Source organism: Lissotriton helveticus, chromosome 9 (genome assembly GCF_964261635.1).
Source record: "Lissotriton helveticus chromosome 9, aLisHel1.1, whole genome shotgun sequence".
Classification (NCBI taxonomy): domain Eukaryota; kingdom Metazoa; phylum Chordata; class Amphibia; order Caudata; family Salamandridae; genus Lissotriton; species Lissotriton helveticus.
Genome location: NC_136070.1, coordinates 231,573,901 through 231,862,258, shown reverse-complemented (window position 1 = coordinate 231,862,258; position 288,358 = coordinate 231,573,901). Strand labels below are relative to the sequence as shown.

The 288,358-nt window shown below is 45.1% G+C and overlaps 1 protein-coding gene across 3 annotated transcripts; it reads left to right on the top strand.

Annotated features, from left to right (window-relative positions):
* The first annotated feature begins 48,619 nt into the window (after positions 1-48,619).
* Positions 48,620-262,014, top strand: BMF (Bcl2 modifying factor). 3 transcript variants are annotated; one of them, XM_078659778.1, is made up of 4 exons: positions 48,620-48,838; positions 108,408-108,745; positions 138,615-138,775; positions 196,029-197,372. In XM_078659778.1, the coding sequence occupies exons 1-4, from the start codon at positions 48,801-48,803 to the stop codon at positions 196,041-196,043; spliced, it is 552 nt and encodes a 183-aa protein (XP_078515904.1). In that variant the 5' UTR covers positions 48,620-48,800; the 3' UTR covers positions 196,044-197,372. The 3 variants fall into 3 exon arrangements, with proteins under 3 accessions (XP_078515904.1, XP_078515903.1, XP_078515902.1); XM_078659777.1 differs by having other exon boundaries at positions 196,026-197,372; XM_078659776.1 differs by lacking the exon at positions 196,029-197,372 and adding an exon at positions 252,550-262,014 and having other exon boundaries at positions 48,624-48,838.
* Positions 262,015-288,358: the final 26,344 nt, after the last annotated feature.

Below are 288,358 nucleotides of genomic sequence, written 5' to 3'. Positions count from 1 at the left end.
GATGATTTCAGCTGCGACGGCGACACGCTTCTTCTCGATGCGTCGCGCTTCCAGCTCCCAGCGGCACGCAAGTGACTGGAGTCAGAATTCCCAGCAAGGAAATTCAGGAGGGAGCCGGAGGTGAAGTCTTTTGGCCCTGAGACTTCAGCAGGAGGCAAGCACAGTTCAAACCCTTGGAGAATATTCTGTAGATGAAAGTCCTTACAAAGTTCCTTCTCCTTTCCCTTGGCAATGAAGCAACCACTGCAGGCCAAGCCGGCAAACAGCACACTGTCAGAGGGGCAGTCCAAACTCCTGTAGCTTCCTTGGTTCATCTCCTTGGCAGAAAGGTTTCTTGTTCCAGAAGAGATCTAATTTCTTGGGAGCAGGGTCCCAATATTTATACCACAAAACCCTTTGTTCTCTGAAGGCAGAGAGGCCTCTGCCTAGTCCAAACCAGTTCCTGAGCACTTTGTTTAAATGACTCTCTTCTTCCTTTCACTGTGCAGGGCAGAGACATCAGACGCCCCACAGACATCACCCACAGACTGAACTTCTCTTGGAGCGACTGAGCGACTCCTTCCATACGACGGGCCGCGGTTATATCGTTACCGCTTTCTGGCTTGAATTTGGTTCGGTGACCAGGCGCCCCATTTACCGCTTTTGAACTCAGCCAACAACACCCATGCAAAATGTGAGCTTTTCTCCACTACGAGTGTGCACCGCGCGGCGGGCACCACATCTTCAGTCTACAATTGCGTGAATTACAGACCTGACTACGAACTGAGATATACCTACACTACGGCAACCTCTGTGCCCCTGTGCAGATTTACTGTCCCCAGTCCCTGTCCTGAAGAGAACCTACAACATCTAGGTTCGAAACGCGTCAACATTTCCACCCTGTGGCAAGATTAAAGGGCGCCGCTAGGACGTAAACTATATCACTACTTTGGACCCTAGCAGTGTAACCCTAAAAAACACTCGACCACAGGTCTTGGTAGACAGGCAGGCACCCCTTTCCATCTTAATCCCGCCTGTCTCCTGGTTTTTAGTTCTAAGGACTGGATTTCTCTTCTTTCATGCATTAATTATGTACTGTATATAATTGCAATTCATTTGGATCAATATGTGCTTTATTGTTTTTTGGTGTGTCTATATTTGCTTCGTTTGATTCGTCGTTGTAAGTGTTGTATATTTGTAAATTTGTATATTTGTAGATACTGTACACATGAACCCACTGTACTGACAGTTTCTTGTTTGTGCCTGTTGTTTTTGAAACTTTGGGAATCCAAGTTTAAAAAGAAAATAAATTTGCTTGGAATACAAATCCAGTGGTCACGTAGTACATATTGACTGCGTGATTTCAGAATTTTTTGTGAATTATCCTGTCCAGCCAATTTGTTCTGTTTTCCTTATTGTTGAGATCCGGGCTGGTCAGATGTAGGATCCAATACCTCCACTGTTCCACAGCCACAGGAGGTGGAGCCAGCACAAGGGAGGGAAGATACAGCTCTGGAGCACTCGGTTGACACGATTCCCCCTCTCCTTTCACAGTGCACGGCAGATACATCAGACAAGTCACAGGAGGTGGAGCCAGAATTGTAGAGGGAAGGCCCAGCCCTACTCAGGTCCCAGGGGCACTCCTCCCTCCCATCTGGATGTAAATCTCTCTATTTACCAGTGGGCTGTCCCAGCCTGTCTTCTGGAATTCCCCAGCCCTGTCACTCACAAACCCAGACATGGAATACACACCTCAGCAGAGGCAGGCTCAAATAGTTAAGCAGGCAAATACCTACTTTCTAAAAGTGGTATTTGCAAACACAGAATATTAAAATAAACTTTACTACAAGATGTATTTTATTATTCTGAGTTCAGGCATACTAAATTTGAATTTCTACCATGTTCCCTGAGTCAGCTAGGATTGTAAGAATGTAACAATCTTAACTACTCATTCTGGCCTATGAGAACAGGTAGCCTTCAATAGTGAAAAACATAAAATGGCTGTAATTCACTATTAGAACATGCTACACACATCAGAGCATGTCCTACCTTGTACTTACAATGCACCCTGCCCTTGGGCCTACCATAGGGGTGTCTAATATGAAGCAAAGGGAATGTTTAGGGACTGGCAAGTGGGTGCACTTGGCCAAGTCGACATGGCAGTGCTAGACTGCACACAGGCCTTGCAATGGCAGGCCTGAGACAATCTTTACACGCTGCTTCTGTGGGTGGCACAACCAGTGCTGCAAGCCCACCACCAGCATTTGATTTACAAGCCCTGGGCACACATGGTGCCCTTTACTAGGGGCTGACAGGTAAATCAAATAACCCAATCATGGAATCCAATCAGTATATCAATTTAACATAGGGAGCACTTGCACTGTGGCACTGATTAGCAGTACTCCAAAGGGTGGGGCGTCATCTCGCCCCAAACCAATAGCACTGCTATATGGCCTTAGCCGCGAATTAACTCCAATTTTACTCCAATTTTGCCAATGTAATCCTAATAATTCCTTTAATTCTCCTCAATTTATAGTGTTTCTCTTGCTTGCTGGTCCACACATGGAATTATGTGCCATTTTCTAAATTTCTACTGTTTCAAATGTGTCCATCCGGACCTCTTTAGGAAACACGACTGACGCACGATTCATCATAGGCAGTGTTTATTCAAAAAATCCAATGCATTTCGGGCATTACAGATGCCCTTCGTCAGGGACCACTGCCATTCACGTTAAAAAGCCTCCGTCCTAATCTGCTTCACCTTCCGGTGAAGCAGATTAGGACGGAGGCTTTTTAACGGCTAAGGCCATATAGCAGTGCTTTTGGTTTGGGGCGAGATGACGCCCCACCCTTTGGAGTACTTAACTAATTGGTGCCATGGGCATGGCACCACACCAATGTGCACGCAATCATTGCATAACATGGACCAACGTAATATACTGGAATAAAGGTGTGCATCCCAACCCCCCCTACTTAGTGATTAGCAGTGGCACAGTGCCCAAAGCATAAATCCAGCAAAAATATATCAAAACAGAGGAGGCAATCCGTCAAAAATAGAAAGGAGACTCACGCCAATGATGCCAGGTCTAACACCTCCACTCTCTCCGGTAGCCACACAACCAATGTTGTAACAGCGGGCCTTTCCTTCCTGATCGTCCAGACAGACATCTAGCCACTGTGAGGTGGCATTCAGTGGTGTGGGCCTTGGGCAACAATGCCTGGAGCAGTGCCTCCAAGGCATTCACCCTCCCCACCACCTTCTTGGAGACCTTGCGAATGAGACCCAGCTCAGTCACTATAGAGTCAATCTTACTTTCCAGGCACTCCCTGGTAGCATCTATTGCAACCTGTCTCTTATCCAGTTTGGTGTTGATGAGGGAGGTGTCCCCGTCCCCAGCACCCTGCTGAATCTCCTCCTGTGGGGGTGCTCATTGGGGCATCATCCTTGGTCCTCTGAGTGCAACCCATGTCCGGGGTAGTTAAGGAAAAGTGAGGTTCTCCCCAAGTTCAGTATTTTAAGCCAGTAACAATAATACCAGGAAGCTCAGCGCGGTCCGCCACTCTCCTTTGGTAGCGGCAATACATGGGCACAATCTGGCAAACCAAAGCCTCTCTCAACAAAAAAAGAAAGAAGGGGGAACCACCTCCCTACCGCTACACAGGCAATGCTGCAGTCTTGAAAGGCTTCCATGGGTGACCAGGGCGACACCCAGCCAGCGGCGCGTGCCCAAGGGCCGCTCCCCAGCATGCATATATAATAAAATCCCCCTGGGAGCGGCCGAGCTGCTTGCCAGTTCCGGTTTCAGACGATTTTGATACAGGGGCCGATTTTGCAGCTATGCTGCAAAAACAGTCCTGTAATAGAAAGGGCCCCCAAGGGCCCGAAATCAGCCCCACACTAGTGGCCCACCGGAGAAACGCCCGGTGCCTGCTATGGCCAGTCTGGCCCTGATAAAATCCCTGGTGTCTAGAGGTTTTCCACCACCCCTCTTGGGGACAGATTGGCCTACAAAATGGCTGATGTGCCCCCAGGGGGATGGAAAACAGCTAAAACCTGTGGTAATACATTTGTGGAGTGACCCTTGCCCAAGTGTTTGCTCCCCAACATGTACATATATGAATCCCTGGTGGTTAGTGGTTTTCAACCCCCCTTGGGGTCTGATCGGCCTAAGAAAATGGCCGGTCTGCCCCTAGGGGCAGCAGAAAATGTCCGGAACATGTGCCAAATAATGGGGACACGTCCTCAGCACATGAGCGCTGAGGACTAGTCCAGCAATTCCTCAGCACCCAAGCAGTTAAATTTCATGAAACTCCTCCCATTAATTGGTAAATATTCCTCTCCTTAGTCCCTGACACATCTACTACAAAAATAAACAGTTCCCGCCCTCAGGGCCTAGCTGCTGTCGTATACATATTGTATTCCACCCGCTTTGCCAAATATTTCCTTGTGTATTTACTGTTTGTTTGTACTTGATCCTAGTTTGTTGTACGTCATTCACGAAGTGACTGAATTATAACATGGCTCTTGACTCTGTAAGGTAAAAAGTTACAGGAGGGTGACCCATATACCAAATCGGGACTGGGTAAGAAAGGTGACAACCATAATGCACTTGGTGCTCAAAAACGTGTCTGTGGTGAACGTGGCGACGCAAGTGAAAGAGTGAACAGCATGGACGGCGCACAGAGAACAAGGTGCAAATAATGTACAGTGGGTGGCTCAAGTATTGTGACAAAGTGATATCACAGAATACAGAATTTTTTCAATTGGTATTGAGCCACATTTGAGAGGTACGCCTGTTAATACGCTGTTAAGTCGACGGTGTTTCGATCCTCAAGTCGTCGCCACGTTCACCACAGACACGTTTTTGAGCACCAAGTGCATTATGGTTGTCACAAATTTGTTTTATGCAGTGCTTCCTTAAACTGTATATGTCCGACCATGAACTCATTTTTTACAAATATAAGATGATTAACAATCTTAAATCAATTCAACGAGTGTTCTCCTTATTTCCGTGCCAGTAATGCTGTATGCATGCATAATTAACTGACTAAATACTATTACCTGTTGGGACATTGTTCTTTTGTTGCATCTTGACTCTGTAAAGCGCTCTGATATCCCCGGGTCTAGCTAGCGCTATATAAAACTTATAAATAATAAATAAATAAAAATGTATAGTATGTTGTGTGCATGTCTGCCACATTGGCAACCATCTCTGGAGAGAAAAGATAGGAGACGCTGAGGTCAATGAACATTGACTGATGACTCTGACACACAAGACATCTCATCTTATTTTGACTCTAAAATATTACTCAAGACCGCATGAATTTTGAGTGAGGTATTTTTCTGTTCCACTAATATACATTACATGGTCACCTAGGCGAATACGGCTTCATTCACATTGTTCTGAGAGTACGTGTGACTTACTCCTGATAATTCAAGGGTAAGTCACGAGTATGTCCCATTACTAACAGAAGAAACTTATTGAATTGGTCTTATTCAGTTTTATTCAAAAGGAACTGACTATTACTTTGTTCACTAATTTAGGAATATCGAATTCATCACCAGGATTACACTGTTCAGTATGCTTCTCTCTCCATCACAAAATAAAATAGATATCTGAATTCTAAAAGAAAAAAGACGAGTTTACTTTCTATATTTGCCTTTTGGGGTTCAGTCTAACAGTTAGTGCTCTAAACCTGTGAGCCTATGTCCTTTTTTTTTTTAAACAAAACATCCGTTGCAACATAATATCGGGTGATAAAATAAAAAATGTGTACAATGTTCAACGCTTGTATCAATTCCATAGATTGTATTACTTTACCTATTTAATCCCTGGACATGAGAAGCCAACAGATTGAGTGGTCAATGCTGTTTTGTTTAAGTCTATGGTATGTCACTAATACTGCCCGTGCCTGGTTTCTCTCTGCAAACTGAAACTCTGAAGAGTGAAGACGTCCATTTTTGATTGACAGTTCATTACAAGTCAACAGACATCTGACATTCTATTCTGTCCCTGCCTGGACTGTCTAGAGGAGCCGATGGTCAAAGGTGGCCTGGGGAGGACAAAGGACCAGGTAGAAAAACAACATTAACATTTAATCACATAATATAAAAGGATCTTACACTGCACTCCCTACTGTACATTACCTTTGCCCCAGCAAGTCTTTATTTTGAAAATGTAAAAAAATGAATAACTTGAAATAAAATGTGAGAAAAGTGTTATGGTCTTCGGTTAGGGGAGAAGAAAAGAATGACAAACAATACTATACATAGCATGTGACCAGAGTTTTGTTCCAGATAATCTACCACCAGAGTTTTAACAATTATTTTATTGTGTATCGCAACACAGCTGGGGAGTGATGAGCTATCTGTCTAGCTATTTGTTTCAAACTAATATTCTTGCCCACATTGTATGCACGGATGCTCACACATACGTTTGTTAAGGTGTAGACTGCCATGTTTTATTTTTCTAGGTCGTCCTTCCTTTTAAAATCAGCAACTGATGTTTCACTTGGTCGTAACCCCCGTTTCTGTTTATCACCTGTGTAAAATTAATTTTCATAAGCATAAACCTTAAAAAAATATTTAGGTGGTCTGTTTTTCATTTTGTATATTTCATTGGCTTCTCACTTCCGTCTTAAAGGATGTGGGCAATTTTGTGGAGTGGTTCTGTAATCAAGGAGAGTATTAATCTGTAGTTAGTCAGTCCCTTTTCATGGAAGGGGTAAAAGAGAGATTCTATCTGTCAATGATTGTTGCCCCAATACAAAGTTTCCGATGAAAAGAAGAAGAGGGGGCCAAAAAACAATAGCATGTCTGTAGTAGTAGTAGTAGCAGAAAACTTTATTGTGGGTATCATGAACCTTCAAAGTGTACATCTAGTAATAAAATATGTCTCAAAATGTATAAATTAATAAATTAAATTGCACATACCCAAGTCAGTTTAACAATTATTTCGCTCTCTGTACAACTCTAAACTCTTAATAAATACACATGTAATTTCTTTAAGTGGTCAATTAAGGAGACACAGCCTAAAAATGAGTACAAATGATTAATTATCAGGAGATTAAAACATAAGGGAGTTTTAAAATGTTATAATTGTGCTTTAGTATAAAGAGGTTGTGTTTATAATTAGTGCAGAGCATGTTTCAACGTACTGTTTCCTTTAAAGTTTTACTGCATCTATGCCAAACAGCTTGTAAAAATTTGCTAACAGCTAAAACAATAGCCCGGGATAGGTCACTTTTTAGAATTCTATTGGCCACTAGATATCTAGACAAGCCTAAGGACCAGCATAATGGGTGAATACATTTGCGGTGAGACCCAAGGTATGCTGGACAAAAAAACAATATGTGCGTCTCGGTCTCACTGTCCGAGGCACAAGCAGGACAAAGGCTGGTGACCAGATCCTTATTCCATTTATCAGTAAAGGGTCTCAATGGAAGAATACTTAAACGAAAACGGACATACAAGCGTTTTGCTAAGGGAGGAGTTATGAAATCCAAAAATGTTTCCAAACACTGGATCAATTTATAATCAAGGTACATGGTAGTCAACGATCCATTTGATCCACTCTTTATGTAGCATTGTAGCATTCATATACGTGTGCCCAGTAGCAAATTTTCAGGTTGATGGTGTTGGCTCGAGATATAGCATTTGGCGCATCCCATAACATATTGAGAACCAGCCTCTTGAGCCAATATGAAACAAATTTAAGCCAGAGACCTGCCTTGTGCCCATTAAATTTAGTAGATCTTTGAGCGCATCTCTGTAATCACTTAACTCCGGTGTGGACCAGAGACAACCCCAGTACACTAGGGGTTTAAGCGCTGCCTGATTATTAATTCTCTTCAATCCAAATTCAAAATATAGTGGAATTAAAGTGGTGCTGTTGAGGACAGAAACTAGCTTTCTTGCACATTTGTTTTCAGAAATAGATAGCAGATGGACATCTGTATAGCCCCAAATCTCAGCACTGTCAAGTGCAGCGCCCTGTGCTTTTGCGCGATAGACCTCAAGGGCTGGTGAAACAAGGCGTGAATTTGTTTGCTTTTCTAGCCTGTTATTAACATTCGATCTCTGTTCTATTAACATGGCACTCCTGGTGATTTGTCCTGACCATTTAAAGCGCTCCATTAGCTTGACCCCAACATAATCAAAACTATGCACCCTCTCTAGTGCTTCCCCACCCACATGAATGACAGTTTTTGACAAGGCCCCTTCCTGTAAGGAAAACGAACTGCATTAAAAAAAATTTTTTTAAAAAAGCAGTCACAGAGATGGTGATCTGCTGACCCCAGCAAGCCACCATCCCTGGGAGTGCTTGCCATCCCAATGAGGTCACAAATTGCACCTGCCTCATGAATATTAATGAGGCAGGCAATTTGCAACCCCATTATGAATCTCAAAGAGTGTTTGAGACACCGTTGTAAATTCGATTTTGCAAATACAAACTGGCCATGATTCAGAATATTTTGATACGTCTCTTTTTTCTGCAACCAAACAATCAAACATTTATATTATGGCATTATAAATATGTACAAATTCATAGGTCAGAGTTTTTTCAAGTGACAATCCCTTCTTGTATGACTTAGGTCACCATTTGGGGTAACTTGGCATTTCTCAAGTGGCCTATAATAGGAGTTTCTGCCCAAAGTGAAAACGCTGAGTAATTGGTAATTTTTCAAGTTGTATCACTGCATGGTGAATTATGTCAGTATTAACCAGTACATATTCGGCAAGTCATAACTGGTGAAATTTATGAAAATTACTGAGGTAACACCAATTCCCTGATAATTCCCTATTCAGTAGTGGATTGTTCAGAATTCCTAATTAGTCTACATCTTCAAATGACTGATACCCTATATTGATGGTAATTTCCTGTGCAAAAGTATAATATTGGGAATTCCTGCGTGGTTGGAATGAGGGCCTAAGAGGTTTCAATGTTAAAGAATTCACATTGCAAATCAAAATCTAATGACATGTTGAGCCTGAAAAAACATATCAAAACACCACACCAGGTTAATGAAACTGTTGGCATAAAATCCACATTTTGTAGCATCATTGACAACAACATTCTGAGAATACACACATCAAGAAACGAAAAAACTTTGGATTGATTTACATGATTCTTCTTATAACATTAGCTTCAATCTACTCCTATTATCATAGCTTTAACCATGCAAGATATCTGTACATAAAGACATTTGTCAAGTTCTGGTACAATAGTATTAGTCATAGGTGATCTATTTGTCTCCGTTATTGGTATGAAATGTAGACCATATTCAACGTTAATATTAGCTTCATCTGCAGGCTTTTCCACATCCACAAAACAAATGATCTTCATGCATGTGCATTTGGTGCATATCTAGTGTTACTTCCAGTAATACTGGAAAGCATTTAGCAGATTGTGCACCTTCTTGAAAAGTTATTTTTAATGGCACTTGGTAGGGTTTGAAAATGTTCTTTCTGCATATTTTCCTCACGTAATTCAAGTAATGCAATTGCTTTTCTGTTGTTTTCCCTAGATGCTGCTTTATGACTAGACTAACAGCACCAAGTAGTCAACATATTGGCAATTTTTTATTGTCAACAGTTCTCCCTAAATCAATTAGGCATTAACATTTCTCTCCAGTATTCTTCTTTACACATGATCACATGTGCATTTTCGTCATCAATATTTTTTCATTTATTAAAGAATTCAAGTTCTTTCCAAATTGCAAAACATTCAAACTATTCTGTACATTTTTCCAGTGAAGACATAATTAAGCTTTTTTTTTATAGTTCTTCCATTCATTTTCAGTATGTGATGTAGTAATTGCCTGATTTCTTTTTTAATTTATGAAATTACTGTTTGTTACCTGTATACTGGAGAAATGACTACAGATGTAAACCCATAAGATTTACAGGTATGATTTTTTACAATACAGTTAAAATCGGTTATCAAAATAGCACAATACACTTTCAATACATTATTTTCCAATTACAAAATCATAATACAGGATCTCATTGGGGTAGGATGGTCACTTGTGGTAAAAAGCAGTTGTAGTGCGGCGGTCAATTGCTTGCTTTTTAAACAAGTTTGAGGCACAGAAAAACTGAGATTCGTCAACAGTTAATATTGTAACCAATTTCCATTAATTTCATCTTGTAATGTTGAGCAGAGGATTGTCCTGTATTTCCTTTCATATGAATTTGATTTCTGCATTTGGCTGTAAAGGTTAATAGAGACATGTTATCCTCATCTAGAACTGGGTCTTGAGTTTGAAACCACTATTTTGTGAATGTGAGAAATCCCCATCTTGAAGAAATATCTCTTAATTTGATGGATGCCAATATGTATTAAAAAGACCACTTTACCTGTATCAACGTGTGATAGATCCACTTTACTTGAATTCCCGGCTAATCGACCTTGATGTGTGTTAGAGTTAAGTATCCCTTAGCATTGCATCTCTTCCTACTGGCAGATGTGTTTCATTGTGCTATGTTATTGCTTATGAAAACCGTAGAGCAGGTAATCTTGACACTAAGGTGCACATTTAGAAATAAATTCATAAACATATTATCTTAAATCACAGCTTAAAAGTTGATGTTTGTATTTGCAAAATGTTGGGCCGTACTCAAAGATGGGCATGAAATGGAAAGCAAAAGCAAATAAGGCTGTGCTACTATCATCACAATAAATCAATAAGATGGTGGGGAGGGAGAATAACTGCTACCTCTGCCTGGTGCTCCCTGTTAATATTTATATTTATTATACGGTGGGGTGTCACCACTGTGTAGTTATAGTTAGGTCAGAGATTCCATTGGAAGAGTATTTTTGTTTCGCTAATAACTTTAGCGCTATTTGATGATTCTTCAAAAAGTTATCCTCCTCAGTTCCTTCCTGGAAAGTTTGTAGGTGATCAGTCAAGTGGGGGCCAAGCATAAGGAGAAGTCCCAAAAACAAGAAATTTGGCAAAAAGCTAGAACTTTACTCAGAAGGCGTGCTTTTTATTATTTGTTGTAAATCCGTTCATCCATTTTCGAGAAATGTACGTTTACAGAGGTGATCAGTGTTGTCATGAAAGGGTTCAAACTATTGTCATATCATCCACGGGAGTTGAGCACAGGACCTAGCCAGAAGCTACACACAGTGGTGGGGGGATTGGGTGACCAGGGGGATTCACCAACCCCAGGCTGTGCACAGCCAAAGGCCATATGCAGCAGGTGTTGTGTGCCCCTAAGAAGTTGGAGGCCCATAGGGGTTGCGTATAAGGCCTGGCCAGAGACCATACCCTGTGCCAAACCTCACACTGTGTGGTGCAGAGGCTGGGCACCCATTGGGGGTTGGGCGCAGGGCCTTACCAGAGTTGAGGGTCCAGGCCTTCTGCCAATTCCAAGCTGCCAATTGGCCGAAGAAAATGCGCAGTTAGGTTGGAAACCGACAGGAGGTTGGGCACAAGGCCGGATTGGAGGCTAGGCCCTGCAGCCAACCCTTCCCTGTTACATGGACAGAGTCGATGAGCAGCAGAGGTTTTGGGTAATGCAGAGGGCTCGGGCAAACCACCTACTGTGCACAGCCTTTGGCTTAAAATTGATAAAAACCTGAAGTTCACTAAAAGCCAAGGCTAAAGCGACTTTATAGTTAAGTATAGTAATAAGATCTTACCTTAAGATTAAAAAAATCTGAAATTAATATGAATGATGTAATTTGAGATTTAATCAGTGGAGTCATCAATGATGTTGTTTAATACATAAATAAAGTAGATCATGGACAACAGAAAAGGGTGTCTCTTGGTGACAGTTCTACACTCCCCTTAGCAACTGACTGGAGTCTGGAACACCCAATAAGAAATACCAACGGAACTACAAAGTACAACACAGAATGAACTACATGGAAGACGCCTTCCCCCTTAAGGAAAGCAAAGAGGAAATTCACGTGATAACAAATAACAACAATATACAGTGCATAAATATTAGTGTTTACCAGCATGCCTCACAATTCTGCCGCTCCGCTCAACTGAGTGACCAATATTAGTACTATCACAATGCACTGTGCACTTTAACGTCTAACTAAGTTAGTAAGTGCATTTGAGTTACTTCTTAATTTGCTAAACTTTAACCATATTTCTGGATGTCATCGTGGACCCCTTTTAGAACTCCATTTGAGATTTTTGTTTCTCCAGTAATTGTTTTTGCAAATTGCATTTCTTTTTGCCAAAGTAATAAGATTTCAAATTCTTTGAACTTCAATGTACTGTAAAGAAAAAGCTGGATGCTTTTTACACAATTTTAATGTGTTTTTATGGTGTACTTTTATGGTTCTGTGAACCGAAATAAAGTGGATTGATGATGATAGTACTAATTCAGACTTTGTCTTCCTGAGATAGAGTGCTGGAAAAGCCCTGTGCTCATCTTCTTCTCTATTTATCGCACCTATACCGTTACATGAAACACTCATTACTTCAACATTCTTCTCACTGTTAAATAAAAAAATCATCCAAAATTGTCCCAGCACCAAACGTTGTCCCTGAAGATATGTTATCACTTCTAGTTTTACTCATACTGCTAGACTGTACCTTGGCATCACTTCTCTACCTCCACCATTGGCTGTGTTCAACTCATATGACATGTTTGGATTCTTGAATTATCTTGGAGCTTGAATATAATGTCAAAGAATTATTCCTACGACCTGGTGGCCTTTTTATTCTTGCTTCGTCCCTACCTGAAAATCTGTGTCTAAGGCCATTTTTAACTAATGATACCTAGCTTTACTTTAGTTTGGACTTCTTTTACTCTTTGACACACATCCTTCACACTCCATGCCTGTCTTTTTTAATATTCAACTACGATATAACTCACTCAAAGGATGTCTACTCCTAAGCAACAACAAAAATCCTGCAACCCCAGTAGTCTATTTGAGAGTATTGTGATAACTCCCAAATCTTTTTGCAACTGCAACTTTAACATGCGCTCTGAAAAACTGGCCAACTGAATTATTTCCATTGAACAGGTGGTTCACTCTCTCCGCCATGCCATTTCCCCTCCAGGCTGTACAATGCTACAGAGATATGCTTGAAGCCCAATAACAACAGGAACAAATCCATCATCTGAAATGTAAACTTCATTCCATTGTCTGTGACTAAAAACTTTGGCATACCTTCCTTATGTAAAAGATCTTATAACACATTTATCACTTTTGCTTTGGCTTCTCTTAGAAATGTATAGGAATCCCACTTTGAGTGGTAGCCACCTACAACCAACTATCCCTCATGCTTCCCTTTAGACAGTGCATAGAACCAATGAGATGTATTCCTAATTTCTTCCAAGGAGATTCTGGAAACTCCACCGGGCATAAGGGAGTATTATGGGTACAAAGCAATTTGTCAGCCAACTTGCAACCTTCACAATTCCCAGCATACATCACCACTTCGGTATTCATTCCAGGCCACCAGTAGTATAATCAAAATCTTTTTTTAGATCCACTCATGCCCGTCAAGATGTCCTTGATGGGCAAATTTTAGTAAGCGACCTCTCAGCTGCTACCTGCATTAATAAATTTCCCCTGTAAAATTAGACCACCCTCCACAGTCAATTCATCCTTGCCTTTGTGAAAAAAGTTTGACTTTTTCACACACCTGATTATCTTTGTGCCATCCTTATGTAATACATTTCTTGAGGAAGGCTTGTCATGCATCATCACTACCATTCTTCTCACATTTCTGTTAGAGACTAACCCCTCAGCAACCAGCACTTCATCTACCAAGACCACCACTCACTGGACTTCAGCCTTATTTTCGTCTGTAAAATTGTCGAAAAGATAGTGTGAAAAGAAATGTGCCCTGGAATTTTTACCACTAGGGATATGTCCCGCTCTAAATTTAAACTCGTGCATTCTGGATAGTAATCCGATCAATTTGGTACTCACCTTGTTAAAGTTCCCATCACTTAACAAATACACCAAAGGTTTGTGATCAGTATCCAATTAAAACTGTCTACCCCATAAATAGGTTCAAAAGTGAACGGTTGCCCATTACCAGGCTAATCCTTCCCTCTTTATTGTACTATCATTTTTTGAGCACTGAAGAGATGTCTGGATGCAAAGGCAAATGAAATGTCTGAATGCTTGCTTTACTATCACCATTTGGCTTAATCCTACTCCCACTCCACTGGTATCCACAGTAAAAAGTGATCTGGCTTAATCTTTAAAGGCATGATGTGCTGGATCACTTATTATCAATATCCTCTATACCTTTTTCAGACTCCTCCCCCACAAGAATATTTTGTGCTACTAATCAATTGTTATCTAAAGGGTTCCGTCTATAAAGCACATTTGTCTACAATTCTTTAATAATATTCAAAAAGACCTAGAAAGAATCTTAATTGATCTTGGTCTACAGGTGCCAGAGCATCCTTTACAGCTTCAACCAGGTCTGCCTTTGGTTGTATACCTTGCACAACATTGTGATTACCTAAATATTGTACCTCATTCAAGAGAAACTGGCACTTTTCTTTTTTGACAGAGATACTGCTTATCAAGATTGCTGTGCACTCTATTAAGGGAATGAAAATGAGCCTGTTCCAAGTCTTGGCACTATCCCAAAAGCTCCTTGATCCCTCCATCCTAAAATGTTATAGCCTCTCTACGCCACATAAACTTTTGAGTAAATGAGTCTGTCCCCATGTTGTATATTGCCAAAGAAATAACCCATTATATCAGTTTCAGATCCTCCAGAAGCTACAGTTTTATATCTGGAGGACGTAAAGTAACCTTACTCCATTCTTTCATATACACATTCCAATATCCACTGTAACGTCAACTCTCACAACACCAATGTTCACATAAGAAACTGGCTCGCCTTTCTTTCCAGATTTGTTTCCAGTCTCTACCATTTTAATGGAGAGAACAATCCTCCTTCCTCTGTCGGTCATGTTTTCTTTTTTCCATCAATGCCCAGTTGCTGCTCATTTACTAGTGCAACCTTTTGGCTGTTCTTGCAAGCCCTATTGAACTGTCCAACATTTCTGCACTTCATACATGTCTTTCTGAAGGCAACACATGTATTGGAATTCTTCAGGTAACTCTCTGATCCACAACAATAGCAAGTTCCAGGCAAACTCAAACTACTTTTCTCAGATTTCTCCTCGCTCGTAGAGGGGTCATTAGAGTAGATATTTATTCTGAAAGCAATTGCATTTACATTCATTTTTTATGTCATCTGCCTGCTTAAACATTGCTAATTCTCTGGAGGCCATGACTGATCTCTCTATGCCTCTTGCAATTTTCAGTGTGTCTTCCACAGTGGGATTTGTGCAGCAAAGTAATCTCTCCTGTGGTCTGCTGCCTGTGCAATTGACTACTAATTGGTATATTAAATAATTATTCAGAACACCATCAAACTCACATGTAGATGCGTGTATCCTCAATTTAGCTAAGAAATCATCTATCGATTCATGTTGTTGTTGATGTGTAAAGAACCTCTGCCTCTCTACAATTATACATAAGTCTCTTTAAGATGAGTCTCTAATGTATTGACAGCGTCAGTAAATTCATCCAAGATAAGCGGTGCTGGAGAAGTTATTGCAGATAAATGATAAAAAAAATCCTTTGGCTGTCAGTGCCCAGACACTTGTAAAAAATAGCTTTTTTCCTCAACAGATCAAACCTAGTACCATCAATGGCAAATATGTAACTATCAAAGGATCTGTACCATTGCTTCCAGTTACGCCTGGGCATTCTAAGTTTAGCAAGGAATGACGTAGATACATTTACATTCTGCATTTTCAATACACTTGCATATAAATTGATAAACTTTGCCAAACAGTGACGTCATGGATCAAACACGAGAGCGAGCAAAAACTCTGCAAGGACAGAGACAGGCAAGTTTGAGCTATGTTATGAATAAAAACAAATATTTTAGGCAAAGTAATACTTATTTTCCCTTGAATAAAATCCAGTGACCAGGCACAAACAAGTATGTATATTATAAAGCATTTCTGCCAGCACAGATCATATATCAGCCAATCCTTGACAAGTTTTCATTGATCAATGAGCAGGTGCTTTGAAACCATCCAATCCTAAACTGCATGCGAAAAGGATTTGCTCAGTAGTCTACAGGGAAGCAAACTGAAACAGATGGCAAAGTGCAGACTCTGTGGTGTGGCGGTGCAGTAAATAAACCATCAAAATAGACCTCCGACCAGGCATGTGCGAGTTGCACTGTGTGCGTCAGCTGTCAGGTAAGCAGACACAGAGCTGTTGTGCACTGGGAGCTCGAGAGCCACTTAGTTACGAAATTTGAGTGGTGCTACGCAGTCAACAACATCACTTTCCAGGCTCCTCTCAACAACTGACTAAAGTTTAGAATGCTCATCAAGAGATGACCACAGAACTACAAGAAGGTTCTAAATGTTAAAGCAACAAAGCATGAATTACCTATAACACCATCATTAACACAGAGATTTAAGAACACTGAAACACCCTCCTCTTTCTGTTGTGCACTGAGCTTTTTCTCACAACCCCCTTCGTAGGGAATCTGCCCTTTCTACGTGGTTACCCAGGATTTTTTTGTCAAACATCTGTTTATTAAAGATTTTTCAAAAAGTCATACAATCCGGCACTAGGCTACATATATTATCCCGCTGCCACCCCCGCAGCTAAAGTGTACACAGTGTCTCAAGATGCGGGAAATCTCGGAAATGCTTGCCTCTGCAGGCCCATGTTGTGCCAACATTACATCATGCGAATTCTGAGAAAAAAATGAACTTTAAAAAAAGAACCCCTACCCTCTCCAACTCCCCCCCCCCCCTTCCTGTGGTGGAGAACCCGCAGTAACCCTAATCTTGCTCCTTACTAAGCCCTGGATTGCTAAGTGAGAACAACCTCTGTGTCACCAATAATGTTCCCTGCTTGCTTTGTCCAGGAGCGCAATGGGAGTGCCCCTCTAAGTGACCTAAAACTGAAATAGATGAAGATCTCCAAGGGTGGGAGGGCAGACCGCCAGTGGTAGGCCTTTCATAAGATATGTCACCAAAGGGCCCCATTTGTACTCAAAATTCTTATAATCAGTTCTAAATATGTCTGCCATCCGCTCCAGCGAAAGTATTCTCCATCACCGGGAGTGCCATTGTGCCAGCCCTGGAGCCTCCTTCTTCTTCCAATTCATTGCAATGGTTTTTTTCGCTGCTCCAATGCAAGCCCACATAATCGCCTTGTCTGCCCTGATTTGGTGTTCTAGGGTTGGATCCTTAGGCCTAGGAGGGTTGCTTCTATGGAGGATGGTAGGGGGTATGCCAACACCTCTTTCATCTGGGCCAAAATCTCCTCCCAGAAGGGTTTGATGACTGGGCAGTCCCACCAGATGTGGTGGGAGTCCCCCATCAGGCCACATCCCCGCTAATAGAGGCCTGGGGGAAGATCTTTTTGAGTTTAGTTGGGTATAGGTACAACTCAAATAATGTTTTGTAGTGTGCTTCCCTTAGCTCTAGTGAGTGATTGTGTTTCGCAATATCCACCCATAGGTGCTTCCACTCCCAGTCCGTTACTTCCCTCCCCAGTGTCTGTTCCCAGGAGTGAGTATACAGCGGTCTCAGTGTTATCGTTGTGGAGACCATTAGAGCATATAGGTGAGAGATTACCCCTCTCGTGGTACCTGCCTTCTTTACAAAAGATTCTATTGGGGTCAGTTCCCGAATTGCCACCTCCCATACAGAAGGATGGAGTGCCCAGTGTATCAGTTGTATGTAGTGGTAATGTTCCGATGGTGGGATGTTGAATTCCCGCTGGCAATTTTCGAAAGTGAGGATGTCCTGGTTGTGGAACAAATCCGTGAGCATCAAACAACCCCCCTCCCTCCAAGCATCAAACGGGCCCTCTCAGCGCTGGCAGGAACTCTGAGTTAAAATGTATGGAGATATATGGGGATGGAAAAGAAGTCCACCCCTGGGTACATGTCACCTCGTCCCATATCCTAAGGGTGGTTCGGGTGGGGGTACTTAAGTATGCATTAGGCAGTCTATCTTTTTAGGGCTTCCAGAGTACCCAGGATTTTTTGCTTTTTGTTGAACCCTATATTTTTGCTCGCTTTAAAACTCTGCACATTTTACTCTTGCTAACCAGTAGCAAAGTGCCTGAGCTCCCCTTTAAACATGATTGATTTTGCATATTCCTAATTGCTCTCTAGTATATGGTACAAAGTGCACCCAGGAACTAGAACTTAAATTTCATTAGAGGACTGCTGAACCTATTGTGCCATCCACTACAGTGGCAGTACAAACACAGCTTTAGGCCTACCATTGTAGCCTCAAAAGTAAAGAGTATGGTCTGTGTTTGAGATACACAGTATTGTACAGTAAATGTGATGTAACACTAATATGGATAGGGTGAGAGATTTGTCAGCAGAGAGGGGCGCTTGGATCTAGAATCTTAGTGCAGGAATTATTTTAGAAACATTAATTTTAAGGAGATGTAGACTCTTATTCACCTTGTAAAGAGCTCTTCTGCCTTTTGGCAATGTCTGCGCTATAAAAATACTACACATATGGCTTCTTCTTACCTTCCTTGGTAAGGAACGAACCTCATAAGGTTCTTCTCATGAGTGTTGTTGAAGGGTGCATAAACTTAGCAATGCTGAGTAGATACTTACGGCACTTCCTTTTTTTGAGGGTACCAGCGGCGACAACCTTCTGGAGGGACCTAAAAAAACCAGGAGAAAAAGACAGAGTGTGTCAGGATAGACAATATCCATTTGACCATGCCAGAATAACAACTTACGACAGCAGTCTCTCATATTGTTTTCACGTTGAGAATCTACATAAAGTCTCAAAATTATTAAATCAACCCAGCCTCCATGTCCATCTCCATGTCCATCTATTCGCCCATGCGTCCTACACATATACATACATATTAAAGAGAGATGCAGGACATTAAGGGTAAAGTGGTGTGAAAATCCTGGAGCACACGATCATTCTTGTCTCATATGGACATGCTGTCCTGTGCTTTGTAAGTAAGTGATCTTTATGGCTTTTCTTGAGGGGTGATATGGAAGGTACTTGCCTGGTGTATGGTGGAAAGGAATTCCAGATCATCATGGCCCTGCCTGAGGAAGAGTAACTAGTAGTTATTTGCTCGAACTGTCGTGCTTCAAGCTGCAGAACTATTTTAGATCTCAGTGATCAGCCACCACTGGAGATTGCATGCTTCCAACGGCAGCCATTCAAGTGTCACCAGTACTAATGCAATGGGCTTGCATTTCTTTAACACAAGGATGAACCAAGCATCAGAACGGAAGAGTGTTTTGTAAGGAGCAATGAATAGCACAGAGCAACGTGTTACCGTACATAGTTCTTAATATTATCCTGTACTAAACTGTCAGCTTTACTTTGATCTCTAGATAAAGGGTTCTGTATACTCTCCCATTGATAGTTTGCATTTCTGGCTAGGTATTTGAAGAAGTGGGAATTGACATTAAGTTTGGAATCAAGGGTCAAGCCAAGATATTTAGCTGAGGTGACACTTTTAGATCATACAGTGAATCCATTCTGTAAGAAAGCTATAGTTTTTGTAGAGGATATTAGATGGAATTCAGTGGTTTACATTTTTATTTAATTTCTCATATCAATTTTAATGTCACTGATGCAGGTTGTCAAAGTACATATTTTATTTTTGTAGTTGATTTTTATGCTGAGCATGAGCAGTATGTTGAACAAAGTAGATTTCACATTTCTAAGCATACCCCTAGTGATGGACTATCGATTTTAAAGATTAGGGGAATATACAATTAGCCTTGTAGGACACCAAATTGGACCAGTGTGGTTCAGAGAGAGTTTTCAACATGAAGTCAAATATGTAAGCTATGATATGATAACCAATACATGTATATCAACCCACATGCTTATAATGTAATATATGGACCAATGCTCTTGTGCAGACCTTTCTTTGCAAGATTAATGGGAATGTGTGATGTATTGAAATGTTAAGTTACTGTCCCATGTCTTTTAGTAAATTTCTGGTATAAATATGATTTATTTATAGCATGTGTTAAGTAATGTGCAATTAGATGTCCTGGAACATGATATCTTGGACAAACCTGCACAACAACATGTAACTGTACTCTCCCTAGTTACAACAACATGTACGTGTCCTAAAGTATGGGGGCAGCTGACAAGTGGCGTCATCAGTGCTTTAAGCGGGTTGAAACAGTTGAGGTGAGGGGACCTAAAATGGGTGTGGGTTATTAAGCGGCTTAAAGAAATCTTACCAATGGGCGTGGCCTATGTAACTAAGGGTGCAGACTAATACATGCAAACTAGAATCCTGTGCTTGACAAAGCATAATCAAAATCAGAAAGATATATATATATATATTTTAAATACCATTATCATTGACCATGAGCAAGAAGACATCTGACAAAGTAAATTTGAAAGTTTTGTGGCAATGACTTGCGTATTCAGTTGAACTGAAATAGTACTTTAGGCTCTGGAACACCAATGGTAAACAACAGTATCCAATGTCGCTTCATCCCTGTATTATAAAGGGGACTCACAGACACTGTGTTGCAATGCTAGTGTGTGACGGACAGGCAGGTATAGTTTTTCTTCAGCTGGTAGGCAGCAACAGAGGGCTTCTTAAGGCTCTGACTCAAAGTCCATTTTATTTTGCCAGGGGCCAGCCCTAGCTGGATCTGGTCTTCTTAGAGCGCTGACCTTATGCTATGTGTGACACGTTGGTACACTTCTAACTTTTTATCTAATAATGATAGGCGTTCTGAGACTTTTCAGTCCCTACATGTGATATTAAAAGTAAAACTACAAATCCCAGAATGTGACATGCTGTTGCCTAAAATGTCAGGCCCGGCTTAGAATGTCACATTTGACACACCATTTGGAAGCAACATGTATGATGTTTCATTCAGTGTGACCACCTGTCCTTTATTTACCTTGCTTGTCTGTGATTCTTATACGAGTGTCTGTTTTGCGTAAAAAGTCGTGTTACGGACAGTGTTTTTGAACAATTTTAATGCTGCTGAACTGAACTGAGATGAGCTGCTGACACCCATTCAGTTCAGGAAATGGGAAGGGTCCAGCCAACCCCAGTGAAATATGTTCAATACATTCAGCAGACCTGTAAGATGTTTACTCTCTGTTTCGAGCAGCAACCAATGGGTGCTGATGAATGTGATGGGAGAGGGAGGAGGTCTTATTTTCATTTCTATGCAGGGTCTCACATAAAGGCCTCCCTTAGAGGGCAATAAGCCCTCCTTTTCTTGGAGTCTGATCCTACCTGAGAGCTATCTGAAGCCGAACACCTAGATGCCAGTGCCATGGAGGGAAACAAAAGCACTCCTCTTTTTGTCAACTTCACGAGTGCTTAAGGAGGTACACAAGAGACATGTTTTTGACTTTGGTCGACCCCTGTATGTAAGAGATATGCATGCACTTGAAGAATAGCAGATGCTGATGTTGGACCAAAAATGTTAAAGGATGGGGGACAGCAGAAGAGATACGTCTTCGTTAGTGTATGGCGGATGGCAAGGCGGCAGATAATTTAGGAATATATGATAATACAACGCTAACGTTTTCCACGCATGGCATTACCACGCGACTTTTACTTCGCATGTGTCTTTACCACGCAGCATTTGAGCATGCACGATTATACACCACCATGTTTACGTTACGATATTTCTAATGTAACCAGCGTCAAAACACGTCTTTCAAAATAGAGCTAGGACTTCTATGTTGTCGTACACGCCACGTCGTTGTTGAGGCTCTTTCCTTTCTCTCCTTTGGCACTGAATAGCGTTTTTTTTTTAAGTTTTCTTCTTTTTTTTTTTATTCCGCTTGTTTTTTAGGGGGGGGGACCCCCCCAGCCCCCTTTTTTTATTGTCCCTTTCTCCTAATGATATACACGCAGGACGAAGGAACGAAGACTGGAAGGAATGAAGCTTGCGTTGCGTGGTAAAGACGTTTGTGGAATGCACCCGCGGTGAAAAGACGTTTGCGTGGTAAGTGACCCGTTGTAAACGTAACGCGTGGTAATGCATTCGTAGTAAATGATGTTTCCCGTACAATTAGAAACTTTGGAACTGCTCCTTGCTGGGTTTGAAGAGGCAGGGGAGGACGCGAGGGTCACTCACTGGACTCTGACGCTTGACGACACACATTTTTTGCCTTTTTTTCCCCGGGGAGGTGGGAAGTGTATTCAAAGAGAAGAGGCTTGCACAGTGCTCACTATAGTGATGTTTTTCTCCTTATTAAATACTTGTACGGAATTCCTACTGTTATATACCACATGTGGAGGGATGGGTATTTTCCTATAAAAAGTTAATGGTACAGAAGTTGCTATGTACTGACTGTTAAAATGCAATAAAAAACATCTTTACAAAAAAAAAGAATATTGGATGCATCAAACTGAGTAATTATACTAATAATGATTTAGATAGCACTTTTTTATATTTCAGTGAACTTCTTTCATAATACATGGGAACCTGCAAACCCTGTACAAAAGCCCAACTAGCATTTCCTTATTACAGACGACTTCTGACGTCCCTAGTTGCCTGTAATTAAAAAACTAAGTAGGCACTCTACTGTAATAAATATTACAGTTGAGTTTCAACATCACAATGCCAGTTATTAGAGGCGGCAGATGAGGGGAGAGGCAGGACATAGTGCATAATTAAAAATGTGCTATAAAAAACTAAAAAGGAACATGACATTTTCTTTTTCTAATTTCTTTTTCTAGATGACAAGGAAATATTTATGGCAACATGTTTATTTCTTCCACACTTTAGGTAATTATAGGAAATATAGAATATCACTGAATGTTTCTGCAGATTCTAAGCTACAGCATTTATTCTGTTACGTCTGTTTTGTGTCAAACTGGTTATAATGTCTATTTTCAACAAATACCTGTTTTATAATGTATTTAATTGTGCACTAGAGATTAAAATAGTATTCTTCATGTTTACAAACATATTTCTTTCATTTGAAAGAGAACCACACCAAAGATTCAAGTGGTGTGTGGGAAATATGATTGTGTGAGCATGTATTATAAGGAATAAAGTATCTCCAGCTCAACTACACCCTCAACTGCAAAACCCCCACAACCTCGACCTACCCAACCTCACAGCCAAATAACTTCACAGATGGATCTCTAATGTGCAGATGAACTCGCGCCCCTACAACTCCAACAGACAGCGCCCCAGGAAAGCTATCTGGTTCACCACCGACCTCCAGGAATCCAGACGCACCTGTAGACATCTTGAGAAGAACTGGAGAAACAGCAAAACACCAGGAGATCGCACCACCTACAAGAACACCATGACCAAATACCACCATTGCATCAGAACCACCAAAAGGAACTTAATCTGAAACAAGATCTTCGCCAACTCCAGCAACTCCAAAGAACTCTTCAGCATCATCTAGGAGTTCACCAAGCCCCCCAGTGAAACCACGGACATCACCCCCTCCCAGGACCTCTGCGATAAACTCAGATCCTACTTCCATCTGACAATCAAGGGCCTCTATTACCATTTAAACAACCAGGCACCTGACACCAATACCACCTCCCTCTCCAGCAACACCAGCCAGCCTACCGTCTCCTCCTGGACCCCAGTCATCACCGAGGACACCACCTCGGTCATGAAAGGCATCCACTCGGGAGCCCCCACGGACCCCTGCTACCACACATCTAGCACAGAGCCGCCGCCGCCATTGTGCCCGATTTACTATGAACCATCTACACCACCTTCAAGACAGGCACCTTTCCCGACGACTAGAAAGTCGGAAAGCGGAAGTCAGAACACTGCTCAAGAAGCCGTCAGCAGACCCCACAGACCTGAAGAACTACCGACCCATCTCCCTCCTCCCCTACACGGCAAAAGTCACAGAGAAGATCGTCAACGCCCAACTAACTACATTCATCGAAGGAAAACTCCATCCTCAACCCCTGCCAATCCGGATTCTGAAGCAACCACAGTACCGGGACCACCTTACTCGCAGCCACAGGCGACATTCACTCCCTCCTCGACCAGGGACACACCGCGGCCCTAATCCTACCCGACCTTTCTGCAGCATTCGACAATGTCTCCCACCGCACACTCATTCCCAGGCTCCGTGACGCCGGCATACAGGGAACCGCCCTCAAATGAATCCGCTCCTTCCTCAACAGAAAAACACAAAGAATCAGACTGCCACCCTTCCTCTCTGAACCCACGGAAATCAACTGCAGAATTCCCCAAGGATCGTCGCTGAGCACCATACTCTTCAACATCTACATGGCCCGCTCGCTGCCATCGTCAGACAGCACGGACTCAGCATAGTATCCTATGTCAACAACATCAAGCTCATCCTCACCCTCACCAAAGACCCCGTCACCACCAGACTCATCTTCCAGGAAGGAATGAAGGACGTCTCATCCTGGATGAGCATCAACTGCCTGAAGCTCAACTCAGAGAAGAGAGAAGTCCTTGTCCTCGGACCCTCCCCCTCTGCATGGGACAACACCTGGTGGCCCACCTCCCTCTGCAGCCCTCCAACCCCCATTGACCACGCCTGAAATCTTGGTATCATACTCGACTCCTCCCTCTCCATGGCCCGACAGGTCAACGCGGTCACCTCCAGCTGTTTGCACACCCTCTGCTTCCTCTGAAAGACCTTCAAATGGATCCCCCCAGAATCAAGGAAGAACGTCACACACGCACTCGTAACCAGCAGACTGGACTACGGAAACGCCTTCTACGTTGGGATCAGCAAGTCTCTCCTCCACAAACTCCAGACCATACAAAACAACGCAGTCAGACTCGTCCTCAGCATCCCTCGACATGAACACATCACCCAACACCTGCACAGCCTCCACTGGCTCACCATAGAGAAAAGAGTCACCTTCAAGATACTCACCCACGCCTACAAGTGCCTCCACAACACCAGACCCAAATACCTCAACAAGAAGATCGCCTTCAATGTACCCAAAGAAACCTCTGATCCGCCGACCTCGCCCTCACCGAAACTATATGCATCTGCAAAGTCAGGACAGGATTAAGCGCGTTCTCCTACATCGTGGCCAAGACCTGGAATGAGCTCCAGATCGACATCAGACTCGCCCCCAACCTCAACATTTTCAGGAAGACACTCAAGACCTGGCTCTCCAACTGAATGGAGCTGCGAAACCCCCCCCCCGCACCTTGAGAACCTTATGGGTGAGTAGTGCACTTTACAATTCCCCTGATTGATTGATGGATTGCCCCACACCGATTTGACCCACTCCAATCTAAAACAATCTGCCCACACCAATCCACAGCAATCTGCCCCACTCCAATTCCAAAACAATCTGCCCATCTCCAATTCCAAAACAATCTGTCTCACTCCCATCTGCCCCACGTCAATCCAGAACAATCTGCCGCCTCCAATCCAAAACAATATGCCCCAATCCAATCCAATCAAACTCACCCTGATCCATCCACTCCATTCCAATTCACCCCATTCCAATCCACCCCACTCCCCCACTCCAATCCACCCCACACCAATCCAATCAATTCAAGCTACACCAATCCAATCCACCCCACTCCCTCTCCAATCCAATCCAAAACAATCTACCCCTGTCTAATCTGTCCCAATCCAATCTGGCCAACACCAGTCTGATCCGCTCCTATCCAAAACAATCTGCCCCACTCCAATACAAAACTGTCTGCCCCACTCCGATACAAAATTATCTGCCCCACTCCGATACAAAACTATCTGCCCCACTCCAATCCAAAACTGTCTGCCCCACTCCAATACAAAACAATCTGCCTCACTCCAATCCAGAACTGTCTGCCCCACTCCAATACAAAACATTCTGCCCCACTCCAACCTGCCCCACTCCAATTCAAAACAATCTGCCTCACTCCAATCCAAAACAATCTGTCCAAATCCAATACAAAACAATCTGCCCCACTCCAATATATCCTACTCCAATATACCCCACTCCAACTCAAGCCACCTCACCCCTATCCAATCCATCTCCCCAGCAATCCAATTCACCTAAATCTAGCCAAATCCAATCTACCTGACTCCATTCCATCCATCTCACTCCACCCCAGCCCAATGCATTCCACCCCACCCCATCCCAATCCACTCTACCCCACTCAATCCAATCTTCCTAACTCCAACCCAGTCCAATAAACTGCAATCCAATCTACTCGTCCAATCCACCCCACACCAGTCCAATCAACCCCAACACACTCCAGTCTACCCCACTCCATCCCATTCCACCACACCCCACTCCAGTCCAATCTACCCCACTCAACCAATTTCACCCCACTCCCATCCACCCCACCTCAATGCATTCCACCACACTCCAAACCACCCCATCCATTTCAAACAACTGCACTCAGATTTAATCCACCTCACCCAAAATAGTCCAACCCACTCCAATCTACCCCTCTCCAATCCACCCCACTCCACAGCCGTCCAATCCACCCCACCCCAGTTCAGTCCACCCCACTCAATCCAATCCATCCAGCCCATCCCAATTCAATCCACCTACTCTACACTCCAATCCACCCCACCCCCGTCTGATCCACCCCATGCAGTCTAATCCCCAACTCCACTATAATCTACTGTACTTTTCTCTAATTCACGCCACTACAAACAAACTTACTGTAATCCAATCCACCCCACACTGTCTTATCACTCCAATCCACCCACACCAAACCAATCTAATCCACCCCACTCAATCCACCCCAATCCAATCCCTTTCATCTCATTTAAATCCACCCCATCTCAGTCCACCCACTCCACTCAATCCAACCCACTCTTCCTCATCCAATCCACCTCAGTCCCCTCCAACCCACTCAACCCTATTCCACTCCATTCTACGACTCTGCACTGTATTGCACTCTCTGCCACTGAACTCTACTCAATTCTGCCACTCTATTCCCCCTACCCCAACATATCCAGTCTATGGCACTCTACCCTCCCCCACTCACTCTAGGACACTCCATACCACTTACTTTTATCCATGCTAAACAGCAGTCCCACTGGTATACAACTTGGCAAAAAGCACATTGGCAAAGCCAATAGCTCTTGTGTAGGCGAGACCTATTGGCTTTGCCAATGCTTGTTACACTTTTTTATATATGAATTTCTTTATTCGGTTTTACAAAACAGAAAACCATAAAAGCAGCATCGCAGATACAAAACATATTTTACACACCATTAAGAAGAAAGTTCATTACTGTACATTTTGAACACAGTTATCCATGATATCATTAGGGATCCCTAAACTGTGTTTATCTAATACATAACGATTCTAAAATTCAACCATTACACAAATATCAAACTTATCATAAGTTTGTCCTATGTTTAAAAATACATTTCAGAAAATTGACGATGAGATTACAAGTACATTCAGAATCTAAAAACTGTAATCGCAACATGAATGGACGGCATCGTCTGATGCCCCACAATTTCAGCAAGGGTATCAACCATAGCTTACGATGGCCATGATAAAACTTGCAGAATAAGAAAGTATGTATAGTTGTCTGCTCTGAGATTTCATCGCAAGGGCAGGGTATCAGAATTGGATCCCAGCTGTTTTTCACTGGGAAAGCAACTAATCAATGAAAGATGTTTAGCCTAAATCTTGTCAAAAGAAGACGTTGAAATACCTTAAGATCGTGTGTTAGGTATGGCTGGATTGACAAGGGGGTCTGGACCACAATTGAATGTTGAACAGAGGCTTTCGTTGCTTCATTTGCAATTCTTAGTTCTTCTAAATGTCCCAGTGCCCTTACTTTCAAATCCTTTCTAGATATTTCACAAATCATCTCAGGGGTAGTATAATAAGTCCCTAGGCCTAAGTCAATCAAAACCTTTCTCACATACGAAAGCCAGCTATTTTTCAATGAGTGGTCCAAGGACATACAGTCTGCCATGATTTGCTTAGTTAGTGAGTTTTTTTCTGATAACCAGATTCGTCGCCAAAGTAAAAGTGGTTGGATTCTTCTCGGATCCACCAAATACGGGATCCCCAGTTCCATATGGCATGCGAACGTGGAGACAGATTTAGGTGCCGCTAGTAGGAATCTCAAGAATGAGTTCTCTGCCACTTGCAAGGGGCTGGTGTTGGCGTGCCCCCACACATCCGCCCCATACAGGGCTATTGCCTGACATTTAGCGTTATAGATTTTTAACAATTCTACTGGAGACCTTTTGCCCAGCTTTTGAGAAAAGTTTATGAGAGCTATATTGGCTCTCATAAAAAGATCTTTTCTTGCCTCAACTGCGGCTTTCCAGTTCAACTTATCATCAATTATGATGCCTAAATAGGGATACTGGGCCGTAGTATCGAGTTTTTGTTTGCTGAGGAATATGTCTTTAGCCCCTTTATTCCCTGTGCCTGCTACCATTACATAAGTCTTTTTTATGTTTATATGTAAATCTAAGCTCCCCATGAAGTCTGCATACCTGTCCAGAGCCTTCTGTACTTCACGCGGGGTGCGGGCCAGAATCACGGCGTCATCTGCATAGAGCGGAGCGGGAATCGGGCGTTTCCTTACTTGCGGTAGATCCTGGCCCCCCCTCAACATTGCCACCTCCAAACCATTTGTATACAGTGAAAACAGAAAGGGGGCCAGGACACAACCTTGATGGACTCCACGCTCTACTCCAAACGACGCGGATAATTCGCCTTTTACACCAAATTGTACTCTCGCAGAGGCTCTCGAATAAAGCTCCCTTAAAAAATCTATGAGAGGGGCATCAACACCCATTTGTGACAGAACAGACCAGAGCTTTATATGGCAGACGCAATCAAAAGCAGGACAAATCAACATACACCATGTATAACTTGCCCTGCTTTGCGTGGACATATTTACTCAGCAACATTGATAGGTTCAGGGCTTTTTCTGTTGTGCCAAAGCCCTCCCAAAACCCGAATTGAAGGTCCGAGAGGACCCCACCATCGTCGGCCCACTGCTGGAGACGCTCAAGCACAAGTCTACCCACTACCTTGCCCAGCGAATCCAGCAGTGAGATCGGGCGATAGCAGGATACCTCTTGCCGGTCTCCTTTTTTAGGTTTCGCCTGGCGTTTACTGCGCAAGCAGTATCGCGCAGGCGAAAACTTATGTTTCACAGTATGTGCACTTCGTCCCGCCTTCTCTTCTATTGGCTAGCTCCATAAATGGAGGCTAGCCATTGGAAGAGCGATCTGTCCGTCATTGCCGGAGCAGATTCGTGGGCGTTCCCGCGATACTCATCCCACCCCCTTGCGATCGTCATGCGGCGGTGGGCGGTGGTTTATTTTTTATTTTTTTTTGTTTTTTTGGGGTCATTCCTCCAGGCCGACCGTCGCCGGAAGAAGTCCAGGTGAGTGCTCCCCTCCCCTCCTGCTGTCCGTGTGCCATTCCCACCTCCATCCCCCCCTCCCGCTGTCCGTGTGCCGTTCCCACCCCCCTTCCCCCCTCCCGCTGTCCGTGTGCCCGTTCCCGCCCACCTGCCCCCTCCCGCTGTCCGTGGACACACCACACGACACTAGCGGTAAACATGGTCCGCGTTTGCAAATGTTGGGTCTCGCGCGAACCCCGAGCAATAACAACATTTTCATGGAAGAGCAATGTGTTGCACAATTAGAGTGCGCTTCGGGCTGTGCATGTTGGTAAGGAAACAAGAATTAGTCTGGCTGAGCAGTGTGGTGTGTGTGCAGCGGGGGAGCTGCAAGGAGCTCGAATGGGGGAAGGCTCAGGATCCTCAAGTGAAAAGTTAGCCGGGCAGGCTCCGCATCATCTGCAGCAGTCCAGAATCCCTGCAGCTAGTTGTGTTTTGTAGATGTTTTTTCGCTAATCGCTGCCAGTCATCGTCTCTGCTGCCTCATCCAAGTTCTGTTCTCGTCGCTTTTGTTCGCCTTTTGTATTTGAGACTGGGGTTTTTGTGCTGCTGGTTTTCCCACCTTCTCCTTCTTGCATGGATGAATCATGGCTACGCTTGTGTGCCGGGTCCAGTTCTTAGATGACACAGATTCTTTCAACAGCACCAACTTTCCCGAGCCCACCCGGCCACAGCTCTACACCTTCCGGGAGGACATCGCGCTCGTCAACCAGGTGGCAGGGGTGCACCGGCTGCTGAAAGCCCCGCACAAGGTAAGACCGTGGGGTGGGTGTGTGGTGCCCTCCGTGGCGGGCACTGTGCGAGAGTGGGTCGGTCCCTGCAGGAGGACATTTGAGGTGATCTGATGATTGCAGCCTGTGGTTACGAGTGGGGGTCTTTGTGTTTTACAGCCAGGGGTCCACGGAGGGCTCCTTCACTTTGTATGGAAGGGGGGGGGGTTAATTCGGGTGTCTCTTTATTGGAAACACAATGTGGATCTGAGACCGCCCACAGTGTGCAAACATACACTGACACTGCACCATTTTTCGAACTGGGTGATGATCACGGGCACAAGTGTGCCCACTCCCCACATCAGCCATTTACCTGTATCCCCAGTGGCCACTCCTGAGCCCAGAGAACAATCTGCGACCCTTTCGGGGTCGCGTCATTTTTCAGCTCCTCAAAGCCCCTTCTCCCGTGGTGCACCCACCCCGTGCCACAGGCACGCCACAGCTGGAGGGCTGAGGGCAGGACGCGCCTCCAGAAAAGAGTTGGTTTTGAGAGCGCCGCCGAGGACGGGGTGTAGGGTGCACTGCAGTGCTGCTCCACTGCGGGAAACGAGTCTGCCTGCCAGGCTCTGCTGCTGTGTCACCAGATACCACGACTCGCTGCATCACCGTCCCGCATGTGTCGCAGCTCCCCTTAGACTTCCCCTCCAGTCCGATGGCATAGATGGGGTGCCATGGCCCCTTTGCATGTAATGGGAATAAGCCTCGAACTGCTTCCTTGAGAAGTCAAATTCAGCTGTAATCAGGGTTTACTGGGCCTCTCTGGCCCTGGTACCACTACACATTCTACACCACCATACCTACGCCCTTGATCGAGTCACCACCTCTCTCCGCTCTGCGACCTCCCAAATGGCAACCATCACACAATTGACTTTTTACATGCAGATCTAGCATACATTCTGTTCAGACGCCAAGTCCCCCGCAGACCCACTTTCTACCAGTTGCAGTGATGCCCGCGGGCTGGCCGCCTCACGCCTGGTTATCAGTGAGCCCCGCAGCGTTATCCCAGTCATCTGTCAAGACGCTGGCCCCAGCCACTTTTACATCCACAGAGAAAGCAGTGGGGGGTCGGAAGGGACGCTGCAACGGGTGGGGGAGGGGTGAATGAACTCCATTGCCAAAGTTTACCAATGTTTGTGCACATGCATGGACGTATTTAATTAATTAATTCTGCTTTAGATGGCTTTGGCATTTATGGGCGTTTAATGCAAATGTCCGTTTCATTTTCTGCATCATTTAACACGTACTTCACTGGCAATTTGAGTGCCGAGTTACTTGCAATGTGTTACTGTGTCGTGTATGAGTGTGTGGGTCAGTGGGAAGAAAGTGTGTGAGGTGTTGAGTGCACTTTGGTGTGTGATGTTTGTGCCCAAATGTCATCCTTTTGCATACTTTTGTTTGTCGGCCACATGGATGGGAGGGCGGGCCCCAGGGTATTCTGATGCAGACGTCCTGTTTGTGTGGAGGATGCGTAAGCCACAGGGTTGAAATTCCATGTGCTGTTTGCGTGGGGTGTGTGTGTAGTCCACTGGGTTGAATGCTTGTGTGCTGTTTGCGTGGCGGGTAAATACTCCACTGAACTGAATGCCTGTTTGCTTGGAGTCTGCATACTCCACTGGGTTGAAGTTCCATATGCGGTTAGCTTGGTCGGTGAGTACTCCACTGGTTTTAATGCCCATATGCTGTTTGCGTGGATAGTGATTACTCCACTGCATTGAATGCCTGTTTGCTGGAGGGTACATACTCCACTAGGTTGAATGCCTGTGTGCTCTTTGCGTGGCAGGTACATACTCCATCACGTCGAAAGCCTATTTTCTCTTTCCATAGAGTGTGTGTACTCCTGTTTGCATGGAACGTGCATACTTTACTGGGTGTGATGGCCATGCAGAGTATTGGTGTTGAGGTTATTTATGGTTGTGTGTGCCTTTTATGGGTGTGTACTTGAGTTCCCTGTGTGAGGGGGTGTGTGAGATTGTGTGTGCTGCTATTTGCTCTGTGTGAAGGTGTGAATGGTGGTGTTCAGCTCAAAGCTTATTTCCTGTACGGTGTATGCATGGTTCATGAAGTTCTATTTTACCTTCATTGTTTCAGTGTTATGTTCCTTTAGTTTGGCTCTTATGTATTCAGTTTCTTGTGTTCCTTTTATGTTCTTGTACTTTATTGAGCTACTGTTCGTGCGGGGGCCGAGTGAGGGGGAGATGTGTGCTATTACCCCTGTGCCCTCAGCTCTTACCTGTGCCCTCAGCTCTTACCCCTCTGTCCTCAGCTCTTATCCCTCTGCCCTCAGCTCTTACCCCTCTGCCCTCAGCTCTTACCCTGCCCTGTGCCCTTAGCTCTTCCTAGGCCCTCGCTTCTGACTCCTGTGCCCTCAGCTCTTACCTCTGCCCTCAGGTCTCACCCCTCTGCCCTCAGATCTCACCCCTCTGCCCTCAGCACTTACCCCTCTGCCCTCAGCTCTTACCCCTCTGCCCTCAGCTCTTACCCTGCCCTGTGCCCTCAGCTCTTCCTAGGCCCTCGCTTCTGACTCCTGTGCCCTCAGCTCGTACCTCTGCCCTCAGCTCTCACCCCTCTGCCCTCAGCTCTCACCCCTCTGCCCTCAGCACTCACCCCTCTGCCCTCAGGTCTTACCCCTGTGCCCTCTGCCCTCACCCGTGCCCTCAGCTCTGACACCTGTGCCCTGTGACCCTCACCGGTGACCATGGCCAGCATGGCGGGGGAGATCGTGGCCTTCCTGCTGGCCCTGTCGGGCTGGGTGCTGGTCTGCTCCACGCTGCCCACTGACTACTGGAAGTGTGTGGCTCTGTGTGTGTGTGTGGCTCTGCGTGTGGCTCTGTAGGTGTGTATGTGTGTGGGACTCTGTGTGGGTCTGTTTGTGTGTGGCATTTGCGAGAGATTAAGCTATTGGCATTGTAAATGACAGTGCCATTTATTTATCTATTTTCAAAACCAACACAAATAAAAATGTTGTCATTTACAATGCCATAGCTCTAACTTTTTCAAAGGCAAGACCGTTGCATTGTAAATGCTTGATTTATCTGTTTTCAAAACCAACACATAAATACAAATTTTGTCATTTACAATGCCAAGAGCTATAACTTTTCCAAAGGCGAAACCATTGCATTGTAAATGCTTGTTAAATATAGGAACCATGATGGATTTGGTCCAAGAATCCAGAAGGCCCTTCTCCATTACTGCCTTAAACACCCTAGTCGGCATCGGGGCCCACAGATCTGTGTTATTTTTAAATAGATCTACAGGGACCCCATCAGGTCCCGGGGCTTTCCCGTTTTTACTAGCATTTAGAGCCTGAAGCACCTCGGAGATGTCAAATTCTAACGGGATAGGGTATGTAACCGCAGGGGGGCTATCGGTTGGAGCTACATCAGTCCCTGTTAGTGAGGAGTCTTTCTGAAATATTTTAGAAAAATGAGCCACCCAAACCGATTCTTCAATTGCTACTTCTATTCTAGGGAGATTTTTTTCATCTACTAGAAAAGGGGATTTTACCACTCTCCAGAAAGCCTCACTATTTTTATCTATGGAGCTTTTATGAAGTTGGTCCCAAAGGGCTTGTTTTAATTCACCCTTCCTCTTCTTGCGTGCAATATTATAATCTTTTCTAAGCTTACTAATTGCCTGTTGGTCTCTGTTGGTTTTGTTCAGTGCTAGTTTTAGTTTTGGGTGAGCTGCCGTACAGCTATAATTAAACCACCCTACTTTCCTGGGTCGATCTCTTTGGAACTTTACTGCCAGTAATTCATTTATTTTTACTATAATTTCCGCAAAATTACTTAAAACTTCCTCCCCTGAGGCTGCTAGGTCTAGGCATCTAAGAATAGATGGATAGGCTGCTCTTATCGCCTTTTCGGTAGTTTCCCCAGGGTCTACCTTCTCCCATCTTAGGGAGTATCCATTGGTCCTGTCTAGATGCAAGTTGTTCTGACTTAGTGCACTTAGTATGGTCTGTGAGGAAGGCTGAGAATGTGTCAAATGAAATTCTAAGCTGAGGGCGGAATGATCGCTTAATGTGTTGTTAGACGGGGACCTGGAGGGTCGGCCGAGCACAGTGATCGCACAGACAGGTAACTTCCCCCCCACAGATGGACACCACACAAAGCTTATGGTAACACCTTTTATAGGCACTTCGGGTAGTAGAGTGGTACGATACAGGGCGATCAGGACACGATGATCCTCTCAATTCTAGTCTCTAGTAAGGGAAGGGGGTAGCGGGACAGTCTTGGTACCCACGGGTACGGGTGTGTAACGGTGATAGCTCACAATCCTCGAGCTCGGTGTTCGGAGGGGTCAGACCGCGGCAGCGCCGGCAGGTCCCGAAGAGGTCGTAGGTGGCACGGGCCGCGGCAGCGCCAGCAGGTCCCAACGAGGATGAAGGTTACAACGGGCCGCGGCAGCGCCAGCAGGTCCCACGAGAATGCAGGTTGCAACGGGCCGCGGCAGCGCCAGCAGGTCCCACGAGGATGAAGGTTACAACGGGCCGCGGCAGCGCCAGCAGGTCCCACGAGGATGAAGGTTGCAGAGGGCCGCGGCAGCGCCAGCAGGTCCCACGAGGATGAAGGTTGCAGAGGGCCGCGGCAGCGCCAGCAGGTCCCACGAGGATGAAGGTTGCAGAGGGCCGCGGCAGCGCCAGCAGGCAGGACAATAGTTCACAAGGCAGGGCTGTGGCAGCGCCAACAGTCCGTCAAGGATGAGTTCGTCGCGGTGTCTCTCGACTCCAGGATACAACTGCCTTCCTGTCCTGGGGCTGCCTCAGTTATAGGTCTGGCGCCCTTTGATGTCCGGACCCTCGCTCTTGGAGGTCGGGAGGTCTGGGATGAGGGAGTCCAGACACCCAGCAGGGGGGTGGAGCCAGCGCCCGAGGAGGCTGGGGGTGCTCAGCACCTGGCGGGGGAGAGCCATCGACACTTCGTACTCCCATTGACCTGCCAAGTGGGCCGTTCACCTCCTGGGTGGAGGGTGGTGCCGGGATGTCGGGGCCTGGCCAGGCCCAGGGTTGGGGTCGGGCTGAGGCCGCACGGCCGCGTGGTGCCGTGTCCAAGATGGCGGCTGGGCCGGGCAATGGTGCTGACGGTGGCCCGGGCCCTGTCCTGCGGGGAGGGAGCGAGCCCTTCATGTGGCCTGTCCAACATGCGTCCCCCCCAGCTGAAGGCGGGGAGAGTCACCCATCTTCTTGGGGACTTTCCTCGTCGAGGCGGAAAAAGCGGGACAGGCCATCCGCGTTGGCGTGGTCTTGGCCGGGTCGATGTTCCACAGTGAAGTCCATCCCCTGCAGGGAGATGGACCAACGTAGTAGTTTCGGGTTTTCCCCCCGCATCTGCATGAGCCATTGCAGGGGTCGATGATCGGTCTGGACCCGGAAGTGGGTGCCGAAGAGATAAGGCCGGAGCTTTTTGAGGGCCCACACCACGGCGAAGGCCTCCCTCTCGATGGTGCTCCAGCGTCGTTCTCGGGCCAGGAGCCGTCTGCTGATGAAAGCCACTGGCTGGTCAAGTCCTTCGGGGTTCAGCTGGGAAAGGACTGCCCCAACGCCATGGTCGGAGGCATCTGTTTGGACGATAAATTCCCGGCTGTAGTCGGGGGCCTGGAGCACCGGGGCGGAGCACATGGCGGCCTTCAGCTTCTCGAAGGCCGCTTGACAGTCTGGGGTCCAGTTGACCTTCTTTGGTTGGTTTTTGGAGGTGAGTTCCGTGAGGGGCCCTACGATGCTGCCATAGTCCCTCACGAACCGTCGGTAGTAGCCTGTGAGTCCCAAGAAGGCGCGGACCTCGGTCTGGGTGATGGGGGACTGCCACGACTGGATGGCAGCGATCTTGAGTTGCAGAGGGGCCACCAGACCGCTTCCCACCTGGTGCCCGAGATAGGTCACGGACCCCTGGCCAATTTGGCATTTGCTGGCCTTGATCGTGAGGCCAGCTCGTTGGAGGGCCTGTAGCACCTCTCGGAGGTGGTGGAGGTGGTCGGACCAGTGGTGGCTGTACACAGCGATATCGTCCAGGTAGGCGGCGCTGAATCCTTCGAGTCCTGCCAGGACCTGGTTTACTAGCCGCTGAAAGGTTGCTGGGGCATTCTTCATGCCGAATGGCATGACCTTGAAGTGATAGTGGCCATCCGGGGTAGAGAATGCAGATCGTTCTTGGGCCCGGGGTGTGAGACCGATCTGCCAGTAGCCCACTGTCAGGTCGAAGATGCTGAGGTAGCGGGCAGCTCCCATGCGGTCGATCAGTTCATCTGCTCGGGGGATGGGGTGTGCGTCTGTTCTGGTGACCGCATTCAAGCCCCGGTAGTCGACGCAGAACCGGAGCTCCGGCGTGGCGCCGGGGGCGGCCGCTTTGGGGACCAGTACCACTGGGCTGGCCCAGGGGCTGTCTGAGGGCTCGATGATCCCGAGTGTGAGCATCTTGGCCACCTCCTCTTGGATGCAGGCCCGTACCCGATCTGGTACGCGGTAGGCCCGATGGCGGATAGGGGGACTGTCTCCAGTGTCCACGTCGTGTAAGCACCAGGGGGTGACCCCTGGGGTGAGGGAGAACAGGGTGGAGAACTGGAGCAGGAGGACTCGGCAGTCTTGGCGCTGTTCCAGGGTGAGGGCCTCCGAGAGTCGGACCCCGTCCACGGAGCCGTCCTTCTCCCGTGACCGTAGGAGGTCAGGAAGGGGTTCGGAGTCCTCCTCGGTTCCATTGTCGGTTGCCATCAGGAGACTGAGTTCGGAGCGTACAAAGTGGGGTTTCAGTCTATTAGCGTGGAGGACCCGGAGAGGGTTTCGGGAAGATTCCATATCGATGAGATAGGTGACAGGGCTCTTGCGCTCGATTACTTTGAAGGGCCCCGTCCATTTGTCTTGCAGGGCGCAGGGTTCGGTGGGAGACATTACCCACACTTGTTGGCCGGGTTCAAATTCGATGGAGGATGCATTTTGATCGTACCACCTTTTCATGTCCTCCTGACTGGCCTCCAGGTTTGCTTTTGCCATCTCTCTGAACCTTCTGGTCTGGTTGCGGAGGGTTAGGAGGTACTTGAAACCATCTGGAGGGTTCTTTAGAGGGGGCATTTCCCAGCCTTCTTTGACGAGGCTGAGCGGGCCTCGCACCGGGTGTCCATACAAGAGTTCGAAAGGCTGAAGCCGAGGGACTTCTGGGGGACTTCTCGGTAGGCAAAGAGAAGGCACGGTAGTAGCACATCCCACTGGCGACGGAGGGGCTCTTCCAACCCCCCAATCATCCCTTTGAGCGTGCGGTTGAACCGCTCAACCAGTCCGTTCCCTTGAGGGTGATAGGGGGTCGTGAATCGGTAGGTGACCCCACACTGTTGCCAGAGGGACTTCATGTATTTTGAGATAAAGTTCGTACCCCTGTCGCTGACGACTTCCCGGGGGAAGCCCACTCGAGAGAAGATCCCCATCAAGGCTCGACCCACTACTGGGGCTGTTATCGTACGAAGGGGGACCGCCTCAGGATAGCGGGTAGCGTGATCCACCAGGACCAGGATGAAGCGATGTCCCTGTGCTGTTCGGGGGTCCAGGGGCCCCACAATGTCTATTCCCACCCTTTCGAACGGGGTGGTCACCACGGGGAATGGTTGTAGGGGTGCCTTGAGTTTGCGGCCGCTCATCCCACTGGCCTGGCAGGTCGGGCAGGACCGGCAATGGTTGGATACGTCATTTCTCATTTTGGGCCAAAAAAAGTGAGTCACCAGGCGGTGGTAGGTCTTGTCTTGGCCCAGGTGCCCGGCCAGGGGGACATCATGGGCTAGGTTCAACAGGAAGTCTCTGAAGTGGAGGGGCACCACCAGCACTCGCCCGGCCCCCAGTTCTGCGATTTTCTGTTCGCTGTACAAGAGATCATTGTCCCAATAAACCCAGTGGGCCCCGGTGGGGTCTCCTTGGCTCTGGGCGAGCGCTTGCTGTCGCAATCCCTCGAGGGAGGGGCAGGTCTTTTGCTCCTGCCGGAAGTGTTCCTGGGTGGGCCCCCCTTCTTGACGCCACTGAGCCAGGTCGGGAAGCTCGGGGGGCTGTGTGGACCCCTCTGGGGTGGGTTCCGGATGGTCGGTCTGGAGGAAGTCTTCTTCTGGAGTGATCGAGGGCGGAGGTGCTGCCCATTCTGGTTCTTCTGGTCTAGGGATGGTGCGGGTGGCCATGGACCGGGTGGTTACGCACGCCCAGTCCGGGAGACCCAACATCCCCAGATGCTCTCTTCTTTCCACAGCGGCCCACGGGGAGCTCTCGAGATCGTTCCCCAGGAGGCAGTCTACGGGGGCATCGTCACGGACAGTTACTTTCAGCATGCCGGACACTCCTCCCCATTCGAAGGGGACGCAGGCCATCCGACACAGGCTCTCCGAGTTATCTGCCGATCGGACGGGGCAAAGTACGTTTGGTAGGATTTGTTCTGGGGTCACCAGGTGACAGCGGACGGCCGTCACACTAGCCCCGGTGTCACGCAGGGCCTCGGCCTTGCGCCCATTGATGCTCACCCATTGGCTGTACTTCCGAGTGTTGGCGGGCAGGGGAGTCCGCGGGACCATGTCTCTTCCTCCTAGGCATGCCAGGGTCATGGCGGCGGGTTCCCACTCGAACTGCTCCGACTCATAGGTCTCCGTGTCTTCGGCGACTTGTTCTTCTCCCAGGGCGGCGGCCGCCATCTGGCGGGGCCCGGGGGCCTGGTTCTTCGGGCAGGTCGGGTCACTGGCATAGTGGCCGACCCGCTGGCATCGATGACACGTCACGTTAGCTCGGAACCCCGGGCGCATCGGGGGTTTCCCCGGCCTGCTGGGGCCGGGGTGGCGTTAGTGGGTGCGGCCGGGGCGGCGTCTCTGCCCCGGCCCGGGCCTCCTCCTCCTCCTCGGGGACGATGGTGACCTTGGTTGGTTCTGTTCTGCTCATTCGGCCCACTCCGGGCCACTCGGGTGCTCTCCCACCGGTCAGCCTCGGTGGCGAGCTGCCGGGGTTCAGTCAATTTACTGTCGAGGAGGTGCTGCCTGAGCTCGACAAAGCAGTTGTTGGAGAGGTGCTCCCACACAATGAGATTGAAGAGTTGTTCGTAAGTGGTTACGTTGTTACCCTTGATCCACCCCTCGAAGGCTCGGCTGAAATAGTTCACGTATTCCAACCACGTCGTACCTGGGATCCTGGTGCAGTTGCGGAACCTCTGGCGGTACATTTCGGGTGTAAGTCCATATCGACTGAGGAGGGCGGCCTTCATGTGGTCATAGGACGTCATTTGATGGTCCGGAAGCTGCAGCAGGGCATCACGACCCTCGTTGACGAATCTCCCCCATAGACCGGCTCCCCAGTCGCTTCGAGCGACCCGGTGGGCGGTCATGGCAATCTCATAGGCCTTGAACCACTGCTGTATGTCGTCGTTCCGGTGATATTCTCGGACCACATCCTTGGGGATGTGGACCTTCTGCTCGGTAGGACCCGGGGAGTGCGGTTGCTCGGGCACCCCTAGGTTTTTGTTCAGTTTGCGCATTTCTATCTCCGCTAGTTTGCACTCGTGCTCGTATGCCAGTCTTTTTTCTTCGAGGTCTCTCTGTCTCTGTTTTTCCTCTCGCTCTTCTCTGAGCCGTAAGTGTTCTAAGTTTATTTTTTTGTTCCGCCAGTTTCAATTCTCCGTCTAATCTGAGTCGTGCCAAGTCTAACTCGTGTAATCTATTTTTTTCCCGCTCTTGGATCTCTTCATGGGAGGGGCCTGTTCTCCGTTCCTCCGTCCGGGTGGTGTTGACTTCCGGGGCTGCGGGGTCCCGGGGGGTTGCGGTATTTGTCTCTGTCCAGGCCTCTAGGGCGTTTTTGAAGTCTTCTTTTGTGCTTAGCCCGGTGGTAGCAATGCCTAAGTCCATGCAAAATTGTTTGAGCTCTCGGTGGTTGTATTCTTCCAGCTTTTCCATCTGGAACTTCTCCGCCGATCCGCTCTCTTTGGTCGTCATGGTGGTTTTAGTCGTAGGGTGAGTTACTGTCTGTACGGTACGCGTTGGTTCGGATCGCGCCGCTAGCCACCAATGTTAGACGGGGACCTGGAGGGTCGGCCGAGCACAGTGATCGCACAGACAGGTAACTTCCCCCCCACAGATGGACACCACACAAAGCTTATGGTAACACCTTTTATAGGCACTTCGGGTAGTAGAGTGGTACGATACAGGGCGATCAGGACACGATGATCCTCTCAATTCTAGTCTCTAGTAAGGGAAGGGGGTAGCGGGACAGTCTTGGTACCCACGGGTACGGGTGTGTAACGGTGATAGCTCACAATCCTCGAGCTCGGTGTTCGGAGGGGTCAGACCGCGGCAGCGCCGGCAGGTCCCGAAGAGGTCGTAGGTGGCACGGGCCGCGGCAGCGCCAGCAGGTCCCAACGAGGATGAAGGTTACAACGGGCCGCGGCAGCGCCAGCAGGTCCCACGAGAATGCAGGTTGCAACGGGCCGCGGCAGCGCCAGCAGGTCCCACGAGGATGAAGGTTACAATGGGCCGCGGCAGCGCCAGCAGGTCCCACGAGGATGAAGGTTGCAGAGGGCCGCGGCAGCGCCAGCAGGTCCCACGAGGATGAAGGTTGCAGAGGGCCGCGGCAGCGCCAGCAGGTCCCACGAGGATGAAGGTTGCAGAGGGCCGCGGCAGCGCCAGCAGGCAGGACAATAGTTCACAAGGCAGGGCTGTGGCAGCGCCAACAGTCCGTCAAGGATGAGTTCGTCGCGGTGTCTCTCGACTCCAGGATACAACTGCCTTCCTGTCCTGGGGCTGCCTCAGTTATAGGTCTGGCGCCCTTTGATGTCCGGACCCTCGCTCTTGGAGGTCGGGAGGTCTGGGATGAGGGAGTCCAGACACCCAGCAGGGGGGTGGAGCCAGCGCCCGAGGAGGCTGGGGGTGCTCGGCACCTGGCGGGGGAGAGCCATCGACACTTCGTACTCCCATTGACCTGCCAAGTGGGCCGTTCACCTCCTGGGTGGAGGGTGGTGCCGGGATGTCGGGGCCTGGCCAGGCCCAGGGTTGGGGTCGGGCTGAGGCCGCACGGCCGCGTGGTGCCGTGTCCAAGATGGCGGCTGGGCCGGGCAATGGTGCTGACGGTGGCCCGGGCCCTGTCCTGCGGGGAGGGAGCGAGCCCTTCATGTGGCCTGTCCAACATGTGTTGACTAGCAGATCAAAACTCATGACTCTATTGGCCAGAACGTTCGATACTAGGACATAGTCGACTGTAGTTTCATGGCCCCTCCCCAAGAATGTTGGTTCGAGCCGATCTGAAGTCGAGTCCACTTTATTAGCTATCATGAGACCTAAGGCTGAGAGAACTTCATGTAGGTACGACCCCATGCTAGAATGATTAAAATGAACGATGGGGCCGTCATTTTCATCCACCATCCCGCAGATGTTACTACTACTGCGTGAACAGGGATGCAGATTAAAATCACCCCCCCATAGGATGCTTACACTGACTCTATCTCCAAGATCCTGTGTCATCTGAGAGAGCTTAACTCGCAGGTTAAACAAGACCTTCAGGACCTGTCCTTCCGAAAGATTATTATAGAAATTAAGCAGAAGGATAATCTCTTTGTTGGTAAAGGAAAGGCAGAGTAGCTGGTAATTTACATCCAGCTGGACTACAGTTACTTTCAGTGCTTGTATTGTGTTGGCTATAAAGATAGACAATCCTCCTTTGGGCCTGCCCATAATTCCTGCTAATGCTGGGGAGAAATAGGTTTTATAACCTATCAGATGAAGTTCGCTGGTAGACCATGTCTCCTGAAGGCAGATTACATTATGATTCTGCAAAAAGTTCAGGGCACTTCCATCTTCAACCTTGGGGCGGAGGCCCGCAATGTTCCAAAAGATAACTTTTAGTGATTTTGAATCGTTGGTCAGGGGGATGACCACTAAGGGGGTACAGTTAACTTGTTCCTGACAAACAATCGAGGACCCCTTTGTCGGTGATGGTCAGTCAACCGTCTCCAGACAGCTATACCATTTGTCGTCGGAATTCCTCTCCAGCTGTCCCTATAGACTATGTCCCTAGAAGGATTTCTGATAAAGTTACCTTCCCACTCCTCCCTGGTCTCGATGGCCCACCCTGAGCCAATTCCCTTCATAAACTGGCCCAATACGATTCCTAGGCGGGTTGAAAAAAGAGAGTCGTTTAGTTTCTATACCTCCTTTATTACCTGGGGTTCCCCATGAGCAGATATGATCCACGGTACGAGGTGCCGCTCGTTTAGAGGTCTCCTGTCCGTGAGTTCTGCCCTTTGCTACAGGAGTAGCTGCAAAGACTGTTTGCTGCCTTACTGTTCCAGCGCGAGGTAAAGACCAGCTTCATGGCCGCAGAGGAGGTGAGAGGCGCGGCCCCCGGGACTGCGAGGACCAGCATTCACCACCTACAGCTGGGTCCTCTTCCCTCGTGAGCCGCGCCCCCTCCCAGTGCCACGCCTCCAGTGAATCATTCTTTACCTCTCGCGGCCCCCGCTACGCGGGAGCCGCTCGTTTAGAGGTCTCCTGTCCGTGAGTTCTGCCCTTTGCTACAGGAGTAGCTGCAAAGACCCTGACCCCAATAAATTGAACCTTTCCATAATGTATTGGAATGTTGCTGACTGTCCTCCAAAATAACGCTCGAGTTATGGTCTGAAACAGTAAGGGAACATCAGGTACTTTGTTTCCAGGAAACATGGTCTACTATTCCAAAACATTTAATGGGATACAAAACCTTTTTCACCCCAGCAGTCCAGGGAGCCATGGGCAGGCCAAAGGGGGGTCTTGTGATTTATGTCGCCAATACTCTCCCCTGTCTATCCATCAAAATACTAAAAGAATTCTCGACCTACCAAATTATGCAATTAAATTTTGCAAACGACCGCACCTACATTTTTATTAATTATTACAATAACTTAACTACATTGGATTGTCTGACAATCCTAGTAGAGATTGCCACTTTCTTAACAGCCCTGCAAAATGATTTTAACCAAAATACAGAACACTTAATATGGGGCGGTGACTTTAATCTCCCACTGTGTCTCAACCACAAAAGTGGAAACTGTGGGCTGCAAAACGAACATGGTAATCCCATGCCCCATTTTGCTCACTCACTGTGGAAACAAGTTAAATGAGATTCTATTTTCTTTAGATTTGGACTTTGCAAATGAGCTAGTAGATCCACAGAAAGATTTTTCTCCAACTTTCCATGGAAGAGGCTTCCTAACAACTATAGACTACATACTGTCCTCCCAATCGCTCAAGGGGCAACTAACCAATTTTGTAACAGGGACAAATGCAATGAGTGACCACTATCCAATCAGTGTAAGAATCACCCCAAAAATGGCTAATGCACACCCCGTAAGAATGAGTCTTTTAAATCAAAACTCATTAACCATGAACAAACTGAATGGCTACACAGTCAAATGGGCCATGGCTGACCCGGTGGAAGTGACAGAGAAGATTCTTGAAAAATCTAAGCCTTGGGTACTTGAATGCTTATCTTCAGATACTACACCCCGGTCAATCATTAATAGCTTTCAGAACATCTTAGAAACAATTGGTAAGGAACTCTTTGTCAAGTTAAAGAATAGTAAGCCCTCTACTACGAGATGGTTTGACACAGCTTGTCGAAAAGCCCTCTCAAGCTTGAAAGAAGCCCTACATAGACCCATGAGAAACCAAGTGGAAATCTCCAACTTAAGAAAACTATATAACCTAGCCAGACGGGAACGCAAAAAAGCAATTAAGCAAGACCTATGGACACAACTCCATGACAGCAGCCAAAGGAAGGATAGCGCCCTATTCTGGCAAGTTATAAGATCTCCTTTTCTGGCCGATAGCACAGAAGGCCAGCATCTAGATGTAGCAATCACGGAGGATGACTGGGTTATGCATTTTTCTAAAATCTTCGGTCCATCCTCTCAAAACGCAACAGAAACAGGATCAGAACCAAGTGAAGCCCATACATCGAAGAATAACATCTACCCGATAAATATCCATTTTCAACACAGTGAAGTTATTAAAGCAATTAAGGCATCGAAACCAGGCAAGGCTCCGGGTCCCGATGGAGTTCCAATGGACATTTTTCTCCACAACATAGAACTCTGGTCACCGATAATTACTCAGGTTATGGCAGTAGTAACATCTGATGGGCTTTTTCAGTCATGGTCGACGTCAACCTTGTTACCCATCTTTAAAAAAGGCGACCGTAACGACCCAGCCTGCTACAGGCCAATCTCCCTTCTGGATTCCATGGGCAAAATTGCAGGTCGAGTGCTCCTGGACCGTTTACAATCTTGGGCCCAGGAAAATAACATCATGACCGACCTGCAATACGGCTTCCAGAAGGGGCTTGGGACCGTGGAACAGGCCCTGAACCTTGCCCTTTTGACCGGGAAATATGTTGGCGCCAAAGGAGGTAACATCTTCCTTGTCTATGTCGACCTCAGTGCGGCATTTGACTGCGTCCAACACGGAAAACTTTGGAAAATACTCAGTGACCTTGGAGTGGATCCTCCTTTAATAGTCTTCCTCCGTGAACTTTATTCCAATGCTTCAGGGCGAGTCAGATATGGTACCAACGGAGAGTTGTCCCGCTCATTCCCAATAACAAAGGGAGTAAGACAGGGTTGTGTACTGGCTCCCTTCCTGTTCAACCTTTACACCAATGGACTAGAGCAGGCTATGCTGGAAGGGAGCCAGGATCTACCCCAGATAAACCACCGTCCAATACCGACCCTGCTATATGCAGATGATTCAGTCATCCTGGCCCGTACATTAAACCAACTCCAGAAACAAATCAATAAATATAGCAACTTTATGGACTCACTTGGCCTGAAAATCAATATAAAAAAGACCTTCACCATGCACATTGGCCCCAGGGTCAAAAACCATAAATCAATATTGGTGGATAACACAAAGTTGGAAAAAACCTCTGTATATCCTTATCTAGGAATTCTCGTGGATGATGCTTTAAACTGGCGTCAAGCTACGGCCACTAGAAACCTCCTTTTTTGGCGTGCAACATCGGCCCTGATTTCTTTTTCGAGAAAACTGGGGAAACCTGCTCCACCTGAACTCTTGAAAATATACTATGCTAAGTGTCACAGTGTGGCTACTTATGGAGCAGGCGTGTGGGGGTACGGCCATATAGATCATCTACAAGTAACAGAGAACGGCTTTATCAAATATGTGCTAGCCCTCCCGCAAAGTTCCCCAAACTTCGCTTCTCATACCGAGCTTGGCATGGAATACATTACAGATACCATCCGTTCCCAACCTATCTTACTGTGGCAACGCATATGGACCAAACCCGAGTGTCATTTAACACGATCCCTCATCACAGACTGTTTAGCCCTAACCAACTGGCACAAGATCCCATGGTTGATCTACGTGCGGAACTTTTTTACTGACCTTGGCTGCAAGTCTTATTTCGATGATCCTGCTGCTATCGAAGATATCTCTAGAAAACAGCTAAAGTCAATGTGTTTGGCCCATTTGAGAGAGCTGCGAAATCAGGCAGAGATTACAAAAACTTTGAATACCCAAATTTGTGCAATACAACCTCTCAAAGGTATGCAACCCTACTTGTCCTACTTTCTGTCAAACCACGAGAAATTTTTATTAACAAGATTTCGCTTTAATACTTTTTTTCGTTTAGTTTCCTTTCCTGAAATCCATAATTGGTCCCGCACGCTCATGAACTGTCCATGCGATGAAATGTCTCCACAAACAACGATTCACATTACTTTGTTTTGCAAATAATGTAAATCTCCGCGTAAATCTTGGATTATTCCACTTCTTCGATCCAGTGGCCATAGACAGTGTCATTCTGCATTTCTCTTTCTGCAGTGTTTGGACTCGCCACATGTAGCTAAATCCATAGCGACATTCTTAAAAGCCACTATCATAATACGTCAAAATCTTTCAAACTGTACAGAATCACTTAAATTATAAGTTTTTTCCTAAGTACCTTTTTAAACTTTGTCTTTTTTAAATTTATGTTTGTGATGAAATTTTTTTTTTTTATGTATGCACTTTTTATGATTATACAACTGGTAATCGAATAAAAGTTATTGAACTGAACTGAACGGATCCTCAAAATTAATCAAAACGCAGTCACCCTGAATTGTTTTCCTTCCATGCCCCACCCAAGGGACACTGCGTACCATTAGGATCTTGCTCGACCAATAAGATGGAAGGGGTCGGTTCATATTGAGCCAATGTTGGACCTTATTCTTTAATGTCCAGCTAGGTTCCTCTACGGGGTCCACCGACTCCGGTACGCCAGTCAACACCACCACAAAAGGGCTGGCCTCAGGGGGGAGGTTAACAGCTAGTCTACCATTAGAAGCTCCCCTGTTCCAGTCCCTATTAGGATTTAGAGCGGGCTTTGAATGTATTTTTTTTCTGCCTGGTCTGCGGAGTAAATTCCTTAGGCATTTCTACACTTTTCTTCTCTGTTACTGTAGGGGTTTTCGGTGTTACATTTTCACTTGCAGTAACCGTTTTTTTTACTTGTGGGCCTACTGGTTTATTGATGGTTGGTTTTTTACCCCCAGTCTTTGGTACTCCCTGATTTAATGGATTTTTTGAGAGAGCAATCAGTTCGACTAACTGCTTTTCAACGTACCCTAGTCTGATTTCTATTGGGGAAAGATAGGATTTAAGTAACTCACCAATTTTTATTAAAAGTTGACTGTCAACCTCATTGTCATTGCTTCCCCCTACCGTGTTAGCCAATATCTCAATACTTCCGTGTCCCAGGGTCTCATTTGACACAAGGTTTGGGGGCTCAGTATGCCTATTGTTCTGCACTCTCTGTGTGGTTTGGTTTGGCTTCTCCCCCTGGTTTTTGGGTAACACAGTTGTCTCATTAACCTTTGCGTGAATCGGATAGAAGTTGTGATCCTGATAAGTCCACCACATTTGGTAGGCTGTGAATATCAGCACGAGCAACTATCGGGCCAGACTTCCTAACCTGCTCAAGTGTTCTAGCGGTCTCAAAATGGCCCATAGAAGATCTTTTTGCAAGAGCTAGGTCTTGAGACACTCTACGTTCTAGATCAGAGATGCCTTGGTCGATGAAAGAGTTTGCCCTAATGATAAAGTTATCTAAAGGGCCTATTAACTGAACACCTCCTGCGGCAGTTTTGCTCCTACTTCCTCGTATAGACATGGTATAAGCACAATGTAAAATCCAAACGTTTAAAAATATAGTTAAAATCTATTTAAAAGGAAGTGGAGGATACATACAGTTCATAGACAGTTCATATCGCAGGAGGAGTTGGAGGGGGGGCCCGGTCTGGTCTTGCACGGTCTATAACGGGCTAAAACGGGACCGCCCTTCGCCCGGCGCGCGTTCCGCGGAGCGTGGGGGGCCGTGAATAAGTACCACAAGTAGGCGGGGAGAGAACGGGAAGAGGCACCAGCTGCAGGTGATTAGGGAATGCTGGTCCTCGCAGTCCCGACCTCCCGCTCTGTAGGCCACCAGTGTTCCAAAGTTCCTCAGTTGCGCCAACGGTCCGGGTGAAAGAATAAGAGCTGCGGGCAATCCAAGTGCAGAAACTGCTGCGGCTTGTTACACTTATTAACGCTATCTGGGCAAATTTTTCACCTCATTAGAACCAGTTTGACCCAAACACAGCAATAAACAACAGAAAGGTGAACCGTTAGCCTTAGCGAAAGGGATTGAGCTGTGTGACAACACATGTTGCGTTTTGTTCTGTTTGAGCTAGAAAAAAATGTTGTGGTTAAACTCTGCATATTGGGTAGCAGATGACTGATTAAGTGGCAAGTGCGACAAATCCGTAAGTGTTTGTGTAAAACACTGCTGCAGTGCAGCACAATCGCATACTTCCTGTGGCCCTGTTTAAAGCTATACCTTCCCAGATGGTTCCGTAAAATGTTGCTTTTCCCTGAATATTTAGCTTTGTCCTGAATTATTACAATTACTGCCCAAAATTTGCTTCCATACTAAGTGGTCACCCATTGCTGTCTTTTGTTGTATACGTGTTTTCCATTTTAGAAGCGACACAGACTTTTAAGACAGATGTCTCAAAGTCCAAAAGCTGCAAAAGGCATACGTTGATTCATAAGCTTAAGACTTTCATATGGGTGTCGGTCTGGCTCTCTGAAATCGTAGCTGTCCCATTAACGCCTTCGTGTGTTGATCCACTGCCCTCCAGTCTTCGAAAAGTGTGGCAGTCTGCTTTGAGATTTCTGGAGCTGTCCCAGTTGGAAGGCCTGTCTGTTTTGGTTGACGCGTAACAGTAACGCTTATAGAAACCGCAATGTAGTTATTTCCAGCCTTGAAACTCTGTTTACCCTCCTCCTGCTCTCTTTTGTACCCTTCCAATTTGAGAACATGAACTGTGGGATCCTCTGCTTGTTAACGCTGTGTTTTGCTTCAGTGTCTTTAAAGCGCTGTACGTTTTCAGCGAAGATTGCTCTTCATCAGCTCTCCCTCGCGATGTAAACAGAACTGAACCCTGGTGCCTCCAATGCAGGCGGCGCAGCCTGGGCTGGAGTTCCCCTCCCGCAGTGATGTCACGCCCTGCCCTCCCCCCTGGATCGCCGCCAGCGCTGCAGATCCTGGAGTCCGTAGCGCTCACTTCTGACCCAGTAGTTTACAAACAATGAAACTGTCCCGTCGCTGTTCTTGCTCCTGATCGCGGCACAAACTTCCTCAAGTGCGGGGCTTTCTTTTCCTCCATCCAGCCCAACTCTGCGGGGGAGAGCGAGTCCATGGCTGCGAGGGATGGGGACACCGTCTTCTCCTTCGGGTGAGTGGACCTTTGCTGCTTGCGGCTCCCGTTCCGCCAGAAGCAGGGATTCTCTGAGAGTGAAGAGCTTTTAGTGAGACTGTGCGGCTGGGGCGCTGCCGCTTATTGTAATTTCAAATGAGAGGCCGCTGTACTGTTTGTTCCAGTGCACGGCTATGAACTTCACGTTCACAAGTAAGACTGTCACTGGCAGCTAAAAATACAACCATTTACAGCTAACAATGAGACTCAGACTAATGGTTCTACTCATAAAATTACAGCGTACCACAAGAGTACAGTGCTGCATCATGTACGTCAACATTGGGCTGCACGGCGGGAAACAAGATCACACGTTAGCACATGAGCCGAGCACAGTTTAGTTGTCTTCTAGAAGTTTGACCCAGAGCGCATTGTGAAGGTTCAGTCCGTCGCTGCCTGGCACTTCCAGTCACCCCAAACATCAGTCTCTTATTAATGTAGCGCAGGTACATCATAAACAGTGGTACACTAACGAGATGGACAGTTACACAAGACACGCCTTATACGTCATGCAGGTGATCTACGCAAGAGCGGCTAGGAGCTAGCGTCAGGCAGTGACGCAAGAACGCACCTTAGTGGCGAAGCAGCAGTCCTGTCATCCCGCGTCTGGCCATGGGGCTTCAAGTGTTAGGATGCTTTTCCTACATAAAATTAAAAGTTGAACATATAATTCGGCCAAAAGGACAGCTTTACGCTCCCTAACTAATTACATTCCATCGTGTACAGCAAGCACCCCCTTTCTCGCGCTCTCTGGTTGTATAACTTTGCAAAGACGTCAGCCTAATGGAAGCAGAAGTGTTTTTTTCATGTTTAAAGGCTGCATTGCTCTGGCTGGTGTGGCACGTGCGGTCGCCTCGCTGGGGGTGTAGAGAGCACAGGGTTTATAGTTTATACGCGTTCGTTCCCCTGAGTTTACATAAGTTTCGTGAGAGAGGTAGGGAAAAGCGGAAACATTTCACTATGTAATGATGTGGGCATGTTGCGGTTCGCGAGGTAACAAGTGAACGTGTTGGTGAGATGCAAAGTGAAGGATGCTAAATGCTAGTGTCAGATAAGGGAGTATTGCGAGAGAGCGGCTTCCGTTGTCAGGCACACGCACATAGAGTTTAGTGGGCGAATTTAATTTGCTGGCAGCGCCCAAAGGGGTTTCTTGGGTTACAGATTTAATGTTTGTTAAGGGTACTTCAGACGGAGTTTCCACAAAGTTACAAAGACTTTTTAAGTAATACTCAGGCGGGAAGTCTCTGGGTTACTGAGCTCTTAGAGGTAATGTAACAAGTGATGTCCGGTGTAGGACTTAATGCAAAGCAGGTTAGCTGCACTTCAGGCGAAAGGCATAATGTACAGCGGGTAGCTCGGGGTGACAGACGTTTAAACTATTGATGTATCGAAGGTGGCAGCAGCCGCTGTATTACACAGTGAGGTATCCCAGGTGGCAGCGGTGTTAGCTATATTACACAGTGGGGTATTCCAGGTGACAATAGTGTTAGCTGTATTACACAGTGAGGTATCCCAGGTGGCAGCGGTGTTTGCTGTATTGCACAGTGAGGTATCCCAGGTGGCAGGGATGTTAGCTGTATTACACAGTGGGGTAACCCAGGTGAGCAGCGGTGTTTGCTGTATTGCACAGTGGGGGTATCCCAGGTGGCAGGGATGTTAGCTGTATTACACAGGGGGGATTCCAGGTGACAACAGTGTTAGCTGTATTACACTGGGGTATCCCAGGTGGCAGCGGTGTTAGCTGTATTACACAGTGAGGTATCCCAGGTGGCAGCGGTGTTAGCTGTATTACACAGTGAGGTATCCCAGGTGGCAGCGGTGTTAGCTGTATTACACAGTGGGGTATCCCAGGTGGCAGCGGTGTTAGCTGTATTACACAGTGAGGTATCCCAGGTGGCAGCGGTGTTAGCTGTATTACACAGTGAGGTATCCCAGGTGGCAGCGGTGTTAGCTGTATTACACAGTGGGGTATCCCAGGTGGCAGCGGTGTTAGCTGTATTACAGAGTGGAGTATTCCAGGTACCAATAGTGTTTCTGTGTTACACAGTGGAGTATTCAGGTGACAATAGTGTTCGCTGTATTACACAGTGGGGTATCTCAGTTGGCAGCAGTGTTAGCTGTATTACACAGGGGGGATTCCAGGTGACAATAGTGTTAGCTGTACTACACAGTGGGGTATCCCAGGTGGCAGCGGTGTTAGCTGTATTACAGTGGGGTATCCCAGGTGGCAGCAGTGCTAGCTGTATTACAGTGGGGTATCCCAGGTGGCAGCAGTGCTAGCTGTATTACTCAGGCGGAGGTGGTGTTTGCTGTTAGCGGTATTGGCTGGTGGTGGTATTACTCCGTGACATACACATTGAAGGGGGTGAGCGAGGTGTTACCCGTTAGAGGTTGTACAGAGTGGTCCTCCAGGGTAATACAAGTTATAAAAGTGGCAGCTGCTAATGGTAGTGCACAATAGGGTAGAGACCATCTGCCATCCGTCAGAGGTAATGCAAAGTGGGTCGCCCGGGGTGACAAAGGCATTAGCTGCTGATGGTACATCTCTTTGGGCTCGCCAGTTTACCGGATGTAGCTCCGACCTCCACTCCCCCCTGGAGGGTGCACAAGGTCAATGTGGTTCTGGAAGACACCTGCCGGGCAAGGATGGATGTCCTAAGACTGTAAGCAGGGTCACCCAGTGAAAATGTGTAGAGGCGCTGTAGCACGGGCATTGCATCATTTGGGGCCTGGATACTTTCGAGGGTGATGCTGTAGCTCATACATTGTAAAAAGAAGCCATGCTTATTTGTTTTTAAGAAAGCGGATGTTAATGTTGGCAAGGTTATTCTGACTGAAGGAAGGAGCCTATTTTCTCTCAGCAGATACGCTCACCATGACCAGGGTCGGACCTGCATAGAAAATAGGCCCTGGGCACCAAAATAAAAGTGGCCCCCATTGGTGAATGAGATAGCTAAAAAAAAAATGTGTAACTATCTTTTTTTTCCCTTAATGTAATAATTTCAATGTGGGCGGAGGGGTGACAAGAAATTTTCCGCACCGGGTTCCACCTTACCTTGCTACGCCACTGGGCGCTGCCTGCTCGCCCTATATGCCAGCCCGAACCTGACCATGACCCAATCACATGAACACGCCAGGGCTCGAGTCGGGGTACCACGCTAGTGGACGGCGCCCCCCACTTATTTTACCAGTGGGGATGCCGTCCCCCCTGCCAAATAGCTGGACTTCATTCTTTGGCCTCTCTTGGACGAGGAGCTCGGCACCTTTTGTGACGTCACTTCCTGTCGTGACGTCACTTCCGGTGACAAAGTCCCCCCACTTCTTTTTTTACGACTTGTGCCCTGGAACACGCTATTGGAGATATTTACACATGAAACGTTTCTTCGAAGGCTCTTGTACTCAAGTTTTCGGTGTCTCCGTTGGACCGCCCATACGGAATACCATGTCCAGTGAGGTACCCTGGCTGCAGGCAGGGCTTTAAGTGGGCCGGGTCTCACCTGTGCTTTTTTTAAAAGGGGGAGCTCGAAATGGGTCTCTATCGGGCTCTGTTTTGTGCCCTGTCACAAGCGGTCCATTTTTTTCCGGACTGCAGTGATAGACGGCACATCAATGTGCGCGTGCTCACACTACTCACTTCTCACTAGTGGAGAAGTTACGGCATGACGTCATGCCAGGTGAGGGTTATAGGGGGAAGGGAAATCCTTTAAAGAGAGTCATTTTCTCTCTGGATTTCCCTTCTCGTTTTGAATCTCTGGAGCAGCCAAATTTTTGTGGTGTCACCAGGGCTTTAAGTGGAAATGTTTTCAATATTAGATATAAGGCTCCTTGTTTTCTGTTTTTACTGATTTTTACAGTTCATTACAGACATAAAATATTAATTTTCTTGTCTGTATTTATTTTTAAATGTGGATAAATATGGGAATCGGGTTGCTTTTGAGGAATTCTAAATACTGTCTGCCATGACTACCAGGCAATAGTTGTGTGGATTGATAGAAAAGGGGGTAAGAAAGGAATTTTAGTAAAGAGGCTTTAACAGCAGTAGATATGCATAAGGTTGATACTGAAATTTGCATATTTTCATACAAGTGCACTGATTTACGTTCTGCAGGTGTTCACAGCACTGAAACCTGGCAGACATTCAAGTATGAGTGCATATTTATCAGTTAAATAAATGTGGAAATATACTAATTTCAGCTTAATTTTTCCACAAAACCCAAAATATGGATAAATACAGCTCAAACTAGCAAAAAATAAATATGGATAAATACAGACTGAAATGGTAAAAAAATAAATACCATAAAACCGAGAGCCCTAATTATATACAAGCCATAGTTGCTGCTTATTTATCTTATGCAACTAACAACTATTGAGAAAGCCATTTGTCCTGACTTGTAGGTATGATGTCACTTGTATTATATGTCTCGATGCAATGACAGAAACAGCAAAATACAGGTCGGGCGGCAAACTATGGTAAGCACTAATTTTTAGCTTAAGTGTTTTTACGCCACGTCTTTGATTACATTGACCACGCCCTTTTGAGAGACCCCCAGTTTTTTCATCCCACTTAAAGCCCTGGCTGCAGGTAATGGAAGGAAGGAAACTCTGCCATCAGGCGCCAGAACCGCAGCGTCACGGACAGCTAGCTTCCAGACACATGCCGGCCGCACCCTCGGCCCTCGCAGATCGCTTTGGCACAGCAGCACTCTTGTTTCCCTGGCACGCTTCCTGGCTTCAAGATTTAACCCTGGACTGTTTCTGGGCTGTGATACTGCATGTGATAATTCCATTTCCCTGCACACGCTCAAACCACTCAGCACTGAAGTGGGAGTCAGAATAACCCTGGAAATGGTGGAACGCACGCCCTGTGTTTAAGGTTACAGCTGACCCCTGTCACCAGAGTGTTTCTTTTACAAATGTTTGTATTCCGATCAGTTGAATCAAGTGGTCCAAAAGAGTAACAAAATAACAAACCTGTCTGGAGAGTTAGAAAGTGGAACGTGCAGGAAGTTGTTGTATGACGTTACAACGCATTCCTTTGCAACGCATGCCTTTACCACGCATGCGATACAACGTGAATGCCATTACTACGCATAACCTTTACCACGAAAATGCCGTTACCACGCATACCTTTACAACGATTTTCGTTGTAAAACCATGCATGGTAATGGCATTTTCATGGTATACGTTATCTCCGATCCCTGCCCTAATTCCTTTCACTGCTCCCCTGCGCCCTTCCCCCTCCAGCTCTTTTTTTTTTTTATAATACCCCTTCCCTGCACCCTTGTGCGACCCTCTGCCCCCACCCACAAACCCTTCTATTAAATACCCTTCCACGGAACCCTAAAAATGTACCCCTGCGTGACACCACTCCCTCATTCCTTTATTTATTTATTTTTTAACTAAAATCCCCCTTACCTCTCCACTTCCTCTCCTCTTCAAGTTCTTCCGTGGTGCGTTGTACATCGTAAAGAGGAAGCGGAAGTGTCTTTCTGTTTCCTCTAATGACGCCGATTGCCTCCACATCTTTCAACAACGACGGAAACACGTGCATTTTTGAAACACACGCTTTTTTGGGGGGGAGACCCCCCCCAAGACCCTTTTTTAACTGTACCTTTAACACACATGCCTTTACTACGTATCTCGTAGTAAAGGAATGCGTGGTAAAGGCTATTCGTAGTAACCACGCATGCATTGTTGTAATGCACGCGTGGTTAAGGTTATGCGTGGAAACGGCTGTGTTGTAGTGGCTGTTTCCCGCAGGAAGTAGGAATGTATTGTACTGGAAGGTGGAGGTGCATAACCATCAAAGAAAGACGGTTGAGTTTGAAAAGCTACAGGAATAGGGTGCTATGTAAGCGTCAGAAGGCTGCCACTTGTTTTCCTCTTTATTGTAGCATGTTTTTAGGTCGAGCCTGTCCCATTCCACAGGAATGGATAGGGTCGAATTTTAGTGTTGCATCAGGAAAGCTAAACCAGCCGGCGGATTTCCACAAGTGCATGTGATCGTGAACGCGCATCTGCCTGCTGGTTTAGCTTTCCTGATGCAACTCTAGGGATCCGCTCCGCCCCCTGCTGCTCGCGCTTTTCATCCGCCTGCCCCGAGCGCGTCCACTTCAAAGCCATCTGTTGCTCGGCCTCACTTCTCCACCCCCCTAATTACATCCCTGTTCACGGCCGCGAGGCCGTGCTTCAAAGGGATCCGCAGTGCCGCCCCTAAAAGCTTCTTTCCTGACTCCACTCTCTTCCCCTCCTCTTTACTTTCCTGGTTTTCTTTCCGTTCTCTCTTCGTATCCCCCCCTCACCCCCTCCTCTCTCTTTCTCTCTCTCTCGCCCTCATTTCTCTCCAACTCTAGCCCTTCGTATCCCTTTCTCCCTCTATTTCTCTCTCCGACTCTATGGTCTCTGCCCTTTTCTACCACTCTCTTTTCTGTTTGGGTAGAGCTGAAATCCAAGGTTACATATTTTTTTCTAAAACATAAAAACATCTACATGCACTGTGGATAAGCATTGAATTACTCGCTAATCTCTAAAGTTTTACAGGAGAGATTGAATGTGTAGCGTAGATTGAATGAATAGTGTTTTAAGCCACTCTGTTTTCGACGCATTTAATGTTTTTATCATGTTTCGCTTCTATTATGATTTTAAATAATTGTCAATAATGATCCCCAACATGATAGAAAGACGGCTAAACATTGCAATAAGTATTTTTGCTTCTCAACCCTTGCTAGGGCTCACAGTTTTTCAACTGTTTTTCACCAGTTTTTCAACTGGTTCTCATGTAAAGCGCTCAGGCACCTTCGGGTACAGTTCGCGCTATATAAAATCGCATTAAATAAATTTTAAAAAAAGTATGCGACCCGGAGCACCCCTCCAGTTCACAGTCCTCCTAGCCCAGTGCGCAGCAGCACCACCCCGCCAGGCACCATCTGCATTTACAAACAGCCCAGCCGCAGCCATTGTGTGCAGCCATCTGGGGCAGGGCAGATTAACACAACAACTAGCACAGGGGAGGGGTCCTTCCCTCACTGTCAAATAAACGCATTCGATCGAATTGGCTTTAAACTTTAGAGATGTGTTCTCAAGCAAAATTAAACGGATCCACCCTGGAGGCCTTACTCCCAATTGAAGTGCGAACATGTTACATTTTATCATGAAGTCTCCGGACAACCGCTATTTACACCAAGCTCTCCAAACTGGATCGAACGCCACAAGAACTGGTTTTCCTACATTTGCCAAAATTCGGCATACATTGCCTTTCGTTCCTGTCACTGGGTTAGTGGGAGAACGGAAATAGTCTTCAAAAAATGCAGCCTAGGCACCGCAGCGGCCGCTCAGATGTCAGAATCGCACTTCTACCGTCCGTCTTGTCCTTAAAATGAGAAGTAATATAAGTTCTGATCTTGGGTGAGTCATTTTCTGCTTAGAAGAAATCAGTTTAATTTATTGTTTACATTTATTAAAATACCCTGACATATTTACAGTGGTACATTCAAGAGCTGGCCCCGGGCACAGATCTGAGCGGAAATACGATTCATGTCAAGTCGAGCGCGTGCACCAGCCTGGCAGGTAGCTCGGTTGGTCCGTGCGGCTGCGGCGGAGTCTGCGTGAAAACCTGTGAATATTTTTGTGAAATGTTTGAATTAAATACAACTTTTAAATCTAACACATCTGTAACCCAACTGGTGCTCATGTAAAGTGCTCTGATACCTCCGGTCGAGTTCGTGCTATATAAAACTCCCCCACCCCCGCCCAAAAAAACAATCTATTACAAACACAATCATCTTTGTTAATTAAATGACTTCCTGATAAGGGATGCCAACTAATCATCCAATGGATTAAATAAACACTGGCCTCCTTTTGAGTCCAGTCGCCCCTCTCAAAAAACCATAGCTTCTGCTTAATTTACTTACACTTTCTGAGTTTGTCGCGACAAAACCGGGGCGCCTGGTGAATGTGTAAATAAGTAAATCATTCATGTATCGCGTCACTGGCACTCGAAACAGAACAACAATGCGCACGCATTTAATTGGGTAGCTGTGTCGCAGGAGTCCGGTTTAGTTTTCAGAAGGAAATTATTTGGATGTGCGAATGTTTCTTAAGAGGATTTCACTGGAATGACAGCCGTCCAATTACTATCGTGTACTTTGGAAGCGATTCACTGCTCTCACCACCCTGGCGGCCGTCATAGGTTGTTGACACCTTATACCACAAAGTTGCATGAAGTACATTACCAACATCCCTCAACCATGCTGCACACGCTGACGGCTTTTCTGCGGTAGTAAGATCACTGTGCCCCTTTATCTGTAGCACAAACTCATGTGAAGAGTGCATTTGAGTGTCAGCGGGGCTGGGCAGTTCAACAAATAAAAGAGTATGTGTAATTGATCGCTTCCTTAATCGTGCAGAGAATCCAATTCAGGAAAACGATGTTGTTTATTATGTACATGTCATACTTGCTAGGGTGCAGAAATCCTGTATTCACTGTACAGCACCAGTGCGTCAAATTTTCTAATCTGTCTAATAATAATAAATAATAATAATAATCCACATTTGTAAAGCGCACAATCACCCGTAAGCGTCTCTAGGCGCTGGGGGCCGTCGGGAAGATTAAGCGAGCTATTGCCCAGAGTCACATGGTGCTGGACTAACCTGCCGCCGGAGCCGGGGATCGAACCGTGGTCCCCAGATTCCAGCGTCAGTCGCCCTGGCCGCGGCGCCACACCTCTAGGTTATGGCATTTAAAAGCTCGGATGTGCAAAGCTTTAACACGGGGCAGCAGAGAAAACATTGACATGTGCATAGTATGGAATAATAACACACGACACTAACATTGCTGCATTAATATGTCTGGTCACAACCTGTTCAGTTTGTAAAAGAACACAGAGACTAATCTTGATGATTATAAAGTGTGCACCAATAACCTCCACTATTCAGTATAATGTAAAATGTAATCGCAAATACTCTTCCTCTAGGCACTATCGTTTAATTATTTTGACTTGAATGATTTTCCCAGTGAAACATTGTAGAAACTGTACTGAATTGCGCAAAACACCCTCTTCCCCCAACCCATAGACAGTTATGTGAAGTTAAAATAGCTGACCCAGAAGCTTTCTGTAACCACTAGTTACCATTTGCTCCAGGAGCCGCCTGACTCAGAGAGCTTCACTTCAAAGGCATCCAGGCATATTTTTCTTTATGTTAAAAGTTTACAACTGAGACTTTTGCTCTTGGCCTTCAAATACCGCACGTCTTCTGTACCTAGGTTTTGTGCATGCAGCTCAGTGCAGCGTCATGCTTGCATCCTAAAACTTTTGCTAGCTTTTTACTATTGGCATTGTAAATGACAAAGCTATTAATTTCGCAATTTTCAAAACCAGCACATAAATAAAAAAAATGTCATTTACAATACCAATAGCTCAAACTTTCCTAATGCGAGACCTATTGCATTGCAAATGCTTGTTGTTTTAGTTAGTGTTTTAAGTTTCTTTTGAGAGCTCATAGGTTCCTTTGAGGTGGTGTAAACGGATTGGGACTGGTGTAGTATTTTTACATGGACAGCCACGTGCTGTCACTGTCTGTGTGTCGAGTTCTGTGATGTCATTAATCTGGAATTCCGCGACTGCCAGTTCACCCAGTAATGCCAGGTGCTGGATGCCAGGAGTTGGGAGCTAATTAATACATTCTTTTTTTTACTTTCCAAGTGATAGTGGATACTTTACATCTGTTCACTGCTTCTGTCACAAAAGCCTTTCTTGTGTATTCAGGTCTTTTTTAGGACTTCTGTTGGTTGTGAGTGTATTTCTAAGGTAATATGTAATGCCACTTGGCATGTTACCGGCCCACAATCTGCCACTGGCATTGTGTTGCACCAGTTATTTTTAGTCTGGGGCTTACTTTCCAATTGATTCCAAAGTTTCCATCGCAATCCGGCATGTCAAGATGTATAGATGCATGAATGGGCCTGTTCAGGCTGAATGTTAACTTGAGTTGTGGCAGAATATTCTTTAGTGTTGGACCAGAGGGGTGTACCAAATCACACATGCATCTTCAAAATGGCTGGCATGCCCACAATGATGTAAATGTTTATCTCAAAGATTAAGCCACACTAGTGTCTTCAATGATACAAGTTGAGGTGTCATATGTGAGGTTGTAAGTACTATGTAGGGGACATTTTGTTTGTGTAGCTAACTATAACTGCAAGGGAAATTTCAGTGATTTCAGTGTTGATCATATTTAATGGATTTTGGACTTAAGAAATACACAAATTAATGCGATCATATATATATTTTACAGTGTTGGTAATAGCGATTTTCTAGTATCCTTAACGTCTACTGAAAAAGTGATTTTTAGGTTTTGCCTGCACAGAACAAGCAATGTGCTTCCAAAATCTCTAGTTAAAACAAGCATTTACAATGCAATGGTCTCGGCATTATTCAAGGTAGAGCTATTGGCATTGCTCATGACATTTTTTTTCATTTTTTTTTTAAAACATAAATAAATGGTATTGTCATTTACAATGGCAATAGGTGAGCATTAGAGAGTAGTAGAGAGTATTCGCAGACACAGAACCACACACACACACACAGACAGAGCCGTGCACACACACACAGACAGAGCCGCACAGAGACAGAGCCGCACACGCACCACACCCACACAGACACACACAGAGCTACACACACACAGACAGAGCCTCGCACACACACACACAGACAGAGCCACGCACACAGACAGAGCCTCGCACACAGACAGAGCCACGGGCACACAGACAGAGCCACGCGCACACACAGACAGAGCCACGCGCACACAGACAGAGCCACGCGCACACACAGACAGAGCCACGCGCACACACAGACAGAGCCACGCGCACACACAGACAGAGCCACGCGCACACACAGACAGAGCCACGCGCACACACAGACAGAGCCATGCACACACACAGACAGAGCCACACACACACAGAGCCACCCATACAGTCATTCACATAGAGCCCTTTGTCTTACATGCCCTCGTGATGTACTACAATTACCAGATTCATACATCAGATCACGTCTCAAACTGTCTACCACTTTATTAAGTATGTACAGTACTTACAGGTGAAGGAAATAACAGGTTATACATAAAAATACAAAGGCAATGTTCCGACCTACAACATCCTGAGCAAGTGCCAGATGTGACAATAGTAAGGTGCTCTTGTATCAAAGACTTCAGCTTATTTCACCTGTTTCACGAGTCACAGGAACACCTTGCACATGGTACATATTGTGTGTGTTTGTACCAAGCACGTTTGTGAATGGGTCACTATTGCAAACCATGAAAGTAAGTTAATTATTCAAGGAATGATTTTGCAGCGTTGGTTCTTGTTGAAACATAACATTTTGGAAGAGAATACAGAATGTGGCACTGAAAATGCAGTTTTGAAACTGAATGTAGAGCAGTGTTGCTCAGCAGAGCATGCAGTATCTACTGGGGGCCAGGCCAGAAAATAGTGAATCAATGATACACGCAAGTGCGAGTCTGCTGTGGAATATAAATTGGTTTCTACAAAGATCGAAGGCAGAAAAGGCTGATTTAGTGGCTGAAATCTCATATTTTACATTGCTCCAGTCAAAGATAAATGCCCTGGGGCCATTGCTGCCTGTCCCTGGTAACTACAATGATTCCAACTATTAATGCCCCATCAACAGAGCAGAAGAATGGGCGGGGGACTTAAGGAAACTGCCTCACACCAGGCACAGGGCAGGCGGCATTGAGGGGCAGATATTGAGGGCAGACTGGAGTGCAGTGTGCAGATATTGAGGGCTGGCAAATATAGCTTCTTCGTGGTTTGAGAATCCAGAATTCAAAACATTTTGGGTGCTATACGGTTTTACTGTGCAAATACTGTTAAGATGATAAATGAGTTATGTGAAATGGGAAGATTACATTTTTTAAATAGTCGTTTTTATGTAGCTTTCAAACAATTTGTTTTGGTTATGAAGTGCAAAAGAACAACAGCAATATGGCCTTTTTTCATTATCATACGCTGTTATATTTTGGCAACACCTGCTTATGCAGCTTTTACCACTGCAAGGTGTAGTTCACAAGTGTTTCTTTTGCACAACACAATGATGCTTAATTTGTCCACATCAGAAGGAGGAAGGACACTGCCAGCACATCTGAGCCTCAAATGTGTATGTTGCAGAGGACTCAATATCTTGAGACTAGGCACTATGTTGCTGGTATTTTACCGGTCACATTAAGCATTATAGCACCCAACAACACCCTCTCCCCTCACCCAATTTCATCCCCCAACTTTGTTGGTGCATGAGTGTTCTTTTCGAATCACAGTTTCTTCACCAATCCACCCTATTCTGACTCGGGTTATAAGGTCATATAGTTCTTGCCTGGTTTGCATTGCACCTGGTTTGTCACTCTTCTGTTGTTTAAAAAAGTTTACTTAAGGGGTATATGAGTGACTGTCTGACCCTTTCTCTCTTGTTGTTTGACTATCCCCCAAAAGTTGACAGTATGTCGCGTTAAAGAAAAATATTTTACTGGAAAAAAAACACAGATGTTCTGAGTGATTCGTGGCAGAAATTCTGCATTAGACAACCGATTCCTCCAAACATCCAGAGTGGGATCAGCCAAAACTGAAGATAGTGGCACTTTTTTCCAAAGTTGTGCATTTTTAATATATTTTGGGTGAAGGTTTTTTTTTCATTCAGTTTATAATTTTCCGTAGACTGTAGTCCTTTATATGAAAAGGTTTTTCCTTACAAAGCACGCAGTTTACGTTATTATTGGGACTTTCAGTTACAATACAATTGCCCCTGTTTCACACCACAGACTATGAGACAGTTACTGGAGTCCGTAAAAAAAATTGGTATCACATTTTTCCTAAAAAAAAATCCAAATAAGGAGTGTATGTTTGTACACTGGTCCACTGGAGGGAAAGTGAAATACTGAGATGTGCAGGGACTGCTGTCAGCTCTGCTGCTGTTTTGGGGTTACAGTAAGTCCAGTGTCACAGGGATGCGCCTTATCCAGCCTCAAGCATTCCTACACCATGTCACTGGGTCCAGCATTGTGTGATCTTGGTTGAGCACAACCCCCTGAGCTATCAGACACTAAAGGATGGTTTATAAAAAAGAACATCCAGGGCTGGAAACTTAGTTAGACCTCGTGAGATGGGGTCGTACACTAGCATTACTTTAAGGGGCGCCTACCTCGGGGTGACAGGGTAGCGCGAGGAGCCTGTTAAAGCACGCATCCTACCAGCCTCGTGGGCTCCCGGGCTCCTGCAGTGACAGAGAGGGCGGAAACCCACTGGAGCCTGCAAGTGACCCTGGGGGGCTCTCTGGTGCCTGTGGTGCGAGGGCATGAACACATGTAGCCCATTCAAAACACATTCCACTAAGAGCTCTGTCTGAGGGCTTGGGGTACCCCTGGGGAGAGAGCTCTACAGCCCCTACTTATTAGAGGTTGTTCAACATTAACCCCGGACACAGACAAAGGCGATTAACAATGCTCACTTTATGTTAAAGTAAAGGTTACAGTCACTCTAAATCACTTCTATGTTTAAAGTGCTCAGAGGCAAATCTGGCTGTGGTGTGCGCTACGTAAAAGGCCAATTCTACTACAGCCTTTATTAAAGGGTCGGTGCGGTGCCACTGAATGGCTGTGGCCTGTGGTAAAGCAGTGTCAAGCCGCGATTAGTGTTAAACAGGGCGCTATTTGGACTCCACAAATTTAAAATAATGGCTTGCGGGGGCGCACAGCTGAGGTAAATTAAGCACACCTCTGCTGACCGGAAAAGGAACATTGTAATTGCAGTGAAACTCTAAGGCTGTTCGGGGCCCTTCTGTTCGCGGCCTCTCTGTTGAGCAGGTAGAACTGGGTGGGGCTGAAAGGAGGGTACTCTGACTGCATACACAGAGGGCGAGGGAGGTTTTCTAGACTCCTCTACCCCAGAGGCTGTACCTGGACTTTTTTTTCATCTCTCTGAGTTTCCAAGCTTCACATATTTACTACATGTTTGCTTTTTCTCCAGTTATATTTCCTTCTGCACATTACCTGCATCTTTTCCGACAAAATGTACTCTGGTTTCACATGATCTTAATTACTTCCTTCCCCTGGGCTGAGGTTTGTCTTCCACCCTGTATAGCGCTCTGACACTCTTTTTCCTCTGCCCTGTCGGCGCTTTACAAAACTTAAACTAGTTAGCAGGACAGGAAGGAGTCAGAGACCTTGTGCAGACTTCATTTGGCTGCACCACCACAGCAAGGCTGCCGTGGGATAGTGTGAGCAGAGGGACATGGCTCAGTCAAACAGAGTGCATTTGAAATGTGGATTACAGTGCTGTGGCACTAACAACGCACTGAGTACCGGGCTTAACTCTGTTATGTATGTCGGCAAGCCAGTGGGCCCACTGAGAAAGAGCCCGAGAAATTAGGTGCAGCGGCACTGATGCCCAGGAACCTGGGGGGCAGAGGAAGAACTGATTAATGCTGTATATTATCCCCCTTCCAGGAGTTAGTAGGCTCAGTTTCTTAATTTGCTCTAGGGCCCTTATTTTTGCACACTATGGTAAAGTAATGTAAAGAGGCACAGTACTTGTTAAAACTCGGAACGTATGTCCCATTAAACCAAACCCACCCCATACTACCCTGTCAGGCATACTGCTTGCTTATGCCCTGCTCCAGCCGGTGGTTGTATCTTATTTGAGAATAAATAATATTCGAAAGCCTAATTTGCCGTAGCATACTTCTTAACAATCAGGTTTACCAAAATTTAATGGGAGGCGCCAATCTCACATTCACCTTTTAATTTCTCTAAGACAACGTCACAGAGGTAAAAGTTAATTGCTGCACCCGATACGCAGACCGCTGGTTGGGAGCGGACAGCGTCCGACTGTAATTGTACATAGTGTTTAGAAAGTATGAAAAGGAATGGTGAGGGAGAGGCGGAAAGAATAAGAAGTTACTTACCTGAAACCGGTCCCCCGTCGGCTGCCTCTCATTGCCCGAAGCTCAAAGTCGAAAGAGGAAAGCGCCACAAACATTACAGAAAATGGATTTTTGTTTTTTAATAAAAGCAGGGTGGAGGAGAGTGAAAAGGCGGATGAGAGTGATTGACCAAGGAGTCAAAGGATAAATGCAAACTGTAGCGGGGACTCCTCTGCGGCGGCTCCCTTCACTGGCTGTGGGACCTCGTGGTTCTTGTGGCCGGACTCCTCTCTCTGGATGCGGAGTTCACGGGATCACGGAGGCGATGCAGCCTCTCAGTGCGCCTCCAGCGAACTCGGCGTCCTCGAGGCACTTTGGAGACCCGGAGTGCGAGGTGAACTGGGCAGGCGATTGCAAGGGGGAACGTCTCGTAGGGTGTACCGAGGCAAGTGCGGAACTCCTGCCCGATCCTTGACACCATGATACGGGTGTCATATCCAAACTAGGAAAGCAAGAGCAGACTACCGGAGAGCTGCGGAGGGAGGGGGGGAGCGGGACTGAGGAGAGCTGCGGGCGGGCGGAGGGAGGGGGGAGCGGGACTACACCTCCTGCGCACATCCATGAGGAGATTAATACCAAGCGGAGGGCAAGCTAAATCTGCTGGTGCGTTCCTGCAATTTCTCTGTAGCGGGCTCGCACTTTACAGAACACCCTGTGCCAGTCCATAATGGGCTCTGCTTCTTCGCAGACGCTACACCGTACCTCCGCGTTGTGTCCTTTCTTTTTGTCTATGCTCTGCTCCAGACTCAGCAAAGGCGGGCGAAACCATAACAGTCTGCACGCCTCAAGCCAGCCTATGGTAAACAGAGCACAAAGGGGGAGTCCAGGAGGGAGAGAGCAACGTGGGAACACGGGTACAAGGCGGAATAGAGCCCGGCAGCACAGGCGAGGAGGGAGTCCTGCAGCTCGTTGAAGGAAAAAAAAAATGGCGCCCGCCTGCTTCAGTCTTTCTCGGATTTGGGGGCGTGGTTTTGCTGTTTTTGAGTAACGGATGACGTCACTGTCTAAAGAACAGCAAAAATGACGCCCCCAAATCCGAGAAAGACGGGGCTAAATCGGAGTGACGGCTCTCTCCTCCAATGGCTGGCCTCCTTTTAGAAAGCCAGCCAATGGGAGAGAGCCGAAATTAGAGGCGGGATCAAGAGCCCCTCTAAGAAACATAAGATCTCTCTACTTCCGGTTCTGACGAACCGGATAGTACCGAGACCTAAAAAGGGCTTAGAGTCTGCTCATTACTTACTATTGGTTGGCTTCAACGTCACTCTCATTTCCTTGTTTCTTTATTGGTCAGCATCTTCTGCTTTTGTAGTTTTACTGGGCGCCAACCTGACCCAAAGATATTGGAGTGCTGTTACAGGAGCACCAGTTCTGCATTAGCAGAGAGACGGATTGTCATTATGCCAGTCACCTCACACAACATACAATAAAGCAGTAAAAATTCATATTTTTAATAAAATAGTAAAAAGGCAAACTAACACCTGCAGGAACTCAGGCCACTGTTGCTAAGGACGGATGCGGCTCACTTTGAAGGGTCGAATGCACCACCCGTAATAGCTGGCAGGGAATGGGATTGGAGGGGTGGGAGGTTGGCGCCAGGGAGGGCACAGGGGGGGGGGGGACAGACAAAATACAAAAAAGACCCACTAACCTTATCACAGCCTCAGTGATCGTTTCTCCACTGTTGTGTCTCCTTCTCTGGTGAGTCCCAGAAGCAGGTAGCCCCCAGGATCCACTAAGCGAATCAGTATGCTGCAATGCCGCATTGTGATTGGCTTAGGGGCGGCAATCACAATGCAGCTTTGTGATTGGTCTGAGCGCCGTGGTTCGTTGCTCAGACAGGCAGTGGGAGCCTGGGCATATTCCTCACAAGAATGTGTATTACAGCCTGATGAGGAACATGCAAAGTGCGCATGACTGTTTGGCCGGCAAACCGTCATGCGAACTTGGAGTATGCCAACCACTTCTCCCCTGTGCCACCAGTCCCCCCCACCCTAAGCCAGCCCCAAACCTGTGAAAAAACATGATAATAATGATGTTATTATCATTTTATTTTTTCTGGTTTGAGAGCAGAGGGGCAACATTGACACTAAGGTGATGGTGTCATTGAACACAGTGTAAATTCCTAGGGCAACTCAAAATTGATACAACACTGACTTATAATATTTCTATTATTTGGCGGGACAAAGACACACTTGTGTATATTGATAAATACAAAAATAGTTTTTTATTGAGAATTTTACAATAAATATATATACAGAAATGAATCTGAAACAATCCACAAACACACCACATCCATGTCATCGTTTATACTGAGCAGTCATAATGTGTACATCATGGGCAAAGTGAGCTCCTGAAACAGATGTCATTAGATCCATTTTGTACATATTCAAAAAATTTATATTGCCATTGTGATAATTATTGATTTAAACACTTTTTGCTAATAAGCCATGGAGTCAGGCTTTTAATTCCTAAATTTGTGTCTGTGCCACTGAGTGGCTGTAACTCCGGATGGTATCCTACACGCGGTTTGCCATGAAAATTCCTTCTTCAGGAAAAGCCACGGCAGATCAATGCAATATCATGTACAACGGAGAGTGTCTGCTTGAATTCTCAAGAGGGTGAACGATATCCTACTTGATTGGGGACAATTCTCTGGTCTTCATTGGGATGAATAGCGCCTACTTAGAATTTCTGGTTTTAAAATCGCGTTAACGATTATCTTGAAAAATTATTGCTGCATTTTCTATCCGCTGATAACGCTGTGAGACTTGGGCTCCTTTAATATAGACTGTCTTTAGTTCGATGTGCCTCTAGCCACATACGCGTAGTGTTGAGTGGATGCAACACACGTAGAGAGGGACGACGTCTTGCTGGGTGTCATTGAAGCCACTAGAAGCATCATACACGATCCACATCTGCCATTGATTTCTGAATCAAACTAGCATTGGGAAACCCAATAGGTCTAAACTGTGCGAGATCTTTTGGCTTTGTCAATGTTTATATAGACATGTTGCACATCAATGCGGTCTACCCTGCAGTACTTCTTAAAGAAAAGAAAAAATTTGCATTGATGTGACCAGTATTGACCGCGTCATAACGCTTTTTTTTCTTTTCTCGATGCTACGTTCCACAGCAGAACGTGTTGCTGTGCGTCTTAGTAAACGTTGACAAAGCTAATAGATCTCATTAAGGCGAAACCGATTGGCTTTGCCAATGCTTGTTGATTTTCTTGTAACTTTGGCACAAATAACAAACCTGTATTTAACTTTCCCAAAAAGTAAATCTGGCTTAGTTTTAGCGCCATTAGATGAACCTGCATGAAACGTAAAAAAGAAAAGGTAATCTGGCTTAGATTCAATATGTCAAGTTTCCTGCAGTTAACTCTGGGTGTAGCAGAATAAAGGCGGGTTAAAAAAGAGTGTTTCCCATTCTCTCATCTAAGAAGAAAATACTTTAGGGAATTACACCCAACTTGGCAAGATAGAAAAAGTTTACCATAGCACGATTGGTGTAAATCCCTTCGCTAGTTTATGAGAAAATTAGCATTTGAAAAAAGGTTTCAGAAAGTCTTCAAAGTCCTGAATTATCGATATACTTTTACAGTTTTTAATTTGCCTGTACCTTTAGCGCTGTTTGACAAATTTACATGAAATATGGCAATGCTAAATATGTTTAGCTTACTCTTGGTATTTTTAAATGTATCCAGCTCTGTCACTGGGAGCCCTGTTAAAATGTGTTCATTGGCTAATTACTATGGTATCCATTGACAAAACAACATGAAATTCGGCAGACAATTTAGCACATCTTCAAGCAGAGGGCGTAATTAAAGAGGTTGGGGGGGTCAATAAGTGTCCATTTGCTGATAACTGGCACTGTTTAATTAAATAGACCTGCATGAACTTAGGCAGACACTTAGGATGTTTAATTTACTTCTTAAATATTCAGTTTCATACAGCTGCATCAAGGGACGTGGTGGGTGTCAAAGGCACAAAGTGTTCTTTTGCAAAGAACTTATATTCTCTTTGGCAGGAGTCCCAGGTGGCATGCAGATCTGGAGGTTGAAAGGTGCGTGGTGGGTTAAAAAGCTCTGAACTGCTAATGACTTAGGTACATTTTGACAGATTTGCACATATGTTGAGATACCAGAATTGAGTTTAACTTGCAAACTGCACGTGCAGCTCAGAGTTGGCCGCGTAAGAGGTTTCGTGCCTGCGGCAAACCCCAGTTGCACACAACGCAATGCTTTGTACAGCAGGGCTATGATGCCAGCAAAAGACGGGCGGTAGGGAATGGCTGAAGACTAAGCCAAGTGGCCAACCCTTGCTTTACTCAATCAACGGCGGCGTGCATGTGGCTTGACCGCCTTTATAGAAGGCAGCATTTTTTAGCAGTCGGATGTGCTATATCAAAAGAAGCAAGGTCACAGGAAAGATAGCTTTTGTAATAGTACCTTAATACATGATTAAGTAAACCTCAGGAATTCACTTTAAAATTCACCTTTCAAGTTAACTTATGGCAACTAAATAAAATCAAAACAAACTACTCAGTTTTGGTTACCACAAACCATAGCTTGCACACCTGCCGTGCAAGTCATAACTCACACCCCAATGAAATGATTAAATTACACTATTGTAATATTTATAGCACAAATAAGAGGACTTCACACACTTCTTTAAATTACAGCACATTGACAGAGGTCATTCTGTATCCATAGTTGTGTCGTTCATAATGTTAATTGTAAGGTAATCTTGTACCTCATTGGTGTGGCTGCACGGCAACCATGGTGGAGGTCGTTTGCCATTGGCATCCTGGGGTCTTTCTTTAAAGACTTAGAACCAACCACAAATTGGAACAGTGCTTGTCTTTTTTTATAAAAAGAAAGTACATTTAATATTACAGTGGTACAAAATACTAAACAGACTTAAGGTTAAAGGATCTCAACCCCTAGCTTATACTGAAAACTTGTCTCTGCTGTGGTGCCTTCCTTCCTGCTGTAAGGTATTCCTGTGTCTAGGGGGCCCCTTTGCGTTAGTCAAGTTTCGGCAAAATAAGGCACAGATGCAAGTCTCACTAAGAGGCTGCCTTTGGGCAACTGGTGGATCCATTTGTATAATTCTTTAACCCAAAAGAGGATTCTTGATCTGGATAAACCATTATTCCAGTTTGGCTTTGCTCACATTTGCAGTCTTCGGAGGCTGTGCCTCGCTTTTACCTTATTTGGCAAAGGACCAAGTCTAGTGTGTTTGTCAACGTACATGGATCGCCATCTTTAGAGTCCTCTCTTCTTCCTAGGTGTCCGTCCTGCTACTCAATCTCATACTGCATCAGGTGTCTGCTTGACAAGGCAGGACTGGTTAGGGTTGAACTTTGGGACATGCGGCCGCTGGGTCTGGTGTAATTGCAGATGTGGCCCACAGTCCGAGCGTTCCTGGCAGGCGCGGCATCTCGCCCGGGGCAAACTTCATGCTTCGGCTGCGACTGGTCCCTGGTGGTTGTGCAACACGCTGGCATTTGCAGCACCAGTCCTCTCACTGTCAAAATGCTGTTTGGCACGGGGATATGCAGTTGTGCTTCATCACCCAGGTCATCACTAGAACCATACTTGATGAGACCGGATGGCTTGTCGCAGTGCATGTTGAGCCCGATGATGCTCCTTCTAGATAGTCAGCTTGTCTTGGGTGCCTCTCATTCTGTGGCACAGCTGGGCATCTCCTACTGGACAGTCTCTCTTCCTGTAGGGCCAGGCACTCTTCTTCCCTCTCCGAACAGGCAGGCAGACCTTTTAGCACTAGTTAGGCCCACAGATTTCCCAGCAAGTTGCAGAATTCATGTGATGTCCCCACACCAATGGAAGCCTGACTGTCATGCAGACAATAGACCTGAGATCACAGCAGCTCTTCGAGTACTCTGATGAGTAAAGTAGGGTTGTTTGGAACACACTTTTAGACACATTTTCCATACAGGTGATGTGGATCCAATTCCTGAGGTCTTTGAATCGGTTGGAGGTGGTTTCTTTTCAAATCACATTTTCAGGCTGTTTCTCGGACCAGCGTGTGGAAGGTAATGGCTATCTCTGCAGGTGTTGATGATGCTAGCCTCAGGCAGAAGTATCCAAAACATGAGCACAATGAAATCTAGCGACTCTGCACTTAGCTGAAAAAGTAATATGCTGTTCAAAGAAGGGAGAAATATCAACTCAAAACTTCGCCTCTTGTGACTCATTCCCACATATTATATATCATCACCATCATCATCTTTATTCGGTCAATATTGCAATTGCATTTTTATTGACCATAAAAGCACAATGAAATCACATGCAAAAATGTCACTCATCAATAAAATCCATATAAAATACCACGATTAAGCTAAACAATTTTGCCCTCCTTAAAATAATAAATTATACAAACAGCCTTACAAAATTGTTCTCACCCATATTTCACATTGACTATCGGAATCCCTTAATGCCAACCAAATTGTTACTAAGCAATCAAGGCAAACCTGCATCAAAGTCAAAAACACGGATCACATTGTATATATCTTCCTTAATCTCAGCACTTGAGTAATAAAATTCAGGACTGAGAAGCATATCCGAGTAGACTCAAGACGATGTAGTGCAAGCCCTCTTGATGGGTAGTAAAAGAACCTCCTCTAACTATAAGGCAGTGGAACTGTATTATAAAAGAAGTATACAAGGTGCAAATATCATGAAGTGTGTAGTTGCTTTAAGTGACCTCCTATCACATGAGTAACACAGTAGCGACGCGAACAGGGTGCCAGCAATATAGGGAAGGCTACTAGGTAATGAATTGTATTCACTCTTAACCGTGTAAGACAAAATCTAAGTTAAGTATGGCTCCATGTCTTGGGTGGTTGAAAGTGGCATGTATGATTGAATGGTGTATATATATTTTTAGAATTGGTATGGACACAGTCTGTGGCCAGGTTCACAAGGCTCGTGCAGGTGCATGGTTTCAATGATCATGAGCCTAGTTTAGAAGCCAAAGGTCATGCACAGTCACCTGCAGAAGGATCGTCACAGGACCTGGACGAAGACTAGGAAATGCCACCAACATGGTGTTCATCTGTGGAGGACGGTCATGTTAAGTTGGACAAAAATCTGACGCGAAGGCCTACCCCAGCTGCACATGATCAGAGATTGTGAGCATTAAGAATTGACTCCCAGGGAGGGTTTGGTGCTGGGCCTGACCAACTCTGTTGCACACTAGGGCGGTTACTTTTGTAGAAGACATAAAAACTTTCCCAAAACGTTGTTAAAGAGAAGTAGTTTCTCGTGCCCGAAACCCTTTAAGAAGCTCTAAAAAAACTTGGAAAGTCCTGTATAAGTGCAGTTATGTTTACAAAATAAAAGCATCAGCCAGACGTGGTTAGTTCACAAATCTTAACTTGCACCCCTATTATGAAAAACATAACTGTTTTTTATAGTGTGTTTCATGTTTTGTGCCTGCCAAAGATACTTTGTGAATGTTTACATTTTCAAGTGGTGATTGACAAAGGAGTCTATCTCTCGAATCACAGCGTATATGCCATTGGTCAGGTATTGCAGAGGAGCAGTCTGCTGATACAATACTCCAGTTAGTGCTGGAGACTCCTAATTAGCTGCCCTGGCTCTGCAGGGGAGCTCTGCTGCCAGGAACAATAGACAATTGGATCAATGATCTGTGTGGGAGGAATCCCAAACACGTAAGCTGGCCGCCAGGTGAACATAAAGACATAGTTGTCATCTTACATAAGGTTATCCTCCTCACATTCCTGTGACATCAGACCGCTGGCAGTGGCAGCTGACTCCCATGCAGTGCCTAATCAGCCCACTTCAGTGAGACCACCGAGGAATAGCCCCTTCCTCCTGCTGCCGGTGTGTGGCTGGTTTTCTCTGGACACTAGCATGGCTCTGTTTGTGCAGTTATTCTCTAAATGCATTACAGATCCTTCTGTCCTAAACAGTACAGCTGAGGAGCAAATATGACATGGCTGACATCTGGTTAGTACAGCTCCCCCCATGCACTGCACACTGGAGACCCTGAGCCATCAGTTCTTCGCCTGGTGGAATTTGCAAATGTTTTATGCCTGTCTGAGGGACATTGCTTCCTGGATGCCAAGTAATTGCCTCAAACTGAACGATAGCATAACGGAGATCCTGGTTGTGGGCAAATCCCCCTCCATCTGGTCCTCAGCGTGGTGGCCGCAGACTCTGGTTCATACACCTAACCCTAAGGAGGAAGTCAAAAATCTAGGAGTCTGGCTGGACTCTACCCTCTCTTTCAAGACACACTCTAGGAAGATTGTAGGGAAATGTTTTGGAATTCTCAAAATGTTGAGAAAAACCTTGGATATCCTCCCTACTTCAGCCAGGAAAACCCTAGTTAACGCCCTTGTAACGTCCCAGTTGGACTATGGAAATATCCTCTATCTAGGAGCACCAAAAAATGTCTTCATCGGCTGCAATGCATTCAGAACGTGGCAGACTGTTTAGTTCTTAACCTACCTAGGAAACCTTCCGCTGTGAAAGCTCTTGACTCCCTACATTGATTGCTTATTAACAAAAAAATCCTTTTCAAAGCCCTGTGCTTTTGTCATCGGAGCCTACAGGGCAAAGGCCCTAGTTGTCTCCATGATCTACCTGTCCCCTATAATCCGATTCAACATCTTAGATCTACCGGAGCCTATCTGGTCAAAGTTTCCGAAGAGCAAGAATGGGTGACCTCTCGATCGGCTATTTGGCAGCCAAAAAATGGAATGTATTGCCTCCTTCTCTCCGAGCCGAGCCATCGGAGAACATTTTCCGGAAAAAATTGAAAACTTGGCTTTCCCAGCTCTGAGGCTCGTGTCCATTCTACCCCTGTTCTTTGTGTCCCTGCTTTTCAGCTTTTTAAAGAGTGGTCTTAGTGCGGGGACACACCAGTTGTTGTAACCAGGCGCTTTATAAGTGGTATTATTATTATTATTATCAGGGGTTAGACCAACGCATTTTAGTGTGGTGGTCCGCTTCACTGCACTAAAATGCATAAATCAATTTATAGCGCCTCCTGACACCACCGGTGCTGAAGCAGACTCAAGTGAGACGGGACGCTTCCCTCTATTAGTAGCACGGACTGCACTCCTCTGGCAGAGTGCACTGCACTGACTGAACACTGTGCAGTGCTGCCTAGTAGAGTTGAGGTTCACTCAACACTCAGAATGGCAGTGGGTCGCGCCGTCTTGGCCGGCTCAGCCGGCTCAGCTGTGAGAGTGGCTTCATTCATTATTTGACATTGGTGGCATCACATGACATGGCGTTATATGACTGCAACAATATTACAATCACACAGTGTGTCCATTTGATTAGCTGACAGGAAGTCACTGTCTGGGTGAGGCAGCGGGCAGCAGCTGTTTCTTTGCTGCACCGCTGCCTGTGCCGCCAGTTTGGGGCCTCATCTTGCGCGACCAATGGGAGACAAGAGGTCGCGCACAGTCATCGCAGCAGAGGCAGGATCATTATGTTTACAAAACATGATCTGACTGCCTTACAGTGCCGTGCTGCAAGACTTGTTGACCGCTCTCAGGTCTGTGTGATTCATGACTGACATGTTCTTGTTGATATATATTAAGAACATCAATATAATTTAATTTTAGCAGCCTGAGCCTCCAAGTAGAACTGCTCACCTCGGCTGGTGCCAGGGTGGGCTGGGCTCAGCTGACTGTAATTATTAGCAGTTGAGACCCCGCTGTACCACGGCTGCCAACTGTTTCATGTGGCCTGTAGTTCCTTCCATCAGTACACTCAGTGAATTAATCTGGGGGGTGGCCCTTTCACTGTTGCCGGCAACTGGCACCAGCCTCTAAGTCACTAACAGTGACCTTTCAGTAGCTGGGCTTTGGGCATTCTGAATGGCAGAGAAATCAGTCTGAATGGGCATCAGCATGACTTTTGTGCAGTTTTTCTATATCTCCGGTGCCAGAATGGGGCCGCTGGCACCTCTCAGGTCCCATGTGGACATCCTGGTCATACTCAAATGGGTGTAATATCTGATATTTATATGTTTCCCTGGACTTCATTGCTTAATTTTTGTCGCAATAAGATGTCGTTCTAAGTGTCACACATTTGGTCATTGAATGTCACTCGTAAGTACACTGAAACTATGAAAATGTCACACATAAGCAATCTGAAACCTTGGCAGCTCTGTGTGCAAGGGGCAGACACTACACAGTCTGCAGGTTTCTGAGCAGCTACCTGTGCCCTTGTGGTGCTCTTGCACCCGGAAAGAATCATGGCATGGCCTGTTCACCCTCAACAGCTTGTCACACTATAATGATGAAAAAGAGTTTTGATTAAATAACATATTTGCCTAAGATCACACAATTTAATTGGTGGAAACCGAGATTTAGTCTTAAATGGGTATCTGTCTTTCCTCATGTTAAGGCTTTGTTTTAATCTTTTTTGTTAATTTGTGTGCAGTTGTTTTACAGCGTGAACTTGACCTGAAGGTATTGGAGCTCTTTTACACGACTTTACACAAGGTCACCATTTACTGCTTATAGGGATCAGGAGATTAGATGATTTGCCCAGAATCACAGGATGTTGGGCTGACAACGAGTCTCAAACCTGGTGACCCAGTTTTTTTTTTTTTGTTCAATAATTTTATTAAGATTTTAAAAAGATAAAAACAAAAGATAAAAATAAAAGATAAGGAAAGATCCACAAGTTCGGTAGAATACATCATTAACAATAGATAAATGGCCACAACTCATGCCTTTAAAAACAAAATGAAGTTCAAGGAGCAGAGTGGCAGTAGTGAATCATAGGAATCCATGAACGGCATCATTATTTATAAAACAGAAAGATAGAAGAAAAAAGAAGAGGGAACAGGGCAGAAGAAAGGAAAGAAGGAAAAAGAAAAGAAGAAAGAAGAAATAGGAAAAGGAAGGATCTCTCTAGATGGCGCAGCAAAATAAAACACTACAAACAACAGTCAGTCAGATGTCACAAAGGGATATTGGTCGACCAACCCCCTTGAGGCCAAATCCATATAATTATCTAAAGTTCTCCAAACGTTAAAATAAATAGTGGGAGTGAGATGAGCTCTATCCACAGAAGTGTGTGCACTTCTCAAGAAGGAGACCCATGCCCACCATGTGTGATAAGACACGGAAGCAAAAGACTTCCAATCCATAAGAATTACCTTAACTGCCACAGTAAGTAAAAGATCCAACAATTGCATATCTAAGGTATCTAACGGCAAAGGCTCCCGGGAAGCCAAGGGTCCCAATAAGATCATAGGAAAGGAAAGAGAAAATTTAATTCGAAAAATTAACATAAGATGTTTATGCATAAGATCCCAAAAGGGTTGTAGAAGGGAACAATGATAGAACATATGTGGATAGTCACCAACCGCCAAGCCGCAACTCCAACATAAATCATCATCTTTTAAATGAAGAGAACAAAGCCGCTTAGGAGTCCAATGAAGAAGGTTGATGGAGAAAAATTTGGATTGAAGCAAGGAAGGAGCAATTTTATTGCGCAAAGAGAACGTACCTATCAATTGCCAAGTGTCCGCCGACACATGATCAGTTATCTCCGTACCAAAGTGACGAGACCATTTTTGTTGTGCAATGGTACATGAATCCGAAGACGTTGAGGTCAAAAATTTATAAATGCGTGAAGCAATGTGGCCAGACTTAAGCCACAAAGAAAATAAAGTAAGCAAAGGGGAGTTGGGAACAAGACGCACTTTGGCAAGAGCGACTTTAATTTTCAAGAAAGTGTAAAAATCCAAATTAGATAGTGAAAATTGTCGAGCTAAAGAAGAAAAAGGTAATGGGTCATCATTGGAATCATAAAGATGCCAGACCAGCGTAATACCTTTGGTAGACCAATATTGAATTGGTGGGGGGTCAATAAGAACCTTTATTCGGGGATTACGCCACAAAGACGACCACCTAGATTTATGAATCGGAGTTGTCATTTTCCGATCGACCAATTTAACAGCTGCAATGGTATCCAATATAATAGCACGAGAAAAAAGGATAGATAGTGAAGACGTAGTTAAAAATGAAGAGACCGGAAGAGGAAAAGAGAGAGCCTGCTCGATGCACATCCAAGAAGGTGTGTGACCAGGAAGTAAGGAAAACCACTACACTCCTTGAGAGGCTAAAAAAGCGACTTGATACTTCCCCCAATCTGGGAAATTACAGCCACCCATATCATAAGGTTTCCTCAAGGACTTGTATGCGATTCGAGCCCTCTTATCATTCCAAAGAAAGGAGGAAGTTATGGAATCAATCTCACAAAAAAAAGGAAGAAGATAGATTCAACGGGAGCATAGACGAAATAAAGTTAATAATAGGAGTAACCATCATTTTTAAAGTTTGGACCCGGCCCCACCAAGAAATGTGTTTAGGAGACCAAGTATCCAAAAGATGACAAACTTTAATTAAGGTCTGTGTCTCATTATAAGCCACTGTATCAGATAAAGTACTACAAAACCAGACCCCTAAGTATTTGAGTTGTTTAGATTGCCATTTGAAACCAGCAGATCCCATATGGGCCGGAAAACAATAAGCATTGAGGGGAAACCTCTCCGTCTTGTCTCTGTTTAAAGTATAGCCAGAGACCGTAGAAAAAAGAGCAATTGTACCTATGATCGCAGGAATAGCTGAAACAATATCCTCAGAAAAAATAAGGACATCGTCTGCGTACGCCGCTGACTTTATGCACTGTGAACCAAACGTAAACCGTTTAATGTCTGGATGAAGATCAATTAGCCTCAGAAGCGGATCAATAGCTAGTAAAAACAAAATCGGGGACAGGGGGCAAGCCTGACGGGTACCCTGACGAAGACTAAAAAACTCAGAGGTAGCCCCATTTACTCTAATATTCGCTCGAGGTTGGGCATAAAGAGACATCACCATATTAACAAAGGAATCCCCAAGATTATGAGCACGAAGAACAGCTTGCAAAAAAGGCCAAGCGACCTTGTCAAAAGCCTTCTTGGTGTCAAGGGCTAGAGCTGCAGCAGGAAGCGTAGATCGTTTAGCTGCCCCCAAAATATGGCAAAAGGTACGAATGTTATCCCTAGCAAGCCTACCTTTGACAAACCCAGTCTGTGATGGATGAACCAGAGAAGGAATATAGGACTCCAAACGTTTAGCCAGAATTTTGGCAAAAAGTTTCGCCTCCATATTAAGGAGGGAAATAGGACGGAAGTTTTTAGGGTCCGTGATATCCTTCCCCTCCTTTGGGATGACCACAATAGTAGTATCCGCCGCTGTACCGGAAACTGCACTTCGTTGAATGAAGACATCAAAAAGGGTCTTTAGACGAGGGACCATGAAAGGGAGAAAAGTTTTATAAAACAAGATGGGAAAGCCATCAGGTCCCGGAGCTTTGCCAGATCGAGTAGCCTTGATAGCAAGAGTAATTTCCTCAGTTGTAATTGAGGCACCTAGCTTCTCCCCGTCTTCCCGAGAAACAGAATGAATAGGAATAGTGCTTAAGAACTCTTGACAAGCCTCCAAGGACGATGGATTAGTAGGAGTATACAAAGTATCATAAAAATCACGAAAGACCTCAAGGATCTCCTTAGTCTGAAATTTTTTAATGCCGGATCTATCAGAGATAGAAGAAATTTGAGACGACTTAAAAGTAGACTCTTGAAACTTTAACGTGGCCGCTAAGACCTTACCAGCACGATTCTTCAATAGCAACCATTTAGATTTTTGTGCTTGAACACCAATATGAGCCCTCTTAGTGACAAGAGCATTATAAGAGTATTTTAAATTTTTAATAGACTGTAAAACTTTTGAGTCTCTCGTTTGACAAAAAAGGAGTTCATTTTGTTTAATACTATCCGCTAAATCAGAAAGTTCCTTCTTAATGGCAGCATTCCTCTGCGCCATAACTTTAATGATGTAACCGCGAAGGGTGCATTTAAAAGCGTCCCACAAAACCACTGGAGAGTCAACGGAACCTTCATTAACAGAGAAAAACTGTTCAATTTCGGCATGCAAGGCACTGACCCCAGCATCATCATAAAGAATTTCCGTATTTAATTTCCACGAAGGGGAGGATTTCTTAGGAGCAAGCCCCAAGAGGGAGAAGGAAACCGCAGCATGGTCTGAAACAAGAATAGGATGAATGTACGGCGAAGACGAAGAATGTAGCAGAGACGAATGAACCAAGAGGTAATCAATACGAGAAAAACTAGAATGAGGAGTGGAAAAAAAAGAAAATTCACTGCCAGTAGGGTTATGAAGACGCCATATATCATGAAGATGAGCAGAAGAGCACATATTTAACACCTGCTTATGAGCTCTGGGAGGGCGAAAAGAAAAAGCAGAATTTCTATTGAACAGAGGATCCAATGGCAAATTAAAATCACCACCCACTATTAGATTACCCTTATGAGGCGTTCAGGAAAGTAATTTAGTGATATTCTGCCAGAAAAGAGGATCATAATTAGTTGGAACATAAATATTCAAAGCATAAAGATCATTAATACCATCAGATAATCTTGACAATACCCAACGACCCTCAGAGTCATGGTCAGAAGAAAGGATTGATAATCCAGAGTTTTTAGAGATAAGGGTGATCACGCCATTACGTTTACCAAGAGCATCAGAGCATACCACATCCATAACCCCGCCTTTCCGCAACCACAGAACCTCTTTATGGGATAATTTCGTCTCCTGCAAAAATACCAGATCCGAAGACAAAGATTTGCAATAATCTAAAATTTTAGCCCTCTTAACCGGATGATTTAAACCCTTAACATTAAGGGAAACTACATTTAAGCCACGCATAGGCGTACAGCAAAAACAAACAAATTAAGAAATACAGATGGACGGAAAAACAGAACACCACCATCTGACAAGAAATAGAAAGGCACCACCAGGAGATCCAAGAGGAAAGAGAAAAAAGAAAAAGGAGAAGAAAGGGAAAGAGAAGGAGAGAAAGAAAGAAAGAAGAATAGAAAAAGAGAGAAAAAGAGACCCGCCAGGGTAGTTCTAAGAGAGACCCATCTCATACCAGGGGGAACATGGAGAGGGAAACAAAGGACCGTAATGGTCCTAGAACAATAGAAGTGGACCCTATAAAATACTTGAAATCGGGGAAATAAAAGCTACGAGAAATAGGCACAGAACAATCAAACCCGGTCTATGACCGAAAAAAGACAGAAAAATACAATATGAGGCATATCAGATAACAATCTCATGAAGAGAAGCTAAAGTGAGATAAAAGGATCCTATCTATATGTCAACAATTAAGTGGCAATAAACAATAAATGCTATACAAAGAACAAGAAAAGTGTATATGAAAAGCAGAAAATGGTGCAAATCAAGAACTAGCAAATATATAAATAAAAGGCAGTAGTACATGGGATGTAGTTAGAGAAAGAAGAAACAATAAATATGAAAATTGAAAAATTAAGCAGACAAAATGTTAAGCAATATCATATATCAGCAGGAATAAAACTTGCAAGGTTAAAAACAATGCGAAAATATAAACAAAATACCACTAAGTGACAAAAAGGAATACTAGGAAGGGAGCCATAAAATAGTTACAAGATAGGCAAATATAGAGAAACAAACCATATGAATGAGCACAAAGGGAAAAACTGACACATCGGACCGAACGGCTGACCAAAACAGACATATAAACCTACGCCAAGAAAAGGGAAGAGAAAATCTCAACAAAGTACAAAAGCGAAAGATACCAATAAGTGAGGAAAGATACAACATGAAACAAATATCAGAAAATATGAGACGCATGAACAAAGAGCCAAAAATCGCCCACAACAAGGAGGATAATCAAGAAAGACGAAATGGCTACAGAGAAATATTGGGAATATCAAACAAGAAAGAGAAAAAACAAAAAAGGGCGAATAAGTGGATAAATACCAAGACCAAGTCAAACTAAAGCTGACAAGTGACAGACAAAGCATCTGGAAAACGAATAGCAACCAGCGACCAACAGATGGAGCGAAAAAACAATGACATATGTCAAACAGCAAGAAGCACTAAACCACGTGAAACAACAAAGACAAAAACTCAAGTCCCAGAAGAGCCAGGAGCCGGAGAAGAGTCCATCTGAGACTCAAGTTAGTTATCCAAAAAAGAGGAAAGATGAGCAGGTTCATCAAAAATCCGATAGCGGCCCTTGAAAGTTATACGAAACTTGGATGGACCAGCAAAGGAAAAAGGAATATGCATGTCCAGCAGACGTTTTCGCAGATTGAAAAATCCCTTCCTTCGAATTACAGTGTCTCTGGCAAAATCCTGGGAGATAGTAATCCGATGGCCCTCCCAAGACACCGACTTGACTTTCCTCATGTGAGCCAAAATCTGTTCTGAATGTTGATGACGTAGTGGTTTAAGGATTACTGCTCTGGGATAAGTGGAGGTTTTAGGTTTGAACGCAGGTACCCGATGAGCTCTCTCAATTTCAAAGTCTCTTTGAAAGGAGATTTGTAGGGTAGAAGGAATCCATTTGGAGAGGAAATCAATCATTGAGGTGGCTGACTGCTCTGCATCTTCAGGAAGACCAAAAATACGCAGGTTACTCCTCCGATTACGATCCTCCTGCTCTGTAAGGTCTCTGTGTAAGGCCGCCATAGAACGTTCTAGCTGGAGAAGAGATCTCGAATGCTGGTGCGTAGTATCCTCCACCACACTGATACGAGATTCAGTATTCGTAACCCTGACAGATAAGGCTTTAAAGTCACTCCTGATAGCAGCCACCTCAACTTGCAATAAGTCGGTATTAGTTTTAGTAGACTGCGCAATATCATGGACGGCATTTAGACGCATCAGAATAGCATCCAAAGTGGAGTTAGTATCCTTCTGAGAGGACTTAGGAGAGGGGGACTGCTGCTTAGCTCGTTTTAAAGCCCCTTTAGAGTCCTTCGCAGTAGGGTAAGGCCCCATGGTGTCCGCCATAGGAACAGGCCACAGTAGACAGCTCAAAAACACCCCCACCAAAGGTACTTGATGTAGAATAAATGAGCAAGGGCCAAGAATCACACAAAAATAATTCACCAAGGGCCACTGACAGGAAGCACCGTAGGCGTAGACTATGCCCGGGACACCAGCGCACAAAATGGCGGACAAAAGCAGTTAAAGTAGAAGAAGAAGCCAAAAATACCCTAGAGCGCCAAAAAACAGATTCTGCCAAATAGCAAGCAACCTAGCAATCAGGTTACATAGCACAAACCCCTCAGGTAAGGCAGGGAATCATTATAAACAAGTCAAGTGAGGTGAAAAAAGGTAGTCAGAAATCCATAGACGATAGCAAGCAGGTATTGCGTCAGTTATGCAGAAAACGACTGCAAAGGGCCATCAAAATATAAAGGTAATAAATGTCACCTCAAAACAGCTGACTGAACATGTTGCGCTCGAAGGCAAGGGTCTCATACCACAAAAACGAGCGATGCTACCGCAAAAACAAAATGTCGGCCGCTCACTGAAGTGCCGGTAATGAGGGTTGCAAGCAGAAAAAAGGACAGTTCAGATCGTCGTGCGCTGATGCAGCATAAAGGAAAGCGCTCACGGCACCTTCCGACACCTCATGATGAAATCTGGAGAAGAAACACTCTCGAACGGGATCCTAAAATCGTCCCGAAAGTCTCCGTCTCCCTGGAGCTCAAGCGCGACCTGCCATCTTGCAGCGGCGCGCAAGCCACGCCCCCCTGGTGACCAGGTTTTAAAGTTTTTAGCTCTGGCCATGACACCATATCCTGGATAGAGGGACAGTGGAAGGCAGAAACCAGAAGAAAGCTTGCCTTGTTATGTGTACGAGGTTCCAACAGAACCTCCAGATGTGCCCGCCCCAGGCTTTAGGTTCGAGCCTGGCTCGAGCTTTCAATGGCTCGCCCACCTCTAGCTGGCAGTAAGGATGCAGGGAGTTGCCGCAGCACTTCCAAAGTAGCCCTGCTGTAGATAAATGAACAAAAAATGCCTTTCGATTTTGTTTTTATCTTGACACGTTTGCTGTGCGTTCAAAGACAGATGTCAAATGTCTGGCTATGTCTTCTTACCACTAGCCCAGGAGGCAGCAGCAGACCCTAGAGAGGACGGTAAATACCCCCCCTTCCCCCCCACCCCCAATGGGTGGCAACAAAGGGGCAAGTAGCCAGGTAAGCGCAAAAGGCGTGACAGGCAGTGATAATTTAAAAAGCCCAATGAAGAATAAGGGGGCGGGGCTTCCGACGCAGTCAAACGTTCCTTCTCATTGTCGGCCTCAAAAGTCATAGGAACAAATGCCCTAAGAAGGTTGTTGGGATACCTCACGGCAAGGACACTTGAGGGCAAACAAAGGGATAAGTGTGGTAGCGCTCTAGTGTTCCAACAGCGGAACAGGAACCACGTCACAGGATGTGGTAGGCGGGTCATTTTAGTTCTCTGGCGCTTACCGCCAGAGGTAGCCAGCCCCGGCGCTCCGATGAATAAAAGAATTGTGCAAACATACCACCGCGTTTGTGTCTCATTACAGTGGCGACGAGGATGGGATACAGCAAACACCCGAACGATCACGCGACCCCAGCATTTGCACGCATAACGCGTGAGAGGCAAAACGACCACGGAGCGCGGCAGAGGAGCCGGCAAGGCGGAAAGAAGCGCGAAAAAGGGCGCCTGCACAGCCACAAGCCAGAAAGGGGCCTTACAGCTATCCCAAAGCCCAGTAAAGGCCACTGCACTGGAAAATGACGCCCCACGAGGATTGAGAGCACAGCAAGACAGAAGAAGACACCTGAGGGAATACAACAAGGTACCCAGCCCTATTACATCACTGTGAGCCCTCACCGGCGCCCCAGCAACAGAGAATAGGGGTGCACGCTGGCGGAGACTGCAGGCCCATCGAATGCGAAGGCAGGAGGCAGCTCAAGAGCGGCATCTCTCACCACAGAGGGTGGACTGGGAGAGGACAGTGAGGGAGAGCACAGAGAGGACGAGGGAGGAGATCAAAGCGCCCCAGGGAGTCCATCCAGGAAAACTGTCGTCACACCTAAGACCAAGAGGAAAGCTCCAACCATGGCGAGCCAGAGCACGTCCCTCACCCAACTAGTCCCATTCCTCACGAAAAGCGGAGAACCGGAAAGAAAATGGGAAGACTGAAAGAGGTACTTCCTTAACTATCTGGAAGCGCTGGAAGAGGAAGGCGAAACCGCATTCACGAGTCTGAGGAAAAAGAAGATCCTTCTCCATAACTTAGGTCCAAAAGGGCTCAGGATCTATGACACCATTGTGAAAGGAGAAAGAGCCGCGGCGGATACGGAGGTGTTTGATCACGCCATCGAAGACTTAGACGCACATTACAGGCCTGTGGTGTGTGTCGCCATCGACAGATTTTACTTTTTTCAGAGGAAACAGAAGAGCGGAGAGTCTGTTGACGAGTACGTCGTAGCACTGAGGAAGTTAGCTGTCACGTGCAAATTTGGAGGACTGCATGATGAACTCATCAGGGATCAAATTATTATGCATACCTCTAGTACCCACATACAGGAGAAATTGTGGGTGAATGGCGACGCTCCACTCAAGGAGATCTGGGCGATGGTCAAGAAAGCCGAGCTATCGAGAAGGTGTGCCCAAGCAGCGAAGAGGGACGCCCAGGAATCGCAAGCAGTGTGTAGAGTAATGGCGCCAAACAGAAACGACCGTTGGAAGCAAAATGAGACGCGGAAGACCCAGGGAGGAAATAGAGCTGACTTCTCCACTAAATCACAGGCGGACAGCAAGACACACAGAACAGGAAAAAACCAGTGTTACAGGTGTGGTAGCAGTAACCATCTGGGAAACGACAAGGTGTGCCCCGCCTTCAAGGCCAGGTGTTCCTACTGCAACATCTTTGGACACTACGAGAAGGTGTGTCGCAGGAAACCGAAGAATGCCGTAGTGCGTTTGGTAGACCATGATCAGAGAGAGGATTCCAGTGATCAGGACGACAAAGGTGAAGAGGAAGAATTCCTGTACATTGATGTCCAAGTTCTGGAGATGGACGGTTCCAACACAGACAGGCCCCGACTCGACATGCACATAGGGGGCATACCCTTGGAGATGATCGCGGACAGCGGAGCACCCATCTCAATTGTTCAGAGGCAGGTATGGGAAGACAACTTTGCGGCGAAGATCAAAGAAACACTCCTACCCATGGATGTGAGACCAGTAACGTACACTGGACAAAAGATCCCCATGTTGGGCTACTGCCCGCTCTTGTTTGAATTTAGAGGTCGCCATGCGCAGTGCAAGCTGTACGTAGCGGAGAGAGGCCCATCCGTTCTGAGTTGGAAGGACCAAGGAGCTTTGGGGATCCAGCTCAACCCTGGTGGCATAGAGAAAATCCTACTCATGGATATGGCGGTTAGGGAAGACGTGCAGCTGTGGAGGAAAACATATCCCAAAGTATTCAACGGGCAGATTGGCGAGCTGGGCAAGTACACGCACCTCATCAAACTGAAGGAAGGGGCAGTACCAGTAGTGCACAAAGTGAGGAACATTCCGTTCCGCAGCAGAGAGGCAGTACAAATAGAGCTGGACAGGTTGGAAAAGGAGGGAGTCATCAGGGCGATAGAGAGCGCGGAGTGGCTGTCTCCCCTGGTTGTAGCCCAAAAGCCCAACGGCAAGGTACGTCTCTGCGTGGATTTAAGGGAGTTAAACAAAAACATTGTCATAGACAAATTCCCCTTGCCGCGCATCAGTGAAATGCTGGCAAAAACGAAGGACGTCACATGGTTTTCCACAGTGGACCTCTCGTCGGCCTATCATCAGGTTAAGCTTCATCCGTCGTGCACCCACCTCACGTCGTTCATCACACCCTTCGGGTGCTATGAGTTCGTGAGGATGCCCTTCGGCTTAGCTTCCGCCGCGGCCGTGTTCTAGAAAATCATGCATAAACTCCTGAAAGACCTGAAGGATGTCCTCTTCTTCCAGGATGACATTCTGGTAATGGGGAAGTCGAGGCAGGATCACAACGTGAAACTTCACAAGGTGCTACAGAAACTGCAAGACAGTGGATTGACTGCCGAGTGGACGAAATGCAATTTGGGAGTACAGTCGGTCACATACCTCGGCCATGAGGTGAGTGGACAAGGCATAACTCCGAAGAAAACAAGCATGAGAGCCATCATGGAAGCGCCCACTCCGGAAAAGAAGGAAGATGTTCGGTCATTCCTAGGGATGGCCGAGTATTACAGCAAATTCATCCCTCATTTCGCAACAAAGACACACTACATACGACAACTGCTCAAGGAAAAGAACAGGTTTCAGTGGGGTAAAGAGGAGCAAGAAGAGTTCGACGCACTCAAGCAAGAAATGGGTACAGCCATTCCCCTCAAGGGATTTGACCCCAAAGCTGAGTCTATTCTCACCACAGACGCCAGTGACCGAGGCCTAGGAGCGGTACTGATGCAGAGAGAGGAGTCAGGAGAGATGTCGACCGTCAGCTTCGCCTCCCGCTAGTTGTCGCCCAATGAGGAGAAGTTCAGTGTGGTGGAGAAAGAGATGCTGGCGGTGGTCTGGGCAGTGGAAAAATTCAGGCAATACTTGTGGGGTGCCAAGTTTCTCGTGAAAACCGATCACAAGCCTTTAGTTCGCGTCCTGACATCAAGCGGACATGACCATGCCACACCCAGGATTGCCAAGATAACCCTACGGCTATTGGACTTTGTCTATGAAGTCGAGCACATTCCAGGGCCACAGAACAAAGTGGCCGACTTCCTAAGCAGGGCAGCTGCCATGGAAGAGGCAAAGAATGAAGAAAGGCAAGAGTGGGAAGGATACGTGGTAGCCACCATCCAGGACACTGAGGAGGTAATAAGCGCCCAGGACTGGGAAGAAGCATACAGGGAAGACACAGACTTGGAGGCCGTAAAAGGATATGTCGTTCATGGCTGGCCAGAGAAGAGACACTTAAAGGAGGAGCTGAAGAGATACTGGGAGGTCCGAGAGGAACTGTCTTTGGCTGAAAACCCAATGTTCTTACTCAGAGGGGACAAGGTGGTTCCGCCCAGGAACATTTTGGAACGGTTGATGTCCTTACTGCATGAAGGGCACCAGGGCATCACAAAAACGAAAGCCTTGGCCAGACAAGCATACTGGTGGCCAGCCATCGACGCGCAGGTAGAAAGACATGTGCGCTCTTGCGAGTCTTGCGCAAAATCGGACAAGGCCCAGAGCATGCTGAGACCCCCGCTGGGAAGATTTCCGATTCCAGATGGCCCGTGGGAGATGTTGTCAGTGGACATAATGGGACCAGTCCTGAACAAGGAGGGCACTCAAAAGTACGTGGTGGTCGCCGTTGATAGGTATTCCAAGTGGCCCGAGCTACAAGTCTTGGAACGAGTGGATACTGAGGCAGTGATAAAGTTTTTGCGTACCACCTTTGTCAGCGAAGGCATCCCGAGGATCATCACCTGCGACAATGGACCCCAGTTCACTTCAGAAAAGTGGACGGCCTTCACCAACAGAAACGGAATTGAAGTGAAGCACACCCCGATCTACCACCCGGCGGGAAACGGCCAGGTGGAACGCTTTAATCGAGTGATTATGGGCACCATACAGGCCGCCATTGAGGATGGTAAGGATTGGGAAATGGAGCTGGAGAAGATGATTTGGGCATACCGAATCACACCGGGTAGCACGGGCTACAGCCCCTTCAAGATCTTGAGAGGCCTTCACCAAAGACAATGCAGCATGGAGGAAGTTGATTGTCCAGAGTAAGTGGTCACCGGCGGTGGTCAGGAAAAATCTAGAGAGAGCCCAGGATGTCTACACGGCACACTACAACAGAAGACGGAACACTCAAAGTACAGAACTGGACAAAGGTGATTGGGTGAGGGTGAAGCTAGCCATCATGAAGAAGAAAGGAGAGAGCAAGTTTTCACCTCCCCTCAAGGTGGTGGAGCCTTATGCTAGATCAGCTCTCCTGAGCGACGGAAAGATTTGGTCCATGGACAGAATGGCCAAATGCAGCAAGATACTGAAATGGGAAGACGAGGCGGAAGAAGGAACGGAGAATGTCGTAGAGGATGGAGAAAGTGTAAGTGGAGAAAGGCAAGAAGAGTATGTGAACGGAATGGAAGGACAAACAGCAGTGGAAGAAAGAGTGAGTAGAGAGACAACGGAAGGAAAGAGCAGAGGCAAAGAAGAGAGTGAGAAGAAGGCCAAGGATGGGGAAGCAGAAGGTGCGAGAGAGAGAAGGGAACAAGAGACTACAGGAGGAGAGAGAAAGATTGAGAGAGTGGAAACTCGAGCAGGGCGGAGAATTAAGGTACCAGAGAGATTCAAGGACTATGAAATGGACTGGAAGTAAGACTTTTAAAAATTTGTTTATTGTGCATAAAGGGGGGAGATGTGGTAGCGCTCTAGTGTTCCAACAGCGGAACAGGAACCACGTCACAGGATGTGGTAGGCGGGTCATTTTAGTTCTCTGGCGCTTACCGCCAGAGGTAGCCAGCCCCGGCGCTCCGATGAATAAAAGAATTGTGCAAACATACCACCGCGTTTGTGCCTCATTACAATAAGAAATGGTCAGCGCAGGCCGGACACAGCACTTACAGTCCAGGCAGGGCCACATGGCCACACGGCTGTGAAAGCCAAACATTCGGTAGCAAGGGAAGCCTTGAAACTGTGACCCGCTGTACCAAGCAAACAGCAGAAGGAGCTGCCACAACAGGTGATGGAAAGGCATTTATGGTTCACCATTAGAGCGATGTTATGACTGCAGTGATGATTCATGACAAGTTGTAAAATACGAATCTATGCAATAAAAGTAATGATGTTTACTGTATGACCAATTATGAGCAGAAAGCATTGAGGTACAAGATATCCACACAGCTGAGCAAATTAATGACCAATGCTATCGTGACAAGGGTATATACCAGCTTGTAAATGATACTAAACTGCAGCCGTTCTCACACCAAAATGTCTTGGTGTCCATTACTGATGGTAAAGGAGGGAAAGGCCGGCGAGAGGTTCTGAAGGAAGCTCGCACAGCGGAGGGGAGCCGGAGGTTGTCAAATTGCTACTTATTCTTTTAACACAAGATTGGGGTTTACTTTCTCTGACTGTAAAGCGGGCGGATTTTGTAAAGTGAACTGTGTGACAATCTTTCTGGTGTACAGAGTGTGAAAAGAAAAGCTGTAGCAGGTAGTTTTTTCTTAAACACAACAGAGTGTAAAACCTGTAAATTAACTGTACAAATGTTTCATAATATATCAGCAGTTACGAAAGCAAAAATTAAAGACCTTTTTAAAAATTTTAAGCGTGATGAAAACAAAGATTTTAATAGGATCAAAATAAATTAAAACACTTTACTTGGTGATGCGCTATTGTTGAGTATTCCCTGAAACTCGGTTTCACACATTGTCATGTGTGATACTAGTAAAACTATACAGCTTTACAAATTTAGTGGCAATTACAATGGAAAGTGTGCTGTTTGTAATTGCCCGTGCACTACCACACCATGCGTTTAGCAATGTATTTGTGAAATTGTGCTCCAGAATGCACCACTGGCTACATACTTTGCCCATACCGCTCTCTTATTGAATACATTCTACACTTTTTTATGTGACACTTGGATATTTCGCTATCCCTATGGCTTCAGTATTGTAACAATGATGACAGTACCCCCACTTTGAAAATGGTTCCAGCACCACTGAGTTACTGAAGATACAATGGCACGCTGGTAGCGCTAAGACATTGGCAGCAGCACCCAGCGGGGCTTTCTAGCACATGACTAGAATTTTTTGGAAGAGCTGGACTGTGGGAGTCCCACAAGTTACTACGTCTCCCTAGAGCCCTGGAGGAATAGCAGTGGCATCTAGGATTGTTTTCACATGAAGATTTGGGGGTAAATTACCATTCTGTAGGAAATTAGACTTGTAAATTAAATTGCTTGACATTTTTTTTTTAAAATCATTTTTTTAATTTTTTATATATCCCATAAAACATGCACTGGCCGTTGTCTGCATTTACATGTTTACCTGTGTGTTTCTGTTAATGCAACCTAACAGCTCACACAACAACATAAGTTAATTGTAACAAAAACACCTACCCCCCATTAAAAGCTAGATGTATTGTCTTCGCCAGTGCTTGTTCTTAGTGGTGATAGTGAGCTGGTATTCACAAAGCCAGTACATCTTAGTTATATTCTAGTTTATAAGTGAAAGTGTTTCTTTATTTAAAAGCAAGCTTTTCATGTCGGTCTGTGGAAAATTGAGAGGGGTATATACAACAATGAATGGAGGATTTCATAACTAAATGAGTGTATGGATGAATGAATTGGTTACTGAGCATGTGCATGGAAGGATGGCGAATGGCGCTCATTTAAAATGTTTACATATCCTGGCGTCATGGCTTGCTATCATCAGAGATGTAAGGTACCTCCGTTAGTTTGAGCTGGCATGATGCCACAGGTCTTCACAGTATGTCAAGAATTACCAACATTTTGCCGAGCCAGGACTGTGCAAGTAGTTGAAAGCCTCACTTCATAAATGCACACTTTAGGCCTAGAGTTACCAACCTAATGCCAAGGAGAATATTATTTCCTACGTAGGTACCATCATGCCTTAGGTGTTCACAGTATGCAAAGAAATTCTACCTTTTCTAAAATGGCTAGTATTCTACTCAGTGGGTACAATCATGTCATATATGCCCATATTAACCTAGGTATTATTACCATGATGACGAGGACTATCATAATTATGCCAGAGGTGTGCTCCTTTATATAGCTGATAGAATTAATAGGCAGTGGGAGGAGACATACACTCACACTCTCTCTCTCACTCCCAAAGTCTATACAGCAATCATAAATTTTATTTGTAAGTACCCAGCTCGTCTTGACCTGGTTCCCAGTCTATCATTCGAAGACCCATCTGTTCCTCAGCATGCACCTAGTACATGCTGAGGAACATGTGGTCTTCGCATGACCATCATGCCGGGACTCCTGACTTGATATGGACACGCGAGATCGGATTGAAATTTTATGTAATGGTCATCTGTTAAGCTTTATTTCTGACTGAAAATATAGTTTATACGGGATACTTAGGGACAAAATATAAAATCATCTTATGTAATATTTAATCTCTTCTCATGGTACTTACGCTTTCAACTGTCAAGAGATCTCTGGGTAGATGAGAGCGATGGAAAACATTGAAAACATATAAGTGGAAGTACATATAGATCTGCAAATTTGTGGGCCTGCGAGTGGATGAGAAAAATGAATTGGTTGGATGAGGCAGTGGATGGATGGAAGAATACGTTGGTGCATGGATTTAAAAATCACTTTTAGTCTTTCACTTTTTGGTCTGTCAATTCCTGAAGACATTATCCATCTGCACACTCATCCATTCATCAATCAATCAATCAATCAATCAATCAATGCATTTATATAGCGCACTACTCACCCAGAGGGTCTCAAGGCGCTAGGGGGGGGTCCGCTACTGCTCGAACAGCCAGGTCTTGAGTTGCTTCCTGAAGGCGAGGTGGTCCTGGGTCAGGCGGAGGTGGGTCGGCAGGGAGTTCCAAGTCTTGGCGGCCAGGTAGGAGAAGGACCTTCCTCCTGTGGTGGCTCTTCGGATGCGGGGGACGGCGGCGAGGGCGTGGCTGGTCGATCGAAGCTGGCGCGTGGGAGCGTAGAAGTTGAGGCGGCTGTTGAGGTATCCTGGGCCCTGGTTGTGTAGGGCTTTGTGTGCGTGGGTGAGGAGTCGGAAGGTGATTCTCTTGTTGACCGGGAGCCAGTGCAGGTCTCTCAGGTGTCCGGAGATGTGGCTGCGACGGGGGATGTCCAGGATGAGTCGTGCTGAGGCGTTCTGGATCCGCTGGAGTCTCTTCTGGAGTTTGGCGGTGGTTCCGGCGTAGAGGGAGTTGCCGTAGTCCAGACGGCTGGTGACGAGGGCCTGGGTGACCGTCTTCCTGGTCTCGGTGGGGATCCACCGGAAGATCTTGCGTAGCATGCGTAGGATGTTGAAGCACGACGAGGAGACGGCGTTGACTTGTCTGGTCATGGAGGGGGAGGAGTCCAGGATGAAGCCTGAGGTCCATGTTCTCATAATCTACTCATCCAGCCCTGCACTCAATATATAACTCATTCAGTGATGCACTTACTCATTCACTGATCCATCCATTCTTCACCCATTACTTTAGTTTTGCATTCATCCAATCACCCATCCAAACTCAACATCCGATGTGGAAGCAGCCCTTGCACTTATAAAAAAACAAATTTTTATAAAACACAGACCTACTGGATTTGTCAGTGCTTCTTCTCTGTTCCTCTTGATTGTCCCATGTTAATCTTTGCACTTCGTTGTAAGTCATGATGACTATCCCTAGAGCTGGGCGTTTTTTACTATTCACTTAAGAAGCATTGGTAACGTTGATGTTGATAGCTTTTAGGAAGCGGCAAATGCAACTGCAGGTCTGACTCCAGAGCAACATTTGCCCACCGAGTAGACGGTGGATGGTTTGGAGGAGTGGGCATTTGTTAGAAAGCACTCTTAACTTTTGGCAAGTATTCGCCAGCAGTTACTGCTTAGAACTGTTGCAAACCACTCAAACTTTCCCAGTATTACACTATAAAGTTCTTTCTGCATGTAAGGTAATGTGTACTGGATCAACGAAGGCCGCATACTGTGCCTAAGATGAGTGCTAGCCACACTACACAAAGGCCAGTCAGCACCTGACGAAGGTTCCTGAGCCTTAACCCTCACTGTCTGAGTGACAGAGCATCGTGTGACTCTTGACCCAAAGTGAGGACTTGGCCCATTGGTGTGGGAGCAGAGCCATCAGCGTAAAAATCTACATTCTCTGGAATACTTTCATGGTACTTGATTTGTAAGACAACTCGGTTGTCCAAGAGTCTCCTGCATTGATATTTAGGGTAGGCAGAGGTTATATCTTGCAGTCCTAACTACAGCTCCCGTTTTCTGTGTCTACAGGGATTGGGACACTGACCCCACCAAGTTTGGAGAATTGCTCTTCCTTCTGTGACTGCTGAGACCTATTATAGTCTCTCTGGTTCCCCTGCAGAGGCACGGTCATGCTCAACTTTTCAACATAATGTCAATATCGTTGCAAACTGATATTTCCTCCTATGAAATTCCAATTTCGTTTAAAACTGGTGCATAACCCTCATCCTGCCCTTCGGCGTGAGTGCCAAAAGGATCATAATATGGACTCAGCAGTCACAGTAGCTGCCTACCACAGGAAGACATGGAACCCTAATCCATGAAAGCTGTGCTTCACCTGCACCTGTCTTTTAGCTCTGTCTCATCTCCACTGCACCCGCTGCTGCAGCTGTGGTATGTGTGTACGGTTGCCATTCATTGGAAGTTGTGTTTCTGAATTTGCTGTATAGTGGTACTTGCAGCCCTGGATGGCAAAACTGCCTCTTGAAAACTTCTTTACGTAGTGACAAGATCTAGAGAGATTGTACTTTGCATGAAAATGGCCACCATTAAAAACAGACCATTCCCTTCATACCACTGTCCAATCACACTAGTTTTCAGGGAAATCGATTTAATCCATAGCCTGATTGTATCCGTCCAGATGGATGTCAATCTTGAATGGATTGCAAATGTTAGAGATTCTAGCATTTCGGGCAGGTGACACTTTTAAGTTTCTTTCAGAAGGCAACAGTGACCGGCCTGAAGTACACACACCTGGAACATAAGTAAGTAGCCACCCACCACCAGCATGACCCTCACAAACATGGCTACCAGATAGTAGGGTATGGAATTGGACCTCCCAACTTGCAGCCCTCGACTGGGCATGGGAGAGAAGCGGGTATCAAGATTGGTGTGCAGTGAATGCCGTTGACCCCAAGCTCAGAAGATGAATAGCGGCAGCTTCCCTATTGTCCGAGCTGGATAAGCAAGTACAAGCAGATACAGTGGGAAACGCCTGACACCTGGTTTGAGCTGCACCTGCAGGGTGAGACGGCTAGCTGAGTGGGAACACAACACAGTACACCTCCATTGCAGTGCATAGATACTTTATCTTCCATAAATTGCATTGGAAGCACTCTTGTATTCCTACTGACCAATCACATGGCCATCTTCCATAAAGAAGCACAACTAAATACACCATGACTGACACTTCAAATATCGAATGGTTTTGTGTCAAAATGTGAACAAGACTTCGAACAACCAATGATTGAAGGGGGATGGCCCATTAATCCTGTCTGTATATATTGTGTGTTGATGGCATTAGTTGGGCACACATCTACATATGTTTATGACCAGACCTAAAAAGAGGCGCTTTGCTACAGTGCCTGTGTAGCATGACATGATGTATTTACTTTTTGTGTCCGAGTGTGTGAGAAAGGAAATTGCATAATGCAGTAAAGCTTCAATATTTTTGGGCTATGATTTAAGAGGGAGACACACTTTAGGGAGGACATATTTAGACATGCCAGTGATTGTGCTTTGATGTTTTGAGCTGGAAGGCGCCAAAAGATTCTGGCTCGTGCTAAAGGTAATGCACTCCAGCTGTTCTTCTGGACAGTGGTTACCCTAATGAGACATCTCTTGCTCAGTTTAGCAAACCTCTTTGTTGAGGTTTCAGGCGCTACTATCATGTTTGTGTTACGTTAGTTGTTAAGAGGTAGTTACCACGGTTTTTTTGGTCATTGGGGGAGGCTCACCTTTTAGTGACACACTGTGGATTTTTTTTCTTTACAATGTTTATAACATTTGTCATGAAAGTTAGCATTGATGAATATAATTCGTTTAGCATACGGATTTTGATTTCAGCAGGTGCTACAACAGGATTGGGAGAAGGTCGATTTATTTCCTAGTTATTAGTATGATGCATGCTCTGTAAAGGAAATAAACCTAGGTTAGCAGAGCCGTGATCTATGTGATGTTTCACACCAGGTAATTCGTATGCCCTGGCGAGCCTCTAAGCTTCTGCAGACATGGCACAGGCTGCCTTTAGGGCACAGAGCACAGAAAAATAGAATGCAGGAAGGAAGGAGGAAGTCTGCGTTGCTTTTATGCACCGCTCCCCGCCGGGCCCCTCTAGACATAAGATAATTGCAATACTTCATCTCTCACCAAGTCCTCCCAGCACAGACGATAAAGCAATTATGAAGCAAGACACATATTATGGGTTATGGAGTGTCCTCTTTAACATTGTTCTCTTCACAGTAGTGAACACAGATGTACTACGGGCCTTTTCGGGCCCTATTTGGCAAAAGGCACTGGAAACTGGTATGTTTCTTTGCATACTCATTGGCTCTTGTAAGGACCACCAGTGTAAGAGTATCGCAATCTCCAGTCTGTATTGTTCTGAGTACATTTAAACCTGTAGTGAACTGGTCATTAAACCTTTACGTTCCTGGCACCATTACTGTGGCAACACAAATGTAGCCAAGGGTATTCTCAGATTTGGGCCCTGTGCTCTCTGTGCCTCTGGAACCAACCTGCATCCGACTGAAGAGGCCCAGATGAGCTACATCAGTTCTTGGGATGCTCGTGTTTCAGTTCAGAGAGCAGCTGGCTTTGGCAGGTCTGGCTAGACTGTTCCAAGTGGAGCAGGAGACCAAGGATAAATGACGGGGTCTAATCTGAAGTGGCATGGTGGGCAATAAAACGACGGATTGGAGTGCTACTGCGAGTGATTGCCAGTGATTAGAATATTTACAAACATTCCTCCCATTTCTTTTTGCATGTTTCAGGTATCTTACAACAGCTATTGAACAGCACTTCCTATTTTTTCAGGGCAAAAAAATAACGAGGTCGTTCCATGATTCTGAAGCTGTTTATTATTCAGTTAATTATCTGATTGTGCCCTTCACGCCTGAAAAACGAAGAGATAAAAACCGTATTTACCCTCCCCAATGAATGAAAACTGCAGCAACAGATGGTATTCCTTCAAAACGTTGAAAACAACATTTTCAAAAAGAACATTTCTGAATTACTACCTCTAAACGTAATTACCCCGAAAAAGGAAGACTCCCTGGAGTGAAACGAGAACAGTGTGAACAGGGGAAAATGTTAGCAGTTACTGGTATGGGGTAATGCGTATGGGTTAAGGGTTTGAGGTGTAGGTGTTAATGTGTGTGAGATATAGAATATGGGGGCCTCAGCTGTGGGTGAGGGTTTAGGGGTCAATGGTACAGCTTTAAAAGTTTTGAGTATAAGTTCAAGGGTTTGGCTTTTAGCCTTAAGTTTTATGCATTGGACATTTAGGGCTAAACGTTTCCGGGTATAGGTTTTAGGGTAAAGTGGTGAAGGCTTTCTGGTGAGGTGTTGGGATTAAGAGTATAGTGTTTTGTTTAGTTCTGGCAAGGGTATAGGGCTAAAGTTTGGGGTACATGGTTAAACGTTCCAAGCTTCTACCCCCAAAAGTTGCATTTCCCTGGTGAAGATTATCGGCCAGAGCGAATCTGATCACATCATCCCTCACTTAGAGACTTCAGCTGCCTTCCAGTTCACATGCATTTATTTTACCTTCGTCTGAAAAGACATATATGTCAATAAAATACACCATCCAGATCACAAAATCCTATCTTTGAAGCTACTGCTGCACCATGAACAAGATGATCCTTGAAATCCCCATAACAAGAAAGGAAAATTGAAGACAAAAAATCGTTCTCCTCCTTTGTCTCACCAACATGAGACAAGCCCCTTCACTCTTAATACTATGGAACAGCTGAAGCCTCAAATAATTACCAGTGTTTGGGATTAATTCAAATATTCAATCCATCTTTGTTTTGTAATCTTTATTGTGATACCCTTAGTGTCGACGAGTAGGCCCAGACATGGGTCCCATAGTCACTGTGCCACTGGAACCAAGATGCACCTGACTGAAGAGATCTGATTGAAGGGGCTGAAATCGGTCTTGGGTTGCTTGTGTTCCAAATCAGAGAAGGGCTGTCTTGTCAGGTCATTCTGGAGTGTTCTTATGGGGGCAGGACTAAGGCGGGTTTGCTTTTTTAGCTCGAGTCTAGCGTTGCAGCGCATGCGCTGCTCGCTCTGCGAGGCATATTGTAATAGGGTTAGATGTTGAAGTGCAGTGGAAGCCCTGCCCTTATTTTTCATTGGCTGTTGTCATTGTCCATGGTAAACGCTGGCTTCCGATTCAATATGAGGCTTCTTAGTCCCGCCTTGTTACCGCCCTGTCTCCTTTTGTGACCGCCCATCAGGAAAGGATCTTTTACCTGCGGCGTTACATGGTCTCCTTCATAAGCCCATCGGCACTAAGTTTTGTCACTCACCTTTGGCAATGGTGACTGCGTGTATACTTTTGCATTGTGCTTTCACTTTAAAAATAGTTGGTGCCCCACCCTGCGAGTGATGTGTGGGGCGACAGCTATTGTACAGTCAAGGAGCGATGCAAATCTAAACAATCGCCTGCCTTTGCGCAATGGGGACAGCTTGTTATGAATTGCTCTGGACGTGCGCGCCTCGCCGCAAATACAATTGAGTCCCATTCAATTGCTTAAGCTAATTAAAAAATAGGATTACATTTGGCTTCCTTTCTGAATGATAACAATTCAGCAGCAAGCAATATGAAATAATGATGGGTCAAAAATGTACAGTAATGCCGTCAATAGAGTAATTAGCATTTGTCTGGGAGATTATTGCGACACAAGACCATACTTACTGGGCAGTACAGCACAACAACAAAGAAACGGGGGCAATAGGGATGATTGGTTGCAACCTGGGAGCGCCGCACGCAGGTTTGACAGATATTAATTGTGCTGGAAGCCGGGATAACAGCTCCACGCTGCGGCTTCCACTAGCCGATATTATAGATGAGTTTTCACATAACAAATGGGAATATTTACATACCCTCCACCTGAAGCAGGCAGAATGTTAGTTTTCATCTCTTCTGTCTGCCTTTGCAACAATGCTAACAACCACGAAGAAGTGTATTCATATTTTAGAGAAGCGCTGAATAAATCATGGCTCATACTAATCCAAGATGACAACTCTTTCGTTTATTGCCTATAATGATATGAAGAATATTTCTATAGCGCCTATCTACCCGGAAGCCTTGTAGCGCTAGTAGAAGAGAAGGAAAAGTGAAGCCAGTCTGCAGAGCTAGGGAAACATACCAAACAAATGGGTTTTCAAAAGCTTTCGGAAGGCCAACAGATTGTCGTTCCCTCGCATAGCCAGAGGGAGGGAGTTCCACAGCTTGGCAGCAGCGTATGAGAAGGAGCGTCCGCCCCATCTAACCTTACTTATTTTTTTAATAATAGCCAGATGTAAGGAGCTTGAGCGTAGAGTCCTATGTGGAAGGTATGATGTTATTAGTGAATGTAGAATGGGTGGGCCGGTCTTCCACTTAGCTTTATGTGCCAAGCACATAGCTTTAAACTGTATCCTGGCAGCAATTGCAGCCAGTGAAGCTGTCTTAGTGCTGGTCTTGCCGATTGCCAGCGTGGGACCTTGAGAAGCATCCGTGCAGCACAATTTTGAACCACTTGCAATTTGGTTATTGTGGCTAAATGAGTTCCCAGGTACAAAACATTCCCATAGTCCAGGCGGGACAATATAAGGGCCTGAACCATTATCCTTCTTGCCTCAAAAGGAAGGAGGGGAATAACTTTGCGAAGCATTCTCATCAATCCATAACAAATTGATGAGAGTGCAGTTGCCTGATACACAAAGTGGCAGAGGAGCCGGTAAAAGTCAAGGCTTTTAGAATGACTTTTCATAGAAGGGAATATGCTGGAAATGGTTTTCCCTGCATTGCATTAATGCCTGCGCTGAATAGCATGAAGGGGATAAAGGCTGGTGATTTCCAAGAAGCGCTTTCTTTGGTGTTCCAGGAACAATGTGTCTGGCGCGTGTACAACAGCTTATCATTCTTAAACGCATACCTGATGAGTTGTCTGAATAGTTGGTAAATAGATGCATGTTATTAATGATCTGTTCACTAAAGGCAGCGAGGCAAAGGGAAGTCACAGGTAAATTAGGCTAATCAATAACGAACAAAGACCCAGGCTCGGACATCTTAGACGCACGTGTACACACACTCGGAACACTAAGTACAAGTATGTCTATGCAATTTATTATACACAGCCGTTCTACATATATACATATTTATAAATGCTTAAACTCCACTTGGCTCCTCAATTGTATTTCCATAATTAATATGCTTTTTATTTATTTAAATAAAGTAAAGTCCACATTTGTAAAGCGCACAATCACCCGTAAGGGTCTCTAGGCGCTGGGGGCCGTCGGGAAGATTAAGCGAGCTATTGCCCAGAGTCACATGGTGCTGGGCTAATCTGCCGCCGGTGCCGGGGATCGAACCGTGATCTCCAGATTCCGGAGTCGGCCTCCCTAGCCGCGGCGCCAGCTGTTTCCCAGAGTCACGTGGTGCTGGGCTAATCTGCGGCCGGTGCCGGGGATCGAACCGTGGTCCCCAGATTCCAGCGTCAGTCGCCCTGGCCGCGGCGCCACACCTCTCCCACAATATAAGAGGTTCACTCGCAGCGGGGGAGGTTCAAGACTTTAGACCTGTACTTCTTTAAATCTGTATCGAGTCCTGCACTAAACTAACCATGGAAAAATAGCACCAAACATTGGGTGGTACACATTTAAACACAGAGGCCCTTTGAGATTCAGGGTTATTCATTAGAATAACTGTTCTAACAAATTAGCAATTTAGTATTTTGCTAGAACTAAAGGCAGTCTAAATGACAAATTTAGGCTTAAACCGTGGTGGTAGCTGTGGAACAAACAAGCAGGCTATTCTGCATAGAAATTAGTGTAAAGTATATAAGCAACAGTAAACAACATTAAAGTGTAGACACAAACTGATACAATGGCATAATCAGTTTAAAAAAAGGAAACGTAATGAAAACAAGCATTTGCAAGGCAATAGGTCTCGCATTTATGCAAGTTTGAGCTATTGACATTGTAAATGACAATACCTTTTATTTATGTTTTGGTTTTTAACACATAAATAAAAGGTATTGTCATTTATAATGGAAATAGATCAAACTCGCGTAAATGCGAGACCTTTTGCATGGCAAATGCTTGTTCTAGGTCTAATCTGAGCTGGAATGGTGGGCTGGAATGCGGCCCAAGTAATTTCTAATGGGTGAGATTAATTCAAGTATTCATCCATTACTTTTTTGTATTCTTCATAGTAATGTAGAAGAGGGCTGTGATGAGGCTGAGCACCGAACACATGTCATCACATTCTGGTGTCATAAGTGTTTGCCTGACTTTCGCGTGAACCAGGCAGTACGTCAAGAGATGAAAGTGACTTGTCCCGGATGACACATCAAGTCATGTTGCCTTTCTGTGTACAAACACCCATTGCCTGCTTGGCACATCTGATAGCAGGCAATGAGTCTGACATTTCATGACTGCTGTACTACTGCACTACTGAACAGATGTACACACATGCTTAGTTTTTAAAGCTGATTTTTTCGTCTTTTTAAAGTGAACTTCTTGACAACATTTGAAATTCAACTTCTTGTTCAGTTATTGCATGTGTTTGATCTAGGGAACTTCTAAACATTTGAATTCCATGACTCCAAGAGTTTTAAAGTTGAAACACACATGAAGATTTGTTAAACGGCCAATACATACTAGTATAAGGTACTGAAGCAAACTGATTAGCATAAAAAAGTTAAAAATAAAAGTAAGAATGATTTTGAGAATGCTATCTTTGGACTGTGTTATAAATCGTATCTTGCTACTAATGTGAGTTGAGCCAAATTCTGTATGTGTGGCAGTTATTGTGGATGGAATGGTAGCACATAAGTACATTTTCAGGTCTTTCTGTTAAGCCGAATTTGGAGAGGGGACAGTTTAAGAAAGTCTTTGAGCCTCTGTTGATTTTGAGTTGGAGATGACATATAAAGAAAATGTGCTATATGTAAATATTGTTTTGGGGCAGAGTTGAAAGTGTTGAAACATTTACTTCCTGTGTAGGTTAACAGTGAAGGAGAAGATATAGAGGAATATGTGTAAGTGTGGCCGAGAAAAATGATAGTCTGAGAGGCCACTGAGGTCTAATACATGTTTGATAGTAAAAATACAGCAATCAACAAAAAAATTCTAAGTGCAGATCTGTAAAGCAACGGGACAGCAATTCTTTGGAGCATATAATAGGGGAGAGGATGTGGCCTAACAGCTAGGGCGGTCGACCTCAAAATCTAGGGAACCGGATTTGAGTCTCGGCAAGAACGCGCAACATCCTGAAATTCTGGGCAGATCACTTAATCTCCCTGTGCCTTAACAAAATGAATGTGTCCTTATGTAATGCAACTGGTGCTCGTTTAAAGCGCTCTGATACCCAATACCTTCGGGTCAAGTGTGCGCTGTATAAAACTCCGTAAAAAAAAAAATATATATAAATCAACTTTTATTTCACATTTTTCTTTTGTTCATTTTCTGTAACTAAGCAAACAGCCAATAGTTCATGTGATGTTATATGAAACTCTAGATAGCAACTACCAAGCAGGTGCCTAATCCTTCTCGTGGGAGAATGTCAGGAGAACATGACGTCTGGACACAGTAGGTTATGGTAGAAAGCTGACCTCACTTAATCCATAGTTCTAACCTGGCTTTTCCAGCCTCAAATCAAGGCTACACTTACTCAAACAGTCAGGCTATATTTGCAGCATACAACATCGAAATACAAGATAGCTGCATGTTTGAAATGTGTCTTAATGTGCAATAATACAAAGGCTATGGTAGTTCTTTAAGCAGTCATAAATAACTTTTCACTAGAGGCAACAAGGTTGGTGTGAGGCTTACATTTTTGGGAAGACACAGAATGGGCAAAACCCTTTGATACATCTGGCCCAAAGAGTTTATTCTGGAGATTTGTGCCAACAATCATAGTCCTTATTGTAACAACAATATTGGTCAAAACGTCCTAAATGTTTTGACTGATTTGGGGGCTAAGCAACTCTGACACGCGATGATCAGCTTGGTTTATTTATAGGGGGCTCGTTAAGCCCACATTAAATGACAATCAGGTTAAATGATTATGGCAATACAAATATTTATGTGCTGGGATATTTTGGAACCCTGAAGTAGGGGTAAAAACACTCAGGCAAAACTGTATGATATGAGAGAAGGATCATATGTATTAGGGAGCCAGAACAAATTTGATAGATGATGAAATTGTATCTGAGTCAATCAGGTGTATGCTGTGAAGATGAACAAATGGTAGTAGGAGGGATAACAACAGGTTTAAGTTGGAGGAATTGTTTCCCAAAGTTTATACTGATTTCTAGGTTTATTAAAAGCTTTTGTTCAAAAGATTATTTTGAAACGAGATGCAAAACCAAAGGCTTATAAAACAAGATATGTTCCTGTGTCCATCTGAAATTATCTGAGGAAGGAATTAGGTCGTTTATGCCAAGAAGGTGCTATTAAAGAAGTCAGAACCTTTGAGTTGCTATTTTCAGTGGTGTTGGCCATGTAGTCCAATGGCAGTATAAGACTATGGGGGTCATTACGATGGCGGTGAAAGCACTTTTGCGCCCGCCAGATTAGGATGGCAGGCGGTGTGCATGGGCGGACGGGATGTCTGTCCACCACGGGTACGCCACAGGCAATCGTTACGATAGCCTGGTGGACCCACCACGCATCTGTAGAATAGTGGCGGTGCCTAGCAGGCACCTCCGCCAAATTATGATGCTGCTTCAAGCCAGCCTTTGAATGGTGTTCCTCCGCCATTCAAAGGTCGGCAGAGATTGACTTCAGGGACCCGTTGCGGGTCCCCCCTGTGCAGGGGCACTTTCTTGTAGCACTTGGGGGGCACCTAGGGTGCCCACCACATTTCCCTGCACCATGTGGCAGTCACCGCGTGGTGCCTGCCATGTAATGCAGGGAAATGTAAACTGTGCATCTTTAACATTGCGGGGGTGCTGCAGCTAGCTGCTCCCCCCGCAATGTTAAAGATAGATGCGACCGCAACAGTGGCGGTGGCATCGTAATACCCCCAGGTGGGACGGCAGCCCTGTAGGCTGGCAGTCCCACTCCCCGACACGCTGGCGTGGGACTGAAGTCCGTCCGCCATCGTAATCACCCCCAATGTATGGACTTGAAAAATCTGAGTTGATCATCATCTGCAACTTTGGTGAGATGCAGTTGACGATAAGAGAACCTTTTTTTATATTGGACTTTGTGTCAGCATACCATGAGATAGCCTTGCATGAGATCTCAAAAATCTTTAACTTCCTTTGAAATTCCCAAGGGTGTACAGACAAATGCCTTTTGGTTTGGTGTCAATATCAGCTGTGTTCTAGCCAGTGATAGATCAAATGATTAAAGGTTTAAAACAAGTATCATATTTTCAAAATGATATATTGATATTTCGTCCTACATATCTTAACATGATGAGACCTTGTTTAAAGTTATTGTCCATTTTAGGGGAAAGTGGTTTGATCATTTCATGTGAAAAGTGCTGTATTGGAGTTGACAGGGTGCCATACTTGCCACACAACATTTGTAAAGGTGGTGTAACCCCAAAAAGAATCTGGTTATAGCCTTTCTAGATGTATCATGTCCCAAAGTTAAAGCCTAATTAAGATCGTTCTTGGGATTGGCAGAATACTATTCACAAAATTAGTTCCATGTATTCAGACAAAACAAAATGCATTGTGAATTTAGTTATCATAAATTCAAAGTCTGATTGGTGTGAGAAATGTACGCTGGAATGTGAGTGGTCTGTTTAACCAATGGTCATGAGTAATGTTTTAATTCACATTAAAACCTTTAAATGTAAACATTTTTAAAATAAATATTCTCGCCGGAAGGCTTTACTGGAAAAATTGTCCCTGAAAGGGTTGAACAATTTGTGGCAAGGGAGATGAAGGAATTGCTTATTTTACTTGGTATAGAGTATAGTTGCACATCTCGATATTTTTCTCAATGTAATGACATGGCTGAAAGAGGGAAAAGGGTGCTCAAAGAAGATTTACAGTTAGCACTGGATGAAAATAGATTGTGGAGTGAGGTTACAAGGGCATTCTATCCTTATACATTTTCCTCTGTTTTACAAGTGCATTCTATCCTAATACATTTGTCCTCTGTACTGCCAGTGCATTCTATCCTAATACATTTGTTCTCTGTATTGCAAGGGCATTTTATCCTAATACATTTGTCCTCTGCATTACAAGTGCATTCTATCCTAATACATTTGTCCTCTGTATTGCAAGGGCATTCTATCCCAATACATTTGTCCTCTGTATTACAAGTGCATTCTATCTCAGTACATTTGTCATCTGTATTGCAAGTGCATTCTATCCCAATACATTTGTCCCCTGTACTACAAGTGCATTCCATCCCAATACATTTGTCCTCGGTATTGCAAGTGCATTCTATCCTAATACATTTGTCCCCTGTACTACAAGTGCATTCTATCCCAATACATTTGTCCCCTGTACTACAAGTGCATTCTATCCCAGTACATTTGTCCTCTGTATTGCAAGTGCATTCTATCCCAATACATTTGTCCCCTGTACTACACGTGCATTCTATCCCAATACATGTGTCCTCGGTATTGCAAGTGCATTCTATCCTAATACATTTGTCCCCTGTACTACAAGTGCATTCTATCCCAATACATTTGTCCTCGGTATTGCAAGTGCATTCTATCCTAATACATTTGTCCCCTGTACTACAAGTGCATTCTATCCCAATACATGTGTCCTCGGTATTGCAACTGCATTCTATCCTAATACATTTGTCCCCTGTACTACAAGTGCATTCTATCCCAATACATGTGTCCTCGGTATTGCAAGTGCATTCTATCCTAATACATTTGTCCCCTGTACTACAAGTGCATTCTATCCCACTACATGTGTCCTCGGTATTGCAAGTGCATTCTATCCTAATACATTTGTCCCCTGTACTACAAGTGCATTCTATCCCACTACATGTGTCCTCGGTATTGCAAGTGCATTCTATCCTAATACATTTGTCCCCTGTACTACAAGTGCATTCCATCCCAATACATTTGTCCTTTGTATTACAAGTGCATTCTATCCCAGTACATTTGTCCTCTGCATTACAAGTGCATTCTTTCCTAATACATTTGTCCTTTGTATTACAAGTGCATTCTATCCTAATACATTTGTCCTTTGTATTACAAGTGCATTCTATCCCAGTACATTTGTCCTCTGTATTACAAGTGCATTCTATCCTAATACATTTGTCCTTTGTATTACAAGTGCATTCTATCCCAGTACATTTGTCCTCTGCATTACAAGTGCATTCTTTCCTAATACATTTGTCCTTTGTATTACAAGTGCATTCTATCCTAATACATTTGTCCTTTGTATTACAAGTGCATTCTATCCCAGTACATTTGTCCTCTGTATTACAAGTGCATTCCATCCCAATACATTTGTCCTCGGTATTGCAAGTGCATTCTATCCCAGTACATTTGTCCTCTGCATTACAAGTGCATTCTTTCCTAATACATTTGTCCTTTGTATTACAAGTGCATTCTATCCCAGTACATTTGTCCTCTGCATTACAAGTGCATTCTATCCTAATACATTTGTCCTTTGTATTACAAGTGCATTCTATCCTAATACATTTGTCCTTTGTATTACAAGTGCATTCTATCCCAGTACATTTGTCCTCTGTATTACAAGTGCATTCTATCCTAGTACATTTGTAAAACGGAGATGGGTAATGTGTCACGTCTGTGACGAATGCCAATTCTAGATTAGGCCCTATATTTTGAAGTAAGTACATTAGTATTTTATGGTAAGTTACGTTTTATTTATCATCTTACTTCTCACATTTGCTTTTAGGTCTAGCTGGGGAGTGCAGCTTCATTTCGCAGCAGTCTTTCCCATTTCCATATGAATTTAATAGCAAGGTAACTCTGATAGTCTCTCTACTGGTCACTTAGGACACTTCCTCATCTGAACCCTGCTGCCATCTAGATAATTGTATGTTTCGCGGCTTTTCATTTCGCACGGCTCTTTCAGTTGGATCCGCCTTTGGCAGCCTTTGTTTTCAGAGCGTGTTTGGACACGTGCTATAAATCACTTGGCTTGCGTCGTGCCAAGGAAAGAGCAAGATAAGCTGGCACTGTTCCTCTTCTAGCCTGTGTCCTGGCCAGCTAGATAATTGTGGAGCACAGCTGAAAGACGTGGCAGCTGATTATTTTAATGTCACAGCAAGAAAGTAACTCCTTTTAGTGGCCAGGCTATTATTTGTATGATGCACAGAACCATACACAGTAACTTTAACTGTGCCTACTGTAGTTCACTGGCTGTTTAGGTATTTGTGTAATTGTCTGTCAGAATGATGGAGCATCAGCGTTAACCTGCAATTAAATTCACATGGGAATGGGAAAGAGCCATGTGCACTGATAACCAGTAAAGAAGACCTTTTTAATTTTGATGTCCATGACAGGAAACATAACTCTTATTGCCGCAAAGAAGCGCTACATCTAACATCTAAGAAACGCTAAATCTAGCTTTAAATTACTGTAACCTAGGACATAGCTTAAACAAACAAGAATAATTTTTAACGTAAAAAAGGATAACAAACTGGAAAGGAAAAACATTTGCAAAGTGAAGTATTGACCAACCAGCCTTGCCACTGAGGTACACTTCTTTTTAGAGGATTACTGTGACTAAAAGGAATCGGTCATCAATATTGTCCAAAATAAAAAAAACAAATTGGTTTGGGAAAGCTGCTGAGTGTGACATATCCGTTTTCACCAAGGGAGAGAGAATAGAGTGAGAGAGAAACACTCTGTTTATCCTGGTTGCTTAAGTTTATATATTACCTCAACTAGGGAAGGTGTGTGGGAAACCCTGGGAACTAGTAAGAGAGGATCGATAGTTACTCTTAAGGAGAAGTTCTGGCTACTAGTTAAAACCAATAGTGGTAGAAAAGATTAGAGATAGTGTAATATCCATGAACTGTTTTACAAATTAAGTTGCAATCAGGGTTGGATAGCAATTTTTCCTTCAGATGAGGATCATTTGGACGTCATGGACCAGATAGTTACATGGCAGAGAAGGCGCATGGGTTATGTCTGTGTTAAAACAAGAAGATGTAGGACTTTATTTAGAGATTGGCGGACGGGATACTCTGTTATAAACATGGTGGATGTCCTGGCTTCCATATTGCAGGTGCATTATAACCTGTGCTACTTGTGATGTAGCAGACAGGATATCCCACGCGTTGTGACATAATATTCCAGCCACCAAATTCTACATAAGGCCCTAAGACATTGTTGCACTTTTGCTTGTGCCCAATATAGTTACAATTTGAGACGATGGTGGCTAAAACCTGTTTTGAATCACTTTTGTATCAGAGAGTTAGGTGAAACAATTACGCTATAATATATGGGATCCTGCAATGCCTGATAAAAAAATTGTCTCTAATTTTTCGATGATAGGCAACCTGTGACGCACCCAGTCTCCCATTAAGCAATGACATAGCTGCTCACCTAAAACAATTATTACAGTTGACATCTGATGTCACAGTTCCTGCTGCTAGAACAGGCAGTGGAGGAGAAAGGCAGGTCTGGTCAAGGAGCATAATTAAAACAACCGTTTAAAGAATGAAAGCAAAATATTGGTTTTCTTTCTTCTGCTCTGTTTTTCTAGCTGTACAGTGACAAGCAGAAAGTTTAGAATCTTTCTGGATGTTTATACGCATTCTGAGTGACTGCGCCTTTTTAAAAAAAAGCTGACTTGTATTAATATTAAACTGATGGTAATATTGTGCAATGAATATCTAACCGCTTTTTTTGATGTGCTAAATTAAAAACACTAGGAATTACATTTTTATTCTTGCTTCCTCTTTGAAAGAGCTACACAGCAATCATTTAAGTCATTTAATGTGGAGCAGGGAGTACTTTTTCCAATGGCAACAGAGGGTATGTGGTCCACCAAGTGATTACGGAATATGTTCCAAAAACCTGGAGGATCAGGATGAAGGTACCCAAGAAGCGAATAGTTAAAAACATGACTCGTTTTCAGAATTTTCTCGAAACTGGGGAGGACAAAAGAAAGGTAATATGGATGGGAGTCTAAAGTTAATGAACGCTATTGATGCTTTTTGGTGCCTGAATGAATGAGTATGTATGATTTCTGATTACAATATAGGGAAAGGCACATCAGTTGGGCAGGGTATAATATACAGTTTTCTCAACATACTGTTACCCTCAGACAATATTTGGTCCATTGCTGAATGCACTCTTCCAGAGGTGTAGCTATCGGTAGTGCAGCGGGGTGCACAAAAGTGGGAGGAGCTCATTGCACCAATCAGAGTTGCCAGCTTACCTTGGTCATAGCTGTTTTTTAATACTCAACCAGCGGTTGGGTTGTGCCCATTCTCTTTGCTTGTTTTAGGGTTATGGTAACCTGCTTGTATTTCGTCTACCTGATGAAAATAACAGGACACACATATTGACATCATATTGTACCAACGTATGGCACTTGAGATGCATCTCTCCATTTTTAAGACTCTCTCTGTTGCTTGACTTTGCAGTGCCAGTCACAAATATTTGCAACCCTCATTCCTCTTAGGCGAAGCGATTGTCATGAAAGGGAGCACTGTTCACTTAGGGCGCTGAGGCGAAATACTGAATAACTTATTAATAACCACCCAAAGAATATAAATAATATAATGTATAAAAAAACATATACACTTCCTGTGGATCATGCTTGTTCAACTATTTACAACACAGTGGCGTATCGCTTGTGTGAGGTAAAGTCAGTAATTATCTACAGGCCATGTACAGGGTCTGTATTTTTTACTGTTGCAATAGTCTTGTGTCAGTCCAGCTCAACTCCAGTGTATGTCAAGGACAGCTGAATCCAAGTAGATTTTCAAGGTAAAATAAGTGTGACTGAATTCGACCAATAAAGAGACCTAACAAGTCATTGTGGTACAGGCCAGTGGTAATCTCTATTCGTGATTATATATTTTTGAGTCCAGTATCGCTACCAGTGCTTTTGTATATTGTATGCGAGGATTCACTACATTCACATACCAGTGATTGACACATTTTATTTAGGAGAGAGGGCCCTAATCCAGAGCGTTTACCAGCTGCTGCAGTTCAACGCGAATGTGTACTCTTGGTCGTCGAGTGTTTTCACAAAAATATATGATGTTCAAGTCGATTTTCATTAAAATAAAAATAAAAGACCTTGCCAGCCTGGTGATATGCTTGGAAAATGAGTATACTATTCTGGTTTAGTGGGTATAGCTACCATTATTTGTTACGTGGTGCATTGACTCAACGTTGCATTTTTTTGCTCTGAATGTCATACCCTTTCTATTGCCCCTTTTGATTTTTGGTTGTTATATAGTTTCTGTAACTTTGGCTTAAAATTGGACTACACAATATATAATGGCATCACACTCTATCATCTAAACATACTTGCCTGTCTGTGCAACATTTTCTTTTGTCCCTCTTTGAGAGTCCTGTACATATTAGTGTGTCTTGATCAACACTTGAGAAAACCCTGGTTTAATGCATTCGAATGTACAGAAGCTTACAGATTAGTATTTCAATACATTGTGTCTAGTTCCTGGAGTTTTCTTGCATGATAGGATTGTTTACTTTTTCCTTCCCTTTTTAAGTGAAATATTTATTTTGTTTTCTGGCAGGAAACCTCCATATGGTGATGATAAAATGTATCAGAGGTGTATAGGAGTGGACTATTCGACCCTGGATGAGCTGGACGACGATGTATTTCACCCTGATGACTATGTATTTCCGGGTCAATCCGAAAGTCTGAGCCCACCTTCATTCTTTAGCCGGACACAGTCCTACACATGTTTCCTGGGCAGAGTACAGCTGTTTCCTCTGTCCCATTGCTGTGGCCCAGGCAACAAGAGCACAGAACATAAGGATAAGGCAACGCAGACCCATAGCCCGTCATCTCCCAGTGATGACATCATGTTGCCCTGTGGAGTAACCGAAGAACCTCAAAGACTTTTCTATGGTAAGGAAAGACTGACCTTACAATCCACTGAAGCGTATCTCTTTTAAGGACACGGTGTCTTTTGTAGTTTTACAGCGAGTTAACAATATAAAGACTGAAATCAGCAGTTGAAAAAGGCTACTGGGATGTGTATGCTGTATTAGATCAAACTGCAGACTTGTGTTTTCTAATACAATTATCTCATTATTTAAAGCATCAGTGTATTTTATATCATATATATTGTAGGGATCTGGTGACATCACATATCACAATATTCACTAAATATTTTCTCAACCAGTTGGCAAAAACATATGCAGTAAATATAGTAAGCGTACAGTATAATGCCAAAAAGCCAACCCTGTGACTTACAAGTAGTAATTTTCCGGCATATGCTAGTATAGGCTTCCACTCTAGCTGTATTGTCCCAGTGCTTAATTTGTAAAACATTTAGTGCCGGAGCCCTCGACAGGAGAACACTAGAGCATGCGCCATCCGTTGCCCCTGGCAGCACTGCCAATGACAGCACCAACACACTACTAATCATCACACTCTTAAAAGTGTGACAATTCCCACTATTACTGGGCTCCAAAGCTATAAGAATGGCTTTGGAGACAAATACTAATAATTGGAAATGTAAACTGAAATCATAAACAGAAGCTGTTGTGCTCGTACCTAAATTGGCAGACACCACTACCATGTGGCAGACAGTTATAGGCCCCGGTCCTGGCAATTAAGTGCCGGTGCTGAGCACCGAAAAGCACCGGCACAAATTAAGTACTGTATTGTCCTCACCCTCTGCGTCGTTTTATGATGACAGGTAGCACAGGAGGTGCATTTGCCAAAGCAAATCTTTACGCCAACCCAGAAACAACATTCGACTCTTTAAGCCTGTAGTTTCTACATAATTCCTATTTGTTTATTTATCCAGCTGGCTGAGGTTGAACTTTCACGGGCACACACATGACATTTTAATGCTATTAAAGTGTCTTAGGTAACTAGATATCTTAGGGTGTTTTTCTCGCAGCAGCAGCCCAGCTGGAAGGAGTGCAGTCATTAACCTACATGGATTTTTAAATCTGGTTTGACAGTGCATTCATAAGCTAGACCTGTTGGCATTGCCAATGTTTGTTGTTATTAGTTATCAGAACCTGCGTTTTCTCTGAGTTGAGTTTGAGGCCATTAGTGCTCATCCAATAACAGGTCAATTGAAGGGTTTCTTGAAACTCCACGTTAGTAGGTAGTCTGATGCCCTTTCTTAACACAATCTATGCATCATCTGTGACATGTATAGGTGAGAGCCTTTTGAGACAAGGTCTTTTGCCAAATGTGTTATGTAAATATTTGACAAATGTAGTGAGAGGGAGGATCCCTGGATGACTCCGCACTACACCTGCCTTTCTTGTGCAGTACATAGATCCCGCTGTGCAGCCTGTGATTGGTTAGTCAGGACCCATTGATCAGGTCAACCTTTTAAAGGCACTGGCTCTAATGCAAGGTTCAGAAGAGTTTTGTGACTGATGAGTATCGAAGGCTGCAGAAAGATCCAGGAGATCCAATGCTTCTTGAGTACTGTTATCTACCTCTAGTCTGTGGACATTACGTCCCTCAATTACTGTGGAATCGATATTGTGTTTGGGATGAAAGCCTGCCTGGAAGGCGTCCCAAAAAATGGATTTCTGTAAATAGTTAGAGATAATCCGAACCACATACGTAGCCATAACCTAACTGTAGTGGTCATTTAATTAGGATCATCAGGAGTTTTCTTTAAGTGTGTGAGCACTATAGCTGTTTTGAAAGGGAGTGGAGAGGTGCCTTGAGTAAGTGAGGCATGAAGCACCATGAGTAATAGTTTGTTAATTACTGGCCAAAGCTTTTTGTATATATCAAGAGACCAGCAACGCTTTCTCTCCAGTTAAGGTTTATTTATTTTTTAGTAAAAAGTGCAACATGTTTCTTTTCAGTTACATCAGAGCATCAACACAGCCTATCAATTTTTGGCAATTGTTGACCTGACTGGTGAGTCGGGGGGCGGTTGGACAGTAACCATTTGAAAGGAGCTGCTTGTCAGATTGGGCCTAATCAGGTCTCTTCGTTCACATGGCATGGCCCACAATAGAGCCTTCAGCGATTATTAATTGTCAATCATGGTCAAATGTCTTCTGGTGGCCGAGACAGCTAGATAATGTCATGAAAGTAGTGTCTGAAAAAGGCAAAGAGCACCAATGTGAATATGTATGTGCCATTGCAACATAATTTGAGGATCAAGAGAACTTTAGTGTTTTCACTGCTTGTGTGAAAATGCCTATCCTGTTTACATGTTAAAGGAGAAAGCAGTTTCTGTGCTTCAGACCCAACTCGCACCAGCTCGCTGTTAGATCCAGATCGTTCTCGTTGATCAATGAGAGACAGACAGACTGACTGAGCACTGCACTCTCACCTCTCACATCCTCTTTACTCTTCATAAAAATATCAGTAACATATATGTGGAAGCCCACACTCACTTCATGAAGATGGCTATGCTTTATACCTTGTATGCTTGTTTCCGGTCCATGGAAGACATGGCTTGCCAGTTCGGGCTGGACTGTTCCCATGAGGCACAGGGTCAGACTGATTTGCATATAGCCATGTCTGAAATGGGGTGGCTGAGTGGGCTAAAGAATGGTGATGGATTAAACCCAGATCAGTTGACTGGGGATGAGTGTTTGATTTGCTCCAACTCTCCGTCCATCATCCCCTTTTGTATCGCTTTGTTCGCCCTAAGTGTGGCAGGGTATGCTCAGACGTGAGTCCCTTGCTCACTTGGCCACTGGATTCAAGATAGCCTGGCTGATGAGGATTATGAATCCGAAACCGGTCCCAGGATGCTTGTTTCCGGTCCATGGAAGACATGGCTTGGCAGTTCGGGCTGGACTGTTCCCATGAGGCACAGGGTCAGACTGATTTGCATATAGCCATGTCTGAAATGGGGTGGCTGAGTGGGCTAAAGAATGGTGATGGATTAAACCCAGATCAGTTGACTGGGGGTGAGTGTTTGATTTGCTCAAACTCTCCGTCCATCATCCCCTTTTGTATCGCTTTGTTCGCCCTAAGTGTGGCAGGGTATGCTCAGACGTGAGTCCCTTGCTCACTTGGCCACTGGATTCAAGATAGCCTGGCTGATGAGGATTATGAATCCGAAACCGGTCCCAGGATGCTTGTTTCCGGTCCATGGAAGACATGGCTTGGCAGTTCGGGCTGGACTGTTCCCATGAGGCACAGGGTCAGACTGATTTGCATATAGCCATGTCTGAAATGGGGTGGCTGAGTGGGCTAAAGAATGGTGATGGATTAAACCCAGATCAGTTGACTGGGGGTGAGTGTTTGATTTGCTCAAACTCTCCGTCCATCATCCCCTTTTGTATCGCTTTGTTCGCCCTAAGTGTGGCAGGGTATGCTCAGACGTGAGTCCCTTGCTCACTTGGCCACTGGATTCAAGATAGCCTGGCTGATGAGGATTATGAATCCGAAACCGGTCCCAGGATGCTTGTTTCCGGTCCATGGAAGACATGGCTTGGCAGGTCGGGCTGGACTGTTCCCATGAGGCACAGGGTCAGACTGATTTGCATATAGCCATGTCTGAAATGGGGTGGCTGAGTGGGCTAAAGAATGGTGATGGATTAAACCCAGATCAGTTGACTGGGGGTGAGTGTTTGATTTGCTCAAACTCTCCGTCCATCATCCCCTTTTGTATCGCTTTGTTCGCCCTAAGTGTGGCAGGGTATGCTCAGACGTGAGTCCTTTGCTCACTTGGCCACTGGATTCAAGATAGCCTGGCTGATGAGGATTATGAATCCGAAACCGGTCCCAGGATGCTTGTTTCCGGTCCATGGAAGACATGGCTTGGCAGTTCGGGCTGGACTGTTCCCATGAGGCACAGGGTCAGACTGATTTGCATATAGCCATGTCTGAAATGGGGTGGCTGAGTGGGCTAAAGAATGGTGATGGATTAAACCCAGATCAGTTGACTGGGGGTGAGTGTTTGATTTGCTCAAACTCTCCGTCCATCATCCCCTTTTGTATCGCTTTGTTCGCCCTAAGTGTGGCAGGGTATGCTCAGACGTGAGTCCCTTGCTCACTTGGCCACTGGATTCAAGATAGCCTGGCTGATGAGGATTATGAATCCGAAACCGGTCCCAGGATGCTTGTTTCCGGTCCATGGAAGACATGGCTTGGCAGTTCGGGCTGGACTGTTCCCATGAGGCACAGGGTCAGACTGATTTGCATATAGCCATGTCTGAAATGGGGTGGCTGAGTGGGCTAAAGAATGGTGATGGATTAAACCCAGATCAGTTGACTGGGGGTGAGTGTTTGATTTGCTCAAACTCTCCGTCCATCATCCCCTTTTGTATCGCTTTGTTCGCCCTAAGTGTGGCAGGGTATGCTCAGACGTGAGTCCCTTGCTCACTTGGCCACTGGATTCAAGATAGCCTGGCTGATGAGGATTATGAATCCGAAACCGGTCCCAGGATGCTTGTTTCCGGTCCATGGAAGACATGGCTTGGCAGTTCTTGCTGGACTGTTCCCATGAGGCACAGGGTCAGACTGATTTGCATATAGCCATGTCTGAAATGGGGTGGCTGAGTGGGCTAAAGAATGGTGATGGATTAAACCCAGATCAGTTGACTGGGGGTGTTTGATTTGCTCAAACTCTCCGTCCATCATCCCCTTTTGTTTCGCTTTGTTCGCCCTAAGTGTGGCAGGGTATGCTCAGACGTGAGTCCCTTGCTCACTTGGCCACTGGATTCAAGATAGCCTGGCTGATGAGGATTATGAATCCGAAACCGGTCCCAGGATGCTTGTTTCCGGTCCATGGAAGACATGGCTTGGCAGTTCGGGCTGGACTGTTCCCATGAGGCACAGGGTCAGACTGATTTGCATATAGCCATGTCTGAAATGGGGTGGCTGAGTGGGCTAAAGAATGGTGATGGATTAAACCCCGATCAGTTGACTGGGTGTGAGTGTTTGATTTGCTCAAACTCTCCGTCCATCATCCCCTTTTGTATCGCTTTGTTCGCCCTAAGTGTGGCAGGGTATGCTCAGACGTGAGTCCCTTGCTCACTTGGCCACTGGATTCAAGATAGCCTGGCTGATGAGGATTATGAATCCGAAACCGGTCCCAGGATGCTTGTTTCCGGTCCATGGAAGACATGGCTTGGCAGTTCGGGCTGGACTGTTCCCATGAGGCACAGGGTCAGACTGATTTGCATATAGCCATGTCTGAAATGGGGTGGCTGAGTGGGCTAAAGAATGGTGATGGATTAAACCCAGATCAGTTGACTGGGGGTGAGTGTTTGATTTGCTCAAACTCTCCGTCCATCATCCCCTTTTGTATCGCTTTGTTCGCCCTAAGTGTGGCAGGGTATGCTCAGACGTGAGTCCCTTGCTCACTTGGCCACTGGATTCAAGATAGCCTGGCTGATGAGGATTATGAATCCGAAACCGGTCCCAGGATGCTTGTTTCCGGTCCATGGAAGACATGGCTTGGCAGTTCGGGCTGGACTGTTCCCATGAGGCACAGGGTCAGACTGATTTGCATATAGCCATGTCTGAAATGGGGTGGCTGAGTGGGCTAAAGAATGGTGATGGATTAAACCCAGATCAGTTGACTGGGGGTGAGTGTTTGATTTGCTCAAACTCTCCGTCCATCATCCCCTTTTGTATCGCTTTGTTCGCCCTAAGTGTGGCAGGGTATGCTCAGACGTGAGTCCCTTGCTCACTTGGCCACTGGATTCAAGATAGCCTGGCTGATGAGGATTATGAATCCGAAACCGGTCCCAGGATGCTTGTTTCCGGTCCATGGAAGACATGGCTTGGCAGTTCTTGCTGGACTGTTCCCATGAGGCACAGGGTCAGACTGATTTGCATATAGCCATGTCTGAAATGGGGTCGCTGAGTGGGCTAAAGAATGGTGATGGATTAAACCCAGATCAGTTGACTGGGGGTGAGTGTTTGATTTGCTCAAACTCTCCGTCCATCATCCCCTTTTGTATCGCTTTGTTCGCCCTAAGTGTGGCAGGGTATGCTCAGACGTGAGTCCCTTGCTCACTTGGCCACTGGATTCAAGATAGCCTGGCTGATGAGGATTATGAATCCGAAACCGGTCCCAGGATGCTTGTTTCCGGTCCATGGAAGACATGGCTTGGCAGTTCGGGCTGGACTGTTCCCATGAGGCACAGGGTCAGACTGATTTGCATATAGCCATGTCTGAAATGGGGTGGCTGAGTGGGCTAAAGAATGGTGATGGATTAAACCCAGATCAGTTGACTGGGGGTGAGTGTTTGATTTGCTCAAACTCTCTGTCCATCATCCCCTTTTGTATCGCTTTGTTCGCCCTAAGTGTGGCAGGGTATGCTCAGACGTGAGTCCCTTGCTCACTTGGCCACTGGATTCAAGATAGCCTGGCTGATGAGGATTATGAATCCGAAACCGGTCCCAGGATGCTTGTTTCCGGTCCATGGAAGACATGGCTTGGCAGATCGGGCTGGACTGTTCCCATGAGGCACAGGGTCAGACTGATTTGCATATAGCCATGTCTGAAATGGGGTGGCTGAGTGGGCTAAAGAATGGTGATGGATTAAACCCAGATCAGTTGACTGGGGGTGAGTGTTTGATTTGCTCAAACTCTCCGTCCATCATCCCCTTTTGTATCGCTTTGTTCGCCCTAAGTGTGGCAGGGTATGCTCAGACGTGAGTCCCTTGCTCACTTGGCCACTGGATTCAAGATAGCCTGGCTGATGAGGATTATGAATCCGAAACCGGTCCCAGGATGCTTGTTTCCGGTCCATGGAAGACATGGCTTGGCAGTTCGGGCTGGACTGTTCCCATGAGGCACAGGGTCAGACTGATTTGCATATAGCCATGTCTGAAATGGGGTGGCTGAGTGGGCTAAAGAATGGTGATGGATTAAACCCAGATCAGTTGACTGGGGGTGAGTGTTTGATTTGCTCAAACTCTCCGTCCATCATCCCCTTTTGTATCGCTTTGTTCGCCCTAAGTGTGGCAGGGTATGCTCAGACGTGAGTCCCTTGCTCACTTGGCCACTGGATTCAAGATAGCCTGGCTGATGAGGATTATGAATCCGAAACCGGTCCCAGGATGCTTGTTTCCGGTCCATGGAAGACATGGCTTGGCAGTTCGGGCTGGACTGTTCCCATGAGGCACAGGGTCAGACTGATTTGCATATAGCCATGTCTGAAATGGGGTGGCTGAGTGGGCTAAAGAATGGTGATGGATTAAACCCAGATCAGTTGACTGGGGGTGAGTGTTTGATTTGCTCAAACTCTCCGTCCATCATCCCCTTTTGTATCGCTTTGTTCGCCCTAAGTGTGGCAGGGTATGCTCAGACGTGAGTCCCTTGCTCACTTGGCCACTGGATTCAAGATAGCCTGGCTGATGAGGATTATGAATCCGAAACCGGTCCCAGGATGCTTGTTTCCGGTCCATGGAAGACATGGCTTGGCAGGTCGGGCTGGACTGTTCCCATGAGGCACAGGGTCAGACTGATTTGCATATAGCCATGTCTGAAATGGGGTGGCTGAGTGGGCTAAAGAATGGTGATGGATTAAACCCAGATCAGTTGACTGGGGGTGAGTGTTTGATTTGCTCAAACTCTCCGTCCATCATCCCCTTTTGTATCGCTTTGTTCGCCCTAAGTGTGGCAGGGTATGCTCAGACGTGAGTCCTTTGCTCACTTGGCCACTGGATTCAAGATAGCCTGGCTGATGAGGATTATGAATCCGAAACCGGTCCCAGGATGCTTGTTTCCGGTCCATGGAAGACATGGCTTGGCAGTTCGGGCTGGACTGTTCCCATGAGGCACAGGGTCAGACTGATTTGCATATAGCCATGTCTGAAATGGGGTGGCTGAGTGGGCTAAAGAATGGTGATGGATTAAACCCAGATCAGTTGACTGGGGGTGAGTGTTTGATTTGCTCAAACTCTCCGTCCATCATCCCCTTTTGTATCGCTTTGTTCGCCCTAAGTGTGGCAGGGTATGCTCAGACGTGAGTCCCTTGCTCACTTGGCCACTGGATTCAAGATAGCCTGGCTGATGAGGATTATGAATCCGAAACCGGTCCCAGGATGCTTGTTTCCGGTCCATGGAAGACATGGCTTGGCAGTTCGGGCTGGACTGTTCCCATGAGGCACAGGGTCAGACTGATTTGCATATAGCCATGTCTGAAATGGGGTGGCTGAGTGGGCTAAAGAATGGTGATGGATTAAACCCAGATCAGTTGACTGGGGGTGAGTGTTTGATTTGCTCAAACTCTCCGTCCATCATCCCCTTTTGTATCGCTTTGTTCGCCCTAAGTGTGGCAGGGTATGCTCAGACGTGAGTCCCTTGCTCACTTGGCCACTGGATTCAAGATAGCCTGGCTGATGAGGATTATGAATCCGAAACCGGTCCCAGGATGCTTGTTTCCGGTCCATGGAAGACATGGCTTGGCAGTTCTTGCTGGACTGTTCCCATGAGGCACAGGGTCAGACTGATTTGCATATAGCCATGTCTGAAATGGGGTGGCTGAGTGGGCTAAAGAATGGTGATGGATTAAACCCAGATCAGTTGACTGGGGGTGTTTGATTTGCTCAAACTCTCCGTCCATCATCCCCTTTTGTTTCGCTTTGTTCGCCCTAAGTGTGGCAGGGTATGCTCAGACGTGAGTCCCTTGCTCACTTGGCCACTGGATTCAAGATAGCCTGGCTGATGAGGATTATGAATCCGAAACCGGTCCCAGGATGCTTGTTTCCGGTCCATGGAAGACATGGCTTGGCAGTTCGGGCTGGACTGTTCCCATGAGGCACAGGGTCAGACTGATTTGCATATAGCCATGTCTGAAATGGGGTGGCTGAGTGGGCTAAAGAATGGTGATGGATTAAACCCCGATCAGTTGACTGGGTGTGAGTGTTTGATTTGCTCAAACTCTCCGTCCATCATCCCCTTTTGTATCGCTTTGTTCGCCCTAAGTGTGGCAGGGTATGCTCAGACGTGAGTCCCTTGCTCACTTGGCCACTGGATTCAAGATAGCCTGGCTGATGAGGATTATGAATCCGAAACCGGTCCCAGGATGCTTGTTTCCGGTCCATGGAAGACATGGCTTGGCAGTTCGGGCTGGACTGTTCCCATGAGGCACAGGGTCAGACTGATTTGCATATAGCCATGTCTGAAATGGGGTGGCTGAGTGGGCTAAAGAATGGTGATGGATTAAACCCAGATCAGTTGACTGGGGGTGAGTGTTTGATTTGCTCAAACTCTCCGTCCATCATCCCCTTTTGTATCGCTTTGTTCGCCCTAAGTGTGGCAGGGTATGCTCAGACGTGAGTCCCTTGCTCACTTGGCCACTGGATTCAAGATAGCCTGGCTGATGAGGATTATGAATCCGAAACCGGTCCCAGGATGCTTGTTTCCGGTCCATGGAAGACATGGCTTGGCAGTTCGGGCTGGACTGTTCCCATGAGGCACAGGGTCAGACTGATTTGCATATAGCCATGTCTGAAATGGGGTGGCTGAGTGGGCTAAAGAATGGTGATGGATTAAACCCAGATCAGTTGACTGGGGGTGAGTGTTTGATTTGCTCAAACTCTCCGTCCATCATCCCCTTTTGTATCGCTTTGTTCGCCCTAAGTGTGGCAGGGTATGCTCAGACGTGAGTCCCTTGCTCACTTGGCCACTGGATTCAAGATAGCCTGGCTGATGAGGATTATGAATCCGAAACCGGTCCCAGGATGCTTGTTTCCGGTCCATGGAAGACATGGCTTGGCAGTTCTTGCTGGACTGTTCCCATGAGGCACAGGGTCAGACTGATTTGCATATAGCCATGTCTGAAATGGGGTCGCTGAGTGGGCTAAAGAATGGTGATGGATTAAACCCAGATCAGTTGACTGGGGGTGAGTGTTTGATTTGCTCAAACTCTCCGTCCATCATCCCCTTTTGTATCGCTTTGTTCGCCCTAAGTGTGGCAGGGTATGCTCAGACGTGAGTCCCTTGCTCACTTGGCCACTGGATTCAAGATAGCCTGGCTGATGAGGATTATGAATCCGAAACCGGTCCCAGGATGCTTGTTTCCGGTCCATGGAAGACATGGCTTGGCAGTTCGGGCTGGACTGTTCCCATGAGGCACAGGGTCAGACTGATTTGCATATAGCCATGTCTGAAATGGGGTGGCTGAGTGGGCTAAAGAATGGTGATGGATTAAACCCAGATCAGTTGACTGGGGGTGAGTGTTTGATTTGCTCAAACTCTCTGTCCATCATCCCCTTTTGTATCGCTTTGTTCGCCCTAAGTGTGGCAGGGTATGCTCAGACGTGAGTCCCTTGCTCACTTGGCCACTGGATTCAAGATAGCCTGGCTGATGAGGATTATGAATCCGAAACCGGTCCCAGGATGCTTGTTTCCGGTCCATGGAAGACATGGCTTGGCAGATCGGGCTGGACTGTTCCCATGAGGCACAGGGTCAGACTGATTTGCATATAGCCATGTCTGAAATGGGGTGGCTGAGTGGGCTAAAGAATGGTGATGGATTAAACCCAGATCAGTTGACTGGGGGTGAGTGTTTGATTTGCTCAAACTCTCCGTCCATCATCCCCTTTTGTATCGCTTTGTTCGCCCTAAGTGTGGCAGGGTATGCTCAGACGTGAGTCCCTTGCTCACTTGGCCACTGGATTCAAGATAGCCTGGCTGATGAGGATTATGAATCCGAAACCGGTCCCAGGATGCTTGTTTCCGGTCCATGGAAGACATGGCTTGGCAGTTCGGGCTGGACTGTTCCCATGAGGCACAGGGTCAGACTGATTTGCATATAGCCATGTCTGAAATGGGGTGGCTGAGTGGGCTAAAGAATGGTGATGGATTAAACCCAGATCAGTTGACTGGGGGTGAGTGTTTGATTTGCTCAAACTCTCCGTCCATCATCCCCTTTTGTATCGCTTTGTTCGCCCTAAGTGTGGCAGGGTATGCTCAGACGTGAGTCCCTTGCTCACTTGCCACTGGATTCAAGATAGCCTGGCTGATGAGGATTATGAATCCGAAACCGGTCCCAGGATGCTTGTTTCCGGTCCATGGAAGACATGGCTTGGCAGTTCGGGCTGGACTGTTCCCATGAGGCACAGGGTCAGACTGATTTGCATATAGCCATGTCTGAAATGAGGTGGCTGAGTGGGCTAAAGAATGGTGATGGATTAAACCCAGATCAGTTGACTGGGGGTGAGTGTTTGATTTGCTCAAACTCTCCGTCCATCATCCCCTTTTGTATCGCTTTGTTCGCCCTAAGTGTGGCAGGGTATGCTCAGACGTGAGTCCCTTGCTCACTTGGCCACTGGATTCAAGATAGCCTGACTGATGAGGATTATGAATCCGAAACCGGTCCCAGGATGCTTGTTTCCGGTCCATGGAAGACATGGCTTGGCAGTTCGGGCTGGACTGTTCCCATGAGGCACAGGGTCAGACTGATTTGCATATAGCCATGTCCGAAATGGGGTGGCTGAGTGGGCTAAAGAATGGTGATGGATTAAACCCAGATCAGTTGACTGGGGGTGAGTGTTTGATTTGCTCAAACTCTCCGTCCATCATCCCCTTTTGTATCGCTTTGTTCGCCCTAAGTGTGGCAGGGTACGCTCAGACGTGAGTCCCTTGCTCACTTGGCCACTGGATTCAAGATAGCCTGGCTGATGAGGATTATGAATCCGAAACCGGTCCCAGGATGCTTGTTTCCGGTCCATGGAAGACATGGCTTGGCAGTTCGGGCTGGACTGTTCCCATGAGGCACAGGGTCAGACTGATTTGCATATAGCCATGTCCGAAATGGGGTGGCTGAGTGGGCTAAAGAATGGTGATGGATTAAACCCCGATCAGTTGACTGGGTGTGAGTGTTTGATTTGCTCAAACTCTCCGTCCATCATCCCCTTTTGTATCGCTTTGTTCGCCCTAAGTGTGGCAGGGTATGCTCAGACGTGAGTCCCTTGCTCACTTGGCCACTGGATTCAAGATAGCCTGGCTGATGAGGATTATGAATCCGAAACCGGTCCCAGGATGCTTGTTTCCGGTCCATGGAAGACATGGCTTGGCAGTTCGGGCTGGACTGTTCCCATGAGGCACAGGGTCAGACTGATTTGCATATAGCCATGTCTGAAATGGGGTGGCTGAGTGGGCTAAAGAATGGTGATGGATTAAACCCCGATCAGTTGACTGGGTGTGAGTGTTTGATTTGCTCAAACTCTCCGTCCATCATCCCCTTTTGTATCGCTTTGTTCGCCCTAAGTGTGGCAGGGTATGCTCAGACGTGAGTCCCTTGCTCACTTGGCCACTGGATTCAAGATAGCCTGGCTGATGAGGATTATGAATCCGAAACCGGTCCCAGGATGCTTGTTTCCGGTCCATGGAAGACATGGCTTGGCAGTTCGGGCTGGACTGTTCCCATGAGGCACAGGGTCAGACTGATTTGCATATAGCCATGTCTGAAATGGGGTGGCTGAGTGGGCTAAAGAATGGTGATGGATTAAACCCAGATCAGTTGACTGGGGGTGAGTGTTTGATTTGCTCAAACTCTCTGTCCATCATCCCCTTTTGTATCGCTTTGTTCGCCCTAAGTGTGGCAGGGTATGCTCAGACGTGAGTCCCTTGCTCACTTGGCCACTGGATTCAAGATAGCCTGGCTGATGAGGATTAGGAATCCGAAACCGGTCCCAGGATGCTTGTTTCCGGTCCATGGAAGACATGGCTTGGCAGTTCGGGCTGGACTGTTCCCATGAGGCACAGGGTCAGACTGATTTGCATATAGCCATGTCTGAAATGGGGTGGCTGAGTGGGCTAAAGAATGGTGATGGATTAAACCCAGATCAGTTGACTGGGGGTGAGTGTTTGATTTGCTCAAACTCTCCGTCCATCATCCCCTTTTGTATCGCTTTGTTCGCCCTAAGTGTGGCAGGGTATGCTCAGACGTGAGTCCCTTGCTCACTTGGCCACTGGATTTAAGATAGCCTGGCTGATGAGGATTATGAATCCGAAACCGGTCCCAGGATGCTTGTTTCCGGTCCATGGAAGACATGGCTTGGCAGTTCGGGCTGGACTGTTCCCATGAGGCACAGGGTCAGACTGATTTGCATATAGCCATGTCTGAAATGGGGTGGCTGAGTGGGCTAAAGAATGGTGATGGATTAAACCCAGATCAGTTGACTGGGGGTGAGTGTTTGATTTGCTCAAACTCTCCATCCATCATCCCCTTTTGTATCGCTTTGTTCGCCCTAAGTGTGGCAGGGTATGCTCAGAAGTGAGTCCCTTGCTCACTTGCCACTGGATTCAAGATAGCCTGGCTGATGAGGATTATGAATCCGAAACCGGTCCCAGGATGCTTGTTTCCGGTCCATGGAAGACATGGCTTGGCAGTTCGGGCTGGACTGTTCCCATGAGGCACAGGGTCAGACTGATTTGCATATAGCTATGTCTGAAATGAGGTGGCTGAGTGGGCTAAAGAATGGTGATGGATTAAACCCAGATCAGTTGACTGGGGGTGAGTGTTTGATTTGCTCAAACTCTCCGTCCATCATCCCCTTTTGTATCGCTTTGTTCGCCCTAAGTGTGGCAGGGTATGCTCAGATGTGAGTCCCTTGCTCACTTGGCCACTGGATTCAAGATAGCCTGACTGATGAGGATTATGAATCCGAAACTGGTCCCAGGATGCTTGTTTCCGGTCCATGGAAGACATGGCTTGGCAGTTCGGGCTGGACTGTTCCCATGAGGCACAGGGTCAGACTGATTTGCATATAGCCATGTCCGAAATGGGGTGGCTGAGTGGGCTAAAGAATGGTGATGGATTAAACCCAGATCAGTTGACTGGGGGTGAGTGTTTGATTTGCTCAAACTCTCCGTCCATCATCCCCTTTTGTATCGCTTTGTTCGCCCTAAGTGTGGCAGGGTATGCTCAGACGTGAGTCCCTTGCTCACTTGGCCACTGGATTCAAGATAGCCTGGCTGATGAGGATTATGAATCCGAAACCGGTCCCAGGATGCTTGTTTCCGGTCCATGGAAGACATGGCTTGGCAGTTCGGGCTGGACTGTTCCCATGAGGCACAGGGTCAGAATGATTTGCATATAGCCATGTCTGAAATGGGGTGGCTGAGTGGGCTAAAGAATGGTGATGGATTAAACCCAGATCAGTTGACTGGGGGTGAGTGTTTGATTTGCTCAAACTCTCCGTCCATCATCCCCTTTTGTATCGCTTTGTTCGCCCTAAGTGTGGCAGGGTATGCTTAGACGTGAGTCCCTTGCTCACTTGGCCACTGGATTCAAGATAGCCTGGCTGATGAGGATTATGAATCCGAAACCGGTCCCAGGATGCTTGTTTCCGGTCCATGGAAGACATGGCTTGGCAGTTCTTGCTGGACTGTTCCCATGAGGCACAGGGTCAGACTGATTTGCATATAGCCATGTCTGAAATGGGGTCGCTGAGTGGGCTAAAGAATGGTGATGGATTAAACCCAGATCAGTTGACTGGGGGTGAGTGTTTGATTTGCTCAAACTCTCCGTCCATCATCCCCTTTTGTATCGCTTTGTTCGCCCTAAGTGTGGCAGGGTATGCTCAGACGTGAGTCCCTTGCTCACTTGGCCACTGGATTCAAGATAGCCTGGCTGATGAGGATTATGAATCCGAAACCGGTCCCAGGATGCTTGTTTCCGGTCCATGGAAGACATGGCTTGGCAGTTCTTGCTGGACTGTTCCCATGAGGCACAGGGTCAGACTGATTTGCATATAGCCATGTCTGAAATGGGGTGGCTGAGTGGGCTAAAGAATGGTGATGGATTAAACCCAGATCAGTTGACTGGGGGTGAGTGTTTGATTTGATCAAACTCTCCGTCCATCATCCCCTTTTGTATTGCTTTGTTCGCCCTAAGTGTGGCATGGTATGCTCAGACGTGAGTCCCTTGCTCACTTGGCCACTGGATTCAAGATAGCCTGGCTGATGAGGATTATGAATCCGAAACCGGTCCCAGGATGCTTGTTTCCGGTCCATGGAAGACATGGCTTGGCAGTTCGGGCTGGACTGTTCCCATGAGGCACAGGGTCAGACTGATTTGCATATAGCCATGTCTGAAATGGGGTGGCTGAGTGGGCTAAAGAATGGTGATGGATTAAACCCAGTTCAGTTGACTGGGGGTGAGTGTTTGATTTGCTCAAACTCTCCGTCCATCATCCCCTTTTGTATCGCTTTGTTCGCCCTAAGTGTGGCAGGGTATGCTCAGACGTGAGTCCCTTGCTCACTTGGCCACTGGATTCAAGATAGCCTGGCTGATGAGGATTATGAATCCGAAACCGGTCCCAGGATGCTTGTTTCCGGTCCATGGAAGACATGGCTTGGCAGATCGGGCTGGACTGTTCCCATGAGGCACAGGGTCAGACTGATTTGCATATAGCCATGTCTGAAATGGGGTGGCTGAGTGGGCTAAAGAATGGTGATGGATTAAACCCAGATCAGTTGACTGGGGGTGAGTGTTTGATTTGCTCAAACTCTCCATCCATCATCCCCTTTTGTATCGCTTTGTTCGCCCTAAGTGTGGCAGGGTATGCTCAGACGTGAGTCCCTTGCTCACTTGCCACTGGATTCAAGATAGCCTGGCTGATGAGGATTATGAATCCGAAACCGGTCCCAGGATGCTTGTTTCCGGTCCATGGAAGACATGGCTTGGCAGTTCGGGCTGGACTGTTCCCATGAGGCACAGGGTCAGACTGATTTGCATATAGCTATGTCTGAAATGAGGTGGCTGAGTGGGCTAAAGAATGGTGATGGATTAAACCCAGATCAGTTGACTGGGGGTGAGTGTTTGATTTGCTCAAACTCTCCGTCCATCATCCCCTTTTGTATCGCTTTGTTCGCCCTAAGTGTGGCAGGGTATGCTCAGACGTGAGTCCCTTGCTCACTTGGCCACTGGATTCAAGATAGCCTGACTGATGAGGATTATGAATCCGAAACTGGTCCCAGGATGCTTGTTTCCGGTCCATGGAAGACATGGCTTGGCAGTTCGGGCTGGACTGTTCCCATGAGGCACAGGGTCAGACTGATTTGCATATAGCCATGTCCGAAATGGGGTGGCTGAGTGGGCTAAAGAATGGTGATGGATTAAACCCAGATCAGTTGACTGGGGGTGAGTGTTTGATTTGCTCAAACTCTCCGTCCATCATCCCCTTTTGTATCGCTTTGTTCGCCCTAAGTGTGGCAGGGTATGCTCAGACGTGAGTCCCTTGCTCACTTGGCCACTGGATTCAAGATAGCCTGGCTGATGAGGATTATGAATCCGAAACCGGTCCCAGGATGCTTGTTTCCGGTCCATGGAAGACATGGCTTGGCAGTTCGGGCTGGACTGTTCCCATGAGGCACAGGGTCAGACTGATTTGCATATAGCCATGTCTGAAATGGGGTGGCTGAGTGGGCTAAAGAATGGTGATGGATTAAACCCAGATCAGTTGACTGGGGGTGAGTGTTTGATTTGCTCAAACTCTCCGTCCATCATCCCCTTTTGTATCGCTTTGTTCGCCCTAAGTGTGGCAGGGTATGCTTAGACGTGAGTCCCTTGCTCACTTGGCCACTGGATTCAAGATAGCCTGGCTGATGAGGATTATGAATCCGAAACCGGTCCCAGGATGCTTGTTTCCGGTCCATGGAAGACATGGCTTGGCAGTTCTTGCTGGACTGTTCCCATGAGGCACAGGGTCAGACTGATTTGCATATAGCCATGTCTGAAATGGGGTGGCTGAGTGGGCTAAAGAATGGTGATGGATTAAACCCAGATCAGTTGACTGGGGGTGAGTGTTTGATTTGCTCAAACTCTCCGTCCATCATCCCCTTTTGTTTCGCTTTGTTCGCCCTAAGTGTGGCAGGGTATGCTCAGACGTGAGTCCCTTGCTCACTTGGCCACTGGATTCAAGATAACCTGGCTGATGAGGATTATGAATCCGAAACCGGTCCCAGGATGCTTGTTTCCGGTCCATGGAAGACATGGCTTGGCAGTTCGGGCTGGACTGTTCCCATGAGGCACAGGGTCAGACTGATTTGCATATAGCCATGTCTGAAATGGGGTGGCTGAGTGGGCTAAAGAATGGTGATGGATTAAACCCCGATCAGTTGACTGGGGGTGAGTGTTTGATTTGCTCAAACTCTCCGTCCATCATCCCCTTTTGTATCGCTTTGTTCGCCCTAAGTGTGGCAGGGTATGCTCAGACGTGAGTCCCTTGCTCACTTGGCCACTGGATTCAAGATAGCCTGGCTGATGAGGATTATGAATCCGAAACCGGTCCCAGGATGCTTGTTTCCGGTCCATGGAAGACATGGCTTGGCAGTTCGGGCTGGACTGTTCCCATGAGGCACAGGGTCAGACTGATTTGCATATAGCCATGTCTGAAATGGGGTGGCTGAGTGGGCTAAAGAATGGTGATGGATTAAACCCAGATCAGTTGACTGGGGGTGAGTGTTTGATTTGCTCAAACTCTCTGTCCATCATCCCCTTTTGTATCGCTTTGTTCGCCCTAAGTGTGGCAGGGTATGCTCAGACGTGAGTATCTTGCTCACTTGGCCACTGGATTCAAGATAGCCTGGCTGATGAGGATTATGAATCCAAAACCGGTCCCAGGATGCTTGTTTCCGGTTCATGGAAGACATGGCTTGGCAGTTCGGGCTGGACTGTTCCCATGAGGCACAGGGTCAGACTGATTTGCATATAGCCATGTCTGAAATGGGGTGGCTGAGTGGGCTAAAGAATGGTGATGGATTAAACCCAGATCAGTTGACTGGGGGTAAGTGTTTGATTTGCTCAAACTCTCCGTCCATCATCCCCTTTTGTATCGCTTTGTTCGCCCTAAGTGTGGCAGGGTATGCTCAGACGTGAGTCCCTTGCTCACTTGGCCACTGGATTCAAGATAGCCTGGCTGATGAGGATTATGAATCCGAAACCGGTCCCAGGATGCTTGTTTCCGGTCCATGGAAGACATGGCTTGGCAGTTCGGGCTGGACTGTTCCCATGAGGCACAGGGTCAGACTGATTTGCATATAGCCATGTCTGAAATAGGGTGGCTGAGTGGGCTAAAGAATGGTGATGGATTAAACCCAGATCAGTTGACTGGGGGTGAGTGTTTGATTTGCTCAAACTCTCCGTCCATCATCCCCTTTTGTATCGCTTTGTTCGCCCTAAGTGTGGCAGGGTATGCTCAGACGTGAGTCCCTTGCTCACTTGGCCACTGGATTCAAGATAGCCTGGCTGATGAGGATTATGAATCCGAAACCGGTCCCAGGATGCTTGTTTCCGGTCCATGGAAGACATGGCTTGGCAGTTCTTGCTGGACTGTTCCCATGAGGCACAGGGTCAGACTGATTTGCATATAGCCATGTCTGAAATGGGGTCGCTGAGTGGGCTAAAGAATGGTGATGGATTAAACCCAGATCAGTTGACTGGGGGTGAGTGTTTGATTTGCTCAAACTCTCCGTCCATCATCCCCTTTTGTATCGCTTTGTTTGCCCTAAGTGTGGCAGGGTATGCTCAGACGTGAGTCCCTTGCTCACTTGGCCACTGGATTCAAGATAGCCTGGCTGATGAGGATTATGAATCCGAAACCGGTCCCAGGATGCTTGTTTCCGGTCCATGGAAGACATGGCTTGGCAGTTCGGGCTGGACTGTTCCCATGAGGCACAGGGTCAGACTGATTTGCATATAGCCATGTCTGAAATGGGGTGGCTGAGTGGGCTAAAGAATGGTGATTGATTAAACCCAGATCAGTTGACTGGGGGTGAGTGTTTGATTTGCTCAAACTCTCCGTCCATCATCCCCTTTTGTATCGCTTTGTTCGCCCTAAGTGTGGCAGGGTATGCTCAGACGTGAGTCCCTTGCTCACTTGGCCACTGGATTCAAGATAGCCTGGCTGATGAGGATTATGAATCCGAAACCGGTCCCAAGATGCTTGTTTCCGGTCCATGGAAGACATGGCTTGGCAGTTCGGGCTGGACTGTTCCCATGAGGCACAGAGTCAGACTGATTTGCATATAGCCATGTCTGAAATGGGGTGGCTGAGTGGGCTAAAGAATGGTGATGGATTAAACCCAGATCAGTTGACTGGGGGTGAGTGTTTGATTTGTTCAAACTCTCTGTCCATCATCCCCTTTTGTATCGCTTTGTTTGCCCTAAGTGTGGCAGGGTATGCTCAGACGTGAGTCCCTTGCTCACTTGGCCACTGGATTCAAGATAGCCTGGCTGATGAGGATTATGAATCCGAAACCGGTCCCAGGATGCTTGTTTCCGGTCCATGGAAGACATGGCTTGGCAGTTCTTGCTGGACTGTTCCCATGAGGCACAGGGTCAGACTGATTTGCATATAGCCATGTCTGAAATGGGGTGGCTGAGTGGGCTAAAGAATGGTGATGGATTAAACCCAGATCAGTTGACTGGGGGTGAGTGTTTGATTTGCTCAAACTCTCCGTCCATCATCCCCTTTTGTATTGCTTTGTTCGCCCTAAGTGTGGCAGGGTATGCTCAGACGTGAGTCCCTTGCTCACTTGGCCACTGGATTCAAGATAGCCTGGCTGATGAGGATTATGAATCCGAAACCGGTCCCAGGATGCTTGTTTCCGGTCCATGGAAGACGTGGCTTGGCAGTTCGGGCTGGACTGTTCCCATGAGGCACAGGGTCAGACTGATTTGCATATAGCCATGTCTGAAATGGGGTGGCTGAGTGGGCTAAAGACTGGTGATGGATTAAACCCAGATCAGTTGACTGGGGGTGAGTGTTTGATTTGCTCAAACTCTCCATCCATCATCCCCTTTTGTATCGCTTTGTTCGCCCTAAGTGTGGCAGGGTATGCTCAGACGTGAGTCCCTTGCTCACTTGCCACTGGATTCAAGATAGCCTGGCTGATGAGGATTATGAATCCGAAACCGGTCCCAGGATGCTTGTTTCCGGTCCATGGAAGACATGGCTTGGCAGTTCGGGCTGGACTGTTCCCATGAGGCACAGGGTCAGACTGATTTGCATATAGCTATGTCTGAAATGAGGTGGCTGAGTGGGCTAAAGAATGGTGATGGATTAAACCCAGATCAGTTGACTGGGGGTGAGTGTTTGATTTGCTCAAACTCTCCGTCCATCATCCCCTTTTGTATCGCTTTGTTCGCCCTAAGTGTGGCAGGGTATGCTCAGACGTGAGTCCCTTGCTCACTTGGCCACTGGATTCAAGATAGCCTGACTGATGAGGATTATGAATCCGAAACTGGTCCCAGGATGCTTGTTTCCGGTCCATGGAAGACATGGCTTGGCAGTTCGGGCTGGACTGTTCCCATGAGGCACAGGGTCAGACTGATTTGCATATAGCCATGTCCGAAATGGGGTGGCTGAGTGGGCTAAAGAATGGTGATGGATTAAACCCAGATCAGTTGACTGGGGGTGAGTGTTTGATTTGCTCAAACTCTCCCTCCATCATCCCCTTTTGTATCGCTTTGTTCGCCCTAAGTGTGGCAGGGTATGCTCAGACGTGAGTCCCTTGCTCACTTGGCCACTGGATTCAAGATAGCCTGGCTGATGAGGATTATGAATCCGAAACCGGTCCCAGGATGCTTGTTTCCGGTCCATGGAAGACATGGCTTGGCAGTTCGGGCTGGACTGTTCCCATGAGGCACAGGGTCAGACTGATTTGCATATAGCCATGTCTGAAATGGGGTGGCTGAGTGGGCTAAAGAATGGTGATGGATTAAACCCAGATCAGTTGACTGGGGGTGAGTGTTTGATTTGCTCAAACTCTCCGTCCATCATCCCCTTTTGTATCGCTTTGTTCGCCCTAAGTGTGGCAGGGTATGCTTAGACGTGAGTCCCTTGCTCACTTGGCCACTGGATTCAAGATAGCCTGGCTGATGAGGATTATGAATCCGAAACCGGTCCCAGGATGCTTGTTTCCGGTCCATGGAAGACATGGCTTGGCAGTTCTTGCTGGACTGTTCCCATGAGGCACAGGGTCAGACTGATTTGCATATAGCCATGTCTGAAATGGGGTGGCTGAGTGGGCTAAAGAATGGTGATGGATTAAACCCAGATCAGTTGACTGGGGGTGAGTGTTTGATTTGCTCAAACTCTCCGTCCATCATCCCCTTTTGTTTCGCTTTGTTCGCCCTAAGTGTGGCAGGGTATGCTCAGACGTGAGTCCCTTGCTCACTTGGCCACTGGATTCAAGATAACCTGGCTGATGAGGATTATGAATCCGAAACCGGTCCCAGGATGCTTGTTTCCGGTCCATGGAAGACATGGCTTGGCAGTTCGGGCTGGACTGTTCCCATGAGGCACAGGGTCAGACTGATTTGCATATAGCCATGTCTGAAATGGGGTGGCTGAGTGGGCTAAAGAATGGTGATGGATTAAACCCCGATCAGTTGACTGGGGGTGAGTGTTTGATTTGCTCAAACTCTCCGTCCATCATCCCCTTTTGTATCGCTTTGTTCGCCCTAAGTGTGGCAGGGTATGCTCAGACGTGAGTCCCTTGCTCACTTGGCCACTGGATTCAAGATAGCCTGGCTGATGAGGATTATGAATCCGAAACCGGTCCCAGGATGCTTGTTTCCGGTCCATGGAAGACATGGCTTGGCAGTTCGGGCTGGACTGTTCCCATGAGGCACAGGGTCAGACTGATTTGCATATAGCCATGTCTGAAATGGGGTGGCTGAGTGGGCTAAAGAATGGTGATGGATTAAACCCAGATCAGTTGACTGGGGGTGAGTGTTTGATTTGCTCAAACTCTCTGTCCATCATCCCCTTTTGTATCGCTTTGTTCGCCCTAAGTGTGGCAGGGTATGCTCAGACGTGAGTCCCTTGCTCACTTGGCCACTGGATTCAAGATAGCCTGGCTGATGAGGATTATGAATCCGAAACCGGTCCCAGGATGCTTGTTTCCGGTTCATGGAAGACATGGCTTGGCAGTTCGGGCTGGACTGTTCCCATGAGGCACAGGGTCAGACTGATTTGCATATAGCCATGTCTGAAATGGGGTGGCTGAGTGGGCTAAAGAATGGTGATGGATTAAACCCAGATCAGTTGACTGGGGGTAAGTGTTTGATTTGCTCAAACTCTCCGTCCATCATCCCCTTTTGTATCGCTTTGTTCGCCCTAAGTGTGGCAGGGTATGCTCAGACGTGAGTCCCTTGCTCACTTGGCCACTGGATTCAAGATAGCCTGGCTGATGAGGATTATGAATCCGAAACCGGTCCCAGGATGCTTGTTTCCGGTCCATGGAAGACATGGCTTGGCAGTTCGGGCTGGACTGTTCCCATGAGGCACAGGGTCAGACTGATTTGCATATAGCCATGTCTGAAATGGGGTGGCTGAGTGGGCTAAAGAATGGTGATGGATTAAACCCAGATCAGTTGACTGGGGGTTAGTGTTTGATTTGCTCAAACTCTCCGTCCATCATCCCCTTTTGTATCGCTTTGTTCGCCCTAAGTGTGGCAGGGTATGCTCAGACGTGAGTCCCTTGCTCACTTGGCCACTGGATTCAAGATAGCCTGGCTGATGAGGATTATGAATCCGAAACCGGTCCCAGGATGCTTGTTTCCGGTCCATGGAAGACATGGCTTGGCAGTTCTTGCTGGACTGTTCCCATGAGGCACAGGGTCAGACTGATTTGCATATAGCCATGTCTGAAATGGGGTGGCTGGGTGGGCTAAAGAATGGTGATGGATTAAACCCAGATCAGTTGACTGGGGGTGAGTGTTTGATTTGCTCAAACTCTCCGTCCATCATCCCCTTTTGTTTCGCTTTGTTCGCCCTAAGTGTGGCAGGGTATGCTCAGACGTGAGTCCCTTGCTCACTTGGCCACTGGATTCAAGATAGCCTGGCTGATGAGGATTATGAATCCGAAACCGGTCCCAGGATGCTTGTTTCCGGTCCATGGAAGACATGGCTTGGCAGTTCGGGCTGGACTGTTCCCATGAGGCACAGGGTCAGACTGATTTGCATATAGCCATGTCTGAAATGGGGTGGCTGAGTGGGCTAAAGAATGGTGATGGATTAAACCCTGATCAGTTGACTGGGGGTGAGTGTTTGATTTGCTCAAACTCTCCGTCCATCATCCCCTTTTGTATCGCTTTGTTCGCCCTAAGTGTGGCAGGGTATGCTCAGACGTGAGTCCCTTGCTCACTTGGCCACTGGATTCAAGATAGCCTGGCTGATGAGGATTATGAATCCGAAACCGGTCCCAGGATGCTTGTTTCCGGTCCATGGAAGACATGGCTTGGCAGTTCGGGCTGGACTGTTCCCATGAGGCACAGGGTCAGACTGATTTGCATATAGCCATGTCTGAAATGGGGTGGCTGAGTGGGCTAAAGAATGGTGATGGATTAAACCCAGATCAGTTGACTGGGGGTAAGTGTTTGATTTGCTCAAACTCTCCGTCCATCATCCCCTTTTGTATCGCTTTGTTCGCCCTAAGTGTGGCAGGGTATGCTCAGACGTGAGTCCCTTGCTCACTTGGCCACTGGATTCAAGATAGCCTGGCTGATGAGGATTATGAATCCGAAACCGGTCCCAAGATGCTTGTTTCCGGTCCATGGAAGACATGGCTTGGCAGTTCGGGCTGGACTGTTCCCATGAGGCACAGGGTCAGACTGATTTGCATATAGCCATGTCTGAAATGGGGTGGCTGAGTGGGCTAAAGAATGGTGATGGATTAAACCCAGATCAGTTGACTGGGGGTGAGTGTTTGATTTGCTCAAACTCTCCGTCCATCATCCCCTTTTGTATCGCTTTGTTCGCCCTAAGTGTGGCAGGGTATGCTCAGACGTGAGTCCCTTGCTCACTTGGCCACTGGATTCAAGATAGCCTTGCTGATGAGGATTATGAATCCGAAACCGGTCCCAGGATGCTTGTTTCCGGTCCATGGAAGACATGGCTTGGCAGTTCTTGCTGGACTGTTCCCATGAGGCACAGGGTCAGACTGATTTGCATATAGCCATGTCTGAAATGGGGTCGCTGAGTGGGCTAAAGAATGGTGATGGATTAAACCCAGATCAGTTGACTGGGGGTGAGTGTTTGATTTGCTCAAACTCTCCGTCCATCATCCCCTTTTGTATCGCTTTGTTCGCCCTAAGTGTGGCAGGGTATGCTCAGACGTGAGTCCCTTGCTCACTTGGCCACTGGATTCAAGATAGCCTGGCTGATGAGGATTATGAATCCGAAACCGGTCCCAGGATGCTTGTTTCCGGTCCATGGAAGACATGGCTTGGCAGTTCGGCTGGACTGTTCCCATGAGGCACAGGGTCAGACTGATTTGCATATAGCCATGTCTGAAATGGGGTGGCTGAGTGGGCTAAAGAATGGTGATGGATTAAACCCAGATCAGTTGACTGGGGGTAAGTGTTTGATTTGCTCAAACTCTCCGTCCATCATCCCCTTTTGTATCGCTTTGTTCGCCCTAAGTGTGGCAGGGTATGCTCAGACGTGAGTCCCTTGCTCACTTGGCCACTGGATTCAAGATAGCGTGGCTGATGAGGATTATGAATCCGAAACCGGTCCCAGGATGCTTGTTTCCGGTCCATGGAAGACATGGCTTGGCAGTTCGGGCTGGACTGTTCCCATGAGGCACAGGGTCAGACTGATTTGCATATAGCCATGTCTGAAATGGGGTGGCTGAGTGGGCTAAAGAATGGTGATGGATTAAACCCAGATCAGTTGACTGGGGGTGAGTGTTTGATTTGCTCAAACTCTCCGTCCATCATCCCCTTTTGTATCGCTTTGTTCGCCCTAAGTGTGGCAGGGTATGCTCAGACGTGAGTCCCTGGCTCACTTGGCCACTGGATTCAACATAGCCTGGCTGATGAGGATTATGAATCCGAAACCGGTCCCAGGATGCTTGTTTCCGGTCCATGGAAGACATGGCTTGGCAGTTCGGGCTGGACTGTTCCCATGAGGCACAGGGTCAGACTGATTTGCATATAGCCATGTCTGAAATGGGGTGGCTGAGTGGGCTAAAGAATGGTGATGGATTAAACCCAGATCAGTTGACTGGGGGTGAGTGTTTGATTTGCTCAAACTCTCCGTCCATCATCCCCTTTTGTATCGCTTTGTTCGCCCTAAGTGTGGCAGGGTATGCTCAGACGTGAGTCCCTTGCTCACTTGGCCACTGGATTCAAGATAGCCTGGCTGATGAGGATTATGAATCCGAAACCGGTCCCAGGATGCTTGTTTCCGGTCCATGGAAGACATGGCTTGGCAGTTCGGGCTGGACTGTTCCCATGAGGCACAGGGTCAGACTGATTTGCATATAGCCATGTCTGAAATGGGGTGGCTGAGTGGGCTAAAGAATGGTGATGGATTAAACCCAGATCAGTTGACTGGGGGTGAGTGTTTGATTTGTTCAAACTCTCTGTCCATCATCCCCTTTTGTATCGCTTTGTTTGCCCTAAGTGTGGCAGGGTATGCTCAGACGTGAGTCCCTTGCTCACTTGGCCACTGGATTCAAGATAGCCTGGCTGATGAGGATTATGAATCCGAAACCGGTCCCAGGATGCTTGTTTCCGGTCCATGGAAGACATGGCTTGGCAGTTCGGGCTGGACTGTTCCCATGAGGCACAGGGTCAGACTGATTTGCATATAGCCATGTCTGAAATGGGGTGGCTGAGTGGGCTAAAGAATGGTGATGGATTAAACCCAGATCAGTTGACTGGGGGTGAGTGTTTGATTTGCTCAAACTCTCCGTCCATCATCCCCTTTTGTATCGCTTTGTTCGCCCTAAGTGTGGCAGGGTATGCTCAGACGTGAGTCCCTTGCTCACTTGGCCACTGGATTCAAGATAGCCTGGCTGATGAGGATTATGAATCCGAAACCGGTCCCAGGATGCTTGTTTCCGGTCCATGGAAGACATAGCTTGGCAGATCGGGCTGGACTGTTCCCATGAGGCACAGGGTCAGACTGATTTGCATATAGCCATGTCTGAAATGGGGTGGCTGAGTGGGCTAAAGAATGGTGATGGATTAAACCCAGATCAGTTGACTGGGGGTGAGTGTTTGATTTGCTCAAACTCTCCGTCCATCATCCCCTTTTGTATCGCTTTGTTCGCCCTAAGTGTGGCAGGGTATGCTCAGACGTGAGTCCCTTGCTCACTTGCCACTGGATTCAAGATAGCCTGGCTGATGAGGATTATGAATCCGAAACCGGTCCCAGGATGCTTGTTTCCGGTCCATGGAAGACATGGCTTGGCAGTTCGGGCTGGACTGTTCCCATGAGGCACAGGGTCAGACTGATTTGCATATAGCTATGTCTGAAATGAGGTGGCTGAGTGGGCTAAAGAATGGTGATGGATTAAACCCAGATCAGTTGACTGGGGGTGAGTGTTTGATTTGCTCAAACTCTCCGTCCATCATCCCCTTTTGTATCGCTTTGTTCGCCCTAAGTGTGGCAGGGTATGCTCAGACATGAGTCCCTTGCTCACTTGGCCACTGGATTCAAGATAGCCTGACTGATGAGGATTATGAATCCGAAACCGGTCCCAGGATGCTTGTTTCCGGTCCATGGAAGACATGGCTTGGCAGTTCGGGCTGGACTGTTCCCATGAGGCACAGGGTCAGACTGATTTGCATATAGCCATGTCTGAAATGGGGTGGCTGAGTGGGCTAAAGAATGGTGATGGATTAAACCCAGATCAGTTGACTGGGGGTGAGTGTTTGATTTGCTCAAACTCTCCGTCCATCATCCCCTTTTGTATCGCTTTGTTCGCCCTAAGTGTGGCAGGGTATGCTCAGACGTGAGTCCCTTGCTCACTTGGCCACTGGATTCAAGATAGCCTGGCTGATGAGGATTATGAATCCGAAACCGGTCCCAGGATGCTTGTTTCCGGTCCATGGAAGACATGGCTTGGCAGTTCGGGCTGGACTGTTCCCATGAGGCACAGGATCAGACTGATTTGCATATAGCCATGTCTGAAATGGGGTGGCTGAGTGGGCTAAAGAATGGTGATGGATTAAACCCAGATCAGTTGACTGGGGGTGAGTGTTTGATTTGCTCAAACTCTCCGTCCATCATCCCCTTTTGTATCGCTATGCTTTATACTAGCCTCCTCAGCCACTGCCCATTCAGACATATCACATAACTATTCTGTATATTTGGTTGGGTGTTCACCCATCCACTTAATGGTGATCTGCATTTTAGTCAGCACCAAACCCAGCACCAGGAATTTGTGACTAAGTTTCATTTTAGGAAAGGCTGGTATCGGGCCCAGTAGAACATCGCATGGGTTACATGGAACTACCCACCCCGTCGCCCCATTTAGGTTCTGCAAGATCTCATTCCAGTATGTCACTATGAATGGGTAGCTGCACACCAAATGTATAAAGTCCATTTCCGGGGTCCCACATGGCGTGCATCTGTCAGATCAAGTGGGGTAAATAGCTTGGAGTGTGTTGAGAGAGAGGTCTAACTCTAAAAAGGTCCCCAAAGGGGATACTCTTACTCTTTGTTCTTCTGCTTGTGTTAGTCGCATAGCTGGGGGCGATAAGAAGGGAGAGCCATGGGCACCTGTATTGCCCCCAGCTATGCGAATTTGCATATGGGCTAGTGGAAGGAGCAGGTGCTTGGGGCCATGGGAAGTGGATGGTTCACAGTATACTACAAGTCACATACATAGATGATCTGTTCATATTATGGAAAGGCACACTAACACAAGCAGAAGAATTTGTTTAAGAGCTTAACTGTAATGAACTCAAAAGTAAAATCAGTCAATCTGAAATATAATTTTTAGATATTCTAGTCAAAGTGGAGGGTGACAAACTGGTGGCCACAGTATTTAGAAAACCTACGGCAGGAAATGCCATTTTGCATGCCCGCAGTTTCCATACAATTCCCCTGATTTAGAGTATCTCCTTTGGGGAGTTTTTTAGATCTAGATACTTGTACAGCACAGAGGAACAATACAACAGTGCAGAAACAGAAATGCCTACACGTTGCAGAGAAAGAGGGTACTCTAAAACCATTTTAGAGGAAGCCGCTAAGAGGGCGACATCAATAAAAAGAGACAGGGCCTTGCTTACATCCAAGACAACAAGGCAAAAGACCAGCAAAAAAGGTTCATAACATCATACAATGTAGACCACAATGGATTGCATAGGGCCCTACGCAAACATTGCACATAATCAGAAATGATTTCATAATACAACAGGATATACCCAGCCACCGCCAAATTTGTTTAGAAGAGCTTCATCAATTCAAAACCAGTTAATGAGAAGTGACTTTAAAACAAAAACTCCACAACAGACATGGTTGACACATAATGAAGGATTTATTAAGTGCAATCGATATAAAGCCTGTCATCATGGAGAGAATCTATCTGAGATCACTACACCGTTCAAGAAAATACTTAAGGTGAGAGGGATGCTTACCTGTAAGAGTGAATATGAGGTCTACATGCTAAAATGCACATGCCCATAAATATACATAGGAAGCACTATATTATCTGCACACATACTACAACATCTCAGGGCTATCGCTAACACCGATAGAACCTACCTGGTTGCTCAACAGTTCAAGAAAGTACACAACAGCAATGTAACCAACATGAAATACAGTTGCCAAAACAAAAAATGCTTTTCCTATGGAAACTTTGATCTGAACTATACCTACTGGCTATTGCCTAGTACCCTTACCCACCTCCCAACCCTGAAAAAACACCCTTAACACCTAATACTTTTACCCGCCCCTAACCCTTAAAAATGCCTTTACCACCCAGATCCCTTACACACCCCAAACCCTATAAACACCCTTACTGCCCATTACCCCGACCCACCCTCAACCCTAAAAACACCCTTACCACCCAATATCCTTACCCACCGCTAAACCGTATAAAACTCCCTTAACCACCCAATACCCTCACCCACTCCTAAACCGTAAAAACTCCCTTGTGACCCTATACCCTTACCCACGCCTTAACCCTAAAAATGCCTTGAACACCCTATACCCCCTAGCTATCCCTCAAATACCTTTACCTCCCTAGTCTATATAAGGTACGTATTATTGAGGTACATGTATATGTGTGTGTATGTGAGCAAGGCACCTGTGTGCCGAAATGTTATGAGGCCGGCAAGCGAATAAACATTTGAGCACCGCAAACCTTTGGTCCGTGCATTTGTGCTCCTGGGGCAAGCTGTGGCGAGCTGCGGTGCACCGGAAAAACTTGGTTTGATATATATATATATATATATATATATATATATATATATATATATATATATATATATATATATATATATATATATATATATAATATATATATATATATATATATATATATATATATATATATATATATATATATATATATATATCCCTTTTTTAATCAGCCTTACAACCCAAAAGCCCCACCAACCCTAAATACACCCGTACCACCCAATAGCTCTACCCACCTAAAACATGTAAAAAAAAAACATTACCACCCAACCACAAACTTATAACTTTATGTGGTTGGGAGTGAATCAAATATATTAGACATGTGCACAGAAAATTCAGTGTAAACATATGAGCAAACTGGTGTGCTGTATTTGTGTAGAAAAACAAAGGGCCATTGCCCACTTGGGCTCAATTGTGAAGAACAGCAAATGGAGGAACCAACCAGTAATCTCTAAGATGATATATTAGACTATATGGCTTTGATGGTGAACATTACGCACATGGTACAAGTTTGCAAATGTTACCGGAATATATATATATATATATATATAAAGGCAAAATAAAGAAATTGATGCATGATTTGACGGTCTGCACTCATTCTTACCCGAACGGAATGGGTGGTGTTGCGAGGTGAATGGAAGGTGTTACTGCACAAAATATCGTGTTGACATTTTCTCCCCCACTGTTTCAGGGAATGTTGGGTATCGTTTGCATTATCCAACCAGCCTAGACCCAAATTTGCATCTTCAAGAAGGAGTTCAACGTGGGCGACAGGACATAAGTGCTGAAGTCCAGATTGCACGGAAACTTCAACGCATCGGAGACCAGTTCCATAGGCTACATATACAAAGGGTAAGCTTAACAATAAAGGAATTTATCTTACGGGAAATTGTACGCAGATGCCCCCTTTTCATCACCTGTACCCTGTCAAGGTTTATTCTTTCGATACCAGTGTCATTCATTGTTACTTTAAAAGTGCAAGGGCCAGGGCCATTGGTTTTAGCATGGTCTATGCCAAATCGCTCCACCAGGAGATAGGCAAAGCCTACAATGTCACCATGTGTTTGATTTCTGCCCCTCAGAGTGCATTGTGGTGCCTATTCAAATTTGATAGCATATTTAAGTTATTCAACAGAGACTTTGGTACCTTCAGTAACATAGCTAGGGTGCTAATGGATCTAACACAAAGACTGGTAATGGGCACTCATCTACCCTAGATGGATATGAAATTAAGAAATTATTAAACTTCAGGACATTTCTGATAATACATTTCATTTGATTTACCTTTTTATTTATCATCTTTCTCGTGGCTGTTATGCGGACGGCGTCCACAAACTATTTCTTCTATTTCCCTACACAACAAGAACCAGAAAATAAATGAATCTCCTACATGCCTGATTCTATTCGTAGTGGCAAATCAATGTTGACAAATCACAATATAGTTTACTACTTTTTTTAGGTCTCGATTAGAGATTTGTTTTTCCTATGTAGGCATATACTTAGAGGGGGCTTGGGCTAACTCCCTTGCGGGCTGTGGTGGGTTATCTGATGCTGGAGTTATGTGCTGTCTGTCATCTTGATTTGTTTTTCAAATGAAAGAAAGGTAGGTTATAGGACAATCATTGCTGAGATAGTTGTGTCAAAATGTCAGAGACTTTTGCTTCGGTTGGATTGACTGATGAACATTTCTGTTTTTGTCAAGTAACAGAGGAGTGGTTGTTTGACTGCTGGCTCTTAGGTCTGCAGCCTCCTCTGAAGCCTATTTCCTCAGTAAGGCACCTGAGGGTAAACATTTACAGTAAACTATCGTTTATTTCCCAGATAAACTCAGTAGTATCTTTTTAGTTTGCCCTTCTGAGATCATTATCCACATTTTTGCATTTTCTACCAATGTCTAAGCGCGAATCTTTGGAACATGCTCTATTTACATGCAGATTGGACTTCTTCAACAGACTTTATCTCTGTTTACCAAGATATGTTGATCAAAAAGCTGCAGGCTGTACAAAATGCAGCAGCCCAGCTGATCTTAGGCATTCCCTGGAGAGAGCATACTTCTGATTATCTGCATAAATTACATTGGCTGCCTTTAAAAATGAGAACTCTCTTCAAAGTCCTTACGATCACCTACCTTGCTTAAAATAGCCTATCTCACAATTTGAACATTATGCGCCCTTAAGAGACCTACGCTCTACTTCTGCAATTCTTCTTTCTGCCCCCAGATTCTCATAGTCAAGATGATGCGGTTGTTGCTTCTCTTTATTGGCCGGGCCGCCTTAAGCAGCTTCCTTCTGCACTTTGCAAGTTTCCACATGAAACAGCTTTCTGTAAAGTTCTAAAAACCTACCTATTTACATCTCAATTGGGTGGTTTCTCCGCGCTCCCTTGCTTTCTAGACATCAGCGTTGAGACACTTCTTGGAGTAGCCATACGCTTCATAAATCTCACTATTCATTCATTTCCACAATTGTCAAAGTGGAGGCAAAAGTGACTCATGTCATTGATGATGACATGGGGAGGAGTGGTGGCTTCTTTCATCCCGAAAATTGAGAGGCTGCTGTTCTCTAGGTGGTGACTTTGAACAAAGGTAGGATGCTTGTGCACTTAGTCGGGGCTACATTGTGGTGAAGTTGAAAGTGTTTCATGGGCCTTAGTTAGGAATTTTTGCAAAGGACGTGCAAGGTGATACGTTGTCTGAATTTGGTGCTGAATAATTTGTTTAAGCTGAAAATTGTGTTTATGTAGTGGTTTGTACTGCATATGTATTTTCCTGCATGGAGCTGTTGTGCTCTTGATGAGTGATGTCTGTGGTGGTTTCTGGTTTTCCTGCCTGTGGGTATCAACCATCAATCATCATACCCCTCTCAACTGGGTTGCAGTGTATGAAAGAGTGGGAGGCTCAGCCTTATCCTAGTTCTCTTATTCCTCTCAAATTGTTCTCTCCAGTTCAAGCTGTTCCCATTTCTCTGAGAGGCACCCCAATGCTGGTAGGGTCCCTAATTGTGCCGCCCTTTCTCTCTTCCTCTCAGCATACACGTCATCCCTACCCCAATACCTACACCACATTCTAAAAGCACACAAGGTATGTAACCATATGGACATGCACAACTCACTGACCTTATTGAAATTACAAGGTTCTGGAGCCCATCACCAAGTGCTAGTAGTCTGAAGCAACACTACTGCTGGATGAACACAAACTAACTCAGACTTAAAAGTCAGAAAATAGAAATCTTGCTTCTGAGTCCTGTCAACTCTCACCTCTACTTTCTGCCAGGCCACATTCCTCCTCGTAAATCCGTCCGCAAGGTTTGGTAGTAATCTTTCATTCACTCCTTGTCTCAACAAAAAGCTAATTTTCTGTTAATGTCTGCTTCAGTGCATCCTTCCTTTTCTCCAAATATCTTGACACATTGTGCTTGTCATTGCAGTGGTTTTACCCTGACTGGACTACCATGAAAGCAAATTTACTGGCCTCCCCAAGAATTTGATTGACAGATTGCAAATAATTAAAAACCATGCAGAAAAGTAAAATTGTGACTGCAAGCGCAAAGGCATCACCCCCACCCTACAATCTCTACATTGACTACCTATCAAAATAAGATGCTGGTTAAAACCTGCATTTTTCAGAAAGCTATCCATGGTTGCACTCTAAGTTACCTGAAGCAACTTTTAGACTCACCACCCACTGTGGAATCTCCTGATTATCCACCCCTCCAAACTAAAAACACTTGACTGAACATCTTTTCTTGTACCAGACACCTGTCTTTACATTCTCTTCCTCAACCAATGAGATCGGAAAAGGGGTTCCTCAAGTTACGAAGGTGTCTAAGGACTCATCTGTACTGTTCCTCCTAGCGCCTGTACTCCTGTGACTTCATACAAACTCTAGTCTGATCCTTCAAAGAGCCACTAGGTCTACTACTTCCACAGCCATTCAGTCTCCCAAGACTGGTTGTGGTTTGCCCAGTCTCATTATCCAGAAATGTCCATCTACTGATATGTTTATCCTCCATCTTGCAGGATTTATTCGTTGTTATGTTGTTCCAGCTGCCAGTATGTTATGTCAGTGTTGTGCTGCCTGTACTAACATGTTAACTCCCACATCAGTCCTTCCCCTAAAAACACTTGAGATGACCCACTCACATTTTGAGTGCTCTACAGGAACTCGAAATAAAAAAAAAATTAAAACCCTTTTTGAATTTGTTCAGATATGAGGCATACCATCGCACAGAGGAATGAACGTTAATACTTTTTGTGGCTGAGGTGTGTAAAGATCAATGTTGTGACATGGTGTGTGTGCTCCAAAAGCATGATTGCGGCATCTACAGAATGTATCAGCATGCTTGTTGTGGTGCTTAGCAGAAGGGGTTCCCAGAGGAGTTAATTAAATGAACTGGGTAGTAGGTTTTTAACTTTGATTTGACATAGTGAGTGAGTATTGAATTGGGATTGTTTTGTGATGGGAGAGAGTGGCAAGAGATGAGCTGCCTTTGATAGGGGCAGCCTCGGAGGTATGTACATCAAGGCAAAATTTGCCTAAAGAATAATAAGAATGCCTTTGACGTTCATGGCGCTAGGGTCATCTGAAAGACTGAAGCCTGAGGGCTTTCTGAAAGATGTCCATGCAGGCTATGAATTCCGAGAATTCATCAATTGAAGATACTTTACCCTTAACTGAACTTAGAAGACAATGCCTTGCCATGTGAGTTCAGACAGGCCATTTCCCTTTGTGGGTGATGTCATCGCCACTGTCACTTGTGTCTGTGTTTGTGTGTGTTTGAATTGATGTATGTAGTTACCTAAAAGGCTTAATTCATCCAGGGTATGCCTGGAGAAGAGTTGCAACTAGGCCCCTCGCAAAGAGTAGGCAACAGAGATTTCAGGTACTGATGTTCTTGGAAGGCAGTACTTGGCTTGATAGTAAGTATGTTTTTGTGGATGGGGTGGGGGGTGAAATGCCGGAAGGGAACAGAAGAGGCTCAAACATAAGTATAAGGAAAGGTATGTAACCAGAAATGTTACTTCTAATCCAATGATTCTTATCACCATTGAGTTAGGATTCTTTGCTTTATAGGAAATGTGCCCTTTCTGTAGGGTCACCCCAGATGTTGTACCTTTTGGTGAGTCCTATATGTTTGCTTCCTTTAGAACTCTGTGCAGTTTACTCGTGCTAACCAGTGACCTCTGCTGGTTCCAGTACACAACCCACAGGTGGGCACTGCACAAAAGTGGCCAATGTGGCATTAGAGGGAGATTATTCCCAGGAGGAGAGGGCTGAGCATGCTGTTGTGCCCCTTAGTTGAGAAGTGGACATAGAAGATAAGCCGGTGGTCTTTGAGAGTGGGAGCTGTCACTTCTTGGAGGTCACCATGAATGGATCCCCTTTCACTGCTCTGTGGGATACCTGTGCCAGCCAGTCAAAGGTGGTGGCCAGGCTGACTTTCCCAGAACAGTACCTGCCTGGACAGATATGTAGGGTAACCCAGGCTCATGGGCAGGACTTATTTTTCCTTATGGCCCTGGTATCGTTAGAATAGGAAGGGTAAAGGCTCAGAGGAAGGTCATTGTCACCCCTCAAATGCCCATTGACTGCTTCCTTGGCATTGAACTTACACTGGTGAGAGAAGAGCTGCTTGGGGTGGTCACCCAGGGTGCCCCAAAAATGTAGATTTATGGAAGTACTGCTCCAAAATGGAGAATACGGAGGCCCACATGGAAAGTAAGTGGTAGGAGGTAGAGGCCATCCGCAGTGGGAAGATGAGTCAGTCAAGGGTTACCTGCTCTGATGTCATAGTTCGCAGATTTTTGTTACCAGTCTGAAGGACTGCCATGAAGCTAATCGTACTCACCTCCACAGAGGGACCATGACTTCTAATTGTAATAGAAATCACAGTAGCCCATACAGAGAGGAAAAGGGTAGTGGGACGAGAGAGAAAACACTGATGCAAAGCTTGTCACAGTTCCTTCCGAACTGCTTCGGGACATCTGCAATGAAACAATAGCAGATTAGAAAAGAAACTTGTAACATTTATATCATATTCAATCCTTTACCTAGTTACCTCAAATAGCAAGTCCTCTAATTCAGCCCTTTTCTTCTCAAAAGCTTAATGCAGTTCTCTCACTGGAAATATAAGAAAACGTATTATTTGTCCTCTTGATAATCCTTGTAGTGTACGTTTTCCTTATGCATAGCTGCCAAGGTTTCAGATTGCTATGAATTACATGTTCATAATTTTAGTGTAATTATGGATGACATTTCAACATTTATGATTGACACTCACGAGCAAAATCAAGCAACGAATTTGAGAAAAACATAAATATGATACATTTCATCCATTGCAGCCTAACAATAAGTAAAGAGGGTTGGATGCCACGTGACATGAGGGGAAGTGGTGAAGCAGACAAGGTAAACAGCTGGGCCCAGGCTGAAAGTACTGTATCTATGACAGCCACAGTCCTCTTTTGACCCTGGGTCTGGCTCAACACTATAGCTGCCTGTGACACACAGACCAGAGCTATTGAGTTAGGCTCTAAAGCTGCTGGGATAAAGGAGCTGCAGCGCTTTGAGCAATTAAGAGCACAATATCACTATTTTCAGAGTGACTGTACTCTGATAAGGACCCTGAGGGAGGATTCTAACTGTAATGAGTTAGTTTTCGTTGAACAGCTGAACCAGCCGAAGGGCGACATGTCGTGGGCGATTGGATTTGTGGGAATAAAGCTACCTTTTTGCACTTACTCTCCTTCGTGGACCTTCCAACTTCATTGCATTTGGTGACAGATTTCCTTCTTCGCCTACCGTTGCACCCTTGCTGTGGTGATTTTTCAGATTTTTTGCCCGGGTTTGACAGTGTTTGTTTTTTCTGCTGGAACTCACTTCATTGCAGAAACCACTCCGGTGCCCACCACCACAGTTAACTCAGTCCCTGGAGTTAGCTTGCAGGATTCATTACCGTAGGTGGGCTGCCATAAATGTTGAAGCTCAGGCTCTGAAATCTTCCCCTGCAAGACCCCATATTATGCCCCCAATTTCCATCCTCCGCTTCCAAAAGCTTCCAGTGCCATATGGAGACCTCCTTACTGATAGGCAGTATGTCTTGCATGAGAATTCCAACTTCCCAAGCACCACCAATCTCCAGATTAGCACTTGTGTACCAGGAAGAAAGCTGCAAGTATTTGAATCTGTGAAGGGAGCCCCTGGTCTCCACCTTAAGAACATCCCAGGCTAGAAGCCCTTGTCCTGTAAAGAGATTCCCCCAGCTTAATATCCCAGCCTTCCTCTAGGGGTGGCTCAATCCATCCAGAAAATACCCTGGAGTACCCTGGGAATTCCAAATTGGGGAGAAATCTGAATAGTAGCTGATACCGAGAGAATGCTTGACTCTATAGCAAAGGTTGAGTGCAGCTTTTAATACTTTCAACCAAACTCTCTTGAAAAACTTTGGGCCCCAAATTTGTATAGGAATCCTGTAGGTCCCAACCCCGAGGTCATTTCTGTTAAAATGTCAGCCGAGGTTGAGCAATGCGGTGTCTCAAGAAGCATCCTACAATTCTATAATTAGAAAGTCATACAATAAGTGTACGCCCAAACTGCTTGTGAAGCGGGAGTGAGAGAAGGACCCACGGACATCTGCAACTGACCTGAGACCCTTATCCTCGTGGACACCGCTGCTCCCGCCGCTGCTCCCGCCACTGCTCGCCGCACCCGCTTCGCGGGTGCCGCTTCGCGGGTGCCGCTTCGCGGGTGCCGCTTCGCGGGTGCAGCGAGGGGCCAGGTCCAAGGGCTGACACCAGAGACAGGAGGCGGAAAGGACGAGGGCGCAACAAAACACGGACTCCAAAGACCAGGAGTCCCTGCATCCGCCCAGGTGCGCACGGCCGCGCCCCCTGGGAGACACGCCCCCCGCCCAACCAAGCTCCAAAAGGCGGAAGCTCTCCATAGCCTGCGGGACGCCCAAACTGCTTGTGAAGCGGGAGTGAGAGAAGGACCCACGGACATCTGCAACTGACCTGAGACCCTTATCCTCGTGGACACCGCTGCTCCCGCCACTGCTCACCGCACCCGCTTCGCGGGTGCCGCTTCGCGGGTTGCAGCGAGGGGCCAGGTCCAAGGGCTGACACCAGAGACAGGAGGCGGAAAGGATGAGGGCGCAACAACACACGGACTCCAAAGACCAGGAGTCCCTGCATCCGCCCAGGTGCGCACGGCCGCGCCCCCTGGGACACACGCCCCCCCGCCCAACCAAGCTCCAAAAGGCGGAAGCTCTCCATAGCCTGCGGGACGCCCAAACTGCTTGTGAAGCGGGAGTGAGAGAAGGACCCACGGACATCTGCAACTGACCTGAGACCCTTATCCTCGTGGACACCGCTGCTCCCGCCACTGCTCGCCGCACCCGCTTCGCGGGTGCCGCTTCGCGGGTTGCAGCGAGGGGCCAGGTCCAAGGGCTGACACCAGAGACAGGAGGCGGAAAGGACGAGGGCGCAACAACACACGGACTCCAAAGACCAGGAGTCCCTGCATCCGCCCAGGTGCGCACGGCCGCGCCCCCTGGGAGACACGCCCCCCGCCCACAACTACCTCTTTTAACACACCACGTGACGCACAGCGGGACGCGTGCGGGACGCCGAGCGAAGCCCGAGCAAAGGGCGGGCAGTCTGTGGCAGTCAGGGGCTGACAGAGGCTGGGCTGGGCCAGGTCCCCAACATTATCTACACCGTCGAAGAAAGGTACTGTGCTACTGCCAGAGGGCAAAACTCGAACTATGTCAACCCGTTCTGGAAAATTGCTTAGAGGTGGGGGTGAAGCAACTGGGCTAAATCCCGTGATAGGAACCATGGATAGGTTTATAACCAGAGTAGCGGCAGTTATGGAAAAAGAGATCGCTATGACGGAGCGTCGCCTTTCTGGGGACCTCCTACCAGCCAGACGATCTTCGCTTGGCTCTGTGGCCAAAGCGCTGTCACCTATTCCGATTATAGCTCCATCCCCACTTAGTATAGAAATGACTGAGCCCCCCCGGATATCCGAAATAGGAGACAGTATAGATAGGCTAGAGATCCTAGCAGCGCAGTTAACACCAGGCGACCTCAGTGCAGAGCGTGTAGAAGTGTGTGTTCTATCTCAGTTTTCCCCTGTTAACATTCAAAAGTCCCCGTCGCCAAACCCTGCCCCCCCTGTGGCTTCCTCTTTGCCTTGTGCGCCCTCTGTGCTTCAGGGTGTTCCCAAACAAGCTAAGAGGAAAAGGGTTTTGAGCGTACGTAAAGGTAGCCACTCCATATTTTGTAAACGCTCTAGGAAGCAAGGGTCTAGGACCAAGGGTGTGACAATAGACAATGGTCAGAGTCTAGAGAGCCTGGGTGGATTGGGAGAGCCTCCTTCTCAAGATAGGGGACTCGATACCAATACCAAGCCATCTGCTACCTTACTCCCAGCTTGTGTGGAGCAAATTTTGGATGCACTTAACCGCTCCCTGACACCGCTAATAGAGCAATTCAAGAGGGTGGAGGCAAGGGTAAATAGTCTTGAGCAATCGACTCTGGACAACTTCTTCTCACTTAAGACCTTGATTAAACACCAGAACAAGAGTAGTGAGGATCCCTTATGTGGCAGATTGGGAAAAGGAGCTGCGGCCGCTCCTGTATCGGCACAGATTCCAGCTTTGCCAATAGTGGCCACCCAAACAACATCAAGTACTGCCCCAACTCCTATCTCTACTGCTCCTCCTGCCTCCAAAACAGGCTTTGTTATCACTGTCCCGCTCATTTCTAAATCAGGTGCTGCTTCAAATTTTACTACAGCGCAAGGGAAGCCCTCCAAGGTCGATAAAGTCCAGAACATAGCAATTAAACCTAAGGACTTTGTGGGTGGGTCTAATTCCAAACCTAAACAAATACCCCCAATTAGTGCAAAACCCAAAGGAGATAGGGCAGCCTTGCCAGCTAAACCTGCCAAAACGCTTGTGATTGAATCTGTTTTAGCTACACCCACCCTGAAGAACTCTTCTCGGAGACCTAATACTGATCTCCCCCCGGAGTGCCATCCTTATGCTACTGTATTGGTCAAGGTTCCACCCTTGAAATACGACCAAATAGAAACCCACCAAGCCCTTAAAAACAAATGTCTCCATTGGCTTAAAACTAACAAACCACTTCCTGCGGGCGTAGATGGATTAATCCTTGGCGTCCGCAGGGTGGTCTGGGTTGGGCGGGGCAAAAAGAATTTGGAGGGAGACTGTGTCATTATTAATTTCCAGGACAGCAGAGTAGTTAGATCAATCTGCACTCAAGACCAAATGGTGGGAGGCCCCGGAATTAGTATAGTTGATCTGACCTATTTCTACCCACAGCCCGATAATCACATCATTTTCAGGCTCAATATGGGGGAAATGAAAAATAGTCAAAGTGGTGGAATAAGTAGTCTGCCTGTCCCTCCTTTCTGCCCTCAAAGCGGGTGGTTGGGTCATAATTATGGCCCTATGAACTATCAATCAATCAATCAAAGAAATTTATAGAGCGCACTACTTACCCGGAGGGTCTCAAGGCGCTTGGGGGGGCTTGACTCAAATCAACGGGAGACCTAGATAGGGGGGAACCGGGCGAGTCTCCGCAAGGTACTGTAATGTTATCTATTTCTTCCTCCCCCGGAGACATCCAACCAACCCCACTTGTCACTTCTGACTTTGTGGGGGACTTAGGTTCTATTGATGTTGGGGGACCATTGCCATGTGCGGACGCCCTGTCTCCAGGCCTAGAAATAGGTTCCATATGCTTTCCAGCTGTGACGGACCAGTTCTTGAAGGTCTTCAGCTGGAACGTTGCTGGAATAGCCAGAAAGCTGGCATTGCCCGACTGGAATGCATTAGTGGAAGAGTATTCCATATGCATTTTTCAAGAGACATGGAGCAGGGAACCTGTGCATAGGGTGGGGTACTCTGCCTACGCCATTCCAGCTGTCTCCCCAGATTCAGGTAGGGGGCGACCCTCTGGGGGTCTCCTCATCTGGGTAGCCTCAACCCTGAATTGCACGGTAGTGGAATTGAAGACTAATAGCCCAGATCTGCTTAATATCATACTGAAGGATGCCAGGGGATGTGTCGTTTTGAACATATTTAATGTTTACGCTAGAGGCACTAAGGGAGGGAGGCAATCCCCCACAATTGCATTGTTGGAGGATCTGTTGGGGGCAACTCGATATTAAGCCAACACCTTAATTGCAGGTGATGTTAATTGCACCTTCGAGCCTTTGGGCTCGGATGTTACTCTGGAACAGGATGAGGAGGATGGTAGGAGGGGGATACCAGTCCTAGAACTTCCCCCGATTAAAAAGTGGTCTGAGGTGGTATTGCAGTTAAATGCCCTTTGTATGGAATATGGTTTGAGGGCTCTTAACGGAAGGACTAGCTCGGATAAAGGGGGTTCACACACTTATAACAGACCTAACCACACATCAAGAATTGATTATATCTTACTTGATGTGTCCTTATGGAATTCAGTTAAGGACATGGAAATAGTCCCCACAGTCGAAAGCGACCACAATCTGCTGTCCCTTACTCTAACCGCCTGGTGGTCTGTTAGTGGTGGGGGTCCCATATCTAGACCCATAGTCGACCTTGGTGACTCGGAGGTAACCCCTTGCGGTAGGCGCCTGAAGTGGTCGAAACTTCTTTTGTCTTCCGAAAAACTTGAGGCCGTGTCCCAATTGTTGGTCTTAGCCCAACATAACTTAGGCATAGTTGAAGGGGGCCGGGGGGAGGTATGCGAAGTATTTTGCGACCTAACCGAGGCCTTGACAAACCTGTTCACTGTGCACCAAAGAAACTCGGGACCAAAAGAAAGGCCCATTAAAAGAGACGGGTGGTACACCAGTAACTGCAGGGAGGCGAAAAAAAACCTTGTTGAGGCAGTAAAAGCAAAATCCCCAGTTGGAATAAGGGAGGCGAGGAAGGCCTACTCTAAGGCAATTCAGACAGCAAAGAAGGAATGGGAGGAGAAATTCTGGGCAGATTTGTTGGCTGCTAGTAAAGGTAAAGATGCCAGGGAGTTTTGGAAATTGATTGGCTCCCGTAGAAGACCTGATGATACCCTGAGGACTTGTACTATTCCACCCCAGAGCTGGACTCATCATTTTGGGGCTCTATATTCAGCAATTGAAGGTCCCCTAAACGACCCAGCTGTCTTCCCCTTTTCTATGGAACCAAACGCCCTTACCCTATTTACACCACGGGAGGTTGAGAAGGCCATCAAGACTGTGGTCCCTTTGAAAGCTGCAGGCCCGGATGGGCTCCCAGGGGACTTACTACGGGCCTATCCATCTGACTGGGGTCCCATGATCTCGGCCCTCTTGAATGCCATCCTGGAGGGTGGCCCGATCCCAGAGTCATGGAGGGGGGCAGTGGTGGTTCCCATTTATAACAAGCATTGAAAATGCAATAGGTCTCGCAATAGAAGAGTTTGACCTTTTTCGTTTTGCAAATGGATGAGTGGCGTTGCGTGGATGAGTGGCGTTGCGTGGATGAGTGGCGTTGCGTGGATGAGTGGCGTTGCGTGGATGAGTGGCGTTGCGTGGATGAGTGGCGTTGCGTGGATGAGTGGCGTTGCGTGGATGAGTGGCGTTGCGTGGATGAGTGGCGTATGTGAGTGGCGTTGCGTGTGTGAGTGGCGTTGCGTGTGTGAGTGCCGTTGCGTGTGTGAGTGGCGTTGCGTGTGTGAGTGGCGTTGCGTGTGTGAGTGGCGTTGCGTCGATGAGTGGCGTTGCGTCGATGAGTGGCGTTGCATGTGTGAGTGGCGTTGCGTGTGTGAGTGGCGTTGCGTGTGTGAGTGGCGTTGCGTGTGTGAGTGGCGTTGCGTGTGTGAGTGGCGTTGCGTGTGTGAGTGGGGTTGCGTGGATGAGTTGCGTGTGTGAGTGGCGTTGCGTGTGTGAGTGGCGTTGCGTGTGTGAGTGGCATTGGGTGTGTGACTGTGCTGCCTGTGGCGAGTGCAAACTACAATCAATTGGCACAGATTAAAATAATATTTTTAAAACATGAGTTTATTATGCCAGTTTCAAAACAACTAGTAGTTTCACTTAACCTGCATTAACAGTAGCACTTGGAATATAGGTATTTAAACTCTTTGATGTCGCACATACGGCATTGAGTTGGGAGATCAACAGCTGAGCTGTACATTTTCAGTTTTGCGTGTAATTGTGTTATATCTAGGGAGACGGACGGACGTGAAAGTGATCGGGGGAGGAGGGGGGTGGGGAGCACGTGAGTGGTGTATGTATGTGCCTAAGCGAGGTGCTTGGGAGAGCGAAGCTGTCCAGGACTCAGGGAGGGGGAAAAGGGAGGGGTTATGGCAAGCAGGGGGCCTGATTATGGCCACAGCTTGAAGTCTTTGAAGTCTCCGCATGCTGGCAAATGGTGATGAGGCAGAGAGTCTTTGCTTCAGAGTTGTACTTCTGGATTGCTTTACTTAGGGAGGAGCCAGACAAGCATGAGGGCCTTTGAAAGTCGGTAGTATAGACGGTATGTGAATGGCGACTTTGGGTGATGTTATCATACATGGTTCATGGCCCTGCACTGCAGAGCCGGCATAGCGGAAACGCTTTATTATTTACTGTCAACGAGAACTGAAGGCGAGGGTGCTAGGCAAAATGCAAATCTGGCGGGCGAGACAGTGCAGTGGCCCGAAGATGGGGGGTTGGGTAGTGTGGGGTAAACAAGAGCCACCCAGCAGCACGTGAGCGGGAGGCACCACTTGTAGGGGGTGGATGTGAAGAGGACTCGTCCCTGTGCACGCGAAAGTGAAAGCAGCGGCCGCATCAAAAGTGTGCAAATTTAAAATACAAACTGCAACGAAGTAGAGCATCAAAAAGAACCCGCTGTAGACTTACTGCAATTTGAGAGATGCTGTCGCGTGAAGGGACAAACTGAGTGTGTTACTGCAGTAGAAAGTGAAGAAAGGCAAACCAAGATGAAAAAAAAGTTAAAACAAGAATAAGACCAAAAGAGACAAGACGGAGGGAAGGCAGAGAAGGGGAGGGGGGAGGAGAAATGTGACACGGCGGGCAGGGGAGGGGGCGGAGCAGGGAGAGGGTGTGAAAGCAGCAGGGGCCTGGAGTGCGGCTGAGGGAACTGAAGAAATGCGACACGGCAGGCAGGGGAGGGGTCGGAGCGGGGGTGTGGGAGGAGTGCGCCTGAGGGAAAATACATGCAAGGCAGGCGGCTGGGGGCATGTGCACGCGCTTTTAAGCTCAATGCGCATGCGCATTGAGCTTGAATTTCACGGGCACTGCAAGGAATCGCCACGATTCCTTGCAAGTTGGTTAAAGACTGTTTAAGCCCCCATAGTCTCGCAAGCTCGATGCGCATGCGCATCGACAGGCGAGACCTAAAAAGGGCAGTAGAGTCATACCAGGAAACTATAGGCCAATAAGCCTGATTGACTCTTCACAAAAAGTAGCAGGAAAAGTGATCCTGGGGAGAATTTTACATTGGGTGGATGAGAATCAAGTCCTATCGGACTTCCAAGCAGGCTTTCGCTCAGGCACAGGGACTATTGAGCAAGTCTTTCGGCTAACACTTTTGCATTGGAAGATCGTGGAATTGGGCAAGGGCAGTCTTTATTTGGCCTTTATTGATCTGAAGACTGCCTTCGACCTAGTTCCCAGGGAGGAACTTTGGAGGGTTCTACATGGTCTGGGCTTGCCCCCGTATATCCTCCACCTCCTTATCAAACTCCATACCAACAATTTTGCCCAGGTGCGTTGGGGGAGAAATGGGGACACAACAGACAGAATCCCGGTTTGTAGGGGTGTCAGACAGGGTTGCGTGCTAGCTCCCACACTCTTTTCTCTATATGTAAATGGTGTGGTGGAGTATCTGCTTCAGGAACCTGCGGACGCACCCTGTCCTGGGGGGCGAACGGATCCCAACATTGTTGTTTGCGGACGACACCCTCCTCATTTCTAAAACCCCACAGGGGCTCCAGAAACTGTTGACCCGTTTTCAGGATTTTTGTGTTGCTAGAGGGTTGGTGATAAGTGTAGAAAAAACAAAATATTTGATACTACGCCCACCTAAGAAATTGGGTTGCCCTCCAACTTTGAACTCGGTCCCTCTGGAGAAAGTATCCGAATTCGATTACTTGGGCTTACGTTTGAACGACAAGATGAACTGGTCTTCCCACATCCACAAGATGGTCCTTTGTCACAAAAGGGTGGGGGTGCCCTATTAAAGGAATATTATACATCTTCCAGATCCTCAGTGGCGCCCGCAGTTGAGATCTACAGGGCAAAGGGGGTTACCTCTGCCCTGTATGGTGCGAAGCTATAGGGGTATTCTAATGTGGACTTAATATCCAAGGCGGAAAATAAATTCCTAAAGGACCTTTTAGCCCTCCCTACGAGCACTCCTACAGTTCCGGTGCTTTTGGACTTGGGCTGTAAAAGCATTAAAGACCAGGCCCGTCTTCGCCCGTTGCTCTTATGGTCCCGCATATGGAGGGTTTCGGAACTAAAATCCTATGCCAAATGCCTATCAGAAGTAATGGACATGGGGGGCTGGAACAAAATTAAGTGGCTAAGGGATACAAAAAATCTTTTGGGGGAATTGGGCCTGGGCCATTGTTGGTCTACAAAATCTGCTCCCCCAAAGGAGGTCCTCAAAAAACTTTATTGGGACTGGGTTTTTTGCCAGCAGAGCACGAACCCCAACCACTGCAATTCTACAACGGCGTTCCTCAGAATAAAGGATGTGGCACTATACGAACCTTATATGGACTTTATCACCATGCCACTGGATAGGACACTCTATTTTAAGTTCAGAGTTGGCACTCTTCCGATAGGAGCAACTGTATCAAAGTGGAGGTCCCACGCTCATCTGTCCCCCTTTTGTGCGTGTTGCCCAGCCAGGCTAGAGACAGTGGCTCATCTGCTGTTCGAGTGTCCGGACTATATATACCCAAGGAGATTCTGGTTGAAATCCCTTTTTTTACGCCTTGGAACACGTTCACATTCGGTGGCCTTTCGGATTTTACAGACTGACACTTCCCCCCCTTATAATTTGTGGCGTCTCCAAATTTCTAAAATGTTGTTGGTTGATCCGTTCCAAAAGATTGTCCATATCTGTTTCATTCTTTTTTAGCTAATTTAACTTAGGGGTTCCCCTAAAGTTTTATCTTTTTAAAATGTATGACATATTTCTACTTTTGAAACGTTGTTTTTATACATGATTGTGATGCTTGTAAGATATCTTGTATATCGAATAAAGCTTTCAACAACAACAACAATAAGTGTGACATCCAGCAATGCCAGTCCCCCTTTCTTCAACTTCCTCCTCAATTTCATCACGGAGGCTGAAATCTTAGAGCATTTGAAATGGGTCAAGAACGGGAAGACTGCGGGGCCAGATGCCATCCCTTTGGAGTTGTGTAAGATACTAAAGGATGTGGTAGTACCGATCTGGGGGAAACTGTTCAGCTCCATTTATATGGAGAATGCCCAGATCCTGCAGTCATCATGGAGGGAAGCTATGTTAGTGCTGATATTAAAACACACTAAAGATCCTAGGAAGGCAGATTTGTGTTAGCCGATTTCTCCCTTAATTGCCAACTACAAGGTTTTTTTCTAGCATTCTGGCCGGTAGGTTGGCCAAGTTAGCTCACCAGTTAATCCATCCTGACCAGAAAGGGTTTGTCCTTAAGCGCCAGATCCACCAACTTACTCAGCAACTAATTGGTTGCATCGACCTGGCCATGCTCAGTCACTCCCTTTGGCCGTCGCCACAATAGATGCTGCCAAGGCCTTTGACTGGGTTTGCTGGGGGTAGCTGTGGGAGGACTTGACAGTACTAGGTTTTAGCCCATGTTTCAACTCGACCCTTAAGAGATTAAATGCAAACTTGTCAGCAAAAATTCTATTTAATGGCGCTCTAATGAAAAGCTTTGGGATTACTTGGTGCACGAAGCAGGGGTGCTCTCTCTCCCTCCTCCTGTTTGATATTTATATCAAACCATTTGCTCAGATACTCAGGAGAGAATATCAAGTAATCCAAATTTCCTCGCTGCAATTTAGGAACAAGATTGCTCTGTATGCTAATGATCTCATTAATATATACCTCTGACCCTGTTCAGAGCATCCCCAGGGTAGAAATATTAGCGAAGGAGTTTGGGCGTTGTCAGTATACTCCGTGAGTACAGTTAAGTTGGAGATTATGTGCTGGAATATTACCAACCGGAAAAGGGAGGTATCTGAGTTGAAATATTTGGGCATCTCAGTAGTACCCTTGCTGGGGGCGGTTCTAGCCTATAATTTAGAGAAGGTGGCAAAGGAAATAAATCTGCTACTTATCAGGTGGAGGAACTTGCCACTGACAATCTTTGGCCGGGTAAACCTGAATAAAATGTCGATTCACCTTAAGTTGACAAATCTCTTTAACAGTACACCACTTACATTCCCTAAAAAAGACAAAGCAAAAATACAGGGGGAAATAACAAGCTTTATTTGGTCTACTGGGAGAGCCAGACTCTCTTGGAAGGAACCCAAAGAATTAGTGATGGATTAGTTTAGGGAAATATAAGTTGTTATTTTGAGGGGTGGACATGTGAGGATATGCTCCTGTGTGCTTTTAATGCTGGGTGGTAGTGAGTTCTAGAGCTTAGGGGCTTGCTCTGAGAAAGCAGTGCCTCCTACAGATGTCTTATGGTAAGGTGGCATGGTGATAAGTGGTGCAATCCTGGAGCGCATTGTTCAGTTTGGTTTGTATTTCCTGAATTTAACTTGTAGGTATAGTGGTTATTTTCCTTGGAAGGATCTGTGGACAATGCAGAGTGCCTTGAACATTGCCCTTCTAGCTATAGGTAGCCTGTGTGTGATTGCAGGACTGGTGACATGAGTTCTCCTGGGTGAAGGCCGAGAAGAAGGCTTACAGTAGCATTTTAGACAAGTTGTAATTTGCATTTAATGAATGCACCAAGGTATAGGCTGTGAGCATAGTCAAGCTTGCAGATTACAATCATGAGTATGGTTTGCAGTTTATGTTGGTATACAGCTATGGGAAGATGCGGCGTAGTGTTTAAGTTGTATAGAAGGCACTCTGTGATATTGTTAGCATGAGGTGTCAAGGATAGGTCTGAATCCATGGTTACTCTTGGGTTTCTAACTTCTCTTGATGTTGTCAGAGAGGCTTAAACTTCCTTAGGCCACATGGCAGTAGGCTGGTAGTTTACCATTGTCTGCATGTCATAATCTCAGTCTATGCTATGCTGAGCTTTAGATGGTTATTCATCCTTCATGTGTTTATGGTGCAAAGGCAGTCCTTGAGTTGTGAACTGTAGAGGTCTTCGGGCTATCCATTTTACAAGTAATCTGCATAGTTGTAACAGGTGAGGTTGTACGATTTAATCAGATTTGGTAAGGGGGTTAGGTATATGTTGAATAATAGAGGGGATATAATGGACCCCTAACGAATGCTACAGTGTTGTGTGTGTGAAGGTGATGTGAGAGGGGGTAGGGTACTACACTTTGTCTGTGAGATAAGAAGCCATCCATTTTAAACCATTCTCACGGATTCCAATGTTGTGAAATCTTTGCAGAAGTGTGTGGTGGTACACAGTGTCAAATGTAGCTGATAAATCCAGAACTAATAAGGCAGGTACTCCGTTGTTGTCCACTGTGAGTTTTAGATCATCCCAGATGGATAACAGCTGACTCCATGCTTCTGCCTGGTCTGAAACCCGACTGTTGGTCTGATAGTAAGCCATAATGGTAGATAAAGTTAGAGAGTTGAGTGAACACTGCTTTCTCCCAATTTTTTTCTACGAATGGTCCAGTTACATAAAATATGCCCTACTATTACCTGCCAAATTGAGAGTGACAACCTCTGATGCATCCCATTTGTTCACCATTGCACAAGAAGTCAGGAATCTCTAGGACAGGCAGTCTACCTAATGCCACAGGTGCCCGAAAGACAGCCACCCATAGCCTGGCAACAGCACAGCTCAAAACAGATGTCGCAACGGAAAAAACGTTTGACCCCTACCAAAGATCAGCTGCAGTGGGAGCAGTTGAGGGTGGTGCAGGAGCTGAACGATGTCAATCCCTGGACATTGGCCACCAAATTGTCGATTCTCCCCAAAGACTCCATTGACTCGGGTTCCACCACAGGCTCCTGCAGTACATGTATCCTGGCGTGTAAGTCGCTACCATATCTGTTGACACAGACGTGGCTGAATCCCCAGGGGTGCTGGTCAGCAGTGGGTGGCACATGGCAGGGGGAAGAGCTTTATGTAGCTTCATGGTACTTCCCGCCCGGGCTTGCAGACACTAGGTCTTGAGTCTCTGGCTGAATGGATCACAAGGGTTCTGGAGGCACTCCTGGTAGCGGGTGGAGACTTAAACCTGACCCACCATAGTACACTTGACCCGGTGACCCGAGGAAGTGAGCCCTCTAAAGAGGATACCTGACTTTGCACATTCCTGATAGCCATAGGTTTGACTGATCCCTGGTGAGTTCTGCATCCAGGTGTGCGACGGTATTTGTTTGCTGCCAAAGGCAAGCGATGATAGTGGCTGAAATAGCCAAGGCTTTTGCAGACCTACTGAGATGGCTGTACTCCTCACAAACGGACTTGGAACTGGCACAAGACCTGAACCAGTTCCTCCACGGTATCCCTGTCCCATTACTAGAGGGGGTGGCCTCTAGGTCCCAGAATGGGAGACATCCAGGAGGACGAGATAGCCGAAGTCCTGATGCAATTGAAATAGGAGAAAGCACTGGCCTGAAAGGGCAACCCCTGATTTCTTCAAATATGTCCGACGCCATGTGGTTAAACCAATCCGGGATATGATAAGCAATGCCCTATCATCAGGGGAACTCCCCGTGACCTTAAACAGGTGAACACAGTACTAATCCACAAACCAGGGATATGTTATACGATGCCCAATCATCAAGGAAACTCCCCCTTGACATTCGACGGATGAAAATTGTCCTAATCTACAAACCATGGAAACCCCTTTGTACAGGCCAATCCCTCTCTGTAACCTAGAGGTGAGAATACTTGGTACGGTATTGGCGACCCAGCTGATGCAGGTAATCCACACAATTATTGCATTGGTCCAATATGTATTTATTCCCTACAGATTGACCAGGCATAACCTATGGCACCTATTTGGGTGCCTGGAGCATGAGGGGCACATATGAGAGCCTAGAATGACCCTACATGCTGGCACTTTTAGAGCCAATGGGCTATGCCCTATCCTTTCGTGGCTGAGTGCGACTTCTCTACACCCAGCTCACTGCGCAGGTCCAAGTAAATGGCATGCTGTGAGACAAGTTTGTTCTGGGAAGGGGATGAGACAGGGTTGCCCCCTATCTCCTCTTCTCTTTGTGATAGCACTGGAATCAATGGACACCTGGATCTTAGGGGGCGCGCTTGTCAGAGGGCTGCACTTGGACCCTGACTTGGAGGATGTGGTCTCGTTGTAGGCAGATGACATGCTCTGGGGACTCGCGGAAATGGAGGACTCTATTGATGGGATCCTTGAGATCTTTGCGTCTTTGTTCGGGTTTCTGGTTTATGCATCAATTGGGGAAAATTGTGCCTCTTCCCGCTGGCGGGATGGCGACCACAACAAGGTAATTCTCCGTGTTATGGGATTTAACTTGGTGGCTCACTGAACTAATGCATCCACTGGAGGGGCCTGTGTTCGACCTCATGGTCACAGGTTCAAATCCCGGCGTGTCCACTCAGCCTTTTATCCATTTGAGGTAGATAAAATGAGTACCATTGAGTTGGGTAACAATATAAATCTGTTATTTCAGCGCCAAGATGCCCTGTTGCTGGGGTGAACGTGTGCTTTACAAATACACGTTATGTTATGTTGATTGCATGATACTGTTGCAGATTATGAGGTGGTAAATGTAAAATCGCATGCGACTTTACCCCTACCCGGGCCCAGTATGATGCAATTTGTAATCAGGCCCTAGGAGAGAATAGCTTTCATTCTGCCACTAGGTGGCAGAGGTTCGCAATGGTTGATACCAGCAGAGGGACTTAAAAACGTAAAGTACCTGAGTTACCACAAGTGACTAACTTTTCCTTGTCTTGCAAGCCTGATCGATAATGGGGTCCCAGATATAATTTCTTAAAAACGTGCATAATTCTTGAACTTTTTTAAATCTTCTTTTATATTTGGGGAATGCCCGAACACTGCCTTCTCAAGTTGAGCACTTTTAGTTTTAATCTTCTCTCTTGTTAATTTGCTGGCAGCAAACAAATAGATAAATCCCAGGGGAACATTGTGAAAGAACTGGTTTGTACAGTAATATGACTCCTTTCATCGCCGACGAGCATGGTCAGCTTTATGTCTTGTTCTGGGCGGCATGTCTACAGACTATGATTGCATAAAAAAGCCCCCCCTTGTTCATTTTCGCTCCAGGCAACAGCATGTGCTGTGCCAGACCACTAAGTGTTGTTTGCGAGACAGGCATGGATATGGCTTTCTGGGACAGTCGCGTGTCAGCCTGGTTCTACGTGCGTGCGTGCGTGCGCGCGTGCGAAGGAGCCATCATAACAAAGCCTGCCGGGAAGGCTCTCAGTGTTAATAATTTGCAGAACTCCCTTGCGGTGTCAACTCTGAACTGAGTTTACTGAAACTGGAAACTTCGAGCTCGGTTAACAATTTAAATATGAATCACACAATCAAATCCAAAAACCTTTATTGCTACCCGGTTTTGTCCTTCTTCGAAGAACTTACATAGGTGGTTTTATCCTTGGAAATACTTGCAATTAAATCTTCTCAAAATTATCGTGTATAACAAATGATTTAGGAAAGTGAATTGCATCCACCAATTTTTCTAGTGTGGTTCGTGCAACTTTTGGACGCTTTAAGGTTTTCTGCCAACCATTTATGTGTGTCGCAATGCACTGTGGGAATACAGTGATGCTGGAGAGAGCAAGTAGGAAAGGGTACCATTGGGATCCTTTTCCTTTCCTTTTGTATATGTAAACAAGCATTGGCATAGCCAACAGGTCTCGCCTATGGGACCTTATAAGTGTTTAAGCAGATCTATTGGCTTTGCTAATGTTTAAGCCAAAAGTGAAACTACAGTTTGTGAAAGGACTAGAAATCAGTGATGAAGGGCTGAGGAAAGACAGCGAAAGTTAAAGAAGAGCACTGAGTGAACAGCAGAGGAAAGCAGGTAAAAATTGGGGAAGAAGGGCTCAGGTAAAACAACTAGGCTCTGAGACTGCTTACAAATGGAATACAACTGCAAAATGACACGACTGGAGTAACTCCGTAAGCAGGCAAAGTCACCAACGTTGAAAGCATCCTGCGTAAGAGCACGCCACCCATCTGCAAACCGCTTTGACGTATAGTCGGATAGAAAGCAACAAGCAGTCCGTCTTTATGTCACTGATGGAAGATTTTGAAAGGAGTGCACAGTGGAGGTAAAAAAAATTCACACACGAGTGCCTCAGAGGCTGACACAGCACTACAAACGATTTTGAAAGTTTTTTGCTGCACTTTTTTTGGAACTGGGCAGACTGAGTCATGAGTTAACCCTGGTGTGAATACCAATCCGAAAACGTGGCAAAAGCACGACAATATGGGCAACACAGCATTAATGGTATTTGGGGGTGCTCGCGTCGCTACCTCTCACCCACTGCAGGGCTCCTCTTGACCTTAGAAGTTGAGCAGTGACAAGATAAGCCTGAGGATCCCCAACCCCTTTGATCACCCCTGCCTAACACACTGCGAGACGGCAGTGGACTCGAGGCACTTACCACTATGCGCACCCCAGCCAGCTACAGCAGCTTGGGGCTGATGAGTGGGGACACCAGATAGAGCAGCAGCACGAAGGCCACGGTGAAGGCAGCTGCCAACAGCAGCATGGCGGGAGTGGGCACCTCTGGGCCACTGGTAGGCAGATAGCACTCACGGCCGGTTGTTTACCCCCACCCCCTCAACATGCAGGGAGCTGCGCGTGTGTCCCAGCTGCAGAAGAAGAGTGCTGGGGCAAAGCAGGAATAAAAGCATCTGTCCCAGCTGTAGCAGAAGAGCGCTCGGGCAAAGCAGGAATAAAAGAAAACAAGTATCGTTAAATAAAAAACCATTATTAGTTAAACGTAACCCAAGAGTAAACGGGAGGAAGAGGGCTGGTAAAGCAAAACGAGGAACGTGCCCTGAGCCTCGGAATCCACCCGGTGTGATGGTACTCTTTCCACCTCTGTGTGTGCGAGCACCAGTGGCAGAGAAAAGCAAGGGGCGCTTCCAGCAAATTCACGATGAACAATGAACAGCCCAACTCTGGGGAGTTTGCTTTTGGATGGGGGAAGGGGAGGGTGGGGCTGCTAGAATTTCTAATCACGAGCCAGCGTTTCCCGTAAACAAAGCTACCAGGCAACACACCCTCCTACGTCACGCCAAACCAAGATGGCGTTGGCCTGTCCAGATGGGCCATCCTAAAACTGGACAAGGCGGTCACTTAAAAGCCCGATTTTCAATCACGCGCCAGCGTTTAACATAAACAATGACACGAGCCAATTGAAAACAAGGCTTAAAGTCCCTTCCGAATCTGTATCGATTCCAAAAGGTCCTTGCAGAGCGACATCGTATGCGCGCTACAACGCCAGGCGAGACCTAAAAATTAGTTTGTGTAAGAAAAGGCAGTTGTCCTTGGGACCACTGCATCTTCTTAAACAAACATGAGAAAAAAATAAACTTTTTAAATGCATCCCATTTTCCTGCGTCATTTAAAAAAAATCACAGATGTGGTGGTCTGCTGACCTCAGCAGGTCTCCACCACCCTTTTGATGGAGTTGACTCCTAATGGGTCGCAAATTGTGAGCTATCTCATTAATATTCATCAGGTAGGTCGATTTGCTACCCACTTGGAATCGCTAAATGAAACTATATGAGTTTCATACATTAGGAACAGCGAGCAGCATCCTTGAGTACTTTTCGTCCCACCTAAGAGAGCAGCTCTTATCTCCCTCTTCTACGAGAGAGTTCCACTAACTCAAACGTTCAGGGAAGCATCAGACAACAGCACCATTCGTCACTCATGTGCAAGATTATTCTATTGCCACCTGTAGCATTCTCCTTTCTTCCTGAAAGAGATAGTGTTGGCTTTCTCTAGGGCCTACAGACTAGTAGCTTACATGTAGCTTAGCTCAACAATGCACCTGTTGCTGTTACTGAGCACCATACATGCACAGCCACACATACCAGTACACAAGGTGGGCCTACATTCCACCCCCACCCCAAGTCGGGTCCAACCCATTCAGAACTGGTCATAGGTTTCACATTCTCAAATGCAGAGAGAAATCACACTTGGCGCTCACCTATATCTATATGATGCTCCAGACACTCCCTCAGTGCTCGAATTAAGAATTTGTTTGACTCTCTTTACTTGTTGTAGTAATCCCATTCGCCCACTAAATGTCTACAGGCCCACCACTCTGCTAGCCAAACTTATCCCCTCAGCTCTGTGAATCCCAGACCTGCACACATCCATACTACAACTCCAAAAGTAACCCCATGTCCAATTTAAAATCAGACAGGTTCCAAAACAAAGGAATTCACAACAAACCCCCTAATAGTAATATTTTCTTAGCTATTTACTCTTTACTCTGGGTGTCTCTCCCAACAACACCAGGGCTATATAGGTATTCACTCTGTTTTGGGGACAAACATGCAACCTTTTGGGATCTACCAGTCGGCGTTCTTGAGCCGCTTGGCCGCTGCACAGTCCTTTGTCCCACATTCTGGGCCTTATTTAGAGCTTAGCAAACAGGTATGCCATCACGTTTCCCGTCCTCCTTATTACATGTACCACTGTATGTAATGCACTTGGAGTACACCCTGGCAACACCATCACAATGTGTTTCCCATTCTGTCTCTCAATCAGACTGACTCTGCAAAACAGGGTAGATGAGCAACAGATCGAAAACTTTTCAGATTTTGAAGAAAATAAATAGTTAGAGCATGATACAATATTTCTAATTCTATTTCTGGGTTTACTGCAGCCAGGGTCGCTGCAATCAGATTTCTTTTCGGCAGTTTTCAGTGATCAGTACCTTACTGATTAAAGGAAAATTGAACGTGCGAGTCTGCCACTCCCTTATTGTATTTAAATCAAAATTATTATACATCTTTTCGAGCATGAAGATATCCATAATATTGCAACTGCATGTTTACAGTAGACTTCAATGTATTATTATCAAGAAAATCAATGTTGTGTCTTCTTACATTTCTGCTGCTGTTTTTCAAATTACCATTAGGTGGCCCTGAAATGCTGTAAACTGGTGGTGCTTAAATGTGGCTCTATTTTCGTAGATGCAATGCCTTCTTAAGATCAAGAGGAATGACGAATCCAAAAGGTTCCTGTGGGTGGGCCAAACACAGAAAGGGAGGAACACCACAAATAAGAGCATGGCAAATGAGATTGACATGATAGTCGTCCAATCTTGAGCAATGATTAGGCTCTCTGGTTTATGGTATACAATGCCGCCTTTGTGAGAAATTTTGAACTGTCTATAGCAAGCCCACAGAATGAAGGAGTGTTTCTCTTGCTTTCTCTAAGCATCATTAAGTTGTATCGCATTCTCCTTAACAATTTTGTAGAGAACTATGAGTGCCATAGTGTAATTATCCCTTCCACCTCCAATACTCAAAACTCATCTATGTAGTCAACATATAATACGGTTTTCAAATTGAAGACACATTTAAATAACTCGTACTGTATTTTGGATGTTCTTTAACAGGTATCCGCTTCCCTCTTGGAACCCCTATCCCTCAATTGGGTTATTTACACTTTTACTGTAATATACAATACCAAGCACTCATAATGTACCGGCAAACCAGGCCCGTATTACAATCGATATTGTAGTAGTTCACTTCCTTACTGTATCTTTCCTGTAACTGTATCTCACCTTCTTACAGTCTGAGTGCTGCTTCCTCAGTCTACCTCTCTTTAGGTCGAAGTCTGCCAGATAGCGCTGCTGTCTGGTTGCTAAATTCTTATCGGGGACCTGTCGATAGCCGACCAGGAAAATAACACTTAGCATTGCTTTCCTGTGACTTCTTGTTTTATCACTTGCTTTCTATTCAATGGTTTTGTTTGTTTTAGCCCGCCCATCCTGTATTTGTACCTCCCGTGGAGTTTAACTTGTTTTCCATCTCTCTGATTGTGTTTATCCATTCACAAGTGTATGTTTTTTGGGAAAAAAAATTCTTTGTCAAAAAGCATTTCATGGCATTGCATGTGTTTCATCTATTCTGTGTTTCCCCACTTCTACCAATACCTTTCTTTTTATAATGTTATAAAAATTTCATTTTTCACAACTTTGTGTTTTCAGCTACTCTTACTTACACATTGACTGGTAAACCGCTTCCCCCTTCGAGTAGCTCTCCTGTGAAGTTTTACTCCATGTTGCTCTGCCTATTGTTAGTACATTCCATCCCCCTTGACATTGCTCTGTCTCAGTGTGCTTCTCTCCCACTGCCCTCCATGTTGCTTCCCCCACCCACACCCTTTGTGTTGCTTCCACCCTGACCGCTACTGCTTCCACATCCTCTGTGTTGCTTCCCCACCTGTGTATTCTTTTTTCCCCCCACTTGCTCATTTTACCTCTTTTCTTTACCAATCCAATTCTGATCACTGAACAAAAGAAAAAACGTGTTTGCGTCATTTTGTAGGCACGTAAATACTTGGTGCACTTACCTACAAAATGACACAGCTGGCTGTGCAGGCTATTTTCTGTTTATTATCCATGTTGCACAGCATCAGGGATGCTATGCAGTATGGCTAAAACCATTGGCACAGCCATTAGGTGCCAAAGACACAACCTATTGGCTTTGCCAATGCTTGTTAGTTAAACCAGTGCTTGTTAGTTAAATGAAATCATAAATAATGTAACTAAATATATCTCGATCTTTCATCTATCTATATCCATTTTCAACCTATCACTTTGAAATTGCTCATAAAACCCTCATACATGTTGAACATGATCATTATGTAGTATTATTTAGTTGAAATAAAATTGAAGTCCTGTTCCTTCTCAGTCCGAGAGTTAACCAGCCACAGTACCACTGCCATCGAGTTTGTTCTTGGTTGGGCCATAAACATTACAATGGAAAGGCATTATTCAATGTATTCAAATCTGTAAAAGTCTTCTTAGTCCTCTATCTGAAAGTCCTCCAACATTAATATTCAGAGTTATTTTTTAAGAAGTCATTCTGCACTATGTCAGTAGAGATTAAGGTTAGAAGAACTTTATTTATGTTTTAGTTTTACATGCCACTAGGGGCCATATGTATCAACAAACTCTTTTGCGATTCCTAAATAGCGATTTTTAAGGATTCGCTATTTAGAAATCGCAAAATGGTACGTATGTAGGGAATTGTTTCTTTTTAGCGATTCCTTAACATTCCTAAATTGCGATTAGCAAATTGCTAATCGCAAATTTCCCAATCATTTCTATGGGCCAGGAGGCCCATAGGAATGAAGGGGAAATTTGCGATTAGCAATTTGCTAATTGCAAATTGTGAATATTTTCAAGGGTGCAGGGGTGTCTCAAGAACACCCTGCTGCACCCCTGAAAATGACATGTGTGGGCATATGGCGCACATACATGCCCTAAGGGCATGTATGAACGTCATATGGCACCTTTGGATTTAAAAAAAATTGCTTTTGTAAAAGAATTCGCAACTTACCACCAACTAGAAGTTGGTGGTAATTTGCAAATCCGTATGGGCATTTTTGAATTAATTTTTCTTTGATACATTGCATTTAAGGAATCGCAAAATTTGCGATTCCTTAAGTGCAATCGCAAAATAAGGAATGGCACATTTTGCGATTCCTTATTTTGCAGCCAAAATGTTTCATACATACCATTTAGCAAATTAGCATTCGCAAAGGCCGAAATTCTGCGAATTTCGGCCTTTGCGAATGCGAATTTGCTTGATACATATGGCCCTAGATGACTTCTTAGATGCGGGCGCGCAACTAAATATGCCTCAAGCTTTCACACTACATGTTAAAAAAATGTTTGTGACTACGTAAATAAGCTGGAAAACAGGCAATTTGGGACAAAGATTTACTAGTGATTTGAGTGAAATATGTTATGAATTTTATTCTCTTGCACCTTAAGTAGAAAACGTTTGCACAATGCCTCTTGCTAGAATGCATTTGTATTCTGCTGAAACATATCAGACCGTATACCATGTAAGATTATATCTTTTTATGTATTTTTTTATCAATATTGTGTGTAATATTATTGTGTGATCGCTTTTATGATTTTTATTAATCGAAATAAAGTGCTATTGACTTGAAATATTAGACAGTCCTTCCTTGGAGAGCAGGGGGAATAATAGGTGAAATTCACTGTACTTATGAACCCAGTTCCCTCTGCACACAATGTTGTTATCATATTCTAGTCTTGTCTTGATTGTAGTCATGTTAGTTTTAACATGGCCTTTGTTGCTGGCACTTTGAGATGTCAGCCATTGATAAAATTGAAAGCTCTGCACTGGGTCATTTGTGTAAATGCCGTATGTAAGAAATTGGGGTTTTAGTTGGTTTTCCCATGTAAGTCCAAAATACTATCCGGTCTAACAAATGAGTTCGATAAAATAAACATGGGGCTAACCCCTGGTAGCTATGGCACAGAGAGACTTAACTTAAGGAAAACAGTGTAAAGTATTTAGCAGAACCAAAACAATGAAAAAGTCAAACACTGCACGATAAAAAATCCACAATAAGTTTCTAAAGATGGAGAAAAGTTTCATGAGAAAAACCCCACAAATTAATATAATCCAATATGGGTAACGTAAGCTATGCCTTTTTAAGGTTTTAGGGCAAAGGGTCAAGAAAAAGTAAAGCAGCTATCAGAAGTCACTGTTTATGGTTGACAGTGACCTAGGCCCAATTTCTAGCTGACTGATATGTGCCGAGGTCAGATGCATCATACAGGTCGCCCCAGTCAATCTTTTTACCTTGTGACTGAAATGGAAGTGAAATCTTCCAGCAGAGAAGGGTTGAAGGCTGTATCTGGTGAAGTACTCTCAAAGCCGGATAGACGTTGGACAAGGTTCTGGTGTAGCCATTGGTTTTGGTGAGAAATGTTCAGAGCGGGAAAATTCATATTTCATGCCTGCTGAAGATTTCTTGATGGTTGGGTACTTTTCATGCCTTTGCTTGGTCAGGATATCTACTTTCAGGCTCAGGGTCTGATGTAGAGTTTGACGGATAGATACTCTGTCACAAACATAATGGATATGCTATCTGGCTTATTAGAAGTGTATAAGGATATAATGCACTTGTAATAAGGCAGATATCAGTATACAAGTCAATTTTGTGATGAACTACCGTTCCCCAAACTATAGATCAAGCCCTTGATCTCTTTTTTGAAGCTCAAAATCCTCCAGCGTGGCAAGCCTGTAGCTGTATCCTACGAAGTCTTCTTGGAATCAGATTCCTTTACAACAATGTCTGCTGAAACTTCTGAAGTCTTGGAGGTCCAAATGTTTTATAACTCCCTACTTTTCAGACATTCTGGAGCAATTCCTCTTAGTTACTTCTGAGGCTCTCAGGACTTCTGGACAGCACATGGGGACCAGGGCCAATTTTAGCAGAGGCCACTCGCACTGACCAGGCCAGGTCTGGTTGCTACTGGTCTGCTGGTCACTCCTAGAACAATTCTCTTGCTATAGCAGCACAAAAGGACAGCCAAATGACTCTTGGAGTCTTCTTCTCCGTTCTTTCTTTAAGTGGGTGCAGATCCAGACCCCCAGGCTTCCACCTAGGTCACAGGCAGCAGGTCCAGTCCTCTTCTGTTCATTTGCAGTTCTAGAAGTGTCCTGAGGAGCTTGGGTGAAGTCCCGTTTTTGTAAAATTCACTAGTCAGTGGGCGGATTGACTTCTGAAACCATTGAGGAAGAAATTCCCAAGGGCAAACCTTCCCCACTTTTCAACAGAACTTGTTTGCCTTACTACAGATTACCTCACAGTGCACTACTGCAGTGCAATGCAACATGGCAGAACTCTTTGGTCCTTGGATACCTAGAGGCTCAGCCAGAGGTTTGTTTATGGAAATGAGCAGCACCCTTCTCCTCAACAACACCAAGCGGGTTTTGGTACTAGCTTCCTCTCCCACTAGAATGGTGCCTGGTTTGCCACACTTGGCCTTTGGATCAAAGGACTCCTCTTCCCAAGTTCTCACTTTAAACTTAACTCTGAATGAGAAACCTTTTATATCGGTCCAAATCAAGCTAATAAAGTTCTTGAGAGCAGATGAGTCACATACTTCACTCAGAGGTCTGCCAGTCAAAAGGCCTACACCTTTGTTTCTGCTCCAGGAGTGGGTTTCACACATCATGAAGGGGTAAGTAAGCACTGACAAGGAGGGCATCTGCAGGCTGGCTAATTAGCCAATTGGAGTTTCAGGCAGGCAAAATCTAACTCGTTAAAAGTTACTTTCCCCGTACATTTATCAGAGCTCTAACTTACCTATTGAATTTGAGTTTTAAATAATATTACAATGTTTGAATCCTGGTCCGACCACATGCTGATCAGATTTTCTTGGACCCTGACACGCCCGGCTAAGACTAATGACTCAACTGTTCATAAACAAAAAATTACTGTAGAGATCATGTCTGAACATCTTGACACCTCCCGCCCCACTCTACCTATGGAAACTGAGTTGGCCGTTAGTACATTTAATTCCTGGATAGAAGGTAGGTCGGCCGCATCAATAAAAACAGGTCGGGTTTGCCGACTGCGTACCACTCCTTCCAAACCTTGGTTCACCTCCACCCTCCGTGATCTTAAGTCAGGTTGTAAAAAACTTGAACGAACATGGAGACAAGCCTATCTCCCCGAGGCAAAAAAGAACCTAAGGACGGCGCAAAAGAAATATTATGCGGCGATCAGATCCGCAAAAGGCCAATATTTCGAAGGGCGCATAACTAATGCCAATAACAATAGCAAAGAAATCTTTGCTATAGTGAAAAGTTTTATTTCACCCTGCGCTGCCCAACCCATACTTGCCTCCACAGAGAAATGGTGCGAAGAACTCTCAGTTTTCTTCGTTGACAAAATCACCAAAATCCAGGATGACTTACTTATTGTATGCAACAGCTTTCCATCCATACTGGCCATCCCGTCTCCTGTACTACCTACCCCCATGGAACGGTTTCATCAGTTCTCCCCAGTAGAAAATACGGACATTGTTAGCATCCTCGCCTCCCTACATTCAGGATCCCCTTCTGACCCGTGCCCTGCCAGTGTGCTTGCGCGTCTCGCAGACACAGTTGGCAATGAGGTAATGCATATTATCAATCGCTCTTTCCTCACAGCCACGGTCCCGACCTGTTGGAAGCAAGCCAAATTGCTCCCACTTCTAAAGAAAAATGGATTAGATCCTGCTATCCCTGCTAATTTCCGGCCTATATCATAGCTGCCGGCCCTAGCAAAAGTATGTGAAAAGGTCGCCTTCACTCAGCTAGACAAATTCGTCGAAAATTCCCAGGCTCTTCATCCAGCACAGTCAGGCTTTAGAGCAGCCTATAGTACGGAGACGGCGTTGGTGGAAATCTCCGAGGCCATTCGGGAGTGTTTGGACGAAGGTGGCAGAGCGGCTTTGATTTTATTAGACCTCTCTGCCGCCTTCGATACTGTCCCTCACTCCCTTCTGCTTACCAGACTAGCGGCCATAGGCATCACAGGCTCTGCTCTGGACTGGCTAACGTCCTTTTTGGACAATAGATTCCAACAAGTCTGGATGCCGCCTTTCGCCTCCTCCCCCAAGAAACTTGTAACGGGTGTACCCCAGGGCTCCACTCTTAGCCCCCTGCTTTTTAATATATATCTAACCCCGCTTATTTTCCTTGCTGAACAATTGGGAGCAAAAATAATGGCTTACGCTGACGACACTCAACTCCTGTTTACTTGGCCCAAAAACAACCTGGATACATCTGGAGCCCAAACTTGCTTGTCATCTGTCTTTCGTTGGCTTGCCCTTGCCCAATTAAAATGCAACGAAAGCAAATCTGAAATTCTGCTTTATGGCTCCTTCCCAGACAACTTTGGCAACTCTCTTTGGCCAGCCGACTCACCTTGCCCTAAATCCATCGGAGGCCCTGCAAAAAATCTTGGAGTCTGGTTTAACAATGACCTCAGATTCGAGGATCATATAAAAAGACTTACCGGGATCTGCTTTTCTACACTTAAAACTTTACGCAGGTTCTTTCCACTTCTCCCGAGAGCGGCCAAAGAGACTGTCATCCGTGCCCTTATATTATCCAGATTGGATTACGCAAATTGCCTCTTCTGCGGCCTTCCTGCTTATCTGATTCATCGCCTCCAAGTTATACAAAATGCCGCTGTACGGCTTTTGTTTAATATTCCAAAAAGCTCAAGTGTCCGTCAACCTCTCCGCACCCTGCATTGGCTCCCGGTTGCCCACAGGATTCTATTTAAAATCCTTGTCCTCGCCTTTCGAGCTGTTCACCAAGCTGGTCCTGTCTACCTGAGGAAAAGATTCTCCCTATATGTTCCCAACCGCCCCCTCAGATCAGCTAATCTGCACCAAATGACTGTTCCAAAATTCAAATACAGCAGGCTCGGCGGCCAATCCATCTCAGTCAGAGCGGCGAGAGCATGGAACACCCTCCCGCAGCAGCTAAGAACAGCTCCATCCATCACTGGGTGATGTTATTTAATCATATTGGGAGAACAAACAAATTTTTTAACCAAATTTACAAATAACACCTTAACCAGGTATCACATTAAAATGTGTGGTGTCAAGGGGAAAAGGGGGGAGGGAAAGGTTTGTTAAGTAGTGAATGGAGGGAAGGTTAAGTGATAGTGACACAAAATCACATACCAGAAGGTTTAAGTCCACAATTTACAAATATATTCGCCATATAACAGATAAGAACACAGTTAATTAATCACTGTCAATTCTGTATTGACAAATGTTGTGAAGTCGACGTTTCGACCCCTATGTCCGTAGGTGTCTTGAACCTTACTGCTGGGGTCTTCTTCAGGACCAGTGGTGATTTGGGGAGGGGGGGGGTGTGTGACACCAGGAATGAAACTGCGGGGGGAAGGAGGTGTCTCCAGGAGACAATTTCCTATTCAATCTCCGCTCCTGCCTTTGATTTACTCAGGGACCACGCGCTTTTGACATCTTGGGATAAATTCCACTTGGAAAGGATTTATTTGGGAAAATAAGAACCGTGCGCAAAACGCAATTAAATGCAGTGACGCCTCACTCCTGCCAACATATGACAAGCCCGGAGAGCCACGGAGCCCCTTCTCTCCACAACTGATCTATGAGAGACACCTCCTTCCCCCCGCAGTTTCATTCCTGGCGTCACACTCTCCCCTCCCCAACTCACCACTGGTCCTGAAGAAGACCCCAGCAGTAAGGTTCAAGACACCTACGTACATAGGGGTCGAAACGTCGACTTCACAACATTTGCCAATACAGAATTGACAGTGATTAATTAACTGTGTTCTTACCTGTTATATGGCGAATATATTTATAAATTGTGGACTCAAACCTTCTGGTATATGATGTATACATACCAAAATTGTTTGTGATTTTTTTGTCACTATCACTTTACCTCCCCTCCATTCACTACTTAACAAACCTTTCCCTCCCCCCTTTTCCCCTTGACACCACACATTTTAATGTGATACCCGGTTAAGGTGTTATTTGTAAATTTGGTTAAAAAATGTGTTTGTTCTCCCAATGTGATTACATAACATTGGTGATACAACGTTTTTTCTCCTTTCATGTTTTTCCTTGACTTTTGCTTTCCAAGAATCCTTTTTCTTTCCCCCTCACTTTAAAGCTAGTAACACACTGGGACCACTATTACACATGCAGTATGAGACAAAGCTGAAGCCATTGTGGATATACGCAGTGAACTGCCAGTTGTTAGAGTCTGGCCATCCAGTGTTAATCGGCCGTTACTATTTGTAGACTGAACTCTCAGCTGTAGTCTTAGTTGAAAAATTAATCTGGCGGATAAAGTACATAGTTGAGAAACTGTGAGTATCTGTGAGTATGTGTGTCGTAGAACAACAAGTATGAACATGACTTACAGTTGATGTTCTCTGTAAATAGTGACTGACAAATGACTGCACTTTGGATGGGCTGGAATAAATTGCCTGTCTGTTACAGGCATACACCATCAGTGTAACTCTGTGATTTTAGGAAACTGTCCTATTCGACCACTGTTTGAAACTGGCCTGTTGGGCAGCGAAACACAGTTTAATCCCGAGTAAAAAGGTTTCTCTGAGGGGTTTCTTCGTTGGGCCGGAGTAACAAGGCAATCCCATGAGTGTGGACTTTTGCACAAAAGTTAAGAAGTAAAAAAACCTCAAAAGGTTATACAAAGTTTAGTTAAGAAGATGCACGGTGAACTTAAGATATGGCAAGAATAGCATGAATTGATCAAAAGTGATAAATAATTTCATTAAAAAATTAGAAAAATCAACAGCAATAATAGTTTTTTATCATTAATGTCGATCATTGCTCAGTGGTGTATTGTTGTTGGTAAATGGGGAAAAATGTAGACACAAGAATGCTTAACGGAGGTCAGATGGTACACAGTAAATTACCTTATTCTGATGCACATTGCACCTCCAATGTTGATACCAGAGAATAGTTTCAAATCATTTTCATACAAGCAGCAATCAATAGACACTGCATGGTGGGGTTTTCAGCACTCGGCCCTCATAGTAAAATGGTTGGTTGGCATTACTCAACCATACTGTTTGTCTTTATTCTTCCCAGCAGCAGGGGAATCTTCCAGCATGACTGGACTCCACTAATCTTTACAGGACGTTCCAACTTTTCGAATTTTAACTTTTATTTTTCCAGGACTGGAGTTTCAACACCAGACCACTTGCTTAATTGGTCTTTAAGAGCAGCACTTTCCTCTTGCTGTACCACATTTTTGAAGCTTCCAAGCTCACTCCTCTTTAAAATATGCTCCTTCCTGCAGGCAGTTTCCCTACAATATTTATGTAGGACAGATCAGGATATTTCTGTTGTGTTGTAGAAGTGGCCGCAGGCACAGACATTTGAGAAAGGGCGTGTTGCAAAACTGCTCTCCTGGCAGGCAGTAGAAGGTGTTGTAGCAGGCAGGGCGACACCTTCTTAGTTATTCTTCACACAAGGTCTGAAGTCCCTGTGGTCTAAGCAAAAGTTTATAAAAGAGGAGTTAGCATAACTAAGGCAAATGAAAATAAACCATTCCGTAAGAAGTTACAACCAACCCAAGATCTTATTGCAAAGAATGTTGTTCATTTGATTAGTGCCGTTCAAACTTAATCAGAATGCTTTGCCTTAAAAGTTAAACATGATGTAGGATAACTCTGAGGCTAATTAGCTTTGTCCTCCTCCCAAATCTACCCACTGCCAACTAATCCAGCCCAGCCCACTTCCAAGGGATTCAAGCACCATCCACCAGCAATGTCGCAGGAACTTTTTCTGGGCAGTGGAGTCCCATGACTGGGAAGGCCTTCAACATGAGGATTTCTAAGTGGGCCAGACACATTCAATGACGTGTTCAAACAGCGCTCCCTACGTATATCTTCCCTCCTCTTCTGACTATTGTAGAGATTCTGTTTGAAACATGAGTCACAGATGTCTTGCAGGAAGATGTACTTACGATGTCAGCTGGAACTGGCTTTGTATGCAGTGGTGCCTTAGCTAAAGCATGCATTTCGTTAGAGCACTGTAGTTGTGTTAAGAACACACTCATGTTGACTGCATTTCCAAAACCTGAGATCCAAATTGTTAGGCCTGAGACCTGTCGGACTTGGGGTGGTCTTCCCACAAATGCTTTGCCTTCTCCCCACTTGTTTGGCTGAATTAATTTTTGATGGTCTTAAGACTCTGTTCACGTTACTATTGCTAACCAAAGCTAATGTGCTTGTGCTCATTTCCTAAAATCTGGTAAAATTGGCTTGCACCTAATTGATGTATTTAGTTTACCTATAAGTCACTATTAAAGTGGTATACCATACACCAGGGCCATTAAATTAAATGCTAATAGTAGTCCTGCAGCATTTATTGTGCCGCCCACTTAAGAAGCCCCTTAAAACATGTCTCAGGCCTGCCATTGCAGCCTGTATGCGGGTTAAACTGCCAATTCGACCTGACAAAAGCTTCCTTTTTAATACATATAAGTCACCCCTAGGATAGGCCCTGGAGAGCCCATAGGACAGGGTGTAACATATTTAAACATTTCAAAATGTACTTTTAAGTTTGACATGTTCCGGTAGTTGAAAACTCACAAATGTGTTTTCACTACTGTGAAGTCTACCTCTCCCATAGGACAACATTGGGTTACCTTATTACATTTAATAAGTGGTAACGTTTGTATGGGAGCAGGTAGAACTGTCATGTTTGATGTCTAAGAAATTGTGATTGAAACCCGTCTTTAATGGTAAAGTCGGATTTCAAGTCATAATTCTGAATATGCCACTTTCAGAAAGTTGCCATTTTCTTGTCCTATCTATTTGGTGCCTGGAGCCTTTTTCCTGGGTCACATGACTAGGTGTGGGTGGCAGTTGGCCTCTGTGTATTCCTCCCAGACAGTCACACAAAAGGGGGACTGAGTGTTGTCGGGGGCCTCCTTACAGGATGGGAGGGGCAGAGCTGCGCACAGCCCCACTTACACTTCAAAGAAGCTGCCTCAGCGCACACACAAATAACTTCACACTAGACTTTCGTGCCCTCGACATCCTGGGATCAGGGCAGGGCGGAAGGAAATTCCAACACCATCTGCGGGGAAAACTCTAGAAGTTTCTTGCACCTCAAAGCTGGTACCAGGTACAAAATGAGGACCCTCAGACCCACTCTTCAGTTCACTTCTGAACCTACTGAGGACCCTCAGAGGACTGCCCTGCTGGCCGTGGCCTGCTGCTTCAAAAGGACCTCCATGCTGACTGAAGCCTGCCCTGTGCCCTCAGAGGACTACCCTGCTGCTTGAGACCTGCTTTTCTGCTTGAGCCTAGGACTTCCAGAGTGACCCCAAGGGCTGGTTGGCTGGTATCATGATCAGAGCCTCAGGGACAGAAATGGCTGCAGCCACAGTGAACCCACACCAGGATCAAGCCTCAGTAAGTCTTGACCCTCCAAGTGGTGCCCCTCCAGTCCTGGACCCTTGGATGTGGTGATAAAGGTGCCCAGATAGCCCAAAACTTGGGAACATTTTCTGCCAAAAAAAGTGCCCTGAGAACCGAGAGGAGACCGGGACCTACCTGCTCACTGACCTGCCCAAGGTGCTTCGCCTGCCAGCCTGACTTTGCAGTAGCTAATGCAACGTTCTTCTTTGCAGTAGCAAATTCTGTTCAGCGGCTCCTTACAGAAAGGGTATCTGGTCTTGTGGAGCTATCATCATCTACAGCCTGCTGCTCGGTCCCACTGGAGATTGTCTACTTATAAATTAGAGACTAAGTCCAAATGTCGAAATTTTCACCAAGACTACGTCATGTGGTTCCCGGACGACAACACCTTCTCCTCAGACATCACTTCCCACCATGCCACACTGAACTTTACCTTCTCAGACATTTTTTTCTCAGAAATTCTCCTGAGTTCGAAGGTAAGTGGAGGCCGGGCACAATCCACTTCATGTATCCAAACTGCACTCAATTGCGGTTGGCCATTACTTTCGACTTTACCCTGGTTTCGCGTGACTAGTTGTCCACTGTTGGCGCTCTAATCTTTTAGATGCTATGTTTCACTTTAAACTTTGACAATTCATAACTCTCACTCTACTGATTGAATTTTTTGTTGTTTTGATGTCAAATAATTTATTAGAATTTACTCTATCTAAATTGTTGTGGGATTTTTCTTGAGTTGTGTTTTCATTTTTTTTTACTGTTGAACCATGCATAAATGCTTTATACATTGACTCAAAGTGAAGCCTGACAACTTTTGTGCCAAGCTATCAGCGGGTTAGCGCAGGTTAATTTAATTACTTTTTGTGGTTGAGCCTGACAAGGATTGTGGCAGTTGCTTGAAAATGGCTCACACTCCCCTAAACCAACAACCCGATTTCTGATACAAATTTATAATAGAATAGCACTGTCATTCAGTTAGGCAATGGGACCTAAAGCAAAGAGTTGACTGGTCTCTCACAGCATGGAGCTAGCTAAAAAGCAGATGACTGAATCTGCTTCCCAGTTTTCATAATTGGCCCTCTGGGCTGGTCATATTACCGTAAAATGCTTCTGTTGACTTAAGATGAGTTATGAATATTGTGACATGTGTCAGTATCAACTTAGTGCCTTCTCGGCACGACTGCAGCAGTGGGAGTTTCAGTGAGAAGACAAAAACATACCCTTTTCACAGAGCACGGCCCTGTCCTCGGCATACATCACAAGCCAAGAATCCAGAGTTCCAAAAAATAAAAGTGGGAATACACAAAGTTGATGAATTTCCTCCTAACCACCCTTATTACAAAAGCAATAATAGAGGCGGCGTTCGTGTCTGTCTGAGTTTTATGCCCACAGGCCTGCGAGCTTCCGGAGAATTTCACCACTTGTACAAAGTTTGCTCTTTCTGCTGGTGCACTACATTTTGTTGAATTAGCCACCAGTTTGAGCTGTGATTGATTTGCCTTTGGCACTGGTTTAGAATAACTTTTACTGAAGGATATGCTGATAAAAGTCTGTTATGCTTTCATGATTATCTAATGCGTGCTTGAAACAATTTTCCATCTCATCTCTTATATTCTGTTGAAATGAGGGTTACTGCAGACATAAACAAAACTTCACCTGTAGGGGTACAGCACCTGAGATTTACACTCTCCAGAATTTCAGTGTCAAGAAGACTTCAAAAATTAGAATGAACCGTGTTAACGCGGGGTTTCTGGTCTCTAGTTACCTTACCAGATCCCTAATCATGTCGACTGAATCGTTGGTACCTGTCATTGAGTAAAAGACAATCTACTACTAGGTTAGTCAATTAGGAACTTAAACCACTCTAAAGAACCACTTACCACTGGGAAAGGTTAAAAAGTTTTAATTCAAAGTCAAAAGTATCTGGAGATACAAACATCTCAGAATAAGATTCAAAAGGTATACGGGTATTAGTACAAAAAGATACTCTCTGAATATCCTTAAACGACAAAAGGAAATTATCAAAACTATTTCAAAGAGCATAAGCGTTGTAAGGATCGCTGTGAGTTGCAACTTGAGAGTCATTTACATAAAAGAAAAATACAAGTTAATCTGTCCCTACACTAGACTAAGTGACATCCCTACTTAACAAGATCTTTACCTAAAAAGGTGTCAGCAGTGGTGACTTCCAAAGAAGATCACACACTTCTCTTAGTCTCTGAATCAAGTTGGTTTCTTTCAGTTCCCTATCTGCCTACCCATCCGCTCTCTAAAGCTTCTCAGATCATCTGCCCTCTCTCTCCCCCGGGGTGCTATCCCTAATACAGAATCACATTTCCAATAGGAACGCCCATGTCGACGCCTCTCACGTGGTACAGTTTTGAGCGGCAAACTCCGTACTGATGCTCCTCTGGACTCTTCATTAAAGTTGACCTTGCTTCCCAGGCTTCTTCTTCAGCGAGACAGTACCCCCTAAAATTCCTGAAGACTCCTCCAGGCCTGCGCCTGGCTCTCTTGAACAAAGGAACCGTTCATCATGGTACTGATTAGGGCTCCTCGCACCTGCAACAGACACATGTACTGTGGGCCTCAAATTCCAACCTCCACCATATCTCGGACCATAAAACATGTGTAAGAATTCTCAGTCAGTGCCTAGCACATCTTTCCCCTAACGAGCACATTTAGATCAAAGAGAATGACTTGGTCTTTTCAGGCCTAGTTGATTTACACAAAGCGGGTCTCTGCCTTCTAAAACATTTCTTTTCTTTGGTTTAAACAGTATTTTAACTAACACGTATTACTATAGTATAATGCAACACATCTATATAAAACACATATTTTAATACTATGCCTAATAATACATTTGCACTCAAATGACATTAGAATCCACGTCACTAAAAGTGTAGCAGCATCTTTCGTTTCCTGTGAAATGCCATGTGGCCTACACATTTTCATGGTTTGCAGAATTACATTTAGTTTTCACTTAGTCATCTAACGTGTGACTCCAACATCATTTTAACATTTCTACAGCCTCTACATTAGTTTTCCACACATATATATGCATCTAATCTAATTAAAACAAACACTCATATATTTCCTCTATATAGATTGACACTCTTGTATATTCCACCCTAAGCTAATACTACGTGCTTGTAAATATGGTGTACTTATACATTTTTTTTCAGATTTGTGCTCTCTCAGTCCCCCCTTTGATGACTTTCAGGAGTCATCACCATCAAAACAACATCCCTAAAATGTAGGATCTTTCAGATTGAAGTTGTTGCACTACCCCCTCGTTTCATTGTCTCTAGAGCCTTCAGACTCTTATATTGTGTATCCTGCATCGCAGTCAATCTTTTCTCCTGTTCCCTCATGGATCTCTGCAACCTGTTTGCTCTATACCATTGATACAGTCGCACCAATCCCCACAAAGTGATTACACAAATCACAATTATGATGATGGGTTTCAATATGTACCAAATGATACCCTTTCCTAGATTGGAAAACCAACCTCCAACTTAACCCATTCCTTGGCCTACTTTTTCCCATACATTTATCTTTGTCAGATCCTCTATTTCATGATGAATCGCAGTAATATTTCTTATGTACTTCTCTAGAGGTTTTGAATTGTCTGGAATGTAAGTGCAACATTCTTGGACCTTCAAAGCCTTACAGACTCCGCCCTCCTTGGCTAATAGAACATCTAAAGCAAGTCGGTTCTGAAGAACCATTGCCCTTATCGATTGCATCTCTCCCTCCACCAGCATTAAGGATCTAGCAGTACTGGCAGATAACCTATCTACGACTGTAGCCAATCTTCTAATTTTGATGTCATTCAGTATCAATCCCAAGAGAGGGAATGCAGCACCAAATACATCCCCAACTACCTCTTCAGCACCTAGATCTCTTCTCCCTCTCGTTGGTGTCCCTCTCTTTGTCGTTTCTAAATTCTCAACATGGTATATTTTGGGGAAGACAATTGCTAAATAGCATGATCCGTACCAATTATCTGGTAGCTTCACATATGCATTTCTTCCACATACAAAGTAGACATTTGGGATTGCTTGCATCTCCTTCAAAAAATCCTTGGAGTAGTACTCCAATTGGAAAGCATGTTCACAACTGACTTGACCTACATACAGATTCTCATAATAGGAGTAACTTCGGTGAATGCACAGTTTCCCCCGTTTCTCCTTGTCTAAAGCAATTGGACCAAAGCTACCCTTTCTTTGCTGTATCCTTTCTTCCTTGGTCCAATCTGTTTCCCATTGTCCTGAAGCTTTTAGAATCTTTTGCCTCCTGTATCTAGTATCCACCTGCCCTATAAACTTTTTCTAAATTTCTGACACTTGACAAGTCAGATTATTTCTTCGGGCATGTGAAGTATCTAACGTTTTCCATGGAATGAAAAATTTCTGTAACCTGTCTTCGTACTTGTAATAGTCCCACTTGTTCAGATGGTTATAATTCGGGACCTCTGGCAATGTCGAGTCAAAATTCGAGAAATAATACTCGAACCCATCTCGTCCATAGAATATGCTTAACAACAAACTACATGTGATTCCATACGTCAATGGAAGATGATGGTATCTGATACCCTTATCCACAGAAGCTGGTAATTGCATACAAACATAGCAATTCTTCGCCTCCATGACATCAATGTATTCGTATAACAACTTGGCATAAGCATTTGACCTAAAGTTCCCCTGTGATTCGTCAACATGTAATCTTTTGATCTCAGCATCTAGCAAAGCCTTTTCTTTCTCAATGTTTTCTCCTTTTACCCCAGCAACAGTGGTAGGCTTTTGTGTTGATGCTTTCTTTGTTTCTGCTCTTGCCTTTGTTTCGTTCTCATGTCCCACTATATATGATACAGTAACTACTAAAACTATAAGAGAAATCACTACCACTAAAAGTGTGCCTACTATGCATTTAGCCCTGCGGTTCGGGTTGCCAGTCTCCATGATCTCAAACAGTGTAGCTCTGATTGTCGTTCTCAGCAAAGTCTCTTACTTCTTCTCAACGTCCTCTTTGCTTTGCACAAAGACTCTTTTCATTTGAACCACAATGTCTTTCTTTGAACCACACTTGGAAGCTGACAATTCTCTTCCGCAAGAACAGTCATTAAGTTCTGTAGCAAAAGACAACCCTAGCCCTTCTCCATCCACTAAAAGGGAAGTCCCTAATTCTTTCTTCTTCCACTCGGCGCTAGGTTATCTTCCAATCAATATTTACAAAGTTCTTTACAAAGTCTTTTTAGCAATCTGAAACTATGCGTGTTCCCAGAAGTTCCACCACTAGCTCAAATATTTCCATACGAAGAAGGACTCCCTCCAGTATTGGACATCTGGAACAGCAACACGGAAACTCAACAGTCTCAAATATCAATTTTCTTATTCCGCTCAGGAGAGGAGGATAGACGATGTTGAGTGTCAGCAGTCTTTCGACCTCCAATCCTGGCAACAGGAATCTTACTTCCACTGTGATGATTGGGTCAGTTCTGGTCAGGGTCACTTCCCTCACCCTCCCAACTCTGCGTCCCTCGGACATCTGCAGCGAGGTAGGTCCACTCAGGTGTAGAGTATCTTCTGCTAGGCACTCGTACTCTCCTTGATCTCCTTGGACCCTCCTGCTCTTGGTCCGATACACCTTCTTCCAGATCCGAATCTTCGGATATAGGAGCAAGAGTTTCTTCTCGAGCTAGCTTCAGGCTCGGCCTCCTTCTTCTTTCAGGTCAAGTAGCTGCCCCACTTCTTGTTCTCCTATTGCTTTCCCTCCTGCTCGGTTCCTGATCACTCTGTTCCTGATCTGTGTCCAAGTCACATTCACAACAGCTCTCTCCTTCTGTTGCAGCTTCGGTTTCGCTACCGCCTTGCCCTTCTTCTTCTGGATCTGCAACGCTCCCAACTTCTTCAGACACCCCCACAGCTTGACTGATCCCCTCTAATGGTTCACCGTCTTCAGCTGGATTCTCATCCGTGAGAGGAGCTGTTTCTTCCAAGGGTGCTGGAACTCTTCGGGTGTGGGAAGCGTGTATCCAATTCGGCAGGCCTCCACACTTGACAGCCGTATTCGTGGTCAGTATGACCTGAAAAGGTCCTCTCCAGCGCACGTCTAGGCAGTTTTTCCGGACGTGTTTCTTCACTAGCACCCACTCTCCTGGGCACAGGTCATGACACAACTCTCTTGAAGATGGGACCTCAGCAGCCTGCACCTGGAAGGACACAGAATGAATGGCGTCAGACAGTCCTTTGCAGTAATCCAGGATCAGATCATCTGTAATGTTTAATAGTGTCGCAGTTGGTACAGAAGGAAGCCTCATTGCCCTCCCCATCAGCACCTCGTGTGGAGAGAGACCTGTCCTCCTGTCGGGCGTGCTGCGCATGCTCATCAACACTAAAGGCAAAGCATCTGGCCAACTCAAGGAAGTTGAAGGACACACTTTGGCAATTCGACACTTTAGTGTCCCATTTATCTGCTCCACAATTCCTGAAGCCTCTGGTCGATAGCTACAGTGCAACTTCTGATCAATGTTCAATGCGGCACAGAGCATCTTCACAATTTCACTGTTAAAATGTGTTCCTCGATCAGATTCCAGAGAGCCTGGCACCCCGTAGCGCGGGATCAATTCTCTAAGTAACAGTTTTGCTACGGTGAGTGTATCGCACCTACGTGTAGGGTATGCCTCGACCCATCTGGAAAATATGCACACAACCACCAACACATACCTAAGGCGGTTGACTCTAGGCATTTCAATGAAATCTAATTGCATTCTGTTGAAAGGCCCCCCAGACCTCCCAATGTGACTCATGGTAACTGGTGTTCTTTTCCCTACATTCAGTTGCTGTCACGTGACACATCTCCTACAGACTGCTTCTGCTGCAATCCTGAACTTTGGGCAATACCAAGTTTGCCTAAATACTCTCAGCATGGCATCCCTTCCTAAGTGTGTTGGACCATGTATTTGTCGTGCCATTGGATTCACTAATTCCTCCGGTAACACTGCTCTTCCATCTGCTGAAACCCAAAAATCCATTTCACTTCTCACACAACCTGCTACTTCCCAGGACTTTTTCTCTGACTCAGGTGCATTTTCTTGCATTTGTTTCAGATCTTCCCATGTATCTACGGTCTCTAACATCATCTGGACTTCTGTTTTTTCCTTTGCTCCATCTACTTCCACCTCCGTGAAAGTATACCCTTGCTCCGCACAATAGCGGGCAACTTCATCTGCATATCTGTTTCCTTGTGACACAAAATCTGTATTTTTAGTGTGAGCTATACACTTGACCACTGCAATTTCAGCTGGACCTTGCAATGCTTCTAACAGCAGTCGTACAAATTCCCCATTTCTGATTGGCGAACCAGAGGAGGTCATGTAACCCCTCTGAGACCACAATTGCCCGAAATCATGAACTACACCGAAACCATATTGGCTATCGGTATAGATGGTGACTCTCTTTTTGCTACCTGCTATACAGGCACGTGTCAATGCAATGATTTCTGCTACCTGAGCGGAGTGTACTCCTTCCAGGCAAGCGGCTTCCACAACTCCAGTAATGGTGCAAACAGCATAAGCTGCTCTCAACCGACCAGTATCGTCTCTTAAACATGAGCCATCAACAAAGTAAATTTCATCAGGGTCGATCAATGGCTCATCCACAATATCTGGTCTGGGCTTCGTGCATAGTTCAGTCACATCTAGGCAATCGTGATCTTCACATTCTTCGCCTTCTATATCATTAGGAAGTGGCATCAATGTAGCAGGATTCAAGACCGAGCACCTCTTAAGGGTCACGTTCTCTGCAGCAAGAATAACTTGCTCATAGCGCGTGAGCCTACTATTGGTCAAGTGCTGCGTCTTGGTCCTTGTCATTAACAATTCTACCGAATGCCGTACATACACTACTAGTTGATGTCCCATGACTATGTTATCACACCTCTCAATGCTGACACCTGTTGCAGCAACGGATTTGAGACATCCGGGCAACGCTGCGGCTACCGGATCTAATGTAGCCGAAAAATATGCAACTGGTCTACGGGCATTTCCGTGTACTTGCACCAACACTGATAACGCACATCCTTCTCTTTCACAGCAGTATAATGAGAAAGTCTTCTCATAATCTGGCATTCCCAAAGCCGGAGCACGACGCAAATCCTCTCTCAGCTGTAGGAACGCCATTAGGCACTCGTTGTCCCATGGTACCGGATCGCTCACCTCCTTGTGCGTCAGTCTCTGTAAAGGTTTTGCTTTCAGTGAAAAGTTAGCTATCCACTGTCGGCAGTAACCAACCATTCCTAAGAACATCCTGACTTCTCTCTGTGTCGTTGGCGCATTCATTTTCATGATGGCCTCTATCCTGTCTGGAGACACCTTGCGCTTCCCCTTCTCTATTCGGTGACCCAGATACTGTACTTCTGTCAGACAGTACTGTAATTTGTTCGGAGATACCTTATGTCCATTCTCAGCTAAATGATTCAGTAAAGCAATGGTGTCTTCCTTACAAGCTTCCTCTGTTTCTGACGCAACAAGTAGGTCGTCTATGTACTGGACCAGAACCGAGTTCTGTGGCAGTACCAGACTTTCAAGGTTCTTTTTCAACAGCTGACTAAAGATCGAAGGGCTATCTGTGAACCCTTGTGGGATTCGACACCATGTTAAGGCGCGATCCTCCATTTTAAATGCGAAAAGATACTGACTATCCTCATCTAATGGGATGGAAAAGAAGGCTTGACAAAGGTCTATCACTGTAAACCACTCAGCTTGGAATAGTATTTGAAACAGTATCACTGATGGATTCGGTACCACTGGACAACATGAAACCACTATGTTGTTAATCTTTCGAAGGTCCTGAACTATTCTGAACTTCCCACTAGGTTTCTGCAAACCCATAATCGGGGAGTTACATGGACTACCCATGATTTCTTTCAGTATTCCCTGTTGAATCATTGAATCAATCACAGGTTTTATTCCTGCAATCTTTTCCTGGGACAGTTTATACTGAGGTGTTCTTGGAAATTCAGCGTTTGGTTTTATCATGATCTTCACTGGTTCCACCCCTTTGATCAGTCCTATCTCTTCCCCAGTAAAATCCCATACTTCAGCTGAGACAGCATCTCTTAGGTCACAAGGAAGGTCTTCCACAGTCAGAGTAGGATACAGTTCTATACATGTTTTCTCATTAGCAATCTTAAAGGTAGCGTCATCATCTGCGGTCTGTACCTCCACACCCTGAGGTGTGCAGTATATGGTGCAATTCAATTTACACAACAAGTCCCTCCCTAACAGACATACAGGACTAGAATCACATACCACAAACTGATGTTCATTTGTGTAATTCCCTATTTTCACTGACACTGGTTCTGTCAAAGGACTAGTCATTCTTCTATTTGCGACTCCAACCACCTGAATTGTTTCCCCCGACATTGGTAGGTCAGGAACCACTGCTGATCTCAGAGTTGACCGAGTAGCTCCAGTATCCACCAAGAATGTCATCGGGCACCCTGCTACCTCTGCCTCAACAAATGGCCCTCTCTGATCTACTTCTAGAACTGCCCCGAGGGTACAGTCCTCTTCTCTGTTCACACGTTGACCGGTCATTGGGTCAATGTAATAACATTTTTCTTCTTCAATAAAAAGAGGCATTTGTTTATAGACTTTTCCCCCTGTCGCGATCTTTGGTGGCTGTGGAAACTGAGCTCGTGGAGCTGAAGTCCCCCCTTTGACCACCTTGCTTCCTGGGACTGTCGCCCTTTGAACTGGAACCTCCTGAACTTCCTGTTCAAATTCTAGTTCTCCACTTTCAAGGTTAAAGGGACACTCGCGTCTCCAATGTCCCACCTGGTGACACTGGTGGCATTTTGTCGTTTTCTTTAAAGTGGCAAAATCTATTCTAGGTCTCTGGCTTTCTTCACTATCCTTGTTCTGACCATTCGACTTCCGTCCCATTGTCCCCGTTCCCTGTTTCTGCTGTCCGCCCTTCCCGGCTGACTGCATCTGCACCACCATTAGCTTTTCCTTCATTTTCTTTGCCTTGGAATCTATCTCATCGCTACAGTATCTGGCATACCTTAAAATTTCATCTAGTGGTTTGTTTTGCCAACAAATTAAATGTTGCTGAATCATCAAACAAATATCAGGTCTCAACCCCAAAACAAACTTTGACACAAACTGTCCTATATCTTTGGGATCCATTACATCGAGTCCACTGTATTGTTTGAATGTTTTCAACAACCTTTCATAGAACTCATGAACTGTCTCCTTTGGTTCTTGTCTTGTTCGGTCTATTTTTACCCAATCTATGTCCTGAGGTGGTACCTTATCTTTCAGCCAAGCTATTACCCTTTCATACTTTTGCATGACAATTTCAGACAGTCCATTTGTCTGAGCATCCCTCACTGGTTCAGTAGTTGGCCATTCAACACTAGTCTTGCACGATGTCCACAAGTCAGATGGGACTACTATGTCAAACAAAGTGTTCAAATCAATCCACAATACTTTCGAGATCTTTACAAACCTTTCTACCTGCTTATACCACTCTACTGGATTGTCCCTTAACTTCGGAAATGAGTTGGTAAATGCAGCTAAATCTCCTCTACTCCAGGGTACATGTACATAATTCCCATTCGATATTTCTCGCAAAGGGAATGCCTCCATCTGCATTACCCTTCCTTCCGGAGACATCACACTTGTGCTCCTCCTGACAGTACCCCTTTTGGACCATCTCTCTTCCCATTTGTCCAGATCTCTCCACACTCTTATTCCTGCTATCAACTCCCTAATGTGTGTTTTTAATCCTGTAGTTCTCTTCTCATCTAAGTCTTGATCTGAATACTGCAACCTATGGTTACTCTGTAATGTCCTCGTTTTGGACTAGTCTACCATGTACTTGTCTGCCAGTCCAGACAGTTTCTCATGAATTGCCCTTGCCTTTCGGGTAACATCCTTTGCTATGAACAGTAACTCATCCTGTTCATACAAGTCAATCCTTTCTAAGGGCAACGTCCCATCTATTATCTCATCCAGGTCAGATTTTAAGCTAGTGACATCGAGTCTTTTGGCCTTTATTGCAGCTCTCAGTATACTAGTTCTAGGGGGTCCATTCACATCTCTCCCATCCCAGCTCCGAGTCCTACGTCTAGGCTCAGGCGAGTTATGGGGAGTCCTCCCTTGTTCCCATCTCTCCAGGTCCCATGCAGTTCCATCCTCTCTGGGTGTATGGTGAAACACTTTCCCATTTCTCGTAGTCCCACCAGTCCCATCCTGCATGATTTCCCTAGATGCATGGTAAGACATTCCATTTATCCCCCTGTCCTCGTCATTTGCCGGTGGTCCCTGATCTCTCGACCCATGGCAAGATCCTTCACTGTTCACCGTGCTCCCGCGACTCCAGTGCTGTATACTCTCATTAGGTGCATGGTGCGTACATCTAAACCTCTCTCTGTATTCTTGAGTCCGCTGATCTCCCTCGCTTTGGATAAGACGAGGTGTCTCTCCACATCTTGTACTCCTTTCCCTGCTCTCTTGCTCATTCCCACCGTCAGTATGACGTATAGCCCCTCTACTCCCCTGTCTTTTTCCTTCACACTCTTGACTACTTGCACTAGCCCCGCAGTGAGACAATGTTCCGTTGCCTCGGCTTCCCCATTCTGCTTCTGTTCTAGGTCTGCTGGTTGGTGCTTCTGTGGACCCCTCCCATTCTCTCAAATCGACCCTCAGCTCCTTAAAGGATTTCGGACGTGGTCCCCTTAGGTCCATCGGTCCTCTTTGACCCCCCTGCTCTCTTGCGGGACTCACTGTCGGTTCGAATGGGGTGTTCCACGTTACCGGTCCTGGCAATTGCTTCCAGGCATTTGTCGTGTTATTCCTCCTTTCCATCTCAACCCTTTCTCTGTCTAACCGTATCTGTTCTTCCTCTCTCACATTCTCTGGGTTGTAAATCGATACTATGGGTCCTATGGTAACAGGTACTTGGAGAGCATCTGGCAATCCAAAAGTTTCAGCCCTCTCTGCGGCTGGCGTTTTCTGTACCACAAACCTTCCGACTACACTCTGTACTGTACTATGTTCGGGTGTCTCCCCACCTTTGATAGGTGTCCATTCCGATATAGGAAGTGGTACATACCCCTCTATGGCAGCCCCATCTTCCCTTGCGAGTCCTCTACCTTCAATCTCCCCAACTCTCGGAGGCGGTCTATCTATCAGCAATCTATTTATCAAGTTGTCCTCCGAGTCGCTCTCCTCATCTTCTTCCATGAGGTTCGTTCCTCCTGCCACCTCTCTCACTGGGTACAACTTATCCACCTCAATAGCCTGTACCCTCCACCTCTTGGCGTCCTCATCCCATTTGGAATCTCGCACTGCTCTTACCGATCGCGTCAGCCTTTCTTGACGCCTATTCAGATTCCTATCGTGCGCCGCCCTAATCCATGCGTTAAGGGCCTCAAACTGTGTCGATCTAGGCGGGGGTTTCAATGCGGACATGGTTGCTTTTAGCCGATGTAACACCTCTAACTTAAACGTCCCATACTTTGGGAACGACATTTCCTCATTCTCTTCCGTAAGCTTGTTCCAAACTCCGATCCATAATATCGTATGCAGCCCAACATTCGCTGCCATATAATGAGCCGGTGTACCCTCTGGCGGTGCCTCTTGCCCGTAAAAAGACTCTCTCCTTTTTCTTTTAAAAATATCCTTCAAACATTTAAAACACTTCATTTTCAGTCTACTAGTTTCTGTTTTCTCCGGTTTGTTTACTTCCTGATGACAATCCACCAATCTCAGCCCGGTTCTCGCCAACTGGCCTATCAGAACGCGACTTCTCACTGACGTCGCACCAGCCGCCCAATCACGTCGCGGCTCTTGCCGACGTCACACCAACCGTCCTATCGCGTCGCGGCTCCTCACTAACCGCCCTATCTCAGCGCGGCTCTCGCTGACGTCACTCGTCCCCCTTCGCAGCAGTTCCCCTCCTTTTTCCGCTCGTCTCCGCGTTTATGCATGCGTCCCATTCATACTTCGAAAAATGATTACTTCCGTCCAAGCGATCACTTTTCTTTGACTGTACGCCCACAGTCAATCTGTAATTGTCGCCTTAACTGGCGAAATGTCTTTCCGTTTACGTCCAGACAATCGCCTTCTCTGATAGGTTACTTACACACAGTAACTTTCGACCAGCGTCCGTTACTCACACACTCACTCTTACACTCCCCCTATCTCGGTCCTGCGACGGTCAATGGTACCTCATGACCCCTTTACTCTGGTCGACAATTACTATGGATGTTCGATACACCCGAACCACTTAAGCTCTCCCCCGAACTTAAGATTTTACCAGGTTGCGCGCGCTCACAACCTTCTCACAATCACACTACAGGCATTCAACTCCGCCAGACATTACAATACAAATACAACACAAAACACCGCAATCTGTTCACGCATGACCCTTGTTATACTCACTCTCGTCCGATACTGCTGCTTTTCTCGCACCGTCAGCACCCTCTTCGGCACGCGATTCTTCCGCTGCTCATCTCTCGATGTCTAGCTCTAGGGGCCTTGGGGTTAGCTAACCTAATCTAGATTACCTTCCTCAAGAAGATAACCATCCTCTGCTACCAACTGTTAACGCGGGGTTTCTGGTCTCTAGTTACCTTACCAGATCCCTAATCATGTCGACTGAATCGTTGGTACCTGTCATTGAGTAAAAGACAATCTACTACTAGGTTAGTCAATTAGGAACTTAAACCACTCTAAAGAACCACTTACCACTGGGAAAGGTTAAACAGTTTTAATTCAAAGTCAAAAGTATCTGGAGATACAAACATCTCAGAATAAGATTCAAAAGGTATACGGGTATTAGTACAAAAAGATACTCTCTGAATATCCTTAAACGACAAAAGGAAATTATCAAAACTATTTCAAAGAGCATAAGCGTTGTAAGGATCGCTGTGAGTTGCAACTTGAGAGTCATTTACATAAAAGAAAAATACAAGTTAATCTGTCCCTACACTAGACTAAGTGACATCCCTACTTAACAAGATCTTTACCTAAAAAGGTGTCAGCAGTGGTGACTTCCAAAGAAGATCACACACTTCTCTTAGTCTCTGAATCAAGTTGGTTTCTTTCAGTTCCCTATCTGCCTACCCATCCGCTCTCTAAAGCTTCTCAGATCATCTGCCCTCTCTCTCCCCCGGGGTGCTATCCCTAATACAGAATCACATTTCCAATAGGAACGCCCATGTCGACGCCTCTCACGTGGTACAGTTTTGAGCGGCAAACTCCGTACTGATGCTCCTCTGGACTCTTCATTAAAGTTGACCTTGCTTCCCAGGCTTCTTCTTCAGCGAGACAGTACCCCCTAAAATTCCTGAAGACTCCTCCAGGCCTGCGCCTGGCTCTCTTGAACAAAGGAACCGTTCATCATGGTACTGATTAGGGCTCCTCGCACCTGCAACAGACACATGTACTGTGGGCCTCAAATTCCAACCTCCACCATATCTCGGACCATAAAACATGTGTAAGAATTCTCAGTCAGTGCCTAGCACATCTTTCCCCTAACGAGCACATTTAGATCAAAGAGAATGACTTGGTCTTTTCAGGCCTAGTTGATTTACACAAAGCGGGTCTCTGCCTTCTAAAACATTTCTTTTCTTTGGTTTCAACAGTATTTTAACTAACACGTATTACTATAGTATAATGCAACACATCTATATAAAACACATATTTTAATACTATGCCTAATAATACATTTGCACTCAAATGACATTAGAATCCACGTCACTAAAAGTGTAGCAGCATCTTTCGTTTCCTGTGAAATGCCATGTGGCCTACACATTTTCATGGTTTGCAGAATTACATTTAGTTTTCACTTAGTCATCTAACGTGTGACTCCAACATCATTTTAACATTTCTACAGCCTCTACATTAGTTTTCCACACATATATATGCATCTAATCTAATTAAAACAAACACTCATATATTTCCTCTATATAGATTGACACTCTTGTATATTCCACCCTAAGCTAATACTACGTGCTTGTAAATATGGTGTACTTATAAAATTTTTTTCAGATTTGTGCTCTCTCAACCGTTACAAAATGAAGAGCTTAAGCTAACAGGGTCCCTATGTCTTTTTCTTGTTTTCATTTTCCTACTCTGTTTCCTTGGGCCACTCTCAGCAACAACGCTCAACTTCAATTGTTGTTATATTTAGTTTGCAGGCAATATATATACACTTAGCAGAAATGTGCACTGAATGCCCCAGTCATGTAATGTCCCCAAAACTGTGGAGAGACTAGACACATGCTGTTGGCAATTTTTACAGACTGCTAGAACCTGTTACCTAGGTTTCTGGAAGTCCCAGTATAGTTGTAAAATTGACTCTCGTGATCTTCTTCCTTAAGAAGCTATAATAAGCTCTTTACATCCCATAAGTGGAATCATAGGATTCCCCCTCAGTTGAATTGCATGTTCTACCATCTGCGTGCCTTTGAGCTAGGTTTTCGCTGAGCTAGCCTTACCAAATCTGTTCTTTTTTCCCTTTTGAATGAGCAGCATTCTCATTCGGGTCCTTATTCCTTCCATCTATTATCAGCTTTCATCACCATAGGCTATCTTATCTCGCCTACTTGCTTGGGTCAGAAGGGGTTTGTGTAGTATGGGCTGAATGCATAAGTTTCAGCTCAAGACTGCCATTTTTTAAGGTTCCTTCATGTCAATAAATCCTTTGAATTTCTGTCTAAATCTGCTGTAATGACTTGAGTTTTTACACCCATTTAGATGACACCCCGATTGTGGATGGCTACATTCTGAGCTGATCCCAGGACTTCCGGTCATTCTAGTCCTTCCGGGCCGGCTCACCAGCCCAATACTGAGGGTGGCAGCAGACCTTTTATTTCTTGAGACCCAAATAGCTTGGTGACTTCATCTTCATTCTCACGTTATCTCTGATTCAAACTCTTAACACGACATTTCATAATTCTTTGTTTTCCTGAAGAAAAAAGCAAGTTATATGTGGAATAATAGCCTAGTGCCAACAGACTAGTCACTAGTTAATGTGTGCTGCAAAACTTTAGTAACATACCTTATTAAGAGAACAGGTAGACATTCAACACTCATAACCTATTTGCTGGTAGTTGACATACACATTCAAATCTAAGTTCTGAAGGTCCGTTTTATGAAATGCGTAATTTGCAAACGGTAAATACGAAATTATCAACGTGATGACGTTATTACAGGGATGGTTGTCCATTCAGGACTGAATATAGAATGGCATAAGCCAGTAAGGGTTTGTACATCGGGCGGTGGTCATGTTTTTTTGCATAGAGATTTTTCTCCTAGCACCAGTTTTTTCCTTCAAGGCCCTGCTTAATTTGAGCCGGTGGGGCCCACGGAGCAATAGCTCCACGATCCGAGGGGGGTGGGGGGAGGATGGTCAAAAGGGGAGTGAGCGAGCTAAAAAGACCTCCTCCGGCATTGCTTTGCACAGGCTAGGGCCCCTGGCCTGAGAACTCTTTAATGGCCCTCCATGGACTTTGCAGGGGGCCAGCTCAAGCTTCCTTACGCCCCTGCGCAAGGGAGTGAAAACACACTTACGGGAAAGACGGAGGAGGAGAAGGACGGAAACACGGCCACAAAGGGAGGAAGCAGGACTCTCTAAGAGTGAGATAAAGATTCAGGGAGTGTCCGGTGGTGGATTATAGGATCTGACGGCGGGTTTATGAGCAGAGAGCATCGGGCACTGACACATTTTTAAGCGCTGCACTGCAACGCGAGCTTTTAAATTGCTTTAGATTTAACTTGTACCTGAGCGCACTGTTGGTTCTCGGTTTGACAACTTTTCAATTGTGTTTTCCGCAGTTTGGCAAGCGTAAAAACACCTGTTGCAAACGTTCCATAGAATGAGCACTTTTTCTTGCAATTTAACTGTGTTAACGTTCAGTGTGCTTCTTTTCTGTCTCTGGGTTTTACTGGTTGGTGGTGTGTTTTTCTTCTTAGTAAAACCTAATGCGGCTCTCACCGTGCGGTTTATTGTGAAGTGGGCAGGTGGAGTTGATGTATTAGTCACAGTTTGCTAAATTACAGGGCTGCGGTGTGCTGACAGGGCACAGCCTGTGTGTGCTTGTCCTCAGCAGAGAATCGTCAGATTGGCGGGAGTGTAGCAGTCACGCTGCAGGTGAGGCTGCCTGTGGTTCTGGCCTTTGTTCTCCTGAATGTGCTGCTCTGGTGCGTGGTGGGCTTTCACTCGGAGCCTAGTGTTAGATTAGGGATGGAGGCAGTGAAAGGGAGGCGGTGGGGTGTGTGTTTGCTTTGTTGCAGGTTTCTTGTTTATATCGCTTTCTAATTTTAGCCTCTGAGTCACGGGATTGCTGACGAGAAAGCCCTGTTACACACAACTCCTAGGAAAGTAACTGACTTCTGGTTTCATGTTCTTTCAACCAGAGCAATCGATTTTGCTCCTAGTACTGTGCCCTGTTATTTTAATGGTTTTCTTCCTCATTTCACTGCATTTCCTTCCGAATAGTGGGGCCTTTTTTCACAGAGGCATTTAAAAAAAAAAAATTGTATTCCTATTTTCATTTTAATAGACAAAACAGACAAACTATATTAGCAGGCATTATATTAACAAGATACAATGCAAATTGTACATCACTTACGAGGTAGATTGAAAATCTGGAAGTCAACACATCAGCGAGCCAAATCCATTTGGAACAGCGAGGGGGTGTTTAATTAACAATGAGAATCACATCAATGCGAGGTCACAGTTGAATATTACATTTTCCCATTGTCTGCTGCCAGATCCGTACGTAATGGACCTCACCAATCTTTGGACCTAGCTGTCTCCGGTGGCAAGGTGCCCTCAGCATGTGTAGCACATGTAGTTAAGTCTCTTCACAACATTTTATAGCCCTAAACTAACCTCATGTGTCTAGTCTATGCCTTTTGAATGGCTTACTCTATTGTACCAATTAGCAAAACACAGTCGCTGCCAAGACAAATGTATATTTCGTACTTCTCAGATGTCTGGATCCTTAGACTTGTATTGAATTTATAAATAAAGTGTCTGGATCTTATATTTTCTATTGAGAAATTGCAGTTTTCTTGTTATTGCTTTGAGTCGATATGTAATAGCTCTATATAAAACCCAACTCTGTCAATTTAATGGATTTCAATGCTAAGAAAAAGTTTCCTCCGGTTTATTCGTCATTGCCACTTACCTGCCACCCACTGCAAATGATGTTAAGAATAAGTAAGAGGATCATTTTTAGGTCTCGTCTCTAGACAGCGCTTGCACTGTCTCTAATATACAAGTTGTATATACTTTGTGGGCTTCAGCCTGCTCGTAAGCTTCCCATTTGCTGTCTCCATTGTTTCTCTTCTATTCCTTCTTCCGAGATGTCCATGCCATGCATGCGTCATGCCTTTTCCTGTGTTTAGCCCTCCCCGAGAGAATGGACCAAGTGGTAGTATCTATTTCTAGCTGCCATTTTAAGACCGGTTTTAGAACCTACTTTTTTCTTTGGTTTTAATAGCACGCTACTTAGTGCTCATGCTTTTCGAAGCTGTCCTTGCAAGTGAACGCATCCTCAAGCTTGTTTTGAAATGTTTTTTTCTCCCCCTCACACACCTCCTCTTGGCTCGCGCAGTTGATGGCCACAGAACAGATCACCATCTCTGTGAAGCTTGTGAACGATTACCGGTGAGACATTACTAAGGGACAACAGCTGAGTAGGAGCAGGGGCTTCTCTTTCCCATACAGCAAGAACACGGTGCTCCTTCACTTAGCAGCTGTTTCACCCGGAAGTACTATAAAAATTCTGTAAAACATGGCATCCTTCTCACACGTATATTGTACATGAACTATAATAATGCTTGTTTTTTGTGACATTTTAGATAGCTGCCTCCTCATCTCCTGTACATCTGAGCACAATTGCACGCTGATGCTAGCCCTGTTGCTTTCCCAATTCAAAACAAAAACGGCCAATAATTTTAATCAAGATTCCAATCTGGAGCAGGGAATAGGGAGGTTACAAGTGATGTTGGAACCAGGGGCGCAACTAGACCCGAACTTGGAGGGGGGGAACTAACACTCCCAGCCAGGGCCGGCCCTAGCACTGGTCGCACATGGTGCAAGTCGTTTTTGGTGCCCCCTCCCCCATTTCCTCCATCTCCATGAATTCCCTCACTACAACTCTCCAACAATGCGCCTCATCTCTCTATAGCACCTTCCTGACAAACATTTTTTTTTTTTATAGCGCAACTCATAGTTTACTCACACTCAGTTCTGCTCTCTGCATGGTACACGTTCTTTGTAGCAGGCACATTAACCCTCTGTGCTGTGTGGGTGGCAGGAGTGCCCATGTGAGTGCACTGTGAGCGATGCAACAGTGTGAGAGTAGGGTAAGAGGAGTGACTGCAGGGTGAATGAGGTGACCATATGAATTTGGGTGCGGATGTAAGTGCAGAGAGGGACGAATGAATGCATGGTTAGTGATGGACATGTTTGAGTGAGATTGCAGATTGAGCAGTGAGGGGGACAGGTGAGTAAAGTGAGTGAATGAAGTGTCACATGAGTGCAGGGAGAGTAGTGTGCTCCAGTGACGGCAGAGTGAGGTTCAGGTAGGCCTGAGTGGTAAATTCCGTTCTGCTAGCGGAATTTGAGTAATTTCGCGTTCAGCGGAGGACGCGAAATTGCCCAAAATTTTGCGTTCTGCGACTTCGTGAAATTTTTTGCTTGTTCACAAAATGCGTGTTTGCGAGATATTTCCCCCCGAGCATGCAAACAGCGATCGCGAACAGTAAAAAAGCATTGCGAACAAGCAATTCCACGTGTTCGTGGAATTTCTGCGTGTTCGTGGAGATTTTTTACCGTTTTGTGGAGATTTGCGTAACGCGATTACGCAAATTCCGCCCACCCCTAGGTACAGGGTGAACAGCGTAAGTTCATTGTGACTGCAGGGTGAGTGGGTGAATGGTGTGAGTGCATGGTGATGAGTGTGAGTGCATTGTGATCGCTGTGAGTACAGGGTGAGCATGAAAGTAAAGGGCGAGAATAAGGAGTGAGTTGTCTGAATGCAGGGTGCATTTCCAGACACTTGAAGTAACTCAGGTTGTTATTGACAGCAGCATAGGGTTTCAGATAAAAGTTATACTATTGCTATTATGGCATTAATCAGGGCTCGAGGGTGGAGGAAATAAATAATGTGCTGATCCTGCAACAAACTTCCAGTCTTATGATTAGGGGTGCCAGCTCATTATTTTGATGTCCCAGATGATAAAAAAACAAGCAGTTACCTAAAGCCATATTTTCAGCACTTATCTGTGCATACTTCGAACAGAAAATATAAATAGAAAGCGCTTTTAATTGTGTTGTAGGGCTGATCCATGACTGAAAATTAAGGGGAACAAGGACAGTAAAGTCACATTACAAATGAGAACATACTTTTTTTTATTTAATAACTCTATTTAGTGTCATGATGAGGTCTTTGCAGGCTCTTTAAACAACACATTGCTGGCATTTTCTTTTTGCAACCCTACTTTATAATCATTTTCATGAAATGCCTTTTCACACTACAGCAGTTTGAAGCCCTTTTAGCCCTATGGGTGTTTTGCACCTGGTTGGCACGAATGCTGCTGGAATTATCTTCATCTGTAGACTCTATGCTCCCAAAGGGTGGCATACTGCTCAGGGGCTCCGCCTCTGCAATTTTTTCTCTGGTTTGCTTGTGCAATCTTGCAGCTATACCATTGACCACACACAATAACAGTCATGCTTTACTAGTTCCTCTCCTGGCCATGGGTTTGTTGGGTGTTGAAGGCTACGCTTCCCTCATCAATAGGAAGAGTAGTTCATCTAATCACAATAAAGTCTCCTTGCCATGAAGAGATTCTCTTTGCCAATTCTATTTTCATGCAGCGTCACAGATTTATTTTGTGTTGGCACATATACAGTGAATAATTATGCCTTTGTTTTTAGCAGATGGGGCTGATGTGAATGGCTCATCTCCCAGCCCAACTCACTGCTTTCCCCATGTGCCTCACCTTCAGAGTGCTCTTTGCGATTTTCAGCTGGCCCATACCGAGAAGTCATGCCTGGTACAGTGCCCTGGGAAGCAGCCTTCAAATGACCCAAGTTACCACTCAAGCTGCTCTCACTGCCCGATGACTCACCAACATGGCGGTGGCGGCTGGCAGGCTCGATTGATGATGCAATGCAGGACTCCACCTCATCTATGTGTGTGTGTTGCGATCAAGCATGTTAGTGCAGGCTCTCAGGGTAGCAGGCCATGGCCTATATCGCCTTCCTCACGCACGTTGCAAACCCATTTGCAGGCTCCCGTGGTGCTCAGAGGTTATGCCGCTGCGCAGGGTCAGCTTTTGGCATGTCCTAGTTTGGCCCAGGCCATGGCACAAGGAACTGTATGCATTAAGGTTATGCAAACCGCAGTGTCCCTCTCACCACCCGCGGCCAGGGCCAGACTAGGATTGCAAACCAGCCCTGGCAACTACATCTGACCAGCTGGGGGTGGGGGGCTGGTGGGCAACGCTGTTGAGGTTTTGTTATATGGGGCCGATATTGCAGGCCCCAGTAAAAAAAACGGCCCCCACCGTTCCAAAACCAGCCCCACACTTCCAGCCCAACAGGAAAACGCCAGTGCCCGCTATTCCCAGCACGATCACTTCTTTTAGTTTAAAGTGGTTTATTCATACCGTAGAGGATATTTTTAACAGCCCAATTGCTTCTGTCCTTGCCCTGCCTTCATCCTCTCATCCCTGCTTACACACACCAACGACACCCTCATCAGCGTGACACAGGTAAACTATGGGTGATTTAGGTGAGCTGTGGGAGGTCCGAAGATATTTGTGTTCAGAGGCCAATCACTGCTAAGACAGGGACTGACCAATAAAAACAAAATTGGGCCCCCTGCTGCCTTATTTTACTCGCTACCATCAAAAATGGCGCCAAATTTCTCTCCGACTTGGGCTCTATCATTGCAATGGCTGGCTCTACAGCTCCGCTCCCTGCTGAGGCTCACTGTGGTATTGCCAAGCAAATGTTTTCTTTCGTTATATGATTTATATATTGCTAATGATTCCTCTGTATTGTTTGTGTTTTGCTTCATGCTCACATCCTGCTTTTTATTGTTGATATTGCTTTTATTTGTAATATTCTATTTGTTCCACTTGGAACTGTGTATGTGCAAGTGACCGCCTGGTTCTAGAGTGTCAGGTTAGCCAGTTGCCTGCTGCCTTGGAGCTGGACGTGAGCTTGTCCGTCATGGGTCCATCCAGGAAATAAACTACAGATTTACTTTATACAGCAGCTGGTCTACTTTGCTTATTTCCTACATCTTGGAAGGTTGACCTCCACACTACACTCCCTGTGCTCAGAGGATGTGCAGCTCCGATCCCTATGCTCCAGCTTCTCTGCCGGGGACAAAACATTTACAGTGCACAAAACCCTCACTCTGACCGCTCGTATATTGGCTAAATTAATTTACAGTACAAATTTCAAATAAACACGGATTACAACCCAAAAAGGGTCCCCGGTCTTATTATTCCACCCAAACCTCACCTTGGCTGTCCGTATAGCAGTGTGTTTACTGCCCGCAAGTCAGGCTGGTGGGCCTGCGTGTTTAAGTATGACTTGTATCCTGTTCTGATTCTAAACATATGAAATCAGCAAAACACTGAAGTTGTCAGCAATGCATTAAACACATTCTCCCAAAGTGCTTTTCTATTGTTGGCCTATGTAGCTCTGAAGAGGAAATGTTGTCAGTAAATTGGTCCATTTTCACTCTAGTCCATTGTTTTATAGAGCCGGACATTTACTGCACCATGCGTCCCTGTAATGTACTGGAAAGGTGTGGCACTTGTGGTAAGAGGAAAACCCAGTTTGTATATTTTTACTGTCTCTGTTACACACAGAGCATGGAAATGCTTAGAATTTTGAGAATTCCAATTTCTTTATTCACTGGTCAGTAACTGAGGTGCCACAAGCAACTCCCCTTTGCATTCCTTCACTTTGTGTTTTGTTCCTTTTTTCGAGTCACTTTGAAAAAACTTTGCGATTTATTGCTTGGTCGGTCTGCTAAAGTCAGAGAGGTTCTTTTAAGCAAAAGACGCTCCTAATCACAAGCACACAGAACTTAAATCAAATGCATGTAATAGAGGGAGGGAGGAGCCAATTAAGAATGTTATGGGGTGGGGTAAATGGTATGGGGCAGACAACATGGTGGTGTGGGGGAAAAGACACCATGTTGAAGCTGACAGAGGCAGTGAGAGTCAGATAGCAGGTGTTAAGACTCGCCCGATTATTCCATCCAAAGCTGGCCAGTTGTTATATTCCATATAGGTACCCTATATAGGCGCAGGTAACATTGCAAACTTTCACCTATATTCTTCCCTACATTACATACATAACGGTTCTTAGGGACTGACCTTTTACCTAGATACGTCCCTGCATACAGAACGCATGTTTTTCCCTAGTTCGAATCTCATACATTATGCGAGATGTTTCTTGGAAGCACAGCCGGACTACCATCTCCTGTATAATACCTCTGTATAAAGATCAGGACCGATGTCATTGTTTAGACCAACACAGTAACACAGCAAGGTAGGACCCCTGGGGAGACCTATGGGTATATATACATCACATCTTGATTAGAAGGAGAGAGGAGACTGAGACTTCCCGGCTGACACACTAACCAGAGTCGCTGAGGTTCCTGCATACAGACACTCCAGCTCGCAGTGGTCAAACATCCCTCGCGGGGTGTCCAATCTGAGACCAAGACGGGGTCCCATATTCTCTCATTCTTAGGCAATGGGGTTGATTAGATTCTAGAGGGATTCTTGGCATAACACCTACACAGATGTTAGGTACATTTAGATACATCTAGTTAGGGAGGCATTGTAGGAGTACGCATTTTTATCATGTATTTTATGTACTTGTATATATTCACGATTACTGAAAGATGGTAGAACTGTATCATCCTTTTACTTTCATAGTACTTCTAATCATATATCTCTGCTACTGTCTAATGGTTATTGCAGCTCATCTATTCTATACTAGAATAACACTGATCAATTAATTCTTATTGAAAACGCCCAGCCTGTTTATTCTGTGTATCTCTCTGAGACAAACTAAGTGAGCACGAGTGACTGAGCGAAAGTTAGTATATTGTTTCCACGATTCTGAGGGATCAGGGTTGTCATGTTCTGAGGTTGCCAAAAACTATTCTCTCCCCGATAAGAGGAGATTATAGTGGCACTGTGAGCTAGCTGATATGGACAGGCTATCATACCCGATGGAGGTGCACGGAAGCAGTCTGCCACCAATCCCACAGTTTATATTAACCAAGCGCGCAGATCCTGTATCGGTTATATAGGAACTACACAACACAGTGTGGTTTACAGTAGGCAATTCCATCAGGGATACAGATTTTAGGTGGCCTGTCACCAGCACGGAGTATTCAAATGTAGGCCTGGCGCATGCATGTGTCCAGACATGGACTTCAGCTTGTAGGAGGTGTCCATGTCCGCTATTATTTAGATACACTCTTGTAGCAGTTCAGTTATTTGAGTCCTGGGTAGAACGGTGTCTCTGCTTGCCTTACGAGCTGTTCTCACTGTTCTCACTGTTCTTGCAAGTCTGCTGCACATTCTAACTCTACTGAGCCCCCAGGGGCTGCATTTTGGTTCAGTATCTTATCAACCTGTAGATTACTCACACTTGATGTCGATCTCCTTCGGAATCAGTACAGCAGCAGTACATTTTCTGTTTATTCTCCCCCCACTCACCCTGCCAGCTACTCCGTCCATAGCGCGCGCATGCCACTCTACAACATCCTATACCACTCCACATAATTACGGTCCATGACACACAATCCCACTCCACGTAATTACACTACACTCAATACCACATGATTACTACCAACATAGTTCCAGTGCACACCATGCCACATAATTCAACATAACTCCACTCTACACCACACAATTACACAACAAACAATTCCACTACAACCCACATAATTCCACTCACACACCACATATATCCACTCCACTCCATAACACTTAGCTAAAAACAGTAACAATGTGTATAATATACTTACATATAGGGGCTGTCAGCCACCCGTCTTCACCAGTTGCTCTGTTGTTGTGCCACTCACATTTTACTTCCACCAATTCCAGCATATAGCACAAGGCAGTGGGTCAGCCTACTCAGACCACTGGTTAACTTCACATTGAGTGGCTGCATTTTGTTCTCTCACAGGAAGCACATCCACACAGGCAGTTCCCTTCAGTGCCAGTGTTTTCGTTTTTACTTTAATTACTTTAGTGTGGCCTTTGTGTTTAGAGCCTGATGTGATGCACATTCCATCTTTATCAGGTCCCATCTCCTGCCAATGCTGTTGTAAATTACTTTTGGAGTGTTTTGCTTTTCTGACTGCTGCTATTCTATACCAGATTGCAGTACACCAGATTGTGTATATATATATCCACTCCACTCCATAACACTTAGCTAAAAACAGTAACAATGTGTATAATATACTTACATATAGGGGCTGTCAGCCACCCGTCTTCACCAGTTGCTCTGTTGTTGTGCCACTCACATTTTACTTCCACCAATTCCAGCATATAGCACACACTTTCATAGTACTTCTAATCATATATCTCTGCTACTGTCTAATGGTTATTGCAGCTCATCTATTCTATACTAGAATAACACTGATCAATTAATTCTTATTGAAAACGCCCAGCCTGTTTATTCTGTGTATCTCTCTGAGACAAACTAAGTGAGCACGAGTGACTGAGCGAAAGTTAGTATATTGTTTCCACGATTCTGAGGGATCAGGGTTGTCATGTTCTGAGGTTGCCAAAAACTATTCTCTCCCCGATAAGAGGAGATTATAGTGGCACTGTGAGCTAGCTGATACGGACAGGCTATCATACCCGATGGAGGTGCACGGAAGCAGTCTGCCACCAATCCCACAGTTTATATTATCCAAGCGCGCAGATCCTGTATCGGTTATATAGGAACTACACAACACAGTGTGGTTTACAGTAGGCAATTCCATCAGGGATACAGATTTTAGGTGGCCTGTCACCAGCACGGAGTATTCAAATGTAGGCCTGGCGCATGCATGTGTCCAGACATGGACTTCAGCTTGTAGGAGGTGTCCATGTCCGCTATTATTTAGATACACTCTTGTAGCAGTTCAGTTATTTGAGTCCTGGGTAGAACGGTGTCTCTGCTTGCCTTACGAGCTGTTCTCACTGTTCTCACTGTTCTTGCAAGTCTGCTGCACATTCTAACTCTACTGAGCCCCCAGGGGCTGCATTTTGGTTCAGTATCTTATCAACCTGTAGATTACTCACACTTGATGTCGATCTCCTTTGGAATTAGTACAGCAGCAGTACATTTTCTGTTTATTCTCCCCCCACTCACCCTGCCAGCTACTCCGTCCATAGCGCGCGCATGCCACTCTACAACATCCTATACCACTCCACATAATTACGGTCCATGACACACAATCCCACTCCACGTAATTACACTACACTCAATACCACATGATTACTACCAACATAGTTCCAGTGCACACCATGCCACATAATTCAACATAACTCCACTCTACACCACACAATTACACAACAAACAATTCCACTACAACCCACATAATTCCACTCACACACCACATATATCCACTCCACTCCATAACACTTAGCTAAAAACAGTAACAATGTGTATAATATACTTACATATAGGGGCTGTCAGCCACCCGTCTTCACCAGTTGCTCTGTTGTTGTGCCACTCACATTTTACTTCCACCAATTCCAGCATATAGCACAAAAGTCCACATTTGTAAAGCGCACAATCACCCGTTAGGGTCTCTAGGCGCTGGGGGCCGTCGGGAAGATTAAGCGAGCTATTGCCCAGAGTCACATGGTGCTGGGCTAACCTGCCGCCGGAGCCGGGGATCGAACCGTGGTCCCCAGATTCCAGCGTCAGTCGCCCTGGCCGCGGCGCCACACCTCTCCCCAACACAAGGCAGTGGGTCAGCCTACTCAGACCACTGGTTAACTTCACATTGACTGACTGCATTTTGTTCTCTCACAGGAAGCACATCCACACAGGCAGTTCCCTTCAGTGCCAGTGTTTTCGTTTTTTACTTTAATTACTTTAGTGTGGCCTTTGTGTTTAGAGCCTGATGTGATGCACATTCCATCTTTATCAGGTCCCATCTCCTGCCAATGCTGTTGTAAATTACTTTTGGAGTGTTTTGCTTTTCTGACTGCTGCTATTCTATACCAGATTGCAGTACACCAGATTGTGTACATTTGAAACTGTTCTATATTATGTTATCTGATTTTTGCTTTCTTTCTTTCTCTTTCCTTCTTTCTTTATTTCCTTCTTTCATTTTTTTCATTTTTTCTTTCCTTTTCTCTTTCTTACTTTTCTTCTTTCTTTTGTGCCTTCTTGCATTCTTTTTCTATTTCTATTTCTTTTTCTTTTTTGTTTGTTTCTTTTTTCTTCTCTTTTCTGTCCTCTTTCCCTCATTCATTCTTTTCCTTTCCTTCCTACTTCCTCTGTCCATCTTTCTTGCTTGCTTTCTTTCTTTCTTTTCCTTCCATCCTTCATTTTTCTCTTGCCTTCTTTTTTCTCTTTACTTCCTTCTTTCTTGCCTTTTTTCTTAACGCTGTCCTTCTCCCTTTCCTTCCTTATTTCTATCCTTCTTTCTCTCTTTCCTTCCTTCTCTTTCTCTTTCTCTTTTCTTCCTTCTTTCTTTCTCTTTCTCATGTGCCCTTTTCTTGCCTTCTTTCTCTTTCTGGCCTTCTTTCTCTCTTTCCTTCTCTCTTTCCTTGGCTCTCTTTTCTTCTGTCTATCTTCCTTCTTTCTTTCTTTCTTTCTTTTTTTCTTACAGGCAAGAGGCTTGCAGGCAATGCCAGGCTGGTTTACTTGTTTAGGTCTGTTTTTGCCAAGACCTTTAGCTTTTTATGTGTATAACATAGTTACATGTGTATAACATAGTTACTTATAAGGGTCTGAGACCAGACTTCATGCAGTAGTCCGTGGTTGATGTCATTCATTCAGCTCACTTCAGCCATTGGCTAACTTCATTACAAGGTACGGTATGCACTCTATTATAAGGAACCCAACCACACAGAAAGTAGTTCCCTTTATTGTCAGTGTTTACTATGTTCATGTATGAGTTTTTTTAAGACCCAAAAACTATTTGCCTGCAGCACTTTTTTTTATTGCTGAGGGCCTGGTATATCGAATAATAAAGTTTTACAAAACAAGAATTGCCAGAATGCTGGTGGCCAACACCAGACCTATTGACTTTGCTAGTGCTTGTTTTAAGTTTGTCTTCCCAGCCCCTTGTTTTTCTCTTGTGTTGGGCGTTAAGTTGTGTTCTGCTTAGCCTCCTTTAAAATGGATATCCGGTATACAAATAGTCTTAAATCTACTCATAAAGTACCCTGATATCTCACCAGTTCTGGTGCCACTCAATAAGACCAAAAAAAAACGAAAACTATATTATCTAACTCTTCAAAGTCCCTAACTTTACTAAAATGGGATAGGGGATGCGAATGAAATTATTAATACCACTCTCACCGTTATAATTAAATGCAGGTTGAACAGTGTATCCCTTTGAAAGAGGCCTAAGTTGAATTGAGATATCAGTTCTAATAGGTACTGGCCAATGTTGTTAACTCTCCCACCTCTGTAGATCGTAGCCGGTAGTTTTGAGTCTCAACCTCTGAAACATATAAGGTAAAAGCTGCCACTGTGTCCTATTTTGTAACTGAAACCCCCACTAGTATGGGGACCTGCACCTTTTTTGGTATTGCGAAGGCTGGCATTAAATAATACATCCAGAAATTCACTCAGGGCAGCCCGGTTTGAGGGTACCGTGCCAGGAAACTGTTGTTATAAACATTAACTATAATAGGGCTTGCGCTATGCAATTTGAGTGGTAGTTGAGTTTCAAGTTTTAAACTACCGCCAGCATTTTGGCAGAAAGCCCAGCTCGGCCAAGTACGCTGCCCCTTGGGCTACCTGTGGATTATGGACACAGCAGTTTCAGTAAATGTTTGATAGCCTTCTAAGAAACAATCCCTCAAGTTCCACATTTCCTGGAGAATTGCAGTATGATGCTGTTTTACAAAATCAGTCCAGGACTGAGAGTTAATTTGTTGTAAAGCTCTACAATATTCAAGGACATAACTTTCCTACCTTTAAGTGTTGGGCGCTCCTGACTCAGGCATAGATGTTGGATTGATACAGTTATGAAGGGTTACTGCAGCCAATGTCACACTCATTTGCACAGGGTTGTGTCATTCATACTTTTGATAAGAGTTGAGTTCATCAAATCTATTTGTTACTCTTATTACACAGCTGCAGTAGTATTTGGAGCAAGATTACAAATCACAGTTACACTAAAGTTTCTCTGTCAAAACCTCATGGGTTGCTCTTTGGAGTTTATGACCATTGCTGATGACTATTTAATCTGTTTTCCATTGGTCAACAGGTGGTGTAACCTCCTTTTGGTTGGTTTCTTGATTCTTGATAACTATCACAATTTGTTCTGGCCTTCACTTACTATTATGAGGTTTGGACATCATAAGGCAGAGACTTCAAGAAAAGGAGATACAGCCAGCCGTGGCCGCTGTAGGTATGAGCGGTGGGGGTGAGGGGGGATTTCAAGAGATGACCACAAGGGAAAATTAAATAAATAATACATTTTCTCATGGATGTCTCTTGAAACCCCCCTTCCCCCCCCCCCCTCCCCCCGGAGACGGCCCCACTGCCCCACAGCTGTTACCTGCAGCAGTCGCGGCTGGTACATCCCAATTTACTTATGAAGTTATCAAATCAAGGTGACTGACAAAGCAGAGATAAATAGTATTGTCTTTAAAAATGGCATAATACAGGACCATATTTGTCAATAACCATAATGCTAAGTCCCAACAAGACCAAAAGCATACGCAAAATGTTTAAAATCAGCATTGATGGGCTTGGGACTAGGGTCTTCCTATCGAAAGGGATTGAATGATAACATTTCTCTCCAACATAGAGAAATCTAGAGTTAGTGTGTTACAGCTATGGTGGCAATTTTGTCAATAGAAGCGCTTTTACTACGAAATAGATTGGAGACCTCCCATAACTGGAGAAGGCTTGCTTCACTAGCATATTCCTCTACTTCTAAATGTATTGACAGATGGTAGGTCCATTCTGGGCCCCTGAAACTGAAATTAAACTGCACAGTGAGATGGAGGAGGAAATACAAGGAGCTGTCGAAGACTGGCTTGTATGCCAAGAAGACAACACTTTACTACAAAGGAATGACTGTGTGGAGAGAATGGGTCTACAGACACAGTCACACACAGATAGATACGCAAACACAGAAAGGTGTCCTGATGTTGGTGGTTTTAGAGACTGGGAAATCTTGGCTCCATCAAAGAAGCTCACTAACCCAAGTCTAGGGGCTGTCTACAGATCAGGTCTCATAGGTGTCATTGTCTTGCACACTAAGAAGAGCAAAATGACCACTGCAGTAAACATACTCATTAGTAGCATCTACTAAGATGTTAGCAGAAGTAAAACAAGCATTTGCAATGCAATCAGTCTCGCCTTTGGGATCTTATATGTACTTAGCTATGCAGCAAATTACCCTGGGTGCTGAAATATCTACTGTTCTTTAACATGGAGGGAAAGTAAGCACCAAACTGCGTGACATGCCAGGTATTAGAAAACATGGAAAGAAATATTACCTTTCAGCGTGAAAGGGTATAGCCCAAAGTTCTGTTTTTAATATAAAATGAGGGCCTTCGGTGGTCATATCACTGAAAATAATATATTATAATTGTTTTTACTGTCTGCGGGTGCTTGTAGAAGACAATTTCAATGGACTGGAATCTAGAGAATGCTAAAGTGATTTCCGTGTTTTACTGACCTCTGCTGGTCGTTTTCTATCAAGACAGTTAAATTGAGGCAGTTGAACAGAAAAAAAGTCCCTAAGTGGAAGCAGACAAGTCCTAGGGCTGATCTCCAGAGCCCTCAAAGTACATACACATATAAGTATATACTAAAGTATATACCAGAGGTCTTGAAAGCTCGACCTACAAAAGCACCAACGCACCTTCTGTCTTCTCACCCAGTGGTGTCTGGGTATCAACCGGTAAAAGCATGTGAACATGCAGCAGGTCAGTATGACACTCCACATGAGGACAGACTCGTGCTAGACAGGATGCTGTTGGAAAGAGCAACTACCAAGATGAGTTTTCAGAGTTACTTGCTTTTATTTATCCAAGCCCTGAGTGGAAGGAGGTGATGTCTCATCTGGCAGAGCGCAGGGGCCAATACCTGAACGTTTTTGCTGATACAAAAACAGGTCCAAAACCATGTTGTGCAGTTTTGCTGCTTGAGCAACAGAGAATGGGGCAAGCAGATCTTGTCCGACTCCAAGAATGTTTTTGCGCTATGGCATCAATGAGAAAATGTATTAGAGGGATTATTGCTTAAAAAAATAAAATAAAACCCTTACAAACATAAAGAAAATTGATGGAGTACTGGTTTTTTAATTACTGAAATAAAAAAGAATACACTGTTTTTGCTGAAATATAGCACAGTTTTTCACATTTGAAATATGGAAAGAATTTTCCCCCCCCTTACTGTTAAGCAAAGTGCAAAAATAAAGCAAAATCATTGTGTGCCATACAAATTTTTCTGTTCCTTGCTTCATGAGCATCAAAATGGTGCAAATGAATTTGATTGTGTTTTTTCTTTTCTGGTTCTATATTTGTTTTTCTTTTTCTTCCAAGTTTGGCTTTGCCTTCAAAACAGCTGCAAAAAGAACAATTGATGGACAGAATGCAGAACGATGTCATACATTCACCCCAGTACAGAGATCTGGGCCTAAATCCATTGTTTTTTTGCTCACAATGCCTTTCCAGTTTGGACCCAGCCATATGCAAATCAGTCTTGACCCTGCGCCCAATGGGAACAGTCCAGCTCGAACTGCCAGGCCAGGTCTTTCCTGGACTGGAAACAAGCATCCTAGGACCGGTTTCGGGCTTTCAGCCCTCATCAGCTAGGATAGCTTGACTCCATTGGCATGTAGAGCACGGGACCCATGTCTGGATATACCCGTCCCACTCGGGGTGACAAACGCAAAAAGAACAATTTATGTACAGAATGCAGAACAATGTCATACATTCACCCCAGTACAGAGATCTGGGCCTAAATCCATTGTTTTTTGCTCACCATGCCATTCCAGTTTGGACCTAGCCATATGCAAATCATTCTTGACCCTGCGCCCAATGGGAACAGTCCAGCCCAAACTGCCAGGCCAGGTCCTCCCTGGACTGGAAACAAGCATCCTAGGACCGGTTTCAGGCTTTCAGCCCTCATCAGCCAGGATAGCTTGCCTCCAGTGGCATGGAGAGCACGGGACCCACATCTGGGCATACCCATCCCACTCGGGGTGACAAATGCAAAAAGAACAATTGATGGACAGAATGCAAAACAATGTCATACATTCACCGCAGTACAGAGATCTGGGCCTAAATCCATATTTTTTTTGCTCACCATGCCATTCCAGTTTGGACCTAGCCATATGCAAATCAGTCTAGACCCTGCATCCAATGGGAACAGTCCAGCCCAAACTGCCAGGCCAGGTCCTCCCTGGACTGGAAACAAGCATCCTAGGACCGGTTTTGGGCTTTCAGCCCTCATTAGCCAGGATAGCTTAAATCCAGTGGCATAGAGGGCACGGGACCCAAGTCTGGGCATACCCGTCCCACTCGGGGTGACAAATGCAACAAGCATTTGCAATGCAATAGGTCTCGCATTAGGAAAGTTTGAGCTATTGGTATGGTAAATGACAAATTTTTTATTTATGTTTTTTTTTTTAAATAACGTAATTAATAGCTTTGTCATTTACAATGCCAATAGTTATAACTTTCACAAATGTGACACCTATTGCATTGGTAATGCAACATGTTTTGTATTTACGTGACTTACATGTGTTGATATTACAAATAACAATGGCTTTTATTTCTTTTTAATAATTAATACTTAAAAGTGATTCTAATTTATAATGGCAATAGCTTAAATTTTGTAAATAACTTTTGTGAAGATTATGTTCAGTGTATTTTATTGTGATGAAAATCCAAGAACGGAAGTGAAATATTAACATCTTTTTGTGACATTTGTAATAAAGCTTGAAACATTGAGAGAACATATTTGAACCAGTGATGCTGTGGTGGTGCTGAGTGATGCTGTGGTTGCGCTGAGTGATGCTGTGGTTGCGCTGAGTGATGCAGTGGTTGCGCGGAAAGTAAAGTGTGCCATACTGCGATTTCTACAATAGTTAATTGTGGATGCGTTAACAATTGATGTGTGCACTGATGGCTGGTGGTGTGTGTGCCTGTAGAAATGGTGCACTGATGGCTGGTGGTGTGTGTGCCTGGTGGAAGTGTGCACTGACGGCTGGTATTGTGTGTGCTTGGTGAAAGCGTGCACTGACAGCTGGTGGTGTGTGCCTGGCTAAAGCGTGCACTGACGGCTGGTGGTGTGTGTGTTTGGTGAAAGCGTGCACTGACGGATGGTGGTGTGTGCCTGATGGAAGCGTACAGTGACGGCTGGTGGTGTGTGCCTGGTGAAAGCGTGCACTGACGGCTGGTGGTGTGTGCCTGGTGAAAGCGTGCACTGATGGCTGGTGGTGTGTGTGTGAGTGCTTGATGAAAGCGTGCACTGACAGCTGGTGGTGTGTGCCTTGTGGAAGCGTGCACTGAAGGCTGGTGCTGTTTGTGCCCGGTGAAAGTGTGCACTGACGGCTGGTGGTGTGTGTGTGTGCCAGGTGAAATCATGCACTGACGTCTGGTGGTGTGTGTGTGGTGGAAGCGTGCACTGACGGCTGGTGGTGTTTGTGTCCGGTGAAAGCACGCACGGACGGCTGGTTGTGTCTGTGCCTGGTGAGTGTGCACTGACGGCCAGTGGTGTGTATCCCTGGTGAAAGCGTGCACTGACGGCTGGTGGTGTGTGCGTCTGGAAGCATGCACTGAAGGCTGGTGGTGTGTGTGCCTGGTGGAAAAGTGTGCACTGACATGTTTAGAAGTAAAGTGCACCATACTGCGATTGCTACAATAGTAAATTGTGGATGCGTTAACAATTGATGCGTGCACTGATGCCTGGTGGTGTGTGTGCCTGGTGGAAGTGTGCACTGCCAGCTGGTGGTGTGTGTGCTTGGTGGAAGCGTGCACTGACGGCTGGTGGTGTGTGTGCCTGGTGGAAGCGTGCACTGACGGCTGGTGGTGTGTGTGCCTGGTGGGAGCGTGCACTGACGGCTGGTGGTGTGTGTGCCTGGTGGATGCGTGCACTGATGGCTGGTGGGGTGTGTGCCTGGTGAAAGCGTGCACTGACGGCTGGTGGTGTGTGTGCCTGGTGGAAGCGTGCACTGATGGCTGGTGGTGTGTGTGCCTGGTGGAAGCGTGCACTGACGGCTGGTGGTGTGTGTGCCTGGTGGAGGCGTGCATTGACGGCTGGTGGTGTGTGTGCCTGGTGGAAGCGTGCACTGATGGCTGGTGGTGTGTGTGCCTGGTGGGAGACCTAAAAAAGAGGCAACAGGACCACTGGGCAAAGTTTGTAGGAGGAATACAAGCATAGCGCCTCGTCAGGACTTTGAAGCGCTATATGGAAGCAATTGCAATATGTAACACTAAGAAGGCATACAGAAAAAACAACCCTTTTTCCTACGACTCTCTCCCCTTGTACCTGCCCTCAGCGGTGTACGTAAAGATGCTACAGAGTGAAATGTGGACCCGGGACATGTGCAAATATGACAGCATGGGCAGTGATCACAATGTGCGGTGGGTACACAACATGGATGCGGAACTTCCGGTCTTCCAAATCCCATACGTGGGTAGCTCACTTGTTTTCTCTTGGCTTTCTGGGATGTGTAATAGGAGGAGGAGGGGGTTCCAATGGGAGAAGTTTGTGAGCAGTCCGCAGCAAAGGTGCAGGGCAGACAGAATAGGTCAGAGTAGCAAGAAGTGACCACGAGGGGAAAGGTGCAATGGGTTAAAGTCAAAGGAGATTTTCACAAGGCGAAATGGCGAGAGCCAGCAGAAAATGGATAGTAGGGAGCAGAAACTGGCGTTAATTAGTACAGATGTTGGGGGGGGTGGTTTACAGTGTAGGAACACGTGTGACACGGAGAAAGTGTGAAAGTAGAGGTGGAAGGCAACCGTCGACTAAAAATAGTGAAAGTAAGGGGAAAAGGTTGATGGGAGAACGAGAGGCAGAAGGAGAATATGAAGGAACTGATGACATTTGGAAGAAGTGAAACACTAGCATGACAAAAGAAGTAACTACGGGTGACACCTCTTAAGTCCCCATTTTAGTGAATTGTTACAGCTGAGGCACACATTACAGCACGGAGAGGCCTCACGGTTCATTTAGCATGACAGTTACAGTGCCTAGACATAGCCTGCCTTGTCCACACCATCACACCGAAACCCCCCACGTTGCAGCTCGCGAACCCTAGCGCCAGAAACAACAGCATCACCCTGGCCTGCATGATGCAACCAAGATGCAATAAGGACAGCACGACAAGCTCCCAGCTGTGCCAGCAAGCAGCAGCTACCATGCATGCTCAGTTTAAACTGTGTGGCACTTTTTTTTCCACTGGTTCTCTGCCAACACATGTTTAACGCGTTTCCCATGCCTCTGTTTTGAAATGTTTCCACGCAGTTTTCTGGCCGGGCGCGCTGCTTTGGTGAGAATCCGGAGACACAGATCAGCGGTGCACTGCCACATTCAGAGATGCCAGTGTCACACTGGTATCTCTGAATGTGGCAGTGCACCGCTGATCTGAGCTGCCTCTGCATGTCCTGCAGGGTCCCCTGCCGCAGGGATGCTGGCACTGCTGAGGGGAGGACGGTAGCCCTGCACCACTCTGGATCCGTTAGAGGCTCCGGGCCGGGACTCAGAGGAGGCAGCAGTGAATTAAAGGCTCGGGGTCCTTACCTCTTCTGTTCCTGTCCATCGACGGTGCGCCGTGGCAGCCAGCGTCCAAGACCAGCGTCCCTCGTATCACCTTCTCTTCCGTCCTGTGCATCAGGGCATTATACTGCCACAACTGATGTAAATTAGTACAGAGGGGGGATTTGTCCCGTTTATTTGAAGACCTACGTGCCGGGCGGATGAACCTCAGACAGAGTTACAGCGAAACCAAAAGCAGCTCTCAGGACTGGGCTGCGACTGAGGGCGGGGGCTGCCCGCGCATGCGCGCTTTTTGCTGGAGAGGGAGCCCCGGCGCTAAGGCAGCTGAAGTCCCGGGTCCCGTCCCGAGTGACCACCAGCGCTGTGGAGCTCCCACGCCGAGACACACCCAATGGCTGCCGAGGGAGAGAGGGACATGGACGAGGCAGAAAGAGCACGGTGAGTGGGAGGGGGGTTGTATCTGCAAATGCAAAAAGAACAATGGATAGACACAATGCAGAACAATGTCATACATTCATCCCAGTATAGAGAAATGGGCCTAAATCCATCGTTTTTTTGCTCACCCTGCCATTCCAGTTTGGACCAAGCCATATGCAAATCAGGCGGGACCCTGCGTCCAATGGGAATAGTCCAGCACAAACTGCCAGGCCAGGTCCTCCCAGGACTGGAAACAAGCATCCTAGGACCGGTTTCGGGCTTTCAGTCCTCATCGGCCAGGATAGCATAACTCCAGTGGCATGGAGAGCACGGGACGAACGTCTGGGCATACCCGTCCCTGTCGGGGTGGCAAATGCAAAAAGAACAAATGAGGGACAGAATGTAGAACAATGTCATACATTCACCCCAGTATAGAGATCTGGGCCTAAATCTATCGTTTTTTTACTTACCATGCCATTCCAGTTTGGACCCAGCCATATGCAAATCAGTCTTGACCCTGGGCACAAGAATGGTTGAGGTACTCTTCACGAGCTAAAGATATTCAAGGGCAACCTTTCAAACTAGCCAGGTCAGGCTTGGCAGAGACACAACCCTTTTCCATAAGAAGGAGGACTAACCTTTCATCTGCACCATGTTTGATGTGGTGACGTTCCCCGGCTCAGTTAGCTATGTCCAGTGTGATCTCCCTTCACTAGAGTTTGTTGTGACATATTTTTCCTATACAGATTAGGGACTTTCTTAACCTTCACAGGAGATCAGTACTGTACTTGTTACCTCCCACACCTATCCGAGGCTTAATGAAGTAATTGATAGCTAGGAACCCGCTTCAGAATATTTTCTTGGAAAAGAGGGCCCAGTTCACAAAGATGAGTAGTAAAAAGTAGTAAAGCACAATGCACGTCCAGGAATAACACCAAAATGGTTTTACAAATAAGCATTAGCAAAGCCAACAGGTTTCACCCATGCAAGAGCTATTGGCAAAGCCAATGTCTTTTTGCCATGGTGTAAAGCAGAGGGGAGTGGTGTAGGGTAAAGTAGACTGGCATATAGAGTAAAGAAAACTGGTGTATAGTGCAGTGGTGAGTGGAGTGGCATAAGGAAGAGTGGCATAGAGTAGAGCGGGGTACAATGGAGTTGAATTGCATAGAGTGGAGTGCGGCAGAGTAGATTAGAGTGAAGTGTTGTGAGGTGGAGTAGAGTAGAGTGGCATAGAGTGGGGTTGAGGTGTGTAGAGTAGAGTGGCGTACAGTGCAGTGGTAGTGAGCACAGTAGAGTGATGTAAAATATAGTGCAGTGGTGTGGAGTGACATAGAAAGCAGTACTAAAGAGTAGAGTGGCGTAGACTACAGTAGAGTAAAGAGGCATAGACTAGAGTAGTGTGGAGTGCAGTGGCGTAGAGTGGAGCATTGCAGATTGGAGTGGTGTAGAGTGACTTGATGTAGAGTGGAGTGGTGTAGTGTAGACGGGTGCAGAGTACAGTGCAGTGGCGTAGAATACCGTGGTGCTGAGTAGAGTGCAGTGGCATAGATTGAAGTGATGCAAAGACGAGTAGAGTGGCATAGAGTGGAGTGGGATGGTGTAGAGTGCCGTAGAGTTCAGTGCATAGAGTAGTGTGGTGTAGAGTAGAGTACAGCAGCAAGGTGTATAGTGTGGTAACATAGAGTGCAGTGGTGCAAAGAAAAGTAGCACACAGTGGAGTGGTGCAAAGAAGAGTAGAGTTGCTTAAATTGCAGTGGCATATAAAGGAGTGGTGCAGAGAAGAGTAGAGTGGCGTAGAGTACACTGGCATATAGTGGAGTGGTGTAGAATAGAGTGGCGTAGACAGGAGAGATGCAGAGTGCTATGGTGTTGAGTGGAGTGGTGCAAATTAGTGTGCAGTGGCCTAGAGGAATGAAGTCAGTCAGTCAGTTAGTCAGTCAAAGACCTACGTCAGATCCTCCGTTCAAGGTCTTCGGTGTCTTTAATTTCTGAAGAGAAGCCGCTCTCATGGGGTTTGTCAATGTTTCACAGAGTCACTGAATTGATGAGCACTGTATTTTGGAGAAAGAAGAACACAGCAGAGACAATGTTTTACTCAGTTATTGATATTTGGGGGACAAGAAATAATGTTGCAACGTTCTTTATTTGAAAGGCAAGCAGAATCTCAGACACACTTTACAGTATAAGGATATGCATATTTTGTGCCAAAACATTGGTCGTATTAGCTGTTATAGAGCAGCTGATTTGCTTACATTCTTGGGCATGGCGGGTCAGAGGAAAACAAAGCAACATGGAAGGGGGCGGTGGGAGGGAATGGAAGCTACATGAACCAGGATATGGGAGACGACTGAAAATGCAAACACTCATATGAAGTGCTCGAACTTAAAAAAAAAAGTAGCTCCAAAAATGGGAGCAGTTGAAGGACACAAGTACTTGGTTCATGCTCCAATGCAGAGCCAACACAAGAAGGAGAAATGACCCACACATCCCATGACAAACTGGAGCAAACCAAATGAGAGCAACACTGAATCTAATCAATAGTATGCTATGAATTGACTGTTCGCCCACTCTATGTAAACAACCTTTCTCTCAGAGACAGCGCATGTGCTGTCTTGGCAAAACCTTAAAATAGTGTGTTGCGAAAAGATGAGAAAGGACAAGGACGAGGAGGGGAGACTTTAGGAGCGTTGTCCCTTGTGCCGTGAGTGGCCTGGTTAGTTCAGTTTAGTCGCTCATACAGCAAACTGGAGGCACGTTAACACATATCATTTAAGTTGGTTAGCTACTGGGATGAAATGCCCCTAAATCCTTCCTGAATGTCATATTAGAACATCATTTAACGCCTTTTAAGGACTTTGGGTGTCCCCACACATGTGGGGCAAGACTCTTCTCTTCTCCTTGCTCTAACAACGTAAGATGTAACTAATGGGAAAATTAGTGTACTCAGAAAAGTAGGCTGCATGTCTAAGAAATATTATTTGACTACACCACAGTGTTGTGTACAGGAGAATGCCATGTCCATTGTTGCTCCTGAAAGAAAAAATCTTCATGTTAAACAAGCCACAGCAGCCCTTCTGAGAAAAGTAATCATTAACGAATATTTCCATAGTAAGTTCTGGGTATTTTGTTTGTCAAAAGGGCACTGCAGTTTTTAGATTTCCAAGTTTGATATTAATTGAGATTTAATTAACCCCAGTCTGCAGGAGAGTGCTTTGGCGCTGATAACGAGTGGCCCAACATCGAAAGTAGCTATAAAAAGAGACAAGCTTATCTAGTAGATGTTTTGGAGTGAAGTATTGAGTAGTTTATGAACCGGCGTTTTTGCACAGTATGAAAAACGTTTTTGCTGGCTCAGCAGCTGTGGTTTACAGCTGAAGTTTAACCCCAAGGCCTTTGTGGCGCCAAATCACTTACAGATGGTTCGCTGGTTCTGCTTTCATTTATTCCTTACAAATTCTACATTTTGTAACAGTAGAAAAACACTGGAGGAAGGGCTCAGCCAAAATGTTTTGTACAAATACAATTTTAGCTTGCTTCCTGCCTCTCAGTTCTTGACGTGATGTACTTGTAGGCGGAATAGTTACTGAAATTGTTTACACAAGCTTGTCAACACTTCATGTAACACCTTTTGCATAGCACACTTTATAGAGTTAACAGTCTTTATGTCCTGGTGTTAATCTATGTCCTGGTGTTAATCGGATGAGAGCTGACCGATTGCAAGGGAGGCATCCTTTGTTATACTGATACTTGTACTCAAGAAAAGATTTAGAGGTTTCTTAATTTACCGTAGTTCATTGCTCCTTTTTATAACATCAGATAGTGTTCTACAGAACTGTACTGGCTCTATTTGATGGTCACCCTAACACTTGAAAAAGTGTGTTCTTTTTTGCCTTTCTACAACCTCTCAAAACGTTATCTGGCTTGATTTAGGTTCCTAAGTCTTTCAGGGCAGTTTCTCCGGTGGATTTATTTAGGAGGCAGAGTTTTTCCGTGCTTTGCACTTTTTAGGTCTCGTCTAAGCCATCCCGTTAGGGATGCTTGGCGAGATATAAAGTAAGGGCTCTGAAAAATGCACCCAAAGGCGGTGAGGTTACTAACGCCTGGATTACGGTTCTCCTAGTGGCATGGGGCAGCATCCATAATATTTTCTGGAGCCAACGCAAGGTGGCAAAGCAGATGGCGGCCACCTTAGTGGCCTGCTGCCTCATGGAGAGTTTATCATCCATAAGAAATCCGAGATTTCGAACCACAGATGTTGGCTGTGGAAGGGGTCCCATATCACTGGGCCAGTGTTGTGGGCCCCAAAGATCTTTATGCTTCCCCAGAATAACAACCTCGGTTTTGTCACCGTTTAGCTTAAGCAGATGCATCTGCATCCAACTCAGCCATACGAGACAATCCGGACTTCAGGGTCGATACACTGTTACTCTCACTGCTGGAAAGGGAGAAAACCACTTGGGTGTCATCGGCGTATGAAAAAATAGTCAGCCCAGCATCCTCTGCGATGGTAGCTAGGGGTCTGACATAGATGTTAAACAATAGGGGGCTGAGTATGGACCCCTGCGGGACACCATACGCCGATGGACAAATGTCAGATGTGGCTTTTGTAGAAAAGACCTGGAAAGTGCGCTCACTTAAAAAGGAGGCAATTCAGGCTAGTGCAGGACCGTCCACTCCCAGGGACCGGAGAGAGTTCAAAAGAATGGAATGGGACACGGTATCGAACGCCGCGCTCAAATCCAGAAGGATGAGTGCTGATGTTTCCCTGCGGTCGATACCGTGCCGTAAACTCTCCGTCACCCCCAGTAGGGCCGTCTCAGTGGAATAGTGCGCACGAAAGCCAGACTGGGAAGAGTGTAAAAAACCTGAACTTTCCACAAGATGGTTTAGCTGAGTATTAACGTGTCTTTCCAACACTTTTGAGAGAACAGGCAACAAGGATATGGGTCGAAAATTTGCAAGGTTGGACGCATCAACTCCGGCCTTTTTTTGAAGAGGAACAACCATTGCGTGCTTCCAATCCTGAGGCATAAGGGACTCTATTAGGGATGCATTTAAAAGTCTCATAAGAACCCGTCGGGGTTCAAGATCCCGTAGCTTTAAAATTTTAGCAGGTACAGGATCACGAGGAGAACCCGATCTTATACTGTTCAAGCAAGAAAAAAACGAAATATCGTCAAACAATTGCCAATTAGTAACCTTCGCCGTTGGGAGTGATTGTTCCATCCCTTCTGCCGGTACCGACTGATGTTCATTAACAGTCATGGGAGTGCTCGTAGAATCGTATATGCGCTCGACCTTGGCAATAAAAAATTCCGCAATAGAATTGCTTTGGACTTCGTCCAGAGCTGGGGGTGTCGGAACAGTATCCGCTCCTGTCAGTTTTTTAACAACGGAGAAGAGAGTACGAGGGCAATTTTGAGCTTGCGTTACAGTATTCGAAATGTAGACAGCTTTCGCATTTCTGCATTGTGAGTGATATCGCTTTAGGGCCTCTTTATAGACCGTCTTCTGTGTATCCAAGTAAGAGTGTCTCCATTTCCTTTCTAGGGCCTTACATTCAGTTCGCAAGACCTTCAAGTCAGGAGAAAACCAAGGAGCCGGGGAACGATGTAACCTAGAATGTTTCGGGGTTAAAGGAAGGAAGGTGGTTACAGCATTGGTGAGCCAATGAGACACACCCATGTTCAATTCTGTGACTGAAGCATCACTGTCTTCAGGACGGGTAATCAAAAGGTGCTGGTTCAACTTTGTAATATCAAGTTTACCCCACCGATGGATTAATTCACCCTTACCACAGCCACTCATGACCAAATTCTTAGTATAGAATAAGGAAAAGTGGATAGCAAAATGGTCGGACCATTCCAGCGGACGGGCACTCTGTGAACAATCAAACGGAAGATTGGAAAGAATAGGATCCAGTTGATGTCCAGCAGAGTAAGTGGGTCCAAAATTACACAAGGAAAGGTTGAGAGTCTCCAGATCCGATAGAAAACGCTTGCTGGTAATACACAAGGGATCTTCTAGATGCAAATTGAGATCACCAAGAATGGTAAAATTTACTGCCCTAAGAAGTAGGGGAGCTATGATCTCCGCAAATGAAGATATCCAAGTGAAAGAGTTACCAGGGGGGGCGATAGACCAAGAGGCCCGATAAGGTGAACTGGGGGTTAATTATTAATTTAAATTTAAAGAAAGCAGTTTCACTTCTGGGCAAGGTTCAAGCCTACAAATGTAAGTAGACTTAAAGATTATCGCAATACCTCCCCCTTTTCCGGAAACTCTGTCCAACCTCACTATGACATAATTTGCAGGAATTGCAATGGCAATGTCAGGACCGGACCTTTCATGCAGCCAGGTCTCGGTAAGAAACAAGGCGTCTGGCTGCTCATCAACGAAAAAATCATAAATATTTTGTTTGTGCTTTGAAAGGGATCTACAATTAATACTCCAAAACTGAAGTTTGGAGCAGTTAAGAGGTTTTGTAGTGTTTCTCGTCCGCCTACCTCGAGTACGGACCTGACGCATTGCCTTACAATTAGACATTTTGCCAGTATGGAAATTACATCCATTGCATTTAAAATTATGAATCGGTAGAGAACAGGGATTGCAGTCAGGATATATATTGGGGCGTAAAGATTTTAAAACATCACCAGTATATGAATAGGCTACTGATGGATGGGGGCTAGTACTAAGACTAGATGTTAGAGTCATGTCCCCTAAGCCCGTTCAAGCGCGGACGAGCGCAGACGGGCAGGACTCTGGCTGGACTCCGACGTGAGTCCGGCGTGAGTCCGCGTCAACAATGGCAGGTTTAATTAGGGCCGTGTTGAGCCCGCCTAAAGACTAGAGCGCTCACCGAAATGGCGCTGCGATGTGTCCCTGCCTCAACCAAAATGGCAGTGGAAGTCTGTAGCAATAAGTGACCCGCCGGAAGTAGCGGTGAGTTAACAATTAGAATGCGAGTAAGCGCTAAATGTGGGATTAATAAAGGAACAATTTTAAAAGACAACAAGTAGTTTTTAAAAAGCGTGTCTAACGCGATCTAAATGCGCTAAAAGCGTGTCATAAAGGCTCAGTGCTGCGATTGTAGAAAATACCTGTGTCCAGGGCCGGACAGGCAGATATAATCGTCTTAAATAGGGCCGTGTTGAGCCCGCCTAAAGACTAGAGCGCTCACCGAAATGGCACTGCGATGTGTCCCTGCCTCAACCAAAATGGCAGTGGAAGTCTGTAGCAATAAGTGACCCGCCCGAAGTAGCGGTGAGTTAACAATTAGAATGCGAGTAAGCGCTAAATGTGGGATTAATAAAGGAACAATTTTAAAAGACAACAAGTAGTTTTTAAAAAGCGCGTCTAACGCGATCTAAATGCGCTAAAAGCGTGTCATAAAGGCTCAGTGCTGCGATTGTAGAAAATACCTGTGTCCAGGGCCATAATTATGGCGACCCTTCCATAAGACGGTTCCAGCATAATGATTTCCCTCCTTATATTTCGCCGGTATTCCTGACAGAATTGCGGCTGTACCCAGGATAATAGTGGAGAAAATGTTTGCCATATGTTGGGCGTCCCCGGTATTTGATGATGATGATGATGATGATGATACATGGGCATCAACTTTAGAACCTCTCCATCATTGTCAGTAGTTCATGTGAGAAACCTATGTAAAGGACATGGGTTATTAGCAATGAAAATCTGTCTTCTAGGGGCATTATTTTCATGAATATTATAAGAGTTTCTTTGTGGGAATTTGTGTCTATTTAAAATGAAAAGTTTGTATTTGATAGCAAAATGTGTTTATTTTCTGAAATTACCAGTCTGATATTTGTTGACAAAGTGGTTGGATTTCTAAAATATATGTAAAGTTTGTATGTGGATGATAATTTATGCTGAATTCAGGAAGCTTATTGCCGACCTGATTGATGCTAGTGGGTACTTACAAAGATCGATGTTATTTCATAGCTTGTCTGGAGGCATTTTATAACCCAAATCGATAATGCTTTTTTATGATGATGTTCTTCTGCCTTTTGTGGAATGAGCATGAAAAAGTGGTGTAATCTGTTTGCTGTCTGCTCCACCTTTTGACAGCACAGTGTCAAATCTTACTCAACAGGTCTGCTGAGTCCGATGTAACACTTGGCGGACACTTGAAAGGGAGAGAACAGCATGCCAAGATAATTCTTGTGTTTCCCATGTCTGGTTGATGTGCTGGAGGATCCTGCTTTTTTCCTACCAGACTTCTGTCTCGGGGTTAGTTGTTCGTACAGTACTTACTGCAATCTGGATTTTAGTGTTAGATGTGGAAGGATAATAGGATTACCATAATACATGCCCCCACAAATCCCAGCCCTCAGAGCCCAAGTTGAATGTGGATGACGATATATTCTGCTGAACTCAGAGGAGTTATCTCTGCCCATACAAGTCAGCCTATTGCTTTTTGTAGGAGGACTTCACACATTTGTTATAGCTACTCAAGGCTAATCACTGGCTGGGAGGAGCAGGAGAGTCAATCAAAATTAGCATCCAGGAACAAAAGGCAGGGAAAAGATAACTTTATTGAAAATACTTTTGCTTAATATTTATAAAAAATTGGACTTCACCATTGAATTGCATTTTTAATAAATAAATGAAAAAAAGGTTGTTTGATTATTTGTATTATTTATCTAGCCTGACTCATTCCTGAGATACAGTATTAGCATTTAATATTTCTTCCCTGTGTTTCTCTGTGGCCCAGCCAGACTTCCTACAGTAAAAAAAGCTTTCGAGTGCTACTCTCTGCCAGAACATTTTAACATTACTTTTTTAAATGTTCTACTTTTAAACGCCATACAGCTGCCTTGTGAGCTTAATGCCTACATACATGTGACTTATTAACTTTTTTAAAGGGAGGTACTGATCTGTCTAAAGAATTGTTTTTGACAGGTTGAATTTAAGTTTTTACACTGCTACAGTCTAGCTACTATGGGAGGCCTGAAGCCATGTTTGCACTGCCACTGTAGTGGATGACACAATAGGTGCTGCAGTCCACTAGTGGCAATTCATTTCCTGGCTCTGGATACACTTTGAACCATAGGCCCGGGACTTGTATGCAAGTGAAATATGTCAATTAGGAGTATGCCAATTCACCCATGTTTAAAGGGGAGCACAAACACTTTACTACTGGTTTGCAAGGGTAAAATGCATGGAGCACTAAAGCCTGCAAAACAAGACAACTATCTGGGGGACATCACGCAACAATTTGTCATTTACTACAACCCCACTTCTTTCTTTCACCTAATAACTAATATTATTGTTAGAGTAGTTAGATCTATCTTGTTATTAACCTAAACCATGACAGGCACGATGAAAGGAAAAATGAATACACCTGTAGTCTGACCATAATGCTTGTTATGCATTAACAATTGTGATGGTATAGTCTTTAGAGAAATCTTGGTTTAATGTGTGCATTGTGTTACGGAGGCATATTGGAAGATAATAAAGTTATGGTATGTTGGTATTGGGTGTGAATGAACAACTGATTTAATTTAATTTCTGGTGGATCCATGCTGAGAAATTTCAGAAGGGGAAATTAAAATTAACTAATACACTTGATAAGGCTAAATTATCATTTGAACTGGTTAGTGAAATAGTACACTATAAGCTTGCAAAACGTGCATCCTAATATGATTGTATTTGTGTTAACCTCTTCGACGCTGATGACGGCTCCCGGCCGTCATGAGTCACGGTGGGCGTGTGCTGATGACGGTCGGGAGCCGTCATGAACACACCCGCGATTTGAATTCTCAGCACTGCGGCAGAATTCGCGCCACAGTGATGAGGTTAATCGTATTTTATTGTTTTGTAAATAATGTAGCACGCTATAATCCTCCCTGCTAACCCCTTGTGACTATCCCTCATTTCAAAAATATATTGCCATGTTTGGGTGCATATTTTTCATATTAATTCAAGGGGTTTCAATTCACACTGTTCTTGTGAAGGATTTGGTCTTGCCTGGAGCAGGCATGACTGTGCAGTAATTTAAATCAACATAATCATGTTATGGAAGGCGCTGGTTACTTTGCAAAGGCTTTCACTATACCATACAATAGAAATTATTATTCGAAGCACTGTTGGGAGAAAGGTGATTTTCACTGTATTGTTTCAGTGTACGCACAAACAGCTAGAGAAAGATAAGTTGGTAGTAATTAGTTTGCGACAGAATTTTCAAGCTTCAGTGTCCACCAGAACGTGGGACAGTGAAGGGGAGAATTGCTATTTAAGGTACTTTTTTATTTTACTTTGCAGCCTTAAGACTTACGTTCATAATGTCAAATACCTTCATATCACTCTCTCTGAAATTAAAATTGTACATATCAGCTCCTCAGAAGGCCACCTGGCACTGTCCCAATGGCATTTTGCAATTTTCTCACTTGTCACATTCTGGTTTCTGTAATCATGTCCCAGCTTGACTATTCACAGATTGTTCTGTCTTATGCACTTCACCCCATCCTTCAGGTGCTCCTGTAATAATAAACATGTTATTTATAAGGTTTTCTAAGGGTAGGTTCAGGTTATGTCAAATTACTCATGGGAAATACATGGGACTTTACTTACCCGCATTGGTGGAGGTAAACAATTCAGGTGAAAAATAGCATTTATTGACAGTTGGCTACCTTTAACACTTCTGTTTTGGGGCGAAAAGCTTGATAGGGTGTAGCATAGCAGTTCAGGCTGAACTGGGTGTGACCAAGATTTCTTTTCATATGGTTAGATTACATGACCTTTAAGGTGATGGGATGGCATGCTACCCTAAGGAAATTCCAGTGAACAAGAAGCTTGCCCTCCAGCACTTCCATCCATTATTTTTAGCTGTCTCTTGAAGCCACAATATGTCCCTGTAATTCCATCATGCACTTTTCCAACATTGCAGCCAGCAGATGTAACTCACTTTCAATTACTTCTATGGCTTCCACACTTTGTAGAACCAGGACTAGAAGGACTCGCTAACTAGAGAAACAAGCATTAGTAATTGCATTAGGTTTCACCTATGTGATTAATAATAAGCTGTTTTTGTTGTAAGTTGTAGCTTGCTGAGTAGTTGCATAATATAAGGTACAGAAGGTCTGTTAAAGTGTTACGACTTGTTTAGGTACAAAAAGGCAATCTATTGTGCTGTTACTAGTGGTATAGTGCTGGTAAGTAATAGCAAAATTGTGAAAAATGAAATAAAAGAGGGAAATAATAGAATGAGTTGATGTAATAGCAATATTAAGTGTTTAGAGGAATTCTGACAACCTTTGGTCCCAGTGCCACTGCACCTGCTGCACCATAAACTCATGACCCTATTGCCTGTAAGGTAACTGCACTTGTGACTGCCTGTTTAATAATAATGATAATAAAAACATTTATTAAGCGCCTGGTTACACAGAGGAACAGTGCGTCCCCGCGCTATGAGTGCATTCCATCAGAACTCCCAAAACAGGCCCAGCAGAAAGGGGAAAAGACAGATGGATCCTACAATCACTAAACTTTGGGAAACAGATAGGTCTTCAATTTCAGCCTGAACCGTGATTCAGATGGTTCCATCCGGAGTTCAATAGGAGTAAAATATTGCTATATTTAGTGTTTAGAGGGGTTCCTAGAGCTTTAGGCCCCATTGTTACTGCACCTGCTGCACCATTGACATCATGACCCTAGTGCCTGCAAGGTAACTTCACTTGTGATTGCTTATTTAGTAGTTAAATATAGCACTATTTGGTGCTTAGAGGAGTTCTGACAACTTTTGGCCTGATTGCTACTGCACCTGCTGCACAATTCAAATCATGACCCTGTTGTCTGCAAGGCAACTGCACTTGTGACTGCCTGTTTAGTAGTAAAATAGAGCAATATTAGGTGTTTAGTGGGATGTCTAGAGCTTTTGGTCCTGGTGCTACTGTACCTACTGCACCATTCACATCATTACCCTATTGCCTGTTAGATAAATGTTCTTGTGACTGTCTTGTTTAGTAGTAAAAATTAAGCAATAATTTGGGTTTAGTGGGGTCCCTAGAGCTTTTGGCCCCAGATCCCCTGCGCCTACTGCTCCATTCAAATCAAGTCCCTTTTAACTGCAAGGTAACTGCAGATGTGACTGTCTGTTTAGTAGTCAAATATAGCAATATTATGTGTTTCGAGAAGTTCTGACAACTTTTGGGCCCGGTGCTGCTGCACCTGCTGCACCATTCCAATGAAGACCCTGCTGTGTGCAAGGTAACTTCACTTGTGGTTGTCTGTTTAGTTTTAAATGTCAGCAATAATCTGGGTTTAGTGGGGTCCGTAGAGCTATGGCCCTGGTGCCACTGCACCTGGTGTGCCATTCAAATCAAGTCCCTTTTAACTGCAAGGTAACTGCAGTTGTGACTGCCAGTTTAGTAGTCACCTATAGCAGAATTATGTGTTTAGAGGAGTTCTAACAATGTTTGGGCCCGGTGCTACTGCACCATTCAAACATGACCCTGTTGTCTGCAAGGTAATTGCATATGTGGCTGCCTGTTAAAAGTAAAATATAGAATTGCTCTTGTATAGTAAATTTATTGTTAACGCTCAGTGTTTATTACAATATTTAGAATTTGATCATAATGACCAAATAAATTAGGTTGAAAAAATCAATCCGATAATGCCTACAAAGTGCAAAGAAAGGTACTGAGGCATGAATAGGAAATGCCACAAACTTTCTAAGGCTCAAGGATCTGCTGTACACAACTAAGTATTAACAAGCATTTACAATGCAGTAGGTCTCGCATTTGCGAGAGTTTGGGCTATTGGTACTGTAAATAACAATGCCTTTTAACCTCTCCGACGCTGATGACGGCTCCCGGTGGGCGTGTGCTGATGACGGCCGGGAGCCGATATGACCACTCCCGCGATTGGAATGCTTAGCACTGCGGCGGAATTCGCGCCGCAGTGATGAGGTTAATTATGTGTTTTGAAAACCTGCAAGCGGTGCGTAAACATGCAGTTTGTACCTATAGTCCTTGCTTACAAGAAGCAAGGCTGGCAGTAAAAGAGGTCCAGTTACTGCCAGCCTTGCTTCTCAGGAATGACTATTAGTACAAAGTGCGTGTGTATGCACCGCTTGCAGATTTTCGAAACACATAAATAAAAGGCGCACACACACTTCCGCCATTACCGAGGACGCCGGAATTATTGTCGGGCAGACCGGCAGGCTTTTACCGAGGAGCCATTAATATTGAATTACATTACAGCGAAGAGACTTTGAAATATTCTGCACCACCTACGTCTGTCCCGAACACAATTACGCGGATTGATGCTTTTATTCTTCGTCAACTACACGACAATCTACTGACACCCTAACCGGGTTGGAATTATCACCGGTTGAGGGGGATTGATCCTCTTTCTTCTAATTGAAGTGAGCCCTGAAGAGTCAGAGTGTATTCTGCTCACACGAAACACGTGTCGGCTGGCGCTGTCTAGTACGAGTATTAAAGCAACGAGACCAACAGGCGTCAACTGCTCTTTTCTTGTTGATTTACAAACTGACATATTATATGTTTAATTCTATGTGTGTGCACAGGTCTTTTGATTCACATAAATAAAAGGCATTGTCATTTACAATGCCAATAGCTCAAACTCTCCAAATGCAAGACCTATTGCATTGCAAATGCTTTTTTAATGCTTGCATAGCTTTACTGTGAAATGGTAAACCCTTGGCGTACAAGCAGAGAGGAGCCACTGTCTGTCAAGAAAGCGCTGTTTAATAGAGTGATGCTTTCCTCCCCTGACGGGTTAGGATGTTTTACCACCAGTCCTATCCATCAATGAAATTCGGCAACCTTTTGTCCCAAACACTGTTGTGAATCATTCTAAACCGTCTCTGGAAACAATCATTATTACAGGATCTACTCCTAAGAGTACATAAATGAAACTCAGCCTGCCAGTCTGCACAGCGCAATATGGACAGTTCAAGCCACAAATATGAAGGGGCCTGGAGCTTTATTGACAATTACAACACAAATACTTAGCAGTGAAAGCAGCTGTTTTGGAGAGCTTTCCACACAACATGCTTGGAGTATGCTGTGAACTGAAATACAGAACTCCTAACAAGCAATTTACCTGCTGTCAGTCTCCATGTTCTTGCAGCATTACTGGGTACTTACTGTGACAGACGATTTAAAGCAGCACATATGTACCGTTAGGATGAAAGTTTAAATGCAATCTGAGGCAGGAAGCAACAGGTTGTGGACTGTTATTCTTAATGGCCAACATGTTCATCTGCAGGATGACACCGTGGCAGGAAGGGGGCTTTGTTGTGATTGGCTCGTGGAATCAGACACCATTCATTGTAATGAAGAGCTGACGGTGGTTCCAATGAGCAGAGTATGAGGCAGTGCAGGATGACGTGCATGCGTCTGACTTCCAAGTTGGCGTTACATAGATGGCTATGTTGCCTTTATTTGAGAAAGTGTTTGCAGCTATTTCAGATGAGGCAGTTTACTGCATCACCGTAACAGCTAATGACAAACAAAGCGTCTGCCGAGAACTAATGGCGAAATATGCTGAACAGAACATTGCTCTCTGAAACGGCCTGAAAGCCTAAAATTATGTTAATAGCCTACACAATACAAGAAGTCACAAGAGGTGGTGTGGTAAAAGTCTCCTTTATTGGCAGCAGCTTCTAGCCAATTCTCCTGGCGCCCCTCTCCAGACCACCCTGCAGCTGGGATAGTTTTTAAACTGTGCAGTAAAGTGAAACAGGTTAATTAATGGGCAAGGGGGGGGTCACATAGTCGGGATCCCCATTGTTAAAGATTAAGCCATTCCAAAGCTTCAACATGAACAGGTTTGTTTAGTTGAAGTAGTCCCCAAATGAACCAATGAACATATACAGCGTAAGGAAACTGCACTCGGCTGGTGCTCCTGATTGAAAAAAGGAAGTGAAGTATCAGGAGCACCGTCCAATGAGGAGCCACCAAAGAAGACTGACAGCAGGAGTGAGCCAATTATAAACAGCAGGTGGGATTGCACTCCCAACATTGATTACAGCAGGTCTTGCAGACAGCGTATGCGCGCTGCCTAGGTACGACCTAAAAAGTAAGCATTACATATACGGGTTCCAATGTTTGTTAGCCTCTTGTTTGAGGTACACATTAATTCATTTTTCTTGTTATTCTGAATTGCTGATGGTGTTTTTTTGTGAGTGGGCGAGTACCCTAAAGCTCACCTGCCCAGGGATCTGCGAGGAAACTAAAATTACTTTCCGTCATGTTTTAACAAACACTATCTTGTGTCGCACTGGGTGGAAGGCTTGTAATAAAGTCGTGCATTATGCTGAGCCACAGAAGACCATTACTCATTATAGTACCCAATAGATTAAAATGTGTTCCTCATTATGAACCACATATTTCTTATGATACATCAGTCTGGCGATAGAAATCACACCACAAAATATAATTTCTGAATACTAAGCACTGTCTGTTCTGAGTCAAATCAAAGAACACTGTTCTCTATTCACCAATTGCTTCTCAGATTTGATCACCTTTCTCTCCCAAACTTCCAACTTACTGTAAAGAAAGTGCTGACTGTAACCAAAGTATTCAATTAATCAAGGCACTCTTATCTGTCCAACTTTGGATGAAAACGCCACAATGATTCAAACCAAAAAGAAAAAGCCGTGCAAATTCACACTTCTCCATGAGTAACCCTAAGTGTAAAACACAGATGCAACCCTTAGACCTTAAAGTCACTTGAGACAAATTCTCCATGCTTCTTTTATCACTTGTTGTTGTGCCCATATCTGGAGCAAGCAGTATCGGTGGAAAACCACATCCTGGAACCTGTGAGTAGAGAAACAAGCTATTTGTGCTGTTATATATAATTGACTTTCTTAAGGGTCGGAAAACACGGGGCGTGTGTATCATCTGCCAGACCTATTTTTCTTTCCGGTTCTAAAGTTTAAAAAAGTTTTGACTCCATAGTTATTGAACTAAAAATCTGTTACACCTGGTGAGGCAGTGGTGTGCTGCTTGTTCACTAAAGGGGCAATACATTAGCGTCATCTGCTTCCAAACCTCTGACTTTACTAGATTCGGGGCGGATTTGTTTTCCAGGTACCTACTGTGTCCTGGTTGCCAGATCACTCAAATATCGCCAGGTGAGCCGTGTTGCAGTGCTAAACCTTTCACCTAACAAATGTATACTTTCTGAGAGTTGCAGTTTTGCTTCACTTCAATAGAAACATACTTACTGGAGTACCAGTTTACAATGGAGTGTTAATAAGACCCAGAAAGTGAACACATGGTGACTGGTTTCGTTGAATAATTTGTTATCCCCATGCTATTAACTTTATTATGCTATATGGAGGAGTCTGAGGTAATGACTGATTGCAGGCTCCTCTGCCTCAACCAGTTATGCTTCATGGAGAGGCATGCCTGTCATGTACTTGAATACGCCCACCAGGAGACAGCTGAAATCAAACTAATACCATCCTGTCAGACCACGGCATCTTACTGTTCACTTATCAGTCACAAGAGAGTAAGGGGACACATGGTGCGGGTAACAAGAAGGGCATCGACTGGATGATATTCAAGTTCCTTGATACGCAGCACACAGCAAAGAAAGGCATTTTTTGTCTGTTAAAGATAGAGTGAATCTAGAAAAAAAGAGAGCTTATCTGTGTTGCAAGTTGCACCCCCATCCCGTACATCAGTCGTAATTGACTAGCTTGGTGGGAGAGCCCACAACGTCCCAGAAGAGGAATTCATGATTGTATTTGAGCTGGTACCGTGCAATGGGGAGGGTTTTTCAGAGGAGGAGAGTAGATGTATTTAGCAAGAGAGATAGATACATGGCAAGCAGGTCTAGCAACAGGACAGAATGGGAAACAGAGTTGACCCAGTTTCAAAACAGGACATTTTAGGGAACGGAGTTTGACAGGATGTGGGAAAAAGGATCTTACCACAGTCCCACACAGGACATGTGGAACTGAAAACACACAAGGGGGTTAGGTAAGAATCCCTAAAGATTAAGGTAATAGGGCAAAGATGCAAAAAATGAATAACAACCCACTCTTGAGGCAGTGGATCTCGCACAGAAAATCCCAAATGAACAATCAGCAAATACTAACCAAGATGGGAAAACAACAGGAGTGGGAAAAGAACAGGATGGGAACAACCGCATGGGAACTGAAGTGGAGAAGCAAAGACAAATAGGATTGGATGGAAGAGCATTGGGAAACCGTTAAAGAAGGTGTATTGTAGCTTATGTAGGGCGGTTTACTAATTGAGAGCCACACAGGTGTTTTTGATTAGGTCTATAGCTAAATCATTTTGTAAAGTGCCTTCGTGTCGGATGCAATAATTATTGCACCCAATAAATTCTGAAACCAGGTTGTTCAGAATTAGTCAGGAAGGGCCTTAAAACATGGTTGTTTTCAGCTTAGCCGATTGTTTAGTGTTTCACCTGAAATTACCTATCAAAGGCAGCACCTAGACAACCCAGGGTATTAGTTGCTCTTTAGAAATGTAATCATCATCAGGTGCCCTAACCTTTGCCGTTACTGAGTTTGGTTTGAAAATGGGGCATAACATGCTGATTTATGTGCTCACTACATCAAAATCCACGTCTCTGTATTTATTGGGTATTTTTCACATGTTAAATTCAGGCAAGATTCTCCTGCCAACACTTAAGTTAGTTAGCTACTCTCTTTATGCCAGAAACGCAATATGGACTATGTACAGACTCGCACAGACAAGTTGATAAGATCCATTAAATTAAAGGACTTTTTTCTAACCCAGCTGAAAAACATAGGCAAGAAAGAAGGAAGTGTGTTAGGTTCAGAGAATGGCATCAGTGATCTGTAAGTTGATGACTTAAATTTAATGTTGGAACTAAGACAACTTGAAATAGTTAATGAGGGCATGCAGGAAAACATTAATGAAGAGAGACTGATTGATGAGAAAGGGCTAGAAACATATGGGGATGCCCTTATGAATTTCAGGCCCAAGTCAAAATTCATACCAGTCATGGCTCTTGACTCTATTGATATATTCAGTGATCGAGTAGTCAATGAACTGATAACTCTGTGTAGTGTAAGCATGAAGAGATCTAAAAGTGAGAGACTAGAGAAAAATAACACGAGTTAGTCAATAAATTGCCAATGAAATCCGATAAAGGGGGCAATATAGTGCTATTGGGTAAAGAGGAATAAATGGCAGAGGCATATAATCAACATAATGAAGCCACTTGCTTCTGCAGAGTGGCAAAACAAGTTATGGAAGGCTCATGGCCTCAAGTATACTCTAAATTGCAACAGTGGAGAGATCAGGACCTCCTGAGTCAGGAGGAATAACAGTTTTAAAACAAAGATCATCCAGTTACACCAGTGTTTTGCCTGATACCAAAAACACACACAAATAAAGAACGTCCTCCAGGGCGCCCAATCATCTGCCATTGGCAGTTGTCTGGAAAATGTGTCCAAATATGTGGATTATGTTTATTAATCCGTTCATCAAGAGCCTTCTGTCCTATGTTCAGGACACAGGTGATTTTTTGCAAAGGATGTGTGACCTCCCATGGAGGAAGATTACATCCTGCTTATAGTAGATTGCAGTCATGCTCTTGGGACCTGACCTCAATTGATTTCCATTTCCTCTGAAGACTTGCGTCTGGGAGCATGACAGTGTCAAAGGCGAGAAAGTAAATTTCCTGATGATCTCAAATAGGTTTTTCCATTTTTCCATTTGCAATATGAACTCCATAAGTAATTGAAAATACTTTGACTTACTGAATCTGTTCATCTACTACATTATAAAACACCTGAATATGTGTCCAGTGAGGCAGCTATACATTTTACTTTATTTATTTATTTTATTTTAAAAGTTTTATATAGCGCTAGCTTAACCCGTAAGTATCAGAGAGCTTTACATACACACAGTAAACAGCAGCAAGACATTACATTACATAGTAGTCTGGCAGTAAAGAAGCAAACCATAGAAACAAAAAAATACAGCATGGGCAAAAAAAAATAAGTAGTGCAGCGGAGGAGGAGAGAGCAATAAAAGAAAAAGGCGAGAGTGACATAGTCCGGTCACCCACTATCCATGAATGTCCAGAGAGAGAGGAGACGACTCGGATAACGAAGACTAGGGGCCTGATGTAGGTAGCCAAATACCGGTCGGTAACGGCCGATTTCGGCCGTTACCGATCCGTATTTGACAATTGAGATGTAGGGCCATGTTAAAATACAGAATCGGTAATTTTACCGATTCTGTAAAATACCGAATCGGTAAAATTACCGATTCTGTATTTTGACATGTAGGCAGCACTTAAAGCAGTGCTACAGGGGTTTAAGAAGTCGTTATTTACCACCAACTCGAAGTTGGTGGTAAATAATGAAAACCCTTTCAAAAGCTTTTTTTTGCTTTTAAAACGGTGCCATGTTGCAGACATACATGCCCTAAGGGCATGTATGTCTGCAACATGTGCACCCATGCACAATTGAGGGGTGCAACAGGGAGTCAAAGTGACACCCTGCCACCCTTCTATGTTTCCCCCAATTACCGAATCGGTATTTACCGATTCGGTAATTGACATTCATTCCTATGGGCCTGTGGCCCATAGGAATGAATGGCAATTACCGAATCGGTAAATACCGATTCGGTAATTACCGATTCATACAGATTCGGTAATAAATTCGGTAATATTAGGTACATCCCGATTGCCAGTTCTTAAATACCGAATCGGTATGATTCGGTATTTAAGAATCAGTAATCTAGGATTACCTACAACGGGCCCTAGGTTAGTTGACGTTGGTCATGAAAGTATTTGTTTAGGAGATGGAGTTTCAGGTCCCTTTTGAAACAGGAGAAGGAGGGGTTGCATCTGAGGACTCCAGGGAGAGTGTTCCATATCCTGGGAGCATTGCCAGAGAACGATCGATATTGGGTGGTTTTCTTTTTCAATTTCAGAGAAATGAGAACGAGTGAGTTGGAGCTTCTTAGTGTTCTGGATTGACCTGCTCTACTCAGTTTATTATTTAAGTAGTTGGGGTCAGGAGAATGAAGGATTTGTGTGTGATACAGGCCAATTTATAGATACATCTCCCTTCCATGGGTAGCCAATTGAGGCAGTTGAGAGCTGGAGTGATGTGTTCAAATCTTTTAACTCCTGATACGAGTCGAGCGGACATGTTCAGCACTGCTCTTAGAGGGGCTAGGTGCGCTTTCGGAGTCCCTGTAAGGATAGCGTTCCCGTAGTCGATTTTGGAGAGAGCTAGGGATTAGACTACTGTCTTGAGGTCATCGTGGGGTAGAAAAGGTTTCAGTTTCTTGAGGTGTTTTAGAGAGAAGAGAGCACTTTTTGAAGTCTTTTTGATGTGAGCTTCCATTGATAAGTTCTTGTCAAGGGTGATGCCTAGAGACTTAACTGAGTCGCATAGGATAAGGGGGCAGTTTAGGGCCAGATTGGCCAGATTCATGAGCCACTCTTGGATTGGACGATGGTTACTTTTTGGAGAAAATAGGATTAGTTCCGTTTTGTCTGGGTTGAGCTTTAAGTGGTTAACGTAGAACCAAGTTTGGATCTCGGTTAGGTTGGTATTGAGGAGTTGGATGTCGCTGGGAGACTTGATCCTGCAATAGATTTGGGTGTCGTCCGTGTAAGGGTGATAGTTCACTACGGCTTTTTTCAATATGATTATGAGGGGCTCCATGAAGAGATTGAAGAGGGACGGGGAGAGGATCGAGCCTTGAGGGACCCCAAGTGTGACTTTAGTTGGCTTTGAGAGTTTTGTTATTCAAAGGGAATCTGAAAAACCTTCTAAAAAAGTTTGTGTTTTTACTTTATTTCTTAATGGTGTTCCTCAATCATATTCAGTAGTGTAAAGCAGAGACTGCCTCACTATTTTAGACTTGTTCCCTTTGACTGCAAAATTACCATTCTTGCGCAATAGCTCGGATAACCCAACTCTGCCTTCTCATGTTAGAAGGTAGTTTTGCACGGCACTGATGATAACAAGGGTATGCCACTGGTTAACGGAAAAATTGTGGACTCAACAGACCTGGTGAATTAACATGTTAAATATAGCCTCATACAAGAAAATCATTTACAAAATTGACAAATGAATTACACAGTTTGAAGAAGTATGGGGTAGATTTCCCAGAACTTGAACACTGGGCAATGAGATGGAAATAACTGTCCAGCAACTTTCATGCATTATCCTTCATTATCCTAGCAAAAATCATGTTTTCTTATTAGAAATGAGTAATATAGGTAGAATGTAGAACAGAAGCCCCAGGCAAATGTGAGAGCAAAAGTGCCTGAACACTGGTTTATTTCTTTGTTTGTCCCGAAATGTTAATGTAGAATGATTTACTGAGCATGGTCCTTGCAGGTCTCTAAGTTGGCATTTCTTTGCGGTATTGTTGATATGTTATTAACTTTACAAGGGTTTGTAACCTTGTAATACTGGTGCACTGTATATTGAATGCATACATGATGGATATTCCATTTGAACACTGTATTAGTGTAAAAATAAATAAAACTCAAAGATAGACGTATTTGTGCAGTATTCCATATAAAATAACAAGATTCTGCGTTTATCTGATGTAAACATGAGAACCTCTGTTTTACAGTACATGGCTCCACTTTTGAGAAGATTACACATTTTGGGGCATGTAAGAGGCTGTTGATCAAGAACAAGGGTATCCAACCTTTTCTAGAATGATAGCTATTCAGGAACTTGATAACTGTTACAGTAGTGATCACATCAGATAGGATGACACTAGTGTCCACACCTTGACGGATTTTAGTAGCCCACCTGGATGTTTATCACAGTATTAAGTGGTAAAATATCATCAGTTATAATTTTGTATACAGAATACTGATTACATAATATCCTTATATATTAGTGAGAATAGATATTCTTTGCTCCATTTCTACACACTTTGAAGGTATATATCTTGAAGATAAATAGTTGTGGAATTAGGAATTGTTAGACCTGTCAGCCTTAGGGTGGTCTTAATGCCACCCTTTTGCCTTCCTCCTCCATTTTTTCTTACCTATTTTTTGCTGACTATAGAACTTTTAGCACTTTACCACTGCTAGCCAGTGCTAAGGCGCATGTGCTCTCACCTCTGAACATGGTAATATTGACTTATACCCAATTGGCATATTTAATGTACTTATAAGTCCTTAGTAAAGCAGTACTATATGTGCCCCTGGACTGTAAATTAAATGCTACTAGTGGACCTGCAGCACTGAATGTACTCCCCACTTAAGTAGCCATTTAAACATGTCTCAGGCCTGCCATTGCTGAGCCTGTGTGCAGTAATACACCTTTTTGCCAAGCCCAAATCTTCCTTTTCAATACATATAAGTCACCTCTAGGGAAGGCCCAGGCAGCCCAGAGGGCAGGGTTCATTGTACTTAAAAAGTAGGACATGTAGTTTAGGTTTTACATGTCCTGGTAGTGAACAATTCTCAAATTAGTTTTTCATTGCTACAAAGCTGATCTCTTCCATAGGATAACACTGGAGGTGCCTTATTACATTTTATACATTTAATTTCCAAATGGGAAGAGATATATGGTTCATGTTTGGTGTCTCTGGAATCCTAATTTAAAATCCTAACTTATGAGGAAGTCAGACTTTAAATTACAATCCTGAAAATGCTACTTTTAGAAGGTTGGCATTTTCTTGCCTTAGCCATTTAAGGGCCTGCAGCCTGTCTTTGGTCACATGACTGGATGTAGTTGACAGTTGGGCTTTGTGTATTCCTCCTAGACAAGCCCACACAATGGGCGCTTAGGTGGGATTGGGTTGACCATCACTGGCAGGATGGGAGGGAGTTGCTGGGCCCAGCCTCACTTACACTTGAATGGCTTGTGTTCTGTCTCCAAACAAAGGGCCCAACAACCCTGCATTGTCACTTCAACCAGCTTGGAGCCAGGGCAGGGGATTCCGGGAATTCCGTGCACTTCAAAGCCACTGTCTGGAAGCTTCTCCCACCTTCCATAATCAGGGCACCAGGGAATTAAAAGGGGACATCAGACACCAATCTTTCAGTACACTCTGGCCTGTGGATACTCTGCCAGGAAGAAGGACTGCTGTGCTGCTAAAGGATTGTCACTCTTCTGGACTGCTGCTGTGAATGAACTGCAGCCCTGCTGTGCTGACTTGCTGCTCTCTGGCCTGGGTGAGAAGGACTGGGCCTGCATCTCTTGAACCCAGAGTGATTACAAGGGCTTGTTGTCTGTCCTCCTGTTCTGAAGACTAAGGGACATATCCAGCTTCCAACAACCTTGCTCCTGCATCTGGACTCTGCTGGCCTGAGGACTACCCTGCCAAGTGGTGTCACCCTAGTCCTGGTCCCTTGGATATGGGCCAAGGGTGCTTGCCAGCGGAGCTGACACATCTTCTCTGGTGAACAGCGCATCCCTGAGCAGAACCAACGCATCTCCTCTGCCGAGCAGCGCATTCCCGCTCAGAACAGATGCATCACTGCTACTGCTTACATTAGACCTGTTGCAGTCCTCGGTATGGACGCATTACCCCAGTGTCGTGGCGCTTCCATGACACAGGCCCTCGCATCTCTTGTCGATGGCAGCCTTGACAATGACGTTGGACTCCACATCCAGCATTGCAGCTTCTCGGAATCGATGCTCTGCGCCGCTTCCCCAACACCAGACTCCGCATCGCAAGCCCTGTGGACGGGATCCTCGAAGGGGAAGCAACAAGGCCTCGCACTGTGTTGAAAATGGCAATGTATATGCACATAAGCGGCGTTCATTTGTGTTCACTGTACCCCTTGTTGTAAGCAGAACGGATATCGCGAATCACTGACTGTGTTATCCCGCCAGCGTAGACCCATACACACACGTACACGACAGCCATTTTAGGCACCATGGCCTCTCTGCCCGTTTGTTAAACCCCCGGCACCCCTCCCCGCGCGCACTGCTCATGCATCGGCCATAAAACCCTCTCCCTCTGCGTGACCCTGCTCTAGAAGTAACACTCCTGCTTGACCCACACCCCCCATTTCCTCCCAAGAACACCCTTCCCCTCTGCTGACGAGCCCCCCCCCCCAGCTGCACTTGGCCTTTTCGACCCGGTCCCAAGTCCTCAGACCAAGCCTCGTGGATGTACACCCCCCCTTTTCCTGCCCAGCATAACAAAACCGTGATACACCAACCGAAGTGCCCGATCTTATCGCCTGCCCAACCTTTGATCTGATCATCCCCTCCTGCCCTCGTGTCCTGTAGGAATGTCCGGCTGAGAGATCACGATCTCTTGTTACATTCAGGAGGGGAGGATGACATCTGAGCGACTGGTATGGGAATAGGCCTGAAGCTGGGATTCCAAGCATGCTTTTTCCTACTTCAAAGCGTCTTTATTGCAATAAGGAATGTTTGTGCATCATAAACATGTGTATAAAAGACGAAGCCTCAGAGAAACTTGTTAGAGCACCTCCTGAAGACACTATGCGAGTGTCCGACATGACAGGCTCTCCTCATGAGAAATAAAACTCTGTTCTTGTTTTCCTGCTTCCAGCGCCCGTCTCTTTATTTGGTAATTGTTCAAGATGGGAACTAAGAGGCGTCTTGCGCCAGCAGCCTGGGCATCAGGTGCGTTATGGGCTGACTTTTCCACAATTGGCGTCCCAACGCGGGGTCCATCAGCGACATAAGGTCCGGTAAGAGAGGTCCAGACGATGGGGTGAACATCTAAACGATTGGAGTATACCTGCCTTGAGAGGGCCCTCGTCCGGCTGCCGATTGAATGAACTTCACTGATTCCGAATGGACCTCTCTCAAGTGACCTACTGTCCTGACTGGAATCCCACAAGAATGCTGCGGTAAAAACATGGAGAAAGAGAACGATCGGGCGCTGGAAAAGGGAAGGCGAAGAATTGCCCACACGGTCCGGTCCGGGTAAGGTTAAGTAGGATGGCTTTATCCATCTGATTGATTGATTGATTGTACTTGAAGTATTGGTTCTCTTTGAGACATTTTCTATTTGCAAACAGCGATGAATAGGAACGTTCCTCTCTCTTTGCAAATAGTGAAGGATAGGTAATGCAGACTTTTGTCCCCCATTGTAATCCGTCATGCCTATCTTTCTCCCCACTGATTGTTTGTTATCGATTTTTATCGATTATTGCTCTTTGAGATATTCCCTGTCTACAAACAGGGAAGAATAGAAATATTCTGCCCCCCTTTGCAGATAGTGAAGGATAGGTAATGCAGACTTTTGTCCCCTATTGTAATCCGTCATGCCCATTTTTTTTCTCCCCACTGATTGATTGATTACTTGGACATTTTATTGTTCAAGGAATAGTTCGTTTGAGGCATTCCCTGTTTGAAAATAACGTAGAAAAGAAATATTCTGTCTAATCTTTGCAAGTAGTGAAGGGTAGGTAATGTGGACCTTTGTCCCCCGTTGTAATCTGTCATGCCTATCTACTCCCCACTGATTGGTAAACTAGTTTCACCCGGACCATTTATTAGAGGTAGATCATCTGGCTCAACCGGAGGGCGCCCCTAATAAAAAGGACATATGTAAAATACGAAGTAATCACCGTATCCTGTTAACAGAAACTTTAGCACGAAACACACTAGAAAAGGAAAGAAAAAGAAATAGAGCAAAATCAGTAGGCCACTGATGAGTTTTTGACTTCGCTAGAAATAAGAAACGTTAGAAATAGCCCGCAATAAGAAACATGAAAGTGGTGAGAGAAGCCAAGCTTGACATCACGGCAGCCACGAGGTAGCTAGGCTCCGCCACCCCTCACTGCTCCAAACATGTCTGTCCCACCGCCTGCCACGCCCCAATAACGGTAACATGAGATAGATACAAGTCAGCAGATACCTACCCCCATTCTGGAAACTCCCGAAGGGCAACAGGTTCGCGGCTACGCCCATCCGGAAGACGAGATCTTCGGCACGAGTAGGGCAGGTCCTGCTGCCAGCCGTCGGCCGGGGAGGTCGTCGCATAAGGTGGGCCAGAAGAGGAGCCGAGGCCGACGGGATCCGGGCGTCCCCTCCTCTTCTTTCTTCAATAATGGCTGCGACAACACGGGGGGGATGTCTTGCTCATGCCATCGAACCCCCCCCCCTCGTATCTCCTGTTCCAGCCCCGGCTTGGTATGAGCTCCCCGTTCGGCCCTGAAGCGGCGCCTTGCAGGCCACCGGGGGGGGGATGTCTTGCCTATGCCTCCGACCCCCCCCCTCTCATCGCCTGGTCCGGCCATCATGAATGTCAACGCCGAGAAAAACGGCATGGGGTGCGCTGGGAGGGAGAGGCGGCGCGAACGAGCCTCTCCCACCTCCCCAGGTGGAGGCCCCCAGTGGCACCCCCAACGCTCCACTCACCCGACAAGGGTTCGTCCACTCTTGTGATGCAGTGACTGCTGGAACTCGTAAAATGGCGGTCGACCCTGCAGGAGCGGGCCCGGCGCGAAGGGATGGCCCGGTTGCTTGTTAATTAAGAAATGAGTCCCACAATCAGAAGTGTTCTCCTCGACTTTGAAGATTCTATAAGAGCCACGGGGGCCCCCGACCCCCGCAGACACCCCCGATGGGGAATGACTGCCATGATTGCCCGCGGAACGATGAAAATGTAGCCGCGAGACGTCGGCGCTCCCATGCTGGCGCCAGCCTCAGTTTGAATGACTAAAATCCTGCAGACTACAGTTCGGATCAGTTCCGGTGAAAACCCAGTATGACCCGGTAGAAAAAATTGTTGCCTCCCTCCCCCTTTGACTGATGGTTCATACCGCCGATCCTTTCTGTTGCCCTTTAACGGAACTTTTGGACTGCCGAAAGAGGCTCTGGGCCAACCACGAGTTGGTGGAGATTTTGACTATGCCTGGATCTGCCTGGCTGCACCCAAAATGGCGCCGGTACAAATGGAACTTTCAACTCCTTGTTGTACCCCGATTGCTCAGCCTTGGTGTCATGAGATATGTATGCAGTTTTTTAACACACGGATTGATATAGGATGTGTACTGATTATATGTTCGGACAATGAATTGATATGGGATGTGTACTGTCAGTTCGGACAATGAATTGATATGGGATGGGTACTGATTATGTGTTCGGACAATGAATTGACATGAGATGGGTACTGATTGAACATTCGTACAATGAATTGTTGTTAAGTTTTGGCGCATCATGATTATTGAAAGTTCGAATTTCAACACTTATGATACTCGCTCACACTGAAGTTTCGATATGATTTTATTGCACTTGTCGCACTTTTTATTATGAAATCAACGACCACCGACTCCATTAGGTTTTCCACTAATAAGTATCCCCACATGTACAGTTCCAGCCTGCTCCGTGGCCGGCCCACGGGGTTGTAGGCCCGTATTTGTGCACCGACATTCTTATTAAAGATTTTTGGAAAAAGCAAACGTAGTTGTCACGCGTAGATTGGTAAGTTTCGAATAAATGACCACTATTTCCGATATAACTAAAATACAGGTGAGATGGCTCAGCTCGATTAGTTAAGGGTTAAAAAGTATAGTACTCAGAAATATTGCAAATATGAACGGTCCAGGTATTTGTTGTATGTGTTTTTTCATTTTTGTACAGCCTAAAGCAACCGCTAAAGATCCTGGTATTTAGCCTATACTTTATATGCTACCTGTATCAGGAAAGTTGTTTTAAAATGCCCCTAAGTCGCCCCGAAGGAGTGCCACCTGACCCCCTAGTACGAACAACAACGACCCCGTACCACTGTAGGTTATCCCTCTTCCTCAAAGGAGAGCACGAGCTCGCCCCCCCACTTTACACCGACTGCCCTTTGTTCTGACCCCCCCCCCCTGCACACGATCCGTAATACCACACTTGGGCGACCTATGCTATCCACAGGCTTCCGATAATCATCTCTCCCACACTAAGCGGTCCACCTGGGCTTAAACGCCAAGTTGGCAGGGACAGCATCCCGTGGAGATAGGCCGAGTATGTAGTAAGTAAAAGCCTTTTCGGGTTTATGCGCGTTAATGTGTTTTTAAATGCTGCCCCCGCCCCCCTTCTTTTTCCCTCTTTCTGCAGGTCACATCGGAACGTCGATTAAAGTACGAAAAATGGTGATCTAGCGGACGAAGAGATGAAAAAAAGGGGTTTGATTATGGTGCCTACACACGACGAGCAAACAATGACTATTTCTCTCCCTGAACTTAGCGCTTGGGAGGACAGCCTGAAGCGGAAACTACAAAATATGACTTCGCTTGGCACCCCGAATAATACAACCAAGAATGACGTGCACTAATGAATAAATTCCTACGTTTAACTAAATAGGGAAAGTTTAAGGAATATTCCGAGGTGAGGTTTACCCAAGTACCCTCCGCCTGGAGGACTAGGAATGTTGCCAATGTCTAAAATCTACTACCTCCTTTTCCCACCCTCATAGACATGAAACTCAAAGCTGCCCCATTGTTCTCCCAACTGACACCCACTGTTGCCTCAGCCTGGAAACACATTTTGCTAAAAAAATGATTCGAAAATCCCACCGTGAGCATTAGCCCGACCAGGTTAGTTCTTGACCAATTGACAAAGGTGTAAGTGTGTGCAACCAAAGCCACCAAGAAGGCAGCTGACGATAAAAGAGAAGAAAAAGGTAAAAAGAGCTTAGGATGCTAAGGATGCGCAGCATACAGGAAGAGATCATTTTGGCCAATAACTGTTCTATGTTTTGTCTTGGATTTTTGTATATAATACCAATAACTGTTCTATGTTTTGTCTCGGATTTTTGTATATAATACATGTACTGTCTCCCCCCGCCTGAGTTTGTGTGTACGTAATGTATGGATCTACGTCGTCCCTCTGCCTGTGTTTCCGTATTACTTGACCCCTGCTGTTCTGTGTTGTGTGCGCACTAAATGGCCTATTATTGTACACGTTTCTTTCTCTCTCTCTCTCTCTCTCTCTCTCTCTCTCTCTCTCTCTCTCTCCATGTCATACGTGTACCGAATGGTTCGTTTAGAGTGCGGACGACGCTCTCTCTCTCTGAGGGTCCCCCTGTTCCCTCCTCCCTTGTGTGGTAACGTTGTGCCCCACCAGCACAAACTTAATTGGGTCTCTTCGAACACAAAGGTGTTCGGCAAAATTGACAGGAACTAAAACGATTGTAACTTGCCATATTACTACCTCTCCTTTCTGCAAAACGATAGAACCCGAGTTGGTAATGAAAGAAAGGACAGGTAAGACGACTGATGTCCCCTAATCTGGCCTTTTTATAGGGGGACTATAACGTCAATGGTCTTCTGTTTTTCAGTTTGTTAGAAATGCAATCCCCAATGCCCAGATTGCCCCACCCCTCTGCACTTAAGTGCGGATGTCCAAAGCGTCCTCGCTTCTCCCGATTGACCCCAGCTCCCTGTCCAAAGCGCCCTCGCTTCTCCCGATTGACCCCAGCTCCATATCAGCTATCCCCGAAGCGTAATTGATGACCTTGATTAACCGTCGCTCCCCAAGAAAAGCATGTTTAGCCTCTGCCCCCCTCTCATGATGATAACCCCCCTGCTTGCAAGAGTTAGCCGACCCCGAAGGGAAATGTAAGATTGTCAGTACTTGGGTTAAAAAAAAAGGCGAGTCTCTACCTAAGGACTCGATTTCGAGTTTGATAGAATACACTGTCGATGGGAGTCCGATTTCTCTCCACGTACGTCACGAATGAACGCCAAATATGCTTACGAATTCAGTGGAAATGCCCTCCTACATACTCCATAAGTGATGACTTCTGACTGTGACCGATGAACCTATCCCCCACCTACTTAGGATTGGGGACGGAATTGAGATGTATAAATGTCTTCTCCTGCCAGTTTTTCTAAAACTTGTTTTGTACCCATTCAAAGATACAATCACCGGAGGAGAGGAGCTGGACGTGACGCACAGCCTGGCCGCAGATCATGAAGCACGTGTGACCTCAACCAAAGGTGGAGTCGCAGAGCAACGAGACGCGGGACGAGGCACCACTCTCAAACTCGGCAGATGAAGGAATGAAGGGCTGCCTTGAAGCCCTCGATTTGCTGACCCACTCGTGCCTGAAGTCCCCGTCCCTTTTGAGCCCGACTGATGGGCCTGCCTGCTCGTCGTCCTTTGCTCCCTTGGTCCCTTGGTGTGTTCAAAGATCTGATCCCGCTCCGCCCTCTCTTCCCTCGATTATTCAACAGCATCACCCTTTTCGCATAACTTTTGACTCAGAAAAGAAGAGCAGCATTTAGATAGAATAAGGTTTTGCCACGGAAGAAGGAAGACACGCAGGTGCCCAGCATGAGGCACCCCTAAGAAGATCAGTTAGGAAACAGGACTGTGATCTAACAGCAGAGGACTGATCGCACCCTGCAACGCGTAAGGATGGATCCGAGCTGGACCTATAGCTCCACCGCCGGTGCTCAACAGCGCCAACGAAAGAAGACGGACTACCAGAGCCTACCAGTGATGGCTCGCTGTTAAAAAGACATTGTGACGAAGACCCCCCTTCCTGAACTTTCTACCCACCCCTTGACTAATTGCTTGTATCGAACTGAATTCCTCCCTCAACCATTTTTGTATTGCTTTCAAAAAAATGTTACATCGGTCACTCATGTATTTAGTTTTCCAAAAGTCTCATATAGCACTGACAAGACCCGAAGGTATCAGAGCACTTTTTACTGTATGTTGATGTCACCGGAGAGAAAGTCAGAACCTGATTCTATAATGTGTCGGAACCTTTTTCTTGATTGACCCCGACTAAGTATTATGCCGATCTCTAGACTTGTATGAATAACCCAACAAATGTAAATTCATATGTACCGCATTCCGCCAATCGTATCGACTGCATATGGTTACACGCAATCTGCTAGTATTTACAAACGCTATTTCATTGGCCACACATGGCTATATGTACACTCCGTCAGTTGGGGTAAACACCGAAATGAACTAGCTTATGTTAAAAAGCGGCGACTGTTGAAAATGGCAATGTATATGCACATAAGCGGCGTTCATTTGTGTTCATTGTACCCCTTGTTGTAAGCAGAACGGATATCGCGAATCACTGACTGTGTTATCCCGCCAGCGTAGACCCATACACACACGTACACGACAGCCATTTTAGGCACCATGGCCTCTCTGCCCGTTTGTTAAACCCCCGGCACCCCTCCCCGCGCGCACTGCTCATGCATCGGCCATAAAACCCTCTCCCTCTGCGTGACCCTGCTCTAGAAGTAACACTCCTGCTTGACCCACACCCCCCATTTCCTCCCAAGAACACCCTTCCCCTCTGCTGACGAGCCCCCCCCAGCTGCACTTGGCCTTTTCGACCCGGTCCCAAGTCCTAAGACCAAGCCTCGTGGATGTACACCCCCCCTTTTCCTGCCCAGCATAACAAAACCGTGATACACCAACCGAAGTGCCCGATCTTATCGCCTGCCCAACCTTTGATCTGATCATCCCCTCCTGCCCTCGTGTCCTGTAGGAATGTCCGGCTGAGAGATCACGATCTCTTGTTACATTCAGGAGGGGAGGATGACATCTGAGCGACTGGTATGGGAATAGGCCTGAAGCTGGGATTCCAAGCATGCTTTTTCCTACTTCAAAGCGTCTTTATTGCAATAAGGAATGTTTGTGCATCATAAACATGTGTATAAAAGACGAAGCCTCAGAGAAACTTGTTAGAGCACCTCCTGAAGACACTATGTGAGTGTCCGACATGACAGGCTCTCCTCATGAGAAATAAAACTCTGTTCTTGTTTTCCTGCTTCCAGCGCCCGTCTCTTTATTTGGTAATTGTTCAAGATGGGAACTAAGAGGCGTCTTGCGCCAGCAGCCTGGGCATCAGCTGCGTTATGGGCTGACTTTTCCACAACTGCAGCCATGCCACATCCCTGAACCAATGCATTGCTTCGGCTGCGCGACGCATCTTGGACGCGGACCCTCGCAATGCTCTGCAACCAGAATTTAAGGTACTTTGTTCAGCAGGCATAACTGGGTCTTTGCAGCCGGCCCATGCTCCATCGCAGCCGGTCTGAACTTATGACTTTTGCGGGTCGGCGCAACCAGATATCCAAGTTGAAGAATTGTGCTTTTTGTAGCTATTTTCTCTAAAAACTTTGAAATTTAATAACTCCAGGTCCGCACTTTGGAATTTTGTTTTCACTGTGTTGCAGATATAATTTACACACTGCCTCTGAGTTAAGCCTGAATGTTCTGTGCCAAGCTACCACGGGGTGAGCACGGATTAATTTGGGGTTTGATTGTGCCTTACCTGACAAGGATTGTGATTGCTGCTTGACCAGTACTCACACCCAGTCAACCAATAATGCAATTTTTTACAGGAATGTAGAGAATAAAACTGTGCTTTACTTACCTTTATGATGTTGTAGTTGTTGATTTTCTAGATAGACTATTTTATTAGGATGATATTTCAAAGTTGATATTCTGCTAGAACACCAAATATTACAATGTATAAGATGGGGTTATCATTAGCAATTTCCAGAAACAATTTATTCTTATAAAATGCCTCCACATGCCTTATTAAAAAACAGCCACAGAAGCAAATGCCATCTGACTCAGAGGAAATACCTTGAGACATAAATCTCCTAAAGACACCAAGAATTATCGGATTTTAATATATTTTGGATTTTCTAAACTCTTGCTTTGAAATATTAGCATATCACTTTCTCAAAATACATATATTTCTATCAAATGTGCCCTTTTGATTTTGGGTAAAAACACTTCAAGAATATCTTTTCTTTTTCAGATGCCTTATAGAACGGAGCTTGAAAAGTGACATTTTTCCATACGACTTTGATAAATTTAAAGTAAAAACAGTTGCCATGGTACAAGTTCCACAGGCGGCCACATTATGTGTTTGTGTGTAAGCGTGTTTCGCTGCCATTGCTTTGGCTAGCTGCCACTCTACGAGTCCAGAGATGTGTAGTGCTGCCTTTTTGCTGTAGCTCGACCCTATGTATTGTGTACTGTGCTGGATTGCGATTCAGAAAGTCCCTTCCAGAGTACTGGTAACCCACCAGTTGCTCCTGAGTTACCCATTGGAGACCCCTGATCTAGAAGGTACTCAGTTGAGCTGGGCAATCCTAATTATGATGAGTTAATTATATTTTCAATGTATATTATTGTGGGATTTACCCTTGCCTTTCATAGGACATGATGCCTGGGAGGTACAGTAAAATCTCTTTCAAACAGTATCAAACCAAAATGTATTTATTTATTGAATTTTATCCCCCCATTTTGTCCCGTGGTGGTAGGAGAGAGGTTAAATCAAACAACATTAATCATACATGATTCAGACATAAGAAATTATACAATAATGATTAAAAAAACATTATTAATTTGCCAACCATTTTTCAAATGGTGCCCAATTCTTAGAAGCAGTTAGACGTCTTTTCTTTCCTCTGAAAGCCTGAACGGCAGTGTCTAATTTGAACCAGGCCAACATCCTGGCCTTCCAATGACAAAAGGTGGGGGGTTCAGGATTTATCCAGAGTGTTGTAACACAAAGTCTGACCATAGCCATGGCAATGAAAAGAAACGCTTGTAAATGACTTGTTTTTTCATGGGCCGTAGAGTATTCATAGCCAGTAATTACCATTTCCGTTGAGATTTTAACTGAGATTTGAGTAATCTGGGTAAGAAAATATTCAATTTGGTTAAGAAAAAAAGATAGCTCCGGACAACTATAAAAAATGTGAACAGAATCTGCAGACGGAAATTTACATCTTGCACAAAACGACCCTTTGCCCCCGCTAACAACCCCTCATCTAACAAGTTTTGCGGGTGTATAATAAAGATTAAACATAGCCATGTAACTTTGCGAGCGAAGAGAGCCTGAGACCAAGACAGACCTGGCTAACAACAGAGGAAGTTTTAAATCAATAGAAGGTACTCCAAATTTGGTCGCCCACTTATTATTCTGGTCATCTAAATCATCAGGAAGTTGCAATAGAAAAGACTGATATAGACTGCCAATTTTTACTTTCTTTCTAACAGATTCAACAATAGTAATTTTTTGGAACATTATTGGATTTAGAGGAAGCTTTTTATCAAGAAAACTTCTCAATTGTAAATATTTGAAAAAATGATTGGACTGCAAATGGAATTTCTCCTTCAAAAAAACAAAAAGATGCCATTTGCCAGAGATCGGCTAAATCGCCGATCTCCTTCAAACCATGAGCTGTCCAGGTAATTGCAACCCCCTCTTGAAATATCGTTGGGAGTAACCGAAAGGCATTTAATGGGGTATAATAATTGAGTTTAGGAATATGAAAATATCGATGAGCTTTTTGTCAAACCGAAAATAATGCCCACAGAACCTTAAATTTAGTTTTTTTTTAATAACTCGGTTCAAGGATACGGGTTAATATACCTTTTGTAGAATCCCCCAACAATATTGAGTATATTGATGGTGAGAGATGTACCGGAAGCTCAGCAGCATCACCATGAATGGAATGGCAAAATGTTGTACCATAGCTGCCCAATAATAATACATTAGGTTCGGGACTGTCCACCCCCAGCGATCTTGCGGAAGACAAGTCCACTTAGCTGCCCTCCTTGATTTACGGTATGACCATAAAAATCGTTGACATATCCTTTCTGCCTTTGTTAAAATTAAAGTGGGATTTAAAAGTGGAATAGATCTAAAAAGATATAAAAATTTAGGGAGGACAAACATTTTGCGAATATTAGATAGGCCAAATAATGAAAGATGTAAATGATCCAGCCGCTCTAATTTATTATGGAGTGAATCGATAATGGGGGAATAATTCAAATCCAAAATCTGATCTATATCAGGAGAGATATGAATACCGAGGTAAGTTGCCTCCATAGTTGTAGGAACATGAGAGATTGGCATAGCCGGAGATTGTAAAATTTGCGTCTTTGCGATGTTTAATTTGTATCCAGAAATTGAACCGAATTGAGCTGCCAGGGTCTCCAATGCAGAAAAAGATTGGGCCACATTATCAGTTAAAACGATAATATCGTCAGCATATGCCAATGACTTATATTCAATTCCATGAACGGTAACAGGAGTGATGGTCTGAGATTTCTCTATTAACCATAAAAAAGGATCAATAAACAAAGCAAAAAGAAGGGGAGAACAGGGGCATCCTTGTCTGGTGCCCCTGCTAATGGAAAAATACTGTGATTCACTTCCAGAGATATGGATTTTGGCAGTTGGGGATAGGTACAATGCTTGTAAAGCCTGAATAAACTCTGGTACATAGCCCTTTCAACGTAAAACACCCCATAAATACCCCCAGGAGACCCTGTCGAATGCCTTTTCGGCGTCCAACAGGATCACCCCGAGGGCAGAATTTGTGACTTTTGCCCAGTCTAATAAGGCTACTACACGCTTAATATGGTCCGTAGTATCCCGGCCAGGAATGAACCCATGCTGACGAATGGAGACCAAAGGAACAATTGTTTGGGTTAGCCGAAAAGCCAGTATCCTTGAATAGATTTTGCTATCTGTGTTGATTAGCGCTATTGGTCGATATGATGCTGGGATTAATTCATCCTTGCCTTTCTTTCTAAAAAGAACAATAGTGGATTGTCGCCATGAATCAGGAACTAACCCAGTCTGGGCGAGACGAAAGACTTCTAACATTTGGTGCTTGAATAAATGTGCAAAAGTTTTGTAGAATTCCAGATGAATAAGGTCTGGCCCTGCGGCTTTACCATTAGAGAGGGATTTCATAGCAATAACAACTTCCTCCCAGCTAATAGGTTCCGCCAGAGTTTGGTTCTGTTCATCTGTGACTTTTTGAGTATCCATAGACTGGAAAAATTGAAATAAACTAGTTTGTTGTTGTAGAGTTATATTCGTGTCTTCTGTATATAAGTTTGAATAAAAATTAACAAAGGTATTTACAACACCACTAGTTGTGTCCTGAATTATACCGGACTGATCTTTGACCCTAATGATCTGACTGGCTACAGCCTTTTGTTGTAAGCGTTTTGCTAAAACCTTGCCAGAATTTTCCCCCAACTCATACATTTTGGTTCGAAATTGAAAATATTTGATTGCTATATCTTTATAAAAAGGATCTAATAAGTTGGATTTTGCTATATCAACTGATTTCAAACTAGCTGCTAAGTCTTCCCCCATACAAATATTAAGAGTTAAATCCAGTTCGGCTTGTTGAAGAGCTGCTAGTCTAGTTTTAACCAATTGCTGTTCTGACTGCCAACGATAGGAAGCAAATCTTTTAGTTTCGCCGCGCAATGCGGCTTTGACTGTGTCCCAAACGATACCAACCGAGGCAGTACCGGCATTAATTGCAAAAAACTCTGAGATCCAACGAGTGAGTTGTTCCTGATATAGTTTATCTAATAGGAGTTTCCTATCAAAAGTCCATGGTCTAATTTGATTAACTGGACGGTCCCAGGGACAACTAAAGATGATAGGATTATGGTCAGATATAGTCCTTGGGTTGATTTCAATCTTGACAGACCCCACAATTTGAAGAGAGGTAAAAACATAGTCGATGCGTACCATTTTATTATGAGGTATTGAGTAAAAGGTATAGCCCTCTTGATTTGGATAATGGTGATGCCATAGATCAGTCAGGCCATGTTCAATTAGAAGAGTCCGAAGCGCCTTATAGACTTGGGGCTTTCGTCCTACATATATACTATGTTTTGCTATATCTAAATGACTAGAGATATTAATATTAAAATCCCCACAGAAAAGCATTGGATGGGGCCACGTGGCTAACTCTAAATTTAAATTCCTCAGGACCTGTGGGTCGTCGAGGTTAGAAGCATATATCGAGCAAATAGAAAACAAATGACCATTGACCAATAACTCTACTATTAACCATCTTCCAAAATTGTCTTGCATTACTCTTTTAACACGCCCTACCCCAGTTTTCAAAATAATAGCGACACCCCTGATTGTGGAGGTTTGTCGGGTACAAGCCACTAATTCATAGCCCGGAAATCTAAAATAAGCCTGATTACCCCAAGGAATATGAGTTTCCTGCAGGCAGATTATATCCACCTGCATCACTTGCAACAACTTATTGAAAATCCTGCGTTTTTTAGGGTCATTCAATCCACAAATGTTTCAGGTTGCACATGTCAGTCTAGAAACAGCCATAAAATTCGGTCAAAGAAAAGACAGCCCTAAAGAAACCTATTGAGCATTTTATAACATACAAGATTACAACCAAACTAACTGCAAAGTTTTGTGTCAGTTCGAATACATTTAAGAGATACACCCAACTGTTAATAAGAAATCTGGTCATCTCCGTCCACCACCACAACACCACCCCACAACCCACCCAAAGTGGCCCACCCACCCCAGCTAAACCCACCCACCCACCCACCCAATGAGGCCCCACATTGAGCAACAGGACCGTGGTCCTTGTGATGGTTGAGTAAGCGTTTCATCACACTCCTCTGAGCTACAACTTCTCCCCCTTTCCTAAGAAATATCAGATAATCCTGAAGCATCAATTAGAAAGAAAATACAGAATTTTTATATATATCCCTCAGGTCATCAGGTCATCAAAAAAAAAAAGGGAGAAAGGATAGAAGACATAGAAATACGCTCCACCCTATGCTTTACCATCAGGATAATACATTGCCTAACTTCAAAAAACTATATTGAGTCCAAAAATTCCTTAGCAGGTACCTCTGACAGAAAAAACTTTGTCTGACCCTTGAAAATGATTTTTAGTTTCGCTGGAAAAAGTAAAAATGCCTGAGCACCCTTCGGCTGAAACAGAGGAATCTGTTGTAGCAGATGCCAGCGGCGAGTTACCGTCTCTGAGCAGAAGTCTGGAAGGACAAAGAATTGGCACTCCTTAGCTGACCGCTTCTTATTGGGTCTAGCGAGGTCAAATATACGTTCACGAGCAAGGAAATTGTTGAAGCATACCAAAATAGCACGGGGATAGGGATTATTTGCAGCAGCAGAGGATTGTTTTTTCTTATTTAGTGGAAAACTGTGCGCTCTTTGTATCTCGAGATTCCAATCCCACTGGGTGACTTCTGGGAAAGCCTCGGAAAAAAGCTCCACTATAAACTGCTGAGCATCTTCACCCTCTTTATTTTCCTCTATCCCCAAAACGCAAAGATTATTCCTTCTTGCCCGGTTTTCAAGATCTGAGAGCTTCCATAGAATGTCCTTACGTTGTTCTTTGACCTCTGTAACTAAGTCTTTCTGTGTAGCTGCGGCACCTTCAAGAGCTGAGATCCTTTCTTCAGCTTCAGTAATCCTGGTAGTAGTCTCAGTACAGGTTTTAATAACCCGTCGTAGAGAATTCTTCATTTTGCGGCAGGCGCCCTGTGTACGCATATTTTCTTGCCTGGTGGTTTCTCTGTGCATCATTATAGTTTGGTAAATCGTTACCAATGAAACCTCTTCAGGGATTCCTGACATAGTCTCGCTAGTGCCTCCCCATACATCCCTCGAATTTAATTGAGATTGTTCAATAGACAATTCCTTCTGCAGGTTTCGCTGGTTAGACTGAGATGAAACCTTGATACCCGGTGCTTTACGAACTGTATCAATGTTCAAATCTTTTGATGCCTGGCTGGGGCGCCAATCAGCAGAGTCGCTATCATAACCAGACCACTGGAGGTCTGGGCGATCAACATCATCGTCCCCAGACAAAGATTGATCAGAAACAGAATAAAAATTCTCCGTAGACTCACTCAGTACACTCAGCACAGACCCCCTGGTGTCATGGGAGGACTCTGTAGGTAGTTCCAGAGTAGTAGATATATAGCCGTTGGTAGCCTGAACTACATCATCCAGCATGCATTGGGCTGAGGAGGACTGATGGGTAGAGAGGTCTGGAGCTAAACCTGGTGTAAGAATTGCCTCCTTTAATGTACTATTATGATTAGTTAGCACAGGGATTTCAAGAGAGTCGTTAAGAGGGGGAAGGGTTGCAGCGTCAGAAATCACAGTGAGAGATGTTGTTAAAGAGGTATTCACCCCCCCCCCCCTTCCAACAGGAACTCCGGATGATCTTGAGTCTTTTCCCTGGACAAAGTCAGGAGAGCCATCGTTTCTGACCAAAGATTTACCCTTACCTCCCAGCCTGTCGAACATTGCCGGTAGTGTCTGTCCCTTGGCGGCGGCTGGAGTTGGGATAGCAGGCGAGGGCTTGTCCGTACTTGGAGGGCGAGTCTTCTGAGCCTCGGACGCAGAGCCCTTCAGATCCGCCTCCTGCTGACCGCGGGTAGAGCTGCGGGATTTGAGAGCGGCAGCCGCCGCTTTCGAGAGTACATTCGGCGGCATCCCTTTTTTTTCGGCAATAGCGTTAGTCGATAGCCGGGAAAACAGCTAGCAGATCAGAACGGAGAGTTTGCTCACGGGACGCCAAACCAGGTGTGTTGCAGAACAAAGCCCGCAAGCAGCCCGACAGCTTCTGAAGGATACCAGCTGGCTGTAGTTCAAATGGAAGGTTAGTGCTGTGAGCAAAGTGATCGCTTTTTCACCGCTGAGAGGTGTTAGGCCATATTAGATAAGACGGGTGGAACAGTCGGTTCAGGGGGTCCGCTGCAGCTCAGGAGAGCAGAATGCCGACTCACTCGGCCGAAAGCACGGCCGCCATCTTGCCCCTAAACCAAAATGAACTTCAGATGTATCTTGAGTACTGTAGAAGGCTAAATTACAAAGATTACAACATTAACATACAGACTCAGTTTGTGGAATCGGCTGAGCACACATCATTTGTCATTCCTAATACAATATAAGTAACTTCAAATATATCCTGATGGAAAAGAAGATTTGTATATTGTTCCAAAAGAAGCGTTTAATAATTTATGTAAGGAAAAAAAAGTTTGCATGGGGCTAACTGCGGCAGACGAAATTGTTAGCAAATGGACTGATTATAGAAAAAGAATAAAATTACAAAATGTAAGCAGTGAAAATGTTGCATTGCGTGCTTTTATATTTGATCAATGTTAGAAACTTTCTTAGTAAGCCATACATAAAAGTCTGGCATCAGTGTCCTGTGTTACTGAGGCAGTGAAAACTCCTTTTTGGAGTCACTACAGTGAACACATACCTTGTATTGGGAACTGTGCAGTATTCCTTTAAGAGTGTGGATTCCCTGCTCTGTGTTAAACCAAAAGATTTGACAGGCTTTAAAGAAAGTGGCTTTCTTTGCTCTTATTGGTGCACTGCAGAGTGAGGCAGGATAACATCTGGACTGATAATCTTCTTGGGAGTTAGCTTTGTTTACACTGCTGTTAAGAAGAGCAGACTATAGATAAGCAATTTTCACATCTGAACTGTCTGCTTAGTCTTAAAAGGAAATAGAAGGGACAGTTGAAGGTGTGAATTAGTCATGCTTAAATTGTTCTGACTTAATTAAGACAAAGTGATTGGTGATATGGTGTACACCCTCAAAGGAGAAGATTACAAAGCAGGTTTGGTAAGTCTCAGAAAAGCACAGATTTTCTCCTGTTTTTACTCATCATAAACACCTGTTTTAGTCTACCTTTGGGCATTTTATTTGGTCATATGTGAGGAAACTGTTGGCAAATATATTCCTTTTTATAGTTACTTGTGAAAATTGTCCGTGTCCACTTTTGGACTTATAGGGGAGAAAGAGGTTTTCTATTTTTAAGTAATGTTCCCTGCACATACAAACGAGAACTTTTTAAGTGATTTTCTTCTTTTATATGATCCCCATTACTAAACTTCACCATTTGTGTGTTCGTTGCTCAGGGCTTGCCATAGGGTCCAATCCAAAGTGCTTTTGGTGTTGTGATTCTAGTACATTTGCATTACTTAAGTAATTAATATAATTTTTTTTAATTAAGGATATTTTGTTATCAACATATAATAATAGGATTAGCTTGCAGGTGATGTAACTTAATAAGCTGTCCAGGAACATGTGTGAATCACACCTGTAGTATTTGTTTATATGTGCAAGAATGTAGATTTCTGTTTGCACTGCTGCATTACTTAAAATTATACTATGTACATTAGTTCAAGAACACTTTTATGGTAAGTGACGGTGGCTAACATAATGACGAAAACTCTTGAGAACAGTTTTACAAAAATAATAATAAAATTCTCTTTCTGGAATATTTCTTTTAACATTGGAAATATTTATTTATTCTTTACAGGTGCAGCAAAACAGGAATCAAATTTGGTGGCAGATCTTCCTCTTCTTCAGAAACTTCGCCATGAATGCATAGGATATTAGAAAGAACAAAGGTCATAGCTGGAGCCACGACAATTGAACCTGGTACATCCGGTCTACAGGGAGCACTGACAGAAAATGAACACGGGTTCAAGAGCAATCCGCCGCTGGACGGCTGTTGAGACTCTTTGTATTGTGTATTTTTACTGTTTAAAAAAAATTCTCCTTCTTAATGGTCGGGGACACTGGTCAAACACTGTACAAGAAAGTAATTGAACCATGATCTCTGTGGTAAATTATTTTAGATGATGGTCTAACTGGACAATGCAACACAGGTTGCACACACGGACTACATGGACAACTGACCAGCTCTGATTTTGTTGAGTGTTATAGGGTAGTGAAACTATTTTTGGCCTTTTCATAGGGTCTAGTATACCATTGACACTGCTCTTTATCAGTTTTTTATGTAAGTGGCAATGCAACTTAACCTAAAGCATAGCGGCATTGCCAGGAAGTACATTGCGGTGAATACTTGCATTATAGTTTACTGTTGAGCACGGGCAAAGCAGCTTATATGTCTTTGGTCGTTCCTGCTGGGACTTTTCTTGCACTATTTAGAGCTTCTCATTGTTGAACAAGAAGATGCATTCTCAGTCTGCCATTTCTTGCTGATTGTATTTTTGTTTAGCATGCCATTCTAGTGATAGTGGAATAAAAACCCAAACTCAATTTAGTTTGCACATGCATTTCTTAGCTGGCCTATATGCGCAACATGTAATCTACATGTTAAGAATTTGTACTGAAATGGTCAGCCTAGATGGGCCACTTGCTTCATATCACATATTAAGTTCTACATTTGTATACAAAAGTACTGCAAACCTCCTACAATCAATTGCCAATATAAAATATATTTAGCCCTATCTGAAGTGAGCAGCTTCATTTCTTGGGCAAAAATGACAATGTATGTACCTGATCTATTCAGATCATTTATTTGCAGGCTCAAATCATGTAGGTTCAGTCTGTAAGTTGTTTGCAGCTTTCTCATTCATTAAATCAGTCTTTCAAGGAACTCTGCTGCATATATGTATATATTAAAAATGGCATTCTGTGTACACTCATTACTGTGAGCATCAAATACAAGCCTCTGTAGTCCCCTGTTTCCTAAATGTTGTATTTAGGGGTAGAATAAAACTGAATTAATCAGTAAAGTTAAACCAAAAAGTGTTTGAATGATGTGCTTGGGAAGAAAAAACCTTTGCTTTCCTGGACTAATAATTCTCTATTAAACACAAGTTAATCAAAGACAAAAATCTGTAGAATGAGAATGTGGTATTATCTCGTTCAGATTTTCTTTAACCTATTCATTAAGAATTAGTTCTAGGCCAGTGTTACCAGATAACCAAAATCAAATCACCTAAATGTTTGAATGGTTCAAGGGTTAGTTAAACTGAGATTCCTGGGGCATGTAGAAAGGGTGCAGTTGCATATTCCACTATGGACAGGCACAAGCCACAACTTCACATGGTGCTGCCTTCTCTCTCTCCTGACCCAGGTGGGATTTGGGCTGAACTTCATCTCATTCATACACCTTCTATGTAATGTGCTGACAATTTGGGTAAGGATAGGTGTGTCCTGTTGGACTTCTTCACTATCATGAGGGAGTTGCGCTAGCGTTGCCTCTTGCCACCACAGCTATTTGCCCTAGCCATTGAAATCCTAGCACGAATGCTTAAACAGGATACACAGTTCGCAGCATTCTGCTGGTCGCCAACAGTGGAGGATAACATTGGCATAATATGCCAATGACCCACTGATATAGTAATCCCATAGCATTTGGACCACATGTTATACAACTTCTAGATGCATTTGATAAGCACTCTAGACTGAGAGTAAACTGCACAAAATCCAGACTCTTCCCTCTCTGCTCCACTGCAGAATATGCTGCCTCCAGAGGTTGTGCAGACTCACTGCATCTGATAACTGTGCAGCTTAGTAGATAACAAAAGAGGTAGTGGTCTGATCCGACAGTGAACAACCCTAATGGACCGCCTTCAAAAAGATAACTTTCACTGTTCCGCTCTCATGCTATTGCTAATTAGGAGAGTAGCACTAATTAAGATGAGTACCTCACCAAAATATTATACAACGTACAAAATCCATATGGACCTCTCAGGTCAGTTCTCTGAAATCTTACATCTCTGATGAGATCCTGTCTTTGGCAGGGTGGACACCTGAGGTTAGCCATGACAACATGCTACAAATCCACTTATGAAGGGAGACTAATTATGGTCGACCCTATCTCTTACTGTACAACCACTCATTTGATGGTGATAAATGATTGATTGTATGGTTCCGCATCAGAACCAGCATTTAGAACAGAACTACACTATATACCATTTGGTTATACTCCCCTGACTCATTAAATATACAGAGGGAAACAGCCTACCAGAATATTCCCCTTAAATAGAGGCTCTCCCTCGCACAGACAGACTGGTCTAATACAATCACTAGTAAAACCTCACTCTGGAGGGGAAACCGGTTCCTGAAGTCACAGCCATACAAGGTTTCAAAGAAAGGGACTCTTTGGACATCCCCACTCTTGGCAACATTGCCACCTTTAATTAGGTTAAAGTATTTGCAAAAGTACATGAGGAATTTGAACTCCTGAATTCTCAATTATTGCACTACTACCAGCTCTGGCAAATATCCCACCATACCTAACATTGAGAAGGTTCCTGCCGTAAACACACTGGAAGCCAGAATCCTGCAATTGCTGAGAGGCACAATATCTGGAATATATAGGACTCTTATCATAAATACCCCAGACACATTCAATAAGTTGACAAAGACATAGGAAAAAGATTTAGGACCCCTGGAAGATTAAGAATGGACATTAGCACTGATCTATAGCAAATGTTTTTTTAATATAGCTTGAATACTTGCTTAATGTTTATTTATCTCCGCACTATGACAAATGTAGCGGAGCCCTGACCCGACCTGTAGAAGATGTAAAATAGAAGAGAGAGACTTTCTCCATACTATCTAAACCTGCAGAATTATCCACCTCTTCAGAAAGCCAAGATTCGGACTGATCCTGGGGAAGAGGAATATTGCCTAGAATTGGAGGACAGCTTTCCGAGTCACTAAATGGAAAGCTGGTCTAGACATGTCGTTGCCTAGAAATCTTATTGTATGAAACCAGTTGCTGGCCCCATTAACAGCAAGAAATGTGTGAACAATGTGCAGAATACCGAGGAAGGGTAGGCAATGTGACTTGGTAAATATATAGAGCTCAAGGATTGGTTTGCATGTGGATTGTCTCAACATTATGCCCCATAATGTGGGAAAAACAGATATGAAATGTTTGAGACATGCTACATTGTTTCTCCTATATTGTATGGTAGTAGCATTGCATACTATATGTCAAGAGGGTTATATTAAAAAAAAAAAGTTCCAGGACTAATTGGGCATTCTTCAGTCCAATTTTGTTTAGGTCTAGGTTCTGACAGCATAGCTATTAAACAGAGCTATTGCTAGAAATACACTTTGAGTGGGGTTTGTGTCTGCCTCTTTCAACCAGTGGCTTTCTTTGGGCAACCCATCTCAGCCATTGGCTGGAGGCTTTGGTAATCGCATCCTTTTTCAGCCCTGTAGAGTATTAAACTCTCCCCTAATGCCATTAGCTGTTTGAATGTATGCTTGCCGCCTCCACCCCTATGTTTGCATTGAACTGCATTTGGGACTACATTTAAATTGTAGCTCTTTGTCCACTACTGTTTGTTCCTCCTCAAGTTTTGCGCTGTAAAATGCTAAAACAGCATACATTATGATTAGCACATTATACTCTAGTTTGGCAATATTAGTTTGGTTTTGTTAAAGGCCTTTAGTGGACACCAGGTTCCTCTAGGCAGCACAGCTTTAAACATATCTTTAACATGTTTGGTGCTTGCTGGGTCTATGCAACGCACTCCCTCTTGCACCAGGCTTACTATGACACTTTACTATAACAGATGTCTGTGTCACCTATGGAATACAATATGTTATACTATAGTCATAATAAATCAACCTAATCAGGAGCAAGAAGGAGTGCACATCAGCATCCCCATCCCTTCCAATGAAAATAAAACCATTCTTTAAGTCTGCAGAAGCTTGCCCTTACCCACAGAGCCTCATGACAAAAGGCATACTGACTGCCCTGAGGTGGGTAGCCGTTTTTGGAGGGCTTGGAAAACATATATGCTTCTCTTCTGCATGATTTGGCCTGCTGTCCCAATTTGTGTCAGAAGGTTGAATCTTCGAGGAGACCTGCTGAAACTGGAATTCTCTTGTATAGAGTCAACCAATCCGTCAGATCAGTTTAGGTAAAAGTCTTATGAGAGCGATACAAAGGGGGATGATGGACAGAGCGTTTGAGCAAATCAAACACTCACCCCCAGTCAACTGATCTTATGAGAACCAACAAAATCATGCAGTGACAATTGACTCCCATCAAATGTACTAACAACACACAGAACTGTGGACACCAACATTTGATAACAAAGTCAAGAGGCCTTATAATATCTAATACCTTAAATAGTCCTACACAAATTTGTAAATCACGTTTTTGTTTTTAGCAATGCTTTGCTGTATCTTTTAAAGTGTGCGTACAATTTTGTTTTTCATGTTAAGCAAATCAATTATATTTTAAATGCCTTTGGTGTATTGATAATATCTTTTGAAGGATGATATAACAGATATTTACTTTCAAATGAATTCCCTGTTATCGCTTTGCTCACATTTTATGTTTATACATAATTGAAATGAAGTCAACCAGATTTAAATAATACTTTAAAGTAAAATGTTTTAGGTATGTCTCATTCTGATGTGGGTGAATATTCATTTTATGTAAGCATCCCTGGACATGCAATGGGTAAGACCTTAAAATTCCTTTCCATACATAACTCCATTTCTACACGTAAGAACAAAGATTATGTCAAAAGAACATACTACATCTCTTGTGGTCACACAAGCGCTGGCTGTATGCCATGATTTAAATGTGTGTTCCAGGGCAAAGACTTAGGGCCTGATTACGAGTTTTGCGATGTAGAAGAGGGCTGCCACGCCAGCGCCCCGCTCGCACACTGCCATACTCGACCGCCAGCCACCCGCCAGATTACGAGTTTCCTCGTGGTCTGGTAGGCAGTGCCTAATAAAAAGGCACCACAAAGGGTGCACCAATGCCTGTTCCTTCACAACATGGACTGCCTAGTCCATGCTGTGCAGGGAAGGGGGCGCATGCACACAGAGGGTCACACCATGTGCCCCCCTGCATGTATCCCCAGGCCTAAGGGCAATGGGGGCCCTATTTCCTCACTGCCAGCATTTTTATGGCGTGGGTTTGGCAGACTCATAATCAGCTCTGAGATTAAATAAAGCAACATCTTGTATTGTATACTTTTAGTACAGTCCAGTACATGTTAAATAAAACTGTTTGGAACCATAGGATGCCATATAAATTATGCTAAACAATAAGCACATCTCAGAACACTCCCAGGCCGACTCAGAAAAGCTTGTACTCTCACCACATACCAAATACAACAGACCTCTCACCCAGCAATCCAACAGCAGTCTGTTCAACAATCCCAACGCAGCCACTACTGCCTATATATTAGTTCCCTATTCCTAAAGTGTGGTTTTATGAAACATAGCACTACAGCCACCTGGTCACTAACACTGTCTAAAAATCTGTAACGTAAAACTGGATTTGAACAAGTTTGTATCAATGATTAAATTCCAGAGTAGTGTCCAATGCTTCTGAGTCAAAAACCTTTAGATAGTGTCAATCAATATATTCTCATGCAGGAAGTCAAGTATGATCCTCGACATAGGAAAATCCTTCACAAGTGACTTGCCTAAATTAAAATTTTAACCCTGGTGTCTGGAAAGACATAAGGCCCATATTAAAGAGGCTAAACCAGTTTAATATAATAAGTGGACTACTCATGCCCGCAATTTAGCTAATGAATTATTTTGTATATTTGAGGAATTGCAATTTCCAACTTCATTGGCACCAGACAGTATCATGTGAAAAGTTTTGTTAAAATTTAGCAGAATTCTTCCAAAACAAAATTTCTATGGTGAAGAAGGCTATAACTTCTGAAAAAATCTAAACCTTGAATAGAAGCCCTGGATTTAAATGAGGATATGGTTGTTTCTAAACTCCTTATTTGAGCCAGTTTTGGAGGAATCGCGCTTAGATATATTGAACAATAGATGCCCTTCATGATCTCTAATGGACCTTGCCCCAATTAGTTGGCTGCATTCTTTCAGAAATTTGCTGATTAAAGACACTAGTTTTGATTTTTAGCAGCCGCTTTAGTTAAACCTTTACTGAAAAAGGCCACCCTAAGCCTTTTGAACCTTCATCTTTTTAGACCTATCACATTATTACCATATTGGTCGTAATTTCACTTCACTAATTTCAGCTTCACAAAAATATGTTGAGGACTGTGATATTCTTGGTTCATTCATGCTTCAGGGAAAGAAGCACTGAACTAGTGATGACCTTCCTAAAGTGGTAGACAAAGGTGAAGTTGGGGCCCTAATATTCTGTGGCCTTTGATACCGTTGACCACAACATCGTGTTCACAGGGTTAAGATTGGCATGCATTTCTGGAACAGTACTAAATTGGTGTATCTCCTATCTGGCCAGGAGTCAGCAACTAGTCTTGCTGTCCCCTTTCAAATCAAAACCTAAGCCTTTAAATTGCGATGTACCTCAGTGCTCTGTTTGTCCTCACTATTATTTACCATCTACATGCGTGCTTTTGCCGACAAAACCTAATTGATATTTGGATTCTTTCAGATGTATACAAATGTATCCTCATCAAACTGCAGCCTCTCTTGAAACCATATATGGATGTTGTCAAACCACATGAACCTGAAGCCTGAAGAAACTGAGTTAGTCATCACCCTAATAGGCAGTCTAATAATATAGTTACTATACTGGCCAGAAATTATGGGTTAGTGTCCATTCCCCTTTCAGACTGTGTGCAACCTTGTTATATCAATGGACGATGGTCTGTCCGTGGAGTCACATATTTCTAAAATTGCCATTATTTTCCTTTTTCTAAATGAAGATTTTGTGGCTTATTTTTACCTACATTGATAAGGAATTGCATGTCTCTATTGTTAATAGCCTCACCAAGTCTATAGGACAGCTATTTATAATTGACCTCTGAATGAGCATTGAATCGTCACAAAAATTTGCAAATGAAAGCAAATTACGCCAGTCTCAAAACAACTTCCCTGTCTTCCTTTTAGAAATCGGGTGATGTTTTAGTGTATGGTAATAGTCGATTGTGCTATGTATAAGGATCTTCCTGAATTTATGGCCTCTTATGTTTAGCTGGCCCAAGCCTGCTAGGACTCTGTGTGCTGCCTCACAATATTTCCTTTAGGTACAGAAAGTTAAAACAATCTGATATTGCGACTATGCCCTTTTCTGTTGCAGCTGCCAACACATGGAACTCCCTGCCTTTTCCCTTGCGCCAAGAACTTACTCACAGTCCTTTTAGAAAATTGTTGACCTTCTTGTTCAAAAGATGACGTGACATGTTTTGATGCCTCCTGGTTATTAGTGTTATAAACGTAGGTGTCCATGTGCTCTACAAATTCCTGCTAACATTACAGTGGCCATAACCTATTGGTGAATATACTTATATTTCAGTTAAAAAATACTATATTCACCTAAAATATACATTCACACAAAGTGTTCCACTGTTATATTGGGCAGCATAATAAAAAACATAGTTTAACAGTTCTAGCCTTCTTCAAAATGTGTTCAAACCTGGTACAATGATTATTTCACCAGTTTGTGATTGTCATTCTGAATGAAGTCACTTTACATTTTTAGGACCTTTTAAGCAACCTTTTATTGAATTTATATTAAATAGCACAAACTGAGTAATTTCTTATCATAAAACCACACACTTCCTTATCCTTTCACTTGCAGACCTATCGTTTTTGGGTGTATGCATTTTTGGGAAATTGCAACAGTATTAAAATGATTCCAGCCACTGAGAAGATTCTAATTTCCTGTTGATTTTCGTATTCAAGTAGAAAGTAGCATACATTTTTTTGCAATCATTTTCCGAAGAATTATCATAACTCGCTTCAGTATCTCCGAGCATGTCTCAGCATTGTCTTAACCCCTTCAGCGCTCATGACAAAGCCAGCTCGTCATGGGCGTTACCTGCGCTACGCGCATGACGAGCTGGCTTTGTCACGTAACGCGGGTTTTTCAAATTTTCAGCGCGCAGCGGAAAAACCGCTAGCGCGCATGCGGTTAATGGAAGGCAGCGCTACTGGTGTTTCTCAATATTTTAAGGTTACAAGTTGGCTGTTTTTACAGCTGCATTTTATAGAAACTGCTATCAAAGCAAACATGTTAGATTTTTTTATGCACAGTAATGGCAGCTATTGCCTTCCTTTAGTTTGGAAAAACTTTATGAAGACTGACTGCACACTTATTTGCTGTTATATTACTGAACTTGTGTGCAGTGTTTTCCAACTACGGAAAGGCAAAAAGGGCTAGTCCATCATCCAGGGGAACATGAAGAGGTTGCATGTCAAAGGATGCTAGAAAGGTAGGTTGTGAGACAAGTGCAACCATCTTTGTATGATTTTTTTCTCATAGTGTATATACGTTGGTAAAGGCTTAAATAATATCACTAGTTCAACGTGTTTGGTTATTTTTTTTATATCACCGCTTTCTTAGTCTGTCTGCTCCTGTGCGAGCATGTGTGATTAGACCATACTACTAGCCAGACACATATTTGACTAAAGGGCTGATAATATATACATCTCCTGTATGTTCTGATATATATATACATAAATGAAGATGTATGTATTCTCAACACTTATACGAAGTGTTATATTCTTAATAGCATTGTACTGTGGAAAGGAAGGTACTGTTGTAGCGTGATACTTTTGTGTGTCATACAGCAAGCGAGAAAGTTTATCTCCACACATTTCAATGAACAGCATTACTGTAGCTGGGTTTTCTGTACAGATTCGCTCTATTGTGGGTGTGCATGATTTTCAGTCGCACCATTACCTGTTATGACCCTATTGCAAACGCCAGATGCTGTCTTAGCACAATTTTGTGCATCACATGATAGCACCTTGGTTTGCTCTGGTTTCTTGTTTTATATTGAGAATACTTTATATGTTGAGATCACAGTTCCACATTAAATTATGTATATAATTGCAGCAGTGTGTTTAGCAAAACTTGTCAATCATTGTAAATATGACTATGTTTTCTTTTTATTCCAGTTACTACTTGAATATAATGTTTTGTATAGCCCACAGGGCTACATTAATTTGTTATGATCCATTGTTTGGTTATAAATCTTCAATAAAATGGTCTTGGGTAACAGTGCTATGTTGCACAGTTATCTCAAAATATGCATAATGTTGTCCTTTCTTTCATCAGTAAAATGTTTTAGCTTTCAGTTTCATAATGATAATGCACCTAAAATTCACATACCACCCAAACATTAGTAGGTTCTTGATTTGTAATAACTTTCTTGGAATAGCTCTCTTGTTTGCCATGCATGTGAAAGTCATCAGCTGATCAACTTTACTTTCTGAGATGAGCACTGAAGTTCACTGATTCTTCTTTATCATTTTATATAGTGTCTTTTACTGTAACCTAAAGGGAATATATGGAATTTTTGATGCCAGGAATAAATGTAGGATCACAGCTAAGTCACATACTAAATTTATTTGAAATGTTACAGTGACTGCTTTGTGGAGAGAATAGAATTTCTGCCCATTTTTCTGCCCATGCTGCTTCACAATAGTGGAATGAAAGGAGCAATCTGTTATAACCCCGTATTTTAGCATCCTAGACTTGGGGCTTTGCGAGTCACCGAAAAGAAAAAGACAGTCAGATATCAAGATGAATATGGAAGAAGCAAATGTACCTACATTGGTTTTAGAAAGAGAATAGTTGCATATCAATTTTTTATTCAGAAACCCCGTCTGTACTTTAGTTTGCACTGGCTCAAGAACGCAAGCCTGGCAGGATACACCAGTCCAGAAATTTGAAAACTAAAATTGCTTCAGAACTTAAAGACAACCTATATAAGGTACTCCATATGTAAACATGGTTTGGCAATACCGCCAATTGATCTGGCGTTGGCCTCCAGTCTTTTCGGTTTGTCAATGCTTGTTTTTGTTTCATTATGGGTTTTTCCCTAAGCTACTGTTGGGGAAGCTGCTGAGCAACTGGCAAAGGCAATAGGTCTAGTTTGTATTGAAGATGCCTGGAATCTTCCCAATATGCAGTGACTCATCCGACATCCTTGCATTCAGTTACTCATTATCCATGCACGCAGACATTCATTCTTGCACTTATGAATCTTTTTATCCACCTACTTGACTCATTCTTCCATTCACCTACTCACCCATTGACAGTACAACACACAGAAGGTCACTAATCAATTAAGAGGTACTTTCAGTCCTAAAAAAGTTAGAACCTTTTGGTTTTGCTCCTTGTCTGTCAGAGGACTTCTAGTTCTGTGTGACTGCTAGTGTTTTAACCCCTTAGCTGCGGTGGCTATTCCACCGCAGCGCTAAGGGGGAGGCGGGGCCACGCGGCGCTCCCGTACTCATGACGGAACCGCTCCGTCACGGCCCTCGGGTGAGCTGTGCTTGTGAAGGAACGGTTCCGTCACGGCCCCGCCCCCTCTTTAGAACGTCAGGGCAGGCGCGGAATTCGCACCGCGCAGGCGCGGCGAGCGGGCCGTGACGGAACCGTTCCGTCACCAGCACACACCACCCGAGGCTCGTGACGGAACGGTTCGGTCAATAGCACACAAAGGGTTAATGGTGTGAAAATGCTGTTGGCACTGTGAGACCACTAGGATGTGAGAAGGTTGCGACAGCACTTGGTAGTGTGCGACTGCTAGTGTGATGGTTTGAGAGTGCTGTCAGTGGTATGAGACTACTATTTAACCACTATTCAATGGTGGGTGTGAAAGTGCATCCAGTAGTGTTTGAGTCCTAGTGCATCTGTTTGTAGGAGTACATTTCTGTGTTAGTCTGATTGTAACCCATATCCATATGTTGTTCTTATTATGTACTATAAATTGAGCTCGAGAACGTATGACAGTGGCGATTCTAGTTATGATTGACTCGCAATTTACATTGAAGAAGTACTTTTTGTAATGCAGTTATCTTTTGCCTCGCTTGAGCAGCGTGCAGAAAGTTCATACAGATTGATCTAGGGGGAAAGTTACAGGTGGGTCCCAAACCGAGAATGTACATTCCATAGCTGCCTTGCGTTACTCTGCCTTATTGAGGCATTCCATGGTTGGAGCGTGGGCGTTTCCACGCATCCACCCATGGATTTTGGTGATTCTCATTAGTGGCAGACCTGGGAATGTGTCAAAATACTGCACATCCCCAGGGGAGGAGCAACAAAGAGAAACATCTTTATTTCTCTTCTTTTTTCCCTCTTTCTACTTGTGCCACATTCTGTAGCACACACAGAAAGAGGAAAATGCCTCAGGATTGTTTTTGTGCAGGAAGGTGTCCCTTCCTTCATGAATACAATCCTGCCTACAACTCTGACACCCTTGTACCAAAGTGCAAAGTGCCTGAGTTGGCCCAATGCAGCACATTGTGCGCCAGACCAAGGAAAGTACCGGAATGCACCATGTAATGTTAAATACAGTGGACATCACCCAAGAAAACCAAGACCACCTGCCCTGGAGCACCAGCACCTGTCTGCTTGCTAAGACAGTGTGCCATGTGAGGAAGAGTTGAACATTGGAAGGAGCAAGGTTCAGTGTGAATCCCTAACTCAAGGATTCCCTGTGCGAGGTCTGAGGATTCGTATGTGCACAGATCAGATCATTGTCTGTGTGCAGAGTTGGTTCGGTCACCCCTATATGCCAAGAGAGGGCCTCCATGGACTGGCTGTGAGTTAAGTACCATGAGGGACTGGATGGGCTCTTACTGTTGCACAGACCCCATATGCAAGAGGAGGCAACCTGCAAAGTTGCTACTGTGAGAAGTGCTGAGGCTTGTAATCGTCTTGGTGGAAGCATGTGTGCAAGAGGAGCCTGCACCCATATTATCCCATATCGCAGTAAACCCATATGCCAGGAGGGGCTGTCGGTACCAACATTGCTGAAGGATTAGGGCGGCTGCCTGAATAAGAGACTGAGGCTACATTTGGCAGGATGGGACTGCAGTGCGAGGGAGGTGCCCCTGACTGACCACTGAGGACTGCTGAGGATGAAATTGATGCTATATCACCCTCACTGGACTCCAGTTGGGAGTTGAACAAAAGATCCCTTCAATAGCCCTGCCCTCCCCCCCCCCCCTCCTTCCGGCCAAAGACAACTTACTATATCTTCGCAAGCTGGGAGCAGCCCTGACAACTGAGATGCTCAGGAGAGAGAGCCTGCACCGCCGGATGCTGTCACATGGGCTGTTGGCAGCCAGACTTCTCCAAGCAGAGCAGGGCTCGTTGATGCTTGCACAGAGGACACGCTGCAACACTGAACTATTCCATGCTGGGAGAGCAGGAAAGATGTGAACTGGGTTGATTAGGTCCCGGAGGTCTCACTGCTAAATGTGCTGTGACACTACAGAAACCTTTGACCTAAACCTGTAGAGTCAATGGGGAACTCCTAAGTACAGCCTAATAGTGAGCATTCCCTGGATTGGGCCACCAGTGAATGGAGAATAACCCTGAAGATGTTACATGAAGGCTGTTGGACAGGGATTTGCCTGACAACTGCTAGAGCATCGACCTCGAGGGGATTGTGTTGTTGTTTCTGAACGTCGTATTTCTTCGTTTGTGTAGAGCCAGAAATGAAATACTTCTTTTCTTTAAAAAAATAAAACAAGTATTTGACTGGACATTGACTTATTGTTCTTACTGTTTGCACTTTGGGTTGTGAGTCGTGTCACTGACCTGCATCTACATATCTTCCTTCACCTCCCCTCAACCAACCCCCTGACGAGGGAGATTTGGCTGCTCGACCACAGCTACCCATGAGAGTCAAGTGAGAAAGGGGGACTTGGCACAGCTGCCCAGGATCCATAGTATGGCGGGCAACAAGACATTAGGAGTAAAAGGCCACAACCCCCATGGTTAGGCCAAGTAGCCCTTGCGTGCCCCGTTGTCCTCTCAAAGGGGTTGTGACAGTAAGGATTTACTCTACAATCTTGAGAGCATTACAAAGACCTTGTAGGAGCATGATACAACTGTTGTTCTGAATGTGACTAACTGTATATTGCCACACATGGATAGGTTCAGATGAAACAACTGGGTGAAGTCATTCTTGGTGCATGTTATGAAGGGTGCTATATTGTATCCTGACATTTGTTCTAGTCCTCTATTAATATATATTCCTGCATATTTATTGTATGTCATGGCTGCTGGGGCTGGCTCTATTAGCAACTTGGGGCGTGCTTTACATTTCTTATAGTTTATTTTGTAGCTAATGAAATGTGAGAAGGATTGAATTAGTGAATTCAAAGCTGGAAGGAATGGTGAAGGTTTGAGGTCATTGAGGAGGATGCTGGTGGCAAATAGGAACACCTTAATTGGACCAAATATAATAGGTATCTCTTTTATTGATTCTGCTTGTCGGATCGATGCAGATAAATGTTCTAAGGCTGCAGGGAACAGTAGGTGGGATGGTGGGCAGCCCTGCCCACATCCCTCAATGAATCGTAAGTGGCTTTGAAGGGAACGCCTCCCCAGAGGTGATGCTATATGTCGGAGAATAATACAGCCAGCAAACCTTAGTGATAAAATCATTGTAGAGACTGGCTCTTTCGAGGTATGTCTAGTCAACATGGTTGAAAGCCTTCTCTGTATCAAGTGATACAGTCAAGGCCTCTCAGTTAATTCCTTTGTTATCCAAAGTAACGGCGACAATGTTCGAATGTGATTCCTTGAGTTGCGAACTGGCGCAAATCCTACCTGTGATGAGTGTATTAAGGAAGGTAGGACCTTTAGTAATCTACTTGTCTGAATCTTGTCCAAGAATATGACATCCATATTTATTGATGAAATAAGACAACTAATCATTGAATTGAATTTTAGAAAAACATGTTAACCGCCAATTGGCTCAATTCGTGAGCTCCCAAAATATTCTGCATCCGTCCCAATCGGTTTTAGAACAGGTTTTTCTACCGAATCGACACTCTTGGGAGTCACTGAAACCATCCGTCAGCGACTGGATAAGGGTGACACAGTGGCACTCATCCTATTAGATTTGAGTGCCGCTTTTGACACCGTATCACATGAGAACCTTCTTCAAGTTCTACATTCCAAGGGCATTGACGCTATTGCTTTAAAATGGCTTGCGAGCTTTCTAACCAATCGTACGTTTCAGGTATTCTCTTCAGCGGCTAACTCCAGAACGCACATCTCCCCTTATGGAGTTCCCCAGGGCTCCATTTTAAGCCCTTTACTCTTCTACATTTACATCAGCCCTCTGGCATCCTTAGCAGAAGAAGCTGGGCTTACGATATATTCTTATGCAGACGACGACCAGCTTATCTTTTCCTTATCCATGAATGACACCTCTAAGGCATCTTCTCTTCAACTAGGCTTACAAAATATTGCTGGATGGATGCATTCAAACAAACTGAAATTGAATGGAGGAAAAACTGAACTTGTAATTCTTGGTGAAAACAAAGATCTCTGGGGCCCATAACATTGGTGCCCTTCCCCAATCTTCACAATCTGTTCGCAACCTGGGAATTATTATAGACGATCAACTGTCTATGCGTCACTAAGCGGTCAAGGTTGCCTCAATGTTTTTTATTATTTTGAAATTATTAAAAAAGATCCTATGGCTGTTGCCTCTTATGGCGCAAAAGACTGTGGTACAAGCCCTGATTGTGCCAAGATTGGACTACGGAAATGTCTTATATCTAGGGGCCAACAAGGATGTAACCAGTAGGCTGCAGGTGGTTCAAAACTCAGCAGCCAGGCTCCTATATCAGCTACCTCGAATGGCCTCCATCACCAGGACCCTTCGGGACTTGCACTGGCTAAAGATTGAAAATCAGTCCAAATTCAAAGCCCTCTGCTATATGCACAGAATCAACGCAGGGACTGCTCCTCGCTATCTTAGCACCTTAGTTCACCAATACATTCCCACTAGCCTTCTCAGATCTTCCAAGCAGGCTACATTTGTGACCCTAGATTCAAACTTGCTCGTAAGGGTGGTCGATCTTTTGCCCAATTGGCTCCCGCTCTATGGAACTCTCTGCCACTCTCACTTCGTTTTGAGCATAACTATGTCAAATTTTGAAAAGGCATCAAAATGTGGGTATTTAATCATGGAGCTTGACTTGCTGTTCTTTCTTTTAACTTGGGTCCGTAGGTGCCGGGAAGCCTCCGGGTCGCTGTTGCGCCATATACATTTAAATATAATAATACTAATAATAATCATTGAGTTTAAAGGATCTTTATGACATAATGAGATTGTGGCCTTATCGGAAATCGGTCCCAGGGAACCTGAGGACTTAGCTTCTTATATGCTTTATATGGCAGGGTTACTAGATGTGGTTTGCTAATCTCATAGAACTGGTCTGGGAAACTGACTTTTCCAGAGGATTTACAAGTAAGCAAGTCTGAAATAGTTGCTTCCAGTTTCAAGATTTTGCCTTCTAATAATGTTGCTGATTATAAAGAAATACTGGTGTTTATACAGGGATTACAGAATTCCATGTATTATAAAGCAATTAGAGACTAGAGTTTATACAGGGATTAGAGAATACCGTGCATTATAATACAGTTTTATAAGTAAGTTTAATATGCCAATAGGGAATAGGCCAATTCAACCATGTTAAAAGAGGGAGCACAGGAACGTTGTTACTGGTTAGCAGGGGTAAAGTGCACAGAGGCCTTAAGCCAGCAGAAATAAAGGTCCAGCAAAAGGCAAAAAATCATAGGTGACCACACAGAAAATGTGGTCTTAATATAGGCTGCAAGAGCTTGCCTCAATTGCAGATGCTTACAAATCTGAATTCTGAGTGCAGCATGGAGAATGGAGAATGGTTTCATATGCGGTCCCTGCCATAGATCTTCCAATTTGGCAATCTCAATGAGGTGTAATTTTTCAAATCATTCCAATTGAATACTGGGCTTCAGCTAATTCCCAGACCAAACATAAGGGTTTCCTTAGTTTGTTTCCCATATCATTGGATCTAAATAAGAGCATTATGCCAACAATGTATTGCCACCTTTGTAATGCAGAGAGCGCCTCAAGCCTAGGATCACCATATTGCAGGCTGATCTAGCTGAGATGGGACAGTACTGTCTGGTATCTTGTTTGCTTACGAAGAGGGCTGATAAACTCCATTCACCTTCACTTGTGCACATGGCTGACTTATAGGTTTTGGTCATAGGACAAAAAGTGATGGCTTAAATTCATGCTTTTGAGCACACAAAAACAAATGTCCATTTAAGAGTGTTGAACACTTTCTCGAAGTCAACTTCGAGAAAATGTACAACACTTTCTCGAAGTTGACTTCAACATCAACATATAAGGAACGTTACGTTCATGTGCTTGTGCATGGCCATGGGAACACTGTGAATGCAATGCCTCCTACCTTGATTCGGCAAACATACAATTTGACCAGGCTGCAATAAGGACAGGATAAATTATACACACCTTTTAGGCAACAAACTTGGCAAAGATTTTTGTTGCTACATCCGGCTGATGAGCCCTAACTAGGGCAAAAACGGTCATGATTTGTTTGTGTTCCGGTTCAGGGAGTACCTGACCCAGCAGTTTGGGCTGGACTGTTCCCATCAGAGTAAGGTTGAGACTCATTCACATATAGCTGGGTCCACACTGAGGTGGCATGGTGTGCAAAATAACAATGGATTTAGATGCGGCCACAAGTGATTACCAGTGGCTGAGAGTAATTCAAGCATTCCATCCATCACTTTTTTGTATACTTTAGTGTGTTGCCCTAAGTGGGATGAGCATGCCCAGATGTTGGTCCCGTGAACACTGAATGACTGGTACCAAGCTAAACCTGGCTGATGAGCCCTAACTAGGGTGAACCCGGCCCATTATAACGATGGACTAGGATGTGGCTCTGAGTGATTCCCAGTGGCTGAGGTTAATTCAAGCATTCCATTCATCACCTTTTTCTATACTTCTTTTTGTATACTTTAATACTGTTGATAATGATAAGAGGGTCCAAGGACAACACCATCAGATCAGCACTCAAATACATTTAAATTCATCATAAAAGCAAAACCAAGACCGTTCTCATTGGTGTGGGCTACCTTTCATTGTGCCCCTCAAAGTATTCCTTCCTTTTTACCGCTTTGAACAAAGTAGCAAAAACCAAAATCATTACATAGATAATTCTGGAATACAAGCATGTGTGACTTAAAATGTGGATGTGACAGTGGTAGTGCAAAATGAGGCGTGTTGTCTGGCAATGGAATATCTGTGCTTCCCTCCCCCTCCTGACAGTCTTTTCTTAAACTCTCATGGCATGATTATGCTCGTAATTATTTTACCACTGTATTGGTGAAGTGATTAGATGTTTGATAAGCCAATATAGGGAAGACATGCCCCTTTTCCCTTCTCTGTCAGGGAGTTGGATTAAATCATCTCTACTGCACACAGATTTGTGAACCTGCCCCCTTCCTTAATCCCTTCTCCTTTAGCACAGCTAGATACAGCAGACAGAGCCATGTCTCTAATGAAGAGCCTACAGTTTCCTGTCACTGCTTGCAACCTAAAGACAAGTAAAGGGATTCTCCTTTTTACACAGATATGATGAAATGAGTGTCTACCCAGGGTGGTGAGTGAGAATGACAGTCTTTGCAAGGCTTTATATCCAGAGAAAAAGTAATGACTTTTTCAGTTTGCAAACTTTTATAAGAAATTGTAAGAGTGAGGAAAATATACTCTGCCAACACACAGTGATACAGAGGCAGCAAAAGAAAAGGCAAAAAGGTGGTTTGTTATGAATTAAATTGATTTGTAGAGTGCACTCCAACCCAAAAATAAGTCTTCCTGGCACTGGAAGGACCATCATCCATACAGGGAGAACTGGATTTGTGAATTTTCTGAATAGAGTTAAAGAAGTAGAATTAGGCAAGTAGAGAGGACTAGTGTTCCACCATTTTTCTAAGAAAGAAAAAGAACGAACACCACGACAGCAGCTCATGAGTGTTTTTTTTTAATAACAAATTTTATTGATATTTTTGCCGGTACCTCATGGCCCAGGGAGCCCATTGCAAACATCCACGTAGAGAATATTACATAAGTATACCAAGATTGTGATACATTAACAAAGGCATAAAGGAATAATAAAACTATGAAAAACAACACTGGCACAGGCGGTGCACCCCACCGCAACCCATAAAGATTAGCTGTGAGTGCATCTGAGTGATCAGGTCTGCTAACCGGGAGGGTCTGTGACTATGTAAGTGGATGTCCTGTATAGTGGAAGATTCTAGGAATTGCGCCGGGGCAGGTCTATACTTCTGTATGCGGCCCAGCAAGGCCAAATCTTATTATGCCATCTCCATCCCCATACATTTATGCATGGTGCATTTCCACCCACCCAAAGACGGCGGATAGGTCCCCTTCCAGTGCTGGGCTAGGTCCAGCGTGGCTAGTGTAAGCCCCAGAAATAAAAGGTGTTGCTTAGATCGGTTTCCCCCAATCCCGTTGTGGCTGTGTAGTAGGAACAATTTAGGATCCAGAGCAAGTCGCCAGGATAAGACCTGTTCTAGGCACAAGGTCACCTTCCGCCTGAAGGGCTGTAGTGCCCTGCAACTCCATACTATATGCAAGAAGGTCATCGCCTTGTCTCCGCATCTAAGGCAGGTGGGGGACGGAATAGCACCCATACGCCAGAGACGGGCCCTCGTATAGTATGCTCTATGCAAATATTTGAATTGGATTAAGCGGTACCGTGTTTCGATGGCGGCTCCACAGGGACTTGCTAAGGCCTCAGTCCAATTATCATCAGTGAGGTCAGCAATGTCTACTTCCCATGTCGTGAGTAGAGTGTCTAGTGTTGTGTGATTATGAGTGATTAGTGTCTGGTACATTTGTCTGATTGTGTGGGTGCCAAAGTCTCCCATCAACAAGCGTCCCTCCAGTGGGTGGAACTCTGGTAGGTACTCCAAGGATCAGATATGTGGTGCCAATGCATGCCTGAGCTGAAGATATCTTTAGAATTGACTGTGGTGGAGCTGATATTCTGTTTGCAATTGTTGGAAGAACTTAAACACAGGACCGTGCGTTATATCACCCAGTGTTGAGATCCCAATAGTGTCCCATGCCCGGAATCCTGGTAATGTGGCTACCTGCCAGAGGAAGGTACTGTGCCAGAGGGGGGCCATCTGTGTCAGTCGTCCGTTCCAGCCCATCTTCTTAACTGTGCAGCGCCATATGATAAAAACACCTTGTATGCCGGCGGTAGGTGATCTAGGTTTGTCTGACCATATAGAAGGTCTAGTAAGGTCTGAGGATTCATCGCTCGCCTTTCAACTGTGAATGCTGGATCCGCCTGTTCACTGTGCCACCACTCGTTAATGTTGAGGAAGTGAGAGGCGGAGTAGTAAGTATATATGCAGCCGCAGCAAGCCCTCTGCGATAGGTGGATTGTGTGCAGGTCCGTACGGCCACCCTAATAAGGCCCCCCCCAGGAACTGGTTTAGAAGAGCATTAACTTGTCGGAACCACGATTGTGGGATGGCAAACGGGTAGTTTTGAAGTCGGTACAGTATTTGTGGAAGGGAAACCATTTTGAAGATGGCCGACCGCCCATATAGGTGTTGAGGCGACCATGCCTTTGTCTCCTCTCTGAGACGCAGTAATATTTGATGAATATTGTGCGCCCATGAGATAATTGGACTTGGTGAAATTAATTCCCCTAGGTATAGAAACCCTCCCGTAGCATGGGTAAGTTGAGTCGACCAAGAGCCCCTCCCGTGGTCTCACAGACTGGGAACAACACCAACTTCGCCGGGTTGGTTCTAAGCCCAGTGGTTTCCCCGAATACACGAAGTATTTGCAAGATACGCAGGCTGGAGAGCGCGGGGTCTATAAGAAAAAACAATACATAATCTGCATATAATGCAATTCTGTCAGACGTTTCTACAGACCATGCATATCCCCGCACTAGGGGGCCCCGCCTCACCCATGTCACAAGGGGATCGATCGCCAGAGCAAATAATAGCGGTGAAAGCGTGCATCCCTGTCTTCTGTCCCGATAGATTGGGGATCGCTTAGAATGTGTCCCGCCACCCGTACTGAGGCGGAGAGATCTGTGTATAGGAAACAGACATATGAGAGAAAATGCAGGCCGAAGTAAGAGGAGGAATAAATAGTCCCAACTGAGTGAGTCAAATGCCTTGCCAATGTCGGCGAGTAGGAGGGCTGCGGGACGTCCAAGGTCTGGGGCCTTCTCGATGGCATTGTGGACTCATCTGATAATATGTTGTGCGGATCTGTGTTGCATGAAACCCGCCTGATCTGGATGAACGAGCTCATGGATATGTGTGCATAGGCGGTTAGCAAGGACCTAGCCAAGGAGCTTGAACTCAATTTTCAGTAGGGAAATAGGGTGGTATGAAGAAGGTTCCTCAGGTGGGCATCCCAGCTTGAGGAGCACCACAATTTCGTCGCGTTGTCAATCTGGGGGAAGGATTTGCTGTTCTTGGGCTTCATTGAGCGCCTTAAGGAGGTTTCGGCCCAAGAGGATCATGTGAGAGCGTGAGAGTTCACTTGGGAATCCATTGGGACCCGGTGCCCTGCCTGGACACTGGCCCGATAGTGCAGTACCGAATTCTTCCACTGTGATTGGCTCCTCAAGGTGCTCACGGAAATGGTCGGGTAGTGATTTTGTTAGTATGTCTCTTAGAAATTTCTCAATTTGGTCTTGGGATATGGTTTCTTTTTTTGTGTACAGTGCCGAGCAGTATTATGCGAACACCTGAGCAACCACATTGGGTGTGGTGCATAAAGTGCCCTTTGTGTTTCGCAGGGCTGGCACTGGAGCCGACGATAGTACCGCCTGACAGAGGCGGTGCAGCATTTTGCTTGACTTGTCGCCCCATTGCTATATACTGAATTGGGTCGCTTTGCATATGTGCTGGGCTTCCTTTGTATGCAACTGGTACAGTTGCTGCTGCGTTTGGAGGAGATAGCATTTGTCATCGGCTCTTGTGCCCTCCCATACTTCAGTCTCTAGAGCACGCTGGCGTGTCTCAAGGTCAACCACCTGCGCTTGGTGGCACGTTTCTCTCCTTCTTGGTGGCTGATATCTACCCCCCATATTGTGGGTTCACGGGCTTCCCATAATGCTGTATGAGAAAGGGCCATGTCCGTGTTGGACTCTAGGTAGTCCATGATTGCTTGTCTGAGGGTGGGTTGATAAGACGGGTCTCTCAGACGCCAGTGCGACATGCGCCGTCTGAAGGGAGATGGACGAGGTCCTACATGTAGCCTTAGTGTTACTGGGGAATGATCCGATAATCCCCTGAGCAGGCTAGAGATTCCTGTGACCCTATGAATGTGTACTTGTGGGAGGAAAAGATAGTCTATTCTAGAGAGTGACCCGTATACCGTCGAGAGGTATGTGAAGCGTGACTCCGCTGGATGAAAGGCACATCATGCATCCGACCACCCTAGAGCAGAGACCAAACTGTGCAGTTTAGATTCCTCCGCACTGCAACCTGGTCCTGCCTCTCGTCACTGGTCGATGGGTGTCATGATGTCAATACAGTCTCCCCCTATTACTGATAAGCCATCTGGGAGCTCTCCTCATAAGTGTACGATATTGTTTACAAAGGTTTGCCCCAAAGGTTGGGGGCATAAAAACAACCAAGTGTCTGGGATTCCCAATGTATTGTTCCCGTAACAATGGTATACCTCCCACCTGGGACGGACCATATTTTGGAACAACGGTATGGGACCCTATGGTGTATTTGAACCGCTGTACCCTGTGACCCACGTACGAATCCTGAGTGAAAAGCCTGGTTAAATCCATAACGGGCTAGGCATGGTGCCTTAGTTCCCATCTTATGGGTTTCCTGCATGAGGAGTATGGCAACTTCTAGTCTTTTAGCCTGCTTTAGAACTGCTCCCTGTTTGATTTGGTCTAGTACCCCACGGATTCCATGTCATGATATTGTGCCTACCGGACTCAGTATTAGTGGTATATGTAGTCATCTATTCCTCAGAGGGAATTCCAGCTGTGAGGTGCGTGTATGAGGTCTATGGTGCAGCCGTGTCTGTGCCTAAACTGAACTGAACTCTGCAGAAATAAATAGAACTCTCCGCCCAGCCCAATACCTCAGCCAACATGAAGTACCTATCGTGGTCGGAATGGCCCCAGGGTCCCAATGGGAGGCCCCAGGAGGTACCCACCAATAGTTCCCCAACGTCCCAATACCCTCAACCATGGTGTTTCAGGGCATGCAGTTAAGACTTGTTGGGGTCCACGAAGCCAAGTAATAGTCCAAAGGTGGACCGGGCAAAACCAAGTCTATGTATAATCAGTCTGGGAGCATGTAACTGGACTCTCTGTGGATTCCCATTGAAGTCAGGAGTGTTCGCTCTGTGCCTAGGAGTGCCAGTTGGACCTGCGCCATCGTTTGGAAGTGGACTTCTTTGGCCGATCCCTTCTGTTGCCTTGGGAAGTGAGCTGATTGATTTTTTCCTGTAGGGTTACAACCGTATCTTCTACAGATGACACTATTGTTTCTGCCTCAGTGATGTGGTCAACGGCCTTCCTGAGGTCCTGACGGAGAAAAGAAACTTCTGAACCGACTGCACTGATCTTGGCGTCCAACATATCGTGGACTGCGTTATTGTGGCAAGCAGGGCGGCATTGTCTGGAACAGGGCCCCCACCATCGAGTGTGAGGGCAGTGGTGTATTGGTCCATTGTACTTTGTTTTGAGGTTGGGACCGAGTACTTGTCTTTTGTCATGTTGATAAGAGGAAAGAAGGACCACAGTCTGAGCACCACCACTCCTGTCACTGCAGGTAGGGAGTGACTGCCTCGTGGCTTTGCTGTCTTCTCCGGGCATCTCTTCGGGTAGCGGCGGTTTATCAGTGCAGATCACTGCGGGCCTGGCATCAAGGAAACAGTCTGCCCAGGCCACAAGCCGCACCGTGCCTAGTTGGCCCGCTTCTGCAGACCGGCAACAGATCGCAAGGCAGACCCCTTAAGGGGATCACACCCACTGGACCCCCAGCTCTCCGACCCACCTCTCTGTTGCACTGTCATCTGGGTTACACCTCAGTCTGACCGAACAGGTGTGGGCCAAGACTGCGCCCACGCCAAGCATCTCCCGCAAGAGTCCCCAGCTTCGGGCTGTTGTTGTGTTGTGGTGGGGGAGGAAAGGAGGCCCTAAGTCATCCCCACCCTGTGTGTAGTAGTGTATGGTGTCAGGTTACGGGCCTATCTTGTTAGAGGCTAGGATCCTTGTGGGGCTGATGATTCAGGGCTACATTTGGGCTCCTATGGGTGCAGGGCCTCTTTTTCGACCTGATAGATTGAGCGTGCCGCTCAGGTACTGTAGCTGGTATCCGGCCAGAGTCCGCTGTGCTCCCAGGTTGTTGCAGTGCTGTGCGGGGGAGGGGTGATGAGTGGTCCCACACTGGGGGCCTACCTTGTATGGGCAAAGAGCCCTAGTAGTTCTGTGATTCTGGGCCGCAGGTTAGGCCCTCGGGCGCAGGTTCCTCCACTTGGCCCTGCTGGCCACCTGTGCCGTTCAGACGCAGCGAGCCAGAGCACCGCGCCGGAGCCCTTCAAGTGCGAAGAGACGATTCGCCTCATCACAACCACATTGGAGGGGGCATCGACAAGTGCGCACAGCCTCTCCTCTTCACCTCCCGGCCCCAGCCAGGTAAGCTCACCAGAGGGGGCCCAGCCCTACCACTGCTCCGATATCTTCCTCGTACCGCCTGGGCAGGGGGGCCCACTGTGCTGAGCTGCGGCCGTATGACATGTGCAGATGTTGTCAGCCCGCTCTGAGCCTCACCCCAGAGCAGCCGGGCCGAGTGCGGAGCACCACGAGTCACGGAGTTTGGGCCCAGACGACCCCACTTCAGGATCAATCTCTCGCGTCCCGGGGTGTCTCTCTCTCTCGGTTCTGGCTCGTCACCCTGGGAGCCCCACTGTTGTGAATATCTCTGGGTCCGCCCGAAGGGATGATGCCAGATTACAGGCTTGGTGAGATGGAGCTTTTTCAAATGGCATCCGCCATGATGGCTTCCCAAGCCACGCCCCCTTTTTTAATCAAAGGAAGATTGGGAAGATCGAGGAGGGAGAGTGCAACAATAAGTACTAGATCTGCACCCAAAGTAGACAGGGTCAGAATTGTGGATATCCCTCTAACTAGACAGAGTGACTGATAAAACAGAGTTCTTACCAATTGGAAACCAATGGACATTTCTGAGATAAATCGAGATAGACTGGCGGAAAGGATGGTGAATCAGACTGAGTTGTTTTGTACCACCAGCAGATGGTGTATCAAATACTCAGGAAGCCCTCAGTAAAGAGAGTTCCCATATTCAGGGCCAGGATGAGATGAAAAAATGAGTGATAGTCTTGCATTTAGAGACTGGTAGAAAGGGAATGGTTTTCCCATGCTTATGAAGAATCCTGAAACAGGAGGCTGATATGAGGTGATATGAGGTGTTAAGATAAGATTGCTATCAAATAGTGACAGGGACTGGAGGGGTGCCACTTTGTTCAGTGGGCCATTACCCAAGAGATCAAATAGAGGACTGGCTATCAAACAGTAGAATTTCAGTTTTATTGCTTTTGAGCTTTGGGCAGTTAGAGCTTGTCCAAATAGCAGCAGTTAGCCTACTTTCACATAAGTGTTCCTAGTTAGAGGTAATATTTTATGAAAAGTACACCAAAATCTGTCATCAACATTAGACCCAAAGGATCTAATTAGATTAGAAAGAGAAGCTATTCACGTTAAATGAGGATCCTTGAGGTACTCCGCAGAAGACTGAAGAAGAAATAGATTGAAACTCAGGGAGAAGAAAGGATCATGATCTATTGGTCAGAAATGAACTGACCCATCTAAGGGCCTGCAAACAGCTGCCATTTTCAGAGAGACTCTTTAGGAGGAGGATATGGTAGGCAGTATTGAAAGCTGCAGAGAGGCCACTTATGACCTAGGCCAGGTTGTACGGTCATGGGTCACAGAAAGGAAGGCGGTGTCAGTGCTATGTTGTGATCAGAAACCTGAATGAGTATGGTCCAGTAGATTGTGGGATTCTAGAAAGCAGGAAAGTTGTTTATTAACCTCTATTGTCAAGATATTTTAGGGAACATGGAGAAGGGAAATGGGGTGATAGTTGTTAAACAAGTTGGTACCAGCTGTATGTTTCTCAAGAAGTTGTAGAACTATGGCATGCATCCAGCTGGGAAGAACATAGGCAGCTGACTGAGCAAGGTTACAGAGATCAGTAAAGGTATATCCTCTACTAATATGTCAATGTTGGGGGCAGAAGCATCTAGGTGTTAGCCAGACTTTATCGAGGTGAAAGCAGATTTGAATGATTTTTGGAACAGGCACATAATGTTATGTTATATGTGCTTGTATAGCGCGCAGCTGCCCCAGCAAAGGGGCGTCCCGGCGCTTACTGTATGAAAGGGTACAGAAGATAGGAAGTAGAAGGGGAGAGAGATGCTAACAGAAGAGGTGTGTTTTTATTGCTTTCCTAAAGGTCAATAGATTTTGTATCCCTCGGATCTGGTCTGGGAAGCCGTTCCAGAGTTTGGCGGCCAGGTATTTGAAGGAACGACCACCCATCCTGGATAGTTTGATACAAGGAACCGTTGCGAGATTTTGGCCTTCTGAGCGTAGGGCGCGCCGAGGGACGTAGGTTGACAAGAGTGGGCAAAGCATGGGGGGAGGCCGTTTTTAGGATTTTAAAAGCTAGGCATAGCGTTTTGAAGTATATCCTTTTCTCCATTGGGAGCCAGTGGAGCTTGATCAGGACGCTAGCCACAGATGTGTGGCGAGGGAGACCTACCAGAGCCCTGGCGGCAGCGTTCTGGACTCGCTGGAGTCTAGCTTTTTCTGCAACGTTCGTTTCTAGCAAAAGGGAGCTGGCGTAGTCCAGCCCATGTTGGAGAAAGAGGCCCAAGTTTAGTTCACAAGAGAACCAGGAGCCGCTGTATTGGGCAAAGCCACATGGAATTTACAAGATCTTGTCTTGAATAAAGACTGTCAGATTGTTGAAAGGTTCATGAGAAAGAGACTCTGTTGCTGTAAGCCTTTAGTGACAGATTTGTTTTTTACTATTGACAAAGTTTCTTCAGAGGAGGTCTTGGTGAAGTCAATTGTATTCAAAATGAAATCGATATATGCAATGATATTTTGTTAATCACTGCTCCATAGATGTCTTTGGCATCAGAGCAGTAGGTCTTTTTCCACTCATGCTGCAGTCCCTTGCAATTTCATTTTGCTTCTCAAAGTTCAGGGGTAGATCAAGAAGCTGATGGTTTTGTCTAGTGGCATGATAGGGCTTGAGGGGAGCACTGTGAAGAACCAGGGTTTAACCCAGTGGCGTCAGGGGCACGCCTAAGATCTTCGAGTTTACCTGTCTTGGTAGTCAAAGACACAGAATACTTCTGGATGGCGTCAGAGACCAAGTTTATTAGCTGCAGGTAGTAACAGTGTTCCTAGAAATACATCACGGTGTAAATTCTCAGGAGACTGCTCATTTTACTAAGGCGAGACGTCTCCTTTTATACCCAATATTCACATTATAAATGTACACCCACTGCACAAAATTCTAGCCAATAAGATACATTTTCAAACAAAGTATCACATAGCAAAAACTCAATTTACAGTATCCCAACCCAAAAGTTAATTATTAGGAATGTCCCAAATTCAATCTCCACAAGCCGGACAAACCTATAATTGAAAGCATAACCCATGTAATGAAGAAACATAAAAATAGAAACAGTAACAGATGCTGAACAAGATAAGGCATGTGCAAGGAAACTAAAAAGTTAACGATGTCCTGAACATTGATTGGCAATCTCAGACAAAGATCGAACAGGGAAATTGGCTTTGCGAGGTCAGTTTCAGGTGAAGAGGTCAGTTTCTTACAGTTCATTTCAGAGTCAAAAAGAAACCTAGTTAATGTATACATGAACTAAGAAGGCCATGCCACTTTGTTCGACAGGCTACCTTTACAGGCCTACGTGAAGGCAACACAAAAAGGTGGCACAGAACAAAATGCAGTCAGACTCGAAAATTACAGAACCTCAGACCCTCCTTTTGCCATTACGTAGGCAATAACCTAAGACTCATGTTAATCTGAATCTACGTCTATATCGATATTCATTATGTCATCAAAGTGTTGCTGTAGCATCATTTTATTATTCTCTACTTCTCTCGGAACAGATCTCCGAACACACATAGTAGCACAAAGACTACAAATGGCGGGACCACACTGGATGCAAAGACAACAAGAGAAAAGGATGGCTAAAACCATACCAAGGAATGTCAGAATCTTCCATCCCCATTTGGACAGCAGTCCCCAAAACCATCCCGTCAACGACCAGTCTCCTTCGTGTACATGGATAGACTCAGAGATCTTATGCAACCTAGAGATGGCTTGGTACACTGTAGGGGCATTATCTGGTATGTAAACACAGCAACTGGATCCAATCAATTTACATACTCCTCCTCGATCTGCAAGTATGATGCCTAATACCATACGATTCTGCAAAGTCATAAGGCGGTCCGCTTGAAGCTCAGCTGTAACATTACTAAGAGCACCTGCTGTCTCATTAATAGTAGCTTCAACAACGCGGACAAGCTGTCGAATATACCTACTATTGATCATAGGACCCCAAACGGGCAGGAAGCCCTTGAAGAAATCTCCTACTTCGTGTGCTGTAGTATCTTCCTTATTGAAGACACCTCTCCCATATCTCGTTCTATGATAGTCTGAAGCAGTAGTGTATGTAGGGGGAAGCAAAAACGCCACATGACATGGTTCTGAAAAATCAGGTGGCAACCATGTGTAGGCTCTGTCATGACAAACAAAATATGTGCCTTTAGCTGGCACAAACGGTGGAGAAGTCCTGGATGAATAGACATAAGTTTGAGCACACACACTCTTACCTACCTGAGCTTTCGGATTCCGACCAGTACCTTGCAAACAAAAATGGCCTCGGTGGGGTACAATCCAAATAGGGGGAGACCTTTTTCGTCTCTCCCTCTCTGTCAAGCTGGTACTATATCCAGTCACGTTCCAACCAACATAAGCCTGCACCTCATCCTTAGGGATAGCATTATATGCATCAATATCTCGGATCATAGCTACTATTCCCCTTATCAAGGCACTATTGCTGGAGTTATCTTTAAGGGAACGTAAGGGGCGTACCTCATTTGCATAGATAAACATGGTCTGTAAAGCCCACACAGACCCATTAAAAGAAAAAGGCAAAACCAAATATGGCATACCTTTATCTGTCGTATGAGGCATAAGACCACAAACCCAACAATTAGTGGTATTTACTACTAACTGATGCCGATGCAACAATTGTATGAACGAGTTGTTGACAAATTCTGATCTCCTTGCTTGTTCATGTTCAGGCAACATATAAAACTGGTGCAAAGAAACAGTAGTGAAAGAAAGCATAGGTTGGGAGGTGGGTGCAGATGTCTGTTGTGTAACATAGACAATCCAACTCACACAAGCTAATGTGATACTTAAAAACATCAAAAAGCACAATGTTATAAAACATTTGCTATATGTCAATGTACAAAATCTTGTCTTAAGATCTATTCTCTCAACATCTCTTTCAGTTACAACAGACTCCATCCTCTAACGTGCTGCTCGCGGCAATTTTCCTTCTTCACTCAAGTGTGCGTCCAGGCGTCCTAGACGTCCCTAGAACCGCAGACCTTTCGTCAATACGCGGGCCACCCCTTAAGTCTTATACCGTGACCCTGCAGCTGAACCCGGATGGTGGCTCAAATAAGAAAAAGAAAAATAGTCTCTTGCCTGAAAGAGTGTAATTCACAAAAAAACTCAGATTTTATTTGTCCTTTTTAGACCTTTAGTTGTAGCGTTCTTTACCAGGCAGAGACACTCCTGAAAGAGTGTCTCTGGATGCGTAGTATCAAATCTCAAACACGGCGGCACAGCTTCTTGCAAGACTTCATTATCCGCACGTTCTGACTGAGTCCATTCCAGATGTGCATCGCTAAAAGGTACAAATCTTGGAACCCTTTCACTCTCGGAATCGGCAACACCTTCCCAGACCCACTTATCGTACGGTAAGGGCAAAGGTATCTTCTTGCAATGGGTACCATGTACCCAGTTTTTCTTGCCGAACACCTTAATAGCAGTCCGAGTTGATAACAGGACTTGGTATGGACCGGTCCATCTTGGTTCCAAGTTCTTTGACCTCTGGAAATTCCTGGTTAGAATCCAGTCGCCAGGTTGAATCGTGTGGCCTGCGTCTACAGAAACTGAAGGCAAAGTGTCATGGACCTGTTGGTGAAGAACACGTAATTTAGCAGTCAAATCATGTAAGTAGTTAACCAACATAGGGTACTCAATATCACTGTACTTCTTATGCCTCGGCACACCCCAGACATTCGCCGGGCGTCCAAAAACAATCTCGTATGGGCTAAGTCCCACGCGAGAATGTACTGTCGTTCTCGTGGACCAAAGTGCCAATGGTAAGGCATCGGGCCATGTAAGACCAGAGCTCGCTTGCACCTTGGCCAGCTTCAGAGTGCCATTATAGCACTCGACCAGGCCTGCTGACTGGGGGTGATTCGCAGCGTGAAATTTCTGTTTAATACCCAGACCCGCACATACTTTCTTCATAATCTGACCCACAAATTCACTTCCATTATCACTCCATACCATCCTCGGCAAGCCATATCTGGGAAAAAATTCTTTGAGCAAAACCTTGGCTGTAGACAAGGCAGTATTATCCTTTAGGGGGTAGGCCTCTATCCATCTGGAAAAGGCACAAACAACCACAAGGACATACTTCAAGTTATTGCATCTTTCCGTATGAATGTAGTCTATCTGCAGCACCTCGAACGGATACGTTGGAGGAGCAAAATGACCCGCTAGAGTTGGGGTTCCCTTTCCAGGATTATGCATCAAGCAAATCATGCAGTGTTTAACCAAATTCTCAGCACACTTAGGAATTCCACCATTCTGCCATACCGGAGCCAACAACTTACATATCCCTTTTGAACTAATGTGAGCCAGCCCATGAGCCATAGTAACCACCGGGAGCACATATGCATCCGGCAACAACCATCGACGGTGCTCTGACAACTCAACCCAACAGCCTGTCGAATCCAACATTCCTGTACTCTCTCTCCACATACTCAATTCTTTCTCAGTAGCTTCTGCCTGAATCATCTTCACACTTTCTGTTGCATCTTCACACATTCCTCCTTCCACAACCCATCTGGCAGGACCTGCAACATACATCCGACTCATCACATCTTTTGCTGTTTCTCTCGCTACTTCATCTGCAAACGCATTCCCTCGACCCACATCATCCGTAACCTTCTTATGCGCACTACACTTTACTATCGCAATTTGGGTCGGCAAAGTAAGTGATTCAAGAAGTTCACTCACTAATTGTCCATGCTGAATTTTCGTACCATGGGAAGTAAGAAATCCTCTCTCTTTCCACAAACGACCAAAACTGTGAGCCACGCCAAATGCATATTGGCTATCAGTAAAAACATTCACTCTCTTTCCTTTTGACAACACACACGCTCTAGTCAATGCTATCAACTCTGCTGCCTGTGCTGAATTCTGTGCAATATGTGTTGTTTCAGCAATCGTGTGCAAAGTTGTGACAGCATATGCTACAGTCGTTTCTCCATTCGGAAGCTTAAAGCACGAATCATCTACCCATAGGGTACCATCAGGATTCGAAAGAGGAGTATCTTTCAGATCAACTCTACCCTTCGTTTCCTCCTCTGTCCAGAGAAAACAGTCATGCCGTTCCTGAACATCTGTCTCTACAAAAATTGGCAACAATGTAGCTGGATTCAATGTGTTGCACCGCTTGATATGCACATGGCTAGCCAAAAGAGTCAACTCATAACCTGACAAACGTGCACTGGTAAGATGTTGAGTCTTTGTTCTGTTCAATAGGATATCCACTGCATGTGGAACCATCACAATCAATGTATTATCCAATACCAAACCAGCAGACTGTCGGATAGAAACAGCCGCTGCTGCTGTAGCTCTTAGACAACTTGGCAACGCCCTAGCTACTGGATCTAAAGTGGCTGAAAAATACGCACATGCACATGGGCGCTGCTTGTCTCCAAATTGTTGCGTCAATACTGACAACGCACAACCTTCTCTCTCGTGTACATAAAGTGTAAAAGGTTTACTATAGTCGGGGGTACCCAACACCGGAGCAGAACACAATGCATCTCGCAATTCAGAAAAACTCTTCTGACATTCGTCAGACCAAGAAAGAGGGTGTGGTGTGTCCTTAAGAGTAAGTGCCAACAAAGGTTTCTCTAGCAAAGAAAAATTCGGAATCCACTGTCTACAATACGAGGTGATACCTAAGAAGGCACGCACCTCTCTGTGTGTGCATGGCACAGTCATTTGGGCAATCGCTTGAATACGCTCTGGGGTCAATCGTCTTCCCTCCTTCGACAAGAGATGACCTAAGAAGATCACTTCTTGTCGGCAATACTGCAACTTCGAAGGTGACACTTTATGATGAAGATCAGACAGGTGTCGCAACAAAGAAAGAGTAACCTCTTTACAAATCTCTTCATCATCAGCAGCAACCAACAGATCATCAACATACTGGATAAGAGTAGCACCAGAAGGCAATGCAAAAGTATCAAGCTGAGTTTTCAAAGCCTGACTATAAATGGAGGGACTCTCACAATAACCTTGAGGAGCGCGTTTAAACCGGAAATTGCGGCCTCCTAAAGAGAAGCCAAAAATATCCCTACTTTCCTCAGCAATCGAAATACTGAAGAAAGCGTTTTTCAGATCAATAACAGAAAACCAAGCAGCTGAGGCAGGGATCATAGTCAATAAAGCAGTAATGTCTGGGACAACAGGAAACTGTGGCACAACAATCTTATTGACCTCTCGAAGGTCGATCACAAACCGATACACAGGTGGCTGAGAAGAGTCCGTATGCTTAAGGACAGGCAGAACATGACTATTACACACATTACCTTTCGTTTCTTCAACCACACCTTTCTCAACCAAATCATAGATAATCGCTAAAAGAGCTTTTTCGCCATCACTGGAAATTTTGCACTGAGGAATGCGAGGTAATTTAGCATTCGACTTAAGGGTAACAACATAGGGTGGAATCTGCAAGAGACCAACATCATTAGAACCTGTAGCCCAAAGTGTATCAGGGAGAGAACGCAGTTCCAGTGGAAGGCGATCCTTAGACAGATAAATCGGGAAAATCACTTTCTTACCCACTGTAAGATGTACTCCCAAAGGAGAACAATGTAATGTCGCATGCAATCTTTTCAACAAGTCCAAACCCAACAAATTCTCACCACAGCCAGTCGTTAGAAAAAGGGGAGCCTCCAATTCACAAGGAGCAATAGAAAGGGGCAAAGGACAAGAAACCGGGTTACGAACTGGGGCGCCAGAAAATCCTACAGAAACATTAGTCAAGCCAGACAAGGGTGCGCCAGGGAGTTTAAAGTGCATGATAGAACTCTTTGCTGCACCAGTATCCAAAAGAAAAGGTTCTGCCACACCTGATGTAATCACTTCAACATAAGGTCCACTCTGGTCTACTGGAACTGACACTACTCCCTGCCCTTTGTCCATGGCTGTCCTAACTATCATTAAAACCAGCACTCTCACTTCCAACATAATAATCATTTCATTTCATTTCATAAGGCTTTATTCGGAACAAAAAAAACAAGTCCATAAAAGCACAGCATAAAAGGGATTACAATATACAACAACAGCCATAAAAAGCATAGGATACAACAGTTTAAAAGGGTTCAAAAAGCATCCTTTTCCTAGCATTAATTGATTTGAGAATAAAAGTAGCTGTATAAAAACAAACATCCGGATGATGTAAATTAAAAAGCAGGCTCATGGAGTCTCGTATTGTTCTTACACCAAACTTTACAAACAATGGCTTCAGATAGGAGATCCGCAGATATTTATACAGCTGGCAAAGCAAAAGAAAGTGCACAGTGCTTTGTGGAGTTGTATTATCACACAAACAAGGGCCAACAGGGTGTGAATGCAGAGAGGGGAAGGCCACAAGGTGATGAGCTACTCCAGTTCTCAGTCTAGCCAACACAAACCGATGTGCTTTCCAGGTCACTTGTGATAAATACGGTTGAAAACCTACAAATTCATTTAAGTCACGATAAAGAACACAGGTAGAAAGTTCAGCACTATTTTGATATCGCCTTATGGATAGCTGTTGTAAAAAGCAGCCCTTAAGTTCATTTTTAGACAGCTCATTGGCCCCGCATCGGTCCACAGTGATGTTAATATCAAAGATCTCACGGAAGTTGTCCACAATATACTTTAACCATGGAATCTTTTCATAGTGATCCGAAGAAAGGCAATCAGAAATAATAGCTCTACACAATGAGGTCTCTTCTTTTATCCAAATAGAGCGCCATAGCATCAGAGGTCTAAGGAGAATCAAATCGGCAAGATGATAAAAACCCAGTTCATTATACACTAAAACATTTGAGACAGAGCTTGGCAAGCACAAGAGTCTCTTCAAGAAGACATTCTCCTCTACCTGAAGAGACCCTGCCGTGGCATGGCCCCAAATGCCTGCTCCATACAGGGCGATCGAGACACAACGAGACTGGAACATTTTTAACATGTCGTGGGCCCGCCTATCTCCCAGTTTAGTAGCCATGGTGAATATTACATGAGAACACCTCGCCATCTTTGCCCGGACATTCTTATGCCCATTGGCCCAATTATTGTTACTAGAGAAGGTGACCCCAAGATAGGAAAAATTATCAACAGCTTGGACCTTTTGACCCTCTATAAAGAATGAGAAGTGCTTCTTTCTATTCTTTCGCCCGCATTCCATAACAAAGGTTTTGGATTTATTTAACACTAATTTTCTACTATTGATAAATTGCGAAAAGCCATCCATCAGCCGTTGGAGGCCAATAGGGGTGCGTGAGATTAGGACTGCGTCGTCCGCGTAAAGTAACACAGGGACGCTATCTTCGTTTATTTTGGGAGCATCCACTGCCAAGGATTTAAGAAAAGAGTCGATCTCGTTGATGAAAAGAGTAAAAAGCAGTGGAGCCAACACACATCCCTGTCTAATTCCCCGCCCGATTTTAAAGTTAGTAGTGCATTCCCCGTTAGGGCCATAACGGACACAAGCACGTAATTTAGCATAAAGACATGCTAGAAAGTGCACAATACCCTCAGGTGCCCCAATTTCAATAAGCTTTGCCCAGAGTATGCCGTGGTCCACCAGATCAAAGGCACTACTCAAATTCGCAAAGCAGAGATAAATAGTGCCAGTCTTTGCCTGGGTATATTTACCGATGAGCAGGTCCAAATTTAGACACTGCTCAATCGTGCCACGGCCCTTCCTGAACCCAAACTGGCTCTCTGCTAGAATGCCATTTTCCTCCACCCATTCTTCCAACCTAACTAAGAGCACTCTACTCATTACTTTTACGGAGGAGTCCAACAAGGAGATTGGACGATAGTTCTTGACATCCCCTCTGTTTCCTTTTTTATGGATTGGAATTAAAATTGACTCTTCCCAGGTAGGGGGCACCTCATTACAGACTGCTGCATTGAAAATATTAGTTAACAAAGGCCCCCAAACTTCGGGGACCAGTTTATATATATATCAATTGGTACCCCGTCTGGTCCCTGTGCTTTTCCTCCTTTACTGGTCCTTATGCTATTTAAGACTTCTTGGACAGTTATATCAAGTGGCGTATGTGGCCACGTTTCCCCTGATTCCCTTGATACGCTATCCGAGTCAAAAATTTTGGAAAAATGAAAGATCCACTCATCCCTCAAGACGTTGGAGGTTATTTCGGGGATCTTATCGTCTTTGAGGAATGGGGAATTAACGGTTTTCCAAAACAGGGTACAATTGTTCAGTTCGGCAGCCAGAGTCAAATTGTCCCATGCTTCCTGTTGGAGTTCCAGTTTCCTACGTTTTAGGGTTTCTTTGTATCTAGCTCTAAGGTCCAGAACCAGGCACTTATCCCTAGGTTTTACTGATAAGGCTGACTTTAATTCCTTAAGGGCCAATGTACAAGCCGGGTTGAACCATCCCCGCAGGCGTTCTTCCTTATGCTTAGATGTGATGGTGAGCTTGGAGTTAATGACGGCATTAATACCAGTAAAAAGCTCAATAGAGCTAGTGGTGCCTTGATCATCTTCTAAAATCCGTGTAATTCCAGCCAAACAACTAGAAATGATTGAATCGGATATGCTTTCCGCCCTATCCCCCTTCCACCTAAGTCTAATGCCGTTGGGACGTACAGCCTCGATGTTATTGATGGTACGCCCCGTGGTGGGGGTCCCTTTGGTCTCCCATAACAATGCCTCTGCTGTCAGGCAATTGTGGTCACTAAATTGGATATCTATAACTTTTGGTGCCATAATCCAGGCCTCAAGGCTCGACGAGATACAGATAAAATCAATAACAGAATTAGCTCCCCGCCCTGTAAAAGTGGGGTAGTTTCCCTCCTGTTCATTTTTCTCAATTACCATGATA

Bases quoted from the DNA above. Each gene is read 5' to 3' on its own strand.
- BMF (XM_078659776.1), top strand. From the start codon at position 48,801: ATGGCTGCGAGGGATGGGGACACCGTCTTCTCCTTCGG. The intron at 48,839-108,407 runs GTGAGTGGACCT...GTTTTCTGGCAG, and splicing joins GACACCGTCTTCTCCTTCGG to GAAACCTCCATATGGTGATG. The intron at 108,746-138,614 runs GTAAGGAAAGAC...CCACTGTTTCAG, and splicing joins ACCTCAAAGACTTTTCTATG to GGAATGTTGGGTATCGTTTG.